This window comes from Pseudophryne corroboree, chromosome 2 (assembly GCF_028390025.1).
Source record: "Pseudophryne corroboree isolate aPseCor3 chromosome 2, aPseCor3.hap2, whole genome shotgun sequence".
NCBI classification, from domain to species: Eukaryota; Metazoa; Chordata; class Amphibia; order Anura; family Myobatrachidae; genus Pseudophryne; species Pseudophryne corroboree.
In genome coordinates this window covers 38697587-38950298 of record NC_086445.1, presented here as the reverse complement: position 1 = coordinate 38950298, position 252712 = coordinate 38697587, and the positions used below count along the sequence as shown (strand labels likewise).

Below are 252712 nucleotides of genomic sequence, written 5' to 3'. Positions count from 1 at the left end.
CCCCATACACAGAGAGAGAGACCCCCACAGCTATACACTGACTGAGAGAGACCCCCACAGCTATACACTGACTGAGAGAGACCCCCAGAGCCATACACTTACTGCGAGACACCATACACAGAGAGAGAGAGACCCCCACAGCCATATGCTGACTGAGAGAGATCCCATACACAGAGAGAGAGACCCCCACAGCTATACACTGACTGAGAGAGATCCCATACACAGAAAGAGACCGCCACAGCCATACACTGACAGATAGACACCATACACAGAGAGAGAGAGACCCCCACAGCCATATACTGACTGAGAGAGATCCCATACACAGAGAGAGAGACCCCCACAGCTATACACAGAGTGAGAGAGACCCCCACAGCCATACACTGACTGAGAGAGACCCCATACACAGAGAGACCCCCACAGCTATACACAGAGTGAGAGAGACCCCATACACAGAGTGAGAGAGACCCCACAGCTATACACTGACTGAGAGAGACCCCATACGCAGAGAGAGAGACCCCCACAGCCATACACTGACTGAGAGAGATCCCATACACAGAAAGAGACCGCCATAGCCATACACTGACAGATAGACACCATACACAGAGAGAGACCCCCACAGCCATACACTGACAGAGAGATCCCATACACAGAAAGAGACCGCCACAGCCATACACTGACAGATAGACACCATACACAGAGAGAGAGACCCCCACAGCCATACACTGACAGAGAGAGACCCCCAGAGCCATACACTGACTGAGAGAGACCCCCAGAGCCATACACTGACTGAGAGACACCATACACAGAGAGAGACCCCCACAGCCATACACTTACTGAGAGAGACCCCATACACATAAAGAGACCGCCACAGCCATACACTGACTGAGAGAGACCCCATACACATAAAGAGACCACCACAGCCGTATACTAAAGGGTATGGGACTCAGGGTCGACACCTATTGGTTGACAGTATAAATAGGTTGACACACAGCCATTAGGTCAACCTGAAAAAGGTCGACATGAGTTTTTCATGGTTTTTTGGTGTACTTTTCTTTGTAAAGTGACCAGGAACCCCAATTAGTGCACCGTGTCCCCTTCCATGGCGAGCAAAGGTGCCTCGCTCCTCTACCGCTGCACTCAGCACAGGTTACCGTTCCCAATCGTAGTCCACGTGGATCGTAAAGTATGAAAAAGTTTTAAAAAAAGTGAAAAAGTGGCGTCAACCTTTTGCATGTCGACCTTGTTCAGGTCGACCTATTTCTAGTGTTGACCTAGCCACTGTTGACCAATGGGTGTCGACCCAGAGTCTGGATACCACACTTACTGAGAGAGACCCCACATAGCAATACACTGACTGGGAGAGTCCCCACAGCCGTATACTGACTGAGAGAGACCCCATACACAGAAAGAGACCCCCACAACCATACACTGACTGAGAGAGACCCCCACAGCCAAATACTGACGGGTATGGGACTCAGGGTCGACACCTATTGGTTGACAGTGGCTAGGTCAACATGAGTTTTTTTGGTGTAGTTTTCTTTGTAAAGTGACCAGGAACCCCAATTAGTGCACTGTGTCCCATCGCATGGCGGGCTACGGACAAGGTGCCTCGCTCCTCTACCGCTGCGCTCTGCACAGGTTACCGTTGCCAGTCGTAGTCCATGTGGATCGTAAAGTACGCAAAAGTTCAAAAAAATACAAAATTTGAAAAACGTGACTTTTTTGCATGTCGACCTTGTTCAGGTCGACCTAATGGTCGTGTCGACCTATTTCTAGTGTCGACCAAGCCACTGTCAACCAATGGGTGTCGACCCAGAGTCCGGATACCACACTGACAGAGAGACCCCACAGCCATATACTGACAGAGAGAGAGAACTTCATAGCCATACATTGACTGAGAGAGACCCCACAGCCATATACTGAGAGAGATCCCCACAGCCATACACTGACAGAGAGAACCCCACAGCCATACACTGACTCAGAGAGACCCCACATAGCCATATACTGACTGAGAGAGACCCCCATAGCCATACACTGACTGAGAGAGACTCCATACACAGAGAGAGAGAACCCCACAGCCATAGACTGACTGAGAGAGACCCCCATAGCCATACACTGACTGAGAGAGACTCCATACACAGAGAGAAATAACCCCACAGCCATGCACTGACGGAGAGACCCCCGTAGCCATACACTGACTGAGACCCCCATACACAAAGAGGCCCCCACAGCCGTACACTGACAGAGAGAGCCCCCCCCAGCCATACACTGACGGAGAGAGAACCCCATAGCCATACACTGACTGAGAGAGACCTCATCCACTGAGAGACCCCTACAGCTGTACACTGGCTGAGAGAGACCACCATACAAAGATAGAGACCTCAACAGCCATACACTGACTGAGAGAGACCCCATACACAGACCACCCATAGCCATACACTGACTAAGAAAGACCCCATATACAGAGGGAGACCCCCTTGGCCATACACTGACTGAGGACAAAGATAGACCCCCACAGCCATACACTGACAGAGAGACCCCCACAACTGTACACAGTGAGAGACCTCAATAGCCGTACGCTGACTGAGAGACCCCCCCCATACACAGAGAAACCTCCCATAGCCATACACTGACTGAGAGACCCCCATATACAGAGAGACCCCCACATCCATACACACAGAGAGACCCCTTATACAGAGAGGGACCCCCACAACCTTACACTGATTGCGAGCCCCCATACACAGAGAAACTCCCAAATCCATACACACACAGAGAGAGACCCCATATCCAGAGAGAGGGACTCCCACAACCATACACAGAGAGAGGGACTCCCACAACCATACACAGAGAGAGACCCTCACAGCCATACACAGGGAGACCCCTATAGCCATACACGGAGAGAGACCCCCAAAGCCATACACTGACTGAGAGAGACTCCATACACAGAGAGAGAGAACCCCACAGCCGTACATTGACTGAGAGAGACCCCCATACACTGACTGAGAGAGACCCCGTACACAGAGAGGCCCCCCACAGCCATACACTGACTGAGAGATACCCCATACACTGACTGAGAGAGCCCCCACAGCCATACACTGACTGAGAGAGACCCCTATACACAGAGAGAGACCTCCACAGCCATACACTGTCTGAGAGAGACCCCCACAGCCATGCAATGACTGAGAGAGACCCCATAAACAGAGAGAGAGACCCCCAGAGCCATACACTGACTGAGAGAGACCCCATACACAGAGAGAGAGACCCCCACAGCTATAGACAGAGTGAGAGAGACCCCATACACAGAGTGAGAGAGACCCCGTACACAGAGTGAGAGAGACCCCACAGCTATACACTGACTGAGAGAGACCCCATACGCAGAGAGACCCCACAGCCATACACTGACTGAGAGAGATCCCATACACAGAAAGAGACCGCCATAGCCATACACTGACAGATAGACACCATACACAGAGAGAGACCCCCACAGCCATACACTGACTGAGAGAGATCCCATACACAGAAAGAGACCGCCACAGCCATACACTGACAGATAGACACCATACACAGAGAGAGAGACCCCCACAGCCATACACTGACAGAGAGAGACCCCCACAGCTATACACTGACTGAGAGAGACCCCCAGAGCCATACACTGACTGAGAGACACCATACACAGAGAGAGACCCCCACAGCCATACACTGACTGAGAGAGACCCCATACACATAAAGAGACCACCACAGCCATATACTAAAGGGTATGGGACTCAGGGTCGACACCTATTGGTTGACAGTATAAATAGGTTGACACACAGCCATTAGGTCAACCTGAAAAAGGTCGACATGAGTTTTTCATGGTTTTTTGGTGTACTTTTCTTTGTAAAGTGACCAGGAACCCCAATTAGTGCACCGTGTCCCCTTGCATGGCGAGCAAAGGTGCCTCGCTCCTCTACCGCTGCACTCAGTACAGGTTACCGTTCCCAATCGTAGTCCACGTGGATCGTAAAGTATGAAAAAGTAAAAAAAAAGTGGCGTCAACCTTTTTGCATGTCGACCTTGTTCAGGTCGACCTATTTCTAGTGTTGACCTAGCCACTGTTGACCAATGAGTGTCGACCCAGAGTCTGGATACCACACTTACTGAGAGAGACCCCACATAGCAATACACTGACTGAGAGAGACCCCACAGCCGTATACTGACTGAGAGAGACCCCATACACAGAAAGAGACCCCCACAACCATACACTGACTGAGAGAGACCCCCACAGCCAAATACTGACGGGTATGGGACTCAGGGTCGACACCTATTGGTTGACAGTGGCTAGGTCAACACGGCCATTAGGTCAACATGAGTTTTTTATGTTTTTTTGGTGTTGTTTTCTTCGTAAAGTGACCAGGAACCCCAATTAGTGCACTGTGTCCCATCGCATGGGGAGCTTCGGGCAAGGTGCCTCGCTCCTCTATCGCTGCGCTCTGCACAGGTTACCGTTGCCAGTCGTAGTCCATGTGGATCGTAAAGTACGCAAAAGTTCAAAAAAATAAAAAATGTGAAAAACTGGTGACTTTTTTGCATGTCGACCTTGTTCAGGTCGACCTAATGGTCGTGTCGACCTATTTCTAGTGTCGACCAAGCCACTGTCAACCAATGGGTGTCGACCCAGAGTCCGGATACCACACTGACAGAGAGACCCCACAGCCATATACTGAGAGAGATCCCCATAGCCATACATTGACTGAGAGAGACTCCATACACAGAGAGAGAGAACCCCACAGCCATATACTGACAGAGAGAGAGAACCCCATAGCCATACATTGACTGAGAGACCCCACAGCCATATACTGAGAGAGATCCCCATAGCCATACATTGACTGAGAGACCCCACAGCCATACACTGACTCAGAGAGACCCCACATAGCCATATACTGACTGAGAGAGACCCCCATAGCCATACACTGACTGAGAGAGACCCCATACACAGAGAGAGAGAACCCCACAGCCATAGACTGACTGAGAGAGAGAACCCCATAGCCATACACTGACTGAGAGAGACCCCACAGCCATATACTGAGAGAGATCCCCATAGCCATACATTGACTGAGAGAGACCCCCATAGCCATACACTGACTGAGAGAGACTCCATACACAGAGAGAGAGAACCCCACAGCCATATACTGACAGAGAGAGAGAACCCCATAGCCATACATTGACTGAGAGAGACCCCACAGCCATATACTGAGAGAGATCCCCATAGCCATACATTGACTGAGAGACCCCACAGCCATATACTGAGAGAGACCCCACAGTCATACACTGACAGAGAGAACCCCACAGCCATACACTGACTCAGAGAGATCCCACATAGCCATATACTGACTGAGAGAGACCCCCATAGCCATACACTGACTGAGAGAGACCCCACAGCCATATACTGAGAGAGATCCCCATAGCCATACATTGACTGAGAGAGACCCCCATAGCCATACACTGACTGAGAGAGACTCCATACACAGAGAGAGAGAACCCCACAGCCATATACTGACAGAGAGAGAGAACCCCATAGCCATACACTGACTGAGAGAGACCCCACAGCCATATACTGAGAGAGATCCCCATAGCCATACATTGACTGAGAGAGAACCCCATAGCCATACACTGACTGAGAGAGACTCCATACACAGAGAGAAATAACCCCACAGCCATGCACTGACGGAGAGACCCCCGTAGCCATACACTGACTGAGACCCCCATACACAAAGAGGCCCCCACAGCCGTACACTGACAGAGAGAGCCCCCCCAGCCATACACTGACGGAGAGAGAACCCCATAGCCATACACTGACTGAGAGAGACCTCATCCACTGACAGAGACCCCTACAGCTGTACACTGGCTGAGAGAGACCACCATACAAAGATAGAGACCTCAACAGCCATACACTGACTGAGAGAGACCCCATACACAGACCACCCATAGCCATACACTGACTAAGAAAGACCCCATACACAGAGGGAGACCCCCTTGGCCATACACTGACTGAGGACAAAGATAGACCCCCACAGCCATACACTGACGGAGAGTCCCCCCCCCACCGGTGTACACAGTGAGAGACCTCAATAGCCGTACGCTGACTGAGAGATCCCCCCCCCCATACACAGAGAAACCTCCCATAGCCATACACTGACTGAGAGACCCCCATACACAGAGAGACCCCCACATCCATACACACAGAGAGACTCCTTATACAGAGAGGGACCCCCACAACCTTACACTGACTGCGAGCCCCCCATACACAGAGAGACTCCCAAATCCATACACACACAGAGAGAGACCCCATATACAGAGAGGGACCCTATATCCAGAGAGAGGGACTCCCACAACCATACACAGACAGAGACCCTCACAGCCATACACAGAGAGGGGATGCGGTCAAGATGCCGCCGGACGGAATCCCGGCGGTCGAAATACCGACGCCGGAATCCCGGCGGTCGAAATACCGACGCCGGAATCCCGACCGCCACAATCCCGACATATTCTCCCTCTGTGGGTGTCCACGACACCCATAGAGGGAGAATATAATAGTGTGCCGAGCGTAGCGAGGCACCGTACCCGCAGCGTGGCGAGCGAAGCGAGCCCGCAAGGGGCTGCGTTCCGCTCACCACCCCTGTCGGGATTGTGTGGTCGGGATTCCGGCGTCGGTATTTCGACCGCCGGGATTCCGACCGGCGGCATTTAGTACTGATCCCACAGAGAGACCCCCATAGCCATACACTGACTGAGAGAGACTCCATACACAGAGAGAACCCCACAGCCGTACATTGACTGAGAGAGACCCCCATACACTGACTGAGAGAGACCCCGTACACAGAGAGGCCCCCCACAGCCATACACTGACTGAGAGATACCCCATACACTGACTGAGAGAGCCCCCACAGCCATACACTGACTGAGAGAGACCCCTATACACAGAGAGAGACCTCCACAGCCATACACTGTCTGAGAGAGACCCCCACAGCCATGCAATGACTGAGAGAGACCCCATAAACAGAGAGCTGACTGAGAGAGACCCCCATACACAGAGAGGCCCCCCACAGCCATACACTGACTGAGAGATACCCCATACACTGACTGAGAGAGCCCCCTATACACAGAGAGAGACCTCCACAGCCATACACTGTCTGAGAGAGACCCCCATAGCCGTACACTGACAGAGACCCCCACAGCCATGCAATGACTGAGAGAGACCCCATACACAGAGAGCTGACTGAGAGAGACCCCCATACACAGGGAGGCCGCCCACAGCCATAAACTGACTGAGAGAGACCCTCATAAAAAGAGAGACCACATAGCCATACACTGACTGAGACCCCATAGCCATACACTGACTGGGAGAGACCCCATACACAGAGAGTAACCCCCATAGCCATACACTGACTGGGAGAGACCCCATACACAGAGAGTAACCCCCATAGCCATACACTGACTGAGACCCTCATACATAGAGACCACCATAGCTATACACTGACTGAGAGAGACCCGATACACAGAGACCCCCATAGCCATACACTGACTGAGATAGTCCCCATACACAGATAGAGACCCCCACAGCCATACCCCATACACAGAAAGAGATCCCCACAGCCATACACTGACTGAGAGAGACCCCACATAGCAATATACTGACAGAGAGACCCCATACACAGAAAGAGACCCCCACAGCCATATACTGATGGTCGAGAGTGGCTAGGTTGACACTAGAAATAGTTAATTTTCTTCGTTAAGTGACCAGGAACGCCAATTAGTGCACCGTGTCCCCATGCTTCGGGCAAGGTGCCGCTGCGCTCAGCACAGATTACCGTTTCCACTCATAGTCCACGTGGATCGTATAGTATGAAAAAGTTTAAAAAAATAAAACATGAAAAACTCGTGTCGACCTATTTCCAGTGTCGACTTATCCACTGTCGACCCAGAGTCCGGATACCACACTGATTGAGAGAGACCCCACATAGCCATATACTGACTGAGAGAACCCCCATAGCCATACACTGACTGAGAGAGACCCCATAGCCATACACTGACAGAGAGACCTCCACAGCCGCACACTGACTGAGAGAGACCTCCACAGCCGCACACTGACTGAGAGAGACCCTATACACAGAGAGCTGACTGAGAGAGACCCCCATACACAGAGAGGCCCCCCCCCAGCCATAAACTGACTGAGAGAGACCCTCATACATAGAGACCCCCATAGCCATATACTGACAGAGAGACCCATACACAGAGAGAGACCCCCATAGCCATACACTGACTGAGAGAGACCCGACACACAGAGACCCCCATAGCCATACACCGACTGAGAGAGACCCCCATAGCGATGCACCGACTGAGAGAGACCCGATACACAGAGACCCCCATAGCCATATACTGACTGAGTCCCCATACACAGAGAGAGACTCCCACAGCTATACACTGACTAAGAGAGACCCCATACACAGAGGGGGACCCCCACAGCTGTACACTGACTGAGAGACCCCCCATAGCCATACACTGACTGAGAGAAACCTCCATACACAGAGAGGGACCCCCACAACCATATACACAGAGGGACTTCCACAACCATACAGAGAGGGACCCGCACAACCATACACAGAGAGAGACCCCCTAGCCATATGCTGAGAGAAATCCCCATATTAGCTGTACACAGAGAGAAACCTCCATACACAGAAAGGAATCCCCATAGCCGCACGCTGAGAGAGACCCCCATAGCCGCACACTGAGAGAGACCCCATAGCCGCACACTGAGAGAGACCCCCATAGCCTCACGCTGAGAGAGACCCCCATAGCCTCACGCTGAGAGAGAGCCCTATAGCCTCACGCTAAGAGAGACCCCCATAGCCACATACAGAGAGAGACTTCCCCCATAGCCATACAGAGAGAGACCCCCCTCCATAGCTGTACACAGAGAGAGACCCCCATAGCCACACACAGAGAGAGATCCCCATAGCCACACACAGAGATAGACCCCCATAGCCACACCCTGAAAGAGGGCCCCATAGCCAGACACAGAGAGACCCCCATAACCATAAGCTGAGAGAAACCCCATAGCTGCAGTACGCAGAGAGAGACCCCATAGCCATACACAGAGACCCCCGTATACACAGCAGTGGCAGATCGAAGCTGCATATTGGGGAAGCACAACCTCATCCAGGCCACTTGTACCGAGGCTGCACCCACCTCAGGGATAGGTACATGGTATATAAACATTTCTGCATCAGCGGTCATGGCACTGGAAACTGAGGAATAGGTGCCGTTGTAAGGAGTATGGAGTACATAAGTAAGAGAAGGAAAAGCACATGAGGGGAGAGGGGTGGGGATCCCGGCAGTCAGCATACCGACGCTGGGATCCCGGCCGGACGAGTGCAACGAAGATGAAGAAGTGGGTCTTGAGAGCCCATTTGAAGTTTTGTAGAAAGTGAAGAGTCTGATAGGGAGAGAAAGAATTCCAGAGGTAGGTGCAGAATCTTGAAAGTGGGAGAAAATAATCAGTAGGCAGGAGAGTCTGGCAGCGTTTGTTGAACGAAGAGGGTGGGCGGAAGTGTAAGGGAAGATAATACCAGATATGTAGATGGGAGAGGAGTGGGTGAGGGCTTTGTAAGTGAGTGTGAGAAGCTTGAATTGGATTCTGAAGGGGAAGGGAAGCCAGTGTAGGGCTTGTAAGAGAGGGGAGGTGGACGTAGTGCGTTTGGATAGGAAGATGTGCTGGGCGGCAGCATTGAGGATAGATTGGAGTGGAAAGAGGCAGTAGTAAGGAAGGCCAGATAGGAGATTACAGTAGCCCAATCTGGCGATAAGCAGTGAGTAAATGAGGGTCTTATTAGCATCCCCGGAGAGAAAGGGTCTGATCCTGAAAATATTTTCTCTAACGTCCTAAGTGGATGCTGGGGACTCCGTCAGGACCATGGGGTTTAGCGGCTCCGCAGGAGACAGGGCACAACAATAAAAGCTTTAGGATCAGGTGGTGTGCACTGGCTCCTCCCCCTATGACCCTCCTCCAAGCCTCAGTTAGATCTTTGTGCCCGGACGAGAAGGGTGCAATCTAGGTGGCTCTCCTGAGCTGCTTAGAATAAAAGTTTAAGTTAGGTTTTTTATTTTCAGTGAGTCCTGCTGGCAACAGGCTCACTGCTACGAGGGACTTAGGGGAGAGAAGTAAACTCACCTGCGTGCAGGATGGATTTGCTTCTTAGGCGGCTACTGGACACCATTAGCTCCAGAGGGAGTCGGAACACAGGTCTCACCCTGGGGTTCGTCCCGGAGCCGTGCCGCCGACCCCCCTTGCAGATGCCGAAGTTGAAGAGGTCCAGAGGTCCAGAAACAGGCGGCAGAAGACTTTCAGTCTTCATAAGGTAGCGCACAGCACTGCAGCTGTGCGCCATTGTTGTCAGCACACTTCATACCAGCGGTCACTGAGGGTGCAGGGCGCTGGGGGGGGCGCCCTGGGCAGCAATGTATTATACCTTTTTTATGGCTAAAATACATCACATATAGCCCTTGAGGCTATATGGATGTATTTAACCCCTGCCAGATCTCACAAACTCCGGGAGAAGAGCCCGCCGTTTTAGGGGGCGGGGCCTATTCTCCTCAGCACACGGCGCCATTTTCCTGCTCAGCTCTGCTGTGAGGAAGGCTCCCAGGCTCTCCCCTGCACTGCACTACAGAAACAGGGTTAAAACAGAGAGGGGGGGCACTTATTTGGCGATATGATTACATATATGAAAATGCTATAAGGGAAAACACTTGTATAAGGGGTTGTCCCTGTATAATTATAGCGTTTTTGGTGTGTGCTGGCAAACTCTCCCTCTGTCTCCCCAAAGGGCTGGTGGGGTCCTGTCCTCTATCAGAGCATTCCCTGTGTGTGTGCTGTGTGTCGGTACGTGTGTGTCGACATGTAGGAGGACGATGTTGGTGAGGAGGCGGAGCAAATTGCCTGTATTGGTGATGTCACTCTCTAGGGAGTCGACACCGGAATGGATGGCTTATTTAGGAATTACGTGATAATGTCAACACGATGCAAGGTCGGTTGACGACATGAGACGGCCGGCAAACAAATTAGTACCTGTCCAGGCGTCTCAGACACCGTCAGGGGCTTGTAAAAACGCCCATTTACCTCAGTTGGTCGACACAGACACGGACACTGACTTCAGTGTCGACGGTGAAGAAACAAACGTATTTTCCTTTAGGGCCACACGTTACATGTTAAGGGCAATGAAGGAGGTGTTACATATTTCTGATACTACAAGTACCACAAATAAGGGTATTATGTAGGGTGGGAATAATCTACTTGTAGTTTTTCCTGAATCAGATAAATTAAAGTGTGTGATGATACGTGGGTTTCCTCCGATAGAAAATTATTGGAGGTATACCTTTTCCCGCCAGAAGTGAGGGCGAGTTGGGAAACACACCTTAGGGTGGATAAGGCGCTCACACGCTTATAAAAACAAGTGGCGTACCGTCTCCAGATACGGCCGCCCTCAAAGAGCCAGCTGATAGGAAGCTGAAAAATATCCTAAAAAGTATATACACACATACTGGTGTTATACTACGACCAGCAATCGCCTCAGCCTGGATGTGCAGCGCTGGGGGGGCTTGGTCGGTTTTCCTGACTGAAAATATTGATACCCTTGACAGGAACAATATTTTATTGACTATAGAGCATTTTAAGGATGCATTTCTATATATGCGAGATGCGCAGAGGTATATTTGCATTCTGGCATCAAGAGTAGATGTGATGTCCATATCTGCCAGACGATGTTTATAGACACGACAGTGGTCAGGTGATGCAGATTCCAGACGGCACATGGAAGTATTGCCGTATAAAGGGGCGGTCCATCGGACCTGGTGGCCATGGCAACAGCTGGAAAATCCACTTTTGTTACCCCAAGTCACATCTCAGCAGAAAAGGACACAGTCTTTTCAGTCTCAGTCCTTTCATACCCATAAAGGCAGGCGGGCAAAAGGCCAGTCATATCTGCCCAGGGTTAGAGGAAAGGGAAGAAGACTGCAGCAGGCAGCCCATTCCCAGGAACAGAAGTCCTCCACAGCTTCTGCCAAGTCCGCAGCATGACGCTGGGGCCATATAAGCGGACTCAGGTGCGGTGGGGGGTCATCTCAAGAGTTTCAGCACGCAGTGGGCTCACTCGCAAGTGGACTCCTGGATCCTACACGTAGTATCCCAGGTGTACATTGGAAATTCGAGACGTCTTCCCCTCACAAGTTCCTGAAGTCTGCTTTACCAACGTCTCCCTCCGACAGGGAGGCAGTATTGGGAAAAAAAAAAAAAAAATCACAGGCTGTATTCCCAGCAGGGATAATCAAAGTACCCCTCCTACAACAAGGGAAGGGGTATTATTCCACACTATATTGTGGTACTGAAGCCAAACGGCTCGGTGAGATCTAAAAGATTTGAACAATTACATACAAGGGTTCAAATCAAGATGGAGTCACTCAGAGCAGTGATAGCGAACCAGGACGATATGGTGTCACTGGATATCAGGGACGCTTACCTACATGTCCAAATTTTGCCCTTCTCACCAAGGGTATCTCAGGTTCGTGGTACAGAACTGTCACTATCAGTTCAGACGCTGCCGTTTGGATTGTCCACGGCACCCCGGGTCTTTACCATGGTAATGGCCGAAATGATGATTCTTCCTAAAAGAAATATGGACGCTTTCCTAATAAGGGCAAGGTCCAGAGAACAGTTGGCGGTCGGAGTAGCACTATCTCAAGTAGTTCTACGACAGCACGAGTGGATTCTAAATATTCCAAAATCGCAGCTTTTTCCGACGACACGTCTAATGTTCCTAGGAATGATTCTGGACACAGTCCAGAAAAGGATGTTTTCTCCCGGAGAAGAAGACCAGGGAGTTATCCGAGCTAGTCAGGAACCTCCTAAAACCAGGAAAAGTATCAGTGCATCATTGCACAAGGGTCCTGTGAAAAATGGTGGTTTCTTACAAAGCGATCCCATTCGGTAGATTTCACGCAAGAACCTTTCAGTGGAATCTGCTGGGAAAATGGTCCGGATCGCATCTTCAGATGCATCAGCGGACAACCCTGTCTCCAAGGACAAGGGTGTTTTCTTCTGCGGTGGCTGCAGAGTGCTCATCTATGAAAGGGCCGCAGATTCGACATTCAGGACTGGGTCCTGGTGACCACGGATGCCAGCCTGAGTGGCTGGGGAGCAGTCACACAAGGAAAAAATTTCACGGGAGTGTGATCAAGTCTGGAGACTTCTCTCCACATAAATATACTGGAGCTAAGGGCAATTTACAAGGCTCTAAGCTTAGCAAGACCTCTGCTTCAAGGTCAGCCGGTATTGATCCAGTGGGACAACATCACGGCAGTCGCCCACGTAAACAGACAGGGCAGCACATGAAGCAGGAGGGAAATGGCAGAAACTGCAAGGATTCTTCGCTGGGCGAAAAATCATGTGATAATACTCTCAGCAGTGTTAATTCCGGGAGTGGAAAACTGGGAAGCAAACTTCCTCAGCAGGCATAACCTCCACCCGGGAGAGTGGGGACTTCAGCGGGAAGTCTTCCACATGATTGTAAACCGTTGGGAAAAACCAAAGGTGGACATGATGGCGTCCCGCCTGAACAAAAAACTAGACAAATATTGCGCTAGGTCAAGGGACCCTCAGGCAATAGCGGTGGACGCTCTGGTAACACTGTGGGTGTACCAGTCAGGGTATGTGTTCCCTCCTATGCATCTCATACCAAAAGTACTAAGAATCATAAGAAGATGAGTAAGAACGATACTCGGGGTTCCGGATGGGTCAAGAAGGACTTGGTACCCGGAACTTCAAGAGATGCTCACGGAAGAACCGTGGCCTCTACCTTTAAGAAAGGACCTGCTCCAGCAGGGGCCTTGTCTGTTCCAAGACTTACCGCGGCTGCGTTTGACGGCATGGCAGTTGAACGCCGGATCCTGAAAGGGCATTCCAGATGAAGTCATCCCTACCCTGGTCGAAGCCAGGAAGGATGTAACCGCAAAACATTTTCACCGCATTTGGCGAAAATATGTTGCGTGGTGTGAGGCCAAGAAGGTCCCTACAGAGGAATTCCAACTGGGTCGTTTCCTACATTTCCTGAAAACAGGACTGTCTATGGGCCTAAAATTAGGGTCCATTAAGGTTCAAATTTCGACCCTGTCAAATTTCTTCCAGAAAGAACTGGCTTCAGTGCCTGAAGTTCAGACGTTTGTAAAAGGGGTACTGCATATACAGCCTCCTTTTGTGCCCCCAGTGGCACCTTGGGATCTCAATGTTGTTTTGAGTTTCCTAAAGTCACATTGGTTTGATCCACTCACCACTGTGGAATTAAAATATTTCACATGGAAGGTGAAGATTCTATTAGCCCTGGCTTCAGCCAGGCGTGTGTCAGAATGGGCAGCTTTATCATATAAAAGCCCTTACTTAATTTTTCATTCTGACAGGGCAGAATTGAGGACTCGTCCTCAATTTCTCCTTAAGGTGTTTTCTGTTTTTCACATGAACCAACCTATTGTGGTGCCTGCGGCTGCTAGGGACTTGGAGGACTCCAAGTTGCTTGACGTTGTCAGGGCCCTGAAAATATATGTTTCCAGGACGACTGGAGTCAGAAAATCTGACTCGCTGTTTAGCCTGTATGCACCCAACAAGATGGGTGTTCCTGCTTCTAAGCAGACGATTGCTCGCTGGATTTGTAGTACAATTCAGTTGCACATTCTGTGGCAGGCTTGCCACAGCCAAAATCAGTAAAAGCCCATTCCACAAGGAAGTGGGCTCATCTTGGGCGGCTGCCCGAGGGGTCTCGGCTTTACAACTTTGCCGAGCTGCTACTTGGTCAGGGGCACACCCTGACTGAGGAGGACCTGGAGTTCTCTCATTCGGTGCTGCAGAGTCATCCGCACTCTCCCGCCCGTTTGGGAGCTTTGGTATAATCCCCATGGTCCTGACGGAGTCCCCAGCATCCACTTACGACGTTAGAGAAAATAAGAATTTACTTACCGATAATTCTATTTCTCGTAGTCCGTAGTGGATGCTGGGCGCCCATCCCAAGTGCGGATTGTCTGCAATACATGTACATAGTTATTGTTACAAAAATCGGGTTATTCTTGTTGTGAGCCATCTTTTCAGAGGCTCCTTCGTTGTTATCATACTGTTAACTGGGTTCAGATCACAGGTTGTACGGTGTGATTGGTGTGGCTGGTATGAGTCTTACCCGGGATTCAATATCCTTCCTTATTATGCACGCTCGTCCGGGCACAGTATCCTGACTGAGGCTTGGAGGGGGGTCATGGTGGGAGGAGCCAGTGCACACCACCTGATCCTAAAGCTTTTATTGTTGTGCCCTGTCTCCTGCGGAGCCGCTAAACCCCATGGTCCTGACGGAGTCCCCAGCATCCACTACGGACTACGAGAAATAGAATTATCGGTAAGTAAATTCTTATTTTTGAGATGGAAATTGCAGGACTGCGAAAGGTACTGAATGTTGAAGAAGAGAGAGGAGTTATGTATATCTCCAAGACAGCATACTTGTGTGCTAGAGGAGATAATTGTCCCATCAATAGATTGAGGATGGTGAGGTTATGCGGGAGGGAGGGAAGATGATAAGCTCAGTCTTAGACATGTTAAGTTTAAGAAAGCGCTGGGACATCCAGGAAGAGACAGTTGGAGATACAAGAAAGGGGAAGGTGAGAAAAGGTAGATATGAGTGTCATCAGCATAGAGATGATATTGGAGGTCATAAGAGCTAATGAGCTCACCTAAAGAGGACCTATAGAGGGAGAATACTAGAGGTCCAAGAACAGAACCTTGGCGGACACCTACTGTTAGTGGAAGTGGGTTCGAGAGAAGACAGAAGGAACGGTCAGGGAGGAAGGAGGACAACCAGGAGAGGGCAGTTTCACACTGTCATGATTGGGTTTGCCTGTGGAATTGGACTGGAGTACTCGGCTGGATTGGGATCTAGGGTGAGTGGCTGAAAGCTGGGAAATCTACCGTAATTCCTGCTCATGGGTATATAACAACAATAGATTGTGTTTGGGTTAAATTATGTGTCTTAGACTGGTGAGCAAGGTGTGGCTGCTGGTGACTGGAGGCACTGGTGGAACAGTCGTAGTCCTGATGGAACCAGTGAATAGATCTGATGCATACAGGTACAGGCAGATAGAATCTGAAAGCTGAAGCCACTGAGATGCAGCAGTTACCAGAATGCAACTGGAATACTGTAGTCTCGAGAATGGAGCCGTACTGCATGTTGAATAGATGAGGATGTTGGTTGGGACTTGACTGAGGCCCTATACAGAGGTGCGGAGTCTAACGTGCTGGTGGTATTCACCAGGGACCCCTACAAAAGAGTTGCAGCCCTCTGACCGGGTTTCCCAGTACTGGTGCCAGAATACCATGGGTGGAAAGAAATTACAGGAACCTAGATGGTACTGGATGCTGGCTCACCGGAATAACAGGAGATCGGACTGGGACCGATCGAAAGCCTGGAGTGCAGCAGGATGTTGATCTGCACTTGTAGTCACTAGGATAGACAAGACTCTGTAGGAGCTCCCTAAACTAGCTCACAGCTAGGCTGTGGACAACATAGTGGCACCTTCAGTCTCAAGGAAGTCCCTTTATACCCCTGGCTGATCAGGGATAGGCTGTGGCCATCATGTTACTGAAGACTGGTCTCCCATGGACCAACATGGTGGCAACCAGCAATTGGAGACGGAGGGAAACTCATGATGTACACATAGGGAAACAGCAGGCTCTAAGGGAAAGGATCCGGTGTGAAGATCAACACTGTGTAGGTCGACAATGTTTAGGTCGACAGTCACTAGGTCAACCGGGGTTCTAGGTCGACATGTGCTAGGTCGACAGGTCAAAAGGTCGACATGAGTTTTTTGTTTTTTAAAATCTTTTTTTTTTTTTTACTTTTTCATACTTAACGAACCACGTGGACTAGGATTGGAACGGTGATCTGTGCCATGCGAAGCGAGGCTCCTTGCCCGAAGCATAGCGAGCGAAGCGGTGCACTAATTCGGCTTCCCGGTCACTGTACGCAGTGATGGAGAAAAAAAAATCAAATATACATCTGTATTGCCTCCGAAATTGTGCTTTCAAACTTATAGTTAGACATCTGTAACTGACACACAAAAACAAAACTCATGTCGACCTTCTGACTTGTCGACCTAGAAACCCTGTCGATCTAATGATCCACGCAGGAGCGGATCTTGGTGCGGGCAAGCAGTGCCTTTGCCCGGGGCGTTGCGGCCTGGGGGCGCGGACGCAGTCACCCCGCAGGCACCGCTGCCTGCCCGCACCCCGCTCCACGGTTGCAGCAGACGCCGTGGGCTGTGTGGGCGTCCGCTGCAGCCGGCTCCAGGCACAGACAATAGAGGTAGTTATTGACCTCTAGTGTCTGTGCGGCGCTATGGGAGAGACGTCATGACGTCTCTCCCATAGAGAGGAGCTGCCGGCCAGACTGACGGAGCAGCAGCAGCAGAAGAAGCAGTCGGGAAGCAGGAGCGGGGCAGTGGTAAGTATTGTTTTTATTATTTTGTGTGTGTGTGTAAGCGGCGATAGGGGGCACAGCGACAGGGGGCAAATAAAGAGGGGGCACAACTACTGGGGGCAAATAAAGAGGAGGCACAAATACTGGGGGCAAATAAAGAGGGGGCACAACTACTGGGGGCAAATAAAGAGGAGGCACAAATACTGTGGGCAAATAAAGAAGGGGCACAACTACTGGGGGCAAATAAAGAGGAGGCACAAATACTGGGGGTAAATAAAGAGGGGGCACAACTACTGGGGGCAAATAAAGAGGAGGCACAAATACTGGGGGTAAATAAAGAGGGGGCACAACTACTGGGGGCAAATAAAGAGGAGGCATATCTACAGGGGCAAATCAACTGGGGGGCACAGCTACTGGGAGCATAACTGGCCACGCCCCTCCCCTATGAAGCCACGCCACGCCACGCCCCCCCCCCCCCCCCCCCCCGCACACTAACTGTTTTGCGACGGGGGGGCAGTGGAAACTCTCGCACTGGGCGCCACAAGGGGTAGAACCGGCCCTGGATCCACACCACTAAAAGACTGATAGCAGTGCTGCAATCAGGAGTCTACAAACACACACACATAGAACAACTCTCAGGTGCATAATCAGCCTAGAGGGAGATTTAGCAATTAGTGTCTCGGTCACATGCTCAAACGGAATGTGTTGCAGTTGTATGCTGAGCAGGCTTCTCAGTCAAGAAACTCAGCAAAGCAGGATATCCTGGCCTGCAGGCTGTTGACAGAAGTGACACGCTTGCTGAGGAGCCAGAATCAGGAATGGAGTGACAAGTGAGTAACCACCCAGCAGAAACTGGGACATTGTGTGACACACGCGCAGACCAATGGACTGAAGGGTTTTCAAGAGGGTGGTCGACAGTGGCAAAAGCAGCAGAAAGGTCATGGAGAATAAGCAGAAAGTAGTGGCCCTTGGATAAATGTAGGCTTTACCATACTATCGTCCGCTCATGGATTACACAGGTTCTGTGGCTTATTAAAACCAGGTGAAATGCAGGCTTGAAGTCAGCCAGCCACAGAACCTGTGTAATTCATTAGTGTCCTGGTTTAAAGGGATAGTATGGTAATCCTAGATATATTTATTAGCGTGTGTGTGAGACCAGCCACATGGTCGATATTCATAGGGGTCAGTCCTATTCCTTGCAATGGGTGTGAGGTGCCGTTGCCTCAGTGTGTAAACGCTGGCAACAGCACCCAAACTTGCAACTCATTTTAGTGCTCGACTCGCAGATTTTTACTCGCAGCTGGAGGTACCGTAAGTGCGGCATAGAACTGCACTTACTCGCACCTGCGAAAACATTGCAGCAAATATGATTGAATCCATACAGTTGACATTAGAATGTTGACATGGTTCAAACTTCCAACAGGCACTAAATCATCTGAAATGTCGACATCATTTAGGACAGGCAGAGAATCGGTAAGCGTTTGCATTTATATGGTAGTCATAGGATATTAGCAGATGCCGGCGTCTTGGAAGCAAGTAGATGCTTATTAGCTACAATACAATGCCCGAAAGGACAGTCGGTTCAGAATCATATTGCAACAGGGGGTAATCCAGCCTCGGGGCAGATGTATTAAGCATGGAGAAGGGATAAAGAAGTGATAACGCACCAGCCAACCAGCGCCTAACTGTCTTTTTTCAAATCTGTTATGATTGGCTGCTACGTTATCACCTTCCACTTATCACTTTAACCTCTCTCCAGGTTAATACATCTGCCCCCTGTCTCAACCAATCCAGGATGATGCATGCACTGCGCATGTACATCAGCCTGGAGGGGCTTCATCCCTAGATACATGGGGCATTCTGTATGTAATAGGATCCGAGTTTGCCAGAGGTGCAAAATCTTGCCTGATCTCGGACGTTTTTCTAAAGCGGCAGTACTTGCTGCGCCAGATGTGGCTATTTGGTGCGATTTCACCAAAGTTTATGAGGGCTCCTATCAGTGCCGCAACTAGGCATTTTAGCACTGTGTAAGAACTGGCATTGGCGCCCCTCCCCATTATGCAAAATAGGGGCAGTGCGCGCAGCAGGTGCGCGCAAAAAATATAGGGGCGTGGCTTCATGGGGAAGGGGTGTGGCCACAAAATAATACCAATTCATATTACGGTGCATAGTAGTCTCCATTATTCAAATTACGCCGCACAGTAGCGCCACTACACCTGGTAGAGCCCCTTTTACACATAACGGCGGACAGATTCCCCTTTTTACACATTACGGCAGACAGCGTCCCCTTTTTACACATTACGGCAGACAGCGTCCCCCTTTTTACACATTATGGCAGACAATCCCCCTTTTTACACATTACAGCAGACAGCGTCCCCTTTTTACACATTACGGCAGACAGCGTCCCCCTTTTTACACATTATGGCAGACAATCCCCCTTTTTACACATTACGGCAGACAGCGTCCCCCTTTTTACACATTACGGCAGACAGCGTCCCCTTTTTACACATTACAGCAGACAATCCCCCTTTTTACACATTACGGCAGACAGCGTCCCCAATTTTTACACATTATGGCAGACAGAATAGATAGATACTTACCATCTCTCCGCTGGCTCAGGCAGTCAGGCTCCTCAGTCATGGCAGCTCCAGAGGCAGGGGAGAAGGAGGAGGAGAGAGGACGCAGCAGCGCCCTGTAATTGGTGGTGGCGCCGCTGCAGCTTTCCCTCTTCTTCCGCATTGGCTGGCCGCTGCCGCTGTGAATGCTGGGATGAGGGAAGCGCATCCCAGCATTCACAGCAGCGCCGGCCAGCCAATGCGGAAGGAGAGGGACAGCTGCAGCGGCGCCGCCACCAATTACATAGTGCTACTGCGTCTCTGGACTCCTCCTCCCCTGCCCCTGGAGCTGCTCCTCTCCTCCTCCGGCGCACACAGCACTGGCGGCTTGTAATGAGTCAATTTGACTCATTCCAAGCTGCTGATTTGGAATGCTAGCAGTTGCGTCCTCAGGACGACTGCGCTGTGTGCCAGGCACACCTGGCACAGACGTAGTTATGGCTCTGGCTCCTATGTATGTTATCACAGTGTATTGGATTCACGCACCTTTGGCTTAATGTTGATTCATTGTTGAATTGTCTTTGTTTAGCTTTTTTTCCCACTTGGGTGACAAATCAGGAGCACTATTTACTAAGGTACGTCCAGATCCGCCCAACTCCTCCCTTCACCAAGTGCATATTTCTGCACCCACGTAGACCGTACGGATGGTGTAATGGTTAGTATGACTGCCTCACAGCACTGAGGTCATGGATTTGATTCCCACCCGTGCCCTAACTGTGTGGAGTTTGTATATTCTCCCCGTACCTGCGTGGGTTTCCTCTCGCACTCCAAAAACATACTGGCAGGTTAGTTGACTCCTGGTAAAATTAACCCTAGCATGAATGTGTGTGAGTGTACATGTGATAGGGAATATAGATTGTAAGCTCCACTGGGGCAGGGACTGATGTGAATTGTCAAATATTCTCTGCGCTGCAGAATATGTGTGCGCTATATAATAACTGGTAAGTGATAAAGACAGGTGCACAATAGAGCAATAGCGCTTTTGTTTGGGCATAAATTTACTTTGTTGGGTGCACAACTACAAGCTGAAGGAGTACAGCGGGGGGGGGGGTAATGGCCCCGGGCAGCACCAACTGCAAGGTGAAGCAGATTACATAGTCATCACCTTGTTTATACCCACACTGGCCAGAAGGTGGCAGCAAAGTGACCTGTTTACTTAACTATAACGTAATACTGCATCTATATCCTATATACTGTACATCCAATATATATATATATATATATATATATATATGCATCCAGCATGTTTCAAACAATAACCAGTCTTTGCAGTTCATATTACAGTTGCAGAATTGCCACATAACTTAACCAATCAAATGCAGACCTTAGCTTGCTGTTGCCACAGACAACATTCCAAACAACATGTCAACACACAAGAAAGACACTTCTCACCCCCCTGCTGACCAACGTCTCAGGGCGTCCAGGCTCATTTTTAAACTTTTTGTTTTTTTATTACAAACCTCATCTCGATATACGCACTGTCACCTGGGGGTATGGAGCATGTAAGGTCAGTCACCGATGCCTTAGTCCTTGGCTGACAATTGGTGATGTGAGGTTGAGGTGGGCATGGTACTCACCTCAAGATTTCTTTATGAGAAACAATCTGGAGGAACGAGACAAAGAAAGCCAATGGTAAAATGGAAAGTGGAATCTAAACAGAAAATATATTGTGATTGCAATAGTAATGTTTGCATTAAGGCTATATAATTATCAGGAGCAAACTTTGTTGAGGCTGCTTCCCGATAAGTGTGTGCATTTATTTTAGAGCACATTTTTTGAGTGCAGTTTAGATTTTAAGCATCATTTTGGCGTTACCACGAAGGAAAACAGAAGGATAACATTCCAGCAATCTCTACTACAGAAGGACGGCTTTGAAGCAACAAATGTTAGATACCGAACTCTCCAAAACAAACACCTGCTATCTGGATAACCTGGACCTGCTACCTGGATTACCTGAACACTGAACTCCCTGCTTGGACACCGGAACCTATCACTTTTCTTAATACTGTTTTGATTGGCTTTTTGATTTTCAAAAACATCTGACTGTATAACTACCTATGTCATTTTGCCTGTATACCCCTGAAAGTCCTTTCTGAATTACCTTTGTTCTTTTTTTGCCTAGCCTCACTTCTAGAATGGCCAAATTCATTATTTAATACCTGCACCCTGTGAATGCCAAATTGCTTTCTCACAAATATTTAAAATGCCCGCTCTAATATATATTGCAGACGCCAGGCGCATCTTATTACCATATATGAAAAAAGTGCGCTGTACATGGCAAAACACTGCATCCCATAAGAGAAAACAATACACCCACACATTATCTGAGTTCCAAAGCTCATTGATGTATATATTTGTTATTAAAAGGATATGGATTCAATATATTACAATGTACAGTATACCTATAGTTACAACTCCTACAGTAAGCAGTTAATACACACAGTTACATACAGTTACATACATTTACAGTCCAGCGATACAATTACCATATATTTCAATGCATCCTCCTCTTAATATCTCTCTCTCTCAGCAAATAAATACAGGAACTGATCTGGCAATAACTCCTTCATCGTCTCAGACCAAACAGCAACTGAGCTCCTGTGTGATCAGCAATGTGTTATCTAGTTTTTGGGGGAGGGAACTTACTCATTCATGATGAGTCACTAGTCTCTTTGTATATGCTAAACAGGTTCAGCCTTGGGGAAAGGGGCTGGCCTGAACTTCCTGTCCACTACCTGTTTGGAATATCTATTGTTCTAATAAAAGTGATTTTAGCTTACATACATTAAATCATAATTATTTGTTGCAATGTCCTACAACTTTATAACAAGTATCAAATTAATCTACACATTAATCTGGTTGCTTTAATAGTAAATATGACAGGTCTATCTTGCTTCATTCAAATAATACACATACATGACATTACTTCATTATATAATTTAAAATCATCATGATGTCTGGCGCTTGATATTATTATAGTTATGTACTGTATGAAATATGTGTCGAATCCATCTCTGTGGCATATCCGTGTAAATGCGTGTTACCATATATTGCTGTGCTCGCTGCACGTATTTGCAAGTATAGCGACTCATATGTGTGTAGTTTGTATGTTCTTTTTATGTAATATTTTTGACTTCGACAGTCCACCCTTTGGCAGCAAACAATAACTGCCATCAATTATTAACATAAGAAAAAAAATGTTTCATACAATAATCGGTGACCTAGACACAAGTATGTATGCATTTCGCAAATCAGACACTTGACTATATTTGGGGAAGACAGGGAGGAGGACGAGACATCCTCTATATGCACTCGGCGGTCACGGGACCACTGGTTGGGTGTGGGATAACATTCAACCTATAGAGTATGCTGGGACAGTGCTTTGGCCTACAATATCTGATTTGCGACGAACATTTCACACATACATGTACCTACGTCTTTGTACACTGATGTTTGGGTTCGATTGAGGTTCTGCTGGGTAGATGAAGAAGACACAAACAAATCGTGACAGTAACATATAACATTTTCATGATCTACATATTCCTATCATTTTCTGAACATTGTTTCCATTTATGAAACGTATGCTAGGTCTGTTTAATAATTGAACAAGGGTTATAAGTAATGTCCTTCCTAAATAACATAAACCTTCGGCGTTCAGGGAAAGCCACTCATAAACCTTTCTATATTAATGAACTCTTTATCTGCAATGTGTGAATAGCCATTGTCTGATTTTTCCTGATTACCTCTGAACTCCATAACTACCAGAACTTTGATTTTTCTCTGACTTTAACAAACTGATCGGCTAATCCTGGGATCTTATAAGGAAATCACTCCTTCCTCCAGAACCAGTTCCAGTCCCACACTCGACTCCTCATAAAAAAAAACTCGCAAAAATAGAATATCCTGGAAAAAAAATGTTTGTCAGCGGGAAAGATAGAAAAGAGAAATAGAACAAAACAACTCTTGTTCATAACACATCAATTACAATGACTGGTCTTTCTGCAATCCTTTAGTACGCTCAGGTAGTGTTCAACAGTGCCGCCTCTCAGTCTTCATGGAACAGAGTCTCTGGTGATACTTTTGCGATCTCACTCCATTTACGGACTATCGACTTTCCTGCAATGGGAATCGTGGACCCAAGTCTCTCTCTCGGCTACTTTCACTGGGATAGTGCTGTCAACAAAACTTGGTATGGTCCTTTCCACCTGTCTATTAGGCAACCTGAGCGTAAGAACAATCACACAGTCTCTTGGTTCACAATCAAGACAGTTAGTATTTGTCATACCAGCAATCAACAGTTTCAAGTTTTTTTGTCAAGTTCTCAAATGCTGGCTCATCTCAATAAGGTACTGTACTGTCACCTCATTGGTGTATTTCTGATCATTGTGCGGATCAATCATGACATGAGGTTGTCTTCCAAAAACAACCCAAAAAAAAACACAAATACCAAAACAAAAACAAAAACAAATTTCGAAGAGGGTGATTCGTTGAGTGAAGATCTGGGAGTGGTTCCGAAGCTACATAATACTAGTGGCAGATTCTATGATCACAATAGTACAATTTCAAGCTTTGCTCCTACTTCTATGGGTACCATTATCTACACACAAATTTCTGCGCATTTTTTCTTTGCGGTAAACACAGCAGCATCCGTGGCGGCAGGAAATGCCTCTACCCAGTTTGAGAAAACATCAGTGCACACCAATACATAACAATAATTCCTAAAGGGTGTTAACTGTACGAAGTCGATTTGTATTTCCTGAAAAGATCCGTCTGCAGGAGGGATATGGGATGGCTCTGTTGGTATTGCTTTACCAATATTCTTCCTCAAGCAAGCAAGACAGGTCATTGCTCTCTTACCTGCATGAGAATAGAATCCTGGCGCACACCAGTAGGCTCTCATCAGCCTGCACATACCCTCTTTGCCTAGATGAGTCAGACCATGTGCCACCTCAGCTAGACTTGGAAGGTATGCTCTGGTGGCTACTGGCTTACCGTGTCCACCTGTCCACAGTCCTGAGGACTCCTGGCCATACCCCTTTGTCCTCCAGACTGCCTTTTCCTGTAGGGAACACAAATTTTTCATTTTAATTTACTATCGTGTGTTTGCAATGTAGAGTACCATGAGCATAACTCAAAAAAAAAAAAGAAAAAGAAAAAAAGAAACATCTCTAGAGGAGAGGAAGAAGAAGAAAATGAAAAAGAAAATGTCAGGTTTGCCATTCACCAACAGGCATATCAGGGTCTATACAAAATTTCCCTTCACCAGTATTCCCATTCTCCACCCTTTGTACATGACAAGGCACACTGCAGTAATACTGGTGTCATCGTGCTGTTGAGATATACTGGGTTTGGGCAGAACTCTGAAGGACCTAGGCATGTTGAGTTTGAACTGTACTTGGGTCCATGTATTGTATCACCCTGTGTGAACGCAAAAGCTGAAGAGGAAACTGTAGAGAAACAGGATAGAGGTTGGTGACAGATGAGTTTGTAGAGGTGAAGAAGATTTTATAAAAATTTGACAACTGGATTGGGCACTACGGGGAAGTGATTCTCTACTTGATCTACTCCCCTTAAAAAAATGTCTGTGTTTGTTGTATCGCTATTGGGACTATCCCAGCCATCAATCCAGTGTCCTGTCCATCCTAAGTTCATAGGGAACCCGGTATCTGTGAGATAATTTCCTCTACCTGTGATGGACATGCATCTAGAACAGTAGAATGCGACATTAGTCTTCGTGGGTGTCTAACATACTTTGTACTTCCTTAGCGGGAGCATACTATATGTATATCATATCTAACAAAATTAAGTTAATCAGGGGCCATTTCTGCTAGGTAAAAGAAGCAAAAGTTTAGAGGCCCCATCTTAACCCCAGCAAGTTTTGTCAAAGGGTAATGTTGCATTTATTTTGTTCTTCCCATTAGCCGAATCTGTGTTTTCTATATGGCTTATGATTCCTTACTATATGTCCCTTGGTCACGTCTATGTGTTTAATAATGTGGCTTGTGTTTTCTGTCTAGGGGATCTATATTGACTATGTGTTCTACTACTCCTACAATCTCTGGCAAAATGCCCTTCCTTGCTACAAGTGTAACATATTATTGACCATTAGGGATCTGGGGTTTGGACTGATGGGTCTTTCCTGTATGTGCTAGCATACTTACCATCCTCAACCTCTCCACCTGTTGTTCTCTGCGCCTAGCACTATTCTTGTGATGTTCAATAGCACACTATCTAAGATTAGCTACTGTGACCCCTTTCCAATTTTGCAAAGAAGTCTGCACCCTGACACTCAATGCCTTATTGAGCCCGTCCATTTGCACAGAGACAGCCACCTCCCATTTGCCGAATTAGTGTTTACCAGTGGTCTTATCCAGATGGAGAGTTTTCTATTACTGCAAGAGACGAAAACAAAAAAAAGTTTAACAAGCTTCTAGGTCATGCGAAGTATTAATTCAATCCTTCTCATCCCGTATTAAGGGTCTGTACATGGTCCAACAAACATTTCCGAGCTCATCTTTACTAGGGGCATTACTTGGAATGAATACTTCTTATATGGTAACTGAAAGAAATACCCGGGTGTTACCTTGTCTCTGTCCGCTTTCCTACTGGCAAATACTAATGTGCGGACAGGTTTTTCTCCATTTCTGACGTTACTTTCTTGATTTTTTTGTTTTATTTTTGGGTTTTACTATATATGTACACGAATGATACCATACTTACCTGTTCCACTGGTCTCAGCCACTTCCCCCACAGGCTACTGCTCTTCTTTTACCGGTTGGATACTCCTCTGGGTGCATGAGAAATGGCTGAAAACAATCAGGTCACCTTCTCCTCCTAAATAAAACTTCAACATTCATTAGTACATATATAGGTTACAGTCATATTTTTCATATTTTTATTATTTTCTATAGTTTGTATGCTGGCCGTAACTGCTTCCACATCTACATATGGCGGTGTACTTGCATTCTCTTTTTTTCTTCCTACTTGTTTATTGTTGCTACAAGTTCAAACAGTTCTTATATTTCCATTCTTGTCTTATATGACTTTGGTTAGACATACCACCTGCAATACCTTAGGATCAAACTCACCAACCCCTCTTGCTGCCACAGGTTTAAACACTTTGTATGTCTGACCCTTTGTTTTCTGTATTCTATCAGACATATCCTTATCCTTAAGTTCTGCAATACCTTTGGTTCAAAGCTGCCCACCTTAGGGAATGGTACCCTATCTTTGTCAGTCATACGTACCCATTCAATTCAAAAAGGCTCCGTGTGTGAACCATACTTTTCACACATAATAGACCTTGCTGACCCTCTCTGTCGCAATTCTGACCTTCTCGGTCCCGAGTCTGACCTTCTCGATCCCAACTCTTCTTCAGCCTGAACCCTAGCTACCAAACGCCCACTGCTTGTGCAATTGGATCCCATCGCGGACTTTTTGCCAGTAAACGCAATCCCCAATGCACACCGCAGATAGACAGCGAAAGACACCTAGCGCTTTCACTCGCTCCTTCTCCGCTGAGTACCACGACTCCAATAGTGAACACCGCGTACCCAGTGAGACCCTATTGGTTTCTATTTACTGGAAGTGTTAGGAGTGACTTATCTTTTCCAGTAACTATCTGCCGCTGGAGATTTTCCTGAAAGAGACCAGCGAAAACTCCCTATACACTTTTTTTATACACAAATCACGCTTGCGTATGCTCTATACAGCGCTAATGATACCGCGATTTTACGCAAACGCTCGTAAAAGGGATATCAAGTTGCGCTATGTATTGCCCCCACAAACGCGTGGTCCAATCGCACAGCATATAAGTACTTGTTACCTATCTGCCGAACAACCACGGGTCAATGTACAAACTGCGACCTTCAGCTCGGAGCGTAACAAAAAACCTTTTTACTTCAATACTACACAATGCACAATTCCCTATTACGCTCCTCTGCAAATCTCCTCATGATTTGCGTATTCCAATCTATATTAACATGAGTCAGCAGCCTCACACCACCAAGCCTCCACTTACTTGATTTACCACACTACGGGATCCCAAATTCCCTGGGTTCAATATCCACTCACTCCTACGTTCACTCACTCAAATACACTTTGGTTTTTCTGTACAGAAAATTTCAATTCATTCAGATAGGCAGCTTTACCCCAGAGGCAATACAGTTTAAACAAAAGTTTTATACTAATCTGCTTTAGAAACCGGGTAGTTTTGTGCTATTGTATTAAATGTCTACTATCCCACCTTTGAACTAAATGACACTATTGTGTAATTTGTACTTAGCGCCTGCATTCTTACGCACTTTGTGTGTCTCTTACGCTGCATGCGCAGTCCTTTACTTTGTCCGAGACACGTGTACAAAACCCTGCGTCCGCAATAAAACAAATCACACAGCTCTATAAATGTGAACAATACTAATTACTATTGCCCACTAGACACAACTTGTTCTGTATAAACTTTTATGCAGACCTGCGTTTGTGTCTTTACACTTACTTCCTTAAAATACTGTTATTTCAAATTTACCTATATAGCAACAAATGTATCCTATTTCACACAGATCTATAATGACTCTAGCAATAATCAATAATTTAAATGATATGATTCAGATTGGATAGCTATCTTGCAGAACATACACTGATATAAATATACACATAATTATAATAATAAAAATATATATATGTACCATTCACTGGTCTCCTATGAGACACCTTACCTCTTATTTGCATATCAAAGCTATTTGCTTTTCCACTGCTAAGAAAAAAACAGTTACACAGGTTCATTTGGTTTTCAATGGCTATCCTATAGCAAGCAGATTCTACAAGTCTTGGAAGGAAAAAGAGAAGAAGAAAAAAACAAAACCTTTTCTTTCCTTTTTCTATCTGTGTGCAAAAAATTTTTTATTTTGCCAAGCATTTATCTTACCATTTACTCTCACTAGGCCCAATTGAAACTATTTGTAATTGACTATGGCATGGGTTAAATAAATGCATTGGTAACTCATAAATGGTGTTTGATGTGACCAAGGAAACTGATTATTCTGAGCAGACTGAAAATCAGCTATTTAGAAAATCACCTTCCTAAAATGGCCACTGCTCCTCCCCCTTCCACATCGATGAGGTTTACACAAAATGGTGGACAGGCCATGTGGTTAGTCCAAAATGGAGGACAGACCATACTGCTTCCTTTGTCACAAAGAAATCACACATTATACAAGCACCAGAAGTTATTTTAGGCCTGAGTTAAAAAAAACTATATCAAGGCTATGCAGCAACTTTTAAACGTACTTTTAAACCTACTTAACAGATAAACAATCCAATCTGAATTAAACACAATATGACTTATTTGAACTTTGTTTTGCAACAATAAAAATACATTTTAGCATCTTAAATATTATGAGAAACGCATTGTCCCTTGAAATTTCATATCATTGGCTTACTGATATCACAACAATACACGTGGATGTTATTTTCATCAGCGCCGTGATGCGTCCATCGGAGCCGGTCGTTTACAGCCGCGTTTGTAATGTACAGTGCATCATTAAGACCATGATATCCCGTAAGAGCCCTCATTTGTGAATGCCAAATTGCTTTCTCACAAATATTTAAAATGCCCGCTCTAATATATAATGCAGACGCCAGGCGCATCTTATTACCATATACGATAAAAGTGCGCTGTACATCGCAAAACACTGCATCCCATAAGAGAAAACAATACACCCACACATTATCTGAGTTCCAAAGCTCATTGATGTATATATTTGTTATTAAAAGGATATGGATTCAATATATTACAATGTACAGTATACCTATAGTTACAACTCCTACAGTAAGCGGTTAATACATACAGTTACATAGTTACAGTTACAGTCCAGCGATACAATTACCATATATTTCAATGCATCCTCCTCTTAATATCTCTCTCTCTCTCTCTCAGCAAATAAATACAGGAACTGATCTGGCAATAACTCTATCATCGTCTCAGATCAAACAGCAACTGAGCTCCTGTGTGATCAACAATGTGTTATCTAGTTTTTGGGGGAGGGAACTTACTCATTCATGATGAGTCACTAGTCTCTTTGTATATGCTAAACAGGTTCAACCTTGGGGACATCCAAAGGGGTTGGCCTGAGCTTCCTGTCCACTACCTGTTTGGAATATCTATTGTTCTAATAAAAGTGATTTTAGCTTACATACATTTAATCATAATTATTTGTTGCAATGTCCTACAACTTTATAACAAGTATCAAATGAATCTACACGTTAATCTGGTTGCTTTAATAGTAAATATGACAGGTCTATCTTGCTTCATTCAAATAATACACATACATGACATTACTTCATTATATAATTTAAAATCATCATGATGTCTGGCGCTTGATATTATTATAGTTATGTACTGTATGAAATAATTGTCGAATCCATCTCTGTGGCATGTCCGTGTAAATGCGTGTGTTATCATATATTGCTGTGCTCGCTGCGCGTATTTGCAAGTATAGCGGCTCATGTGTGTAGTTTGTATGTTCTTTTTATGTAATATTTTTGACTTTGACAACCCATAAAATCTCCACATTTATTCAGCTTAATAATAAAATATTGTCATTGTGCATACACATTTACCAACCTTGTACTTTGACCTGCATTTTTGCAAATTTCGCTCATATAGCCTCCATTCTAACTTCCTATTTTCCTCCCTATCTTTACCTTATCCACACTATAGCCATGTTTTTTTGTCAACTCCCCCATCACTCCGTGTCTACCTAATCCTTTCTTTCCCCTGTTCTCACCACTATTCACCTCTATAATCTCCTCCTCCTCTTCCCTCCTCTGCTTCCCTCTCCCATTCCTCCATTTTCGTTCACTTCTCCCCCATCTTGGTCCTTCTACTCAACCACTAAGACATGCTCCCTCCCTCTCCCTGTTACATCTCCTCCATCTGCATAGCACTAAACTTTCCTTGCCCACCTCCTGCATGTTCCCTTCCTAGCTCAGGAACCCACATCATCACTAAGCTCTCTTCATTTCTGCCCTCCAAATTAATCTCAATACTACAGCAGCCCTGATAGTCTCTCACGAACACCGGCCGATTCTCCAGATACAACAATCCGAGAATCGTCGTGCATGACCACTGGATTACTTTAAACCCGAAACTGCCACCAGCAAGAAGTTTTGGCGACTAAACGCAAGGCCGTCACAAAATGATAGCATGGACCATGAGGCCTTTGGGCATAAGAACACAGACCAGAACTAAAAATTAGATGTTTAATTTCAATAATATCTTCAGAGCTTCAGTTACAAAAAAAAAGAGTTACAAAGATTATGAGAAATATTTACACACCGATTAGGATACAATTTCAAATAAACAAAAGAGGATAATAATTTCAGAAAACCTAACTTACTCAACAGCAGGTAAGCATTCTGTGAGGAGGGATTTCACACTGTAAGATATATGGTGCACCCCCAGCTCTTGGCTGTTCCCTCAGAAATGAACCACACAGTGTGTGTGAGGGGGTCAGATAAAGCCCCCTCTCAGCTGCAGCCCCCACAGTTTCCTTAACTCTCTCAGGGGGACATTTACTAAGCAGTGATAAGAACGGAGAAGTGAGCCAGTGGAAACATTTCCCCATCAACCAATCAGCAGCTCTGTATCATTTTATAGTATGCAAATTATAGATGTTACTTCAGTGCTGATTTGTTACCATGGGTAATTTCTCCACTGGCTCACTTCTTTGCTCTTATCACTGCTTAGTAAATGTACCCCTCAATGCTGTGTACCTGGGCAGTGAGAAATCAGATTTACTTTGGTTTTCTTTCAGCAGCTGTCTTTCTTTTAAGTTTCAAGAGGTCAGACTTATTGACCTGGCCTGGCTTTCTGTAATGTTGCTCTTCAGTATAGTTTATAGTTTCTTAGATAATGGAAGGGCCATAAACTAACATCTGACTCCCCACTATACATCAGTGTCCTCTACTCCCATATCTATGTAGCTATGGGTTCACTTAGAGTACAGGCTGGCATCCATGTTGTGTCACAGACTCCATTACAATATACACGTAGAAATTACATACAAGTCTTATATAGCTGGATGCAAATGAATGTCCCATTTGCCACAGTCTCATTCATTTCTCTACCACTAACGTTATTCCTCTCTCCTGTGCCCTCTGGAATGCTAGATCTGTCTGCAACAAACCTTTTCCCCACCCATGACCCTTTCATCTCAAACTCCGTGGATCTCATAGTCACTACTGAACCATGGATTTCTCCCTCTGACACCACTTCTCATGCAGCACTCTCCTCTGGGGGCCTCCAAGTCTCTTACATCGATCGAGCCGGGGGTCACCATGATGGTGATGTTAGGGTACGTCTATCTTCTGGCTACTACTACCAACTCATACGAGCAACAGTGGAGGAAATCAGTCTCCAATGCAGACTTCCTCCATTTCAAATTTATGCTCTCATCCTACGGTGCTGCCTTTTCCCTTCCTACACCATCGTATTTCAAGGACCTCATCTCCTCCCAGTCGTCAAACCCCCATCCTTTCTTCGCCACTTTCAACTCCCTCCTCTGCCCACCCTCTTCTCACTCTCTGCCCTTGACTTTCCAACCTACTTCACATCTAAAATTGATCTTAGGACATTACATCCCACCAGACCCTCAGCACTCCCCACCCCCCTCCTTTCTCAGCCTACCCCCTCTCTAACCATCTGACCAACTCTGACTCCCCCCCCCCCCCCCCGTATTTGGACATGAAGTCATGGCCCTTATCTTTTCCTTTACCCCTTCCACCTTCCCATTTGATCCAAAACCTTCTCACCTTTTATGCTACATTTTTCCTTCTTCCTGTTCCCATCTTGCCCACCTCCTAAATATCTCCCTCTCATCAGGCATTGTTGCCTCTGCATTCAAGCATGCTCTGGTATCCACCATTCTTAAAAACCTACCCTTGATGTTAATGCTCTCTCAAACTATGACCCGTATCTCATCTCCCTTTTGCCTCCAGACTCCTTGAGCATCTACGACCTGTGGACCAAACTCTCCTCATGCATATCCTTCACTCCCTTGATCTATGTGATACTATCTTCTCCTAATTGTCCTCCTAACTCTCTGACCGTTCCTTCTCTGTCTTCTCTCATGACTCTTCTTCACTCCCCCTTCTACTTTCAGTAGGTGTCCCCCAAGGTTCTGTTCTAGGTCCTCTCCCCTTTTCTCCCTCTATATGACCTCCTTAGGTGAGCTCGTCAGCTCTTTTGACCTCCAATATCATCTCTATGCTGCTCAGATCTCCCCTCTCTCCTCACTCACATCTCCAACCCTCTCTGTGCTGTCTCTTCCTGGATGTTCCAGCGCTTTCTTAAACTTAACATGTCTAAGATTGATCTGATCACCTTCCCACCATCTTGTATAACCTCACCTCCCACAATTTCATTATCTATTGACCGCACTACCATCTCCTTTAGCCCCCAAATGCTCTGTCTTGGAGTTATCCTTGACTCCTCTCTCTACTTCAAACCACACATTTAGTGCCTTTCGCAGTCCTGCCATTTCCATCTCAAAAATATTTCTAAAATCAGACCCTTTCTCACCCAGGATGCTACTAAGACCCTCATCCATTCACTGGTTATCTCCATATTCACCCTCATCCATTCACTGGTTATCTCCATATCACCTCCTTTATAGCATCCCTGACTCCCACTTCTCTCCATTGTAATCTGACGTCCATGCTGCCACCTGGCTCATCTTCCTCTCCAAATGTGCATCATCTACCTCCTCTTTCCACCAAGCCCTTCAGAATCCAATTCAAGCTTCTCACACTCACTTACAAAGTCATCACCCAATCCTCTCCCACTTACATCTCTGACCTTATCTCTCTACACACTCCTTCCTGCCCTCTTCACTCCACAAATTAATGCCGCGTCTCCTGCTAGCTGTTTTCTTCCTCCCACTCGCTCCTCCAAGATTTTGCACATGCTGCTCCCTACCTCTGGAATTCTCTCCCTATCAGACTCTCCACCTCTATAAAATATTTGAAATGGGCTCATGCCTGTAAGACCCAACAATTTCTTAACTCTTGCGCTCTTCCTCGGTTGGATGACGCAGCTAACTCTGCTCTAAGGGGGTTATTCCGAGTTGATCGCTCGCTAGCTGTTTTTAGCAGCCGTGCAAACGCTAAGCCGCCGCCCACTGGGAGTGTATTTTAGCTTAGCAGAAGTGCGAACGAAAGTATCGCAGAGCGGCTACAAAAAAAAATTGTGCAGTTTTAGAGTAGCTCCAGACCTACTCAGCGCTTGAGATTACTTCAGACCATTCAGTTCCGGATTTGACGTCACAAACACGCCCTGCGTTCGGCCAGCCACGCCTGCATTTTTCCTGGCACACCTACGTTTTTTGGAACACTGCCTGAATACGGTCAGTCGACACCCAGAAAAGCCCCTTTCCTGTCAATCACTCTGCGGCTGCCATTGCGACTGAAAAGCGTCGCTCGACCTTGTGTACAAATACATTGCCCGTTGTGAAAGTACGTCGCGTGTGGGCACTGCGCCGCATGCGCTGAAGTGCCGTTTTTTTCACTTAATCGCTGCAAACATTTTTCACTAGCGATCAACTCGGAATGACCCCCAAAAATGCTGATATCTCTGCCGAGAAAATTGAAGCGGCATTAAAAACTCAAAAACCATCTAAGGCACCTGGCCCAGATGGATATCAGTTGGTGTATTATAATATGTATTATAAAACTTTTGCTACTCAATTTATCCCACATATGGTTTTCTGTTGAATAAAATAATGCAGGGCACCCCTTTTCACACTGATTCCACTACCTCCCGCATTATTGTTATCCTGAAACCCGGCAAAGACCCCTCATATTGCTCAAATTATAGACCTAGCATTAATAAATACTGATCTCAAGCTTTTTGCTAAGATCTTAGCGACTCGCCTGAACATTGGTGGTCATTCAGAGTTGTTCGCTCATTGTTTTTCTTTCGCAACGGAGTGATTAGTCGCTAATGCGCATGCGCAATGTCCGCAGTGCGACTGCGCCAAGTAAATTTGCTATGCAGTTAGGTATTTTACTCACGGCATTACGAGGTTTTTTCTTCGTTCTGGTGATCGTAATGTGATTGACAGGAAGTGGGCGTTTCTGGGCGGAAACTGGCCGTTTTATGGGTGTGTGCGAAAAAACGCTGCCGTTTCTGGGAAAAACGCGGGAGTGGCTGGAGAAACGGAGGAGTGTCTGGGTGAACGCTGGGTGTGTTTGTGACGTCAAACCAGGAACGACAAGCACTGAACTGATCGCAGATGCCGAGTAAGTGTGGAGCTACTCAGAAACTGCTAAGAACTGTCTATTTGCAATTTTGCTAATCTTTCGTTCGCAATTTTGATAAGCTAAGATTCACTCCCAGTAGGCGGCGGCTTAGCGTGTGCAAAGCTGCTAAAAGCAGCTAGCGAGCGAACAACTCGGAATGAGGGCCATTGTACTGACATCACTGATAGATCCTGATCAAGTAGGATTTATCCTGGGTCAACAGGCCTCAGACAACACCAGGCGTATCATCAACCTGATCCACCATACAAAACTCATCTAAAACACCCGCGATTGCTTTGGCGCTTGATGCCGAAAAGGCATTTGATCGCATCTCCTGGCCCTTTTTGTTTGCTACATTATCCTCATTTGGCCTTCATGGTCATTTTGTCACTGCTGTTACAGCCCTCTATTCTAACCCCTCATCTATGGTTATGACTAATGGATTAAGCTCGCCCCGGTTTCATTTGAGAAATGGCACTCGTCAAGGCTGCCCTCTCTCACCCCTACTTTTCGCCCTGTGTATTGAACCTCTCGCAGCCCGTATACGACTCAATGATGATATCGGGGGTGTTACCATGGGTCAAGATTCATATAAAATATCTTTGTTTGCAGACGATGTGCTCGTGACTCTCTCTAACCCCTTGATATCAGTCCCTAATTTACACAACAAACTACTTTTATATGGTTCCCTATCTGGTTATAAAGTAAATCATACCAAATCAGAGGCCCTCTCGTTTAATATTTCATCTCATACTAATTCGACACTAACCTCTACTTTCCCCTTTCTCTGGAGACCTTCGGCAATAAAATATCTTGGCATCAATATTACCAAATCCTATTCTAATCTCTATCAGGCTAATTATGGCCCTCATTCCGAGTTGTTCGCTCGGTATTTTTCATCGCATCGCAGTGAAAATCCGCTTAGTACGCATGCGCAATGTTCGCACTGCGACTGCGCCAAGTAACTTTACTATGAAGAAAGTAATTTTACTCACGGCTTTTTCATCGCTCCGGCGATCGTAATGTGATTGACAGGAAATGGGTGTTACTGGGCGGAAACACGGCGTTTCAGGGGCGTGTGGCTGAAAACGCTACCGTTTCCGGAAAAAACGCAGGAGTGGCCGGGGAAACGGTGGGAGTGCCTGGGCGAACGCTGGGTGTGTTTGTGACGTCAACCAGGAACGACAAGCACTGAAATGATCGCACAGGCAGAGTAAGTCTGAAGCTACTCTGAAACTGCTAAGTAGTTAGTAATCGCAATATTGCGAATACATCGGTCGCAATTTTAAGAAGCTAAGATTCACTCCCAGTAGGCGGCGGCTTAGCGTGTGTAACTCTGCTAAATTCGCCTTGCGACCGATCAACTCGGAATGAGGGCCCATGTTCCTATAATTAAAACACTCACGCAAGACTTAGACAAATGGGATCGGTTATATATATCATGGATAGGTCGAATTAATGCCCTCAAAATGAACTTCCTCCCTCGCATCCTATATCTGTTCCAAACGATCCCAATCCTCGTGTCCCGAGTGACATTGACCTCCCTGCAAAAACTTTGTCATAAATTTATTTGGGCTAACCGTAAACCTCGCCTAAGGTGCACCATATTGACTGAGAACGTGACCTCGGGCGGTCTGGGTTACCCTGATCTACAAGCATACTTTAACGCATGCCAACTTAACCACATGGGGTCCTGGCATTCTCCCGAGTGCTCTGGAAATGGGTTGATATTGAGAACTCTATGTTTCAGGGTGTTCCCCTGGACTCCCTTCTCAATGCTGCTGCCCGGCTCATCTTCCTCACCAAACGCACTACGTCTACCTCTCCTCTCCTACAGGCCCTCCACTGGCTTCCCTTCTCTTTCAGAATACAATTTAAACTTCTCACACTCACTTACAAAGCTCTCACCCACTCCTCTCCCATCTACATCTCTGACCTTATCTCCCTTTACTCTCCCACCCGTCCTCTTCGCTCTGCTAATGCACGCCGACTCTCCTATCTTCTGATTACTTCCTCCCACTCCTATCTCCAAGATTTTTCACGTGCTGCTCCCTTTCTCTGGAATTCTTTACCTCTCCCCCTCAGACTCTCCACCTCTCTACAAAACTTCAAACGGGCTCTTAAGACCCATTTCTTTACCAAACCTAGCCAAATCTCAACCTAACCCTCTGTTCCATGCTCTCTATGTACCCCATCTGTGTCACCCCTGTCTGTCTACCCCTCCCCTTAGAATGTAAGCTCTCACGAGTAGGGCCCTCTTCCGTCACGTGCTTATACTTTTCTTACTTTAATAATCCTCAACTTCCCAGATCCCGCAGTTTTTTGGCCACCTGGAACTTATCTCTATGTTTACTGGTGTAGTTATGCTTAGTTGCCCTGTACTTGTCCTATATTGTCTTCAACTGTAAGTCACTGTTTTCCTGTTTTGATTATGTGCATATGTACTCTGTAATTGGGCGCTGCGGAACCCTTGTGGCTCCATATAAATAAAGGATAATAATAATAATAATAATAAATAATATGGCTCCCCAGGTCGTGCAGCCCAGCCTCGGCTTATTCTATCCCCACAGTCAAATTCACCCTCGGATTGTGGGACAAACTCCGCACCACCCATAATCTCTCTTCATGCCCTTGACCTCTATCACCTATCTGGGGACATCCTGCCTTTCCCCCAGGCTGCGACCGCCGCATGGCAGATCCATGGCAATCTCGGGGTATTACAAGATTTATCCATGTTAAAGGCCATTCTGCACCGAACTCCTTTGGAGATCTTCAGAAACGCCTTGATGTTCCTTCCTCGTGTCATTACCATTATATCCAAATTCTTAGCTTCCTTAGCTCACAACTTAAAAATGCTCCTTTGAGACCGCCTACCTCCATTGAACATATGTGTCTATTTTCAATTGGCAGAAAGGGGAATATCTCAACAGTTTACAACTCTATTTTAGCTCCAGATCCTCCTTCTCGTGAACCCCATGAATTAGCCTGGGAATCAGACCTCTCTCATCCTTTAGATGACGATCAATGAGACGAAATTAGAATACGCACTGCTAAGGCTTCTCTTAGCGTGGCATTTAGGGAGACCTGTTATAAAGTCTATACCCGGTGGTGTTGAGTATCCTCCAGACTTCACTCTATCTTCTCCATGACCTTGAATCAATGCTGAAGACTTTGTGGAGAGGAGGGTACCTTTTTCCACATATGGTGGACTTGTCCCTCTATTCGTCCCTTCTGGAATACAGTTGGGGCATTAATCGCTCAATCTTGTGGGCATAGCATTGACCGCTCTCCTGCAACAGCTTTGCTTCATACCCTCATACTTGCACTACCCAAAACTCAAGATAAGCTTGTTATGCAAATCTGCATGGCGGCCAAATCCATGATTGCTAAACACTGGAAGGATCAAAAAGCTCCCTCCTTATTACTTGTGGCTAAGATTAACTTTATTGCTAGCATGGAATATATTACTAGTTTATGGAATAACACGGTGGCCCAGTTCCATAATATTTGGTCCCCATGGTACATTATGCACTCTTTATCCATACCCAGAATCAGGGCCGGTTCCGGGGCTTCTGGCGCCCCGGGCGGCATTAGGGGGCGTGGCTTCGTACAGGGGGCATGGTCATTTACGCCCCCTGTACAGACTGAAATGATGTGCGGTGCGCGATGACGTCATCGCGCACCGCACAGCAAAGGTCCTCTCCACGAAGGGAAACAAGTCTAGTTTCCCTTCCCAGCGGCAGCGGGGGGCAGCGGCCAGCGGCAGCAGGGGGGCAGCAAAGGGCACACAGCAGCAGCGGATCTTGCCCTGGTGCGGCGCCCTCCGTAAGGCGGCGCCCCGGGCAAAAGTCCTGCTTGCCCGTGGCAAGATCCGCTACTGCCCAGAATCTGCTGATATCCTCGTCCATGTTCATAACCAATCTCCTATTTGCTCATCTCTCAACTTCTTAGTTCCCCCTCCCCATCCTTAAGGGGGGTACTCACGGAGCGATCGCTGCTTAAAATCTAAGCAATCTGACTAGATTGCTTAGATTTTAAGCAGCGATCACTCCGTGTGTACACCTCACAGCGATAGCGATGCGCAGCCCCGCGCATCGCTATCGCTAGTGTTAGATTGGCCAATCTAGCAGGTCGCTCACTTCACCCGCTGAGTGAAATGAGCGGCCCCTGCACGCTCAGCACACATCTCTCTCCAAATCGGCCCGTGAATACGGCCCTTTACACTTTTTCTCTTTTCTTTCCTTTTAATTTTTATCTTCACTGGTTTCTGTTTTTTGTTTTTGTATAGATTATATAATAAAAATGAAAAAAAGAGAGATTGATCACCCACTAGATTATCTTGAGACAGGTTGTATGTTGCTGTCCTCAGATAACTCATACCCCTTTTCCACTAGCTTTTTAGAACACGGGTGAATGCGCAGGGGCGCGCATTTACCCGTGTTTTTTCCTAGTGGAAAAGGGTCCCCCGGCAAATTCCCAGATCAAGTGATCCGGGAATCCTACCCGAGTAGCTAGCCGGGTTTAACACGTGTTCAACCCGGCTAGCTGTCTAGTGTGAACGGGAGCCGTGTCGAGGCGACACGGCTCCCGTCCACAGTGTATGGGAGGGCGGCGTTGGGAGATCATGTGATCTCCCAGCGCCGCCCTGCCGCGTCACTAGCCGCATCACCAACCCGGCAATTGCCGGTTTGGTGAGCGCTGTCTTAAGGGGGCTGTAGCACGGGTCGCCGCCGTGTCAGGCGACACGGCTGCGACCCGTGCTACAGTGGTGGAAAAGGTGTATTACAGTAATACTGAACAATATATTTCCTTCTTCTAATACTTGAATGTTCCTCTTCACTGTACACCTCTAATACTGGCAAAACAAGTTCTTAACGATTGTCATGACCTGTACCTGATTGTGTGGATCTTATTACGATGACTGTTAATCAATTTCAATAAAAATTCAAACTTTACAAATATTTTAAATGGGCTCTCACGAAAACCATCTAAATATGTTTCCTTCTTCTAATACTTGAACTGTAATTGGGCGCTGTGGAACCCTTGTGGCGCCATATAAATAAAGGATAATAATAATAATAAAATGTTCCTCTTCACTGTACACCTCTAATACTGGCAAAACAAGTTCTTAACGAGTTAATTGTCATGACCTGCACCTGATTGTGTGGATCTTATACGATGGCTGTTGATCAATTTCAATAAAAATTCAAACTTTACAAATATTTTAAATGGGCTCTCACGAAAACCATCTAACGCATACTAACCCACTTACCCTTGCTCACTGTCTACCCCATCTGTGTCACCCTTGCCAGCCCCTCCCCTTTAGTATGTAAGCTCTCACAAGCAGGGCCCTCTTCCCTAATGTGATTTTCCTTCTCTTCCTCATACTATCATCTACGCCATACTCCCTACATGGCACCTAACCCTTGCTTTCTGCCATCCTACTGCTTATTTGATTGTCATGACCGCAATGTTTACATACCATGTACTTTTCCTGCATTGTCTTGTACTGTACGTTGCTGTTTTCTTATTTTGTTCATCTATGTACTTTGTTGGGCGCTGCAGAAACCTTGTGGTGCCAAATAAATAAGGGATAATGATAATAAATGGAAGGATATTTGGGGAGGGGGGGGGGGGGTCTATATATCTGCAGATCCACAATGCATTTTAAAGACTCGATTATTCATTCTCCACTGTCTTATCGATGGTCTGCTAGCATTTTTATTTCTTTATTTGCGGGTGATATAAGAACAGGGCAGACATAAGACTGTGGGGGTAATTCAGACCTGATCGTAGCAGCAAATTTGTTAGCATTTGGGCAAAACCATGTCACTGCAGGGGAGGGGGGAAGATATAACATTTGCAGACAGAGTTAGATTTGGGCGGGTTGTATTGTTTCTGTGCAGGGTAAATATTGGCTGCTTTGTTTTTACACTGCAGTTAAATCTACTCTCTCTGCACATGTTACATCTGCCCCTACCCCAGAGGTTCCCAAACTGTGTGCCGTGGCTCCCTGGGGTGCCTCGGGATTAGTGATGAGCGGATTCGGTTTTACTCGGTTCTCAAAACGGCATCTTATTGGCTATCCAAAGCCAATAAGATGCCGTTTTGAGAACCCAGTAAAACCGAATCCGCTCATCACTACTCGGGACACTTGCAGGGGTGCCCTGGGTTGGTGGTCCAGGAACAATTCAAATTATTCATGGTCAATATAATAGGCAAAACCAGTGCTGGTGGCTGCCAGTTATAAAATATGTGGCCAAACAGAAGCAAATCTTGTCCCTCACCACACAACTGACCCTAAGGATGACATATAAACGCGATCTACTCAATGTAATATTTCTTTCTAAATTTCTCAATAAGAAATTTTTGGCCTAGGGGTGCCGTGAAAAAAATTCTGATATTCTATCTAGGGCGCCGTGATTCAAAAAAGTTCGGAAACCACTGCCCTACCCCCTACAGTGCACATGGTTTTGCCCAACTGCTAACAAATTTGCTGCTACGATCAGGTCTGAATTACCCCCCCTGTGTTCTCTCTCCAGGTATTCTGGTGCCATTTATATTTAGCATCTGGGTTTTTTTTTTATGTCCTTAGCCGAGATAAGCATAGAGAACGTATGATTTGTGCTGTTGAGTGGATGTCATCGTTTCGGATGCTCAGTAATTCAAGCTCTGAGCACAGACATGAGAGTCAGATAAGAGATGAGCAGAAATTGCATTAAATGAGCCTTACAGGTGTAAGGACCGCTTCAGTTTTATCTTAATGCATTCAATTATCTTTCCCAATTTATCTTGCATACGGCTTTTCTGCTCTGTGTTGACAGATGTCAGGGTGGCTCAGCAAACCGTATACTGGCAGGTTAATTGGTCTGGTAATATTTCCCCTACTGTGTATCTTCTTTGCGGCACACGGGATAAGAAACAGATATTAGGTCTACAGAAATATACTGTATACTAGGTGATTCATCGCGCCCTACGGGCGCTCTTCACACCGTCGCAAGGGGCTACGCCCCTCTAACCCCTGCACGTCCTTTGGGCGGGCAATATTTGTATTATATGGAGTATTACCTTCAAGCATAATGTTAGCAGTTAAATATTTTACGACCAAAGGATGTGCGATGGTCAAGGGGGTGTAGGCCTTTGTGACAGCGTGAAGAGCGGACGCAGAGCATGATGAATGACTTATACCCCTTTCAGACATGCTCTAAATTCCCGGGATTTTGCACATGAACGCGCATCAACCCGGGAATTTGGTATGTCTGAAAGGCTCCGACCCGGGAATGTGATCGCCAACCCTGCAATTGACCTGGGATTTTACCGGGTCTTTCTTCCCGGGTTAAGTCTGAAAAGCACGACCCGGGAATTTGCTCTCTGGCTGCATGAAAAAGGTTTTCATTGGTCAGGAAGGACCATCTGATGCCTGCTGATGACCTCATCAGCGGCAGACGGAGGGGAACAGATACCACAGCAAACAAACTCTCCATGCTACACAAATGCTCATCAGCCATGAATCCAGCATTGCATTATGGGCACCACACCCAGTGCATTTATAGCCTACCCTCCCCTTTGCATGACCTCACTATTGTGTGCCTGCAAACCGTCCCCTTAAAATGATGACACAAAACTGGAAAATCCAGCTTATGCCTGAAAGGGGCCAACCTGGGAATTTTCCGGGTCTGTAGTGTAGTGTGAAAGGGGGTCTGAAGAAAAACCCGGGTTTTTGCTGGAGAGAAAATCCCGGAGCTTGAGCAGGGTAATTCCCGGGTCGTATGTCTGAAAGGGGTACTAGTGTGTTAATAATATGTTATGTGTACATAATTTAGGTATAAAGACAATGTCTGGTAAATGTATTTTTTACATATGCCCCACAGTGCCAGATACACATATGCCCCACCTACTCCACCCCACACTTCCCACCTCCCTCCTGCTGCTCACCCGCTGCTGCTGTGTCAGGGTCGGGGGAAGGAGAGGAGAACGCAGCGCGGTCCCATCCCTCAGTTCTGCTCAGTCAGACTCTGGTGGTCTCCGGCGGTGGCGTGTATCTTCTCAAATGAGGTACCGGTTCATTACCCAATCAGAGCTCACGGACTGGCAGCCAATCAGGAGCTGCAGCTGCCAGTCCATGAGCTCTGATTGGCTAACGAACCGGTGCTCAGTTCAGAAGATATACGCCACGGCCGGAGACCAAAGTCTGACTGAGCAGCACTGAGGGACGGGACTGCGCTACGCTCTCCTCTCCTTTCCTGACACAGCAGCGGGCTGGGAAGTGGAGGAAGAGCACATTGGCGGCTTTCACAGTAATAGCCGCTAACGGCGGCTATGGTGTGTGTGAATGGCGGCCCGCGGGTACGGCGTACCGGTGGCTAGATTCTTAACAGTACGCCGTACCGCCACACATGCAGGCCTGGTCTCTCCTATCCAGATCTGTGACTCTATGAGTCAGATCTCCTAGCCATACCCAGCGTTAGCAAATGAGTCATAGAGTCACAGATCTGGACAAATATATAGGAGATTCAAATAAAAGATGGACGCTCACTGCTCCAAAACTAATAAGCGGGGTCTGTGCTTGAGTCCACAACATGAAATACATCCCCGGTGACCAACACTCCGGGGCTGACGTAGAGAAAGAGAGTATCTTGTGTGTTAAATAGGGACAGTGTGCACCAAAAAAATGGGTGGGGGGTCTCAGGGAAGGGGCGTGGCCACACAATAGTATCCCCAGTTCAAATTACGCCACACAGTGGTGCAACCTTATTTCTATTATACCATACAATAGTGCCCCTTATTCACGTTACACCACACAGCAGTGCCCCTTATTCACATTACTCCACACTATAATGACCCTTATTCTTGTTACTTCACAGTAGTGCCCCCTTATACACATTACGCCACACAGTAGTACCCCTTATTCACATTATGCCACACTATAATGACCCTTATTCTTGTTACGTCACAGTAGTGCCCTCTTATACACATTATGCCACACAGTAGTACCCCTTATTCACATTACACCACACTATAATGACCCTTATTCTTGTTATGTCATAGTAGTGACCCCTTATACACATTATGCCACACAGTAGTACCCCTTATTCACATTACGCCACACTATAATAACCCTTATTCTTGTTACGTCACAGTAGTGCCCCCTTATACACATTATGCCACACAGTAGTACCCCTTATTCACATTATGCCACACAGAAGTACCGCTTATACACAGTATGCCCCATAGTAGTACACTGTACCCAGAATGTCCTCTCTGTAGGACTCCACAAAAAGTGGTCATGAAGAAAATAAATATCCTGGACTTTTTTAAAGTGAAGTAGCTGTTATAACTCAATATTTTTTGAAATAAAATTAGTCTAAAAGCAAAAATGACTTTTTTTTTACTGATATATCAAATAGTTTTTGTTACTTTTACACATGCGCTAGCCTCCCATGCTAGAAGTATGCCAGCACTAAGACTGTGCCCCGGAGCTCTGGAGTGCAGAAGGAGTAGGGCAATTAGAGATTGTGGCATCGGGCGGTTCCGCCCTCAAGGCACAAGCGGTGTGTGACGCACTGTCACCACTGCCCTTGTTACGGCCCTGACTTGACTCAGTTGATATATTGCGATGTGGAGACCAAAAAGTATGAGGGGGGGGGGGGGATACAATAGTGTCCACAGTATGAGGTGCAAATGATCTTTTTGATACTTGTGCCTGCAGTTGCATTCACCTTTCATGAATAATAAAGAGATCGCCTTGGACAGTACCGCCATTGTACGCCGGTGATTGTTAACGCTGCAAAGTCAGAGTTGAATCTGTCTTGTTATTTTCCATCTGATATGGATTATGGACAGGGGATAACCCAGAAGAGAACAAAGGGAATGATAGCGGACACTGGTTGATAGGAGCAAGATATTGGGGGTAATTCCAAGTTGATCGCAGCAGGAATGTTGTTAGCAGCTGGGTAAAACCATGGCGGTCATTCCGAGTTGATCGCTCGTTGCCGATTTTCGCAACGGAGCAATTAAGGCTAAAATGCGCATGGTACGCAGTGCGCATGCGCTAAGTATTTTAACACAAAACTTAGTAGATTTACTCATGTCCGAACGAAGAATTTTCATCGTTGTAGTGATCGACAGGAAGTGGGTGTTTCTGGGTGGAAACTAGCCGTTTTCTGGGAGTGTGCGGAAAAACGCAGGCGTGTCAGGGAAAAACGCGGGAGTATCTGGAGAAACGGGGGAGTGGCTGGCCGAACGCAGGGCGTGTTTGTGACGTCAAACGAGGAACGAAATGGCCTGAGCTAATCGCAATCTGTGAGTAGGTCTGGGGCTACTCAGAAACTGCTAAGAATTTTCTATTCGCAATTCTGCTAATCTTTCGTTCGCTATTCTGCTAAACTAAGATACACTCCCAGAGGGCGGCGGCCTAGCGTATGCAATGCTGCTAAAATCTGCTAGCGAGCGAACAACTCGGAATGACCCTCCATGTGCACTGCAGGAGAGGTAGATATAACATGTGCAGAGAGAGTTAGATTTGGGTGTGGTGTGTTCAATCTGCAATCTAATTTGCAGTGTAAAAATAAAGCAGCCAGTATTTACCCTGCACAGAAACAAAATAACCCACCCAAATCTAACTCTTTCTGCACATGTTATATCTGCCTCCCCTGCAGTGCACATGGTTTTGCCCAACTGCTAACAAAATTTCTGCTGCGATCAACTTGGAATTACCCCCCTTGCAGTGGCGTAGCTAGAAATTTTTCTCCCCCAAGCCAAAAAATTCTTCGGCGCAATGTCCGTGATACATTATGCCACACACTGCAATGCCCCTGATACATTATAGCACATACAATGTCTGTGACACATTATGACACACACCGCAATTACCCTGAGACATTATACCACATACCACAATGCCTGTGATATAGTATACAACACACCGTAATGCCTGACACATTATGCCACACACCGCAATGTCCGTGATACATTATGCCACACACTGCAATGACCCTGAGACATTATACCACATATCACAATGCCCGTGATATAGTATACCATACACCGTAATGCCTGTGACACATACCGCAATGCCCGTTATACCCTATGCCATGCACCGCAATGCCCGTTATACATTATGCCACACTGCAATGCCCCTGAGACATTATACCACATACCACAATGCCCATGATATAGTATGCCACACACCGTAATGCCTGTGACACATTATGACACACACCGCAATGTCCGTGATACATTATGCCACACACCGTTATGCCCATTACACATGAAGTCCTACAGTAAGGCTTCTAATTACTTTTAAATTACCTGCTCGTTGCCAAGGGTTTCACGCTCTTGGTTCCATGCACGGTGCCAGGGGTTTTCATGCTCAGGGCGTCATGCTCGTTGCCAGGGGTTTCATGCACTGGGTGTCATGCTCGTTGCCAGGGGTTTCATGCACTGGGTGTCATGCTCGTTGCTAGGGGGTAGTGCTTGTTGCTACGGCTGTGCTCCCAGTGCCACATATGCCCCCAGTGCCAGATATTCCCCCACAGTGCCAGGTACTCACATGCCCCCAGTGCCAAATATAGTCCCCCCCCCCCATGTTCCAGGTACACATATACCCCCCGCCCCCCAGTGCCACATATGACCCCAGTGCCAGATATTCTCCCACAGTGCCAGGTACTCAAATGCAGTGCAAAATATAGCCCCCCCCCATGTGCCAGGTACACATATACCCCCCAGTGCCACATATGCCCCCTCAGTGCCACATATGCTCCCCCTCCCCCGAATATGCTCCCCAAGTGGCAGTTAAATTCCCCCCCCCCCCCCCCCCGCGCGCGCTCCCCCGCTGTTTTGTGATGGAGGCACACAGGGCACAGCGCGCGCCTCTCCTGTGTCCCTCCTGGGTCTCCGGCGGGTCTGTTAAAGGAAGTGCCGGTTCGTGAGCCAATCAGAGCTCACGAACGGCACTTCATTTATTAGACCCGCCGGAGACCCAGGAGGGACATAGGAGAGGCGCGCACTGTGCCCTCCGTGTCCCTCCTTACAGCAGCGGAAGGCGAGGGCTGCGGGGGCAGTAGTTACGCCACTGCCCCATTGTCCATTCTTTGGACATTCATTTTGTTCTCCTGACATCTGTCTTTCAGGGAATCTCATGGTCATTATTCAGGTTGTAATGAACTAAGGGCCAAATTTAAGGTTGATTGCAAAACAAACTTTTCCTCTAATGGGCAAAACCATGTGCACTGCAGGTGGGGCAGATGTAACATGTGCAGAGAGAGAGAGATTTGGGTGGGGTATGTTCAAACTGAAATCTAAATTGCAGTGTAAAAATAAAGCAGCCAGTATTTACCCTGCACAGAAACAATATAACCCACCCAAATCTAACCGTCTCTGCACATGTTACATCTACCCCCTTCTCCCCCCTCCCCCCCCCCCCCCTTCCCCGTTGCAGGGCACATGGTTTTGCCCATTAGAGGAAAATGTTTCTGATAAGAATACAAGTGAGCAGAAAACTCTATTGTGAGAGTAAGGGGAGACAGGGCCGCTGGTGGGCAGACGAAGTATGAGGGGTCGTTTGTAGGTTTGGGCAACGCAACATCCATTTTGTGTGACACGGACGCGTTTTTGTTCGAGTGATTGTGCCTTTCATCTGTGCCCCTCTTTGCAGACTGTCCCAACACTGTCCTAGTGATGTGGCTGGGATTTCCATATTGCACATATGGGATGTAATATATTACTGACTCAGATGGCAGCCAGGCGACCTTCTGCAGCCAGAGGTAATCAGTGATGGCCTTTCTGGTTCAGCAGGGATGCCTTCCCGTCCGGCATACAGAGGTGATGTCCATTTGTGTTGAATCCCCACATTTTTTTAAAGCGCCAATAATTTACAAGGTAAAGCCATGTCTTGTAAAGGATTGTCGCTGTCAAAACGTCCGAGTTTGGCCGGCAATACATCCCGCCCACAGTGTTTACATGTCAGGAAAGCATATTATATTCACATTTATCCTTCTAATGGGTGTGGCATGTAAAGTCACATTCAGAATATCGACACCACAATGTTGACAGGTTCTGAACGTCAACAATCCAGACGAACGTTAGGTCAACAGGGAAAATGTTGATATATATATAAATATCAACATGTTAAAATATTAACATACAGTAAATTGCTTATTTTAGCCTAAACCTAATTAGTGATGAGCGGGTTCGGTTTCGCGGAAACCGAACCCCCCCGAACTGCACCTTGTTTACACGGGTCCGAGGCAGGTTCGAACCTTCCCGCCTTGCTTGGCTAACCCGAGCGAGCCCGAACGTCATCATCCCGCTGTCGGATTCTCGCGAGATTCGGATTCTATATAAGCAGCCGCGCGTCGCCGCAATTTTCACACGTGCATTGGAGATGATAGGGAGAGGACGTGGCTGGTGTCCTCTCCGTTTATTTATTGTAGAAGAGACAGTTGATTGCTTGTTTATTACTAATTTTGGGGAGCAGCTGTTAGGAGTACAGTGCAGAGTTTTGCTGATAAGTGACCACCAGTTTTTATCCGTTCTCTGCCTGAAAAAAACGCTCCATACCATATCTGTGCTCAGTCACAGTGTGCTGCATGATATATCTGTGCTGAGTGCTCACACTGCTTAATTGTGGGGACTGGGGAGCAGCTATAGCAGGAGTACAGTGCAGAGTTTTGCTGACAGTGACCACCAGTATACGTTTGTCTGCCTGAAAAACACTCCATATCTGTGCTCACAGTGTGCTGCTTTATTGTGGGGACTGGGGACCACCAGTATAATTAATATTATATAGGAGGAGTACAGTGCAGAGTGCACTGCTGTACCTACCTCTGTGTCGTCATCCATTAAGTATACTATCCATCTACATTCCTATACCTGTGGTGCATTTTAGTTTAGCAGTTTGCTGACAGTGTCCACCAGGTCCAGTATACTATATATAGCAGTACGGTTGGCCACTGCTGTACCTACCTCTGTGTCGTCACTCGTCATCCATTAAGTATACTATCCATCCATCTACATTGTATACCTGTGGTGCCTTTTTTTTAGACTAGTTTAGCAGTTTGCTGACAGTGTCCACCAGGTCCAGTATACTATATATAGCAGTACGGTAGGCCACTGCTGTACCTACCTCTGTGTCGTCACTCGTCATCCATTAAGTATACTATCCATCCATCTACATTGTATACCTGTGGTGCCTTTTTTTTAGACTAGTTTAGAAGTTTGCTGACAGTGTCCACCAGGTCCATTATACTGTATATAGCAGTACGGTAGGCCACTGCTGTACCTACCTCTGTGTCGTCACTCGTCATCCATTAAGTATACTATCCATCCATCTACATTGTATACCTGTGGTGCCTTTTTTTAGACTAGTTTAGCAGTTTGCTGACAGTGTCCACCAGGTCCAGTATACTATATATAGCAGACCGGTAGGCCACTGCTGTACCTACCTCTATGTCGTCACTCGTCATCCATTAAGTATACTATCCATCCATCTACATTGTATACCTGTGGTGCCTTTTTTTTAGACTAGTTTAGCAGTTTGCTGACAGTGTCCACCAGGTCCAGTCTACTGTATATAGCAGTACGGTAGGCCACTGCTGTACCTCCCTCTGTGTCGTCACTCGTCATCCATTAAGTATACTATCCATCCATCTACACTGTATACCTGTGGTGCCTTTTTTTTTTAGACTAGTTTAGCAGTTTGCTGACAGTGTCCACCAGGTCCAGTATACTATATAAAGCAGTACGGTAGGCCACTGCTGTACCTACCTCTGTGTCGTCACTCGTCATCCATTAAGTATACGATCCATCCATCTACATTGTATACCTGTGGTGCATTTTAGTTGTGCGCAGTATATATAGTAGTAGGCCATTGCTATTGATACTGGCATATAATTCCACACATTAAAATATGGAGAACAAAAATGTGGAGGTTAAAAAAATAGGGAAAGATCAAGATCCACTTCCACCTCGTGCTGAAGCTGCTGCCACTAGTCATGGCGAGACGATGAAATGCCATCAACGTCGTCTGCCAAGGCCGATGCCCAATGTCATAGTAGAGAGCATGTAAAATCCAAAACACAAAAGTTCAGTAAAATGACCCAAAAATCAAAATTAAAAGCGTCTGAGGAGAAGCGTAAACTTGCCAATATGCTATTTACGACACGGAGTGGCAAGGAACGGCTGAGGCCCTGGCCTATGTTCATGGCTCGTGGTTCAGCTTCAAATGAGGATGGAAGCACTCTTCCTCTCGCTAGAAAAAAGAAAAGACTTAAGCTGGCAAAAGCACAGCAAAGAACTGTGCGTTCTTCGAAATCACAAATCCCCAAGGAGAGTCCAATTGTGTCGGTTGCGATGCCTGACCTTCCCAACACTGGACGGGAAGAGCTTGCGCCTTCCACCATTTGCACGCCCCCTGCAAGTGCTGGAAGGAGCACCCGCAGTCCAGTTCCTGATAGTCAAATTGAAGATGTCAGTGTTGAAGTACACCAGGATGAGGATATGGGTGTTGCTGGCGCTGGGGAGGAAACTGACAAGGAGGATTCTGATGGTGAGGTGGTTTGTTTAAGTCAGGCACCCGGGGAGACACCTGTTGTCCGTGGGACGAATATGGCCATTGACATGCCTGGTCAAAATACAAAAAAAATCAGCTCTTCGGTGTGGAATTAATTCAACACAAATGCGGACAACAGGTGTCAAGCCGTGTGTTGCCTTTGTCAAGCTGTAATAAGTAGGGGTAAGGACGTTAACCACCTCGGAACATCCTCCCTTATACGTCACCTGCAGCGCATTCATCATAAGTCAGTGACAAGTTCAAAAACTTTGGGTGACAGCGGAAGCAGTCCACTGACCACTAAATCCCTTCCTCTTGTAACCAAGCTCCTGCAAACCACACCACCAACTCCCTCAGTGTCAATTTCCTCCTTACCCAGGAAAGCCAATAATCCTGCAGGCCATGTCACTGGCAAGTCTGACGAGTCCTCTCCTGCCTGGGATTCCTCCGATGCATCCTTGAGTGTAACGCCTACTGCTGCTGGCGCTGCTGTTGTTGCTGCTGGGAGTCGATCGGCATCCCAGAGGGGAAGTCGGAAGACCACTTGTACTACTTCCAGTAAGCAATTGACTGTACAACAGTCCTTTGCGAGGAAGATGAAATATCACAGCAGTCATCCTGCTGCAAAGCGGATAACTGAGGCCTTGGCAGCCTGGGCGGTGAGAAACGTGGTTCCGGTATCCATCGTTAATTCAGAGCCAACTATAGACTTGATTGAGGTACTGTGTCCCCGGTACCAAATACCATCTAGGTTCCATTTCTCTAGGCAGGCGATACCGAAAATGTACACAGATGTCAGAAAAAGAGTCACCAGTGTCCTAAAAAATGCAGTTGTACCCAATGTCCACTTAACCATGGACATGTGGACAAGTGGAGCAGGGCAGACTCAGGACTATATGACTGTGACAGCCCACTGGGTAGATGTATTGCCTCCCGCTGCAAGAACAGCAGCGGCGGCACCAGTAGCAGCATCTCACAAACGCCAACTCGTTCCTAGGCAGGCTACGCTTTGTATCACCGCTTTCCAGAATAGGCACACAGCTGAAAACCTCTTACGGCAACTGAGGAAGATCATCGCAGAATGGCTTACCCCAATTGGACTCTCCTGGGGATTTGTGACATCGGACAACGCCAGCAATATTGTGCGTGCATTACATCTGGGCAAATTCCAGCACGTCCCATGTTTTGCACATACCTTGAATTTGGTGGTGCAGAATTATTTAAAAAACGACAGGGGCGTGCAAGAGATGCTGTCGGTGGCCCGAATAATTGCGGCCCACTTTCGGCGTTCAGGCACCGAGTACAGAAGATTGGAGCACCACCAAACATACCGGAACCTGCCCTGCCATCATCTGAAGCAAGAGGTGGTAACGAGGTGGAATTCAACCCTCTATATGCTTCAGAGGATGGAGGAGCAGCAAAAGGCCATTCATGCCTATACATCTGGCCACGATATAGGCAAAGGAGGTGGAATGCACCTGACTCAAGCGCAGTGGAGAATGATTTCAACGTTGTGCAAGGTTCTGCAACCCTTTGAACTTGCCACACGTGAAGTCAGTTCAGACACTGCCAGCCTGAGTCAGGTCATTCCCCTCATCAGGCTTTTGCAGAAGAAGCTGGAGACATTGAAGGAGGAGCTAAAACAGAGCGATTCCGCTAGGCATGTGGGACTTGTGGATGGAGCCCTTAATTCGCTTAACCAGGATTCACGGGTGGTCAATCTGTTGAAATCAGAGCACTACATTTTGGCCACCGTGCTCGATCCTAGATTTAAAACCTATGTTGTATCTCTCTTTCCGGCAGACACAAGTCTGCAGGGGTTCAAAGACCTGCTGGTGAGAAAATTGTCAAGTCAATCGGAACGTGACCCGTCAACAGCTCCTCCTTCACATTCTCCCGCAACAAGAATTCCGAGCCCACCCGCTGGCGGTGATGCAGGGCAGTCTGGAGCGAGTGCTGACATCTGGTCTGGACTGAAGGACCTGCCAACGATTACTGACATGTCGTCTACTGTCACTGCATATGATTCTCTCACCATTGAAAGAATGGTGGAGGATTATATGAGTGACCGCATCCAAGTAGGCACGTCAGACAGTCCGTACGTATACTGGCAGGAAAAAGAGGCAATTTGGAGGCCCTTGCACAAACTGGCTTTATTCTACCTAAGTTGCCCTCCCTCCAGTGTGTACTCCGAAAGAGTGTTTAGTGCAGCCGCTAAACACTCCAGAAAATGTGGAGAAGATGATGTTCATTAAAATGAATTATAATCAATTCCTCCGTGGAGACATTCACCAGCAGCAATTGCCTCCAGAAAGTACACGGGGACCTGAGATGGTGGATTCCAGTGGGGACGAATTAAGAATCTGTGAGGAGGGGGATGTACACAGTGAAAGGGGTGATGAATCGGACGATGAGGAGGAGGTGGACATCTTGCCTCTGTAGAGCCAGTTTGTGCAAGGAGAGATTGATTGCTTCTTTTTTGGTGGGGGCCCAAACCAACCAGTCATTTCAGTCACAGTCGTGTGGCAGACCCTGTCACTGAAATGATGGGTTCGTTAAAGTGTGCATGTCCTGTTTATACAACATAAGGGTGGGTGGGAGGGCCCAAGGACAATTCCATCTTGCACCTCTTTTTTCTTTCATTTTTCTTTGCATCATGTGCTGTTTGGGGGCTATTTTTTTGAAGTGCCATCCTGTCTGACACTGCCTGCCACTCCTAGATGGGCCAGGTGTTTGTGTCGGCCACTTGGGTCGCTTAGCTTAGTCACACAGCTACCTCATTGCGCCTCTTTTTTTCTTTGCATCATGTGCTGTTTGGGGACTATTTTTTTGAAGTGCCATCCTGTCTGGCACTGCAGTGCCACTCCTAGATGGGCCAGGTGTTTGTGTCGGCCACTTGGGTCGCTTAGCTTAGTCACACAGCTACCTCATTGCGCCTCTTTTTTTCTTTGCATCATGTGCTGTTTGGGGACAATTTTTTTGAAGTGCCATCCTGTCTGACACTGCAGTGCCACTCCTAGATGGGCCAGGTGTTTGTGTCGGCCACTTGTGTCGCTTAGCTTAGCCATCCAGCGACCTCGGTGCAAATTTTAGGACTAAAAATAATTTTGTGAGGTGTTCAGAATAGACTGAAAATGAGTGGAAATTATGGTTATTGAGGTTAATAATACTTTGGGATCAAAATGACCCCCAAATTCTATTATTTAAGCTGTTTTTTAGGGTTTTTTGAAAAAAAAAACACCCGAATCCAAAACACACCCGAATCCGACAAAAAATTTTCGGTGAGGTTTTGCCAAAACGCGTCCGAATCCAAAACACGGCCGCGGAACCGAACCCAAAACCAAAACACAAAACCCGAAAAATTTCCGGTGCACATCACTAAACCTAATGCCCACTGGTGTTTCTGTAATGGGTACAAGGAATAGTTGCCTATCCTCCCTCATTCTGCAGGAGACTCCCTGAAATAGCAGCAATCTCCCTGACTCCCTGAATAGTCATGTAATCTCCCTGATTTCACCTTACATTATGCAGCTGTTTCATTCTTGGGGACAAATAAATAAATCAGAGATATATACATTCAAATGAGCTCATCAGTGCCATTTCCCTGCATTGGTTATAAGGCACAATGATCCCTATGGCTACATGCATCTTAAATAAGTTTTCTCGCATCCGCTTACAGTATATGTAATCTCTTGTAAAACACAATACACAAACAAATCCTGAAAAATATCAGTGTCCTTTCTTCAACAAGTAGATCTTACTAACGCCGGGGCTCATTTACATTTGGATGTAAGTCATTTTTATGACATGACTCTCAGATGTAGCCGTACACGCCCGCACTGATAAGTGTCACTTTCACAGTCTCCCTGAAATGCTTTTTTAGAAAGTAGGCAAGTATATTCTATGACCCCTGGGTCCAGGGGGGGGGGGGGACGACACAAATCCACACGCACTGCACCCATGCTCTATTACTTACCTTTCCGGACTCCCATGTCGGCGCTGAAGCCGCGGTAAAAATCACTGGCAAAATGGGTGCCACGCATGCGCAGTAGTGATTATTCTCTGGAACATGGTGCGCGCCATGTTTTCGGAGACCTGGCACAGAGTCTGTACATGAGCCCCCTCCTCTGTTAAAACGCCCCTGCTAACCCCGACACCTAAACCTAACCCCATAAACAGGAAATCTGTTACTTTACGGGTGATCCTAATTGGAAACCCTGTAAAAAAAACATTGGTGAAACATCGGAAAACTTGCGAAAAACTTCAGGGTTTTTTTCATGCAATCTTTTATCTCCTCTAACTGGATACCGTCCTGTGTGTTTATTGTATGTATCTGTCTATATAGTTCACTGAACACCCACATAATCCTGTATGTTGTTAATAATGATAATTGCTAAATTTGGCTGGGATAATAAACTGCTGCCGCTGCTGCCCCCTACTGGTCAGTGGTAGATTGCGCTAACTGCAAATAGCAATGCACATGTGATCTGTACCCACAATCAGAACCTGTCTTGCTGTAATCTCACCGACACCGAATATCAAACCCCGCATAATCTCTCCATCCCTCTGCAAACACATGCAAAAAATATCACTCTGACCTTTTTACCGCTGGCATACCGGCGGCGGCGGCATACGCCCGCACACGTGCACTCTGCCATCCAAGTGTTTTATGCATGGGTGCCAGACTAATTATGCCACTTACACAACAAAGCCGCTGTTGCAGGGGGAGAATGCTGCAGGAGCAATTACAGCAGGCCGTGGAGTACATGGACCTAGCGGGGTTGAAGCTAATTCCGACAGACAGCCCCGGGCACATCCAGGTTCCTGCCAAATGATTATCCCTCCTTGGGGAAGCGTTTTATTAAGTCGGTGCTGAGCGCGGCATCTGGCCCAGCTGTGACGGCGGAGGATCTTCTGCAGCCCTAAATGAACACAGAAGGAATATTCTGCATTTCTGCTTAGCAAGAGCTTTTCTGGCTGCAGGCTTTGGGATGTCAGAATCCTATTTTATGTGTCTATGGATAAGCCAAACAGGTGCCTACAAGGACATAAAGCAGACGGAACAGGTCAGACGCAGGTATCAGCACTTTCAGCTGTGTGCAACAACAAAGTACACACTTTTATATATGGATTGTCAGCTCTTGTGAGCAGGCTTTTATTCGTATAGTATCTCCCAGCTGTGTCCCTGTTATAACGCTTGTTGGTGTGCTGGCTTCTCTGTATCGTGCTGGTAATAAAGGTGGAATTATTATTGCAGTCTAACTGCCTTTATCACAGGCTGAAAGGCCGATTCAGGGCAATATTCAGGTGGCGTCGCGACCGCAATTTGCCCGCGTAGATGCCAAAGCGCACGCGCAGGTTCTGTCCTGTGCGCACATGCCCGGCCAATGTGATTGGATCGCATTGGCTGCAAACGCCTCTGCCTGATTGACAAGCAGAGGTGTCCGCAAGGTGGTGACGCAACGTTGTGGGTGTGGGTCGCTACGAAGGGGGGGGGGGGCTCCATTTTTGGGAGGTGGCTGTGTGATGTCACACGCAGCCGCTCCGTTGGAAAAAATTATGGCGGGCCGCCTGCCTGGTTGCGAAGGCCGGGTGTCAGCCACAGTTGCTGCAACTGCAATTAAATTGAGGTCGCAGCATGCGAAAGAAAGGATTGCAGATTGTGCTTTTTAGCAGAGTCTGCAATCCAACCTGAATAACCCCCTCAGTTTGCCCACAGGTCCGTGTGGCCAGAGGGCAGAAAGACTCCCAGGTCATAAACCCGGAAGTCCACGTATCGCAAGGGACAGCTCTACTTTTACTCACATACAAGGCCATTAACCAAACTGCACCAACATACATCTCTTCACTCATCTCAAAATATCTCCCTACCCGACCTCTCCGCTCTGCACAAGATCTACGTCTCTCATCCACACGCATTACTTGTTCACACTCAAAATTACAGGACTTTATCCGGGCTTCACCCACTCTGTGGAATGCCCTCCCACGCACAGTAAGACTCTCCTCTAGTCTCCAAACCTTTAAATGTTCCCTGAAAACTCACCTCTTCAGACAAGCCTATCAAATTCCAGACCCACCCACATAATCTTCAGTGCTTCCCTATCTAATTACATCCTCTGTAGAGTATTCATAACATCACTTATCTTGTATTTCTTTAGTCTCACACCCTCCTGACACTTGGATAACTTTGTGGGGTATCATCATACAACCCATTAAGAACCTAGCAATCTGGTGGACCATTATGCAATAGGTAGCATCTATCCTTGTGTATCTATGCCTATTTCCCTATAGATTGTAAGCTTGCGAGCAGGGCCTTCCTACCTCTATGTCTGTCTGTTTTTACCCAGTTTTGTTCTATTACTGTTGTTCTAATTGTAAAGCGCAACGGAATATGCTGCGCTATATAAGAAACTGTTAATAAATAAATAAATAAATAATCGGAAGAGTTGTCCTTTGCTATAGGAATTGCATGCCTGGGTACATACCAGCGTTGGACAATACGTTAAAAAAGAGAAAAAAGGGGTGCGCCATCAATAGCAGCTGGTTGGGGGTGGTAAGTTCCCCAAAAAGATACACAAAGAACAATACAAAAATACCAGCGCTAATTGCTCATGATAAATGCAATGAATTTAAAACCTCTGAAAGGCTTGTATAGAAAATGAATTAACACATTTATTATCAGCATATAAAATGAATCATAGAAATTACAATAAAAGGTATAGTACCACAATAAAGGCCTGTATATATAAATCATTTGAATACTTTGAAATTCCACACTGCTGGCTAGGAAACCACTCGAGATCAGGACTAAAGTCACTGGGTATGACCATCAATAATCGGTTAATAGCAGATGTCTGATAAATTAGCATTCATGAGGTTATTACCAGTGATGCAAATGCAGATTTTGTCCACCTCATAGGTACTGCAGAATCCTTTGGAATTGTCCTTAGAAATAGGATAACATCCAGGTGGGTGGATGCTGCAATAAGGAGTCCAAGCTTTAGCACAAGAGTGACCAATGAATACCAGCAGGGTGGTGGATAAGGAACAGGCAATAGGCTCAACGCGTTTCGCTGGTTCATGTAGTCCAGCTTCCTCAGGGGCAAGTGTCCTAGCCAGCAGTGTGGAATTTCAAATGATTTATATATGCAGGCCTTTATTATGGCACTATACATTTTATTGTAATTTCTATGATTAATTTTAGACGCTGATAATAAATATGTTAATTAATTTTATATACAAGCCTTTCAGAGTTTTTAAATTCATTGCATTTATCATGAGCAATTAGCGCTGGTATTTTTGTATTGTTCTTTACATACCAGCGTTACTAACATCGGTATGTACCCAATAAGTGGTGGGATGTATCGCACTCACACTGCGATGCATAGTACATCTCGCCGTTGGCATGAAACGAGTGTGTCTGGGTGGCAACTGTGCAGTCACCATGCGATCAGTGATCACAGGGATCAGATTGGGTTCCAATGTTTAGACAGACAATGTCTCGGTCAACGGTCATTAGGTCAACACTGACAAAAGGCTGACATGCATTAGATCGATAAGCTCAAATGGTCGATATGGTAACGGTTGACACACATATGGTCGACGCATCTTTTTAAGGGTTTTTTTTGCATTTTGTACATCTTTTTCATTCTTTACCATCCACGTGGTCTACGATTGGGAATAATAACCATGCCAGGGGGCGCGGTACACTTATTAGGGTTCCCTGTGCTCTGACGGTGAAAACGACCCCACCCCAAAAAAAAAATGTTGTGTTGACCTTTTTTTTGTGTCGATTATTTTCCAAGTCGACCTTTTTATGTGTCGACCCTTTGTCAGTGTCGACCTAGACATTGTAGAGCTCCTTTACCACGCCCGATCAGAACCATTTCCTGGCAGTGCCACATACATGCATGCAGACTGGCACCTGGACATTTACCGTGCGATCACATGGATCAGATCGTTCTCCATGGACATGCATGCCGACGTACGTGGTTTTCTGGAGCGTACAGACAGAGATGGGATGACTGGGTGTAAGTCCCGATACTAATTATGCTGGCTGCAGCTGCAGACGGACAATCAGTGGGCGGCCGGATCATCCGCATGCAGGCGCACAGGTAACTGGTGTAGATGGGCGGACACTCGCATTAGCCTATGGGATGGGAAAGCGTCCGGCTTAGGCCCAGAATGCTCACATGAACCTTCCTACAGACGACCTAATAGAGAAACATGGTGAAGGGAAGCGGGTTGGCGGAATCTCCTTGTGGAAAGTGGCCATGCCCATCATGGTGTGAACACAACACCAAACAGATAGGTGTGACACCCCTTTCCTCAGCTCAGGAGAGGGTACCGCGGTTGTGTACTCACTCCAGTGGCATATCTATAATGGGTGCAGTGTGTGCACCCATTTCTTCTATACTTACCTTTCCGGCATCCATCGGTGTCCGTGTGTGGACCCCCTTCTCTCCCGAGCCCTGTTGTCGGCGGCGCTTTTTGCGCTCTGAGAGAGCACTAGATACTCTGGCACAGTGCCAGAGTCTACAGCGCATGCGCATGTCTCCGAAAAAATGGCCGCCGCACCATTTTTCAGAGGCCTGCGCTTGCACTGTGCCAGAGTCTCTTGTGCTCACTCAGAGCGCAAACAGCGCCGCTGCTGCCGGCTATGGGACTGGGGAGGAGGGGGCCCACACACGGATACTGCACATGAGTCCCCTCCTCTCTAGATACGCCTGTGACTCCCTTCCTCTCAGTCTCACCCAAGTCTCCTGTCGTAAGTTGATGTGGATAAGGGAATCTTCCTTCAGATGCCGACATGAGTGACCCCTTGGACCCACACAGACCTACTCCAGGACAACACACACACACACACACACACACACACACACACACACACACACACACACACACGCACACACACACACACAACACTTTGGTAAAAGTCACCTGGGCACATTTATTGAGGGGCAGGTGAGGGGTAAGGGATCAAAAAGAATTGGTGACAGCCACATAATACACAAAATGGCCACAGAGCAAATACTGATATAAAGAACCATAACGAGGGCCAATAATTCCTCCAGGTACTAATGAGATTATGTGCGGGATGTGCTAACATCAAAAATGCGTCCAAACCTCCAAAAAATTTTGTTTTCTGAGTTTTGTCCGCATTCCAATATGCACCAAGCTCTGTAATGCGATACATTCCTGGAGCTTGGACTCGGTAGGAAACACCATCTGTAGATGACGTTTCCTAATAGAAGATGTGATAAAAGCACTGGTAACGTTGTATACGGGAGATATGTTTGTCCCGGGTGGTCTTCAGTATGCCGGCGGTCGGGCTCCCGGCGACCAGCATACCGCCGCCGGGAGCCCGACAGCCGGCATACCGACACTTATTCTCCCCCTTGGGGGCCACCGTGCCCGTAGCGTGGCGAGCGCAGCGAGCCCGTAAGGGGCTCATTTGCGCTCGCCACACTGTCGGTAAGCCGGCGGTCGGGCTCCCGGCGCCGGTATGCAGGTCGCCGGGAGCCCGACCGCCGGCATATCGTAGTGAACCCGTTTGTCCCAGGTTTCTGAGCTATATGTTTAAAAAAAAAACAGGAAAATGTCTGATTGCAAAACAGACTCGATCGATGTGTGGGCTTTAGTAAAAGTTGGTTAAAGGTCCTGAGGTTATGGATGGAAAGTGAGGGCAGGCTCCGTCCATTAGGCCAATTTCTGGTCTTCAGTCTGAGATCAAGCTAATTAGTACCTGCACCTGTAGGAGGCTGATATAAGGTGTGTCAGGGCTTTACTCAGTGTCTCACTATCTGGGGGAACAGAGACACTGTCATGCCTGAGGGTTGAGGCTGACCTGGAGAAGCCTCAGGCGTAGGGGCAGACGTGTATATAAACCTTGGAGGTAGTATGAGACTCCTGGACATGCAAGGTACTTCAGAACAAATGCCTGAAGGCGTGACCAGAATGACAGAGGAGTAAAAGTTTAAGCTCTTTTATTGTACACACAGTTCAGGTAATCACAACGGCAGATGATATATGTCACAGTTCTCATCAGGCAATAATCAGTGTACTCAATGCAGTATAGTTCCTCAGATATGGTGGTAATGAAGTATACTGTTAGGCATGGTATGGCATCAATATGGTACAGTCTTGGAAGACACAATGATGGTATAGTTCACAGATGCAAAACAGCTAAGCACTGTGCTGAAGAGATGAACCGATACTGACCAGGAGAAGAAACACTAGAAGTGGGAGTCGATGGCAGAGCACCAAGGTAGGCTGAGAGCTGGACGGACTGCTGAGAATGCTGAGAGGAACTGGCACAGATGATGGGAGCTTGATTGTAACACACCGATGGTACCAGAGGTTGATGTTAGGACACCGATGGTAGCAGAGGTCGATGTTGGGACACCAATGGTAGCAGAGGTCGATGTTGGGACACCGATGGTAGCAGAGGTCGATGTTGGGACACCGATGGTAGCAGAGGCCGGAGTTGGGACACCGATGGTAGCAGAGGCCGAGTTGGGACACCGATGGTAGCAGAGGCCGATGTTGGGACACCGCTAGTAACTGGAGTCAGGCGGCACTGCAGGATGGTGACTGGTGCAGGTCTCTTTAAGTGGAGCAAGATCACAGGAGCTGGTATACCTGGAGACAGCAAGCAGAAATAACCACAGAATGCAGAGACAACCATAGCACTGACGATTTCTGAGAGCCAGAGGCTGGAAGATAAACCCCTGGGTTAACTGGGATAGGCTGAATGGAATCAGGTGGTGCGGTGCAGGGAAGTTCAGACAGTCACATGATTGGCTGTGTTGCAGTCAGGTGATCTGGACTTGTCACAGTACGCCAGGCTTAGGCTCTGATGTGGAGTGAGGGTAGATGCTAGATTCAAGTGGCCTAAGGGACCTTTTACATCAGGGGGAGGAGCCATGACACAAGGGGGAGGAGCTAGGCCAGTAGGATAGGTCCTCTACTATCCACGCCACCAACTATTACCTTTAGTAATCAGGTGGCGAGCGAAGCGAGCCACCCAGCCCGAAGCGTGGCGAGCGTTATTTTCGGGTACCCTGTTCGGCTGTAGCTCCTCCCCCTGGTGACGTGTCTCCTCCCCTAGTGACGTCAGAAGGTCCCTTCTCCCACTCCGATTTAGAACCAACCGTGGAGTGAGGCCTAGTAGGCCCAAACACTAGGAAGCAGACAATACGAATAGATACACTTAGAATTTATCCACATTTTGCTGAGAGAGCTATGCAGGAACAGCATGTACAGACTTTGGCCCTCATTCCGAGTTGATCGGTCGCAAGGCGAATTTAGCAGAGTTACACACGCTAAGCCGCCGCCTACTGGGAGTGAATCTTAGCTTCTTAAAATTGCGACCGATGTATTCGCAATATTGCGATTACTAACTACTTAGCAGTTTCAGAGTAGCTCCAGACTTACTCTGCCTGTGCGATCAGTTCAGTGCTTGTCGTTCCTGGTTGACGTCACAAACACACCCAGCGTTCGCCCAGGCACTCCCACCGTTTCTCCGGCCACTCCTGCGTTTTTTCCGGAAACGGTAGCGTTTTCAGCCACACGCCCCTGAAACGCCGTGTTTCCGCCCAGTAACACCCATTTCCTGTCAATCACATTACGATCGCCGGAGCGAAGAAAAAGCCGTGAGTAAAAATACTTTCTTCATAGTAAAGTTACTTGGCGCAGTCGCAGTGCGAACTTTGCGCATGCGTACTAAGCGGATTTTCACTGCGATGCGATGAAAAAGAACGAGCGAACAACTCGGAATGAGGGCCTTTACTGCCAGCTGAGTGTGATGAACAGAGAGCTCAGTTGCTGAACACTGGATCTTGGCAATTACTCACACAGAGGTATTCCTACTCGGATGCTAATCAGTAAGTAATCAAGACTGCAGTTAGTATGTGAAGCAGATGCATGTTTGCAGAATATGCAGAGGTAAGTCACAGAACATAAGAAATACAGTCAGGATGGTGACACACTGTGATTTTCAGACTGTGAAATACTGCGTGTAATAGGCGCCTCCTGCTGCGTCACCATGCAGCGCTATCACTGCTGCTTCCAAGGAAGTGTCAGCAACTCCAACCACATCTGAATTAGGCCCATAGTGAAGCTGCGCCTCCAGTCATATTCCAGCCGCATCTCACCCGGGTACGTGAAGGGGAGGGAGCCGCAGCTGTTTTTCTACAAACAGCGACCTGGGAGAAATGCATGAAAAAGTGGGGATGTCATCCTGGAACCTAAAAAACTGGCAATGGAGATAGCAGGCCATATAGAAGGCTGTTAGTAGCCATAAGGAAAGTATTGGAAGTTCTTAAAAGGTGTCAAATGGGTGATTTTCATATTTTGTAAAATTCAATGGTAGCAAACGTTTTCCAGCAAATGAGAGTCTTTACAATTTTGTTGTGTGTGTGGTGCACATAAAATGTGTTTCATGATGTTTCAGTGTTTTTATCCAAGTTTGTAAAATGTTGGGGAAAAAACGCATAGCTTCCATCTGCAAGTTCATGGGTCCCTTTCCCATTAATGCAACATCTCCACATACCTGTCCCACATCATCTATACCTCCAACGTACCTGTCCCGCATCATCTATACCTCCAACGTACCTGTCCCGCATCATCTATACCTCCACTTACCTGTCCCGCATCATCTATACCTCCACGTACCTGTCCCATACCATCTATACCTCCACATACCTGTCCAACATCATCTATACCTCCACATACCTGTCCCACATCATCTATACCTCCAACGTACCTGTCCCGCATCATCTATACCTCCACTAACCTGTCCCGCATCATCTATACCTCCACGTACCTGTCCCATACCATCTATACCTCCACATACCTGTCCAACATCATCTATACCTCCACATACCTGTCCCACATCATCTATACCTCCACATACCTGTCCCACATCATCTATACCTCCACGTACCTGTCCCACATTATCTATACCTCCACGTACCTGTCCCACATCCTCTATACCTCCACGTACCTGTCCCACATCCTCTATACCTCCACGTACCTATCTATCTCCCACATCATCTATACCTACACGTACCTTTCCCACATCCTCTATACCTCCAACGTACCTGTCCCGCATCATCTATACCTCCATGTACCTGTCCCACATCATCTATACCTCCACGTACCTATCTCCCACATCATTATACCTCCATGTACCTGTCCCACATCATCTATACCTCCACGTACCTATCTCCCACATCATCTATACCTACACGTACCTGTCCCACATCGCTACATTCATTTTCTGCTTTTTATAGACAATCACCTGGAAACTGCCATGTGTTTTCATTGGGATCCGGTCTGAAGATCGACACTGTCTAGGTCGACAATGTTTAGGTCGACCACTATAGGTCGACAGTCACTAGGTCGACATGGATGGAAGGTCGACGGGGTTTCTAGGTCGACATGTGCTAGGTCGACAGGTCTAAAGGTCGACATGAGTTTTTCACATTTTTTTTCTTTTTTTGAATTTTTTCATACTTAACGATCCACGTGGACTACGATTGGAACGGTAATCTGTGCCGAGCGAAGCAGTAGCGGAGCGAAGGCACCATGCCCGAAGCATGCGAGGGGACGCGGTGCACTAATTTGGGATCCCGGTCACTCTACGAAGAAAACGACACCCAAAAAAATAAAAATCCTCATGTCGACCTTTAGACCTGTTGACCTAGCACATGTCGACCTAGAAACCCTGTCGACCTTCCATCCATGTCGACCTAGTGACTGTCGACCTATAGTGGTCGACCTAAACATTGTCGACCTAGATACTGTCGATTTGATGAACCACACCCGTTTTCATTGCCCAGATTATACTATTTAATTTTAAACCTATTGAAGTACATAAGAAGTCATTGGAAGGGGTGTACCAGAGATTCTGCACTGCATCTTTATAGTTTTACCTTAAAATAAATGTTTTCCCTACCCAATCACCTGTCCAGGGGGTGCGCACAAAACGAGCCCCGCAAATCTGGTGGGAAAACACGAGACAAAGCTGGAATTGAATTGCAAATGGAATTTGCCGGGATATGTCTCGCAGGACCCAACTCGCTCCTAACTGACTGGACCTCTAGGACATCATGTTTCCAATTCCCTGGGAAAAGTGTAGTTGATAGAAGGTTTTCCCTCGTGGGCCAACATTAGGGGGCCAGGAGACGATGCTGAAGTTAGCTTCTTATTCGGCCAGCTTCTTATTCACTTCTTATTCGAACTCCAGCTTCTTATTCAGATCATTCAGTTTTGCAAGGGTTAATGAGTCTTGGGTAACAAATTTGACACCGGAAATCAACAGAGTAGGTTCCCTTACATATGACCCACTTGTATTTTGCCTGGCCCAACGCTGTTTTAGGCATGAAATACACTGGCAAAGTGGGCACACACACCATATTTTACCATTTTGAATAAGTAGCTGTAGTTTTGCAAGGGTTAACTAGTCTTGGGCCACAAATTTTACCCCTGAAATCAGGAGCCTGCAATACAGGCTCTGCGCACAAAGCTTTTCTTAAATTCTGCAAAGTAGTGTCTGCGGGCCTAGGGGGTAATTCAGACTGCATCACTGCAGCGGTAACGATCACAGTCTGAATTACTTTGTGGAGTGCGCACTCCGGGAGCCCAGTGAGATTCTATCCGCATCTCAGGGCTTCGATCGAGGCGGTCACGTGGTGGGAAGGGGCATGCCACCGGCTTTAGAACCACGGTCCGGACAACGGAGGCCTGTCTGGACCGTGGGGGGGGCGGCCCGAGGCAGCTGAGTGGTGTTACACACAGCCTCTGCGACCCGGGATGTGGCGAGTAGCGGACTGCCAGCGTGCAGGAGCTTCGCTGGCAGGGAGCTACTAATCAGGTACAAAATCGACACCGTGCAATGGTTTTGTACCTGTGCGAGGGGGGGGGGCTAGGGCCAGTCATGCGGGGCGAACTAGCCCTGTGCTGGGCATCCACCCGCATGTCAGTACATGATTGTAGATGTGCTACATTTAGCACATCTGTGATTAGATCTTGTCTGAGGACTGTTTCCTCAGACATTCAGTGAATGATGCTGCCTTGTGGCAAATTCGCGCATGAACCTACGCAGTGGCGAAACAAGACCATGGTGGGCCCAGGTGCAACAAAATGCGTATCCCCAGCCCCCCCAAGATCCAAAACGTGTGTCAAAAAATAGGGCATGGTCTCATTGAAAAGGGGTGTGGGCACACAATAGTACCACCAATTCAAATGATGCCACACAGTATTGCAACCTTGTTACATTACACCGATTTACATTACATTACACTGAACAGTAGTACTCCTTATATACGTTACGCTACACAGTAGTGCTCCTGAAACACGTTATGCCACACAGTACTGCTTCTTATACGCATTATGCCACATAGTAGAGCTCCTTCTACACGTTACACCACACAGTAGTGCTCCTTATACACATTACAACACACAGTAGTGCCTCTTATACATGTTACGCCACACAGTAGTATTCTTAGTATACGTTATACCACACAGTAGTGCTCCTGATACACGTTACTCCACCCAGTACTGCTCCTTATACATGTTACGCAACACAGTAGAGCTCCTTATACACGTTACAACACACAGTAATGGTCCTTATACACTTTACGCCACACAATAGTGCTCCTTATACACGTTATGCCACACAGTGGTGCTTCTTATAGATGTTACACCACACAGTAATACCCCTTATACAGGTTACGCCACACAGTAGAGCTCCTTATACACATTACGCCACACAGTAGAGCTCCTTTTACACGTAACGCCAATATAGTAGGCACTACGGTAAAGTTTTAGGGTTAGGCTGCTGGGGGTGGGGTGAGGCACTGGGGTGGTGGCTAGGGTTAGGCTGTGGGGAGGGGAAAAGGTTAAGGTTAGCTACTAGGGGAAGGTTTAGGGATTAGGGATAATGGGGAAAATACTCACCAGAACACTGCTGAGACATCGCCAATGCAATGTGATCCAGAAAAAGGCACTGCTGTCACCGGTATAAAGTACGAAACTGCTAGATCACAAGGGACTGTTTGTTGACAGTTCTTCATGTCGACATAATGAATATCAATATGATAACTGTCGGCCAATTGTATCCAACTCCCACAAAAACTCGGGAGACTTCTCACTGTATAAAGATGGGACAATTCCTTTGTACAAGGATACACAAGGCCCATGGAGACAGATGTCCACACTATGCATCATGCAGCCAGCAGCAGCACATGCACCCTGGGTGACAACACATGACCCTGTGCCTGGCTGCCTTAGTGGGGTCACTCTATGCTGTGCTGTATGTTATATGTCACTGCACAGTCACCATTACTATTTGCAGAGAGACCAGCTTACTGTAACAACCCCGCCCACCACCTACCAATCTCCGCCCCCTCAATGTAGGCTCCGCCTCTTCGAGGTCCGCGATTCTGAGTTTGCAGGATGAAATGTACAATTAGAAAAATGTATAATAAAATAAAAATAAACACACAGCTACCTGACCGCCTTACAAGGAATGCTGCTGCACTACCTCAGATACTCTACAGTTTAGCCGCATGGTCACGTGATGCTCCGGCTCCGGTAGCAAAAAGAAACAGCTGGGCTGCCCGTGAATGAGAGGGGAAGATGGCCCCTTCTCCTTCTCCAGACTTCTCCACTGCATCCTCCTCCCCCTCTGGCCAGACTGCAGCTCTGCACACCAGCTCAGCCTCATTCTGTTTAGGGGAACCGGCGGCTTGCAGATGGCATGTAATGAGTCAGTCTGACTCATTGTAGTGCCTCCGGCTGTGGGCCCCTTCATCGTGGAGGGGCCCTGGTGCATTGCACCGGTTGCACCGCTGCAAGTTCCACCCCTGAACCTACGATAATAGCCCACCAGACCAAAGAATATCCTGAGTTGCGACATACATTTTAGCTTAGGCCATGTGAAGATTGCTTCCACCTTGCTGGGTTGAGGTTTAACTTACCCTTGGCATACAATATACCCCAGATACTTTGCCTCCACAGATATGATGGCACACTTCTCCAGGTTAGCTGTGAACCCTTGTGCCTGTAGAGACTGTAACACTGCATCCACCTTTGGAAGGTTCGACTGGAACTAACCCACTGTGGTAGAGAAGGCTGTTGTTGCTTTGGCGGCTTCCATCAGAGGAATTTGCCAGTACCCCTTCAGTAAATCTAGCATAGTTAGATACTGGCTTATTGCTAAGTTTCTACCAGTTCATCAACCCAGGGCATAGGATAGGAATCAAACCAAGGAACTTTATTTAACTTTCTGAAGTCATTACAGAATCTCAAAGCTCCAAAAGGCTTGGGTTTTAAAAAAAAATGGGATTATTCCATTCACTGTTTGACTACTCTATGACCCTCAAGCGCCGCATCACTTCCAGTTCCCGTTTTACTGCTGCCTGTTGGGCCTCAGATATACAATATGGCCTTTGCTTTATCACCCCCCCGGGTGGAGTAACATTGTCATGCTGTATGATTTGAGTTTTCCCCAGGAGGGCAGAGAACACAACCTGGTACTGTGCTACTAAGTTTACCACTTCTTGTTTCTGGCTAGGACTCAAAGTTACTTCAGTAGGCACCTGACATTCTGGGGTTTTCATGGCCACTAAAGAGGGATGACTGGCACTTTCCAAGGCTTCAACAAATTCACATGGTAGACTTTTTGAATTCAATAAGTTTTTATTGGTTTTTACAGTACTTTAGCATTCAGACATTGCCTAAAGCAAAACACAACAAGCATATATCTGATAAATAAAGCAATGAAACAAACAAAAAGATAATACATTCAACAACAAGCTTACGATGATACAGAAAGAGCAGAGTGTGACGTGGTGTTATATACCCATTCAAAGTTATATACAGCAAGAGCATTGATGACCCAGATTTACTATATATTGTACACACATCATAGTATACTTTATCCCGGCAGTATCATGCATTTGAACCCGGCTGACCATGGGCCAACCACCCCAGAGACCCCCCACATAAACCCCCCACATCAGTTAGTTAAATGGATCTAGGGCTCAGCGGTATTCATCCGTGAAGCAGAATAGCGAGAACTCAACCATTTTCCCCATATAGCAATAAACTTTTTCTCCGCATTCCTGGCCAGATATACAAATTTTTCATGTATGACAGAGGCATTGACCAGAGCAATCCAAGATTGTGGTGTTGGGGCTTCATTAGCCATCCACAATCTGGCTACGCATACCTTGGCCAAAGCACAGAGGTTGACAACATAGCGTCGACTGGGCGGATCTAGAACTTCCTCATCTATCGTTGCTAATATACAAGATATAGGTGTAAGTACGGTAGAGGGGATACCGGTATCAACTATAGCATGTATGACCTCTTCCCAAAAAATCGACACCAAGGGACAGAGCCATATCATATGCCAAAAGTCTGCTCCCAGACTGCCACATTTGGGACATTTTGAGCTGTGGGATCCCCCTATATGTGACAGTCTCAGAGGGGACATATATACCCTGTGTAACACGTACAACTGAATCTGTTGATATCGGACAGATGCTGTTGAAAGCCGGCACGATCCCATAGCACCCTCCCATATATCATCCGACACTGGACCTAGATCAGACTCCCACTTGGTCTTGAGGGAGCTAAGGGGGTCTATATGATGCATTTGAAGTAGACGGCCGTATATTTTGGAGACTAAATGACCGGATCCCAACGTCTGCAGCAGCAGTTTAACCGGGGAATCAGCAAGCGCCGGCGGGCCATCGGGGAATTGGGCGGACATAGCATGTCGCAATTGGAGGAAGCGAAAAAAATACGCAGAGGGGACGTTAAATTCCTGTTGAATCTGCTGGAAGGATCTAAAAAACCCATCAGTGTATAAGTGTCCCAGTGAAATTACTCCCCATGGTTCCCACACCTCCCTGACCTGAAGCTGACACAACTCCGGCAATCCATATTTATTGTCCAGTGGAGTGTCGGGATCAATGCCCTGTCCTTGCAATATCCGGTGCGCCAGCCTCCAAACTGTAATATATTTTTTTATGAGTGGTAGTGTCGACATTTTGACGCTTCCACAGAGAAGCAGTCTCAATGGGGAACCACCTGGGTACTCCTGCATTACCAACTGCGAGTGCAGACTTGAAATGTCGGACTCATTAACCCATTCCCATAGATGTGCTAATTGTGCTGCGAAGTAATAAAAACGAAAGTTGGGAAGAGCCAGCCCCCCTGTGGTTTTGGGCCTGGTCAGAGTATTAAGTGCCAACCGTGCCCGTTTACTAGCCCAGACCAAGGAGGACAGCAACCCATCTATCTGTTTGAAAGTTTTCTGGGGGATGTATACTGGGGATTGTTGTAGAATATACAGGAGTTTGGGTTGAAAAACCATTTTCACCATATTAACCCTCCCTGTAACTGTCAAAGGCAGTTTCCCCCAGACCTTCACTTTATTGCGAAGATAAGATATTTGTGGTGTAATATTAAGGGAAGTAAATTTATGAGGGTCGTTAGATACCCAAATGCCCAGATATTTAAAGGAATTCACCCATCTTAGTGGGAGATCAACCAATGGGGAGGCGGGGACCTCGCCCTGGAGTGGGATAATGTAGGATTTCTCCCAGTTGATCAGGAGCCCGGAGTAGCATCCGAATTGATTAATAATATCTAAAATCTTAGGCATAGACTCAGCATAGCGATCCACAAATAGCAGGATGTCATCGGCATATAGAGCTATTTTCTCCTCCCTGGTGCCCACAGTGTATCCAAAAATCTCAGGGTTCGCTCGCAGAAGACATGCAAGGGGTTCAATGGCCATAGCAAACAGGGTAGGGGACAATGGGCATCCCTGACGAGTACCTCTAGACAATGGAAAGGAGTGTGATACAAAACCGTTCACTGCCACCCTAGCCAGGGGAGAGGAGTACATCAATCTGACGAATTTGATGAAGCTAGGGCCTATACCAAACTTGTGCATGACCCTCCACAAATACTCCCATTCCACGGAGTCAAAGGCCTTAGCGGCGTCCAATGATACTACTATGGAGGAGGGAGCCTCACGGGAGACCTGGAGATGGGTAAATAATCGTCTAAGGTTAATGGAGGTTGATTTATTGGGCATAAACCCTGTCTGATCTGGGTGTATGAGCTGCGTAATGACCTGATTTAATCTACATGCCAGGACTTTGGCCAGTATTTTAATGTCGGTCGGCAGAAGGGAGATAGGTCTATAAGAATCAACCTTCCTATGGTCCTTATCGGGCTTCGGAAGGACAACAATCAACGCCTCTGCCATAGATAATGGGAGGGATTCCTGTGTGAATATCTGATTGTATAACTCAAGTAGTTGGGGGACAAAAAAATCCAAATGTCGTTTATATAGCTCAGACGGTATGCCATCTAGCCCCGAAGCCTTCCCATTGGGGGCAGCATTGATCGCAGCCACAATCTCCTCTGGCGAGATAGGTGCCTCGAGGAAGTCATGCGCCTCACAGGTCAGCAAGGGGAGCTGTATAGTCTGTAGATATTCGTCTAATTGCATCGGGGTACATTCTAGTTTAGAACTGTATAATCGCCTATAATACGACACGAATTCCGACGCAATCTGTGGGGTCTGCGATAGAGTGGTACCGTCTGAGGCCTCAATTTCAACCACAGTATTAGAGGAACTCTCACCCCGTGCCAGGGAGGCTAGATATGATCCCGGCCTATCCCCGGAGGCGTAAAAGGCGTGAGAGGAGAAGAGGAGTCTATGCTGAGTCTTTTCCATTAGATATTCCCTCCACTCCCCCTGAGCTGACAACCATGCAGATTTGGAACTATCTAAACAATCTTGCAAATATTGTGCTTCTGCAGCAACACTTAGGGTCTCCAGTTCGGACTCCCGGTGCCTGAAGAAGTTTTTTAAATTAGCTACTCGTTTAATTAGGGTTCCCCGCAAAAAGGCCTTAAACGTGTCCCATAAGTTAGAGATAGGCTGCCCAGCCTTATTTATCTCGAAAAATTCCCGCCACGCAGCCATCAAATCGGAGCCATCTCCCATATGTACTAGCCAAAACGGATTAAACTTCCACACTGCCTGGCCTCTAGAGTAATTAAAATCCAGGATCAGTGTTAAAGGGGAGTGATCTGATATACCCCTAGTCTCATATTTGCAATCCCGAACCCCAGGAGTCAGATCTCTCGAAAGAAGAGCCAGGTCGATCCTAGAGAACGAGGAGTGGGAATGTGAGAAACATGAATATTGTTTAACAGATGGATGTCTCATTCTCCAGGGATCAACCAGGCCCAGTCCCGACACAACATCAGCAAAATCATTTCTATTAGAATGTGGACCAGAGGGATTAGTAGAGAATCTATCCATCGCTTTATCTAATACGTTGTTGAAATCCCCCATACACACCGCAGGTATTCCCGGTGACAATGCCATAAACCCTGCAACTTTTTTCAAGACATCGGAGGAGTACGGGGGAGGCACATACACGGACAGTAAAAGCAAAGGGGTACAGTGGATCTTACACTTTAAAAACACATATCTCCCCCATGGGTCCGTTTGTACTGATTCCACCACAAAGGGAACAGACTTCTTTACAAGGATAGAGACTCCCCGAGATGCAGAGGTGTGTGTAGAATGGAATGCCCACCCCACCCAAGGCCTTTTAATGGCTAGGGTCTTGCTCCCCACCAGGTGGGTCTCCATAAGACATATCACATCAGCGGCATATTGCTTAATTTGTCTAAGCACCAGAGATCGTTTAATCTTGTCATTGAGTCCCCGCACATTCCATGACAACATCCTAATTCCAACCATGAGGGGTCGCTGCGGTAATCATAGGGGCCACAGCCCACAGCCAGCCAGATCCACTCCCACTGCATATAAGTACAAGGCACCACCGCTCAATGAATAGATTCGTAAGCCATACATACTCAAATTCCAAACATCCATATAAAAAGCAACCGTAACTTTTAACTTCCCCCCTCCCCCCACCCTGTACACTACTCCCAACCTGCAGCATACCTGGATCCCTTAACCTAACACCGGCTCGAGCCCAGAGCACACAGCTAGTTATACTCTGGGTGGAGCCAAGAGTATAATGGCCCTAAGAAAAAGAGAACAGAACACAAACAAAACAAAGCTTCCCCAGCCATTAATCTAAATCACCCTTATAAGGTAGAAAAAGGGGGCGAAACATACAAAGTCTCCCCCTGAGACTTAATAGCAAAATATAATCGGATATATTCGGACCACAAATATATCCCTCCTCTCCCCCAGCCCCCCCTCCCCCGCATCACAGCAACATACATATAATAATTGGTCAATATGAGGAGAGTACCAAAACAGAAAATCAGGTGGATAATTATCCCCCCCATCACCCTCACATCCTCAGGGAGCAGCATTTAGATACTTAAACATTTTCCACATCCCGCATCCCCCCAGTAGATATGCAGATAATCTTATCCTGTACAGAAAGTCTCTTGCAACTAGAGTCACAGGAATTAATCACGAATCAGCAAGAGCCCGTCTTGCCGGGAAGCGTCTATCCAGCCATACCATCGCCTCCCGAGGGGCCGCAAAAAATCTGGTTTCACCATCAGCTATCACTCGTAATCGTGAAGGAAAGAGCATGGCGTATGGCAGATCAAGTTCCCGGAGTCTCCTCTTAACAGGCAGAAATTGAGCTCTATCTTTCTGCACCTCCATCGCGAAGTCTGGGAAGACCGATATTGGCGACCCGTTCCATGTTAGGGGGCCTTTCGTGCGAGCAAGTTTCAGAACAGTGTCCCGGTCGCGGAAGTGGAGGAACTTGGCGATGAAGGTACGAGGCGGAGCCCCCGGAGGCAAAGGGCGCATCGGAACTCTATGAGCTCGTTCTATGGTGAAATGAGGTGAGAATGCATCGGATCCAAATGCCTTCCGAAGCCATGTTTCTAGAAATTCCTCCGGAGATGAGCCTTCCTCCTTCTCGGGCAAACCGATGAAACGGACATTATTGCGACGTAAGCGTCCCTCCATATCCGTTAGTTTTTTGCGCACATCAGTCATCTGAGACTCCAGAATATCAGTTCGCCGTCCCAGCGGGGTGACAGTGTCCTCGACATTGGATATACGGGTTTCGGCCTCACCCACCCTCTCTCTCACCCTTTGTAGGTCTTGATGGATAATGGAGAGGTCGGACTGCACCTGTCCAATTTTATCAGCCAGGCGGGCTTCACTAGCTGTCACGGCATCCAACACTCTTTGTAGCGCAGCATCGGGCGGTTCTGATGAGGTATAGCTGTGTGCAGGAGAGGGGGGCGAAGACTCAGCTTGTGTAGTTTCCCTTCTCTGTTGTTGGGGACCGGGATTGCGAACAAACTTCTCCATTGCGCCCGCCGCCGCGTTTTGTTGGCGGCCTTTCACCATTTTGGATAACACAATGCCGCCGTACCCGAACGGATATATATCAAAGCAATGCAGGCAGAACAGGTATTGGCACGCTGTGAGAGGGCCAAGAGGTGTGGGACAAATATATATATATAGAAAAATCAGTGGTCTTGGCAGTGTTGCTGGGCTCTCAGTATTAGCCTCCAGACTTCAGTCAGAATCAGCAGCTCAGACAGCATGTGAGAGACACTTCCAGCAGGAGAGGTGTGGTCAGGAGCAGAACCGAGCACCCTGCCAACCACAAGATGGCGCCCGGAAAATCCCTCATACAGTGCAGCCGGTGTTATAGCCCTCAGGGGGGCAGGGCTCGTCCACCATATAGCGGGGGTGCTCTCCGGCCGGTGCACAGGCCGTTCCTATCACAAACTTTAGCCAGGGACTATCAGGGGCGGGCGGCGGAGCTCCGTGCACACGGCCCGCCAACCGCAAGATGGCGCCCGGCGGCTCCCTGCAGTCAGCTCAGCCGCGGCAAGTGTCCTGGCCGTCCGGCGGGTAAGAGGAGCGGAGTGGCGAGGTGTTCGAGCGGCGGGGCCCCCGTGTTACACTCCCGCCAGCCTTAAGGTATGTTGGGTAAGCCGGGTAGGAGAGGAGTAGTACAGCACCCGGGCAGCGCTATCCAAGATGGCGCCGGTCTCATATGAGTCGGATCCAACACGCTCCTATAAACGGTCCCAGCAAGAATACAGGGCACAAAATCCCGGTGAAACGTAGCCCAGAGTGGACAGCAGGTATTTAGAAAACCGTCCAGGGCCACTCAGGTAATCACACAGGGGTAGCAGGATATGATCAGGATGTTGTTGGCTGGGGAGCTAGGAGAACACGTCCTACTCCATATCCAGTCAGGCCACCCACATGGTAGACTTTTACCTCTTTCCTTCTACCTTCCTGCCGTACCTAGACACAAGTATCAGTACCTTGTTGCCCCTATTGAGAGTCCGGTTGACAGCAGTAACGCCATGACTGCGTTTTTGATCCTGTTGAGCTCTTACCATATGCTTGGTCAGAAGTGGCGCAATTTGCCTTAGACAGCCATACAATTGGGACACAAACTGAACGATGTTAGGCTCTTGGGACGGGATCAGTACTAAATCCCACTGGACGGGAACCCGGCGGTCGAAATACCGACGCCGGAATTTCGACCACACAATCCCGACAGGGGTGGCGAGCAGAACGCAGCCCATTGCGGGCTCGCTTCGCTCGCCACGCTGCAGGCACGGTGCCTTGCTATGCTCGACACACTTTTATATTCTCCCTCTATGGGTGTCGTGGACACCCACGGAGGCAGAATATGTCGGGATTGTGCCGGTCGGGGTTCCGGCGTCGGTATTTCGACCACCGGGATTCTGTCCGGCGGGATCTTGACCGCATCCCCTTGGGACAATTGCTGCTCCCACCCATCTTTTAATAGATCTAGTATCCCTCTGCGTTGTCTACCATAGAGGAGTTTGAAGGGTATAAACCCCATACAGTCTCTATATAAAGTCTCTGTATAAATAAAGGATAATAATAATAATAATAATAAAAGAGATTTGGGGTACCTCTCAAACTGCCAACATTAGCTAAGGTAAGAGTAGGTCCTAATCTCGCTTCTCCTGTGACACTGCCCTTTTCATCATCTGCATAAGGGTTCTGTTAAAGCATTCAACCAAGCCGTCTGTCTGCGGGTGGTAAACCGAAATGGTAATTCTATCCACCTTTAACAGGCGACACAGGTATTTCATTAATTTAGACACAAAAGGGGTACCTTAGACGGTCAGGACCTCTATTGGTATTCCTAGATGGGTATACAGCATCAAGAACTCCCGGACAATAGTGCTAGATTTCATGTTACATAGTGGTATGGCCTCCGGGTACCCGGAGTAGTCCACCGTCACCAATATATACTGATGCCCATGATCCGATTTTTCTACTGGCCCTATCAGATCTATAAAAATTGGCTCAATAGGCATGGAAATTATAGTCCGGAAAACCAAGGTCGTCCTAAATTCTGTCTGGGGTGCATTCTTTTGGTACACCTGGCATCCCTGACAATATTTTTTTACTGCAGCATGAATGCCTGGCCAGGAGAACCATAGCTGGATACGCTGGAGAGTTTTCCTCTCCCCTAAATGGCCACCCCATAAATGCATGTGAGCCGCCCTCAATACCCGCTGCTCATGTTTTCGGGGAATCAGCAACTGGTCTACCCTTTTACCTTGCAAATAAGTTACAAGGTAAAACAATTTTTTTTTCACATAAAGTAAGGTACACCTTCAGGTGGTAAAGCAGAGTTTACCTTACCATTTACCACTACCACGTTTTAAAAAGTATTGGACAAGTTGCCATTGTTATGTTGATCTCGCCTAAAGTCCTGCAAAAACACTCTTTCGCAAATGGGGGACTAATGTGTCTCAATCTCACTGGCAAGAGAGGGCTTTACAGTCATACAACCTTGGCTTCCAGTAGATCTTGGCCCCTGCGACAGCTTAACCTTTGTCTGTCTTCCAATGTCATGCCAGGTAACAAACTCCTGCAACAGTGGGAAGTCCTGGCCCAGGATTAGTGGATAAGGAGGTTTGGAAGCTACTGTGACTACCATTTTTACTGGTCTTACTTTAATCACCACCGGCAGGTGCACTCATGGGCATTCTTCTATGTCACCAAGTATACATAGCATCTTTACCAGAAGCACAACCTGGCCAGAACCGGGAAGAACCAGGTTAGCAGAGATGATAGACAATTCATTGCCAGTATCAACCAAGGCCCAGATATCCCAGCCTTCAATCTGTACCATCAGATGAAACGGTAGTTTCAGCTGGAGAAATAATTCCATGCGCCATACTGAATACAGGTTGTGCTGTTTTCCCTGAGCTGCAATCCACTAGCTCACCCTGCTTTAGGAAGTACCGCTGTGCATGACTGGGCTCTCTGCACTCAAAACATATGAGTGGAGACGGGCTGTTTGGTTTAACAATGGCGATCTGGGTATTGGGCTTAGGTACTGGCTGTAACCCTTGCTTGGCTTTATTAAAATTTCCCAGGGTCAGGTACCTTTCAATCACCACTGCTAGCTCCTCAATTGTCTGGGGGTCAGCCTGCAAAGGCCCAGTGTTTTACACCACAGTCTAATACCCGTATAGCCTGGTCTAGAGGGTATCCGGACTCCAAGTCGACAACAAAAAGGTCGACACACCTTAGGTCGCCGCCAATTGGTCGACACACCTTAGGTCGACATGGAAAAAGGTTGACATGAGTTTTTCACAATTTTTTTCTTTTTTGGAACCTTTTCATCCACGTGGACTACGATTGGAATGGTAATCTGTGCCAAGCGGAGCGGAGTGAAGGCACCATGACCGAAGCATGGCGAGCGAAGCGAGCCATGTGAGGTAATGCGGTGCACTAATTGGGGTTCCTGGTCACTCTACGAAGAAAACGACACCAAAAAAACATAAAAAAACTCATGTCTACCCTTTTCCATGTCGACCTTGTTCTTGTCGACCTTTTGTCCATGTCGACCTAAGGTGTGTCGACCTTTTTCTGGTCGACCTAGAGTCCCAGACCTGTCTAGAGCCATCACTTCCACTACCCACTGAGAAGAGTTTTTATCTGTCTGTAACCAGGTTTTACTCAGTTTGGCCAATTATGCCAGTTTGACCACTGGAGGCTCAGATGGGTTCAGCTGCAACTCATAATATTCTTGGGCTTTGCTGGGACCCGTTACCCCAATCCTGCTGAGTATAGCTTCCTTCAAGCAAGGATAGGAGCTGACTTCAGACAACTTTAACTCAACATAGGCTCTCTATGACTCCCCTGTGCGATAAGGAGCTAATCTAACCCTTGATTTCTGGTATCAAATATGTCGCCCTAGACTAGTTAACCCTTGCAAAACTACAGCTACATTTTCAAAATGGTAAATTATAATATGGTGGTTGTGCCCACTTTCCCAGCGTATTTCATTCACAAATCAATGTTTGGCCAGGCAGAATACAAGTGGGTGATATGTAAGAGACCACATTCTGTTGATTGCAGGTCTCACAGTTGTGTCCGAAGACTAGTTAACTCTTGCAAAACTACAGCTACTTATTCAAAATGGTAAAATATGGTGTGTGTGCCCACTTTGCCAGTGTATGTCATGCCCAAAACAGCGTTGGGTCAAACAAAATACAAGTGGGTCATATGTAACTGACCCCGCTTTGTTGATTTCAGGTGTCAAATTTGTGGCCCAAGACTAGTTAACCCTTGGAAAACTACAGCTACTTATTCAAAATGGCAATTTATAAAATGGTGTTTGTGCCCACTTTGCCAGTGTATTTCATGCCCAAAACAGCGTTGGGCCAAACAAAATACAAGTGGGTGATATGCAAGTGACCACCCTCTGTTGATTTCAGGTGTCAGATTTGTGGCCCAAGACTGGTTAAATTAACCCTTTCAAAACTACAGCTACTTATTCAAAATGGTAAAATATGGTGTGTGTCCCCACTTTGCCAGTGTATTTCATGCCCAAAACAGCGTTGGGCCAGGCAAAATACAAGTGGGTCATATGCAAGGGACCCTACTCTGTTGATTTCCGGTGTCAAATTTGTTACCCAAGACTCATTAACCCTTGCAAAACTGAATAATCTGAATAAGAAGCGGGAGTTCGAATAAGAAGTGAATAAGAAGCTAGAGCTTGAATAAGAAGTGAATAAGAAGCTGGCCGAATAAGAAGCTAACTTCAGCATCGTGGCCAGGAGGGCAATTATCCCAGGGCATTGTACATTTTTATGTAATTGGGCCAGTACGGAGACCAGGGCAGTGCTTCCTATATAGCTGGCATTGGTGTATACACACCGACAGTCACAGAAGCAGCTACAACAGCGCTTATCCTCCTGTAGGCCGTGACTGACAATTTATCACGAGTCTCATCTTCAACAAAGGCCGAATGCAGCCAGCCCACGCCTGGCCTGAGCTGTAGGCAATGGATAAGTCCTTATCTTGGGGGCACTCTTTGAAATATAAATAGGGCCAGATATACCCTTAGGTATCATTAAAATATAACCTTTAATTGTATCTTTAAAATTAATAGGAATTTGAAAAGGAAAAATATATAAACACACACACAGGTTTATTCATATACACCTTGGGATCACTTGTCTATCACAAGGAGTTCAAAGAACACTGATTGCTCACTATGGAGCTTATTGGTTCAGAGAACACTGATTGCTCACCGAGGAGCTTGTTTTAATTATTTTTATTCAGATTTTTTTATAACCAATTATGATCTCTCACTGTTTAAACAACCATATCATGAATAGGTATTGATTTACCGAACGTCAGCTCCTATATTCTCAAACACATGTATAATTATAAAAATTCAAAATTTGCCCAAATGGTATATACACAGTGTTGAGAGATGCAGAATGCCCATCATATTTATATGGTATCTTATGCGCTCATTAGTAGCCCGACATAAATAGTTGGTATAGAGAGAAAAAAGGAAAGAGTAAAAAAGATGATCAGTATGCCATGGTACATTGCTTCTACTGTCTCACCGTCATGAGCTCAAGGTTTTTGTTAGCTCAGCGGCCGGTGGATGAGAGGGCAGCGACCTTGAAATTTCTGACCAGATTGAGGATAAGTGGCTGTACTGCTTTCCCTGTTAGAGCGGATGGAATGTCTCGATATCCTAGGACATTGCAGGACACTGCACCGCAATCCAGGGATGAGTGTTAACCGAAATTGAGTACAATTCCTGCCTGTTTAATTTTCAGGTAATTGCAGGGAGATGATAGGGAGTGGTTCAATGTTAAACCAGTGCCGTGCACATTCTCACATAGAAATGCATTTATCAAAAAAGCCGTTCTCCACACAGGCTATTAGCAAAGTACTTTCCCAAATTTATTTTCAGGTATACTTTATCGGTATACTAATATTGTTAGGCTCACTTAACATAATTCATTATTTTCTCTAACATTTGACCATAGGTCACTGAACAATATGTGTTGGGCTAAAAAGTAGCAGCAAACCCAGCTAGAATGAAAAGTTTTTATGACCGCAAACCCAGTCCAGCCGCTGAGATCTCTTTTCGTCATGTACTCTGGTCACTAGGACCGGTGCAGCGGACGGCAAATATGAAAACAGCAGCGCTTCGGGTATTACTGGCCGGAAAAAGAATAGTAGCTGTGCTGCTTTCCACGTTAGAGCGGTTGCAGCGCCTTGATATCATAGGACAGAGCAAGAACGCTGCACCACAATCCGTGGATGAGAGCTAGCTGAAAATAGGAAGATTACCGTTCTAAAGGCAGCAGGACTTCTGGACGGAGCAGCGTATGTTGGTTGTAGGACCAGTGATTCTAACTTTCACAAGGCGACATTGCCATGCTGATTCCAGCCGTGCCAAAACGCGTTTTCACCCATAGGCTTGCTCACTTCATTCCAAATTCCTATTAATTTTAAAGAAACAATTAAAGGTTATATTTTAATGATACCTAAGGGTATATCTGGCCCTATTTATATTTCAAAGAGTGCCCCCAAGATAGAGTCTTCTTTTCTCTTTCTAGAATATTTGGTTTTCTGACTCTGGGGAGCAACACCAACCCTGTATTATGGTGAATCTACCCGAGTAATCATAGGTATTTGGTTTTCTTTAAAGAATTAACCCCCCTCGTGTGTTCATTTTGTGTGTAACTGTGTCATCCAGGCACAAACAAGGGGGTATCTTGTTGCGGATCATCACAAATGTTTCTTCCTAATGGATAAGTCCTACCAGAAATATGATCTCAGCGTCGGTAGTGTATGGAAGGGTTAATCTGCCTGATGGTAATGCTTTCCTGCAGGCACAAGAACACATGACACCTCACGGCAGCCACTGAGGGATTATCCCTGAGTCTGTTGTCATATTAGCGGGGAACAGCTGGCCTCCGGTGGTCACGGCTTCATGTGCTGGCTGGTGGCACATCACCCGGGAACCACACGCAGGTGCGATTCTTCTCACTTTTACTGTCTGTTTCTGCCCCTCAGCTGAGCCAGCACCAAATCTCCACGTTCCCTGATGAATGAGCATCTTACGAAGCTCGTCTGCGGCTCATCCCCTCTACACCGAGACCTGCGTGCGTTCCGAGGCCTGAGGAAGATCTGATGATATAAGCCAGAGCGGGCACTGAGCAGGCTGGCAGGGCCTGGTACATTAATTGGATTACCGAGCATCTTATGAAGGACCTTTTATTAGTGAGATGTCAGGGTCTGCACAGAATCCAAAGGTTCCAGAGAATGTGCAAACTACAATTACCTCAGAATCAGATCTGTGTGTCGTCTGTAGTTCCTTCAAGTACAATAAGACTTTTGTTTAACCCTTCCTCCCCGTCTCGGATATGAAATGTAACTACAGTAGGGGCCTGATGCACAGGCGGCTGCGGATTTTGGCGTCGACAGTCTGTGACTTTATGCAAATGGCGTTACAAAGCCCTACCCTGGTGTATAGCCATGTGTGCGAATGTGCGAGGGCTGAGATGCTCCCTGCCAGCATCTATACACGCTGTAATACCGATCGGCGCATCCTTGGGGCCTGTTTCACAGATAGACGCAGTTCGTGCAGCAGCTGCAAGGTCACGAATTGCACAATGCAGTGGTTAGGAGTAGTGATGAGCGGGTTCGGTTTCTCGGAAACCGAACCCCCCCGAACTTCACCTTTTTTACACGGGTCCGAGGAAGGTTAGAACCTTCCCGCCTTGCTCGGCTAACCCGAGCGCGCCCGAACGTCATCATCCCGCTGTCGGATTCTTGCGAGATTCGGATTCTATATAAGCAGCCGTGCGTCGCCGCCATTTTCACTTGTGCATTGGAGATGATAGGGAGAGGACGTGGCAGGCGTCCTCTCCGTTTATTGTTGAAGTTGATTGGTTTATTTCTTATTTGTGGGGAGGACTGGGGAGCAGCTGTTAGGAGGAGTACAGTGCAGAGTTTTGCTGATAAGTGACCACCAGTTTTTATCCGTTCTCTGCCTGAAAAAAACGCTCCATACCATATCTGTGCTCAGTGTGCTGCATAATATATCTGTGCTGAGTGCTCACACTGCTTAATTGTGGGGACTGGGGAGCAGCTATAGCAGGAGTACAGTGCAGAGTTTTGCTGTCAGTGACCACCAGTATACGTTGTCTGCCTGAAAAACACTCCATATCTGTGCTCAGTGTGCTGCTTTATTGTGGGGACTGGGAGTGGGGACCACCAGTATAATTAATATTATATAGGAGGAGTACAGTGCAGAGTGCACTGCTGTACCTACCTCTGTGTCGTCATCCATTAAGTATACTATCCATCTACATTCTATACCTGTGGTGCATTTTAGTTTTGCAGTTTGCTGACACAGTGTCCACCAGTATACTATATATAGCAGTACGGTAGGCCACTGCTGTACCTACCTCTGTGTCGTCACTCATCATCCATTAAGTATACTATCCATCTACATTCTATACCTGTGGTGCATTTTAGTTTTGCAGTTTGCTGACAGTGTCCACCAGTATACTATATATAGCAGTACGGTAGGCCACTGCTGTACCTACCTCTGTGTCGTCACTCGTCATCCATTAAGTATACTATCCATCTACATTCTATACCTGTGGTGCATTTTAGTTTTGCAGTTTGCTGACAGTGTCCACCAGTATACTATATATAGCAGTACGGTAGGCCACTGCTGTACCTACCTTTTGTGTCGTCACTCGTCATCCAATAAGTATACTATCCATCTACATTCTATACCTGTGGTGCATTTTAGTTGTGCGCAGTAAATATAGTAGTAGGCCATTGCTATTGATACTGGCATATAATTCCACACATTAAAAAATGGAGAACAAAAATGTGGAGGTTAAAATAGGGAAAGATCAAGATCCACATCCACCTCGTGCTGAAGCTGCTGCCACTAGTCATGGCCGAGACGATGAAATGCCATCAACGTCGTCTGCCAAGGCCGATGCCCAATGTCATAGTAGAGAGCATGTAAAATCCAAAACACAAAAGTTCAGTAAAATGACCCAAAAATCAAAATTATAAGCGTCTGAGGAGAAGCGTAAACTTGCCAATATGCCATTTACGACACGGAGTGGCAAGGAACGGCTGAGGCCCTGGCCTATGTTCATGGCTAGTGGTTCAGCTTCACATGAGGATGGAAGCACTCATCCTCTCGCTAGAAAAAAGAAAATACTTAAGCTTGCAAAAGCACAGCAAAGAACTGTGCGTTCTTCTAAATCACAAATCCCCAAGGAGAGTCCAATTGTGTCGGTTGCGATGCCTGACCTTCCCAACACTGGACGGGAAGAGCTTGCGCCTTCCACCATTTGCACGCCCCCTGCAAGTGCTGGAAGGAGCACCCGCAGTCCAGTTCCTGATAGTCAAATTGAAGATGTCACTGTTGAAGTACACCAGGATGAGGATATGGGTGTTGCTGGCGCTGGGGAGGAAATTGACAAGGAGGATTCTGATGGTGAGGTGGTTTGTTTAAGTCAGGCACCCGGGGAGACACCTGTTGTCCGTGGGAGGAATATGGCCATTGACATGCTTGGTCAAAATACAAAAAAAATCAGCTCTTCGGTGTGGAATTATTTCAACACAAATGTGGACAACAGGTGTCAAGCCGTGTGTTGCCTTTGTCAAGCTGTAATAAGTAGGGGTAAGGACGTTAACCACCTCGGAACATCCTCCCTTATACGTCACCTGCAGCGCATTCATCATAAGTCAGTGACAAGTTCAAAAACTTTGGGTGACAGCGGAAGCAGTCCACTGACCACTAAATCCCTTCCTCTTGTAACCAAGCTCCTGCAAACCACACCACCAACTCCCTCAGTGTCAATTTCCTCCTTACCCAGGAAAGCCAGTAGTCCTGCAGGCCATGTCACTGTCAAGTCTGACGAGTCCTCTCCTGCCTGGGATTCCTCCGATGCATCCTTGAGTGTAACGCCTACTGCTGCTGGCGCTGCTGTTGTTGCTGCTGGGAGTCGATCGTCATCCAAGAGGGGAAGTCGGAAGACCACTTGTACTACTTCCAGTAAGCAATTGACTGTCCAACAGTCCTTTGCGAGGAAGATGAAATATCACAGCAGTCATCCTGCTGCAAAGCAGATAACTCAGGCCTTGGCAGCCTGGGCGGTGAGAAACGTGGTTCCGGTATCCATCGTTAATTCAGAGGCAACTATAGACTTGATTGAGGTACTGTGTCCCCGGTACCAAATACCATCTAGGTTCCATTTCTCTAGGCAGGCGATACCGAAAATGTACACAGACCTCAGAAAAAGACTCACCAGTGTCCTAAAAAATGCAGTTGTACCCAATGTCCACTTAACCACGGACATGTGGACAAGTGGAGCAGGGCAGACTCAGGACTATATGACTGTGACAGCCCACTGGGTAGATATATTGCCTCCCGCAGCAAGAACAGCAGCGGCGGCACCAGTAGCAGCATCTCGCAAACGCCAACTCGTTCCTAGGCAGGCTATGCTTTGTATCACCGCTTTCCAGAATAGGCACACAGCTGACAACCTCTTACGGCAACTGAGGAAGATCATCGCAGAATGGCTTACCCCAATTGGACTCTCCTGGGGATTTGTGACATCGGACAATGCCAGCAATATTGTGCGTGCATTACATCTGGGCAAATTCCAGCACGTCCCATGTTTTGCACATACATTGAATTTGGTGGTGCAGAATTATTTAAAAAACGACAGGGACGTGCAAGAGATGCTGTCGGTGGCCCGAAGAATTGCGGGCCACTTTCGGCATTCAGGCACCGCGTACAGAAGACTGGAGCACCACCAAACATTACTGAACCTGCCCTGCCATCATCTGAAGCAAGAGGTGGTAACGAGGTGGAATTCAACCCTCTATATGCTTCAGAGGATGGAGGAGCAGCAAAAGGCCATTCAAGCCTATACATCTGCCCACGATATAGGCAAAGGAGGGGGAATGCACCTGACTCAAGTGCAGTGGAGAATGATTTCAACGTTGTGCAAGGTTCTGCAACCCTTTGAACTTGCCACACGTGAAGTCAGTTCAGACACTGCCAGCCTGAGTCAGGTCATTCCCCTCATCAGGCTTCTGCAGAAGAAGCTGGAGACATTGAAGGAGGAGCTAAAACAGAGCGATTCCGCTAGGCATGTGGGACTTGTGGATGGAGCCCTTAATTCGCTTAACCAGGATTCACGGGTGGTCAATCTGTTGAAATCAGAGCACTACATTTTGGCCACCGTGCTCGATCCTAGATTTAAAACCTACGTTGTATCTCTCTTTCCGGCAGACACAAGTCTGCAGAGGTTCAAAGACCTGCTGGTGAGAAAATTGTCAAGTCAAGCGGAACGTGACCCGTCAACATCTCCTCCTTCACATTCTCCGGCAACTGGGGGTGCGAGGAAAAGGCTAAGAATTCCGAGCCCACCCGCTGGCGGTGATGCAGGGCAGTCTGGAGCGAGTGCTGACATCTGGTCCGGACTGAAGGACCTGCCAATGATTACTGACATGTCGTCTACTGTCACTGCATATGATTCTCTCACCATGGAAAGAATGGTGGAGGATTATATGAGTGACCGCATCCAAGTAGGCACGTCAGACAGTCCGTACGTATACTGGCAGGAAAAAGAGGCAATTTGGAGGCCCTTGCACAAACTGGCTTTATTCTACCTAAGTTGCCCTCCCTCCAGTGTGTACTCCGAAAGAGTGTTTAGTGCAGCCGCTCACCTTGTCAGCAATCGGCGTACGAGGTTACTTCCAGAAAATGTGGAGAAGATGATGTTCATCAAAATGAATTATAATCAATTCCTCCGTGGAGACATTCACCAGCAGCAATTGCCTCCAGACAGTACACGGGGACCTGAGATGGTGGATTCCAGTGGGGACGAATTAATAATCTGTGAGGAGGGGGATGTACACAGTGAAAGGGGTGAGGAATCGGAGGATGATGATGAGGTGGACATCTTGCCTCTGTAGAGCCAGTTTGTGCAAGGAGAGATTGATTGCTTCTTTTTTGGTGGGGGCACAAACCAACCAGTCATTTCAGTCACAGTCATGTGGCAGTCCCTGTCGCTGAAATGATGGGTTCGTTAAAGTGTGCATGTCCTGTTTATACAACATAAGGGTGGGTGGGAGGGCCCAAGGACAATTCCATCTTGCACCTCTTTTTTCTTTCATTTTTCTTTGCATCATGTGCTGTTTGGGGACAATTTTTTGGAAGTGCCATCCTGTCTTGATTGACACTGCAGTGCCACTCCTAGATGGGCCAGGTGTTTGTGTCAGCCACTTGTGTCGCTTAGCTTAGTCAAACAGCCACCTTGGTGCGCCTCTTTTTTTCTTTGCATCATGTGCTGTTTGGGGACAATTTTTTGGAAGTGCCATCCTGCCTGACACTGCAGTGCCACTCCTAGATGGGCCAGGTGTTTGTGTCGGCCACTTGTGTCGCTTAGCTTAGTCACACAGCCACCTTGGTGCGCCTCTTTTTTTCTTTGCATCATGTGCTGTTTGGGGACAATTTTTTGGAAGTGCCATCCTGTCTTGATTGACACTGCAGTGCCACTCCTAGATGGGCCAGGTGTTTGTGTCGGCCACTTGTGTCGCTTAGCTTAGTCACACAGCCACCTTGGTGCGCCTCTTTTTTTCTTTGCATCATGTGCTGTTTGGGGACAATTTTTTGGAAGTGCCATCCTGCCTGACACTGCAGTGCCACTCCTAGATGGGCCAGGTGTTTGTGATGGCCACTTGTGTCGCTTAGCTTAGTCACACAGCCACCTTGGTGCGCCTCTTTTTTTCTTTGCATCATGTGCTGTTTGGGGACAATTTTTTGGAAGTGCCATCCTGTCTTGATTGACACTGCAGTGCCGCTCCTAGATGGGCCAGGTGTTTGTGTCAGCCACTTGTGTTGCTTAGCTTAGTCAAACAGCCACCTTGGTGCGCCTCTTTTTTTCTTTGCATCATGTGCTGTTTGGGGACAATTTTTTGGAAGTGCCATCCTGTCTTGATTGACACTGCAGTGCCACTCCTAGATGGGCCAGGTGTTTGTGTCGGCCACTTGTGTCGCTTAGCTTAGTCACACAGCCACCTTGGTGCGCCTCTTTTTTTCTTTGCATCATGTGCTGTTTGGGGACAATTTTTTGGAAGTGCCATCCTGTCTTGATTGACACTGCAGTGCCACTCCTAGATGGGCCAGGTGTTTGTGTCGGCCACTTGTGTTGCTTAGCTTAGTCAAACAGCCACCTTGGTGCGCCTCTTTTTTTCTTTGCATCATGTGCTGTTTGGGGACAATTTTTTGGAAGTGCCATCCTGCCTGACACTGCAGTGCCACTCCTAGATGGGCCAGGTGTTTGTGTCGGCCACTTGTGTCGCTTAGCTTAGTCACACAGCCACCTTGGTGCGCCTATTTTTTTCTTTGCATCATGTGCTGTTTGGGGACAATTTTTGGGAAGTGCCATCCTGTCTTGATTGACACTGCAGTGCCACTCCTAGATGGGCCAGGTGTTTGTGTCGGCCACTTGTGCTGCTTAGCTTAGTCAAACAGCCACCTTGGTGCGCCTCTTTTTTTCTTTGCATCATGTGCTGTTTGGGGACAATTTTTTGGAAGTGCCATCCTGCCTGACACTGCAGTGCCACTCCTAGATGGGCCAGGTGTTTGTGTCGGCCACTTGTGTCGCTTAGCTTAGTCAAACAGCCACCTTGGTGCGCCTCTTTTTTTCTTTGCATCATGTGCTGTTTGGGGACAATTTTTTGGAAGTGCCATCCTGTCTTGATTGACACTGCAGTGCCACTCCTAGATGGGCCAGGTGTTTGTGTCGGCCACTTGTGCCGCTTAGCTTAGTCAAACAGCCACCTTGGTGCGCCTCTTTTTTTCTTTGCATCATGTGCTGTTTGGGGACAATTTTTTGGAAGTGCCATCCTGCCTGACACTGCAGTGCCACTCCTAGATGGGCCAGGTGTTTGTGTCGGCCGCTTGTGTCGCTTAGCTTAGTCAAACAGCCACCTTGGTGCGCCTCTTTTTTTCTTTGCATCATGTGCTGTTTGGGGACAATTTTTTGGAAGTGCCATCCTGTCTTGATTGACACTGCAGTGCCACTCCTAGATGGGCCAGGTGTTTGTGTCGGCCACTTGTGTCGCTTAGCTTAGTCAAACAGCCACCTTGGTGCGCCTCTTTTTTTCTTTGCATCATGTGCTGTTTGGGGACTATTTTTTAAATCGGCCATCCTGTCTGACACTGCAGTGCCACTCCTAGATGGGCCAGGTGTTTGTGTCGGCCACTTGGGTCGCTTAGCTTAGTCATCCAGCGACCTTGGTGCAAATTGTAGGACTAAAAATAATATTGTGAGGTGTGAGGTGTTCAGAATAGACTGGAAATGAGTGGAAATTATGGTGATTGAGGTTAATAATACTATGGGATCAAAATGACCCCCAAATTCTATGATTTAAGCTGTTTTTTTAGGGGTTTTTGAAAAAAACACCCGAATCCAAAACACACCCGAATCCGACAAAATTTTTTCGGTTTTGCCAAAACGCGTGCGAATCCAAAACACGGCCGCGGAACCGAATCCAAAACCAAAACACAAAACCCGAAAAATTTCCAGTGCACATCACTAGTTAGGAGGCATGCATCATTCATGGGATCATAAAATGTTGCATAGGGACAAGATGACTGGATTAGCAGTGTCACATGACATATTATATAATACCCCTGTGTGCACCAAGGTACAATATAATATGGGGTAATAATTGGACATCGTTGTGTTTGTTAGTTGCCGGCCCAGCAATCTCTGGCAGAGCCGACAGACGTCTGTAGTCCTGTGCACCAGAGGGAACAGTTGCAGTGTGGAAATCCAGACACTGAGATTCGGGAATACGTCTCCAACTACGTCAGGTGCTAGCAGAGCACGGAGCAGGTTCCCCATAACTAGTGTCGGACTGGGACATGAAGGGCCCACCGGGGGAATGCAGTTATAGGGGCCCATACTTAGGGGTGTGGCCAGACTACAAAGGGGGTGTGGCCAGCCTCCACAGAGGCTTGAAATACACAATAGTTTAGTGCAGTGAAATGCATCATATCTACCATGTATAATACAAGTGCACAGTCTGGAACCTGATCCCTAGAGGAAGGAGTGGGCCCTCAGGCAGTGGGGCCTACCGGTGGTTTCCCTGGTACCCCGGTGGGCCAGTCCGACCCTGCGCCATAACACCTTATTATATAAGACACTCGGCCTATTTCATGTACGCATCAGCCGACTGCACATGTGCTGCATTAAGCACTTATCTGGCTAATACTGTTTCCAAAAAACGTATATTTTAAGATTGAATTATGTTAACAACAACAATTTAAAACTTACTCAACACAATTTTATGTAAAAAAAAAAAAACTTTTTTTAAAAAACTTTTTTCATATATTGATTAAAAGAAACATCGATTACGGATAACGTAGAATTATTAATGATCAGAGCATCCGGCTTTACATTTCCCCGATGGCCGCTCCTCTCTTCAGCTGCCAGATGTACACTAGAAGGCTGATGGATGCTTCACTTATATTTCCCCAGCAACTGCTCCTCTCTGCAGATGCTCCATTTGGGGTGCCACCGGGCTACATGATCAGCAGTGATTGCCACCAGGGCAGGTGTGCAGTGGGGTGCCCGGAGGTCCCTCTGAGATTGACGGTTGCTGGAAGATTATCTGATGCGACCACACCAGGCAAATGGTTAAAAATGTAGGTTTCTTGCACACTAACCCTATTTATATTTGTATTTCAAGAGCTAATAAGGGTCAGATTTATTTATTTATGCTGTCTGCTGCCCAAAAATAAGGATTCATCTGAAAGTGCTCCCCCCGGTTGAACACAGAGAGCCAGGATTCCAAAAGAGATACAGAGCATTCAGTGTACAATGTGTCGTCAGGGGCAGGCAGCGGGCAGGACAAGGTCCCGTGGACAATCCTAGGTCAAGGAACCAGACGGGTAAGGTCTGAGGTCAGGGCATGCAGCATGCAAGAGTAAAGCACGGCAGAGGCGTTCACATTTCATGTGGGTCACCCGCATTACCAGCGGACGCATGCGTACACGGGTCCCATCGATGATTTTGCGGACGCATCGCGTTTGCGATGCGACCTGAATCAGCCCCTCTATTATCCAGTCACACAGCAATGTTAGCCTGGGGCCAGAGGAATGATTATGTGTAGAAAGAGAACACATGTAAGTTTTGTGTGAACTGTGTAGCGGGTAGCGCATTGGGTAGAATCGATTATAGAGGTTAAGTGGGTGGTTCTGAAATGTGATAAGCTCCCTGGAGAGGGGTGTTTAAGGGAACACTCAAAGGTTTGGAGGCGAGGTGGTAAATTTACTGAAACTTCTAAAAATGAAAAGAAGTGATGTTGCCGATAGCAGCTAATCAGATTCTGTCTATCATTTCTCAATTGCATCCTAGAAAATGATAGACAGAATCTGATTGGTTCCTATGGACAACATCACCTCTCTCCATTTTTAGAACCATTAGTACATTTACCCCTATAGGAGAGTCTTTTCATGCACGTGAGAGCATCCCACAGAGTGGGCGCAGCGGGAAAATAGCCCTGTAACTGTGGGTGGGAGCGGGTAATGAGGGTGGATGAGAGACGCAGAGTGGAGGGGTCGTGATGGGAGAAATTTTGACTGAAATAGTGTATATCTGTGTGTGCAAGTGACTGTGAATATAGATTGTAAGCTCCTGTAGGGCAGGTACTGACGTGACTGACTAATATATTCTCCGGAGAGCTCTGCATAACATAGGTGCACTATGGCCCTCATTCCGAGTTGTTCGCTCGGTATTTTTCATCGCATCGCAATGAAAATCCGCTTAGTACGCATGCGCAATGTTCGCACTGCGACTGCGCCAAGTAACTTTGCTATGTAGAAAGTAATTTTACTCACGGCTTTTTCATCGCTCCGGCGAACGTAATGTGATTGACAGGAAATGGGTGTTACTGGGCGGAAACACGGCGTTTCAGGGGCGTGTGGCTGAAAACGCTACCGTTTCCGGAAAAAACGCAGGAGTGGCCGGAGAAACGGTGGGAGTGCCTGGGCGAACGCTGGGTGTGTTTGTGACGTCAACCAGGAACGACAAGCACTGAACTGATCGCACAGGCAGAGTAAGTCTGAAGCTACTCTGAAACTGCTAAGTAGTTAGTAATCGCAATATTGCGAATACATCGGTCGCAATTTTAAGAAGCTAAGATTCACTCCCAGTAGGCGGCGGCTTAGCGTGTGTAACTCTGCTAAATTCGCCTTGCGACCGATCAACTCGGAATGAGGGCCTATATAAATAATGTATATAGGGCCTAAATCAGACCTGATCGCTCACTAGCGTTTTTTGCAGCGCTGCGCTCAGGACAGAACTGCGCATGCACCGTAATGCGCACGCATGGCGCACGGGTGCAAAGTGGATCGTTGCTGTGCAATGGGCTTTACAAAGAATTCATTCGCACAGCCGATCGCAGGGTGATTGACAGGAAGAAGGCGTTTGGGGGTGGCAACTGACCGTTTTCTGGGAGTGGTTGGAAAAACGCAGGCGTGTCCAAGCGTTTGCAGGGCGGGTTCCTGACATCAATTCCGGACACGAAAAGGCTGAAGTGATCGCAGCGGCTGAGTAAGTTCTGGGCAACTCAGAAACAGCACAAAGTTTTTTAGTACCGCTCGGCTGCACATGCGATCGCACACTTTCAAAGCGAAAATACACTCCCCTATGGTGGTCATTCCGAGTTGTTCGCTCGTTGCTGATTTTCGCCATGCTGCGATTTGTTGCAAAATGCGCATGCGCAAGGCAGCATAGCGCATGCGCTTAGTTGTTTAACTAAAAACTTATTAGATTTGCTGTGAATCCTGCGGCGCTTTTCAGTCGCTCTGCTGATCGTGAGTGATTGACAGGAAAGGGGTGTTTCTGGGTGGTAACTGAGCGTTTTCCGGGAGTGTGCTAAAAAACGCAGGCGTGTCAGGGAAAAACGCGGGAGTGGCTGGAGAAACGGGGGAGTGGCTGGCCGAACGCAGGGCGTGTTTGTGACGTCAAACCAGGAACTAAACGGACTGAGGTGATCGCAATCTAGGAGTAGGTCTGGAGCTACTCAGAAACTGCAAAGAATTATTTAGTAGCAATTCTGCTAATCTTTCGTTTGCTATTCTGCTAAGCTAAGATACACTCCCAGAGGGCGGCGGCCTAGCGTGTGCAATGCTGCTAAAAGCAGCTAGCGAGCGAACAACTCGGAATGAGGGCCTATAGGCGGTGACTATCTGATCGCTGGACTGCAAAAGACTGCTCACGTGCGATCAGATCTGAATTAGCCCCATAATATATATACAGTATATATATATATATATATATATATATATATAGCAAATGGATCGGCACTCGCCTGAATCCTATGGAAAAGTGCTCCGGTGCCTTCTGGAAATGAATACCCATATAACCACAGCTATCAATTAGCGGCACTTAGAGTCTGAACAAACTTCAAAGCTTTAAATCATCTTGGTGTTTAATGTATACAAAATTTGCATTCCATACCAACGTTTCGGGGCAACAACCGCCCCTTTGTCAAGGTGAGCAAACAGAAAGTTTGCTCACCTTGACAAAGGGGTGGTTGTTGCCCCGAAACTTTGGTATGGAATGCAAATTTTGGATACATTAAACACCAAGATGATTTAAAGCTTTGAAGTTTGTTCAGACTCTGAGTGCCGCTGATTGATAGCTGTGGTTTTATATATATATATATATATATATATATATATATATATATATATTAGTGATGAGCGGATTCGGTTTTACTCGGTTCTCAAAACCGAATCTTATATATACACACTGCTCAAAAACATAAAGGGAACACTAAAATAACACATCCTAGATCTGAATGAATGAAATATTCTTGTTAAATACTTTGTTCTTTACATAGTTGAATGTGCTGACAACAAAATCACACAAAAATTATCAATGGAAATCAAATTTATTAACCCATGGAGGTCTGCATTTTGAGTCACCCTCAAAATTAAAGTGGAAAAACACACTACAGGCTGATCCAACTTTGATGTAATGTCCTTAAAACAAGTCAAAATGAGGCTCAGCAGTGTCTGTGGCCTCCTCGTGCCTGTATGACCTCCCTACAACGCCTGGGCATGCTCCTGATGAGGTGGAGGATGGTCTCCTGAGGGATCTCCTCCCAGACCTGGACTAAAGCATCCGCCAACTCCTGGACAGTCTGTGGAGCAACGTGGCATTGGTGGATGGAGCGAGACATGATGTCCCAGATGTGCTCAATTGGATTCAGGTCTGGGGAACGGGCGGGCCAGTCCATAGCATCAATGCCTTCGTCTTGCAGGAACTGCTGACACACTCCAGCCACATGAGGTCTAGCATTGTCTTGCATTAGGAGGAACCCAGGGCCAACCGCACCAGCATATGGTCTCACAAGGAGTCTGAGGATCTCATCTCGGTACCTAAGGGCAGTCAGGCTACCTCTGGCGAGCCCATGGAGGGCTGTGCGGCCCCCCCAAAAAATGCCACCCCACACCATTACTGACCCACTGCCAAGCCGGTCATGCTGGAAGATGTTGCAGGCAGCAGAAAGTTCTCCTTGGCATCTCCAGACTATGTCACGTCTGTCACATGTGCTCAGTGAGAACCTGCTTTCATCTGTGAAGAGCACAGGGCGCCAGTGGCGAATTTGCCAATCTTGGTGTTCTCTAGCAAATGCCAAACGTCCTGCACGGTGTTGGGCTGTAAGCACAATCCCCACCTATGGGCGTCGGACCCTCATACCACCCTCATGGAGTCTGTTTCTGATCGTTTGAGTAGACACATGCACATTTGTGGCTTGCTGGAGGTAATTTTGCAGGGTTCTGGCAGTGCTCCTCCTGTTCCTCCTTGCACAAAGGCGGAGGTAGCGGTCCTGCTGCTGGGTTGTTGCCCTCCTACGGCCTCCTCCACGTCTCCTGATGTACTGGCATGTCTCCTGGTAGCGCCTCCATGCTCTGGACACTACGCTGACAGACACAGCAAACCTTGCCACAGCTCGCATTGATGTGCCATCCTGGATGAGCTGCACTACCTGAGCCCCTTGTGTGGGTTGTAGGGAGGTCATACAGGCATGTGGAGGCCACAGACACTACTGAGCCCCATTTGACTTGTTTTAAGGACATTACATCAAAGTTGGATCAGCCTGTAGTGTGTTTTTCCACTTTAATTTTGAGGGTGACTCCAAATCCAGACCTCCATGGATTAATAAATTTGATTTCCATTGATAATTTTTGTGTGATTTTGTTGTCAGCACATTCAACTATGTAGAGAATGATAAAGCTAAATATTTATCTTACTTAAAACCCTTTAAGAGGTCTAAGAACACTGTACGCTATTAACGTATGGAATACCGTAAGGGTACGCACGTTGCGTAACAATCGCTTAGCCGTAGTCGAGACGCTCAAGCGTCACGTTCGCTCACGGCCAAGAGATCACAGGCAGGCACGCTATTGGCTGCCGACTAACGTAATGATTCGCTATAGCGTAGCGGACGCTCGGGACCACGAGGAGATCACCAGCGGCGCAGACGCTCACAATGTTAAACCTTTATAACTATACCATAAAACAGTGTATTATGCAGTAAACCTTGGTGTAGTGATAAGATGAGAATGCAACACTGTGTAAGCGGGTTTACACTAAAGCTGTTTGAGCGATAGAGACGCTCCTATTACCCACTGCAATATAATGAACACACAATACCGGTCTAAGGGTCTAACGCCTTTTAAGGAAATGAATGAACGTTCAAAAAGAATAATACAATACAAGTCATACACTACCAATATAACATAGACTACCTAACCAGATAACTACACATGAAATACAATATCAGTACAATAACTATATAAGAGAAACGAGAGAGAAAGAAAAGAGAGAGAGAGAGAGATATGGCTCACAATAACAAGAAAGACAATATGATTGCGGAGAAAACTTACGCACAAAGGGGAACGATCGCATGCGCCTCTGGATATCCAGCTCCCGATTATCAGCAATGAGAACCGTTGAAGAGTGAGAGCTGGATATGATCGGCTTGTCTATTTATGCCCCACACACAATACAATTCAATGGTCCCTACAATCTCATTGTTCATTGGACACAGGAATTCGTCTTCGCATTATAACAAAAGGTCATAGGTTGATTCATACAGGTGGGCTGTGTCTACTTCCAACTGCTCAGGTGGGTGGGAAACTAGGTTTCCCGCCGCATGGATAAGTAAGTGCAAATAATAGTAAATGGACATAAACTTCTTATGTCCATAACTATTCGCACGAGCGATTAATCCGCTTCAAACCAACACCGGAATATTGCTAATTAAATACTCTTCCGATGGATACTAAACACCACTGTATAATCCTTGTCTGACCCTTCGTATCAAACAAAGAGGGATCTCTCTGTCCATGTACATGCTATATTAACTAAACTTTCAGAATCTATCAAAGGGACCATGATCTACTAAATACATTATATGGTTAAAATATGTAACGATTGAGTCGCACGCTACGCACACATAAACTCTACCGTAAATGCACATCCCGTGCGCCTGCGGGTGCACGTAACAGCGGGTATGCGCACGCACGGGAGAGCGTACGCATGCGCAGAGCGGACATGTATGAGGTGCAAATATGGTAGTGTGCATCGTGATATTTTTCTGACTTTGACAGTCCACCCTTTGGCAGTCAACAATAACTGCCACTTCCTAAAACATTTCAAAACGAGAAAAATATATGTCAAGTGTAAATACATTTCCATGATTGGGTAAGGGAGGAGAGGAGAAGGTAGGAAAAGGGTATGACCTAGTGAGATAGCAGAAGCATGTGTGTATGAATCCATGTTTGGGGGGGGTCATGTATCATCGTGCCGTACGTGTTTTAAATCAAGCTTCGAGGTATTGCGAAGTATACATTTGAATTCCTTCTTATCCCGTTTTAAGGGTCTGTGGATGGGCTGTCAAACTCTACCGAGCTCTTTTTGGCTGTGGTTGTAACAAAATGGGGATTACCTGAAGGTTGTAGAGATGAAGATAAGACACAATTATGGTAAATGCAGTGGTATTCTATGTCAGGTTAATGAACATTTGTCGGTTGAAGTCTTGTTCGGTGTCTGTTGAATGCAGTCTTCTTTGGGCTTTTGCCAATAGGTGTGAGCAAAAGCTTTGTCAATGTCCATAGACTTACAAAAAGTGTTGGGCTAGCGTAAATTTAAAATTTCTAGGGAAACTGGGGGTCTATGGCATAGTTCATCAAATATCTGTGTATAAGGTTGTCAAAACTTCTTCTTTAATCCATCAGTTGTCTGTATACAGGATCATCAAATTCCTTGTCCAAGTGGGTCTTTTTACCTTGGAGGAAACGGAAAAACAGGTGAAAGAAACGGACCGTATAATCGCATTTTTATCACATCATTGTTTCTACCGTTGGGTCATAAATCAAATCCATTGGAATTACAATTTCCTCACTCCTTAGACTCATTACCCTGGTACTACGTTTGCACTTCATTAAAGCCTGACCGCATCTAAATATCAAGCCAATCGATATGACAACACCTAAGATACATAGGAGAAACTTCCCAACATCCATTATGACTCCTTGAGCCCATTCTCCTAAACCAGAGAACCAGTTTCGCGGGTTCAACCATGACACCCAACCAGTCAGCTCATTACCCACAGCAGCAAGGGTGAGATTGTGTCTCCTGCGAAACTCCCACTTTAATTGGAGAATGTCGTCCATTTTTTGGTCTATGACCTCGACCGGATCCTCGGTACTATTCGTAATATATGTGCAGCATTTCACGCCGTACTGCGTTGCCAGTGTGACACAATATCCACCTGTTACTGCTGTGAGATAATTAAGAACCATTCTATGCTGAACCAGTTCTGTTTTATAAGCTTGAAGCTCTCTTCCAGTATACCTAAACGTGTCATCATACATTTCTGTGATATTGTCTAACAAATTTGCGAGCGCAGATATGTATTTATAATTCAACACTCCTCTGGCGGTGCGAGTGATGTCTAACGCGAGTAGAACCTGAATCCCGGTGGATTCATGGATCATGTCAGAGGCCGGATGCTCTGTTCTTTCTATCAGGTGCCGTTTAACTACGTGCTCGTAATGAGTGTGAGTATAAGGAGCTTGGGCAACACGGTGTATATCTTTCATTTTGGCATGTGATACAGTCATTACCTCAGGCAGTACTTTTCCAATATAACACAATCCTTCAGAGTTTGGGGCAAGCCACTTATACGCCTTCCTCCCGCATATGAAATATGCATCATCGGGGAGAACATATGGGACGGAATAGGACATAACCATATTACACATCTTCCATGTGAAATCTCCTAACCCTAATTCTCCGATCTGTCTAGTACACGTATCAGTTTGTACGATATGTGCACAGTATCCTGGTGATACCTCTCCAACTCTCGTAATCCTACTTCCTAGGGTATACCTATATCGGAAAGATTTTTCTCTACTGGCTATGTGGCGTATAAGCTCTGTATCTGTCGGCATTCTATCTGCTCTATATGAAAAGGTCATGGTTTGGTTACTCCATGACACTTCCCAATTTCCCGGCTTTCGGGGATTGGAAATGTTAAAACATATTAGGGATCTATCCACATGATATTGGTGGAGCTTCAAACTAGGAGGACTGGAGATATTAAACCTCCTGTCCACCGGTCTCCCACCCTTTAGCTCAAGTACCTCCCCTACCGTTAAAGGAAATGGTACTAGTCCTGATTTGCTATGACCTTGAGGTACTTGAGAGCATACCCAACAATCTGTTTGATTTAACACACTACCCACTAAGGAGTGATAGTCACTCAAGGGATGCCGGTCCATGTGGATATTAAAACTGGATTGGCATTTCTTGATACACCCATCCTCAACTACATTGTCACAGAGCCTACAGATACAGTTTTCTTCAGCTAACAATCCTTCACAATTCCTTCTATGGTCTATGTTATTGGATCGTTTTCTGATACTCGCCTTTGCTTGTTGATTATGTTGTTCTTGGAAAACTACGCCTCCATCTTTGTCATCAGAACCCATTCCAGAACCTCTCTCGACCTCCATGGTACTCTCGCCGGAACAGACTGCTCTGGTCAACATCATGGTCAACAGGAAAATCCGGATCACAGTCTCTTGGGGCAAGTCCATCTTAGAGGAGGAGATGGAGAAAAATGAGAAGGGGGAAAGAAATAATTGAGGGAGATGGGATGGGAAGTGGAGAAAAACAATAAAAGGGAACAGGGAATCGACAACTGCTTTCGATCTTGTGATTTTCAATGCTCGGGTGCCGCCTCAGTCCTCCTGGAACAGACACTCCAGTGATACAACTTCCTCTACCGTCTGTTCCTTATCACGGGACCTCTCTGGATCAGCAACCTTCTTACAATGGGACGAATGAACCCAAGTCTCTCTCTCGGCAACCTTCAATGCTGTAGTGCTAGTCAATAAGACTTGGTATGGTCCTTCCCATCTGTCAATAAGGCAACCTGAGCGTAGAAAATTCCGTATCATTACATAATCCCCAGGTTCAATGTCATGACAATTACTATCTGGTAAATCAGGAATCACCAACTTCAAATTATCATTTTGATTCCTTAGTTGTTTACTCATGTTAATCAAGTATTTTACAGTCACTTCATTGTTACACTTCAAATCATCCTGAGGGTTAATCATAACATGCGGTTGTCGACCAAACAAGATTTCAAAGGGAGACAGATTAAGAGGGGACCTGGGAGTGGTTCTGATGCTGTATAGTACAATGGGTAAAGCTTCTGGCCATGTCAATCCTGTTTCTGCCATAACTTTGCTCAGTTTATTTTTAATAGTGCTGTTCACTCTTTCCACCTTCGCACTCGCCTGTGGACGGTATGGAGTGTGCAGCTTGCTATCAATTCCCATCAACTTACACATTCCTTGAAAGACATCACCTGTAAAATGGGTACCCCTATCACTTTCGATTATTCTAGGGATACCATATCTACATACAAATTCCTGCACAATTTTCTTAGCAGTAAACATAGCGGTATTTGTGGCCGCAGGAAATGCTTCGACCCAATTTGAGAACACATCTATACAAACAAGTACATATTTCAAATTTCGACAAGGGGGTAATTGGATAAAGTCAATCTGTATTACCTGAAAAGGTCCGCCTGTAGGTGGGATATGAGATGGTTCTGTTGGTATTGCCTTTCCGATATTCTTTCTCAAACAGGTAAGGCATGACATTGCTCTCTTACCTGCATGGGATGAAAATCCTGGGGCGCACCAATATGCTCTTACCAACTTACACATTCCCTCCTTGCCCAGATGAGTCAGCCCGTGTGCTGCCTCAGCTAAACATGGAAGATATGCTCTGGGGGCCACTGGTTTACCTTGTCCATCCGTCCAGAGTCCTGAGGACTCCTGGCCATATCCCTTTGCCTTCCAGACTGCCTTTTCCTGTGTGGAACACAAATTTTGCATTTCACACAGCTTCTGTGTGTTGATGGTATTAAATACCATCAGTTGTGTGGTGTCTGTCTGTCTGGGGGTACCAGCTGCTAACTTAGCAGCTTCGTCTGCTCGGCTGTTACCAAGTGATACTGGGTCCTGGCTATATGTGTGTGCTTTACACTTGATAACAGCCACTCTGTCGGGTTCCTGTATCGCTGTTAGAAGCCTTTTGATGTGAGCTGCATGCGCTACCGGTGTACCAGCTGCCGTCATGAAATTTCTGAGGCGCCATAGGGCTCCGAAATCATGGACTACCCTGAATGCGTATCTAGAGTCGGTGTAGATATTGGCTGACTTGCCCTTAGCCAATTCACATGCTCTGGTTAGGGCGACCAGTTCAGCAACCTGGGCTGAGTGAGGTGGGCCTAGCGGTTCTGCTTCTATGGTGCCTTGGTCATCTACGACTGCGTATCCAGTACACAAGTCTCCCGAGTCTGACTGTCTGTGACAACTACCGTCAGTGTAGAAAGTAAAGTCTACATCTTCTAGTGGGTTGTCACAGATGTCAGGCCTTGCCGTGAAATTTTGGGTCAAATATTCCATACAATCATGTGTGTCATCCTTTGTATTAAATCCTCCTTCCCCACCACTCTCATCCTCCACCCTTTGTGCCTGTCCAGGCACACCTGGGAGATATGTTGCAGGATTTAATGCACTGCATCTCCTTATGGTGATGTTTACGGGGGCCATTAGTGCCAATTCCCATCTTGTAAACCGCGCTGATGAGACGTGTCTGGTTTGGGCAGAATTTAGCAAGGCTGACACTGCATGTGGTGTATGAATTGTGAGGTTGTGACCTAGCACTACATCTTCGCTTTTTGTTACTAGCAATGCTATCGCAGCAACGCTTCGCAAGCATGTGGGGAGGGATCGCGCTACCGTATCTAGCTGAGCGCTGTAGTATGCTACCGGCCTGCTGGCATCACCGTGCTTCTGGGTTAGGACGCCTGCCGCGCAACCAGCACTTTCTGTTCCGTACAGCTCAAAGGGTTTCCCATAGTCTGGCATACCTAATGCTGGCGCCTGCGTTAGGCACTGTTTAAGTCTCTCAAATGCCATCTCGGATTCGTCTGTATGCGAAATCCGATCAGGTTTGTTTGAGGAGACCATTTCCTGCAAAGGTAATGCTAGAATGGAAAACCCTGGGATCCAGTTACGGCAATACCCACACATTCCTAAAAACGTTCTGATCTGTTGCTGGGTTTGTGGCAGAGTCATGTCTCTAATTGCTTGAATTCTATCAGCGGTCAGGTGTCTCAGTCCTTGTGTTAGACAGTGTCCCAAATATTTTACTTTAGTTTGGCATAATTGTAACTTGTCTTTGGAAACCTTGTGTCCTGTGTCTGAAAGATGAAACAGGAGCTGTTTCGTATCCTTCAGGGATGCTTCCACTGAATCAGAACACAGTAGTAAATCATCCACGTACTGTATCAATACTGATCCACTCTCTGGTTGGAAAGACTGTAAACAATCATGCAAAGCCTGGGAAAATATACTTGGACTATCTATGAAACCTTGTGGTAATCGAGTCCATGTGTATTGGACTCCTCTGTATGTAAATGCAAACAAATATTGGCTGTCAGGATGCAGGGGTACCGAAAAGAAAGCGGAGCAGAGGTCAATAACAGTGAAAAATTTCGCAGTGGGAGGGATTTGCATAAGGATGACAGCTGGATTTGGCACTACGGGGAACTGACTCTCAACTATTTTGTTAATCCCCCTTAGATCCTGCACTAGCCGGTAACCCCTCCCCCCACTCTTTTTCACAGGGAAGATGGGACTATTGGCAGTGCTGGACGTTCTTACCAGAATGCCCTGTTGTAGCAAGCGCTCTATTACGGGATACACTCCTAACTCCACCTCTGGCTTCAGAGGGTACTGTGGGATTTTTGGAGCTATCCTACCATCTTTTACTTGTACAACTACCGGAGCTACGTTTGCCATTAATCCAGTGTCCTGTCCATCTTTAGTCCAAAGTGACTCTGGTATCTGGGATGTCATTTCTTCTACTTGGGATGGAGTCCTATTTGTCATAATGGTATGTGACAGTAATTTTGATGGGGAGTCTAACATGTCTCGCACTTCCTGAGCGTGATTCTCAGGTATGTCCAAGAATACACCTTCAGGAGTACAATAAATGACGCACCCCATTTTACACAATAAATCTCTTCCCAGGAGATTAGTCGGTGCCGATGCCGCCAGCAAAAAGGAATGCTTGGTGTGCAAAGGCCCTACTGTAACCTCGGCTGGTTTGCTGGACTACTCCCGTTACTCCCATGGCTGGAATTGTCTTACCAGTGGTTCTCATGCCCACTGTCGAATTTATCACTGATTTGGCCGCCCCCGTATCTACAAGAAAGTTTAATGATTTACCAGCTACATTTATTGCAATTTCGGGTTCACTTCCAAGACTTGCAATCAATTTTACTGGCTGCAGATTACAGGTATGGCCACACCCCTATTGGGTATGGTGACCTCCCTGAATCCCGCTGGCAGCAACTACTTGTGAAGGGGTTAAATGGGAACTGCCAGAAGTTTGCCAGTCTCCTTTTGGGGGATATCTTTTTGTTTCCCCTGTATGTGGCTCATAACTCCGTCTCTGTGGACCCTGATCCCAATTTCGTGTGTCATGTCGTTGTCTAGGGGGTTGGTATGATCTTTGTGAATTTTTCGCTCTACAGTCTCGTGCTATGTGTCCCTGTTTATGACAAAAATAACATGTTACCACATTTGACTTACCCACCGGGTTTGGTGATTTAAACAAAGGCTGCTTTGTGGTCAGGGCCTGTATACTTACGGCCATTAACTTATCACCTTGTGACTCCCTGTGTCTGGTGATATTCCGGTCGTGATCAATAGCAGCCTCTTTCAAAGTAGCCACCGACAGACCTCGCCAACATGGTTGCGTGGTCTGTACCCTTGTCTTTAATGCTTCTTTTAAACCATCCATTAGCACAGATACTGCTACTTCTTGATGATTTGCATTGGTCCTAATGTCCTCTATGCCAGTGTATTTTGCCATTTCTAATAGTGCCCGGTGAAAATACTCAGCAGCTGTTTCTGACTCTTTTTGTTTAATGGAAAAAATTCTATTCCATTTGGCTACAGCTGGGAAATACTCCTTTAACTGTAAATTTATTCTTTTTACATTGTCTTTGTTGTACACATCTGTAAGGGGTACATCCTGATCCAATCCACAGTCAGCTAAAAATTGAGCTGAGTCGACATTGGAGGGTAAACATGCCCTCAGCAATATCTGCCAGTCTTTGTTATTTGGCTCTACAGTATTTCCTAGGTCTCTGATGTATTTCTGGCTAGCAACTAGATCTTTCCTAGGATCAGGGAATTCAGACACTATGGTTCTTAATTCCATTCGGGAAAATGGGCTATACATGGCAATGTTCCTAATAGGAGTGACTCCTGTAGTGTCCGTTTTCCCATTTGGAACAGCTATTACCCTAACGGGAGCAAGTTTAATAACCTCATTCTGATTAGATTCTACAGCCTGTGGTGAAATGGTTTCAGCATAGTGTAAGGTGCCGTACTTACCCGTTGATACGACCTCACCTGTCCCTCCGCTAGGGGCCTTTGTTACTAATCTTAAGGGTTGGGCCGTGCCTACTGTTGTCTCTGATATGGTGGCTGCTAGAGAGAGCGCCGATATTGTTGATGCTTCATCTTCTTGATCACACTCCTGGGGAAAGTTCAAAACAGGGTACAACTTGCACGGGTTAATACTTGCATTAGTTAACTTATTAACATTATCCTTAACATTTATACAGTTGCTAAGTGCCTGTTTGTTACCCCCTGATGCGTCATTCTCCGCAACCAATTTCTCTCCTGATATGTATGGTGGCGGCGGGGCCGTGGCTATCAGTTTCCTGATAGGATTAGATCCCGCCGCCTGAGCCAATCCTCTCTGTATTTCACCCTCCTGTTGACATAGCTGCAAATAATCATAATGTTTGATTCGTCTCTTTGCTGATTTAATGAGACATATCCTTCTCCTTAGATTTTGTAACACTTCTGGGCTAAAGCTGCCTACTCTTGGGAACTTCTCCCCGTCATGTACAGTCATTCTCTCCCATTCATCACATAAAACTTCTGTGTGTGAACCATATTTTTCACACATTACGTACCTTGCCGACCTGATTGGTCGGTTCACTAAATCAACCCGAACCGAGGTTGATCGCCCCCTTCCTGAACAACTGGCCCCCATAATTTGCAGGTGTTGCTTGCTCTACCTCTGACCTTTATATCAGGGTCTTCAGCGAACCCTTACAAAAAACCAAAATATTCAAAGATAGGTTGACGGTGGTGGTTTACCGAGTACCCCACTTACTCGCCCACGCCGACCAATACGACCTCCACACTGATATAGTGCTGGCGTACTCGACCCAGGGCCCCTATGAACCTTTGTTTACTGGAACATGTGAGTGTGATCCGCAGAGCATTAACCCTTTCCAGTAACTGTGGGGTTGTTGGATAATTCCTGAGTGACCAGCGAACTTCCCTTTTAAAAATAAAAAATTACACAAATCACGTTAGAATGTACAAATAGCGTTTATGACCCTTTTCGTACACAAATGGTACTAGGTCAGATTACTAACTAATGCACACAATTACGTGCGGTACAATCGTTCAGTACATAAGCAACTAATCTTATGTACGAAGCGACCAGTGGAATCGACATTCAGCAGCTGCGAATTCCTTCAGCCTGAGCTTTATGGCCTATATGGGTTCCGCCCCAACCCTTCTTGGTGTTGGGCTACTTGACTCTATAGCGGACTTCCTTGTCTGCTGTACCTGGACCTCCTGGTCTGTTATGCGACCTCCTGGTCTGACCTCCTGGTCTGCTACAGTATGACCTCCTGGTCTGCTACACTCTAATGCTCTTTATATGTTTAACAAGGGATGCCTCCCTAGCCACCATGTATGTCACTTACACGTATGTACTTCACGAGAACTCGATGATTTCTGTGGTTCAATCCCCAAAATTGTAAAAACTTATATATGCAAACACTCACTCACCACATGTACACTTTTGTTTCTATTTCTATTTCTGCGCAGAAATTTCTTTCCTTTAGACCAGATGTGTTGTAAATTGGAGAAGGATCTATTAGCTTAAATTTCGGACACTGAAATAGACTTGCGCTATTTATCGCGTTGCCACCTCTTCGCCTGCTAAAATAACACTTATTGTGTGATTTGAGTTACGTGGGCGTACCCAGACACTCCGTTGCGTAATATACGCTGCGTGCGTCGGCCTTTGAGTTGCGTGCGCGAGTCTCAGCCTTTTGTTAGAGACACGTGTACGCAATGCAGATATCCACCGTAACACAACTAACACGTTTATCAATGTAGATGATCCTTGATCATCTACCGAGCACCACACCAATCTCTCCTTGTATCTTTAGGTAGAGCTGCGTGCGTGCTTTGTAATTTATCCCTTAATGTATTACTTTTACACTTTAACTATGAAATAGCGACAAATCTCTCTTAGCACGTTTATCAATTATAAAATGGCAAACAGGAGAGTGATATATGAAAATACACGAATAAAAAGAAATGCAGAAATGCGTGTGTGCGTACGCAAGATAGAAATAAACAGTTTTAAAAGACACTAGCGTGTTGTTCTTACCTCCGGTTCCGGATTCCCTCAGCACCCTTTACTAAGCGAAGCAGACGCTTATCCAGACAGCACTGCGAGGAATATGATCTCCCGCCCTTTGCTGATGGATAATGTCTGCTGAAATTACCTAGCAGAGATATGTGAAGGACGGACGAGCCGCCAATTGATAAAGCTAAATATTTATCTTACTTAAAACCCTTTAAGAGGTCTAAGAACACTGTACGCTATTAACGTATGGAATACCGTAAGGGTACGCACGTTGCGTAACAATCGCTTAGCCGTAGTCGAGACGCTCAAGCGTCACGTTCGCTCACGGCCAAGAGATCACAGGCAGGCACGCTATTGGCTGCCGACTAACGTAATGATTCGCTATAGCGTAGCGGACGCTCGGGACCACGAGGAGATCACCAGCGGCGCAGACGCTCACAATGTTAAACCTTTATAACTATACCATAAAACAGTGTATTATGCAGTAAACCTTGGTGTAGTGATAAGATGAGAATGCAACACTGTGTAAGCGGGTTTACACTAAAGCTGTTTGAGCGATAGAGACGCTCCTATTACCCACTGCAATATAATGAACACACAATACCGGTCTAAGGGTCTAACGCCTTTTAAGGAAATGAATGAACGTTCAAAAAGAATAATACAATACAAGTCATACACTACCAATATAACATAGACTACCTAACCAGATAACTACACATGAAATACAATATCAGTACAATAACTATATAAGAGAAACGAGAGAGAAAGAGAAGAGAGAGAGAGAGAGATATGGCTCACAATAACAAGAAAGACAATATGATTGTGGAGAAAACTTACGCACAAAGGGGAACGATCGCATGCGCCTCTGGATATCCAGCTCCCGATTATCAGCAATGAGAACCGTTGAAGAGTGAGAGCTGGATATGATCGGCTTGTCTATTTATGCCCCACACACAATACAATTCAATGGTCCCTACAATCTCATTGTTCATTGGACACAGGAATTCGTCTTCGCATTATAACAAAAGGTCATAGGTTGATTCATACAGGTGGGCTGTGTCTACTTCCAACTGCTCAGGTGGGTGGGAAACTAGGTTTCCCGCCGCATGGATAAGTAAGTGCAAATAATAGTAAATGGACATAAACTTCTTATGTCCATAACTATTCGCACGAGCGATTAATCCGCTTCAAACCAACACCGGAATATTGCTAATTAAATACTCTTCCGATGGATACTAAACACCACTGTATAATCCTTGTCTGACCCTTCGTATCAAACAAAGAGGGATCTCTCTGTCCATGTACATGCTATATTAACTAAACTTTCAGAATCTATCAAAGGGACCATGATCTACTAAATACATTATATGGTTAAAATATGTAACGATTGAGTCGCACGCTACGCACACAAACTCTACCGTAAATGCACATCCCGTGCGCCTGCGGGTGCACGTAACAGCGGGTATGCGCACGCACGGGAGAGCGTACGCATGCGCAGAGCGGACATGTATGAGGTGCAAATATGGTAGTGTGCATCGTGATATTTTTCTGACTTTGACAAGAACAAAGTATTTAATAAGAATATTTAATTCATTCAGATCTAGGATGTGTTATTTTAGTGTTCCCTTTATTTTGTTGAGCAGTGTATATATATATTTATATATATTTCTCTAACGTCCTAGTAGATGCTGGGAACTCCGAAAGGACCATGGGGAATAGCGGCTCCGCAGGAGACTGGGCACAACTAAAAGAAAGCTTTTAGACTACCTGGTGTGCACTGGCTCCTCCCACTATGACCCTCCTCCAAGCCTCAGTTAGATTTCTGTGCCCGGCCGAGCTGGATGCACACTAGGGGCTCTCCTGAGCTCCTAGAAAGAAAGTTTATTTTAGTTTTTTTATTTTACAGTGAGACCTGCTGGCAACAGGCTCACTGCATCGAGGGACTAAGGGGAGAAGAAGCGAGCCTACCTGCTTGCAGCTAGCTTGGGCTTCTTAGGCTACTGGACACCATTAGCTCCAGAGGGATCGACCGCATGGAACTGGCCTTGGTGTTCGTTCCCGGAGCCGCGCCGCCGTCCCCCTTACAGAGCCAGAAGCAAGAAGAGGTCCGGAAAATCGGCGGCAGAAGACATCAGTCTTCACAAAGGTAGCGCACAGCACTGCAGCTGTGCGCCATTGCTCCTCATGCATACTTCACACTCCGGTCACTGAGGGTGCAGGGCGCTGGGGGGGGGGCGCCCTGAGCAGCAATAAAAACACCTTGGCTGGCAAATATATCACAATATATAGCCCCAGAGGCTATATATGTGATAATTACCCCTGCCAGAATCCATAAAAAAGCGGGAGAAAAGTCCGCGGAAAAGGGGCGGAGCTATCTCCCTCAGCACACTGGCGCCATTTTCTCTTCACAGTGCAGCTGGAAGACAGCTCCCCAGGCTCTCCCCTGTAGTTTGCAGGCTCAAAGGGTTAAAAAGAGAGGGGGGGCACTAAATTTAGGCGCAATATTGTATATACAAGCAGCTATTGGGAAAAATTCACTCAATATAGTGTTAATCCCTAAATTATATAGCGCTCTGGTGTGTGCTGGCATACTCTCTCTCTGTCTCCCCAAAGGGCTGTGTGGGGTCCTGTCCTCAGTCAGAGCATTCCCTGTGTGTGTGCGGTGTGTCGGTACGGCTGTGTCGACACGTTTGATGAGGAGGCTTATGTGATGGCAGAGCAGATGCCGATAAATGTGATGTCGCCCCCTGTGGGGCCGACACCAGAGTGGATGGATAGGTGGAAGGTATAAACCGACAGTGTCAACTCCTTACATAAAAGGCTGGATGACGTAACAGCTATGGGACAGCTGGCTTCTCAGCCCGCGCCTGCCCAGGCGTCTCAAAGGCCATCAGGGGCTCAAAAACGCCCGCTCCCTCAGATGGCAGACACAGATGTCGACACGGAGTCTGACTCCAGTGTCGACGAGGTTGAGACATATACACAATCCACTAGGAACATCCGTTACATGATCCCGGCAATAAAAAATGTGTTACACATTTCTGACATTAACCCAAGTACCACTAAAAAAGGGTTTTATGTTGGGGAGAAAAAGCAGGCAGTGTTTTGTTCCCCCATCAAATGAGTGAATGAAGTGTGAAAAAGCGTGGGTTCCCCCGATAAGAAACTGGTAATTTCTAAAAAGTTACTGATGGCGTACCCTTTCCCGCCAGAGGATAAGTTACGCTGGGAGATATCCCCTAGGGTGGATAAGGCGCTCACACGTTTTTCAAAAAAGGTGGCACTGCCGTCTTAGGATACGGCCACTTTGAAGGTACCTGCTGATAAAAAGCAGGAGGCTATCCTGAAGTCTGTATTTACACACTCAGGTACTAGACTGAGACCTGCAGATAGTGCTGCTGCAGCGTGGTCTGTAACCCTGTCAAACAGGGATACTATTTTGCGAACATAAGACGTCGTCTTATATATGAGGGATGCACAGAGGGATATTTTGCCGGCTGGCATCCAGAATTAATGCAATGTCCATTCTGTCAGGAGGGTATTAGAGACCCGACACTGGACAGGTGATGCTGACTTTAAAAGGCACATAGAGCCTTATAAGGGTGAGGAATTGTTTGGGGATGGTCTCTGGGACCTCGTATCCACAGCAACAGCTGGGAGAAAAAAATTTTTTACCTCAGGTTTCCTCACAGCCTAAGAAAGCACTGTATTATCAGGTACAGTCCTTTCGGCTTCAGAAAAGCAAGCGGGTTAAAGGCGCTTCCTTTCTGCACAGAGACAAGGGAAGAGGGAAAAAGCTGCACCAGTCAGCCAGTTCCCAGAATCAAAATTCTTCCCCCGCTTCCTCTGAGTCCACCGCATGACGTGGGGGCTCCACAGGCGTAGCCAGGTACGGTGGGGGGCCGCCTCAAAAATTTCAGCGATCAGTGGGCTCGCTCACAAGTGGATCCCTGGATCCTTCAAGTAGTATCTCAGGGGTACAAGCTGGAATTTGAGGCGTCTCCCCCCCGCCGTTTCCTCAAATCTGCCTTGCCGACAACTCCCTCAGGCAGGGAGGCTGTGCTAGAGGCAATTCACAAGCTGTATTCCCAGCAGGTGATAGTCAAGGTGCCCCTACTTCAACAAGGACAGGGTTACTATTCCACACTGTTTGTGGTACCGAAACCGGACGGTTCGGTGAGACCCATTTTAAATTTGAAATCCTTGAACACATACATAAAAAAATTCAAGTTCAAGATGGAATCGCTCAGGGCGGTTATTGCAAGCCTGGAGGAGGGGGATTACATGGTATCCCTGGACATCAAGGATGCTTACCTACATGTCCCCATTTACCATTCTCACCAGGAGTACCTCAGATTTGTGGTACAGGATTGCCATTACCAATTACAAACACTGCCGTTTGGACTGTCCACGGCACCGAGGGTCTTTACCAAGGTAATGGCAGAAATGATGATACTCCTTCGAAAAAAGGGAGTTTTAATTATTCCGTACTTGGACGATCTCCTTATAAAGGCGAGGTCCAAGGAGCAGTTGTTGGTCGGAGTAGCACTATCTCGGGAAGTGCTACAACAGCACGGATGGATTCTATACATTCCAAAGTCACAGCTGGTTCCTACCATACGCCTACTGTTCCTGGGGATGGTTCTGGACCCAGAACAGAAAAAAGTTTTCTCCCGCAGGAGAAAGCCAAGGAGCTGTCATCTCTAGTCAGAGACCTCCTGAAACCAAAACAGGTATCAGTGCATCACTGCACACGAGTCCTGGGAAAAATGGTAGCTTCTTACGAAGCAAAATTCCATTCGGCAGGTTCCATGCAAGAACCTTTCAGTGGGACCTCTTGGACAAGTGGTCGGGATCGCATCTTCAGATGCATCGGCTGATAACCCTGTCTCCAAGGACCAGGGTATCTCTACTGTGGTGGCTGCAGAGTGCTCATCTTCAAGAGGGCCGCAGATTCGGCATACAGGACTGGGTCCTGGTAACCACGGATGCCAGCCTTCGAGGCTGGGGGGCAGTCACACAGGGAAGAAATTTCCAAGGACTTTGGTCAAGTCAGGAGTCGTCCCTACACATAAATATTCTGGAACTGAGGGCCATTTACAATGCCCTAAGTTTGGCAAGGCCTCTGCTTCAACACCAGCCGGTACTGATCCAATCAGACAACATCACGGCAGTCGCCCATGTAAACCGACAGGGCGGCACAAGAAGCAGGATGGCGATGGCAGAAGCCACAAGGATTCTCTGATGGGCGGAAAATCACGTCTTAGCACTGTCAGCAGTGTTCATTCCGGGAGTGGACAACTGGGAAGCAGACTTCCTCAGCGGACACGACCTACACCCGGGAGAGTGGGGACTTCATCCAGAAGTCTGCCAACTGTTGGTAAACCGTTGGGAAAGGCCACAGGTGGACATGATGGCGTCCCGCCTAAACAAAAAACTAGATATTGCGCCAGGTCAAGGGACCCTCAGGCAATAGCTGTGGACGCTCTAGTGACACCGTGGGTGTACCAGTCGGTTTATGTATTCCCTCCTCTGCCTCTCATACCAAAGGTACTGAGAATAATAAGAAAACGAGGAGTAAGAACGATACTCGTGGTTCCGGATGGACCAAGAAGAGCTTGGTACCCTGAACTTCAAGAAATTATATCAGAGGACCCATGACCTCTACCGCTCAGACAGGATCTGCTACAGCAGGGGCCCTGTCTGTTCCAAGACTTACTGCGGCTGCGTTTGACGGCATGGCGGTTGAATTCCGGATCCTAAAGGAAAAGGGCATTCCGGAGGAAGTCATTCCTACGCTGATAAAAGCCAGGAAAGAAGTAACCGCAAACCATTATCACCGTATTTGGCGAAAATATGTTGCGTGGTGTGAGGCCAGGAAGGCCCCAACAGAGGAATTTCAGCTGGGTCGTTTTCTGCACTTCCTACAGTCAGGAGTGACTATGGGCCTAAACTTGGGTTCCATTAAGGTCCAGATTTCGGCTCTGTCGATTTTCTTCCAGAAAGAACTGGCTTCACTGCCTGGAGTTCAGACATTTGTAAAGGGAGTGCTACATATTCAGCCCCTTTTGTGCCTCCTGTGGCACCTTGGGATCTCAACGTGGTGTTGAGTTTCCTAAAATCACATTGGTTTGAGCCACTTAAAACTGTGGATTTGAAATATTTCACGTGGAAAGTGGTCATGTTATTGGCCTTGGCTTCGGCCAGGCGTGTGTCAGAATGGGCGGCCTTGTCAGGTAAAAGCCCTTATCTGATTTTCCATATGGATAGGGCAGAATTGAGGACTCGTCCCCAGTTTCTCCCTAAGGTGGTATCAGCTTTTCACTTGAACCAACCTATTGTAGTGCCTGCGGCTACTAGGGACTTGGAAGATTCCAAGTTACTGGACGTAGTCAGGGCCTTAAAAAATTATATTTCCAGGACGGCTGGAGTCAGGAAAACTGACTCGCTTTTTATTAGAGATGAGCGCCGGAAATTTTTCGGGTTTTGTGTTTTGGTTTTGGGTTCGGTTCCGCGGCCGTGTTTTGGGTTCGACCGCGTTTTGGCAAAACCTCACCGAATTTTTTTGTCGGATTCGGGTGTGTTTTGGATTCGGGTGTTTTTTTCAAAAAACCCTAAAAAACAGCTTAAATCATAGAATTTGGGGGTCATTTTGATCCCAAAGTATTATTAACCTCAAAAACCATAATTTCCACTCATTTTCAGTCTATTCTGAATACCTCACACCTCACAATATTATTTTTAGTCCTAAAATTTGCACCGAGGTCGCTGTGTGAGTAAGATAAGCGACCCTAGTGGCCGACATAAACACCGGGCCCATCTAGGAGTGGCACTGCAGTGTCACGCAGGATGTCCCTTCCAAAAAACCCTCCCCAAACAGCACATGACGCAAAGAAAAAAAGAGGCGCAATGAGGTAGCTGTGTGAGTAAGATAAGCGACCCTAGTGGCCGACACAAACACCGGGCCCATCTAGGAGTGGCACTGCAGTGTCACGCAGGATGTCCCTTCCAAAAAACCCTCCCCAAACAGCACATGACGCAAAGAAAAAAAGAGGCGCAATGAGGTAGCTGACTGTGTGAGTAAGATAAGCGACCCTAGTGGCCGACACAAACACCGGGCCCATCTAGGAGTGGCACTGCAGTGTCACGCAGGATGGCCCTTCCAAAAAACCCTCCCCAAACAGCACATGACGCAAAGAAAAAAAGAGGCGCAATGAGGTAGCTGACTGTGTGAGTAAGATAAGCGACCCTAGTGGCCGACACAAACACCGGGCCCATCTAGGAGTGGCACTGCAGTGTCACGCAGGATGGCCCTTCCAAAAAACCCTCCCCAAACAGCACATGACGCAAAGAAAAAAAGAGGCGCAATGAGGTAGCTGACTGTGTGAGTAAGATAAGCGACCCTAGTGGCCGACACAAATACCGGGCCCATCTAGGAGTGGCACTGCAGTGTCACGCAGGATGGCCCTTCCAAAAAACCCTCCCCAAACAGCACATGACGCAAAGAAAAAAAGAGGCGCAATGAGGTAGCTGACTGTGTGAGTAAGATAAGCGACCCTAGTGGCCGACACAAACACCGGGCCCATCTAGGAGTGGCACTGCAGTGTCACGCAGGATGGCCCTTCCAAAAAACCCTCCACAAACAGCACATGACGCAAAGAAAAAAAGAGGCGCAATGAGGTAGCTGACTGTGTGAGTAAGATAAGCGACCCTAGTGGCCGACACAAACACCGGGCCCATCTAGGAGTGGCACTGCAGTGTCACGCAGGATGGCCCTTCCAAAAAACCCTCCCCAAGCAGCACATGACGCAAAGAAAAATAAAAGAAAAAAGAGGTGCAAGATGGAATTGTCCTTGGGCCCTCCCACCCACCCTTATGTTGTATAAACAGGACATGCACACTTTAACCAACCCATCATTTCAGTGACAGGGTCTGCCACACGACTGTGACTGATATGACGGGTTGGTTTGGACCCCCCCCAAAAAAGAAGCAATTAATCTCTCCTTGCACAAACTGGCTCTACAGAGGCAAGATGTCCACCTCATCATCATCCTCCGATATATCACAGTGTACATCCCCCTCCTCACAGATTATCAATTCGTCCCCACTGGAATCCACCATCTCAGCTCCCTGTGCACTTTGTGGAGGCAATTGCTGCTGGTCAATGTCTCCGCGGAGGAATTGATTATAATTCATTTTAATGAACATCATCTTCTCCACATTTTCTGGATGTAACCTCGTACGCCGATTGCTGACAAGGTGAGCGGCGGCACTAAACACTCTTTCGGAGTACACACTTGTGGGAGGGCAACTTAGGTAGAATAAAGCCAGTTTGTGCAAGGGCCTCCAAATTGCCTCTTTTTCCTGCCAGTATAAGTACGGACTGTGTGACGTGCCTACTTGGATGCGGTCACTCATATAATCCTCCACCATTCTTTCAATGTTCAGAGAATCATATGCAGTGACAGTAGACGACATGTCCGTAATCGTTGTCAGGTCCTTCAGTCCGGACCAGATGTCAGCATCAGCAGTCGCTCCAGACTGCCCTGCATCACCGCCAGCGGGTGGGCTCGGAATTCTGAGCCTTTTCCTCGCACCCCCAGTTGCGGGAGAATGTGAAGGAGGAGATGTTGACAGGTCGCGTTCCGCTTGACTTGACAATTTTGTCACCAGCAGGTCTTTGCACCCCAGCAGACTTGTGTCTGCCGGAAAGAGAGATCCAAGGTAGGTTTTAAATCTAGGATCGAGCACGGTGGCCAAAATGTAGTGCTCTGATTTCAACAGATTGACCACCCGTGAATCCTTGTTAAGCGAATTAAGGGCTGCATCCACAAGTCCCACATGCCTAGCGGAATCGCTCCCTTTTAGCTCCTTCTTCAATGCCTCCAGCTTCTTCTGCAAAAGCCTGATGAGGGGAATGACCTGACTCAGGCTGGCAGTGTCTGAACTGACTTCACGTGTGGCAAGTTCAAAGGGCATCAGAACCTTGCACAACGTTGAAATCATTCTCCACTGCACTTGAGACAGGTGCATTCCACCTCCTATATCGTGCTCAATTGTATAGGCTTGAATGGCCTTTTGCTGCTCCTCCAACCTCTGAAGCATATAGAGGGTTGAATTCCACCTCGTTACCACTTCTTGCTTCAGATGATGGCAGGGCAGGTTCAGTAGTTTTTGGTGGTGCTCCAGTCTTCTGTACGTGGTGCCTGTACGCCGAAAGTGTCCCGCAACTCTTCTGGCCACCGACAGCATCTCTTGCACGCCCCTGTCGTTTTTTAAAAAATTCTGCACCACCAAATTCAAGGTATGTGCAAAACATGGGACGTGCTGGAATTTGCCCATATTTAATGCACACACAATATTGCTGGCGTTGTCCGATGCCACAAATCCACAGGAGAGTCCAATTGGGGTAAGCCATTCTGCGATGATCTTCCTCAGTTGCCGTAAGAGGTTTTTAGCTGTGTGCGTATTCTGGAAAGCGGTGATACAAAGCGTAGCCTGCCTAGGAAAGAGTTGGCATTTGCGAGATGCTGCTACTGGTGCCGCCGCTGCTGTTCTTGCGGCGGGAGTCCATACATCTACCCAGTGGGCTGTCACAGTCATATAGTCCTGACCCTGCCCTGCTCCACTTGTCCACATGTCCGTGGTTAAGTGGACATTGGGTACAACTGCATTTTTTAGGACACTGGTGAGTCTTTTTCTGACGTCCGTGTACATTCTCGGTATCGCCTGCCTACAGAAGTGGAACCTAGATGGTATTTGGTAACGGGGGCACACTGCCTCAATAAATTGTCTAGTTCCCTGTGAACTAACGGCGGATACCGGACGCACGTCTAACACCAACATAGTTGTCAAGGCCTCAGTTATCCGCTTTGCAGCAGGATGACTGCTGTGATATTTCATCTTCCTCGCAAAGGACTGTTGGACAGTCAATTGCTTACTGGAAGTAGTACAAGTGGGCTTACGACTTCCCCTCTGGGATGACCATCGACTCCCAGCAGCAACAACAGCAGCGCCAGCAGCAGTAGGCGTTACACGCAAGGATGCATCGGAGGAATCCCAGGCAGGAGAGGACTCGTCAGAATTGCCAGTGACATGGCCTGCAGGACTATTGGCATTCCTGGGGAAGGAGGAAATTGACACTGAGGGAGTTGGTGGGGTGGTTTGCGTGAGCTTGGTTACAAGAGGAAGGGATTTACTGGTCAGTGGACTGCTTCCGCTGTCGCCCAAAGTTTTTGAACTTGTCACTGACTTATTATGAATGCGCTGCAGGTGACGTTTAAGGGAGGATGTTCCGAGGTGGTTAACGTCCTTACCCCTACTTATTACAGCTTGACAAAGGCAACACACGGCTTGACAAATGTTGTCCGCATTTCTGGTGAAATACTTCCACACCGAAGAGCTGATTTTTTTGGTATTTTCACCAGGCATGTCAACGGCCATATTCCTCCCACGGACAACAGGTGTCTCCCCGGGTGCCTGACTTAAACAAACCACCTCACCATCAGAATCCTCCTGGTCAATTTCCTCCCCAGCGCCAGCAACACCCATATCCTCCTCATCTGGTGTACTTCAACACTGACATCTTCAATCTGACTATCAGGAACTGGACTGCGGGTGCTCCTTCCAGCACTTGCAGGGGGCGTGCAAATGGTGGAAGGCGCATGCTCTTCACGTCCAGTGTTGGGAAGGTCAGGCATCGCAACCGACACAATTGGACTCTCCTTGTGGATTTGGGATTTCGAAGAACGCACAGTTCTTTGCGGTGCTTTTGCCAGCTTGAGTCTTTTCAGTTTTCTAGCGAGAGGCTGAGTGCTTCCATCCTCATGTGAAGCTGAACCACTAGCCATGAACATAGGCCAGGGCCTCAGCTGTTCCTTGCCACTCCGTGTGGTAAATGGCATATTGGCAAGTTTACGCTTCTCCTCCGACAATTTTATTTTAGGTTTTGGAGTCCTTTTTTTACTGATATTTGGTGTTTTGGATTTGACATGCTCTGTACTATGACATTGGGCATCGGCCTTGGCAGACGACGTTGCTGGCATTTCATCGTCTCGGCCATGACTAGTGGCAGCAGCTTCAGCACGAGGTGGAAGTGGATCTTGATCTTTCCCTAATTTTGGAACCTCAACATTTTTGTTCTCCATATTTTAATAGGCACAACTAAAAGGCACCTCAGGTAAACAATGGAGATGGATGGATACTAGTATACAATTATGGATGGACTGCTGAGTGCCGACACAGAGGTAGCTACAGCCGTGGACTATTGTACTGTACTGTGTCTGCTGCTAATATAGACTGGATGATAATGAGATGTAGTATGTATAAAGAAGAAAGAAAAAAAAACCACGGGTAGGTGGTATACAATTATGGATGGACTGCCGAGTGCCGACACAGAGGTAGCTACAGCCGTGGACTACCGTACTGTACTGTGTCTGCTGCTAATATAGACTGGATGATAATGAGATGTAGTATGTATAAAGAAGAAAGAAAAAAAAACCACGGGTAGGTGGTATACAATTATGGATGGACTGCCGAGTGCCGACACAGAGGTAGCTACAGCCGTGGACTACCGTACTGTACTGTGTCTGCTGCTAATATAGACTGGATGATAATGAGATGTAGTATGTATAAAGAAGAAAGAAAAAAAAACCACGGGTAGGTGGTATACAATTATGGATGGACTGCCGAGTGCCGACACAGAGGTAGCTACAGCCGTGGACTACCGTACTGTGTCTGCTGCTAATATAGACTGGATGATAATGAGATGTAGTATGTATAAAGAAGAAAGAAAAAAAAACCACGGGTAGGTGGTATACAATTATGGACGGACTGCCGAGTGCCGACACAGAGGTAGCTACAGCCGTGGACTACCGTACTGTACTGTGTCTGCTGCTAATATAGACTGGATGATAATGAGATGTAGTATGTATAAAGAAGAAAGAAAAAAAAACCACGGGTAGGTGGTATACAATTATGGATGGACTGCCGAGTGCCGACACAGAGGTAGCTACAGCCGTGGACTACCGTACTGTACTGTGTCTGCTGCTAATATAGACTGGATGATAATGAGATGTAGTATGTATAAAGAAGAAAGAAAAAAAAACCACGGGTAGGTGGTATACAATTATGGATGGACTGCCGAGTGCCGACACAGAGGTAGCTACAGCCGTGGACTACCGTACTGTGTCTGCTGCTAATATAGACTGGATGATAATGAGATGTAGTATGTATAAAGAAGAAAGAAAAAAAAAACACGGGTAGGTGGTATACAATTATGGACGGACTGCCGAGTGCCGACACAGAGGTAGCTACAGCCGTGGACTACCGTACTGTACTGTGTCTGCTGCTAATATAGACTGGATGATAATGAGATGTAGTATGTATAAAGAAGAAAGAAAAAAAAACCACGGGTAGGTGGTATACAATTATGGATGGACTGCCGAGTGCCGACACAGAGGTAGCTACAGCCGTGGACTACCGTACTGTACTGTGTCTGCTGCTAATATAGACTGGATGATAATGAGATGTAGTATGTATAAAGAAGAAAGAAAAAAAAACCACGGGTAGGTGGTATACAATTATGGATGGACTGCCGAGTGCCGACACAGAGGTAGCTACAGCCGTGGACTACCGTACTGTGTCTGCTGCTAATATAGACTGGTTGATAATGAGATGTAGTATGTATAAAGAAGAAGAAAAAAACACGGGTAGGTGGTATACAATTATGGACGGACTGCCGAGTGCCGACACAGAGGTAGCTACAGCCGTGGACTACCGTACTGTACTGTGTCTGCTGCTAATATAGACTGGATGATAATGAGATGTAGTATGTATAAAGAAGAAAGAAAAAAAAAACCACGGGTAGGTGGTATACAATTATGGATGGACTGCCGAGTGCCGACACAGAGGTAGCTACAGCCGTGAACTACCGTACTGTGTCTGCTGCGACTGGATGATAAATAATGATATAAAAAATATATATATATCACTACTGCAGCCGGACAGGTATATATTATATAATGACGGACCTGCTGGACACTGTCTGTCAGCAGAATGAGTTTTTTATTTTATAGAATAAAAAAACACCACACAAGTCACACGACGTGTGTTTAACTTTTACAGGCAGACATTCACAATACAATATAGTATACTATATACTGGTGGTCAGGTCACTGGTCAGTCACACTGGCAGTGGCACTCCTGCAGAAAAAAAGTGTGCACTGTTTAATTTTAATATGTACTCCTGGCTCCTGCTATAACCTAACTGCTCCCCAGTCTCCCCCACAATTAAGCTGTGTGAGCACAGTCAGATATTATACATAGATGATGCAGCAGCACACTGGGCTGAGCACAGATATGGTATGTGACTGAGTCACTGTGTATCGTTTTTTCAGGCAGAGAACGGATTATATTAAATAATATAAAACTGCACTGGTGGTCACTGGTCAGTCACTAGTATAACTAACTAATACTATCAGCAAAATTCTGCACTCTCTGTCTGAGTACTCCTCCTAAGCTCCAGTAAATGAAGTGTCACTGTCTCACTCTGTCACTAGTATAACTAACTAATACTATCAGCAAAATTCTGCACTCTCTGTCTGAGTACTCCTCCTAAGCTCCAGTAAATGAAGTGTCACTGTCTCACTCTCACTCTCCTATCTATTTCTTCTCTAAACGGAGAGGACGCCAGCCACGTCCTCTCCCTATGAATCTCAATGCACGTGTAAAATGGCGGCGACGCGCGGCTCCTTATATAGAATCCGAGTCTCGCGATAGAATCCGAGCCTCGCGAGAATCCGACAGCGTCATGATGACGTTCGGGCGCGCTCGGGTTAACCGAGCAAGGCGGGAAGATCCGAGTCGCTCGGATCCGTGTAAAAAAAGCTGAAGTTCGGGCGGGTTCGGATTCCGAGGAACCGAACCCGCTCATCTCTACTTTTTATCCTGTAGGCACCCAACAAAATAGGTGCTCCTGCTTCTAAGCAGACTATTGCTCGCTGAATTTGTAGCACAATTCAGCTGGAGCATTCTGCGGCTGGATTTGCCGCATCCTAAATCAGTAAAAGCCCATTCCACGAGGAAAGTGGGCTCACCTTGGGCGGCTGCCCGAGGGGTCTCGGCTTTACAACTTTGCCGAGCTGCAACTTGGTCAGGGGCAAACACGTTTGCTAAATTCTACAAATTTGATACCCTGGCTGAGGAGGACCTTGAGTTCTCTCATTCGTTGCTGCAGAGTCATCCGCACTCTCCCGCCCGTTTGGGAGCTTTGGTATAATCCCCATGGTCCTTTCGGAGTTCCCAGCATCCACTAGGACGTTAGAGAAAATAAGATTTTACTCACCGGTAAATCTATTTCTCGTAGTCCGTAGTGGATGCTGGGCGCCCATCCCAAGTGCGGATTGTCTGCAATACTCGTATATAGTTATTGTTAACTAAAGGGTTATTGTTATGAGCCATCTGTTGAGAGGCTCAGTTATGTTTCATACTGTTAACTGGATATGGTATCACGAGTTATACGGTGTGATTGGTGTGGCTGGTATGAGTCTTACCCGGGATTCAAAATCCTTCCTTATTGTGTCAGCTCTTCCGGGCACAGTATCCTAACTGAGGCTTGGAGGAGGGTCATAGTGGGAGGAGCCAGTGCACACCAGGTAGTCTAAAAGCTTTCTTTTAGTTGTGCCCAGTCTCCTGCGGAGCCGCTATTCCCCATGGTCCTTTCGGAGTTCCCAGCATCCACTACGGACTACGAGAAATAGATTTACTGGTGAGTAAAATCTTAGCATATATATATATATATATATATATACACTGCTCAAAAAAATAAAGGGAACACTAAAATAACACATCCTAGATATGAATGGATTAAACATTCTTATTAAATACTTTGTTCTTTACATAGTTGAATGTGCTGACAACAAAATCACACAAAAATTATCAATGGAAATCAAATTTATTAACCCATGGAGGTCTAGATTTGGAGTCACCCTCAATATTAAAGTGGAAAAACACACTACAGGCTGATCCAACTTTGATGTAATGTCCTTAAAACAAGTCAAAATGAGGCTCAGTAGTGTGTGTGGCCTCCACGTGCCTGTATGACCTCCCTACAATGCCTGGGCATGCTCCTGATGAGGTGGCAGATGGTCTCCTGAGGGATCTCCTCCCAGACCTGGACTAAAGCATCCACCAACTCCTGGACAGTCTGTGGTGCAACGTGGCTTTGGTGGATGAAGCGAGACATGATGTCCCAGATGTGCTCAATTTGATTCAGGTCTAGGGAATGGGCGGGCCAGTCCATAGCATCAATGCCTTCGTCTTGCAGGAACTGCTGACACACTCCAGCCACATGAGGTCTAGCATTGTCTTGCATTAGGAGGAACCCAGGGCCAACCGCACCAGCATATGGTCTCACAAGGGGTCTGAGGATCTCATCTCGGTAACTAATGGCAGTCAGGCTACCTCTGGCGAGCACATGGAGGGCTGTGCGGCCCCCCAAAGAAATGCCACCCCACACCATTACTGACCCACTGCCAAACCGGTCATGCTGGAGGATGTTGCAGGCAGCAGAATGTTCTCCTTGGCGTCTCCAGACTCTGTCACGTCTGTCACATGTGCTCAGTGAGAACCTGCTTTCATCTGTGAAGAGCACAGGGCGCCAGTGGCGAATTTGCCAATCTTGGTGTTCTCTGGCAAATGCCAAACGTCCTGCACGGTGTTGGGCTGTAAGCACAACCCCCACCTGTGGACGTCGGGCCCTCATTCCACCCTCATGGAGTCTGTTTCTGATCGTTTGAGTAGACACATGCACATTTGTGGCTTGCTGGAGGTCATTTTGCAGGAATCTGGCAGTGCTCCTCCTGTTCCTCCTTGCACAAAGGCGGAGGTAGCGGTCCTGCTGCTGGGTTGTTGCCCTCCTACGGCCTCCTCCACGTCTCCTGATGTACTGGCCTGTCTCCTGGTAGCGCCTCCATGCTCTGAACACTACGCTGACAGATACAGCAAACCTTCTTGCCACAGCTCGCATTGATGTGCCATCCTGGATGAGCTGCACTACCTGAGCCACTTGTGTTGGGTTGTAGGGAGGTCATACAGGCATGTGGAGGCCACAGACACTACTGATCCTCATTTTGACTTGTTTTAAGGACATTACATCAAAGTTGGATCAGCCTGTAGTGTGTTTTTCCACTTTAATTTTGAGGGTGACTCCAAATCCAGACCTCCATGGATTAATAAATTTGATTTCCATTGATAATTTTTGTGTGATTTTGTTGTCAGCACATTCAACTATGTAAAGAACAAAGTATTTAATAAGAATATTTAATTCATTCAGATCTAGGATGTGTTATTTTAGTGTTCCCTTTATTTTTTTGAGCAGTGTATATATATATATATATATATATATATATATATATATATATATACACTTACTTACATTTTCAGAGGAGGATTATATTCTATTTCAGGTCTAGTGACTCTTATGGAGGTAGGACACGATGTACGAGTGGAGATTACTGAGGAATGACTGTATAACGTGTCTGCGAGACATGAAACAGCAGAGATACTATACGCAGTAATCCCCACATCCTGAATGCTCTGGTAATGCACGGGCATCACTATTACTAAGGATCAAGAAAGTAAAATATGATTAAGATCTAAAGAGCCAAAAACAGAGCTCAGATAATCCCGGTCCGAGGCCCTAAATTCCCAAATACTGTGCGGCTCCCATTATAGGAGGCCGCAGAGTTCCTCCACACCGTACGTTAGTTGTGCGGTACATCCTGCTGTAGCTGTGTGTGTGGTGCTTTGTTTATTGCTGTATTAATTTTTTGTACTTAACTTTTATTTTTTCGACTTGTTCCGAGTCACTGACGTTACTGTGTGCGAAAAGATTCATAGCGCAAGAGCAATAATGGGAATGAGATGTCATCTCTCTCTTATAGGATTTATTTGGTGAAACTTGTGACATTTAATGAAATCAGTTTTCATGACGTGTATAGTTTTATTCAACTGGACTGAAGCACTTAGGGGGCGTCGTGAAAAACATTGGGCCCTGGTACTGTAGGAGGCGTGGCAAAGTGTGTAGGGGGAGTGGCCAAGTGCGTGGCCACTTTCCATTGTGAATACACAGGTATGTGGTGGCATGGCTAAGCATCCTTGGCAATCATAGGCCAGCCCAGGAGCATGAGACTGACCACTTTGATCGATCGTACCCCCCCCCCCCCTATTCTCTGAGCGGATGGTGGTCGTTAGATCGACAAGCATTAGGTCGACATGGCCAGTAGGACGATGTGTACTAGGTCGACATGCATAAAGGTCGACATGCGTTTCTCACAATTTTTTCAATGTTTTGTCCTTTTTCATTCTTAACGATCTACGTGGACTACAATTGGGAACGGTAACCTGTGCCGAGCGCAGTGGTAACTGAGCGAGGCACCTCGCTCGCCATGCGAGGGGACGCCGTGCACTAATTGGGGTTCCCCGTCACTTTTCGAAGAAAACGACATAAAAAACTGATGTCGACCTTTTTCCATGTCAACCTTCAGTGGTCGATCCAATGTATGTTGACCTAATGAACCACACCCCTCTGAGCCCCCTGGAGGGTCAGATGTGTGATAGCACAATAAGCGTCATCATATACACAGGTCCTGCCCCTTAGCGAACCAACAGCGTCATCAAATCACGCCCGTCTTTTTTCATACCTGCCAGAGAACCGTGGCCAGGCCCAAGTTAGTGGACAGATAAGATAGGCCCGTTCCTAAGGAGGTTGCCTACTTGCCCATAGCAACAAGTCAGCTTTGATATGGCATTTGTCAATAACATTTTATAAAATAATAGGTGGTAGCTGGTTGGTTAGTTGGTTGGTTGGTTGGTTGGTTGGTTGGTTGGTTGGTTGCTTTGGGCAACTTCTTCACTGGTCCACTTCTCCATGCTTTTCACTGCTTGACACATCTCCCCCCAAACCTTTGATCCCCTCATTACCTCCTAAATTGCCATTAATATACAGTAAAATAAGAATTTACTTACCGATAATTCTATTTCTCGTAGTCCGTAGTGGATGCTGGGGACTCCGTAAGGACCATGGGGAATAGCGGCTCCGCAGGAGACTGGGCACAAAAGTAAAAGCTTTAGGACTACCTGGTGTGCACTGGCTCCTCCCCCATGACCCTCCTCCAAGCCTCAGTTAGGATACTGTGCCCGGACGAGCGTACACAATAAGGAAGGATTTTGAATCCCGGGTAAGACTCATACCAGCCACACCAATCATACCGTACAACCTGTGATCTGAACCCAGTTAACAGCATGATAACAGAGGAGCCTCTGAAAAGATGGCTCACAACAATAATAACCCGATTTTTTTGGTAACAATAACTATGTACCAGTATTGCAGACAATCCGCACTTGGGATGGGCGCCCAGCATCCACTACGGACTACGAGAAATAGAATTATCGGTAAGTAAATTCTTATTTTCTCTAACGTCCTAAGTGGATGCTGGGGACTCCGTAAGGACCATGGGGATTATACCAAAGCTCCCAAACTGGCGGGAGAGTGCGGATGACTCTGCAGCACCAAATGAGAGAACTCCAGGTCCTCCTCAGCCAGGGTATCAAATTTGTAGAATTTTACAAACGTATTTGCTCCTGACCAAGTAGCTGCTCGCCAAAGTTGTAAAGCCGAGACCCCTCGGGCAGCCGCCCAAGATGAGCCCACCTTCCTTGTGGAATGGGCTTTTACAGATTTTGGCTGTGGCAGGCCTGCCACAGAATGTGCAAGCTGAATTGTACTACAAATCCAACGAGCAATAGTCTGCTTAGAAGCAGGAGCACCCAGCTTGTTGGGTGCATACAGAATAAACAACGAGTCAGATTTTCTGACTCCAGCCGTCCTGGAAACCTATATTTCCAGGGCTCTGACAACGTCCAGCAACTTGGAGTCCTCCAAGTCCCTAGTAGCCGCAGGCACCACAATAGGTTGATTCAGGTGAAACGCTGAAAACCACCTTAGGGAGAAACTGAGGACAAGTCCTCAATTCCGCCCTGTCCGAATGGAAAATCAGATGAGGGCTTTTACAGGATAAAGCCGCCAATTCTGACACGCACCTGGCCCAGGCCAGGGCCAACAGCATGACCACTTTCCCTGTGAGATATTTTAACTCCACATATTTAAGTGGTTCAAACCAATGTGACTTTTGGAACCCAAAAACTACATTTAGATCCCAAGGTGCCACTGGAGGCACAAAAGGAGGCTGTATATACAGTACCCCTTTCACAAACGTCTGAACTTCAGGGACTGAAGCTAGTTCTTTTTGGAAGAAAATTGACAGGGCCGAAATTTGAACCTTAATGGACCCCCATTTCAGGCCCATAGACACTCCTGTTTGCAGGAAATGTAGGAATCGACCTAGTTGAAAATTCCTCCGTCGGGGCCTTACTGGCCTCGCACCACGCAACATATTTTCGCCAAATGCGGTGATTATGTTTTGCGGTTATATCTTTCCTGGCTTTGATCAGGATAGGGATGACTTCATCCGGAATGCCTTTTACCTTCAGGATCCGGCGTTCAACCGCCCTGCCGTTAAACGCAGCCGCGGTAAGTCTTGGAACAGACAGGGTCCTTGCTGGAGCAGGTCCCTTCTTAGAGGTAGAGGCCACGGATCCTCCGTGAGCATCTCTTGAAGTTCCGGTTACCAAGTCCTTCTTGGCCAATCCGGAGCCACGAATATAGTGCTTACTCCTCTCCATCTTATAATTCTCAGTACCTTGGTTATGAGAGGCAGAGGAGGGAACACATACACTGACTGGTACACCCACTGTGTTACCAGAGCGTCTACAGCTATTGCCTGAGGGTCCCTTGACTTGTCGAGTTTTATAAACATGTGGAAGACTTCTGAGTGAAGTCCCCACTCTCCCGGGTGGAGGTCGTCCACTCCCGGAATGAATACTGCTGACAGTGCTATCACATGATTTTCCGCCCAGCGAAGAATCCTTGCAGCTTCTGCCATTGCCCTTCTGCTTCTTGTGTCACCCTGTCTGTTTACGTGGGTGACTGCCGTGATGTTGTCCGAATGGATCAACTCCGGGTGACCTTGAAGCAGAGGTCTTGCTGAGCTTAGAGCATTGTAAATGGCCCTTAGCTTCAGGATATTTATGTGAAGTGATGTCTCCAGGCTTGACCATAAGCTCTGGAAATTCCTTCCCTGTGTGACTGCTCCCCAGCCTCGCAGGCTGGCATCCGTGGTCACCAGGAACCAGTCCTGAATGTGCGGCCCTCTAGAAGATGAGCACTCTGCAACCACCACAGGAGAGACACCCTTGTGCTTGGTGACAGGGTTATCCGCTGATGCATCTGAAGATGCGACCCGGACCATTTGTCCAGCAGGTCCCACTGGAAAGTTCTTGCGTGGAATCTGCCGCATGGGATTGCTTCATAGGAAGCCACCATTTTTCCCAGAACCATCTCATTGATGTACCGAGACTTGGCTCGGTTATAGGAGGTTCCCGACTAGCTCGGATAACTCCCTGACTTTCTCCTCCGGGATAAATTTTCTGAACTGTGTCCAGGATCATCCCTAAGAACAGAAGACGAGTCGTCGGAATCAGCTGCGATTTTGGAATATTGAGAATTCAATCGTGCTGCCGCAACACTACCTGAGATAGTGCTACACCGACCTCCAACTGTTCCCTGGATCTTACCCTTATCAGGGAATCGTCCAAGTAAGGGATAACTAAAATTCCCTTCCTTCGAAGGAGTATCATCATTTCGGCCATTACCTTGGTAAAGACCCGGGGTGCCGTGGACCATCCATACGGCAGCGTCTGAAACTGATAGTGACAGTTCTGTACCATAAACCTGAGGTACCCTTGGTGAGAAGGGTAAATTTGGACATGAAGGTAAGCATCCTTGATGTCCCGAGACATCATGTAGTCCTCTTCTTCCAGGTTCGCAATCACTGCTCTGAGTGACTCAATCTTGAATTTGAACCTCTGTATGTAAGTGTTCAAAGATTTTAGATTTAGAATCGGTCTCACCGAGCCGTCCGGCTTCGGTACCACAACAGTGTGGAATAATACCCCGTTCCCTGTTGCAGGAGGGGTACCTTGATTATCACCTGCTGGGAATACAGCTTGTGAATGGCTTCCAAAACTGTCTCCCTGTCAGAAGGAGACATCGGTAAAGCAGACTTTAGGAAACGGCAAGGGGGAGACGTCTCGAATTCCAATTTGTACCCCTGAGATATCACCTGAAGGATCCAGGGGTCTACTTGCGAGTGAGCCCACTGCGCGCTGAAATTCATTGAGACGGGCCCCCACCGTGCCTGATTCTGCTTGTAAAGCCCCAGCGTCATACTGAGGGCTTGGCAGAGGCTGTTCCTGGGAACTGGCTGATTTCTGCAGCCTTTTTCCTCTCCCTCTGTCACGGGGCAGAAATGAGGAACCTTTTGCCCGCTTGCCCACGAAAAGACTGCGCCTGATAATACGGCGTCTTCTCATGTTGAGAGGCGACCTGGGGTACAAACGTGGATTTCCCAGCTGTTGCCGTGGCCACCAGGTCTGAAAGACCGACCCCAAATAACTCCTCCCCTTAATAAGGCAATACTTCCAAATGCCGTTTGGAATCCGCATCACCTGACCACTGTCGTGTCCATAACCCTCTACTGGTAGAAATGGACAACGCACTTAGACTTGATGCCAGTCGGCAAATATTCCGCTGTGCATCACGCATATATAGAAATGCATCTTTTAAATGCTCTATAGGCAATAATATACTGTCCCTATCTAGGGTATCAATATTTTCAGTCAGGGAATCCGACCACGCCAACCCAGCACTGCACATCCAGGCTGAGGCGATTGCTGGTCGCAGTATAACACCAGTATATGCCCTCCTGCTTTCTATCAGCAGGATCCTTAAGGGCGGCCATCTCAGGAGAGGGTAGAGCCCTTGTTCTTACAAGCATGTGAGCGCTTTATCCACCCTAGGGGGTGTTTCCCAACGCACCCTAACCTCTGGCGGGAAAGGATATAATGCCAATAACATTTTAGAATTTATCAGTTGTTATCGGGGGAAAACCACGCATCATCACACACCTCTTTTAATTTCTCAGATTCAGGAAAACTACAGGTAGTTTTTCCTCACCGAACATAATACCCCTTTTTGGTGATACTCGTATTATCAGAAATGTGTAAAACATTTTTCATTGCCTCAATCATGTAACGTGTGGCCCTACTGGAAGTCACATTTGTCTCTTCACCGTCGACACTGGAGTCAGTATCTTTAGAGCCCCTGACGGCCTATGAGACGTCTGGACAGGCACAAGCTGAGGAGCCGGCTGTCTCATGTCAACCACTGTCTTTTATACAGAGCTGACACTGTTACGTAATTCCTTCCAACAGTTCATCCACTCAGGTGTCGACCCCCTAGGGGGTGACATCACTATTACAGGCAATCTGCTCCGTCTCCACATCATTTTTCTCCTCATACATGTCGACACAAACGTACCGACATACAGCACACACACAGGGAATGCTCTGATAGAGGACAGGACCCCACAAGCCCTTTGGGGAGACAGAGGGAGAGTTTGCCAGCACACACCAGAGCGCTATATATATACAGGGATAACCTTATATAAGTGTTTTTCCCCTTATAGCTGCTGTATCTTTAATACTGCGCGTAATTAGTGCCCCCCCTCTCTTTTTTAACCCTTTCTGTAGTGTAGTGACTGCAGGGGAGAGCCAGGGAGCTTCCCTCCAACGGAGCTGTGAGGGAAAATGGCGCCAGTGTGCTGAGGAGATAGGCTCCGCCCCCTTATCGGCGGCCTTATCTCCCGTTTTTCTATGTATTCTGGCAGGGGTTAAATTCATCCATATAGCCCAGGAGCTATATGTGATGCATTTTTTTTGCCATCCAAGGTGTTTTATTGCGTCTCAGGGCGCCCCCCCCCCCAGCGCCCTGCACCCTCAGTGACCGGAGTGTGAAGTGAGCTGAGAGCAATGGCGCACAGCTGCAGTGCTGTGCGCTACCTTGTTGAAGACAGGACGTCTTCTGCCGCCGATTTTCCGGACCTCTTCTGTCTTCTGGCTCTGTAAGGGGGCCGGCGGCGCGGCTCTGGGACCCATCCATGGCTGGGCCTGTGATCGTCCCTCTGGAGCTAATGTCCAGTAGCCTAAGAAGCCCAATCCACTCTGCACGCAGGTGAGTTCGCTTCTTCTCCCCTTAGTCCCTCGATGCAGTGAGCCTGTTGCCAGCAGGTCTCACTGAAAATAAAAAACCTAAAACTAAACTTTTCACTAAGCAGCTCAGGAGAGCCACCTAGTGTGCACCCTTCTCGTTCGGGCACAAAAATCTAACTGAGGCTTGGAGGAGGGTCATAGGGGGAGGAGCCAGTGCACACCAGGTAGTCCTAAAGCTTTTACTTTTGTGCCCAGTCTCCTGCGGAGCCGCTATTCCCCATGGTCCTTACGGAGTCCCCAGCATCCACTTAGGACGTTAGAGAAATAATAAATACCCCTTCTGTCTATGTAACAGTTCAACTTTGTGGAGGCAACGGAGATCACTGACCAGCTTCTGCCTCACAGTCACAAGGCCCCAACACCAGGGATCTCCTAACAGTTGTGTAGGCCCTGGGCAAAGGAATGCCCTACCCAGTGGCATAATCAGAGTCGGTGACCCCCAAAACGGCCAATGTAAATCCCTGGAGGGTGACATCTGGGTGTGGCCTGTCGCCTGCTTGTGATGCCTGTGACCCTACCCATTTTTCCATATGCTTCCGTACGGTGAATGGCTTTAATCTTCAGTCATCCACCAATCAGAATGCTGACAGCCATTCGCTGTCTGGCTGCAGTCTGGGATGCAGATACAGCATGCTGCCTCAGTTGTGTGACCTCCACCTGCTCCTGCTCGGAGGCCCCTAGAATTGTGGGGCCCTGGGCAGCTGCCCAGTGTGCCTATACGTTAAGATGGCCCTACCCAACACACCAACCACATTCCGAGTCCTGCTTTCCCCTGCATGGGAGTCATTGTCCAATTACACAGGACCCCTTAATTAGGAATGGATAAGCAATATTAACCAAAGGTCTCCCTTACTGAATGTAATGTTACTAAAACTGTCCTCGAGGGCGGATTTGGAGGTCAGGCCGGCCATAGACACATCAATAATGGCTGCTCTGCCCACTCCAGTCCTATCATTCTCATTATTAGGTAATGAGCCCTAAATGAGCGATTGCTATTATAAACAGGATTTTGATACCTACCGGTAAATCCTTTTCTCCTAGTCCGTAGAGGATGTTGGGGACCACATCAAGACCATGAGGGTATAGGCGGTTTCGCAGGAGCCATTGGCACCCTCAAGACTTTTCAATGGGTGTGAACTGGCTCCTCCCCCTATGCCCCTCCTCCAGACCTCAGTTATAGGAACCGTGCCCAGGGAGACGGACATTTCGAGGGAGGGACTTACTTTAATACTAGTGGTGAGATACATACCAACTCACACCCTCAACCATGCCCCACACATTGCATTCAACATAACACACGCCAACAGGCATGAATTAATTGCAGCAACATGCTGAACTAAGATAACACAACTTGTGTAACTCTAATAACTAAAACTGCAGGTAAAGTACTGGGACGGGCGCCCAGCATCCTCTACGGACTAGGAGAAAAGGATTTACCAGTAGGTATCAAAATCCTGTCTTCTCATACGTCCTAGAGGATGCTGGGGACCACATCAAGACCATGGGGTTTATACCAAAGCTCCAGTACGGGCGGCAGAGTGCGGATGACCCTGCAGCACCGGTTGACCAAACTTTAGGTCCTCATCGGCCAAGGTGTCAAACTTGTAGAACTTAGCAAATGTGTTTGACCCTGACCAAGTAGCTGCTCGGCAAAGTTGTAATGCCGAGACCCCCCGGGCAGCCGCCCAGGATGAGCCCACCTTCCTAGTGGAGTGGGCCTTTACCGATGTCGGTAACGGCAATCCAGCCGTAGTATGAGCTTGCTGAATCGTATTTCTGATCCAATGTGCAATAGTCTGCTTGGAAGCAGGATACCCAATTTTGTTATGAGCATACAGGACAAACAGGGCCTCTGTTTTCCGTATACGAGCCGTTCTAGCCACATAGATTTTCAAAGCTCTAACCATATCTAGAGACTTTGATTCAGTGAATGTGTCCATGGCCATCCAGGCCATCGCCAAATAAGGCCTCACCTTTATATGGGAGAGCCTCCATGTTTCGTTTGGAATCTGCATCCACTGGCGAATCCACAACGCCCGCCTAGCCGATACTGCCATGGTAGCGGCTTGTGAACTCAAGAGTCCAATATCCTTCATTGCTTCTAGCATGTATGCGGCAGCGTCTTTGATATTCCCTAACTTAAGGAGTATCTCATCTTTATCAATTGTGTCAATTTCTGATGACACGCTTTCTGACCATTTTTCAATAGCGCGACTCACCCATGCGCAGGCAATAGTGGACCTGAGCAGTGTACCATTGGCTACATAAATGGATTTCAATGTCGTTTCCATTTTACGGTCTGCCGGCTCCTTAAGAGAAGCCGTGCCAGGAGCAGGGAGAATTACCTTCTCGGTCAACCTGGAAAGTGCACTATCTAACACAAGGGGTGATTCCCATTTTTTTTCCTGTCCTCAGCCGGGAAAGGGTAAGCTATGTGAATCCTTTTGGGAATACGAAATTTTTTATCAGGATTCACCCACATCCCTTCAAACAGAGCATTTAGTTCGTGTGAAGGAGGGAACGTGACTTTGGATTTCTTTTCCTTATAAAAATAAGCTTTCTCCCGAGGTACAGGAGTGGTTTCTGTAACCTCCAACACGTCCTTTATAGCCACAATCATATATTGTATACTTTTCGCCAATTTATGATCTCTCTCTCTGGAGTCATTATCGTCGACACAAGAATCCGTATCGGTATCAGTGTTTACAACATTCGCAAATGGTCTCTTATGTGACCCAGAGGGGCCGCCCGCATAAGGAATAACAGCATCCTGAAAAATCACATCTTCCACAGATTTTCTCCAGCATGCAGCCTTAAGGCCCGTATACACTGGTCGATATATCGGCTGTTCTCTTGAACGGCCGATATATTGCGGGACCGTTGGCCAGTGTGTACGGCCGATACGTCTGTGAACTCCGTCGTTCACAGACATATCGCGTCGGCGCGCAGCACAGCCGACGGCCAATATATCTACCGATATATTGGCGCGTCGCTGTGTGTGTACGGGGCGGTCGGCTGACCGCCCGTACACATGCTGCGGCGGCCGATGGTGATTGACAGCTGAACTGGGCGGGCGTGTGTACACGCCCGCCCAGTTCGTGACGTCAGTCCCCGACGGATCGGGCAGTGTGTATGCTGAACACACTGCCCGATCCGTCCATAGATATATCTGCAGATCAATTGATCTGCAGATATATCTACTAGTGTGTACCCATCTTTAGACTCAGACTTATCTAATGTTTGGTTAATCAGATGCATACTGTCACGTATCTCTTTCACCCATGCAGGCTCTTGGTGTGCCGGCAGCGCCACCACATTACAAGTCTGTGTCCCTAAAATGGCTTCCTCCGGGGAGGTACTCCCTGCCTCAGACATGCCTCACACGTGTACAGCACACTCACAGACACACTGGGATTTATTTGGGGACAGACCCACAGTAAAATCTGTCAGAGGAACACAGTATAGGAGCAGCCAGTTCACAATCCCAGCGCCAGTAATGAGTGTGAACACAGAATGCCCACAGCCAAATAGCGCTTTTATACAGTTAATCACACTATAAAATTGCACCACAACGCCCTGTGCCCCCCCCAAATATCACCAAGTACTTGTCAGAAGTGGAGGAGAGGACCAGCGTGTTCTCTGCAGCCTGAGGAGAGAGAGAAAGTGGCGCTGAGCAGTGTGCTGGCTGCCTGAGGAAGAAGCTCCGCCCCCGCAATGGTGCGTCCTTACACTCAGTAATCACAGTAATATTTATACTGGCGGGGGTAGGGCTGTGCCAGCGGCACCTTATGCCCCATTTTAGCCAGTTTTGAGGTGTATTTTTGCTGCCCAGGGCGCCCCCCACCCGCGCCCTGCACCCTGCAGTGCCTGTGTGTGTGGCAATGGCGCGCTGCGCTCCCACCAGCCACGCTGTACCTCAGCCGTCACTTTTCTTGATAGAAGAGCTGTCTTCTCATACTCACCTGTCTTCTGACTTCTGGCTCTGTGAGGGGGGTGACGGCGTGCTGTGGGAGTGTGCATCTAGACACGGCTAGCGTTCAGTACCCTTCAGGAACTAATGGTGTCCTGTCAGCTAGAAGCAGAGCCATGAAACTCTTCAGGAAGTTGGTTCCTACTTCTGCCCCCTCAGTCCCACGAAGCAGGAAGTGTGTTGCCAGCAGTTCTCCCTGAAAATAAAAAACCTAACAAGTCTTTTCAGAGAAGCTCAGTAGAGCTCCCCTAGAGTGCATCCAGTCTGCCTGGGCACATTTATAAAACTGAGGTCTGGAGGAGGGGCATAGGGGGAGGAGCCAGTTCACACCCATTGAAAAGTCTTGAGGGTGCGGAACCGCCTATACCCCCATGGTCTTGACGTGGTCCCCAGCATCCTCTAGGACGTATGAGAAATATAAATTATTGTAGGTGGGGCGGCACGCGGATTAAGTCTGTGCGACAGCTTCCAATAACGACAAAAAAATGTCCACTATACTGTACCGTGCGCCATCCTGAGAGGACTGTGGACGGGTCACATATCCCGTTGCACCTGCAGCCCGGTCAGAGAGTTGCGGCTGATAACAGGGCAGCCACCGGGCAGGCCCAACTGCTGATTGGACAGTTCCTTGGCTCAGGCGCATACTGACTCACTGGTGTATTTATAATAATGGGTGCAGTGTGTGCAGTGCGCATGGGCCCCCGGGGTCCAGGGCATACTTACCTACTTTGCTGCCCCCTCCACCGGGAGGAGGCAGCGTTGTAGGTGTATGGGGGCATGGCCGGCAGCAGGATTGGGGTTCCGGGGGCGTGGCCAACAGGGTTATGGACAGTCCGGGGCGTGGCATCAGGATAACGTCATCGTGGCTCCACCCCCGCTATGCAGTGCCGAGAAAAGAGGCGCTGTATAGCGGGGGGCGGGGCTACGATGACACGATTCAGTGCGAATCGCGTCATCGGATCCCCTCGGACCGCCCACTTGTTCTCTGCTGCGGGCGGCTGAGGAGGGTCAGCACGGAAAGCGGGAGGCTTGCCCACCTTTCCGGCCACCCGATTTTCGGGAGCCTCCCTGCCATTCCGGGAGGGTAGGCAAGTATGGTCCAGGGGGGCCCACACCGCACCCATTTTTTTCAATACTTATCCTCCAGAGTCCTGCGTCTGCAACAGCAGCACTGCAGAAATCACCATGAAAATGACGCGGCGGCTGTTTTCCCAACGTTTTGCGCATTTGGTTCGAAAATCACTGGGAAAATGGCTGCCCGCCATTCTCCCAGAGACCTGTGCATGTGCAGTAGACTCTAGGACAGCGCTAGGGTCCCTTAGTGACCCTAGTGCCCAGAGTATACATCGCTGATGGTTAAAGAGGAGGAGGCCCAGACGAAGTCTGCACCACCGCCATTTTGTACTTCTCATGTAAGTATGTACCCAGGCGGAAGCCGCTAAGTGTTACACGCCAGTTATCAGTCCATCTTCCCAGGAACAGGATACCACATGTCAGAACTGTCAAAAATAAAACTCAATTTGGAAACAAATCTTCAATTCACTAATAAAATAAGATTTTAAACCTACCGGTAAATCTTTTTCTCCTAGTCCGTAGAGGATGCTGGGGACTCTGTAAGGACCATGGGGTATAGACAGGCTCCGCAGGAGACATGGGCACTATAAAGAACTTTAGAATGGGTGTGCACTGGCTCCTCCCTCTATGCCCCTCCTCCAGACCTCAGTTAGAGAAACTGTGCCCAGAGGAGATGGACAATATGAGGAAAGGATTTTGTTAATCTAAGGGCAAGATTCATACCAGCCCACACCATCCACACCGTATAACCTGGAATATACGCAACCAGTTAACAGTATGAACAAAAAACAGTATCAGCTAAAGACTGATCTCAACTGTAACCTAACCCTTATGAAAACAACAACTATATACAAGTCTTGCAGATTTTGTCCGCACTGGGACGGGCGCCCAGCATCCTCTACGGACTATGAGAAAAAGATTTACCGGTAGGTTTAAAATCTTATTTTCTCTTACGTCCTAGAGGATGCTGGGGACTCCGTAAGGACCATGGGGTTTATACCAAAGCTCCAGACCGGGCGGGAGAGTGCGGATGACTCTGCAGCACCGACTGAGCAAACTCAAGGTCCTCATCAGCCAGGGTATCAAACTTATAGAACTTTGCAAAAGTGTTTGATCCTGACCAGGTAGCCGCTCGGCAAAGCTGTAAAGCCGAGACGCCTCGAGCACCCGCCCAAGAAGAGGTCACCTTCCTAGTGGAATGGGCCTTTACCGAATTTGCTAACGGCAATCCTGCCGTAGAATGAGCCTGCTGAATCATGTTACAGATCCAGCGAGCAATAGTCTGCTTCGAAGCAGGAGCGCCAACTTTGTTGGCTGCATACAGGACAAACAGTGCTTCTGTTTTCCTAACCCGAGCCGTCCTGGCTACATAGATTTTTAAGGCCCTGACTACATCCAGGGACTTGGAGTCCTCCAAGTCACCCGTAGCCACAGGCACCACAATAGGTTGGTTCATATGAAATGATGAAACCACCTTGGGAAAAAATTGAGGACGAGTCCTCAACTCTGCTCTATCCACATGGAAAGTCAAATAGGGGCTCTTGTGAGATAAGGCCGCCAATTCGGACACCCGCCTTGCAGATGCCAAGGCCAACAACATGACCACTTTCCAAGTGAGAAATTTCAATTCAACTGTTTGAAGAGGTTCGAACCAGTGAGACTTCAGGAACCGTAACACCACGTTAAGGTCCCAAGGTGCCACTGGAGGCACAAAAGGAGGCTGGATGTGCAGTACCCCCTATACAAAAGTATGGACTTCTGGGAGAGAAGCCAAGTCTTTCTGAAAAAAAATAGACAGGGCCGAAATCTGTACCTTAATGGAGCCTAATTTTAGGCCCATATCCACTCCTGTCTGTAGGAAGTGGAGAAAACGGCCCAGATGGAAATCTTCCTTAGGAGCATTCTTGGCTTGACACCAAGAAACATACTTCCTCCAGATACGGTGATAATGTTTTGCCGTCACCTCCTTCCTAGCCTTTATCAGAGTAGGGATAACTTCCTCTGGAATACCTTTCTCAGCTAGGATTCGGTGTTCAACCGCCATGCCGTCAAACGTAACCGCGGTAAGTCTTGGAACACGCAAAGCCCCTGTTGTAACAGGTACTCCCTGAGAGGAAGAGGCCACGGATCTTCTGTGAGCATCTCCTGAAGATCTGAATACCAGGCCCTTCGAGGCCAATCTGGAACAATAAGTATTGTTTTCACTCTTTTTCGTCTTATGATTCTCAATATTTTTGAGATGAGAGGAAGAGGGGGAAACACATAGACTGACTGAAACACCCAAGGTGTCACCAGGGCGTCCACCGCTACTGCCTGACGGTCTCTTGACCTGGCACAATACCTCCGAAGCTTCTTGTTGAGGCGTGACGCCATCATGTCTATGTGAGGAATTCCCCAAAGACTTGTTATTTCTGTAAAAACTTCTTGATGAAGTCCCCACTCTCCTGGATGGAGATCGTGTCTGCTGAGGAAGTCTGCTTCCCAGTTGTCCACTCCCGGAATGAAGACCGCTGACAGAGCGCTTACGTGATTTTCTGCCCAGCGAAGAATCCTAGTGGCTTCTGCCATTTCCACCCTGCTCCTCGTTCCGCCTTGGCGGTTTACATAAGCCACGGCTGTGACGTTGTCCGATTGAATCAGAACCGGTAGGTCGCGAAGAAGATTCTCCGCTTGTCGAAGGCCGTTGTATATGGCCCTCAATTCCAGTACGTTGATGTGTAGACAAGCCTCCTGGCTTGACCATAGCCCCTGAAAATGTCTTTCTTGTGTGACTGCTCCCCATCCTTGGAGGCTCGCGTCCGTGGTCACCAGAACCCAGTCTTGAATGCCGAACCTGCGACCCTCTAGCAGGTGAGCACTTTGCAGCCACCACAGGGGACAGGCTTATCTTCTGATGTATTAATAAATGGGACCCGGACCACTTGTCCAGGAGGTCCCGCTGAAAAATCCTTGCATGAAACCTGCCGAAGTGGATGGCCTCGTAGGCTGCCACCATTTTCCCCAGAACTCGAGTGCATTGATGAATAGACACTCTTTTTGGTTTTAGCAAGTCTCTGACCATGGGCTTTTTCCATCGGGAGAAAAACCCTCTTCTGTTCCGTGTCCAGAATCATGCCTAGGAATGATAATCGAGTCGTTGGAATCAATTGTGACTTTGGCAGATTGAGAATCCAACCGTGTTGTTGTAGCACTCTCATGGAGAGCAACACGTTCTTCTGCAATTGATCTTTCGATCTTGCTTTTATCAGGAGATCGTCCAAGTATGGGATAATTGTGACTCCCTGCCTGCGCAGGAGGACCATCATCTCCGCCATCACCTTGGTGAAAATCCTCAGGGCCGTTGAAAGCCCAAACGCCAACTTCTGGAACTGGTAATGACAGTCCTGTACAGCGAATCTCAGGTATGCCTGATGAGGAGGATATATGGGGACATGAAGGTATGCATCCTTTATGTCGAGTGACACCATAAAATCCCCCCTCTTCCAGACTGGAGATCACAGCCCGGAGCGATTCCATCTTGAATCTGAACTTTTTCAAGTACAGGTTTAGGGATTTTAGATTTAAAATGGGTCTGACCGAGCCATCCGGCTTTGGGACCATAAACAGGGTCGAATAGTACTTTTTTCCCTGTCGGACCAGCGGAACCTTGACAATCACTTGCTGTCGACACAGCTTTTGAATTGCAGCTAACACTACTTCCCTCTCTGGGGAAGAAGCTGGCAAGGCCGACTTGAAAAATCGGCGAGGGGGCACCTCTTCGAATTCCAGTTTGTAGCCTTGGGATACAATATCCTTTGCCCAAGGATCCACTTCTGACAGAACCCAGACCTGGCTGAAGAGTCGAAGACGTGCCCCCACCGGTACGGACTCTCTCAGTGCAGTCCCAGCGTCATGCGGTGGATTTAGTCGAAGCCGGGGAGGACTTCTGCTCCTGGGAACTAGCCGAAGCAGGCGCTCTCTTCCCTCTACCCTTACCTCTGGCGAGGAAGGATGAGCCCCGACCTCTTCTGGACTTATGCGATCGAAAGGACTGCATCTGATATTGTGGAGTTTTCTTTTTCTGTGGGGGAACAAACGGCAAAAAAGTAGATTTACCCGCGGTAGCTGTGGCAACCAGGTCCGCGAGACCTTCCCCAAATAAAACTTCACCTTTGTATGGCAAAACCTCCATATGCTTCTTGGAGTCGGCATCCCCCGACCATTGGCGGGTCCACAGGGCTCGCCTAGCAGAAATCGCCATGGCGTTGGCTCTCGAACCCAGCAGTCCAACGTCCCTTTGAGCGTCCCTCATATATAAGACTGCGTCTTTAATGTGGCCTAAGGTCAATAAAATGGTATCCCTATCTAGGGTATCAAGTTCAGCTGACAAGGTATCTGTCCAAGCTGCAACCGCACTACACACCCATGCCGATGCTATTGCCGGTCTCAGTAAAGCACCCGTATACGCATAAATAGATTTTAAAGTAGTCTCCTGCCTGCGATCAGCAGGATCCTTGAGGTCTGCCGTGTCCGGAGAGGGTAGTGCCACCTTCTTGGACAGGCGCGTTAAAGCCTTGTCCACCCTGGGCGAGGATTCCCACCGTAACCTGTTCTGTGCAGGGAAAGGATACGCCATAAGAATCCTTTTGGGAATCTGCAGCTTTTTATCTGGAGTTTCCCAAGCTTTTTCAAATAACTCGTTCAGCTCATGAGATTGGGGAAAGGTTACCTCAGGTTTCTTTTCTTTATACATGCGCACCCTCGTGTCAGGGACAGAGGGGTCATCTGTGATATGCAAAACCTATTTTATTGCCATAATCATATAATGAATACTTTTGGCCACCCTTGGGTGTAACCTCTCATCATCGTAGTCGACACTGGAGTCAGAATCCGTGTCGGTATCAGTGTCTGCAATCTGTGATAGGGGACGTTTTTGAGACCCAGAAGGGCCCTGTGATTGACTCTCAGCTTTTTCCCTGGACTTTGCTTTGTCCAGCCTCTTATGAAATAAGGTCACATTTGCATTTAAAACATTCCACATGTCCATCCAATCATGAGTCGGCATTGCCGACGGCGACACCACAATAATCTGCTCCACCTCCTCCTTAGTTGAGCCCTCTGCATCAGACATGCCGACACACTCGTACCGACACCCCCTCCCCCCTCCCCCCCACTCACACACACACACAGAGATATAGATATAAGGAGACAGTTCCCCAATAAGGCCCTTTGGAGAGACAGAGAGAGAGTAGGCCAGCACACACCCAGCGCCAACTGACACTGGAAACAAACAATGTCCCAGATAATAGCGCTTTTATATTAAATTGCTGTGTAGTACACTCACTGCGCCTTACAAGTGCCCCCCCCCCCCCTCTCTTTTCAGCCCTGTGTCACCGTGTTCAGCAGGGGAGAGACCGGGGAGCCAGCTTCTCAGCAGATCTCTGTGGAGAAAATGGCACTGGTTAGTGCTGAGAGACCAAGCCCCGCCCCCTCCAGCGGCGGGCTTCGGTCCCGCTCAAAATAACTCAAACTGGCTGGGGATTGAAAGAAAAACTGCCTCTGCAGTATCTATGCCAGATATAGAGGCTTTGGCAGGGGGGGCGCCCTGGGCAGCAATAGAGCCGGCCCTAACCAATATGATGCCCTAGGCAAGATTTTGGCTGGTGCCCCCTAGCACCACCGCTGGTTCCGCCTCTGACCTTGCACCTCTTTCCCAGCACCATCACCCCTCACCCATAACAGTCCTTATTTTGGTGTTTGTACCCCCTATATTTTAAATAGGAACAGTTCGCACATTTGGCGCACAGCCCAAAAAGGGGTGTGTTTTGCTAGCAAGGGGCATGGTCACACAATAGTAACCCCAATTCCAATTACGCCACACAGTACTGCAACTTTATTCACATTTGATCATGTGATAGTGTCCATAATTCATATTACATCCCACAGTAGTGTCACTTTACCTTATAAACGTTACTCCTCACAGTAGAGCCCCTTATTCACATTATATCACACTGAATTGCTCCTTATTCACATTACACAACACCCTATTGCTCTTTATTCATATTAGATGACACAGTAGTGCCCTTTCTATACGCAACGCCACATAGTAGAGCACCTTATACACATAATGCCACACATTAGTAATGCATTTATACACATAATTCCACACAGTAATGCCCCTTACACATTAGTAATGTCCTTATAAACATAATGTGCTTTACACATTATGACAACCTTTATTAATGTGCTTTTACACATAATGGGGGTCATTCCGAGTTGTTCGCTCGCAAGCTGCTTTTAGCAGCTTTGCACACGCTAAGCCGCCGCCTACTGGGAGTGAATCTTAGCATATTAAAATTGCGAACGAAAGATTAGCAAAATTGCGAATAGACACTACTTAGCAGTTTCTGAGTAGCTCCAGACTTACTCGGCATCTGCGATTAGTTCAGTGCTTGTCGTTCCTGGTTTGACGTCACAAACACACCCAGCGTTCGCCCAGACACTCCTCCGTTTCTCCAGCCACTCCCGCGTTTTTCCCAGAAACGGCAGCGTTTTTTCACACACTCCCATAAAACGGCCTGTTTCCGCCCAGAAACACCCACTTCCTGTCAATCACATTACGATCACCAGAACGAAGAAAAAACCTTGTAATGCCGTGAGTAAAATTCCTAACTGCATAGCAAATTTACTTGGCGCAGTCGCACTGCGGACATTGCGCATGCGCATTAGCGACTAATCGCTCCGTTGCGACAAAAAAATAACGAGCGAACAACTCGGAATGACCCCCAATGTCCCTTACATATATGCCGCACATTATTAATGCCCTTATACACATAATGACACACATAGTGCCCCCTACACATTTGATGAACATTATTAGTGCCCCTATACACATAATGACACACATACAGTAGTACCCTGTTACACATATGCCACACATTATTAATGCCATTATACACATGACACACAATTGTGCCCCTTACAAATATGTTGCACATTATTAATGCATTTTTACATGACACACATAATGTTCCTTACACATATTCTGAACACTACTGCACAACCAACCCACTCACATGCACACAGCACTCACACTGCCACTAACACTGTGACCTCTGCCTCGGATACAGATGTGTCCTCAGAAATCTTGCCTCAATGCTAACGCCTGAAACCTTTTTTTATGAAAATGCATCTTATTTGCATTGCTATGTGGCTAGGATGCACAAACAGCTTCTGCTGATTAAAATGATATGCAGCATGCCAATATACTGTGTGAGACTGTGGCTGCATCTGCATATGAAATGCTACACACACAATATAGGCATGCCGCATATCATTTTAATCAGCAAAAGCTGCTGATGCCCCTAGGCATATCAAATGCCCTAGGCAATTGCCTAGTTTGCCTATGCCTATGGCCGGCTCTGCCCCCTGCGCCCTGCACCCATCTGTGCCCACTAGTGTGTGTGTGTGTGTGTGTGGGAGCAATGGCGCACAGCGTTACCGCTGCGCGTTACCTCAGTGAAGATCTGAAGTCTTCTGCCGCCTTGAAGTCTTCTTTTCTTCTTATACTCACCCGGCTTCTATCTTCCGGCTCTGCGAGGAGGACGGCGGCGCGGCTCCGGGACGAACAGCAAGGGGAGACCTGCGTTCCGACTCCCTCTGGAGCTAATGGTGTCCAGTAGCCTAAGAAGCAGAGCCTATCACTTAAGTAGGTCTACTTCTCTCCCCTCAGTCCCACGATGCAGGGAGCCTGTTGCCAGCAGTGCTCCCTGAAAATAAAAAACCTAACAAAATTCTTTATCAGAGAAACTCAGGAGAGCTCCCCTGTAATGCACCCAATCTCCTCTGGGCACAGGATCTAATTGAGGTCTGGAGGAGGGGCATAGAGGGAGGAGCCAGTGCACACCCATCTAAAGTCTTTAGAGTGCCCATGTCTCCTGTGGAGGCCGTCTATACCCCATGGTCCTTACGGAGTCCCCAGCATCCTCTAGGACATTGGAAAAGATGACAACCAGACACTGGGCCTAATTCAGACCTGATTGCTCGCTAGCTATTTTTTGCAGCGCTGCAAGCAAATAGTTGCCGCCTATAGGGGAGTGTATTTTAGCTTTGCAAGGGTGCGATCGCATGTGCAGCCGAGCGGTACAAAAAAGTTTTGTGCAGTTTCTGAGGGATGCGGTCAAGATACCGCCGGCCGGAATCCCGGCGGTCGAAATACCGACGCCGGAATCCCAACCGCCACAATCCTGACATATTCTCCCTCCGTGGGTGTCCACGACACCCATAGAGGGAGAATATAATAGTGTGCCAAGCGTAGCGAGGCACCGTGCCCGCAGCATGGCGAGCGAAGCGAGCCCGCAAGGGGCTGCGTTCCGCTTGCCACCCCTGTCGGGATTGTGTGGTCGGGATTCCGGCGTCGGTATTTCGACCGCCGGGATTCCGGCCGGCGGCATTTAGTACTGATCCCGTTTCTGAGTAGTTCAGAACTTACTCAGCCGCTGCGATCATAGGCGTGCGCAGCACATTTTATTAGGGGGTGCACTGTTGGAGGGGTGTGTCTAGCACCGCCTTTTGGGCGTGTCTAGCACCATCTATTGACGGTCAACGTAATATAAAATATCCACCCTTGTACCAATCCTAATAAAGCAGATACATTGTCAGATGTTGTGGTGTGCTCCAAACAAACACCCCTGATGGCACTCACTGCAATTACACTGCTCCTCCTCGGCCTAGTCTGGCTCCCCCCTGCAAGCTGCAGTCACTCACTGACACTGACAGTCGCAGACTAGTACTGCTGCTGCCGGAAAAACGAGTGACGTGTCAATGCTGCTGCCGACCGCCTGCCAGTATTTAATTTGTCTTCCTAAGAGGAACGCTGGCTGCATGCTGCTCATCATCGGTGGCTGGAGTTGGCATAGCATAAAAGGAGCAAGGTGGGCGTGTGAGCAGCATGATGTCATCACATCACATCACGCTGTTTTTGTACATGGAGGTGGAGCCGGGAGTTTGAAAGCCGGTGGCAGTGGCACCATTGATTAACCCAGGCGGCCAATCAGTAATGGAGTCCTGACAGGTTGCAGCGCAGAGGGGACAGTAATCAGCCTGCTCGGCGATCGCTGCATCAGGCATGTGAGATCGGATTGTCAGACTTTAGGGGGTGCCTGTGCGCACCAGGCACCCCCCCTGCGCACACCTATGGCTGCGATCACTTCAGCCTGTCCGGGCCCGGAATTGACGTCAGACACCCGCCCTGCAAACGCTTGGACACGCCCAGGGGCGGATACAGAACAAAATGACAGGGGGGGCACATCGATAGGGAAAGGCGGGCGCGGGGGGGGGGGGGGGGGGGTTGGTCTTTGTGCGAATTTCTGGGATGGTGGGTGTGGCCTCACAGGGAATTCCGTACTCTCAAGCCACAACCTTGTTTCATCACGCTGGGGGCATGGAGTACAGGTCTGGTGGGTGACAGGGTGAGTGTGCAATGACAGGTGTGGTGGGGAACAGGGACAGGTGTGGTGGGGGACGGGGTGAGTGTGCGGGGACTGGTCTGGTGGGGGACGGGGTGAGTGTCTGTGGGGCAGATGTTGTGGGTGACAGGGTGAGAGAGTCTGTAACCAGGACTGGGTAGAGCACCCCTACCTGCCCTTCAATGCCTACCTCACAGCACTCCCCCACTTCAATGCACTTCATCACATCACAGCTTCTCCAACACCATTATTTTTAAATTACCTGCTTGTTGCCAGGGGTCTCATGCTCATTGCCAACGGTTTCATGCTCGTTGCCAGGGGTCTCATGTTCATTGCCAGGGGTTTCATGCCCTTGGTTCCATGCTCATTGCCAGTGGTTTCATGCTCGTTGCCAGGGGTCTCATGTTCGTTGCCAGGGGTTTCATGCCCTTGGTTCCATGCTCAGTGCCAGTGGTTTCATGCTCGTTGCCATCGGTTTCATGCTCATTGTCAGGGGTTAGTGACACGTGGCAATGGGGCACTTTTATATCAGCTATATATCGGCACTTTATACCTAGTTGAAAGTGTCAGCAGAGGCCGGAGCAGGGGAGGGGGCCTTCACTAGTTGTGGAGAGAGTGCTGTGGGGCTCTGGCTGCCATGCGTCAGGAGGACGGGGATCGAGTGGGAAGCTCTGGCAGCGGGGCAGAGAGGAGGAAGCAGTAGGAGCTGCACGCTGGGATCTGCTGCAGCTGGGAGTCCGGGCTCACGGCTTCTGGTGCTGCGGGGTAGTATTTAAAAAGGGAAATGAATTGGGGATGGCGGTGATTACAAAGAAATAGATGGGGTGGGTGGCTCAAAGGCACATAGGGTGGTCAGAAGCACACAGGGTTAGGTGACACAGAAGAACACATGGGATGAGGTGTCTGCGAACACAAGGGGAGGTGGGTTCAGATAAGCACATAGGGGAGACAGTTAGTGGCACACATGGAGCGGTGGGCGCCGAGGCACATATGGGGAGCAGTTCAGTGGCACACATAAGTAGGTAGGTCAGCGGCACAGGGGGGTTAGAGGACAACTATGGGAGAGGGTAAGAGGCACACTAGTGAAGGTTCTGTGTACCTCTAATACTGTACAAGCATGGGAGGAGGAAAATAATGGAGGAGAGTTAGGTGGGGACACATGTAAGTAGAAGGAGTGCACCAGCAGAGGTAGTCTCTAAAGTAAAGGGTCCTGTGAGAGGGGAGCCAGGGGGGGAAATAACTTCCATGCCCCCATATTATACTGGTAATGTAGCCTCTACTGAACACTGTCTGTGACAGTATGTCAGTGTGTCAGGCAGGGGAGCCGCAGCACTGATGGCCCGAAAGCAATCTACATCTTAGTCACAGAGGCCGTAGCAGGGGAGGGGGTCTTCACTAGTTGTTCTGCCGAGATGAGGAGACGAGGTGCGGCTGCTGGAGGGAGTGCCGCGGGGCTCTGGCTGCCATGTGTGAGGAGGATGGGAGGCGCTGGCAGCAGGGCAGAGAGGAGGAAGCGGAGGGAGCTGCACGCTGGGAGTCCTGGTGTGATGACGACTTCCAGTGCGGCGGCAGTGGGGGGGGGGGGGGCTACGGACCCACTGCACTCCCTGAGCGGTAGTGGGGACGGGAGCCGGGGAGCGCAGCACCGAAGATCGGATCGGAAGAGAGATCCGATCTGTGGTGTGGCAGGGGGGCCCGGGGTACGTACATGCAACCTGCGGCCCCACAGCCCTTGCAGCTATAGTGATAAATCACAGGGGGGGCACGTGCCTGGGTGCCCCCCCCTGGATCCGCCACTGAACACGCCTGCGTTTTTCCAGACACTCCCAGAAAACGGTCAGTTGCCACCCACAAACGCCTTCTTCCTGTCAATCTCCTTGCGATCGCCTGTGCGAAAGGATTCTTAGTTAAATCCATCGCTCAGCAACGATCCGCTCTGTACCCATGTCACGCGTCTTTGCATTGCGGTCCATACGCATGCGCAGTTCTGACCTGATCGCAGCGCAGCGAAAAAACCTAGCGTGCGATCAGGTCGGAATGACCCCCAGAGTCAACAATGAAACAGTGACACATTATTTTATTTTTAATTCATGTAATTTACATTAACGATGATAAAACAATAATCCTTTGTAACTAACAAGCAGAACAGTGCCGCGACGTCCCGCAGAGCCTGATGTTGCATTTAGACATCCCATATTTATTACATGGTGTTTGCAATGTTTGGGATGGTGGCTCATGTGATAACGCGGTGAGGTTTGCTCATAGACTCCTGGTAATATGCTACCTGACCCTTGTAACAGCTATTGCGCCATACTGCCGAGATAAGTGTATATTATACTACACGGCGTAATGTCAGAATCAGGTGTAAGCCGGGCAGTGACCATGTAAACACAGATAAGTCGCAGATGATAATGCAGGTAAATCTCCCCTGATCTCAGCCTGTCTATAAATAGTCACCTATTACTGCTCATATTACGGGGCTGGGAGCTCCACGATAGGGCTGTAATCTCAGCTGCACCCGCATCGCCGACTGAGGTAAAATTGAGTTTTGCTTGGAAATTTTGCACATTCCAATTTTTTAAAAATTAAGGACACAGAGGAAGCATGTTATATATGTGTAGGAACTAGAAGTGCGCCTAGGTTAAGGCAGAGTTGGCAAATATCTAGAGAGGTTGAATCCTAATGAAATGACAATCTCTATTCTAATGACTATTGGGCCGTCACATAAAATGGCTGCCACCACTGTCTACATATCCATCCTCCTTCTACTCTGCATATATACATCATGGATCCCGTCTGGAAAGCGTTATATTTGGGTTTGACAAGGGTCCTGTCTGGGATTAGAATTTTCATCAATATACCCTCATTTTGTTATCCTTTTTTTTAATCTGAAGCCGTATGAAGGGTGACAGCCATTATTCCAAATGCTTCTTCCTGCTGTTATCGTGCCCCATACACCGCCATGCGTCCTGCTCTGCATGGCTCATCTGATAAACCGTAATAATTCCCGACCCTATCTGTAACCACATGCTGACAGAATATTATGAGTGTGGATCATAGGGACGACAGTCATTAGTACGACCGCTATTGGTCGACAGTGACTATGTCGACACCTGAAATAGGTGCGACACGGTCATTAGGTCGACATGGAAAAAGGTTGACACAAGTTTTTTGGGGGGGTTTGTGTCGTTTTCTTCGTAAAGTGACCGGGAACCCCAGTTAGTGCACCGTTTCTCCTCGCATGGCGAGCACGCTTCGGAAAATGAGTGTTGACCGAGGTGCTGTCTAAAGACCGGATACCGAATATTATACTATGGTCCCTACGGTATCCGTTCAGATGGTCGACCATGTTATGGTCGACAGTCATTAGGTCGACCACTATTGGTCGACATTGACATGGTCGACATGGACGACACATGAAAATGGTCGACACATGAAAAGGTCGACATGGGTTTTTTAACTTTTTTTCCTTTTGGGGAACTTTTCCATACTTTACGATCCACGTGGACTACGATTGGAACGGTAATCTGTGCCGAGCGAAGCGAAGGCACCATGCCCGAAGCATGGTGAGCGAACGCGGTGCACTAATTGGGGTTCCCAGTCACTGTACGCAAAAAACAACACCAAAAAAAAGTTAAAAAACTCATGTCGACCTTTTCATGTGTCGACCATGTGTCCATGTCGACCATGGCAATGTCGACCAATAGTGGTCGACCTAATGACTGTCGACCATAACATGGTCGACCATTCATACCGGAACCGGTCCCTACGATGAAAGTGCCATATTACATCTTCACATAGCTGACTATTGTTATTATGTTACCCCTGTACCTATCAGGGCACTTTGAGGGTCTTCTGTCTAGCAGGGAAGGGGCAGGAATCAGCCCAGGAAGGAAAAAATAATAAGTAAATACTCATTCCCATTGTATGATGCAGCACAGCAAAATATAATAATAGTAGTAGTTATAATATTAATGTCAACAGTAAAAATAAGGCTAATGTTAATAATTATAAATAATAAGAATAAAATGAGTAATGTTCATATTTACAAATAATGAAAATGTTAATAATTAAAAATAAGGATGCTGATGATAATAATAATACTAATAACAATAATAATAATAATAATAATAATAATAATTAATATCATGCATAAAACACAAAATGCACAATATAATTGTCTCTCAAAAACCAAAGATAAGCAACACCAGCCTCTTTTGGAGAACTACAAGTCCCAACAGGGCCCCTCACATGCAGACAGTTGAGTGCATTGTCTAGGGCTAGGCCATGCAGGTACTTGTAGTCCCACAGCAGCTGGACATTCCACACAGTGAGGAGAGATAACTAGTTTACACAACAAGTGTCACTGATGCTGCTGCTGCTGCTTTTCTGGAACGGACCAGAGCTGCGCGCTGCATGCCGGGAAGTGTAGTGTGTCAGCGGCCTCGCTCTGGCTCCTCCCAGAAGCCGGGACCGTCCTCGAGACTACAACTCCCACAATGCATTGCTTAATCCTACTGGAGCCTCCTGTGCTTAAATGTCCTGAGCCCATCACTGGGAGTGCAGTTATCCGGGGCACAGGTGTCTGCAGACAGAGCTCAGGTAGGGACTGTGCCAAGGGCTCAGCACAGAGCCTTCTGTTGTGTTTATTGTGTGTATTGTCTGCATTATAGTATAGCAGCTGTAGGCAAGTTGTGCTTCTCCAAGTGCTGTGGAACTACAAGTCCCATGCAAAGTATGCTGGGACTTGTGGTTACTCAGAGCCGCTGGTTGCATAGCTGTAGGTGTTATTGTGTAAGATACACTTACAGTGGTCACTTTGCAGCCTGTAACAAGTGTGTTGGAAACTCCATGTATGTGGATAATGGGAATAATACGTCTCACTGCAATCAGGGATGTAACACGGGGCGTGCCACCCAGGGACCAAGTCACAGGGACACCAGTTTGCAGGTTACCTTGGAAGTCGCCCCCTATGAAACTGAGGACACATTCTTAGGGTGCGCCTGGTGCCCATCTTCCTGTTCCCCTGGCACTTGTGTGACATCATGATGTCACTTGCGCAGGAGGCGGGGTTGTGTATGCTGATACAGGGCGCCTCTGAGCCCTGCTATACCTCTGATTGCAATCATTGCAATTCTCTGCCCATTTACTAAGAACACCGGGCCTAATTCAGAGGGTATGGGTCGTTGGGTCTACCCATCTTAGGTCGACAGTCATTAGGTCGACCACTGAAGGTCGACATTGCTGTTAGGTTGACAGGCAATAGGTCGACATGTACTAGGTCGACAGATAAAAAGGTCGACAGGAGTTTGTTTTTTTTACTGTTTTTGGTGTCGTTTTCTCCGTAAAGTGACGGGGAACCCCAATTAGTGCACCGCGTCCCCTCGCATGGCGAGCGAGCTTCGGGCAAGGTGCCTCGCTCCGTTACCGTTCCAATCGTAGTCCACGTGGATCGTTAAGTATGAAAAAATCCCAAAATTTAATAAAAAAATGTGAAAAACTCATGTTGACCTTTTTACCTGTTGACCTAGTACATGTCGACCTTCATTGGTCGACTTAATGACTGTCGACCTAATGACCGTATCCCAATTCAGACCTGATCGCTCGCTTGAGTTTTTTGCTCTGCTGCGATCAGATAGTCGCCGCCTATGGGGGAGTGTATTTTCGTCTTGCAAGCGTGCGATCGCATGTGCAGCCGAGCGGTACAAAAAAGTTTTGTGCAGTTTCTGAGTAGCACAGAACTTACTCAGCCACTGCGATCACTTCAGCCTGTCCGGGCCCGGAATTGACGTCAGACCCCAGCCCTGCAAACGCTTGGACACGCCTGTGTTTTCCCAAACACTCCCAGAAAATGGTCAGATGCCACCCACAAACACCCTCTTCCTGTCAATCTCCTTGCGATCGGCTGTGCGAATGGATTCTTCGTTAAACCCATCGCACAGCAACGATCCGCATTGTACCCATACAACGCGCCTGCGTATTGCGGTGCATACGCATGCGCAGTTCTGACCTGATCGCAGCGCAGTGAAAAAAACTAGTTCTGAATTAGCCCCAATTTTCTGCAGCCATTTGAGTTATCAAGTCATGTAACTATTCCCCATGAAACTGTTGTTGTTGTTGTTGTTGTTGTTAGTAACATGGGTTTCTGCTGAGAAATATACAATTTCTCTAACGTCCTAAGTGGATGCTGGGAACTCCGTAAGGACCATGGGGAATAGCGGCTCCGCAGGAGACTGGGCACAAATAAAGAAAGCTTTAGGACTACCTGGTGTGCACTGGCTCCTCCCTCTATGACCCTCCTCCAGACCTCAGTTAGAATTTTGTGCCCGGCCGAGCTGGATGCACACTAGGGGCTCTCCTGAGCTCTTAGAAAGAAAGTAATATTTAGGTTTTCTCTAACGTCCTAGTGGATGCTGGGAACTCCGTAAGGACCATGGGGAATAGCGGGCTCCGAAGGAGGCTGGGCACTCTAGAAAGATCTTAGACTACCTGGTGTGCACTGGCTCCTCCCACTATGACCCTCCTCCAAGCCTCAGTTAGATTTCGTGCCCGGCCGAGGTTGGATGCACACTAGGGGCTCTCCTGAGCTCTTAGAAAGTTATAGTCTTAGAATTTGTTATTTTCAGTGAGACCTGCTGGCAACAGGCTCACTGCAGCGAGGGACTAAGGGGAGAAGAAGCGAACTCGCCTGCTTGCAGCCGGATTGGGCTTCTTAGGCTACTGGACACCATTAGCTCCAGAGGGATCGACCGCAGGCCCAGCCTTGATGTTCGGTCCCGGAGCCGCGCCGCCGTCCCCCTTACAGAGCCAGAAGCAAGAAGATGGTCCGGAAAATCGGCGGCATGAAGACTCTGTCTTCACCAAGGTAGCGCACAGCACTGCAGCTGTGCGCCATTGCTCCTCTCACACACTTCACACTCCGGTCACTGAGGGTGCAGGGCGCTGGGGGGGGCGCCCTGAGGCAGCAATAAAAACACCTTGGCTGGCTAAAATACCTCAATATATGGCCCCAGGGGCTATATATGAGGTAAATACCCCTGCCAGAATTCCATAAAAAACGGGAGAATAGGCCGCGAAAAAGGGGCGGAGCCTATCTCCTCAGCACACTGGCGCCATTTTTCCCTCACAGCTCGGCTGGAGGGAAGCTCCCTGGCTCTTCCCTGCAATTCTACAGTACAGTAAGAGGGAAAAGAGAGGGGGGGCATTAAAATTGGCACTGTATACAGTATATTATATAAAAGCTATTAGGGACATAACTCAGTTAGTCCCTGTATATATATAGCGCTCTGGTGTGTGCTGGCATACTCTTACTCTGTCCCCCCAAAGGGCTTTTGTGGGTCCTGTCCTCGTTTAGAGCATTCCCTGTGTGTCTGCGGTGTGTCGGTACGGCTGTGTCGACATGTTGAATGAGGAGGCTTATATGGTGACAGAACAGAGGCCGATATATGTGATGTCGCCCCCTGTGGGGCCGACACCAGAGTGGATGGATAGGTGAAAGGTATTAACCGACAGTGTCAACTCCTTACATAAAAGGGTGGATGACGTAACAGCTGTGGGACAGCCGGCTTCGCAGCCCGCGCCTGCCCAGGCGTCTCAAAGGCCATCAGGGGCTCAAAAACGCCCGCTCTCTCAGATGGCAGACACAGATGTCGACACGGAGTCTGACTCCAGTGTCGACAAGGTGGAGACATATACACAATCCACTAGGAACATCCGTGACGTGATCCCGGCAATAAAAAATGTGTTATACATTTCTGACTTTAACCCAAGCACCTCTAAAAATGGGTTTTAGGTTTGGGGAGAAAAAACAGGCAGTGTTTTGTTCCCCCATCAGATGAATAAATGAAGTGTGTGAAAGCGTGGGTTCCCCCGTTAAGAAACTGGTAATTTATAAAAAGTTACTGATGGCGTACCCTTTCCCGCCAGGTGGATAAGTTACGCTGGGAGATATCCCCTAGGGTGGATAAGGCGCTCACACGTTTGTCAAAAAAGGTGGCACTGCCGTCTTAGGATACGGCCACTTTAATAGGTACCTGTTGATAAAAAACAGGAGGCTATCCTGAAGTCTGTATTTACACACTCAGGTACTAGACTGAGACCTACAGATAGTGCTGCTGCAGCGTGGTCGGTGACCCTGTCAAACAGGGATACTAGTTGGCAAACATAAAAACATATTAAAGACGTCGTCTTATATATGGGGGATGCACAGAGGATATTTTGCCGGCTGGCATCCAAAATAAATGTAATGTCCATTCTGTCAGGAGGGTATTAGAGACCTGTCACTGGACAGGTGATGCTGACTTAAAAAGCGCATAGAGAGCCTTATAAGGGTGAGGAATTATTTGGGGATGGTCTCTGGGACCTCGTATCCACAGCAACTGCTGGGAAGAAATAATTTTACCTCAGGTTTCCTCACAGACAAAGGTACAGTCCTTTCGGCTTCAGAAAAGCAAGCGGGTCAAATGGCGCTTCCTTTCTGTACAGAGACAAGGGTAGAGGGAAAAAAGCTGCACCAGTCAGCCTGTTCCCAGAATCAAGATTCTTCCCCCGCCTCCTGTGAGGCCACACCATGACGCGGGTGCTCCACAGGTGTAGTCAGGTACGGTGGGGGGCCGTCTAAAAAAAATTCAGCAATTAGTGGGCTCGCTCACAGGTGGATCCCTGTTTCTTTCAAGTAGTATTTCAGGGGTACAAGCTGGAATTCGAGATGTCTCCCCCCAGCCGTTTCCTAAAATATGCCTTGCTGACAACTCCCTCAGGCAGGGAGGCTGTGCTAGAGGCAATTAATAAGCGGTATTCCCAGCAGGTAATACTCAAGGTGCCCCTACTTCAACAAGGACGGGGTTACTATTCCACACGGGTTGGGGTACCGAAACCGCATGGTTCGGTGTGACCCATTTTATATTTAAAATCCTTGAACACAAAAATTCAAGTTCAAGATGGAATCGCTCAGGGCGGTTATTCCAAGCCTGGACGAGGGGGATTACATGGTATCCTGGGACATCAAGGATGCTTACCTGCATGTCCCCATTTACCATCCTCGCCAGGAGTACCTCAGATTTGTGGTACATGATTACCATTACCAAGTCCAGACACTGCCGTTTGGACTGGACATGGCACCGAGGGTGTTTTATCAAGGTAATGGCCGAAATGTTGATACTCCTTCAAAAAAAGGGAGTTGTAATTATCCCGTACTTGGACAATCTCGTTATAAGGGCGAGGTCCAAGGAGCAGTTGGTAGTCGGGGTAGCACTATTTTGGAAAGTGCTACAACAGCATGGTTGGATTCTAAACAGTCCAAAGTCACAGCTGGTTCCTATGACACGTCTACTGTTCCTGGGGATGGTTCTGGACATAAACCAGAAATAGTGTTTCTCCCGGAGGAGAAAGCCAAGGAGTTGTCATCTCTAGTCAGAGACCTCCTGAAGCCAAAATAGGTAGCGGTGCATCATTGCACGCGAGTCCTGGGAAAAATGGTAGCTTCCTACGAAGCAATCCCATTAGGCAGGTTCCATACAAGAACTTTTCAGAGGGACCTGTTGGACAAGTGGTCCGGATCGCATCTTTCGATGCATAGGCTGATAACCCTGTCTCCAAGGACCAGGGTATCTCTACTGTGGTGGCTGCAGAGTGCCCATCTTCAAGAGGGCCGCAGGTTCGGCATACAGGACTAGGTCCTAGTGACCATGGATTCCAGCCTTTGAGGCTGGGAGGCAGTCACACAGGGAAGAAATTTCCAGGGACTTTGGTCAAGTCAGGTTATTTCCCTACACATAAATATTCTGGAACTGAGGGCCATTTACAATGCCCTGAGGCCGGCAAGGCCTCTGCTTCAAAACCAGCCGGTACTGATCCAATCAGACAACATCACGGCAGTCGCCCATGTAAACCAACAGGGCGGCACAAGAAGCAGGATGGCGATGGCAGAAGCCACAAGGATTCTCCGATAGGCGGAAAATCATGTGTTAGCACTGTCAGCAGTGTTCATTCCCGGAGTGGACAACTGGGAAGCAGATCTTCTCAACAGACACGACCTCCACCCGGGAGAATGGGGACTTCCTCCAGAAGTCTTCCAATAGGATTGTACACCATTGGGAAAGGCCACAGGTGGACATGATGGCGTCCCGCCTCAACAAAAAGCTATAAAAGATATTGCACCGGATCAAGGGACCCTCAGGCGATAGCTATGGACGCTCTGGTAACACCGTGGGTGTACCAGTCGGTTTATGTGTTCTCCCCTCTGCCTCTCATACCAAAGGTACTGAGAATAATAAGAAGGCGAGGAGTAAGAACGATACTCGTGGATGGCCAAGAAGAGCTTGGTACCCAGAACTTCAAGAATTTATATCAGAGGACCCATGGCCTCTGCCACTCAGACAGGACCTGCGGCAGCAGGGGCCCTGTCTGTTCCAAGACTTACCGCGGCTGCGTTTGTCGGCATGGCGGTTGAACGCCGGATCCTGAAGGAAAAGGGCATTCCGGAGGAAGTCATTCCTACGCTTACTAAAGCCAGGAAAGAGGTTACAGCAACTCATTATCACCGCATATGGCGAAAATATGTTGCATGGTGTGAGGCCGAAAGGGCCCCAACAGAGGAATTTCAACTAGGTCGATTTCTGCATTTCCTGCAAGCAGGAGTGACTATGGGCCTTAAATTGGGTTCCATTAAGGTACAGATCTCGGCTCTGTCGATTTTCTTTCAAAAAGAACTAGCTTCAGTACCTGAAGTTCAGACATTTATAAAAGGAGTGCTGCAGAGTCAGCCCCCGTTTGTGCCTCCTGTGGCACCTTGGGATCTCAACGTGGTGTTGAGTTTCTTAAAATCACATTGGTTTGAACCACTAAAAACCGTGGATCTGAAATATCTCACGTGCAAGGTGGTTATGTTATTGGCCTTGGCTTCTGCCAGGCGAGTATCAAAGTTGGCGGCTTTGTCTTGTAAAAGCCCTTATTTGATTTTCCATATGGATAGGGCAGAATTGAGGACTCGTCCCCAGTTCTCCCAAAGGTGGTGTCAGCGTTTCACCTGAACCATCCTATTGTGGTGCCTAGGCTACTAGGGACTTGGAGGACTCCAAGTTGCTAGACGTTGTCAGGGCACTGAAAATATATGTTTCCAGAACGGCTAGAGTCAGAAAATCTGACTCGCTGTTTATCCTATATGCACCTAACAAGCTGGGTGCTCCTGCTTCTAAGCAGACTATTGCTCGTTGGATTTGTAGTACAATTCAGCTTGCACATACTGTGGCAGTCCTGCCACAGCCAAAATCTGTCAATGCCCATTCCACAAGGAAGGTGGGCTCATCTTGGGCGGCTGCCCGAGAGGTCTCGGCTTTACAACTTTGCCGAGCAGCTACTTGGTCAGGGGCAAACACGTTTGCAAAATTCTACAAATTTGATACCCTGGCTGAGGAGGACCTGGAGTTCTCTCATTCAGTGCTGCAGAGTCATCCGCACTCTCCCGCCCGTTTGGGAGCTTTGGTATAATCCCCATGGTCCTTACGGAGTTCCCAGCATCCACTAGGACGTTAGAGAAAATAAGAATTTACTCACCGGTAATTCTGTTTCTCGTAGTCCGTAGTGGATGCTGGGCGCCCATCCCAAGTGCGGTTTATCTGCAATACTTGTACATAGTAATTGTTAACTAAATCGGGTTATTGTTGAGCCATCTGTTGAGAGGCTCTATTGTTTCATACTGTTAACTGTGTTTCATATCACGAGTTGTACGGTGTGATTGGTGTGGCTGGTATGAGTCTTACCCGGGATTCAAAATCCTTCCTTATTGTGTACGCTCGTCCGGGCACAGTATCCTAACTGAGGCTTGGAGGAGGGTCATAGTGGGAGGAGCCAGTGCACACCAGGTAGTCTAAGATCTTTCTAGAGTGCCCAGCCTCCTTCGGAGCCCGCTATTCCCCATGGTCCTTACGGAGTTCCCAGCATCCACTACGGACTACGAGAAACAGAATTACCGGTGAGTAAATTCTTATTTTTTATTTTCAGTGAGATCTGCTGGCAACAGACTCACTGCTACGAGGGACCTAGGGGAGAGAAGCGAACCTACCTGCTTGCAGCTAGCTTGGGCTTGTAGGCTACTGGACACCATTAGCTCCAGAGGGATCGAACACAGGCCCAGCCTCGGTCGTCCGGTCCCGGAGCCGCGCCGCCGTCCCCCTAGCAAAGCCAGAAGCAAGAAGACGTTCCTGGAAATCGGCGGCAGAAGACTTTGGTCTTCATTAAGGTAGCGCACAGCACTGCAGCTGTGCGCCATTGCTCCCCAGGCACACCACATACTCCGGTCACTGATGGGTGCAGGGAGCTGGGGGGGGGGGGCGCCCTGGGCTGCAATATAAGTACCTTATTTGGCAAATTAACACATAATATAGCCTTTAAGGCTATATATGTGTAAAATCCCCTGCCATAACTGTATAAAAAAAGCGGGAAAAGCCCGCCGGAAAACTACATAGGGTAAAAAATAGAGGGGGGGCACTAAATTTAGGCGCAATCTGTGATATATAAGCAGCTATAAGGGGTAAAATCACTGTGTAGTGTGTATCCCTGTTTTATATAGCGCTCTGGTGTGTGCTGGCATACTCTCTCTCTGTCTCCCCAAAGGGCTTTGTGGGGTCCTGTCCTCAGTCAGAGCATTCCCTGTGTGTGTGCGGTGTGTCGGTACGGCTGTGTCGACATGTTTGATGAGGAGGCTTATGTGGAGGCGGAGCAGGTGCCGATAAATGTGATGTCACCCCCTGCGGGGTCGACACCTGAGTGGATGGATATGTGGAAGGAATTACGCGACAGTGTCAACTCCTTACATAAAAGGTTTGACAACATATCAGATGTGGGACAGCCGGCTTCTCAGCCCGTGCCTGCCTAGGCGTCTCAAAAGCCATCAGGGGCTCTAAAACGCCCGCTACCTCAGATGGCAGACACAGATGTCGACACAGATACTGACTCCAGTGTCGACGATGATGAGACTAGTGTACATTCCAATAGAGCCACACGTTACATGATTACGGCAATGAAAAATGTGTTGCACATTTCTGATATTACCCCAGGTACCACAAAAAAGGGTATTATGTTTGGGGAGAAAAAACTACCAGTGGTTTTTCCCCCTTCTGATGAATTAAATGAAGTGTGTGAAGAAGCGTGGGCTTCCCCCGATAAGAAACTAGTAATTTCTAAAAAGTAACTAATGGCGTACCCTTTCCCGCCAGAGGATAGGTCACGTTGGGAGACATCCCCTAGGGTAGATAAAGCGCTCACACGCCTGTCAAAGAAGGTGGCACTACCGTCTCCGGACACGGCCGCCCTAAAGGAGCCTGCTGATAGGAAGCAGGAGGCTATCCTGAAGTCTGTTTATACACACTCAGGTATTATACTGAGACCAGCTATTGCTTCAGCATGGATGTGCAGTGCTGCAGCTGCGTGGTCAGATTCCCTGTCAGAAAATATTGATACCTTAGACAGGGACACTATATTGCTAACCATAGAGCATATTAAAGACGCAGTCTTATACATGAGAGATGCACAGAGGGATATTTGCCGGCTGGCATCTAAAATAAGTGCAATGTCCATTTCTGCCAGGAGGGGTTTATGGACTCGGCAGTGGACAGGGGATGCAGATTCTAAAAGGCACATGGAAGTTTTGCCTTACAAGGGTGAAGAGTTGTTTGGGGATGGTCTCTCGGACCTCGTTTCCACAGCGACAGCTGGGAAGTCAGCATTTTTACCCCATGTTCCCTCACAGCAAAAGAAAGCACCGTATTATCAGGTACAGTCCTTTCGGCCCCAGAAAGGCAAGCGGGTTAAAGGCGCGTCCTTTCTGCCCAGAGGCAGAGGTAGAGGGAAAAAGCTGCAGCATACAGCCAGTTCCCAGGAACAAAAGCCCTCCCCCGCTTCCTCTAAGTCCACCGCATGACGCTGGGGCTCCACAGGCGGAGCCAGGTACGGTGGGGGCCCGTCTCAAGAACTTCAGCGACCAGTGGGCTCGCTCACGGGTGGATCCCTGGATTCTACAAGTAGTATCTCAGGGGTACAAGCTGGAATTCGAGACGTCTCCCCCTCGCCGTTTCCTCAAATCTGCCTTGCCAACAGCTCCCCCGGACAGGGAGGCAGTGCTGGAGGCAATTCACAAGCAGTATTCGCTGATAGTCAAGGTACCCCTCCTTCAACAAGGAAGGGGTTACTATTCCACAATGTTTGTGGTACCGAAACCGGACGGTTCGGTGAGACCCATTTTAAATTTGAAACCCTTGAACACCTATATAAAAAGGTTCAAGTTCAAGATGGAATCGCTCAGGGCGGTTATTTCAAGCCTGGAGGAAGGGGATTACATGGTATCACTGGACATCAAGGATGCTTACCTACATGTCCCCATTTACCTTCCTCACCAGGAGTACCTCAGATTTGTGGTACAGGACTGTCATTACCAATTCCAGACGTTGCCGTTTGGTCTGTCCACGGCAACGAGGGTATTTACCAAGGTAATGGCCGAAATGATGATACTCCTTCGAAAAAAGGGAGTTTTAATTATCCCATACTTGGACGATCTCCTTATAAAGGCGAGGTCCAGGGAGCAGTTGTTGGTCGGGGTAGCACTATCTCGGGAGGTGCTACAACAGCACGTTTGGACTCTGAATATTCCAAAGTCACAGCTGGTTCCTACGACACGTCTACTGTTTCTGGGGATGGTTCTGGACACAGACCAGAAAAGGGTGTTTCTCCCGGAGGAGAAAGCCAAGGAGTTGTCGTCTCTAGTCAGAGATCTCCTGAAACCAAAACAGGTCTCGGTGCATCACTGCACGAGAGTCCTGGGAAAAATGGTAGCTTCCTACGAAGCAATTCCATTCGGCAGGTTCCATGCAAGAATCTTTGAGTGGGATCTGTTGGACAAGTGGTCCGGATCGCATCTTCAGATGCATCGGCTGATAACCCTGTCTCCAAGGACCAGGGTGTCTCTGCTGTGGTGGCTGCAGAGTGCTCATCTTCTAGAGGGCCGCAGATTCTGCATACAGGACTGGGTCCTGGTGACCACGGATGCCAGCCTTCGAGGCTGGGGGGCAGTCACATAGGGAAGAAACTTCCAAGGGCTATGGTCAAGCCAGGAGATTTCCCTACACATAAATATTCTGGAACTAAGGGCCATCTACAATGCCCTAAGTCAGGCAAGACCCCTGCTTCAAAACCAGCCGGTACTGATCCAGTCAGACAACATCACGGCGGTCGCCCATGTAAACCGACAGGGCGGCACGAGAAGCAGGACGGCGATGGCAGAAGCCACAAGGATTCACCGATGGGCGGAAAATCACGTGTTAGCACTGTCAGCAGTGTTCATTCCGGGAGTGGACAACTGGGAAGCAGACTTCCTCAGCAGGCACGACCTCCACCCGGGAGAGTGGGGACTTCATCCAGAAGTCTTTCAGCTGATTGTAAATCGTTGGGAACGGCCACAGGTGGACATGATGGCGTCCCGCCTCAACAAAAAGCTAGAAAGATATTGCGCCAGGTCGAGAGACCCTCAGGCAATAGCTGTGGACGCTCTAGTGACACCGTGGGTGTACCAGTCGGTTTATGTGTTCCCTCCTCTTCCTCTCATACCCAAGTGACAATGCTAAATTCCTTTGTCGTATAAACAACCCTTTATGAAGTCTAAGAACACTGTACGCTGTTTGCTTAAGAAGTACCGTAATGGTACGCTAGTTGCGTAACGACCGCTCAGCCGTAGGCGAGACGCTCAAGCGTCACGTTCGCTCACGGCCCAGTGATCACAGGACACGTTATTGGCTATGACTAGAGTAATGATTCGCTATGGCGTAGCTTACGCTCGAGACCACGAGGAGGTCACCAGCGGCGCAGACGCTCACAATGCTATACCTTTATGTCTAAACCTTATACCAATGAAATACACAGAATACCTTAATGTGAATACAGGGTGTACGTGCAACCTTGTGTAACCTGACTAACTACAAAGCTGCTTGAGCGTCACCGACGCTCAAGTGAACACTTAACACTATAGAAAATACACAGATACTGGTTTAGGGTCCGAAGCCTATTAACTGTATTATATCTAATATACTTGTAAAAAGGGGATAACAGTACAAATGATACACTCCAATATAACAAAGACTTCCTAACCACAGAACTAAACAATAAATACAAAAAGACAATACTACACTGACCTAAATGCAATACAATACAATACTATAATACTATGAGAGATATAAGAGAAAAGAGGAGAGAGAGAGAGAGACGGGGAGAGATGAGAGAAATTGGCTCACAGTAAGACAATGATTACGGAGAGAAAACTTACGCACAAAGGGTATGATCGCATGCGCCTCGATATCCAGCTCCCGGCTATCAGCAGATAACCGTTGATGAGAGAGAGCTGGATGTGGTCGGCCTGCCTATTTATGCCCCACACACAATGCAATCTCCTGGTCCTACAATCCCATTGTCCATTGGCCGAAGGAATTCGGCCCTGCATCATAACAAAAGGTCATAGGGTGATTCATACAGGTGGGCTGTGACGATTTCCAACAGCTCAGGTGGGTGGGAAACTGGGTTTCCCGCCGCATACCTGAGTATGTGTAAATAATAGAAATGGACATAAACTTCTTATGTCCATAACTATTCGCACGAGCGATTAATACGCTCCAAACCAACACCGGAATATTGCTAATTAAATACTCTTCCGATGGGTACCAAACACTGCTGTATGATTCCTGTTAGACCCTTCGTACGATGCAAAGAGGGATTCCTCAGCTCAGGGACATTCTATATTAACCAAACTTTCAGAATCTATCAAGGTGACCATGATCTACAAACTACATTAATTGTGAACATTTGTAACGAATGAGTCGCACGCTACGACTACATAAACTCTACCGTAAATACGCATACCGCGCCTGCGAGTGCACGCTATCGCGGGTATGCGCCTTCACGGGAGAGCGTACGCATGCGCAGCGCGGACCAGTGTGCGGTGCAAATATGGCAACGTGCATAGAGACATTTTTCTGACTTTGACAGTCCACCCTTTGGCAGTCAATAATAACTGCCACCTTCTAAAATATTTAAGGAGAAAAATGTAAGTCAGGGGTTAATTGATTTCCATGGTTGGCTAGGGGAGAAGAGTGGAGTAGGTGTGAAGAGGGTATGACCTAGTGAGAAAGCAGAAGCATGTGTGTATGAGTCCATGTTTGGAGGGTCATGTATCATCGTGCCGTACGTGTGGTAAATCAAGCTTCGAGGTATTGCGAAGTATACATTTGAATTCCTTCTTATCCTGTGGTACAGGTCTGTGGATGGGCTGTCAAACTCTACCGAGCTCATTTCGGCTATGGTTGTAACAAAATGGGGATGCACATTTTAGTTGATGATACATGAATGGGGGAGGTATGTGGTTGCTGATATCTGTGCCTGCATTCCCTATCGACTATGTGTGTCGTTACCTGAGGGTTGTAGAGATGAAGATAAAGAACACTTACGAAAAATGCAATGATATTCTATGTCAGGGAAATGTACATCTGTTGTTGAAGTTGTGTTCGGTATCTGTTGAGAGTCGTCTTCTTTGCGCTGTATTGCTCCTTGGGCATGAGCAAATAGCTTTGTCTGAGCCATCAGATTTACAAAAAAATGTTGGGCTAGCGTGAGTTTAAAAGTACTAGGGAAACTGGGGATCCATGGCAAAGTTCATCAAGTGTCCATATTTAAAGTTGTCAAATCTTCTTCTTTGGTCAATCCGTTGTCTGTATACATCTCGTCTCGTCAGCTTCCTCGTCCAAGGGGGTCTTTGTATCTGGGAGAAAAGCAGAAAAACAAGTGAAAGAAACGGACCGTATAATCGCATTTTCATCACATTCTGGTTTCTATCATTGGGTCATAAATCAAATCCAGGTTAATTACAGTTTCCTCGCTCCTCAAGCTCATCACTTTTGTACTTTGTTTGCACCTCATTAAAGCCTGCCCGCATCTAAATATCAATCCAATCGATATAATGACACCCAAGATACATAGTAGAAACTTTCCAACATCCATTATGACTCCTTGAGCCCAGTCTCCCAAACCGGAGAACCAATTTCGCGGGTTCAACCATGACACCCAACCAGTCAGCTCATTACCTACAGCAGCAAGGGTGAGATTGTGTTTTTGACGAAATTCCCACTTCAATTGGAGAATATCGTCCATCTTTTGGTCTATGACCTCTACCGGATCCTCGGTGCTATTTGTGATATACGTGCAACACTTTATGCCGTACTGTGTTGCCAATGTAACACAATATCCGCCTGTTACTGCTGTAAGATAATTAAGAACCATCCTATGCTGAACTAGTTCTGTTTTGTAAGCTTGAAGTTCTCTTCCAGTGTATCTAAACGTGTCATCATACATTTCAGTGATATTATCTAACAAATTGGCGAGTGCGGAAATGTATCTATAATTCATCCCTCCTCGAGCGGTACGAGTGAAATCTAACGCTACCAGAACCTGAATCCCGGTGGATTCATGGATAAGATCAGAGGCCGGATGCTCTAACCTTTCTGACAGCTGTCTTTTAACTCGGTGCTCGTAATGAGTGTGAGTATAAGGAGCTTGGGCACCACGGTGTATGTCCTTCATTTTGTCATGTGTAACAGTCATCACTTCAGGCAATACTTTTCCAATATAACACAATCCTTCAGAGTTTGGGGCAAGCCACTTGTACGCCTTTCTCCCGCATATGAAATATGCATCATCGGGGAGAACATAAGGGACGGAGAAGGACATGACCATATTACAAACCTTCCAGGTGAAATCTCCTGACCCTAATTCTTCCATCTGCTTAATGCACGTATCAGTTTGTACGATATGTGCACAGTATCCTGGTGATACCTCTCCAACTCTAGTAATCCTATTTCCTAAGGTATATCGATACCGGAAAGATTTTCCTCTACTGGCTATGTGGCGTACGAGCTCTGTATCTGTAGGCATTCTATCTGCTCTGTGTGAAAAGGTCATGGTAAGGTTGCTCCATGACACTTCCCAATTTCCCGGTTTTCTGGGATTGGAGATGTTAAAACATATGAGGGACCTATCCACATGGTATTGGTGGAGCTTCAAACTAGGAGGGCTGGAGATGTTAAACCTCCGGTCCACCGGTCTCCCACCACTTAGCTCAAGTACCTCCCCTAACGTTAAAGGAAATGGTACTAGCCCTGATTTGCTGTGACCCTGAGGTACTTGAGAGCATACCCAACAATCTGTTTGGTTTAACACGTTACCCACTAAGGAGTGATAGTCACTCAATGGATGCCGGTCCATATGGATATTAAAACTGGATTGGCATTTCTTTATGCACCCATCTTCAACCAGGTTATCACAGAGCCTACAGATACAATTTTCTTCAGCTAACAATCCATCACAATTTCTTCTATCGGATCGTTTTCTGATACTCGCCTTTGCTTGTTGGTTTGGTTGATCTTGGAAAACTACGCCTCCATCATCATAATCGGAACCCATTCCAGAACCTCTTTCGACCTCTATGGTACTCTCGCCGGAACAGACTGCTCTGGTCAACATCATGGTTAACATCAAAATCCGGATCACAGTCTCTTGGGGCAAGTCCATCTTTGAGGAGGAAATAGAGAAGAATGAGAAGGGGGAAAAAGAAATTTTAAGGGAGAGGGGCTGGGAAGTGGAGAAAAACAATAAAAGGGAGAAGGGAGTCGACAACTGCTTTCGGTCTTCAAGGCTCAGGTGCCGCCTCAGTCCTCCTGGAACAGACACTCCAGTGATACAACCTCTACCGTCTGTTCCTTATCACGGGACTTCTCTGGATCAGCAACCTTTTTGCAGTGGGATGAATGGACCCAAGTCTCTCTCTCAGCAACCTTCAATGCTGTGGTGCTAGTCAATAAGACCTGGTATGGTCCTTCCCATCTATCAATAAGACAACCTGAGCGTAGAAAATTTCGTATCATTACATAATCCCCAGGTTCAATGTCATGACAATTACTATCTGGTAAATCAGGAATCACCAACTTCAGATCATCATTTTGACTCCTCAACTGCTTACTCATGTTAATCAAGTACTTTACAGTTACTTCATTGTTACATTTCAAATCATCCTGAGGGTTAATCATGACATGCGGTTGTCGACCAAACAAGATTTCAAAAGGAGACAGATTAAGAGGGGACCTGGGAGTGGTTCTGATGCTATACAAAACAATGGGTAAAGCTTCTGGCCACGTCAATCCTGTCTCTGTCATTACTTTACTCAATTTATTTTTAATAGTGCTGTTCACTCTTTCGACCTTCGCACTCGCCTGTGGACGGTACGGAGTGTGCAGCTTACTATCAATTCCCATCAACTTACACATTCCTTGAAAGACATCACCTGTAAAATGGGTACCCCTATCACTTTCAATGATTCTAGGGATACCATATCTACATACAAATTCCTGCACAATTTTCTTAGCTGTAAACATAGCGGTATTTGTAGCTGCTGGAAAAGCTTCGACCCAATTCGAGAAAACATCTATACAAACAAGTACATATTTCAAATTTCGACATGGGGGTAATTGAATGAAGTCAATTTGTATTACCTGGAAAGGGCCGCCGGCAGGTGGGATATGGGATGGTTCTGTAGGTATTGCTTTTCCAATATTCTTTCTCAGACAGGTAAGGCATGACATTGCTCTTTTACTCGCATGAGAGGAGAATCCTGGGGCGCACCAGTATGCTCTTACCAATTTGCACATCCCCTCCTTGCCTAGATGAGTCAGCCCGTGAGCTGCTTCAGCCAGACATGGAAGGTATGCCCTGGGGGCCACTGGTTTACCATGTCCATCCGTCCAGAGCCCTGAGGACTCCTGGCCATATCCCTTTGCCCTCCAGACTGCTCTTTCCTGTGTGGAACACAAATTCTGCATCTCACACAACTTCTGTGTGTTGATGGTATTAAATACCATCAGTTGTGTGGTGTCTGTCCGTATGGGGGTAGCAGCTGCAAGCTTTGCGGCCTCGTCTGCTCGGCTGTTACCAAGGGATACTGGGTCTTGGCTATATGTATGTGCTTTACATTTGATAACAGCCACTCTGTCGGGTTCCTGTATCGCTGTTAGAAGCCTTTTTATATAAGCTGCATGCGCTATCGGTGTACCAGCCGCCGTCATGAAATTTCTGAGCCGCCATAGCGCTCCGAAATCATGTACTACCCCGAAGGCGTATCTAGAATCGGTGTAGATATTGGCTGACTTACCCTTAGCCAATTCACATGCTCTGGTTAGGGCGACCAGTTCAGCAACCTGGGCTGAGTGAGGTGGGCCTAGCGGTTCCGCTTCTATGGTGCCTTGGTCATCTACGACTGCGTATCCAGTACACAAGTCTCCCGAGTCTGACTGTCTATGACAACTACCGTCCGTGTAGAACGTGAGTTCTGCATCTTCCAGTGGGTTGTCACTGATGTCAGGCCTTGCGGTAAAATTTTGGGTCAAATATTCCATACAATCATGTGTATCTTCCTTTGCATTAAATCCTCCTTCCCCATCACTCTCACCTTCCACCCTTTGTGTCTGACCAGGCACACCTGGGAGAAATGTTGCAGGGTTTAATGCACTGCATCTCCTTATGGTGATGTTTACTGGGGCCATTAATGCCAATTCCCATCTTGTAAACCTTGCAGATGAGACGTGTCTGGTTTGGGCAGAATTCAATAAGGCAGATACCGCATGCGGTGTATGGATTGTGAGGTTGTGGCCTAGCACGACATCTTCGCTTTTCGTCACTAGCAATGCTATCGCCGCAACGCTACGCAAGCATGTGGGGAGGGATCGCGCTACCGTGTCTAGCTGAGCGCTGTAGTATGCAATTGGCCTGCTGGCGTCACCGTGTTTTTGTGTTAGTACACCTGCTGCGCACCCAGCACTTTCTGTTCCGTATAGTTCAAAGGGTTTCCCATAGTCTGGCATACCTAGTGCTGGTGCCTGCGTTAGGCATTGCTTAAGTCTCTCAAATGCTGTTTCGGATTCGTCTGTATGCGAAATCCGATCAGGTTTGTTTGAAGAGACCATTTCCTGCAAAGGTAGCGCCAATATGGAAAACCCTGGGATCCAATTACGGCAATACCCACACATTCCTAGAAACGTCCTGATCTGTTGCTGGGTTTGTGGCAGTGTCATGTCTCTAATGGCTTGGATTCTATCAGCGGTCAAGTGTCTCAGTCCTTGTGTTAGACAGTGTCCCAAATATTTTACCTTAGTTTGGCATAATTGTAACTTGTCTTTGGAAACCTTGTGACCTGTGTCTGAAAGATGAAACAGGAGCTGTTTCGTATCCTTCAGGGATGCCTCCAATGAATCAGAACACAGTAGTAGATCATCCACGTACTGTATCAACACTGATCCACTCTCCGGTTGGAAAGACTGTAAACAATCATGCAAAGCCTGAGAAAATATACTTGGACTATCTATGAAACCTTGGGGTAACCGAGTCCACGTGTATTGGACTCCTCTGTATGTGAATGCAAACAAATATTGGCTGTCAGGGTGCAGAGGTACCGAAAAGAATGCGGAGCAGAGGTCAATAACAGTGAAAAATTTGGCAGTGGGAGGAATTTGCATTAGGATGACAGCTGGATTAGGCACTACGGGGAACTGACTCTCAACTATTTTGTTAATCCCCCTTAGATCCTGCACTAGCCTGTAACCCCTCCCCCCACTCTTTTTAACAGGGAAGATGGGACTATTTGCTGTGCTGGACGTTCTTACTAGAATGCCCTGTTGTAGCAAGCGCTCTATTACTGGGAAAACTCCTAACTCCACCTCTGGCTTCAGAGGATACTGTGGGATTTTTGGAGCTATCCTACCATCTTTTACTTGTACAACTACTGGAGCTACGTTTGCCATTAATCCAGTGTCCTGTCCATCTTTTGTCCAAAGTGACTCTGGTATCTGAGATGTCATCTCTTCTACTTGGGATGGGTTCCTATTTGTCATAATGGAATGTGACATTAATTTTGATGGGGAGTCTAACATGTCTCGTACTTCCTGAGCGTGATTCTCAGGGATGTCCAAGAATACACCTTCAGGAGTACAATAAATGACGCAACCCATTTTACATAGTAAGTCTCTTCCCAGGAGATTAGTTGGTGCCGATGCAGCCAGCAAAAAGGAATGCTTGGTATGCAAAGGCCCTATTGTAATCTCGGCTGGTTTGCTAACAGGGTAGTGCTGGACTACTCCTGTTACTCCCATGGCCGGAATTGTCCTACCAGTGGTTCTCATGCCCACTGTCGAATTTATCACTGACTTGGCCGCCCCTGTGTCTACAAGAAAGTTTAAAGTTTTACCAGCTACATTGATTGCAATTTCTGGTTCGCTTCCAAGACTAGCAATCAACTTAACTGGGTGCAGATTACAGGTATGGCCACACCCCTATTGGGTATGCTGACCTCCCTGAATCCTGCTGGCAGCGACTACTTGTGCGGGGGTTAGCTGGGAACTACCAGAGGCATGCCAATCTCTGTTCGGGGGATATCTTTTTGTTTCCCCTGTATGTGGCTCAAAACTCCGCCTCTGTGGACCCTGCTCCCAATGTCGTGTGTCGTGTCGTTGTCTAGGGGGTTGAAAAGATCTTTGTACACTCTTTGTTCTACATTCTCGTGCATAGTGTCCCGGTCTGTTACAAGAAAAACATGTTATTACACTTGCCTTACCCACAGGATTCGGTGGTACATACGCAGGCTGCCTTGTGGTCAGCGCCTGTATACTTACGGACATCAACTTATCACTTTGCGATTCCCTGTGCCTAGTGATGTTTCTGTCGTGATCAATAGCAGCCTCTCTCAATGTGGACACTGACAGACCTCGCCAACATGGCTGCGTGGTCTGTACCCTAGCTTTTAATGTTTCTTTCAAACCATCCATCAGTACAGATACTGCTACTTCTCGATGGTTTGGGTTGGTCTTAATGTCTTCTATACCAGTGTACTTTGCCATTTCTAATAGTGCCCGGTGAAAATATTCTGTTGCCGTTTCGGACTCCTTTTGCTTAATGGAAAATATCTTGTTCCATTTAACAACGGCTGGGAAATACTCCTTTAGCTGTAAATTTATCCTTTTTACATTATCCTTGTTGTACACGTCTGTAAGCGGTACATCTTTATCCAATGCACAGTCAGCTAAAAATTGAGTTGCGTCAACATTGGAAGGTAAACAAGCTCTTAGCAGTATCTGCCAATCCTTGTTGTTGGGTTCTACAGTGTTACCTAGATCCCTGATGTATTTTTGGCTAGCAACTAAGTCCTTTCTGGGGTCAGGAAATTCGGACACTATTGTTCTTAATTCCATTCTGGAAAATGGAGTGTACATGGCAATGTTCCTTATGGGAGTGGCTCCAGACACATCTGTTTTTCCATTGGGAACTGCTATTACCCTTACAGGAGCAATTCTAACAGCCTCTTCCTGTGTAGATTCTACTGCTTGTTGTGGTACAATTGTTTCAGTGTAGTGCATGGTGCCGTACTTACCCGTTGACACGACCTCACCTATCCCTCCGCTAGGGGCTTTCACTAATCTCGTGGGTGTCGCTGTGCCTACTGTGGTCTCTGCTATGGTGGCTGTGAGAGAGAGAGCTGAAATTGTTGCTGAATCGTCTTCTTGATCACACTCCTGAGGAAGGTTCAAAACAGGGTACATCTTGCACGGGTTAATACTTGCATGAGTTATTTGGTTAACATCATTAACATTTACAGGGTTACTAAGAGTTTGTGTTTTACAACCCAGTGCGTTTCTCTCCGCAATCAACTTCTCTCCTGCAATGTATGGTGGAGGAGGAGCTGTGGCTATCAGCTTCCTGACTGCCCCAGATCCTGCCGCCAGAGCCAAACCTCTCTGTATCTCACCTTCCTGGTGCCATAACTGTAAATAATCATGATGCTGAATTCGTCTCTTTGCTGATTTCACGAGACATATCCTCCTCCTTAAATTTTGTAACACTTCTGGACTAAAGCTACCTATTCTTGGGAATTTGTCCCTGTCTTGTACAGTCATTCTCTCCCATTCATCACATAAAGATTCGGTGTGAATTCCATATTTTTCACACATTACATATCGTGCCGACCCAACTGGTCGGTTCACAGAATCAACCTGAACCAGGGTTGATCGCCCCCTACCTGAGCAACTGGCCCCCATAGTCTGCAGGTGTTGCTTAGTCCTCCTTGGATTTCTGTATCAAGGTTTTCAGCAAGCCTTTACAGACAACCAAATTACTCCACAGTAGGCCGGCGGTGGCGGTTTACCGAGTACCCCACTCACTCGCCCACCTCGACCAATACGACCTGATCACACCGACGTGGTGCTGGCGTACTCGATACAGGGCCCCTATGGAACCTTCAGTTTACTGGAACATATGAGGGTTACCCGCAGGACACTTACTCTTTCCAGTAAAGGTGGGGTTGTTAGATAGTTCCTGAGTGACCAGCGAACTTCCCTTTAAAAATAAAAAATTACACAAATCACGTCAGAATGTACAAATAGCGTTTGTGACCACTTTACTCTAATGGTATTAGGTCAGATTACTAACTACTGCACACAATTACGTGCGGTCCAATCGTTCAGTACATAAGCACTACCTGTTATGTACTGAGAGATTTAATGGAATCGATGTTTCCGGCCGCGATTCCTTCAGCATGAGCTTGTATGGCCTATATGGGTTCTGCACCAACACCCCAGGCGTTGTGCCACTGGACTTTTATAGCGGACCTTTTACCTTACGACCTCCTGGTCTTGTTACCTCATGACCTCCTGGTCTTGTTACCTTATGGTCCGCTATACTCTAATGCTCAAATATTATTTAACCAGGGATGCCTCCCTAGCCACCGTATATGTCACTTACACGTATGTCCCTTGACGAGTACCCGACTTTCCTTTTGGTTCCACCTTAAAGTTGTATAAACTTATGTATAAAAAAAAAAACACACTCACTCAACACATGTACACTTTTGTTTCTATATCTATTTCTGCGCAGAAATTGTCTTCAGTCCAACAGTGTTACCAATTAGGAGCAGGATCTGTTAAACTAAATTTCAGATTTTTTTTTTTCCAAAAATAGATTTGCGTTATTTACCGCTTCGCGTTATCTACCGCTGTGCGTTACTTATCGCTTTGCGCTAATTATCGCTTTGCGCTAATTCAACTTTTCGTGACTTGAGCTACGTGGGCGTAACCGGACGCTACGTTGCGTAGTGAACGCTGCGTGCGTCTGCCTTTTGGATTGCGTACGCTAGTCTTTGTTAGCGACACGTGTACGCAATGCAAAGATCCACCGTAACACAATATATACTTTTATCAATGTAAATGATCCCTGATCATCTACCGCAATCCACACTGACTGCCTTGTCTCCTAGACAAATCGTGTGTTGTTCTATACTTTAACTATTACCTTTACTATGAAATAACAGCAAATCTCTTTTTAGCACTTTCTATCAACTATAAAAATTGGCAAACAGGAATAGTGATATACGAAATTGAAAAAGAAATGCAGATAAATGTATGCGTGCGTGTATACGCAAGACAGAAGAGAAATAAAACAGTTTTAAAAGACACAAGCGTTTTGTTCTTACTTCCGGTTCCCGGATTCCTTCAGCACTCTTTATCTAAGCGAAGCAGACGCTTATCCCGTCAGCACTGCGAGACAACCTCCCACCCTTTGCTGGGGGGATAATGTCTGCTGATCTACCTAGTGCAGATATGAGAAGGATAGGACGAGTCCCCAATTGACAATGCTAAATTCCTTTGTCGTATAAACAACCCTTTATGAAGTCTAAGAACACTGTACGCTGTTTGCTTAAGAAGTACCGTAATGGTACGCTAGTTGCGTAACGATCGCTCAGCCGTAGGCGAGACGCTCAAGCGTCACGTTCGCTCACGGCCCAGTGATCACAGGACACGTTATTGGCTATGACTAGAGTAATGATTCGCTATGGCGTAGCTTACGCTCGAGACCACGAGGAGGTCACCAGCGGCGCAGACGCTCACAATGCTATACCTTTATGTCTAAACCTTATACCAATGAAATACACAGAATACCTTAATGTGAATACAGGGTGTACGTGCAACCTTGTGTAACCTGACTAACTACAAAGCTGCTTGAGCGTCACCGACGCTCAAGTGAACACTTAACACTATAGAAAATACACAGATACTGGTTTAGGGTCCGAAGCCTATTAACTGTATTATATCTAATATACTTGTAAAAAGGGGATAACAGTACAAATGATACACTCCAATATAACAAAGACTTCCTAACCACAGAACTAAACAATAAATACAAAAAGACAATACTACACTGACCTAAATGCAATACAATACAATACTATAATACTATGAGAGATATAAGAGAAAAGAGGAGAGAGAGAGAGAGACGGGGAGAGATGAGAGAAATTGGCTCACAGTAAGACAATGATTACGGAGAGAAAACTTACGCACAAAGGGTATGATCGCATGCGCCTCGATATCCAGCTCCCGGCTATCAGCAGATAACCGTTGATGAGAGAGAGCTGGATGTGGTCGGCCTGCCTATTTATGCCCCACACACAATGCAATCTCCTGGTCCTACAATCCCATTGTCCATTGGCCGAAGGAATTCGGCCCTGCATCATAACAAAAGGTCATAGGGTGATTCATACAGGTGGGCTGTGACGATTTCCAACAGCTCAGGTGGGTGGGAAACTGGGTTTCCCGCCGCATACCTGAGTATGTGTAAATAATAGAAATGGACATAAACTTCTTATGTCCATAACTATTCGCACGAGCGATTAATACGCTCCAAACCAACACCGGAATATTGCTAATTAAATACTCTTCCGATGGGTACCAAACACTGCTGTATGATTCCTGTTAGACCCTTCGTACGATGCAAAGAGGGATTCCTCAGCTCAGGGACATTCTATATTAACCAAACTTTCAGAATCTATCAAGGTGACCATGATCTACAAACTACATTAATTGTGAACATTTGTAACGAATGAGTCGCACGCTACGACTACATAAACTCTACCGTAAATACGCATACCGCGCCTGCGAGTGCACGCTATCGCGGGTATGCGCCTTCACGGGAGAGCGTACGCATGCGCAGCGCGGACCAGTGTGCGGTGCAAATATGGCAACGTGCATAGAGACATTTTTCTGACTTTGACACAAGGTACTGAGGATAATAAGACGAAGAGGAGTAAGAACTATACTCATTGTTCCGGATTGGCCAAGAAGAGCTTGGTACCCAGAACTTCAAGAAATTATCTCAGAGGACCCATGGCCTCTGCCGCTCAGACGGGACCTGCTGCAGCAGGGGCCCTGTCTGTTCCAAGACTTACCGCGGCTGCGTTTGACGGCATGGCGGTTGAACGCCGGATCCTGAAGGAAAAGGGCATTCCGGAGGAAGTCATCCCTATGCTGATTAAAGCTAGGAAAGAAGTGACCGCAAACCATTATCACCGCATATGGCGAAAATATGGTGCGTGGTGTGAGGCCAGGAAGGCCCCAAAGGAGGAATTTCAGCTGGGCCGTGTTCTGCACTTCCTACAGTCAGGGGTGACTATGGGCCTAAAATTGGGTTCCATTAAGGTCCAGATTTCGGCTCTATCGATTTTCTTCCAGAAAGAACTGGCTTCACTACCTGAAGTTCAGACATTTGTTAAGGGAGTGCTGCATATTCAGCCCCCTTTTGTGCCCCCAGTGGCACCTTGGGATCTCAACGTGGTGTTGAATTTCCTAAAGTCACATTGGTTTGAACCACTTAAAACCGTGGATTTAAAATATCTCACGTGGAAAGTGGTCATGCTGTTGGCCTTGGCTTCGGCCAGGCGTGTGTCAGAATTGGCGGCTTTATCATGTAAAAGCCCTTATCTGATTTTCCATATGGATAGGGCGGAATTGAGGACTCGTCCCCAATTTCTCCCAAAGGTGGTTTCATTTTTCATTTGAACCAGCCTATTGTGGTGCCTGCGGCTACTCGTGACTTGGAGGATTCCAAGTTGCTGGACGTAGTCCGGGCCCTAAAAATCTATGTTTCCAGGACAGCTGGAGTCAGAAAGACTGACTCGCTATTTATCCTGCATGCACCCAACAAGTTGGGTGCGCCTGCTTCAAAGCAGACTATTGCTCGCTGGATCTGTAGCACGATTCAACTTGCACATTCTGCGGCTGGACTGCCGCATCCTAAATCTGTAAAAGCCCACTCCACAAGGAAGGTGGGCTCTTCTTGGGTGGCTGCCCGAGGGGTCTCGGCTTTACAACTTTGCCGAGCAGCTACTTGGTCGGGGTCAAACACATTTGTTAAATTCTACAAGTTTGATACCCTGGCTGAGGAGGACCTAGAGTTCGCTCATTCGGTGCTGCAGAGTCATCCGCACTCTCCCGCCCGTTTGGGAGCTTTGGTATAATCCCCATGGTCCTTACGGAGTTCCCAGCATCCATTTAGGACGTTAGAGAAAATAAGATTTTACTCACCGGTAAATCTATTTCTCGTAGTCCGTAGTGGATGCTGGGCGCCCGTCCCAAGTGCGGATTGTCTGCAATACTTGTATATAGTTATTGGTTAACTAAAGGGTTATTGTTGAGCCATCTGTTGAGAGGCTCAGTTATATTTCATACTGTTAACTGGGTATAGTATCACGAGTTATACGGTGTGATTGGTGTGGCTGGTATGAGTCTTACCCGGGATTCAAAATCCTTCCTTATTGTGTCAGCTCTTCCGGGCACAGTATCCTAACTGAGGTCTGGAGGAGGGTCATAGGGGGAGGAGCCAGTGCACACCAGGTAGTCCTAAAGCTTTCTTTAGTTGTGCCCAGTTTCCTGCGGAGCCGCTATTCCCCATGGTCCTTACGGAGTTCCCAGCATCCACTACGGACTACGAGAAATAGATTTACCGGTGAGTAAAATCTTATTATACTCATTATCGATTATTAGAGTTGTGCCTAAATAGATTTACCTCCTTGTATTTATTGTTATGTGTAGTTTAATAATCACCGCTGTCACTGTGGTGTGCGCTATTAGGACCTGATTCCAACCCGGACAAAATGGCCCAAATGTATTCAGCCTTAAAAAGTTACAAAGTGGAGACAGATAAAGAGAGATAAAGTGGACAGAGATAAAGTACCAGCCAATCAGCTCCTAGCTGCCATGGCACAGGCTGTTTGAAAAATGACAGTTAGGAGCTGATTGACCGGTACTTTATCTCTCTTACGTCCTAGAGGATGCTGGGGACTCCAAAAGGACCATGGGGTATAGACGGGATCAGCAGGAGCTTGGGCACACTATAAAGACTTAAACTGGGTGTGAACTGGCTCCTCCCTCTATGCCCCTCTTCCATACCTCAGTTAGACTCTGTGCCCAGGAGTGACTGGATGCACACTAGGGGAGCTCTCCTGAGTTTCTCTAGAAAAGACTTTTGTTGGGTTTTTTATTTTCAGGGAGACCTGCTGGCTACAGGCTCCCTGCATCGTGGGACTGAGGGGAGAGAAGTCAGACCTACTTCTTAGTTTAAGGGCTCTGCTTCTTAGGCTACTGGACACCATTAGCTCCAGAGGGTTCGATCACTTGGTTCGCCTAGCTGCATGTTCCCGGAGCCGCACCATCACCCCCCTCACAGAAGACAGAAGCCGGGTGAGTATTAGAAGAACCGAAGACTTCAGACGACACAAGACTTCAGTAACGGAGGTACAGCGCAGCGGTAGCGCAGCGCTCCATGCTCCCACACACTTCACCAACGGCACTCACAGGGGGGGCGCCCTGGGCAGCAGTTACTGAGGTTTTGGCTGGCTAAAAAGAGGCTATACGGTGTTTGATCACTGTATAGAGTACCCCCGCCAGTTTACAGATTCAAATTTTAGCGGGCTACAGCGCGCCGGGAAGGGGGCAGGGCTTAGCCGCACATTGCTCACCAGCACCATTTTCTCCTATCTCTACAGCGCTGCAGAGACGCTGCCCGGACCTCTAAGCTCCCGCAAGTACATGGGGAGGAAAAACGGGGGTAAAGGGGGGGGGGCACATAAAATTGGTGTTTTACAATTTATATTGCCGGCGCTGAGCATATTACTAGCTTAGGTTAGTGTATGGGCGCTGAGGGTGTGAGCTGGCATACTCTCTCTGTGTTCTCCCTAAGGGCTTCTCTGTTGGTCTGTCCCCGGGTTTGTGGACTGTGTGAGTGTGTCTGAGCCTGTGTGTTCTTCCCTGGAGGAAGTTATGGGGGCTGCAGAAAAAGATTTAAATATGTGTCTGTCGGCACAGCCGACGGCTGATTGGATGACTATGCTGAGTACACTGAATACAAATGTGGCTTTATTGTCAAAGAGACTGGATAAATCTGATTCTCAGACACAAACATGGAGACAGTCGGTGGAGGACGCATTGTCTCAGGTACAAACAGTCTCAGGGTCACAGAAGCGTGCTTTTAACCAGATGGCAGATACAGGTACCGACACGGACTCTGACTCCGATGTCGATTTAAATGAGGCTTCTTTGCATCCACGGGTTGTCAAGAGTATTCAGTACATGTTTTCTCTGACGTCCTAGTGGATGCTGGGACTCCGTAAGGACCATGGGGATATAGCGGCTCCGCAGGAGACAGGGCACAAAATAAAAGCTTAAGGATCAGGTGGTGTGCACTGGCTCCTCCCCCTATGACCCTCCTCCAAGCCTCAGTTAGATTTTTGTGCCCGGCCGAGAAGGGTGCAATCTAGGTGGCTCTCCTAAAGAGCTGCTTAGAATAAAAGTTTAGTTAGGTTTTTTTATTTTCAGTGAGTCCTGCTGGCAACAGGCTCACTGCATCGTGGGACTAAGGGGAGAAGAAACGGACTCACCTGAGTGCAGAGTGGATCGGGTTTCTTAGGCTACTGGACACTAGCTCCAGAGGGACGATCACAGGTTCAGCCTGGATGGGTCACCGGAGCCGCGCCGCCGTCCCCCTTACAGAGCCAGAAGAGACGAAGAGGTCCGGTGAAATCGGCGGCAGAAGACATCCTGTCTTCAGACTAAGGTAGCGCACAGCACCGCAGCTGTGCGCCATTGCTCTCAGCACACTTCACACTCCGGTCACTGAGGGTGCAGGGCGCTGGGGGGGGAGCGCCCTGAGACGCAATATAACAGAATACCTTAGGTGGCAAAACAGAATACATCACATATAGCTCCTGGGCTATATGGATGTATTTTAATCCCCTGCCATTTTACACAAAAAAGCGGGAGATAAGGACGTCGTGAAGGGGCGGAGCCTATCTCCTCAGCACACAAGCGCCATTTTCCCTCACAGCTCCGCTGGAAGGACGGCTCCCTGACTCTCCCCTGCAGTCCTGCTTCAGAATCAGGGTAAAAAAGAGAAGGGGGGGCATTGTTGGCAGCAAATAACAATAATTAACAGCAGCTATAAGGGAATAACACTTATATAAGGTTATCCCTGTATATATATATAGCGCTGGGTGTGTGCTGGCAGACTCTCCCTCTGTCTCTCCAAAGGGCTAAGTGGGGTCCTGTCCTCTATCAGAGCATTCCCGGTGTGTGTGTGCTGTGTGTCGGTACGCGTGTGTCGACATGTATGAGGAGGAAAATTATGTGGAGGCGGAGCAGTTGCCTGCGTTGGTGATGTCACCCCCTAGGGAGTCGACACCTGACTGGATGATTGTATTTAAACAATTAAGTGATAATGTCAGCAATTTGCAAAAAACTGTTGACGACATGAGACAGCCGGCAAATCAGTTAGTGCCTGTCCAGGCGTCTCAGACACCGTCAGGGGCGCTAAAACGCCCGTTACCTCAGAGGGGCGACACAGACCCTGACACAGATACTGAGTCTAGTGTCGACGGTGACGAGACAAACGTAATGTCCAGTAGGGCCACACGTTACATGATCACGGCAATGAAAGAGGCATTGAACCTTTCTGACACTACAAGTACCACAAAGAAGGGTATTATGTGGGGTGAGAAAAAACTACCAATATTTTTTCCTGAGTCAGAGGAAATAAATGAGGTGTGTGAAAAAGCGTGGGTTTCTCCCGATAAAAAACAGCTAATTTCTAAAAAATTATTAGCATTATATCCTTTCCCGCCAGAGGTTAGGGCGCGTTGGGAAACACCCCCTAGGGTAGATAAGGCGCTCACACGTTTATCTAAACAAGTAGCGTTACCGTCTCCTGATACGGCTACCCTCAAAGAACCAGCTGATAGAAGGCTGGAAAATATCCTAAAAAGTATATACACACATACTGGTGTTATACTGCGACCAGCAATCGCCTCAGCCTGGATGTGCAGTGCTGGAGTCGCATGGTCGGATTCCCTGACTGAGAATATTGATACCCTGGATAGGGACAATATTTTGTTAACTATAGAACATTTAAAGGATGCATTATTATATATGCGTGATGCACAGAGGGATATTTGCACCCTGGCATCAAGAGTAAGTGCTATGTCCATCTCTGCCAGAAGAGCGTTGTGGACGCGACAGTGGTCAGGGGATGCGGATTCCAAACGGCACATGGAAGTATTGCCGTATAAAGGGGAGGAGTTATTTGGGGCTGGTCTATCGGACCTGGTGGCCACGGCAACGGCTGGAAAATCCACCTTTTTACCCCAGGTCACTCCACATCAGCAGAAAAAGACACCGTCTTTTCAATCTCAGTCCTTTCGTTCCCATAAGTACAAGCGAGCAAAAGGCCACTCCTTTCTGCCCCGGGGCAGAGGAAGAGGAAAAAGACTGCACCATGCAGCCGCTTCCCAAGAGCAGAAGCCCTCCCCTGCTTCTGCCAAGTCTTCAGCATGACGCTGGGGCTTTACAAGCAGACTCAGATATGGTGGGGGCCCGTCTCAAAAATTTCAACGCGCAGTGTGCTCACTCGCAAGTGGATCCCTGGATTCTACAGGTAGTATCGCAGGGGTACAAACTGGAATTCGAGGCGTTTCCCCCTCATCGTTTCCTGAAGTCTGCTTTACCAAAGTCTCCCTCCGACAGGGAGGCAGTTCTAGAAGCCATTCACAAGCTGTATTCCCAGCAGGTGATAATCAAGGTACCCCTCCTGCAACAAGGAAAGGGGTATTATTCCACGCTGTTTGTGGTACCGAAGCCGGACGGCTCGGTGAGACCAATTTTAAATCTGAAATCCTTGAACACTTACATAAAAAGGTTCAAATTCAAGATGGAGTCACTCAGAGCAGTGATAGCGAACCTGGAAGAAGGGGACTATATGGTGTCTCTGGACATCAAAGATGCTTATCTCCACGTCCCGATATACCCTTCTCACCAAGGGTACCTCAGGTTTGTAGTACAAAACTGTCATTATCAGTTTCAGACGCTGCCGTTTGGATTGTCCACGGCACCTCGGGTCTTTACCAAGGTAATGGCCGAAATGATGATTCTTCTACGAAGAAAAGGCATTTCAATTATCCCTTACTTGGACGATCTCCTGATAAGGGCAAGATCCAGGGAACAGTTAGAAGTCGGAGTAGCACTATCTCAGGTAGTGTTACGTCAGCACGGGTGGATTCTAAATATTCCAAAATCGCAGCTGATTCCAACGACACGTCTACTGTTCCTAGGAATGATTCTGGACACAGTCCAGAAGAAGGTGTTTCTCCCGGAGGAGAAGGCCAGGGAGTTATCCGAGCTAGTCAGGAACCTCCTAAAACCAGGACAGGTCTCAGTGCATCAGTGCACGAGGGTCCTGGGGAAAATGGTGGCTTCTTACGAAGCGATTCCATTCGGAAGATTCCATGCAAGAACATTTCAGTGGGATCTACTGGACAAATGGTCCGGATCGCATCTGCAGATGCATCAGCGGATAACCCTGTCGCCAAGGACAAGGGTGTCTCTCCTGTGGTGGCTGCAGAGTGCTCATCTACTAGAGGGCCGCAGATTTGGCATCCAGGATTGGATCCTGGTAACCACGGATGCCAGCCTGAGAGGCTGGGGAGCAGTCACACAGGGAAGGAATTTCCAGGGCCTGTGGTCAAGCTTGGAAACGTCTCTTCATATAAACATTCTGGAACTAAGGGCCATTTACAATGCCCTAAGTCAAGCAAAACCTCTGCTTCAGGGTCAGGCGGTGTTGATCCAATCGGACAACATCACGTCAGTCGCCCACGTAAACAGACAGGGCGGCACGAGAAGCAGGAGGGCAATGGCAGAAGCTGCAAGGATTCTTCGCTGGGCGGAAAATCATGTGATAGCACTGTCAGCAGTATTCATTCCGGGAGTGGACAACTGGGAAGCAGACTTCCTCAGCAGACACGACCTTCACCCGGGAGAGTGGGGACTTCACCCAGAAGTCTTCCACCTGATTGTAAACCGTTGGGAAAAACCAAAGGTGGACATGATGGCGTCACGTCTAAACAAAAAACTGGACAGATATTGCGCCAGGTCAAGGGACCCTCAGGCAATAGCAGTGGACGCTCTGGTAACGCCGTGGGTGTACCAGTCAGTGTATGTGTTCCCTCCTCTGCCTCTCATACCAAAAGTACTGAGAATCATAAGAAGGAGAGGAGTAAGAACTATACTCGTGGTTCCGGATTGCTCACGGACGAACCGTGGCCTCTACCTCTAAGAAAGGACCTGCTACTGCAGGGGCCTTGTCTGTTCCAAGACTTACCGCGGCTGCGTTTGACGGCATGGCGGTTGAACGCCGGATCCTGAGGGAAAAAGGCATTCCAGAAGAAGTCATCCCTACTCTGGTCAAAGCCAGGAAGGACGTAACCGCAAAACATTATCACCGCATTTGGCGTAAATATGTTGCGTGGTGTGAGGCCAAGAAGGCCCCTACAGAGGAATTTCAACTGGGTCGTTTCCTTCATTTCCTGCAAACAGGACTGTCTATGGGCCTAAAATTAGGGTCCATTAAGGTTCAAATTTCGGCCCTGTCGATTTTCTTCCAGAAAGAACTGGCTTCAGTACCTGAAGTTCAGACATTTGTAAAAGGGGTGCTGCACATACAGCCTCCTTTTGTGCCTCCAGTGGCACCTTGGGATCTCAATGTGGTGTTGAGTTTTCTAAAGTCACATTGGTTTGAACCACTTTCCACTGTGGACTTAAAATATCTCACATGGAAGGTGTCGATGCTGTTAGCCTTGGCTTCAGCCAGGCGTGTGTCAGAATTGGCGGCTTTATCATATAAAAGCCCTTACTTGATTTTTCATTCTGACAGGGCGGAATTGAGGACTCGTCCTCAATTTCTACCTAAGGTGGTTTCTGCATTTCACATGAACCAACCTATTGTGGTACCTGCGGCTACCAGGGACTTAGAGGACTCTAAGTTGCTTGACGTTGTCAGGGCCTTGAAAATATATGTTTCCAGGACGGCTGGAGTCAGAAAATCTGACTCGCTGTTTATCCTGTATGCACCCAACAAGCTGGGTGCTCCTGCTTCTAAGCAGACGATTGCTCGTTGGATTTGTAGTACAATTCAGCTTGCACATTCTGTGGCAGGATTGCCACAGCCAAAATCAGTAAAAGCCCATTCCACAAGGAAGGTGGGCTCATCTTGGGCGGCTGCCCGAGGGGTCTCGGCTTTACAACTTTGCCGAGCAGCTACTTGGTCAGGGGCAAACACGTTTGCTAAATTCTACAAATTTGATACCCTGGCTGAGGAGGACCTGGAGTTCTCTCATTCGGTGCTGCAGAGTCATCCGCACTCTCCCGCCCGTTTGGGAGCTTTGGTATAATCCCCATGGTCCTTACGGAGTCCCAGCATCCACTAGGACGTCAGAGAAAATAAGATTTTACTTACCGATAAATCTATTTCTCGTAGTCCGTAGTGGATGCTGGGCGCCCATCCCTAGTGCGGATTGTCTGCAATACTTGTATATAGTTATTGTTACAAAAATTCGGGTTATTATTGTTGTGAGCCATCTTTTCAGAGGCTCCTTTGCGTTTATCATACTGTTAACTGGGTTCAGATCACAAGTTGTACGGTGTGATTGGTGTGGCTGGTATGAGTCTTACCCGGGATTCAATATCCTTCCTTATTATGTACGCTCGTCCGGGCACAGTATCCTAACTGAGGCTTGGAGGAGGGTCATAGGGGGAGGAGCCAGTGCACACCACCTGATCCTTAAGCTTTTATTTTGTGCCCTGTCTCCTGCGGAGCCGCTATATCCCCATGGTCCTTACGGAGTCCCAGCATCCACTACGGACTACGAGAAATAGATTTATCGGTAAGTAAAATCTTATTTATAGCTATTAAAGATGTTTTACGTATATCTGAGGAACCTGCCGTTCCTGACACAAGAGTTTGTTTATTTAAGGGGAAAAGACCTGAGGTAAAATTTCCCCCCTCTCATGAAATGAATGCTCTTTGTGAAAAGGCTTGGGAGTCGCATGAAAAAAGGTGGCAGTTTCCCAAGCGAATTTTGATGGCGTATCCTTTTCCCTCTGAGGGAAAAATGGGAGTCGTCTCCAAATGTGGACAAGGCTCTATCCCGATTGTCCAAGAAGGTGCGGCTGCCCTCAAGGATCCGGCGGATCGTAAGCTGGAAACGACTTTGAAGTCCATTTTCGTCAATACTTGTGCATTGCTCAGACCTGCTGTGGCGTTGGTATGGGTGAGTAGTGCTATTGCAAAGTGGGCTGAAAATTTGGCTTCTGATATGGATGCTCTTGATAAAGATAATATTCTTCTGACTCTTGGTTATATTAAGGACTCTGCAGATTACCTAAAGGATGCGGCGAGGGATGTTGGTCTCTTGGGATCAAGAGCCAATGCCATGGCGATTTCGGCCAGGAGAGCGCTGTGGATTCACCAATGGAATGCTGATGCCGACTCCAAGAAGAATATGGAAGCTCTTCCTTTTAAAGGTAGTGTCTTGTTCGGTGAAGGCCTGGCTGACCTGGTGTCGACCGATATGGCGGGTAAGTCATCTTTTCTTCCTTATGTTCCCACACGACAGAAGATGGCACCCCATCAGCAGATGCAGTCCTTTCGGCCTAATAAATACAAAAGAGGTAAGGGCTCGTCCTTCCTTGCTTCAAAGGGTAGAGGTAGGGGAAGGAAGTTGCCTGCAGTATCAGGCACCCAGGACAAAAGTCCTCCCCTGCCTCTACCAAGTCCACCGCATGATGCTGGGGCTCCTCTGGGGGAGTCCCTACCGGTGGGGGGCCGTCTCCGATTCTTCAGTCAGGTCTGGGTTCGTTCGGATCTGGATCCTTGGGTCTTAGACATAGTGTCCCAAGGGTACAGACTGGAGTTTCAGGAGATGCCCCCCAATCGGTTTTTCGTGTCGGCCTTGCCAACTTCTCTTCCCGAAAGAGAGGTGGTAAGAGATGCGATACAAAAGTTGTGTCAACAGAGGGTCATGGTGCCGGTTCCCCCGTCAGATCGGGGGAAAGGGTTCTATTCGAGCCTCTTTGTGGTGCCGAAGCCGGACGGTTCGGTCAGACCAATTCTGAACCTAAAATCTCTTAATCCATACTTGAAAACTTTCAAGTTCAAGATGGAGTCTCTTCGAGTGATCTCCAGCCTCGAAGGGGGAGATTTTATGGCGTCAGTCGACATAAAGGATGCTTACTTACACATCCCGATATTCCCTCCTCATCAAGCCTTCCTGAGGTTCGCGGTACAGGATTGTCATTACCAATTTCAGGCGTTGCCGTTTGGGCTTTCCACGGGCCGAGGGTTTTCACCAAGGTAGTGGCAGAGATGATGGTCCTCCTGCGCAAGCAAGGGGGTCACAATTACCCCGTACTTGGACGATCTCCTGATAAAGGCAAGGTCCAAGGAGCAGTTGTTGAGAAATGTGGATCTCTCCCTGTCGGTTCTGCGACATCACGGTTGGATACTAAATTTGACAAAGTCTCAGTTGATCCCGGCCACTCGGCTGCCCTTCCTGGGCATGGTCCTGGACACGGAGATACAGAGAGTGTTTCTTCCGGAGGTCAATGCTTTGGAACTCCAGACCATGGTCAGGGAGCTCCTGAGGCCGAAAAGTGTGTTGATTCATCAATGCACTCGGGTACTAGGGAAGATGGTTGCTGCTTACGAAGCCATTCCATTTGGCAGGTTTCATGCCCGGGTGTTTCAGTGTGATCTGCTGAAAAAGTGGTCCGGGTCTCACCTGCACATGCACCGGAAAATAACTCTATCTACCAGAGCCAGGATTTCTCTCCTGTGGTGGCTGCAAGGCTCTCACCTTCTAGAGGGACGCCGATTCGGAATCCAGGACTGGGTCCTCCTTACAACAGATGCAAGTCTTCGAGGCTGGGGCGCAGTCACGCAAGGAAGAAATTTCCAGGGAAAATGGTCAAGCCAGGAATCTTGTCTCCACATAAATGTTCTCGAGTTGAGAGCCATTTACAACGGCCTGCTGCAAGCAAAGAACCTTATTCAGGGTCTCCCTGTCCTAATCCAGTCGGACAACATAACAGCAGTGGCGTACGTAAACCGCCAAGGCAGAACAAGGAGCAGGGTGGCTATGGAGGAGGCCACAAGAATCCTACCCTGGGCGGAACAGCACGTGAGCGCTCTGTCAGTAGTCTTCCTCCCGGGAGTAGACAACTGGGAAGCAGACTTCCTCAGCAGACACGATCTCCATCCGGGAGAGTGGGCTCTTCATCAAGAGGTGTTTGCAGAAGTGACAAAGCGTTGGGGACTTCCTCTGATAGACATGATGGCGTCTCGCCTCAACAAGAAGCTTCCGAGGTATTGTTCCAGGTCAAGGGACCCCCAGACCAGCGCAGTGGACGCCCTGGTGTCTCCATGGGTGTTTCAGTCGGTGTATGTGTTCCCTCCACTCCCTCTCATTCCGAAGGTGCTGAGGATCGTTCGACGAACAGGGGTTCAGGCGATACTCGTCGTTCCAGATTGGCCACGGAGGGCCTGGTATCCGGATCTTCAAGAATCACTAGTGGAAGGTCCCTGGCCGCTTCCTCTACGAGAGGACCTGTTGTTGCAGGGGCCCTGTGTGTTTCCGGACTTACCGCGGCTGCGTTTGACGGCATGGAAGTTGAGCGCCAAATCTTAGCTCGGAAGGGTATTCCAGGGGAGGTCATCCCCACTCTCCTTAAAGCTAGGAAGGAAGTTACGGCAAAACATTATCACCGTATTTGGAGGAAATATGTTTCATGGTGTGAGACCAAGGCAGCTCCGGCGGAGGAGTTTCACTTGGGTCGGTTTCTCCATTTTTTGCAGGCTGGTGTAGATGCAGGTCTGAAATTGGGTTCCATAAAAGTGCAGATTTCGGCTTTATCTATTTTCTTTCAGAAAGAATTGTCCGTCCTTCCCGAGGTTCAGACTTTTGTGAAGGGAGTGCTGCATATCCATCCTCCATTTGTGCCACCCGTGGCGCCGTGGGATCTTGAAGTGGTCTTGCAGTTCCTTATGTCTCACTGGTTTGAACCTTTGCGTAAGGTTGAGTTAAAGTTTCTCACTTGGAAAGTGGTCATGCTTTTGGCTCTAGATTCGGCCGGGCGAGTGTCAGAGTTGGCGGCCTTGTCTCACAAGAGCCCGTATTTGATTTTCCATTCGGATAGAGCGGAATTGAGGACTCGTCAACAATTTCTGCCGAAGGTGGTTTCTTCGTTCCCCATTAACCAACCTATTGTGGTGCCTGTGGCTACGGAGGCTGCGGCGGTTCCAAAGTCTCTTGATGCTGTAAGAGCTTTGAAAATTTATGTCGCCAGAACGGCTTGTACCAGGAAAACAGAAGCTTTGTTTGTCCTGTATGCTTCCAACAAGATTGGAAATCCTGCTTCTAAACAAACTATTGCTCGCTGGATTTGTAATACGATTCAGCAGGCTCATTCTTCGGCTGGGCTACCGTTGCCGAAGTCGGTAAAGGCCCATTCTACCAGGGAGGTGGGCTCATCTTGGGCGGCTGCCCGAGGGGTCTCGGCACTTCAGCTTTGCCGAGCAGCTACGTGGTCGGGTTCAAACACATTTGCTAAGTTTTACAAGTTTGATACCCTAGCTGAGGAGGACCTCATGTTTGCTCAATCGGTGCTGCAGAGTCATCCGCACTCTCCCGCCCGGTCTGGAGCTTTGGTATAGACCCCATGGTCCTTTTGGAGTCCCCAACATCCTCTAGGATGTAAGAGAAAATAGGATTTTAATACCTACCGGTAAATCCTTTTCTCCTAGTCCGTAGAGGATGCTGAGCGCCCATCCCAGTGCGGACTGTTACTTGCAGTTGTAGTATTACTGGTTGTATTTGTTTACACATGGGATTGTGTATTAGTTTATTCAGCTTGTTGCTGTTGTTCATTCATACGGTTATCTGGTTTTATACTACTCCAGTTGTACGGTATGTTGTGGTGTGGGCTGGTGTGTTTCTCGCCCTTTGTTTAAACATAAATCCTTTCCTCGAAATGTCCGTCTCTCCTGGGCACAGTACCTATAACTGAGGTCTGGGGGAGGGGCATAGAGGGAGGAGCCAGTTCACACCCAGTTTAAGTCTTTATAGTGTGCCCAAGCTCCTGCGGATCCCGTCTATACCCCATGGTCCTTTTGGAGTCCCCAGCATCCTCTACGGACCAGGAGAAAAGGATTTACCGGTAGGTATTAAAATCCTATTTTGTCTCCACTTGTTAAGGTTTAATACATTTGGGCCTGGGTTTCAAGTTAGTGATGGTCTTTGATTTGTGCGTGCGCAGGAGCCGGACTGCGCATTTACTGATCTGGTCCTGCGTCAGTCGCAGTGCGGGTGATGGGCAGTCTGCAGCTGTTTGGTGGCGGGGTGGAGGCCCTTACGCCGCTACCTGTCATTTATGGACACCTGTATAATTCCGCACACATTCCTGTAAGGCTCTGGCTGTGTCACATGACACAGAATCTTATTTAGATTATATAGGCTACAGATCGTGACTGTAATGTAGGATCTGCTCGTTTGATCATTTGGGTTGAGCTGATGCTGGCTACGCCCTATACAATCAGCTGCCCGGTCACATAATTGCACCCAGGGCCAGCAGTTGTTCCAAAATCCGACCTACTCCCGATGTCATGAGAGCCGTCACAACATTCATTGGTCCTGATGAGCCGATATCATGCCGCAACTGTAGCGTCTCGCGATGGGGCCGATATAGTGCATGTAAAATCTGCACCACAACAGTCTTTAGGGACTTATATCGTTCCCACCGGAACAATAATTGAGCAGTGTGTACGCTGGAATCGGATGATCATGGGATCGTTCCGCTCTCAGAAACACAACAGAAGAAGAATTTTTTTGTTCCCTAATATACCAAGTGTGTACCCAGCTTTATATTCAATGTGATGCTAAAAGACTGTAGTCCGATTTATGAGACTCAACAGGACTAAAGGGGTCTATTTACTAAGCCTTGGAGAGAGAGAACGCGGATGGAGAGGGGGAGATGTACGAAGCAGTGAAAAGAGTGGAGAAGTTGCCCATGGCAACCAATCAGCTGCTCTGTTTAATTTTGTAGAATGCAAATGATAAATGTTACTTCAATGCTGATTGGTTGCCATGGGCAACTTCTCCACTGGCTCACTCCTCCGCTCTTATCACTGCTTAGTACATCTATCTGAAAGTACCAGCCAATCAGCTCCGGCTAGCCCCCCCCCACAAGAACCTTGAAAAGTGATTAATGTAGAGAGAGAAACTACCAACCAATCAGCTCATAGCTGTCATTTTTCAAACACAGCCTGTAACATGGCAGCTAGGAGCTGGGGGGTTGGTACTTTATCTCTCTTAAAGACTTAGTAAATAGACCCCTAATCCCTTCAGGGCTCTCGTAGTGGGATAACCCCCTCTCTCCTCTAGTATCAGATCTATCTATACATAGGGTTAGGGTTCGGCTGCTGGGAGGGGGGGGGGGTAGACTTAGCCTGGGAGGGTTAGGGTTTGACTGCAGGGGTAAGACGGTTAGAGTTAGGCTGCGGGGAGGGGGGTTAGGTTTAGGCACCACTGGTGAAGGTTAGGGTTAGGCTATGGGGAAGGGAGGGTCAGGTTTAGGCTGCGGGTAGGGTTAGGACTCGGCACCCCCTGTTAGGGTTAGGCTGCAGGGGTGGGAGTGTTAGTGTTAGGATGTGGGGAAGGGGGGGGGGGGGGGGGTTAGGATCAGGCACCTCCTGGGAGGGTTAGGCTGTGGGGAAAGAGGGGTAAAGGTTAGGCTGCAGGTAGGTTTAGGCACCGCCGGGGAGGATTAGGGTTAGGCTGTGGGAGGGGAGGGTTAGGGTTAGGCTGCGGGGGAAGGAGGGTTAGATTTAGGTGCGGGTTGGGGGGTGGTTAGGGTTAGGCACCTCTGGGAAGGGGGAGGGGGGTTAGGTTTAGGCACCCCTGGGGAGGGTTAGGGCTAGGCTGCCGGGAGGGGGGGTTAGGCTTAGGCTGCAGGGGTGGGAGGGTTAGGGTTAAGCTGCGGGGAGGGGGGATTAGATTTAGGCAACCCCTGGGAGGATTAGGGTTAGGTTGCAGGGAAGGGGGGTTAGGGTTAGGCTGTGGGGAGGGGGGATTAAGTTTAGGCTTCAGGGGGAAAGAATGTTAGGGATAAGGCGGCGGGGAGGGAGGGTTAGGGATAAGGCGGCGGGGAGGAAGGGTTAGGGATTGGCTGCGGGGAGGGAGGGTTAGGGATAGGCTGCAGGGAGGGAGGGTTAGGGATAGGCTGCGGGGAGGGAGGGTTAGGGATTGGCTGCGGAGAGAGAGGGTTAGGGATAGGTTGCGGGGAAGGGTTAGGGATAGGCTACAGAGAGGGAGGGTTAGGGATAGGCTGCAGGGAGGGAGGATTAGGGGGGTTGGTGGGGAAGGTAGTACACTTACCTCACCCCTGTCGGGATCTCCTCTATTGGGATGCCGCTGTCAGTCATATGACCACAGGCATCCCAACCAGGCTTACGGTCATTAGGTTGACATGAGTTTTAAAAAAAAAAAAATTCAATTTTTTTTCTAACGTTTTTCATACTTTACGATCCACGTGGACTACAATTGGGAACGGTAATCTGTGCCGAACGCAGCGGTAGCGGAGCGAGGCACCTTGCCCGAACCGAGGGGACACGGTGCACTAATTTGGGTTCCAAGTCACTTTACGAAGAAAACGACACAAAAAAAAAAGGTAAAAAAACTCATGTCGCCCTTTCTCCACGTCAACCTAATGACTGTCGACCTAAGTCTTGTCGACCAAATGACCCACACCCTTCCAGCCGCCGGTAAATGGTATCACACCCATTATGTTTGCATGCAGGGTAAATACTGGCTGTTTTTTCATGTAGCCCACGCATGATGGACACCTTCATTCCTGTGCTGCATATGAGATCTGAGCTAGGACACGCCCCTCCCACATCTAATTCCCCCTGCACAGCTTATATCCAGAATTACACCCAGCGTACAGAACAAGGAAGGTGGTACTGTGCTGTACCCCATACATACAGGATAGGGACATATACTGAGAATTACACCCAGCATACAGAACAAGGGAGGTGGTACTGTGCTGTTCTCCTTACATACAGGATAGGGACAAATACTGAGAGTTACACCCAGCGTACTGAACAGGAGAGGTGGTACTGTGCAGTACCCCATACATACAGGATAGGGACATATACTGAGAATTACACCCAGCGTACAGAACAAGAGAGATGGCACTGTGCTGTTCTCCATACATACAGGATAGGGACAAATACTGAGAGTTACACCCAGCGTACTGAACAGGAGAGGTGGTACTGTGCAGTACCCCATACATACAGGATAGGGACATATACTGAGAATTACACCCAGCGTACAGAACAAGAGAGGTGGCACTGTGCTGTTCTCCATACATACAGGATAGGGACAAATACTGAGAATTACACCCAGCATACAGAACAAGAGAGGCGGCACTGTGCTGTTCTCCATACATAGGGGATAGGGACATATACTGAGAATTACACCCAGCGTACAGAACAAGAGAGGTGGTACTGTGCTGTACCCCATACATACAGGATAGGGACATATACTGAGAATTACACCCAGCATATTGAACAAGAGAGGCGGCACTGTGCTGTTCTCCATACATACAGGATAGGGACATATACTGAGAATTACACCCAGCATACAGAACAAGAGAGGTGGCACTGTGCTGTTCTCCATACATACAGGTTACGGACAAATACTGAGAATTACACCCAGCATACAGAACATGAGAAGCGGCACTGTGCTGTTCTCCATACATACAGGATAGGGACATATACTGAGAATTACACCCAGCATACAGAACAGAGAGGTGGCACTGTGCTGTTCTCCATACATATAGGATAGGGACATATACTGAGAATTACACCCAGCGTACAGAACAAGATAGGTGGTACTGTGCTGTACCCCATACATACAGAATAGGAACATATACTGAGAATTACACCCAGCCTACAGAACAAGAGAGGCGGCACTGTGCTGTACCACATACATACAGAATAGGAACATATACTGAGAATTACACCAAGCATACAGAACAAGAGAAGCGGCACTGTGCTGTTCTCCATACATACAGGATAGGGACATATACTGAGAATTACACCCAGCATACAGAACAAGAGAGGTGGCACTGTGCTGTTCTCCATACATACAGGATAGGGACATATACTGAGAATTACACCCAGCATACAGAACAGAGAGGTGGCACTGTGCTGTTCTCCATACATATAGGATAGGGACATATACTGAGAATTACACCCAGCGTACAGAACAAGAGAGGTGGTACTGTGCTGTACCCCATACATACAGAATAGGAACATATACTGAGAATTACACCCAGCGTACAGAACAAGAGAGGCGGCACTGTGCTGTACCACATACATACAGAATAGGAACATATACTGAGAATTACACCCAGCGTACAGAACAAGAGAGGCGGCACTGTGCTGTACCACATACATACAGAATAGGAACATATACTGAGAATTACACCAAGCATACAGAACAAGAGAAGCGGCACTGTGCTGTTCTCCAAACATAGAGGATAGGGACATATACTGAGAATTACATCCAGCATACAGAACAAGAGAGGTGGTACTGTGCTGTACCCCATACATACAGGATAGGGACATATGCTGAGAATTACACCCAGCATACAGAACAAGAGAGGTGGCACTGTGCTATTCTCCATACCTACAGGATACGGACAAATACTGAGAATTACACCCAGCATACAGAACAAGAGAGGCTGCACTGTGCTGTTCTCCATACATAGGGGATAGGGACATATACTGAGAATTACACCCAGCGTACAGAACAAGAGAGGTGGTACTGTGCTGTACCCCATACATACAGGATAGGGACATATACTGAGAATTACACCCAGCATATTGAACAAGAGAGGCGGCACTGTGCTGTTCTCCATACATACAGGATAGGGACATATACTGAGAATTACACCCAGCATACAGAACAAGAGAGGTGGCACTGTGCTGTTCTCCATACATACAGGTTACGGACAAATACTGAGAATTACACCCAGCATACAGAACAAGAGAAGCGGCACTGTGCTGTTCTCCATACATACAGGATAGGGACATATACTGAGAATTACACCCAACATACAGAACAGAGAGGTGGCACTGTGCTGTTCTCCATACATATAGGATAGGGACATATACTGAGAATTACACCCAGCATACAGAACAAGAGAGGTGGCACTGTGCTGTTCTCCATACATACAGGTTACGGACAAATACTGAGAATTACACCCAGCATACAGAACAAGAGAAGCGGCACTGTGCTGTTCTCCATACATACAGGATAGGGACATATACTGAGAATTACACCCAGCATACAGAACAGAGAGGTGGCACTGTGCTGTTCTCCATACATATAGGATAGGGACATATACTGAGAATTACACCCAGCCTACAGAACAAGAGAGGCGGCACTGTGCTGTACCACATACATACAGAATAGGAACATATACTGAGAATTACACCAAGCATACAGAACAAGAGAAGCGGCACTGTGCTGTTCTCCATACATACAGGATAGGGACATATACTGAGAATTACACCCAGCATACAGAACAAGAGAGGTGGCACTGTGCTGTTCTCCATACATACAGGATAGGGACATATACTGAGAATTACACCCAGCATACAGAACAGAGAGGTGGCACTGTGCTGTTCTCCATACATATAGGATAGGGACATATACTGAGAATTACACCCAGCGTACAGAACAAGAGAGGTGGTACTGTGCTGTACCCCATACATACAGAATAGGAACATATACTGAGAATTACACCCAGCGTACAGAACAAGAGAGGCGGCACTGTGCTGTACCACATACATACAGAATAGGAACATATACTGAGAATTACACCCAGCGTACAGAACAAGAGAGGCGGCACTGTGCTGTACCACATACATACAGAATAGGAACATATACTGAGAATTACACCAAGCATACAGAACAAGAGAAGCGGCACTGTGCTGTTCTCCAAACATAGAGGATAGGGACATATACTGAGAATTACATCCAGCATACAGAACAAGAGAGGTGGCACTGTGCTGTTCTCCATACATACAGGATAGGGACATATACTGAGAATTACACCCAGCATACAGAACAGAGAGGTGGCACTGTGCTGTTCTCCATACATACAGGATAGGGACATATACTGAGAATTACACCCAGCATACAGAACAGAGAGGTGGCACTGTGCTGTTCTCCATACATATAGGATAGGGACATATACTGAGAATTACACCCAGCGTACAGAACAAGAGAGGTGGTACTGTGCTGTACCCCATACATACAGAATAGGAACATATACTGAGAATTACACCCAGCCTACAGAACAAGAGAGGCGGCACTGTGCTGTACCACATACATACAGAATAGGAACATATACTGAGAATTACACCAAGCATACAGAACAAGAGAAGCGGCACTGTGCTGTTCTCCATACATACAGGATAGGGACATATACTGAGAATTACACCCAGCATACAGAACAAGAGAGGTGGCACTGTGCTGTTCTCCATACATACAGGATAGGGACATATACTGAGAATTACACCCAGCATACAGAACAGAGAGGTGGCACTGTGCTGTTCTCCATACATATAGGATAGGGACATATACTGAGAATTACACCCAGCGTACAGAACAAGAGAGGTGGTACTGTGCTGTACCCCATACATACAGAATAGGAACATATACTGAGAATTACACCCAGCGTACAGAACAAGAGAGGCGGCACTGTGCTGTACCACATACATACAGAATAGGAACATATACTGAGAATTACACCCAGCGTACAGAACAAGAGAGGCGGCACTGTGCTGTACCACATACATACAGAATAGGAACATATACTGAGAATTACACCAAGCATACAGAACAAGAGAAGCGGCACTGTGCTGTTCTCCAAACATAGAGGATAGGGACATATACTGAGAATTACATCCAGCATACAGAACAAGAGAGGTGGTACTGTGCCTTTGTGTGGGGTATGGGTCGTTGGGTCTACACAACTTAGGTCGACAGGGTCATTAGGTCGGCATGAGTTTTTTTTACTTTTTCAGTGTCGTTTACAGTACATTTTACAGTGTTGTTTTCTTCGTAAAGTGACGGGGAACCCTAATTATTGCACAGTGTCCCCTCGCATGGCTCGCGCTTCGTTACTATTCCCAATCGTAGTCCACATGGATCGTAAAGTATGAAAAAGTAAAAAAAAAATGTGAAAAACTCATGTCAACCTTTTGACTTGTCGACCTATAGTGATCGACCTAATGACCGTATCCCCTTTGTATGTATGACATACACCTTAGTATATGCTGACCTTCCATGTAATTGATGCTGACGTCCTTGTGCAGCTGCTAATCTCCGCCTCTGTGTTTCCTGTAGGGTAATCCTCAGGAGATGGCCGTGGTGAAGAGCGGGTGGCTGTGGCGGCAGAGTAAGTTGCTTTATCCTATTTCTCTGGCGACTCTCATACATATATATGTGGGAGGGGTGTACATTAGCGCTACAGCAGATGTGGTGACTGGGCGCAGGTCAGGGGGAGGGGTGTACATTAGCGTTACAGCAGATGTGGTGACGGGGGCGCAGGTCAGGGAGAGGGATGTACATTAGCGCTACAGCGGATGTGGTGACGGGGGCGCAGGTCAGGGGGAGGGGTGTACATTAGCGCTACAGCAGATGTGGTGATGGGGGCGCAGGTCAGGGGGAGGGAAGTACATTAGCGCTACAGCAGATGTGACGGGGGCGCAGGTCAGGGAGAGGGATGTACATTAGCGCTACAGCGGATGTGGTGACGGGGGCGCAGGTCAGGGGGAGGGGTGTACATTAGCGCTACAGCAGATGTGGTGATGGGGGCGCAGGTCAGGGGGAGGGATGTACATTAGCGCTACAGCAGATGAGACGGGGGCGCAGGTCAGGGGGAGGGATGTACATTAGCGCTACAGCAGATGTGGTGACGGGGGCGCAGGTCAGGGGGAGGGATGTACATTAGCGCTACAGCAGATGTGGTGACGGGGGGCAGGTCAGGGGGAGGGATGTACATTAGCGCTACAGCAGATGTGGTGACGGGGGGGCAGGTCAGGGGGAGGGATGTACATTAGCGCTACAGCAGATGTGGTGACGGGGCGCAGGTCAGGGGGAGGGATGTACATTAGCGCTACAGCAGATGTGGTGACGGGGGCGCAGGTCAGGGGGAGGGATGTACAATAGCATTACAGCAGATGTGGTGATGTGGGCGCAGGTCAGGGGGAGGGATGTACATTAGCGCTACAGCAGATGTGGTGACGGGGCGCAGGTCAGGGGGAGGGATGTACATTAGCGCTACAGCAGATGTGGTGACGGGGGCGCAGGTCAGGGGGAGGGATGTACATTAGCGCTACAGCAGATGTGGTGACGGGGGCGCAGGTCAGGGGGAGGGATGTACATTAGCGCTACAGCAGATGTGGTGACGGGGGGCAGGTCAGGGGGAGGGATGTACATTAGCGCTACAGCAGATGTGGTGACGGGGGGGCAGGTCAGGGGGAGGGATGTACATTAGCGCTACAGCAGATGTGGTGACGGGGCGCAGGTCAGGGGGAGGGATGTACATTAGCGCTACAGCAGATGTGGTGACGGGGGCGCAGGTCAGGGGAAGGGGTGTACATTAGCGCTACAGCAGATGTGGTGACGGGGGTGCAGGTCAGGGGGAGGGATGTACATTAGCGCTACAGCAGATGTGGTGACGGGGGGGCAGGTCAGGGGGAGGGATGTACATTAGCGTTACAGCAGATGTGGTGACAGGGGCGCAGGTCAGGGGGAGGGGTGTACATTAGCGCTACAGCAGATGTGGTGACGGGGGTGCAGGTCAGGGGGAGGGATGTACATTAGCGCTACAGCAGATGTGGTGACGGGGGTGCAGGTCAGGGGGAGGGATGTACATTAGCGCTACAGCAGATGTGGTGACGGGGGCAGGTCAGGGGGAGGGATGTACATTAGCGCTACAGCAGATGTGGGGACGGGGGCGCAGGTCAGGGGGAGGGGTGTACATTAGCGCTGTAGCAGATGTGGTGACGGGGGCGCAGGTCAGGGGGAGGGAAGTACATTAGCGCTACAGCAGATGTGGTGACGGGGGCGCAGGTCAGGGGGAGGGATGTACATTAGCGCTACAGCAGATGTGGTGACGGGGGCGCAGGTCAGGGGGAGGGATGTACATTAGCGTTACAGCAGATGTGGTGACGGGGGCGCAGGTCAGGGGGAGGGGTGTACATTAGCGTTACAGCAGATGTGGTGACGGGGGCGCAGGTCAGGGGGAGGGATGTACATTAGCGCTACAGCAGATGTGGTGACGGGGGCGCAGGTCAGGGGGAGGGATGTACATTAGCGTTACAGCAGATGTGGTGACGGGGGCGCAGGTCAGGGGGAGGGAAGTACATTAGCGCTACAGCAGATGTGGTGACGGGGGCGCAGGTCAGGGGGAGGGATGTACATTAGCGCTACAGCAGATGTGGTGACGGGGGCGCAGGTCAGGGGGAGGGGTGTACATTAGCGCTACAGCAGATGTGGTGACGGGGGCGCAGGTCAGGGGGAGGGGTGTACATTAGCGCTACAGCAGATGTGGTGACGGGGGTGCAGGTCAGGGGGAGGGATGTACATTAGCGCTACAGCAGATGTGGTGACGGGGGTGCAGGTCAGGGGGAGGGATGTACATTAGCGCTACAGCAGATGTGGTGACGGGGGCAGGTCAGGGGGAGGGATGTACATTAGCGCTACAGCAGATGTGGGGACGGGGGCGCAGGTCAGGGGGAGGGGTGTACATTAGCGCTGTAGCAGATGTGGTGACGGGGGCGCAGGTCAGGGGGAGGGAAGTACATTAGCGCTACAGCAGATGTGGTGACGGGGGCGCAGGTCAGGGGGAGGGATGTACATTAGCGCTACAGCAGATGTGGTGACGGGGGCGCAGGTCAGGGGGAGGGATGTACATTAGCGTTACAGCAGATGTGGTGACGGGGGCGCAGGTCAGGGGGAGGGGTGTACATTAGCGTTACAGCAGATGTGGTGACGGGGGCGCAGGTCAGGGGGAGGGATGTACATTAGTGCTACAGCAGATGTGGTGACGGGGGCGCAGGTCAGGGGGAGGGATGTACATTAGCGTTACAGCAGATGTGGTGACGGGGGCGCAGGTCAGGGGGAGGGGTGTACATTAGCGTTACAGCAGATGTGACGGGGGCGCAGGTCAGGGGGAGGGGTGTAGATTAGCGCTACAGCAGATGTGGTGACGGGGGCGCAGGTCAGGGGGAGGGGTGTACATTAGCGTTACAGCAGATGCGGTGACTGGGCGCAGGTCAGGGGGAGGGGTGTACATTAGCGCTACAGCAGATGTGGTGACGGGGGCGCAGGTCAGGGGGAGGGGTGTACATTAGCGTTACAGCAGATGTGGTGACGGGGGCGCAGGTCAGGGGGAGGGGTGTACATTAGCGCTACAGCAGATGTGGTGACGGGGGCGCAGGTCAGGGGGAGGGGTGTACATTAGCGTTACAGCAGATGTGGTGACGGGGGCGCAGGTCAGGGGGAGGGGTGTACATTAGCGCTACAGCAGATGTGGTGACGGGGTGCAGGTCAGGGGGAGGGATGTACATTAGCGTTACAGCAGATGTGGTGACGGGGGCGCAGGTCAGGGGGAGGGGTGTAGATTAGCGCTACAGCAGATGTGGTGACGGGGGCGCAGGTCAGGGGGAGGGATGTACATTAGCGTTACAGCAGATGTGGTGACGGGGGCGCAGGTCAGGGGGAGGGGTGTACATTAGCGTTACAGCAGATGTGGTGACGGGGGCGCAGGTCAGGGGGAGGGGTGTAGATTAGCGCTACAGCAGATGTGGTGACTGGGCGCAGGTCAGGGGGAGGGGTGTACATTAGCGCTACAGCAGATGTGGTGACGGGGGCGCAGGTCAGGGGGAGGGGTGTACATTAGCGTTACAGCAGATGTGGTGACGGGGGCGCAGGTCAGGGGGAGGGAAGTACATTAGCGCTACAGCAGATGTGGTGACGGGGGCGCAGGTCAGGGGGAGGGATGTACATTAGCGCTACAGCAGATGTGGTGACGGGGGCGCAGGTCAGGGGGAGGGATGTACATTAGCGTTACAGCAGATGTGGTGACGGGGGCGCAGGTCAGGGGGAGGGGTGTACATTAGCGTTACAGCAGATGTGGTGACGGGGGCGCAGGTCAGGGGGAGGGATGTACATTAGTGCTACAGCAGATGTGGTGACGGGGGCGCAGGTCAGGGGGAGGGATGTACATTAGCGTTACAGCAGATGTGGTGACGGGGGCGCAGGTCAGGGGGAGGGGTGTACATTAGCGTTACAGCAGATGTGACGGGGGCGCAGGTCAGGGGGAGGGGTGTAGATTAGCGCTACAGCAGATGTGGTGACGGGGGCGCAGGTCAGGGGGAGGGGTGTACATTAGCGTTACAGCAGATGCGGTGACTGGGCGCAGGTCAGGGGGAGGGGTGTACATTAGCGCTACAGCAGATGTGGTGACGGGGGCGCAGGTCAGGGGGAGGGGTGTACATTAGCGTTACAGCAGATGTGGTGACGGGGGCGCAGGTCAGGGGGAGGGGTGTACATTAGCGCTACAGCAGATGTGGTGACGGGGGCGCAGGTCAGGGGGAGGGGTGTACATTAGCGTTACAGCAGATGTGGTGACGGGGGCGCAGGTCAGGGGGAGGGGTGTACATTAGCGCTACAGCAGATGTGGTGACGGGGTGCAGGTCAGGGGGAGGGATGTACATTAGCGTTACAGCAGATGTGGTGACGGGGGCGCAGGTCAGGGGGAGGGGTGTAGATTAGCGCTACAGCAGATGTGGTGACGGGGGCGCAGGTCAGGGGGAGGGATGTACATTAGCGTTACAGCAGATGTGGTGACGGGGGCGCAGGTCAGGGGGAGGGGTGTACATTAGCGTTACAGCAGATGTGGTGACGGGGGCGCAGGTCAGGGGGAGGGGTGTAGATTAGCGCTACAGCAGATGTGGTGACTGGGCGCAGGTCAGGGGGAGGGGTGTACATTAGCGCTACAGCAGATGTGGTGACGGGGGCGCAGGTCAGGGGGAGGGGTGTACATTAGCGTTACAGCAGATGTGGTGACGGAGGCGCAGGTCAGGGGGAGGGGTGTACATTAGCGCTACAGCAGATGTGGTGACGGGGGCGCAGGTCAGGGGGAGGGGTGTACATTAGCGTTACAGCAGATGTGGTGACGGGGGCGCAGGTCAGGGGGAGGGATGTACTTTAGCGTTACAGCAGATGTGGTGACGGGGGCGCAGGTCAGGGGGAGGGGTGTACATTAGCGCTACAGCAGATGTGGTGACGGGGGCGCAGGTCAGGGGGAGGGGTGTGCATTAGCGTTACAGCAGATGTGGTGACGGGGGCGCAGGTCAGGGGGAGGGATGTACATTAGCGTTACAGCAGATGTGGTGACGGGGGCGCAGGTCAGGGGGAGGGATGTACATTAGCGCTACAGCAGATGTGGTGACGGGGGCGCAGGTCAGGGGGAGGGATGTACATTAGCGGTACAGCAGATGTAGTGACGGGGCGCAGGTCAGGGGGAGGGATGTACATTAGCGTTACAGCAGATGTGGTGACGGGGGCGCAGGTCAGGGGGAGGGATGTACATTAGCGCTACAGCAGATGTGGTGACGGGGGCGCAGGTCAGGGGGAGGGATGTACATTAGCGCTACAGCGGATGTGGTGACGGGGGTGCAGGTCAGGGGGAGGGATGTACATTAGCGCTCCAGCAGATGTGGTGACGGGGGCGCAGGTCAGGGGGAGGGGTGTACATTAGCGTTACAGCAGATGTGGTGACGGGGGCGCAGGTCAGGGGGAGGGGTGTAGATTAGCGCTACAGCAGATGTGGTGACTGGGCGCAGGTCAGGGGGAGGGGTGTACATTAGCGCTACAGCAGATGTGGTGACGGGGGCGCAGGTCAGGGGGAGGGGTGTACATTAGCGTTACAGCAGATGTGGTGACGGGGCGCAGGTCAGGGGGAGGGGTGTACATTAGCGCTACAGCAGATGTGGTGACGGGGGGGCAGGTCAGGGGGAGGGATGTACATTAGCGTTACAGCAGATGTGGTGACGGGGGCGCAGGTCAGGGGGAGGGGTGTACATTAGCGTTACAGCAGATGTGGTGACGGGGGCGCAGGTCAGGGGGAGGGATGTACTTTAGCGTTACAGCAGATGTGGTGACGGGGGCGCAGGTCAGGGGGAGGGGTGTACATTAGCGCTACAGCAGATGTGGTGACGGGGGCGCAGGTCAGGGGGAGGGGTGTACATTAGCGTTACAGCAGATGTGGTGACGGGGGCGCAGGTCAGGGGGAGGGATGTACATTAGCGTTACAGCAGATGTGGTGACGGGGGCGCATGTCAGGGGGAGGGGTGTACATTAGCGCTACAGCAGATGTGGTGACGGGGGCGCAGGTCAGGGGGAGGGATGTACATTAGCGGTACAGCAGATGTAGTGACGGGGCGCAGGTCAGGGGGAGGGATGTACATTAGCGTTACAGCAGATGTGGTGACGGGGGCGCAGGTCAGGGGGAGGGATGTACATTAGCGCTACAGCAGATGTGGTGACGGGGGCGCAGGTCAGGGGGAGGGATGTACATTAGCGCTACAGCAGATGTGGTGACGGGGGCGCAGGTCAGGGGGAGGGATGTACATTAGCGGTACAGCAGATGTAGTGACGGGGCGCAGGTCAGGGGGAGGGATGTACATTAGCGTTACAGCAGATGTGGTGACGGGGGCGCAGGTCAGGGGGAGGGATGTACATTAGCGCTACAGCAGATGTGGTGACGGGGGCGCAGGTCAGGGAGAGGGATGTACATTAGCGCTACAGCAGATGTGGTGACGGGGGTGCAGGTCAGGGGGAGGGATGTACATTAGCGCTACAGCGGATGTGGTGACGGGGGCGCAGGTCAGGGGGAGGGATGTACATTAGCGCTCCAGCAGATGTGGTGACGGGGGCGCAGGTCAGGGGGAGGGGTGTACATTAGCGCTACAGCAGATGTGGTGACGGGGGCGCAGGTCAGGGGGAGGGATGTACATTAGCGCTACAGCAGATGTGGTGACGGGGGCGCAGGTCAGGGAGAGGGATGTACATTAGCGCTACAGCAGATGTGGTGACGGGGGTGCAGGTCAGGGGGAGGGATGTACATTAGCGCTACAGCGGATGTGGTGACGGGGGCGCAGGTCAGGGGGAGGGATGTACATTAGCGCTCCAGCAGATGTGGTGACGGGGGTGCAGGTCAGGGGGAGGGGTGTACATTAGCGCTACAGCAGATGTGGTGACGGGGGCGCAGGTCAGGGGGAGGGATGTACATTAGCGCTCCAGCAGATGTGGTGACGGGGGCGCAGGTCAGGGGGAGGGATGTACATTAGCGCTACAGCAGATGTGGTGACGGGGGCGCAGATCAGGGGGAGGGATGTACATTAGGGATACAGCAGATGTGGTGACGGGGGCGCAGGTCAGGGGGAAGGATGTACATTAGCGCTACAGCAGATGTGGTGACGGGGCGCAGGTCAGGGGGAGGGATGTACAGTAACGCTACAGCAGATGTGGTGACGGGGGCGCAGGTCAGGGGGAGGGGTGTACATTAGCGCTACAGCAGATGTGGTGACGGGGGCGCAGGTCAGGGGGAGGGGTGTACATTAGCGCTACAGCAGATGTCGTGACGGGGGCGCAGGTCAGGGGGAGGGGTGTACATTAGCGCTACAGCAGATGTGGTGACGGGGGCGCAGGTCAGGGGGAGGGGTGTACATTAGCGCTACAGCAGATGTGGTGACGGGGGCGCAGGTCAGGGGGAGGGGTGTACATTAGCGCTACAGCAGATGTCGTGACGGGGGCGCAGGTCAGGGGGAGGGGTGTACATTAGCGTTACAGCAGATGTGGTGACGGGGGCGCAGGTCAGGGGGAGGGATGTAAATTAGCGTTACAGCAGATGTGGTGACGGGGGCGCATGTCAGGGGGAGGGGTGTACATTAGCGCTACAGCAGATGTGGTGATGGGGGCGCAGGTCAGGGGGAGGGATGTACATTAGCGGTACAGCAGATGTAGTGACGGGGCGCAGGTCAGGGGGAGGGATGTACATTAGCGTTACAGCAGATGTGGTGACGGGGGCGCAGGTCAGGGGGAGGGATGTACATTAGCGCTACAGCAGATGTGGTGACGGGGGCGCAGGTCAGGGGGAGGGATGTACATTAGCGCTACAGCAGATGTGGTGACGGGGGGCAGGTCAGGGGGAGGGATGTACATTAGCGCTACAGCAGATGTGGTGACGGGGCGCAGGTCAGGGGGAGGGATGTACATTAGCGCTACAGCAGATGTGGTGACGGGGGCGCAGGTCAGGGGGAGGGATGTACATTAGCGCTACAGCGGATGTGGTGACGGGGCACAGGTCAGGGGGAGGGATGTACATTAGCGCTACAGCAGATGTGGTGACGGGGGCGCAGGTCGGGGGAGAGGTGTACAGTAACGCTACAGCAGATGTGGTGACTGGGCGCAGGTCAGGGGGAGGGGTGTAAAGTAACGCTACAGCAGATGTGGTGACGGGGGCGCAGGTCAGGGGGAGGGGTGTACATTAGCGCTACAGCAGATGTGGTGACGGGGGCGCAGGTCAGGGGGAGGGAAGTACATTAGCGCTACAGCAGATGTGGTGACGGGGGGCAGGTCAGGGGGATGGATGTACATTAGCGCTACAGCAGATGTGGTGACGGGGGCGCAGGTCAGGGAGAGGGATGTACATTAGCGCTACAGCAGATGTGGTGACGGGGGCGCAGGTCAGGGGGAGGGATGTACATTAGCGCTACAGCGGATGTGGTGATGGGGGCGCAGGTCAGGGGGATGGATGTACATTAGCGCTACAGCAGATGTGGTGACGGGGGCGCAGGTCAGGGAGAGGGATGTACATTAGCGCTACAGCGGATGTGGTGATGGGGGCGCAGGTCAGGGGGAGGGTTGTACATTAGCGCTACAGCAGATGTGGTGACGGGGGCGCAGGTCAGGGGGAGGGATGTACATTAGCGCTACAGCAGATGTGGTGACGGGGGCGCGGGTCAGGGGGAGGGGTGTACATTAGCGCTACAGCAGATGTGGTGACGGGGGCGCAGGTCAGGGGGAGGGGTGTACATTAGCGCTACAGCAGATGTCGTGACGGGGGCGCAGGTCAGGGGGAGGGGTGTACATTAGCGCTACAGCAGATGTGGTGACGGGGGCGCAGGTCAGGGGGAGGGGTGTACATTAGCGCTACAGCAGATGTGGTGACGGGGGGGCAGGTCAGGGGGAGGGATGTACATTAGGGATACAGCGGATGTGGTGACGGGGGCGCAGGTCAGGAGGAGGGATGTACATTAGCGTTACAGCAGATGTGGTGACGGGGGCGCAGGTCAGGGGGAGGGATGTACATTAGGGATACAGCAGATGTGGTGACGGGGGGCAGGTCAGGGGGAGGGATGTACATTAGGGATACAGCGGATGTGGTGACGGGGGCGCAGGTCAGGGGGAGGGAAGTACATTAGCGCTACAGCAGATGTGGTGACGGGGGCGCAGGTCAGGGGGAGGGATGTACATTAGCGCTACAGCAGATGTGGTGACGGGGGCGCAGGTCAGGGGGAGGGGTGTATATTAGCGCTACAGCAGATGTGGTGACGGGGTCGCAGGTCAGGGGGAGGGATGTACATTAGCGCTACAGCGGATGTGGTGACGGGGGCGCAGGTCAGGGGGAGGGATGTACATTAGCGGTACAGCGGATGTGGTGACGGGGGCGCAGGTCAGGGGGAGGGATGTACATTAGCGGTACAGCAGATGTGGTGACGGGGGGGCAGGTCAGGGGGAGGGATGTACATTAGCGTTACAGCAGATGCGGTGACGGGGCGCAGGTCAGGGGGAGGGATGTACATTAGCGCTACAGCAGATGTGGTGACGGGGGCGCAGGTCAGGGGGAGGGATGTACATTAGCGCTACAGCAGATGTGGTGACGGGGGCGCAGGTCAGGGGGAGGGATGTACATTAGCGCTACAGCAGATGTGGTGACGGGGGCGCAGGTCAGGGGGAGGGATGTACATTAGCGCTACAGCAGATGTGGTGACTGGGCGCAAGTCAGGGGGAGGGATGTACAATAGCGCTACAGCAGATGTGGTGACGGGGGCGCAGGTCAGGGGGAGGGATGTACATTAGCGCTACAGCAGATGTGGTGACGGGGGCGCAGGTCAGGTTGAGGGTTGTAAATTAGTGCTACAGCAGATGTGGTGACGGGGGCGCAGGTCAGGGGGAGGGATGTACATTAGCGCTACAGCAGATGTGGTGACTGGGCGCAAGTCAGGGGGAGGGATTTACATTAGCGCTACAACAGATGTGGTGACGGGGGCGCAGGTCAGGGGGAGGGTTGTAAATTAGTGCTACAGCAGATGTGGTGACGGGGGCGCAGGTCAGGGGGAGGGGTGTACATTAGCGCTACAGTAGATGTGGTGACGGGGGCGCAGGTCAGGTGGAGGGATGTACATTAGCGCTACAGTAGATGTGGTGACGGGGGCGCAGGTCAGGGGGAGGGATGTACATTAGCGCTACAGTAGATGTGGTGACGGGGGCGCAGGTCAGGGGGAGGGATGTACATTAGCGCTACAGCAGATGTGGTGACGGGGGGCGCAGGTCAAGGGGAGGGATGTACATTAGCGCTACAGTAGATGTGGTGACGGGGGCGCAGGTCAGGGGGAGGGATGTACATTAGCGCTACAGCAGATGTGGTGACGGGGGCGCAGGTCAGGGGGAGGGATGTACATTAGCGCTACAGTAGATGTGGTGACGGGGGCGCAGGTCAGGGGGAGGGATGTACATTAGCGCTACAGCAGATGTGGTGACGGGGGGCGCAGGTCAGGGGGAGGGATGTACATTAGCATTACCGCAGATGTGGTGACGGGGGGCAGGTCAGGGGGAGGGATGTACATTAGCGCTACAGCAGATGTGGTGACGGGGCGCAGGTCAGGGGGTGGGATGTACATTAGCGTTACAGCAGATGTGGTGACGGGGGGGCAGGTCAGGGGGAGGGATGTACATTAGCGCTACAGCAGATGTGGTGACGGGGGGCAGGTCAGGGGGAGGGATGTACATTAGTGCTACAGCGGATCTGGTGACGGGGGCGCAGGTCAGGGGGAGGGATGTACATTAGCGCTACAGCAGATGTGGTGACGGGGGCGCAGGTCAGGGGGAGGGATGTACATTAGCGCTACAGCAGATGTGGTGACGGGGGCGCAGGTCAGGGGGAGGGAAGTACATTAGTGCTACAGCAGATGTGGTGACGGGGGCGCAGGTCAGGGGGAGGGGTGTACATTAGCATTACAGCAGATGTGGTGACGGGGCGCAGGTCAGGGGGAGGGATGTACATTAGCGTTACAGCAGATGTGGTGACAGGGGGCGCAGGTCAGGGGGAGGGGTGTACATTAGCGGTACAGCAGATGTGGTGACGGGGGGCAGTTCAGGGGGAGGGAAGTACATTAGCGCTACAGCAGATGTGGTGACGGGGGCGCAGGTCAGGGGGAGGGATGTACATTAGCGCTACAGCAGATGTGGTGACGGGGGCGCAGGTCAGGGGGAGGGATGTAAATTAGCGCTACAGCAGATGTGGTGACGGGGGGGCAGGTCAGGGGGAGGGATGTACATTAGGGATACAGCGGATGTGGTGACGGGGGCGCAGGTCAGGAGGAGGGATGTACATTAGCGTTACAGCAGATGTGGTGACGGGGGCGCAGGTCAGGGGGAGGGATGTACATTAGGGATACAGCAGATGTGGTGACGGGGGGCAGGTCAGGGGGAGGGATGTACATTAGGGATACAGCGGATGTGGTGACGGGGGCGCAGGTCAGGGGGAGGGAAGTACATTAGCGCTACAGCAGATGTGGTGACGGGGGCGCAGGTCAGGGGGAGGGATGTACATTAGCGCTACAGCAGATGTGGTGACGGGGGGGCAGGTCAGGGGGAGGGATGTACATTAGCGCTACAGCAGATGTAGTGACGGGGGGGCAGGTCAGGGGGAGGGTTGTACATTAGCGTTACAGCAGATGTAGTGACGGGGGGGCAGGTCAGGGGGAGGGATGTACATTAGCGCTACAGCAGATGTGGTGATGGGGCGCAGGTCAGGAGGAGGGATGTACATTAGCACTACAGCAGATGTGGTGACGGGGGCGCAGGTCAGGAGGAGGGATGTACATTAGCACTACAGCAGATGTGGTGACGGGGGCGCAGGTCAGGGGGAGGGATGTACATTAGCACTACAGCAGATGTGGTGACGGGGGCGCAGGTCAGGGGGAGGGGTGTACATTAGCGCTACAGCGGATGTGGTGACGGGGGCGCAGGTCAGGGGGAGGGATGTACATTAGCACTACAGCAGATGTGGTGACGGGGGCGCAGGTCAGGGGGAGGGGTGTACATTAGCGCTACAGCGGATGTGGTGACGGGGGTGCAGGTCAGGGGGAGGGATGTACATTAGCACTACAGCAGATGTGGTGACGGGGGCGCAGGTCAGGGGGAGGGGTGTACATTAGCGCTACAGCGGATGTGGTGACGGGGGCGCAGGTCAGGGGGAGGGATGTACATTAGCGCTACAGCAGATGTGGTGACGGGGGCGCAGGTCAGGGAGAGGGATGTACATTAGTGCTACAGCAGATGTGGTGACTGGGCGCAGGTCAGGGGGAGGGATGTACATTAGCGTTACAGCAGATGTGGTGACGGGGGTGCAGGTCAGGGGGAGGGATGTACATTAGCGTTACAGCAGATGTGGTGACGGGGGCGCAGGTCAGGGGGAGGGATGTACATTAGTGCTACAGCAGATGTGGTGACGGGGGCGCAGGTCAGGGGGAGGGATGTACATTAGCGCTACAGCAGATGTGGTGACGGGGGCGCAGGTCAGGGGGAGGGATGTACATTAGCGCTACAGCAGATGTGGTGACGGGGGCGCAGGTCAGGGGGAGGGATGTACATTAGCGCTACAGCAGATGTGGTGACGGGGCGCAGGTCAGGGGGAGGGATGTACATTAGTGCTACAGCAGATGTGGTGACGGGGGCGCAGGTCAGGGGGAGGGATGTACATTAGTGCTACAGCAGATGTGGTGACGGGGGCGCAGGTCAGGGGGAGGGATGTACATTAGCGCGACAGCAGATGTGGTGACTGGGCGCAGGTCAGGGGGAGGGATGTACATTAGCACTACGGCAGATGTGGTGACGGGGGCGCAGGTCAGGGGGAGGGATGTACATTAGCGCTACAGCAGATGTGGTGACGGGGGCGCAGGTCAGGGGGAGGGATGTACATTAGCACTACGGCAGATGTGGTGACGGGGCGCAGGTCAGGGGGAGGGATGTACATTAGCGCTACAGCAGATGTGGTGACTGGGCGCAGGTCAGGGGGAGGGATGTACATTAGCACTACGGCAGATGTGGTGACGGGGCGCAGGTCAGGGGGAGGGATGTACATTAGCGCTACAGCAGATGTGGTGACGGGGGGCAGGTCAGGGGGAGGGAAGTACATTAGCGCTACAGCAGATGTGGTGACGGGGGCGCAGGTCAGGGGGAGGGATGTACAGTAACGCTACAGCAGATGTGGTGACGGGGGCGCAGGTCAGGGGGAGGGATGTACAATAGCGCTACAGCAGATGTGGTGACGGGGGCGCAGGTCAGGGAGAGGGATGTACATTAGCGCTACAGCAGATGTGGTGACGGGGGCGCAGGTCAGGGGGAGGGATGTACATTAGCGCTACAGCAGATGTGGTGACGGGGGGCAGGTCAGGGGGAGGGATGTACATTAGCGCTACAGCAGATGTGGTGACGGGGGCGCAGGTCAGGGGGAGGGATGTACATTAGCGCTACAGCAGATGTGGTGACTGGGCGCAGGTCAGGGGGAGGGATGTACATTAGCGCTACAGCAGATGTGGTGACGGGGGCGCAGGTCAGGGGGAGGGAAGTACATTAGCGCTACAGCAGATGTGGTGACGGGGCGCAGGTCATCAGCAGAAGTGGACGGCTAGGGGTGTGTCATTGGATTGTATTTATCTCATCACCATACATTACTGGTGACTGGCCTCTCTGCATCTATTCCTGGTGTTGGGTGTTATCTGCAACTGCGATGCATGAATAACTGTCTGTATTGCTGGCGCCCCCCGCAGGCTCTCTCTTGCGCCGTTGGAAGAGGCACTGGTTTGATCTGTGGATGGACGGTGGTCTAGTCTACTACACCGATGAGAGTCGGCAGAACATGGAGGAGCAGATCCTCCTGAAATCTAACTGTGTGAATGTCAAGTCTGGGCAGGAGTGCGGAGGTGAGTGTCATGTGACCTCGGGTACTCCCACCGCTGAGTGCACCCGTCCTTTCTACTGGAGGTTGGCCCTCAGTGAGTTGGTTCCTTTATCCAATCACTCAACACTGAGGGATGAGTCCGCGGGTGGCCAGGAGTAGAATAAAGTCTATGTCACTTGAAGTCTCTGCCGCCCCTGAGGTCCCAGCTGTCGCCTCTCATTCGTCGTCTTCTAATCGGGCGCACTATGCACCTTCCAGCTGATTCTTATCATGTGCAGGACAGGCGGCCATCTTGTGTATGATATAAGACGCCATTTACACCTTTCTGTTCTGCAGACATGCTGCCGCCGGAGGGGAGCTGCCAGGACTTCTTACTGACTGTAGAGATGAGAGACCGCTCCAAACTGTACCTGTGCGCGGAGAGCGAGGATGACGCCGTGTGAGTATCAGGGGCCCCAGGGGCCGGTTAGAGGGCTGAATTACTGTAAGGCCCTGAGCGTCGGGGTATAAGGCGGGAACAGTTCTATGGTGCTTTGCAGTCAGGGCATGTTTTGGAAGGCATCATCAATCTGATGCAGAACCCACAATGGCTCCTATTGGTGTGCCTGGCCCACGTGCTTACCCGCCAGAAATCCAGCGCTAGCCAGGTTGTGTAGAGACTGCACAGAGCTAGAGTTTATAATAGGGACACCTAGCGCTACAGTATAATGCACTGTCAGTTCTAGCACAGCGTAGTAGACTGTTACAGATACACATCTGTGGGTCTTATCTCTTATTGCTCCAGGTGGGAGTAGTGTGATTACCGAGTGCCCAAGAAAATAATTTATCAAATATCCAGGGCTTACTTAGTGCTGCCCCCTAGAGTTCTGGATGACCCGAGACGTGTGGGAAACATTCAAACGGCTGTTGACAGGAGGTGTGTGGTGAAGGTAGATCCTGATTGGCTGGTTTCATCTGCTGCCCAATCAGGATACACATTCACTGCTCACGCCTCCAGCTGTGTGATTGTTATCTGACTGCCCTGTGTCTCCTCCAGAGAAAGGGTTACTGCGGCCAAAGCTAAAAGACAATGCTAGTGTGTACCTTTGGGTCTTCCGGTATTCTGTATGTCCATCCGATGTAACGTTATGACAATAGTGGGGGGAAAGAAATACCTTAATATCTGCCTTAGTAACGCCTGCGGGTTGTGACCTGTTGCTAGCTGTCCGTGTGTCACTCAGTACAGTGTAGCTTGGACCTATCCCTTTACCAGATAAAGGGGGTAATTCTGAGTTGATCGCAGCAGGAACTTTGGCCCTCATTCCGAGTTGATCGGTCGCAAGGCGAATTTAGCAGAGTTACACACGCTAAGCCTACGCCTACTGGGAGTGAATCTTAGCTTCTTAAAATTGCGACCGATGTATTCGCAATATTGCGATTACTAACTACTTAGCAGTTTCAGAGTAGCTCCAGACTTACTCTGCCTGTGCGATCAGTTCAGTGCTTGTCGTTCCTGGTTGACGTCACAAACACACCCAGCGTTCGCCCAGGCACTCCCACCGTTTCTCCGGCCACTCCTGCGTTTTTTCCGGAAATGGTAGCGTTTTCAGCCACACGCCCCTGAAACGCCGTGTTTCCGCCCAGTAACACCCATTTCCTGTCAATCACATTACGATCGCCGGAGCGAAGAAAAAGCCGTGAGTAAAAATACTTTCTTCATAGTAAAGTTACTTGGCGCAGTCGCAGTGCGAACATTGCGCATGCGTACTAGGCGGATTTTCACTGCGATGCGATGAAAAATACCGAGCGAACAACTCGGAATGAGGGCCTTTGTTAGCAGTTGGGCAAAACCATGTGCACAGCAGGGGGGCAGATGTAACATGTGCAGAGAGAGTTAGATTTGGGTGTGGTGTGTTCAATCTGCAATCTAAATTGCAGTGTAAAAATAAAGCAGCCAGTATTTACCCTGCACAGAAACAGATTAACCCACCCAAATCTAACTCTCTCTGCACATGTTATCTCTGCCCCCCCTGCAGTGCACATGGTTTTGCCCAACTGCTAACAAAGGGGGCCATTCCGAGTTGTTCGCTCGTTATTTTTTTTCGCAACGGAGCGATTAGTCGCTAATGCGCAATGTCCGCAGTGCGACTGCGCCAAGTAAATTTGCTATGCAGTTAGGTTTTTTACTCACGGCATTACGAGGTTTTTTCTTCGTTCTGGTGATCGTAATGTTATTGACAGGAAGTGGGTGTTTCTGGGCGGAAACTGGCCGTTTTATGGGAGTGTGTGAAAAAACGCTGCCGTTTCTGGGAAAAACGCGGGAGTGTCTGAAGAAACGGGGGAGTGTCTGGGCGAACGCTGGGTGTGTTTGTGACATCAAACCAGGAACGAAACTGACTGAACTGATCGCAGTTGCCGAGTAAGTGTGGAGCTACTCAGAAACTGCTAAGAAGTGTCTATTCGCAATTCTGCCAATCTTTCGTTCGCAATTTTGATAAGCTAAGATTCACTCCTCTAGGCGGCGGCTTAGCGTGTGCAATGCTGCTAAAAGCAGCTTGCGAGCGAACAACTCGGAATGAGGGCCAAAGTTCCTGCTGCGATCAACTCAGAATTACCCCCAAAGTTCTTCCTGGGTGGATCTCACTTTCTACAGTTTCATAGCTGTATGTAATTGTGGTAATTACTGTGATTGCAGTTCCCAGTAGTCAGCGTTGCAGGACATCAGGGCAGCGGGATTACCGGCAGATCCTGCCAGTTGGCCGGTCTGCAGATTAGAGACAATCTACGTTCTTGGCACAAACTTCATGATATCAGCTATCCCGAGCTGACCTCCATCACCCGAGTGACCTCACGCCACAGAGACCTTGTATAACCAGGCTTATATATTTATATATGGGATATACTTTCCCGACGCAGGGAATTATAAGGGTATTATAAGTCCACTTGCAGTTCCACAGCTAAGCAATGGCACAAGATAGCAGGCTGATTGCTTTTATACAGGTAATGTGTCTGTCAGTCACGTCTGATGTATGTAATGATTTACAGTAGGGTGTGTGTTACTCGTTAGAATAGACAGGGTTTCCTTGTGCGCTGAAGTGACACCAGAAGTAATCGATTTTTATTTGATTTGATTTTTTTTCATTAGCGATGTCATATGTAAACTCATCCATTATACACATATTATTTCCAGGAGTTTATTCCTATATAATATCATCCCCTGTGTGTTCTATACAAAAATAACATTATATACAAAATATGATGATACAATATACCCAACAGTACTACAAGTTCTGCGGATATTTTGGACCTTACCAGATATCGATCCTCCAACCAAGCCTGGGCTTCATGTACTGTATGTATGTGTGTAAAGGTGAAACTAATATATTATATAGACTCATTACATGCAAAGTGAGAGATTTCAAGCCTTTATTTGTTATCATTTTGATGATTGCGGCTTACAGTTTAAGAAAACCCCAAATCCATACTCTCAGAAAATTAGAATATTACATAAACTCAATAAAAAATGGATTTTAAATACAGAAATGTCATCCCTCTGAAAAGTATAATCATGCCTATGTACTCAGTACTTGGTTTGGGCCTCTTTTTCATGAATTACTGCCTCAATGCGGCGTGCAGTGGTGCCGAGAGAGGGGGGAGAGGGTACAAATTACCTGGGCCCAGGTGTGATGGAGGGGCCCAGTGAGTGTCCAGTAGGGGCCCAGCCCCCCTCCCCCTTACCTGGCAGCAGTAGCTGCAGCTCTCCTCCTCAGCCCAGCACACGCCGCTGTGTGCTGAGCTGCAGTGTGGCCATGGAGGTGCTAAAATACTTTTTTTTTTCAGTATTTTGTTCTAAGGGTACATGACCACACCTCCTGTGATTAGGCCACGCCCCTTTAAAAGTACCTGGGCCCAGCTCTCGACTGCCCTGGCGGTGTGGCATGGATTCTATCAGTCTGTGGCACTGCTGAGGTGTCATGGAAGACCAGGATGCTTCAATAGCGGCCTTCAGCTCTTCTGCATTGTTCGGTCTCATGTCTCTCATCTTTCTCTTGGCAATGCCCCATAGATTCTCTATGGGGTCCAAGTCAGGCGAGTTTGCTGGGCAATCCAGCACCGTAATCCCATGGTCATTGAACCAGGTTTTGGTACTTTTGACAGTGTGGGCAGGTGCCAAGTCCTGCTGGAAAATGAAGTCAGCATCTCCATATGTCTGCTGAAGGAAGCATGAAGTGCTCTAAAATGTCCTGGCAGATGGCTATGTTGACTCTGGACGTAATAAAGCACAGTGGACAAACACCAGCAGATGACATGGCTTCCCAAATCAACACAGACTGTGGAAACTTCACACTGGACTTCAAGCATCTTGGATTATGCGCCTCTCCATTCTTCCTCCATACTCTGGACCTTGGTTTCCAAATGAGATGCAAAATTTGCTCTCATCAGAAAAGAGGACTTTGGACCACTGAGCAGCAGACCAGTTCTTTTTTTCTTAAGCCCATGTAAGGCACTTCTGTCGTTGTTTGTTGTTCAGGAGCGGCTTGACAAGAGGAATCCGACATTTGAAGCCCAGGTCCAGGATCCGTCTGTGTGTGGTGGCACTTGATGCACTAACTCCAGCCTCAGTCCACTCCTTGTGAAGCTTCCCCACACTTTTGAATGGCCTTTTCCTGACAATCCTCTCCAGGCTGCGGTCATCCCTGCTGCTTGTGCACCTTTTTCTTCCACACGTTTCCCTTCCACTTATCTTTCTATTAATGTGCTTTGATACAGCACTTTGAGAACATCCAACTTCTTTTGCAATTTCCTTGTGAGGCTTTCCCTCCTTGTGGAGGGTGTCAATGATGGGTTTCTGCACAACTGTCAGGTCAGCAGTCTTCCCCATGATTGTGATTTGTACTGAACCAGACTGAGAGACCATTTAAAGGCTCAGGTGGTTTGGATTAATTAGCTGATTAGAGTGTGACACTTTGAGCCTACAATATTGAATCTTTTCACAATATTCTAATTTTCTGAGATTTGGGGTTTTCTTAAACTGTAAGCCACAATCATCAAAATGATAACAAAAAAAGACTTGAAATATCTCACTTTGCGTGTAAGGAGTCTATATAATATATTACTTTCACCTTTAAAAACATGGCACCTCACAAAATGGCTGCCTCCCCTGTGTATACTTAAACCACAAGCCTTATTTGATGAGTGGGTTTATTTAGCATTTAGAGGATCAGTTGGAGCCCTTGAGTGATGCTGTACTCTGTGTTTCGCTATAGCGTCCATATCCTTGCATCTGTCTCGTCCACTAACGTAGAACTGTCGCAATGACTTACCCTCCAACATTTTATACATAAAAATCGGTACAAATTAGGAAAGGGGCGTGGCCACATGCAAAGGGGTCGTGGCCATGACCCCTTTCCTATACTTTCCATGGAAGTTTGGAGAGTCAAAAATCGGTACAAACCATACAAAATAGGTTCTGTACCTGCCAACAAGGTCCAGCTGGAGGGTATGCAATGATCGTGGGGGATGCGGTCAAGATCCCTCCAGACGGAATCCCGGCGGTCGAAATACCGACACTAGGATCCCGACCGGCACAATCTCGACATATTCTCCCTCTGTGGGTGTCCACGACACCCATAGAGTGAGAATAAATAATTGTGCCGAGCGTAGCGAGGCACCGTGCCCGCAGCGTGGCGAGCGCAGCGAGCCCGCAAGGGGCCTCGTTGCGCTCGCCACACTGTCGGAATTGTGCTCGTCGAGATCCCGGTGTCTGTATTTCGACCACCGGGATCCCGTCCGGCGGGATTACGTACTGATTCCGATCGCGGATGTCCAGGTTTCAGATTGCGTTAAAACTCTAGATAACAAATTTGCCAGGTCCAGTGTAATTATTTGGAGGTTCCCAGTTGTCTGCTTTGTACTAGTCCTCAAAATATTTTTAGATCTAGGGGGAGACGCACTAAAGCCTTGGATAATAATAAAGTGGAAAGAGATAAAGTACCAGCCAATCAGCTCCTAACTGCCATGTCACCGTCAGTGTTTGAAAGATGACAGTTATGAGCTGATTGGCTGGTACTTTAGCTCTCTCCTCTTTATCACTCCTCAAGGCTTAGTACATCTGCCCCCTATAGTGTTGGAGGAAGTAATTGACCCTTGTACACCTGTCGTCCTCTTCTTACAAGGGTAATGGTACAAGGACAGTTGCTATCAGATCCTGATCTAGCATAGGCACTGCTATAGTTATTTCGCCTGCGTTCAGAGTCCGTATAACAATGTGACCGCGTAACGTCTCTCTCTGATTGTCCTGTCTTTGTCTTCAGAGCTTGGAAGATGGCTCTAGAGGATGCAAGATTCCATCCGGTAAGTGTGGCGTTTACATGGCAGCTCTGTGTACCAAAGCTTTACCCACTGGCTAACGTGAAGTGCTCATCAGTGTAGGGTCCGGGTTTTCTGTGGGCAGTATGTAAAGTGCTGAAGAGATGGACTGCCAAAAGGTGAAAGGTAATAGGGAACGTTTTAAGCAATACCATAGAGATGATAACCAAAAATAATTACTCAGAAGTGGCCTCTAATTAATAAGAGATGTTTCTACAGCGGGGTACACTGATATTCCACAGGGAATAACATCGGGGTGTAGAGTTGGATCTTGATCCGAGGTACCAACAGGCTAAAAACTTTGACTGTTCCCAGGATGCACCGCCTCCTCTATATAACCCATTTTCCCATTGGTATATAACCAAAATTCTGTTTTACTTTCTGGGCTGTTGGGTGTGTAAGGTTAATGTTTTGGCTTACTGATGCTCCCTCTAGTGATCAGGCTGTGGCTGTTGTCATAGTAACTAAAAGGAAACCTGCCATTGGTTAATAGCGTATACTGCTGCTTCCAATAGGTTACTATAACTGAAGCCACGTACTAATCGGATGAGGGCGCATCAGTAAGGAGTAGGGAAACTGCTTCATGTACACAGGGGGCCCTTAGAAATGTTTCTGTGGTTCCCACAGTTGTCTAGTTATGCCCCTAGCTATACATATAATTGATTGTAATATTACAAATGTTGTACCACAAGAGCTAAAACTAACTTTTATTTTCCTCTCTGGGGTACCAGTTAGACATCAGGTAACATATATATTATACTCAGCCATATTGGGTGATATATATATTATACTCAGCCATATTGGGTGATATATATATTATACTCAGCCATATTGGGTGACATATATATTATACTCAGCCATATTGGGTGACATATATATTATACTCAGCCATATTGGGTGACATATATTATACTGAGCCATATTGGGTGATATATATATATTATACTCAGCCATATTGGGGGACATATATATTATTTTATTATTTTGAGCCATATTGGGTGACATATATTATACTGAGCCATATTGGGTGATATATATATTATACTCAGCCATATTGGGGGACATATATATTATTTTGAGCCATATTGGGTGATATATATTATACTCAGCCATATTGGGTGATATATATATTATACTCAGCCATATTGGGTGACATATATATTATGCTGAGCCATATTGGGTGATATATATATTATACTCAGCCATATTGGGTGATATATATATTATACTCAGCCATATTGGGTGACATATATATTATACTCAGCCATATTGGGTGACATATATATTATACTCAGCCATATTGGGTGACATATATATTATACTCAGCCATATTGGGTGACATATATATTATACTCAGCCATATTGGGTGACATATATTATACTCAGCCATATTGGGTGATATATATATTATACTCAGCCATATTGGGGGACATATATATTATTTTATTATTTTGAGCCATATTGGGTGATATATATTATACTCGGCCATATTGAGTTTTATATTATTATACTCGCCCATATTGGGTTTTATATATATCTATATATATATATATATATATATATATATATATATATATATATATACCAAACGTAATGTCCGCACTCCATACAGCTTAGAACAACAGCGGGGTGCTCCAATAGAGATCAAAAGATCCTTCCATATACAATTTGTTTGAATTGCGCACTCACCATTTGAAGAAAAAAAGTTCTATATTTAATAGGCAATATACTCACAAAAAACATAGCAAAAAGTGCATATGTGCAAATGTCGACGTTTCGGTTCACTAGGGACCTTCCTCAGGACAAACAACTGTGCATCCATGAAACAGCTCAGCCAAAAGCAGAATGAGCTGTTAATCCAAACCATATGGGTATTTAAACCATGGATCTTTACCCACAACCACCCTGTATAACACCAATGCAACATGGGATATCAAAAACATATATGACTCAATAGTGTTTGTTAACAATAATGTACAACAAAGATAAAGGTGAGCAATGGGCATTGATATATAATAGAGCGCTGTGAGGGATATCAGGGGAATATTACATGTAGAAAAGACTAAATATCTCATAATCACGCCAAACAGGAAGTGTCATGCGTTCCACTAAGCTTGGAACGCATGATCAAACACTCTCTCAGCGCTGAAAAAGGCGGAAAACAACTTACGCCGGAAATACCATGCGTTCCACTGCAGTGGAACGCAAATACTGGAAGCGCTACCCGGAGCGCAAGAATAAACACAATGTCTGATCACTTAGTTAATCATGAGTCATGACAGTAACAGAACATACAAAAGACCATAGAACAAACTAAATACATGACTAATCATAATATTTGAATAACCTCAATCGATGTAATATACCATGTTGAATAGGTATGAGAGTGGGTGTGGCCATGATCCAAAGTGCACAAAAGACTGTCATCATGAAATAATGCCAATACACATACAAACATATAACAGACAAAACACTACAATAAAGGTCACCTCTGTCTAAAAAAAGGGGAAACTGAAAAAAAAAATATATATGTGATTCTTAAAGAATCACATATTCAATATCATACATATTTAAAGCAAAGTATTGTATGAATTGTGTTCATTGAGTCCTTGTGGATGAACAGTGTCCAATGTATAAATCCAACGGACTTCACACTTTTTAAGTTTGCTTAACCGGTCACCACCCCTGATATCGATTGGAATGTGATCAATTAACATACATTTAATGCTGGCCATTGAGTGGCCAGCTTCTCACTTGGTCTATCATTCGTTCCCACATGTGCACACAATAATTTTCAGTGGTCCGTTGATAATTTTAAGCTAGGACGGAAGCTACGTTTGCGTGAGTTTTTTGGTAACACCGAACCTGCTCCTCCCAGTTCTCATATTCTTAAGGCTCCTAGTCAGTTCGATCCACATAGTTCTAATGCCAGCCTTAAAATGTTCTTACGGGTTGTTGAAAATGATATGGTCTTGAATACCCACAAACCTAGATATAACAACCTTACACCCTCCCAAAGATCTGCTCTTAAGGGTCTGATCAGTAATGATCAGGTGGTGATCCGTCAGGCAGATAAGGGGGGTGCGGTTGTTTTACAAGATTGGTCTAAATACAACAGTGAGATCCTTAAACAATTGAGCGATAGCAATACATATCGGAGAGTTTATGACAATCCTATGCCACGTCTAAAACGTATCATTGACAGGACATTGGATTCAGCTCTCACACATGGCTGGATCGAGGCTGATATGATGGGTTTCCTTAAAGTTGAACATCCGGTTTGTCCTATTTTGTATACGTTACCTAAGATACACAAGTCTTTAGTGGATCAGCCTGGACGACCCATCATATCAGCCCGAGGGTCCTTGCTACAACCGTTAGCTCAGTTTGTGGATGCTTTTCTGCAGCCCATTGTGACTTCTTTACCGAGCTACCTTAGGGACACTAGTCATTTCCTTGACGGAATTAGGGATTTAGGACATTTACCTAATAATACACTGCTGGCCGCACTTGATGTCAATTCCCTCTATACTGTTATCCCACACGAGGAGGGGTTGGCATTAAGTAGCAATGGCATTAAGTTTACATCCCCCTCAAGGACCACCTTCTGAATTTTTGTTGAAGCTTACACGTTTGGTTTTGTCTAACAATCATTTCCTTTATAGCGGTGCCAATTATATGCAAATTAAGGGCACCGTTATGGGGTCGAATTTGGCGCCTGCATACGCCAACTTGTACATGGCATGTTATGAACAGAAATATATTTTGCCTTTGTTGGTTCATCAATACTCTATTATAAGAGATTTATTGACGTCTTTTTTTTGTACTTTGGATTGGCACCAGCGAACAGTTTACCGCAATGGTTAATCACCTTAATACCCTTGATACCCCAATTAGATTTACGAGTAAAGTTGATCCGATTAGTATAAATTTTTTGGATGTTAAGGTGCATACACACAGAGCGATATAACTGAGCAATTTTGACTATATAGTCAAAATCGCTCAGAAAGTTAGTGCCAGGTCGCTATCGCTGCTAAAAATAGACTGTGCAGGCAAGTCAATTTTGGCTATGTCGCTGGGAAAGAAAAAGCATCCCCTTGCTTGAATGAGTTAGCCAAATTCGCCCATAGCCAAAATCGCTGGTAAAGTTAGTCAAAATCGCTGGAAAAGTTAGTCAAAATCTCCCACTGCCAGTTCAAGGGAAATCGCTCGGTCAAAATCTCTCATAGTCAAAATCTCTCCGTGTGTATGCACCTTTACTCTTTTCCGGCACGAAGATACCTTGGTCACTACCTTATACAGGAAGGACACTGACCGCAATACGTTACTGTATTCCACGAGTCACCATCCAAGCCCCCTCAAGGAGGGATTACCGATCTCTCAGTTTTTAAGAATTTTGAGAATTAACACTGATTCGCACCGTGCAGAAGAACAGATAAATGAAATGACACAACGCTTTCTCTCACGAGGTTATTCTCAAAAAACCATCAGCAGATGCCTTCATAAAGCACGTAATAAATTTTCTGGCAATACTCACATTAAACATTTTGACAACAGTCGTATTATCTTCACAAGCACCTATGACTGCATGGCCCAACAAGCTATGTACCTATCGAAGAGGTCCGAATTTGAGAAATATACTTATGCGTCCCCTACTACAGCCACGGAAGAACCAGGGTACTTGGTTACCAGGTAGGAGGACGGGATGTTTCAGATGTGCAGATTGCACAACCTGTCGCTTGATGCTTACGGGGTCCTCTTTCTCACATCCACACAGCGGCAAAAAAATACGTATTCGACACCATCTACATTGCCAGATGAGTTTCGTCATCTACTTCTTACTCTATCCCTGTGGACTTATGTATGCTGGCATGACCAAGAGGAACTTTAGGGACCGCATGGCCAATCACAGGTCCTCAATAAGGGCGGCATTTGAAACTGGTATGTCAAATAAACCAGTGGCAAGGTATTTTTTGGAAGCTGGTCACTCAATGGCCAGCATTAAATGTATGTTAATTGATCACATTCCAATCGATATCAGGGGTGGTGACCGGTTAAGCAAACTTAAAAAGTGTGAAGTCCGTTGGATTTATACATTGGACACTGTTCATCCACGAGGACTCTGAACACAATTCATACAATACTTTGCTTTAAATATTTATGATATTGAATATGTGATTCTTTAAGAATCACATATATATATTTTTCTCTAACGTCCTAGTGGATGCTGGGGACTCCGTAAGGACCATGGGGATAGACAGGCTCCGCAGGAGACATGGGCACTTTAAGAAATAATTTAGGTTCTGGTGTGCACTGGCTCCTCCCTCTATGCCCCTCCTCCAGACCTCAGTTTGATACTGTACCCCGACGAGCTGGGTGCTTTTCAGTGAGCTCTCCTGAGTTCGCTGAGAGAAAGTATTTTGTTAGGTTTTTTATTTTCAGGGAGCTCTGCTGGCAACAGACTCCCTGCATCGTGGGACAGAGGGGAGAGAAGCAGCCCTACTCTCTGAAGATAGGTCCTGCTTCTTAGGCTACTGGACACCATTAGCTCCAGAGGGATCGTACGCAGGATCTCACCCTCGCCGTCCGATCCCAGAGCCGCGCCGTTGTCCCCCTCGCAGAGCCGGAAGACAGAAGCCGGGTGAGTATGAGAAGCAAGAAGACTTCAAATCGGCGGCAGAAGACTCCGTTCTTCACTGAGGTAACGCAGAGCACTGCAGCTGTGCGCCATTGCTCCCACACTACACCCACATACTCCGGTCACTGTAAGGGTGCAGGGGAGGGCGCCCTGGGCAGCATTTGGATCCTCTGTTTGCAAAAGTAAACATATATACAGTTGGGCACTGTATATATGTATGAGCCCCCGCCAAGAAAATGCATATTTAAGCGGGACAGAAGCCCGCCGTCGGGTGGGGGGGGGGGGGGGCTTTTTCCTCAGCACTCACTTTTTTCTCCACAGCTCCGCTGAGAGGAAGCTCCCCAGGCTCTCCCCTGCAGATTCACGGTAGAAGAGGGTAAAAAGAGAGGGGGGGGGGGGCACATATATTAGGCGCAAAAAACACAATATAAACAGCAGCTACTGGGTTGACATTAAGTTACTGTGTTATTCCTGGGTTATAGCGCTGGGGTGTGTGCTGGCATACTCTCTCTCTGTCTCTCCAAAGGGCCTTGTGGGGGAGCTGTCTTCAAAAAGGGCATTCCCTGTGTGTATGGTGTGTCGGTACGCTTGTGTCGACATGTCTGATGAGGAGGGCTATGTGGAAGCAGAGCGGGAGCAAGTGAATGTGGTGTCTCCGCCGACGGCGCCGACACCTGATTGGATGGATATGTGGAAGGTTTTAAATGATAATGTTAATTCCTTGCATAAGAGGTTAGATAAAGCTGAAGCCTCAGGACAGTCAGGGTCCCAACCCATGCCTGATCCTATGTCGCAGAGGCCGTCAGGGTCTCAGAAGCGCCCACTATCCCAGATTGTTGACACAGATACCGACATGGATTCTGACTCTAGTGTCGATTTCGATGATGCAAAGTTACAGCCAAAGTTGGCTAAATCACTCCGATATATGATTATAGCAATTAAGGATGTTTTGCACATCACAGAGGAAACCCCTGTCCCTGACACAAGGGTTTATATGTATAAGGGAAAGAAACCTGAGGTAACTTTTCCCCCCTCACACGAACTGAATGAGTTATGTGAAAAAGCTTGGGAATCTCCAGATAAAAAAAATGCAGATTTCCAAACGGATTCTTATGGCGTATCCTTTCCCGCCAACGGACAGGTTACGATGGGAATCCTCCCCTAGGGTGGACAAAGCTTTAACACGCTTATCCAAAAAGGTAGCCCTGCCGTCTCAGGATACGGCTACCCTCAAGGATGCCGCTGATCGCAAACAGGAGGGTACCCTGAAGTCCATTTATACACATTCAGGTACCTTGCTCAGACCGGCAATCGCGTCGGCCTGTGTCTGTAGTGCAGTAGCGGCATGGACTGATACCTTATCAGAGGAGTTGGATACCCTAGATAGGGATACTGTTTTATTGACCCTGGGGCATATTAAAGACGCTGTCCTTTATATGAGAGATGCTCAAAGAGACATTAGTCTACTGGGTTCTAGAATAAATGCTATGTCAATTTCTGCCAGAAGGGTCCTGTGGACTTGGCAATGGACAGGTGATGCTGACTCAAATAGGCATATGGAGGTTTTACCTTACAAGGGTGAGGAATTGTTTGGGGAGGGTCTCTTGGACCTGGTCTCCACAGCTACTGCTGGAAAGTAAATTTTTTTGCCATATGTTTCCTCACAGCCTAAGAGAGCACCGTATTATCAAATGCAGTCCTTTCGATCACAGAAAAACAAGAAAGTCCGAGGTGCGTCCTTTCCGAGGCAGGGGCAGAGGAAAGAAGCTGCACAACACAGCTAGTTCCCAGGAACAGAAGTCCTCTCCGGCCTCTACAAAATCCACCGCATGACGCTGGGGCTCCACAGGCGGAGCTGGGCCCGGTGGGGGCACGTCTTCGAAATTTCAGCCACAACTGGGTTCACTCCCAGTTGGATCCCTGGGCAATAGATATTGTGTCTCAGGGATACAAGCTGGAATTCGAGGAGATGCCCCCTCACCGATACCTCAAATCGGCCCTGCCAGCTTCCCCCCACGAGAGGGAAATAGTGTTAACTGCAATTCACAAATTGTATCTTCAACAGGTGGTGGTCAAGGTTCCCCTCCTTCAACAGGGAAGGGGTTATTATTCGACCATGTTTGTAGTCCCGAAACCGGATGGTTCGGTCAGACCCATATTGAATTTAAAATCCCTGAACATATACCTGAAAAGGTTCAAGTTCAAGATGGAATCGCTGAGAGCGGTCATCGCAAGCCTGGAAGGGGGGGATTTTATGGTGTCTTTGGACATAAAGGATGCATACCTTCATGTCCCCATTTAGCCACCTCATCAGGCGTACCTCAGATTTGTGGTACAGGATTGTCATTACCAATTTCAGACGTTGCCGTTTGGTCTCTCCACGGCACCGAGAATATTTACCAAGGTAATGGCGGAAATGATGGTACTCCTGCGGAAGCAAGGAGTCAGAATTATCCCATACTTGGACGATCTCCTCATAAAAGCGAGATCAAGAGAGCAGTTGCTGATCAGCGTAGCACTTTCTCTGGAAGTGTTACGGCAACACGGCTGGATTCTAAATATTCCAAAGTCGCAGTTGGTTCCTACGACTCGTCTGCCTTTCCTGGGCATGATTCTAGACACAGACCAGAAAAGGGTTTATCTCCCGATGGAGAAAGCTCAGGAACTCATGACACTGGTCAGGAACCTATTAAAACCAAAACAGGTGTCAGTGCATCACTGCACTCGTGTCCAGGGAAAGATGGTGGCATCATACGAGGCCATTCCCTTCGGCAGGTTCCATGCGAGGACTTTTCAATGGGACTTACTGGACAAGTGGTCCGGATCACATCTTCAGATGCATCGGTTAATCACCCTATCCTCCAGGGCCAGGGTGTCACTCCTGTGGTGGCTACAGAGCGCTCGCCTTCTCGAGGGCCGCAGATTCGGCATTCAGGACCTGGGTCCTGGTGACCACGGACGCAAGCCTCCGAGGTTGGGGGGCAGTCACACAGGGAAGAAATTTCCAAGGTCGGTGGTCAAGTCAAGAGACTTCCCTTCACATCAACATCCTGGAACTAAGGGCCATATACAACGCCCTACGTCAAGCGGAGACCCTGCTTCGCGACCAACCGGTTCTGATTCAGTCAGACAACATCACCGCAATGGCTCATGTAAACCGCCAAGGCGGCACAAGGAGCAGAGTGGCGATGGCTGAAGCCACCAGAATTCTTCGCTGGGCGGAGAATCACGTAAGCGCACTGTCAGCAGTGTTCATCCCGGGAGTGGACAACTGGGAACCAGACTTCCTCAGCAGACACGACCTCCACCCGGGAGAGTGGGGACTTCATCAGGAAGTATTCGCACAGATTACAAGTCGGTGGGAACTGCCACAGGTGGACATGATGGCATCCCGCCTCAACAAAAAGCTACAGAGGTATTGCGCCAGGTCAAGAGACCCTCAGGCGATAGCTGTAGACGCCCTGGTGACACAGTGGGTGTTCCAGTCGGTCTATGTATTTCCTCCTCTTCCTCTCATACCCAAGGTGCTGAGGATAATAAGAAAAAGAGGAGTGAGAACAATACTCATTGTTCCAGATTGGCCACGAAGGACTTGGTATCCAGATCTGCAAGAAATGCTCACAGAGGACCCGTGGCCTCTTCCTCTAAGACAGGACTTGTTGCAACAGGGGCCCTGTCTGTTCCAAGACTTACCGCGGCTGCGTTTGACGGCATGGCGGTTGAACGCCAGATCCTAGCAGAGAAAGGCATTCCGGATGAGGTCATTCCTACGCTGATAAAGGCTAGGTAGGACGTGACAGCTCAACATTATCACCGTATATGGCGAAAATATGTTGCTTGGTGTGAGGCCAGGAATGCTCCAACGGAGGAATTCCAGCTGGGCCTTTTCCTTCACTTCCTACAGTCCGGAGTGAATTTGGGCCTAAAATTGGGTTCCATTAAGGTCCAGATTTCGGCCCTATCCATTTTCTTTCAAAAGGAGTTGGCTTCTCTACCTGAAGTTCAGACGTTTGTAATGGGAGTGCTGCATATTCAGCCCCCTTTTGTGCCTCCAGTGGCACCTTGGGATCTTAACGTGGTGTTGAGTTTCCTGAAATCCCACTGGTTTGAACCACTCAAAACGGTGGAGTTGAAATATCTCACGTGGAAAGTGGTCATGCTATTAGCCTTGGCTTCGGCTAGGCGTGTGTCTGAGTTGGTGGCTTTGTCTCATAAAAGCCCCTATCTGGTTTTCCATGCGGATAGAGCAGAATTGCGGACCCGTCCACAATTTCTGCCGAAAGTGGTTTCATCCTTTCATATAAACCAACCTATTGTGGTGCCTGTGGCTACTACTGACTTGGAGGATTCCGAGTTACTTGATGTGGTCAGGGCTTTGAAGGTTTATGTAGCCAGAACGGCTAGGGTCAGGAAAACAGAGTCGTTGTTTATCCTGTATGCTTCCAACAAGCTTGGTGCTCCTGCTTCAAAGCAAACTATTGCTCGCTGGATCTGTAACACGATTCAGCAGGCTCATGCTGCGGCTGGATTGCCGCTGCCAAAATCAGTTAAGGCCCATTCCACTAGGAAGGTGGGCTCTTCTTGGGCGGCTGCCCGAGGGGTCTCGGCATTACAGCTTTGCCGAGCGGCTACCTGGTCAGGTTCAAACAGTTTTGCAAAGTTCTACAAGTTTGATACCCTGGCTGAGGAGGACCTTGTGTTTGCTCAATCGGTGCTGCAGAGTCATCCGCACTCTCCCGCCCGTTTGGGAGCTTTGGTATAATCCCCATGGTCCTTACGGAGTCCCCAGCATCCACTAGGACGTTAGAGAAAATAAGATTTTACTTACCGGTAAATCTATTTCTCGTAGTCCGTAGTGGGTGCTGGGCGCCCGTCCCAAGTGCGGACTTCTTCTGCAATACTTGTATATAGTTATTGCTTCAATAAGGGTTAAGTTATGGTTGCATCAGGGTTTGACCGGATGCTCTGTTATTTGAAATACTGTTAACTGGTCGTTATCACTTGTTATACGGTGTGATTGGTGTGGCTGGTATGAATCTTGCCCTGGATTACCAAAATCCTTTCCTTGTACTGTCAGCTCTTCTGGGCACAGTTTCTCTAACTGAGGTCTGGAGGAGGGACATAGAGGGAGGAGCCAGTGCACACCAGAACCTAAATTCTTTCTGAAAGTGCCCATGTCTCCTGCGGAGCCCGTCTATCCCCATGGTCCTTACGGAGTCCCCAGCATCCACTACGGACTACGAGAAATAGATTTACCGGTAAGTAAAATCTTATTTTTTCAGTTTCCCCTTTATTGTAGTGTTTTGTCTGTTATATGTTTGTATGTGTATTGGCATTATTTCATGATGATAGTCTTTTGTGCACTTTGGATCATGGCCACACCCACTCTCATACCTATTCAACATGGTATATTACATCGATTGAGGTTATTCAAATATTATGATTAGTCATGTATTTAGTTTGTTCTATGGTCTTTTGTATGTTCTGTTACTGTCATGACTCATGATTAACTAAGTGATCAGACATTGTGCTTATTCTTGCGCTCCGGGTAGCGCGAGTAGCACGTCCGGTATTTGCGTTCCACTGCGGTGGAACGCATGGTATTTCCGGCGGAAGTTGTTCTCCGCCTTTTCCAGCGCTGAGAGAGTGTTTGGTCATGCGTTCCAAGATTAGTGGAACGCATGACACTTCCTGTTTGGCGTGATTATGAGATATTTAGTCTTTTCTACATGTAATATTCCCCTGAGATCCCTCACAGCGCTCTATTATATATCAGTGCCCATTGCTCACCTTTATCTTTGTTGTGCATTATTGTTAACAAGCACTATTGAGTCTTATATGTTTTTGATATCCCATGTTGCCTTGGTGTTATACAGGGTGGTTGTGGGTAAAGATCCATGGTTTAAATACCCATATGGTTTGGATTAACAGCTCATTCTGCTTTTGGCTGAGCTGTTTCAAGGATGCACAGTTGTTTGTCCTGAGGAAGGTCCCTAGTGGACCGAAACGTCGACATTTGCACATATGCACTTTTTGCTATGTTTTTTGTGAGTATATTGCCTATTAGATAAAGAACTTCTATTCTTCAAATGGTGAGTGCGCAATTCAAACAAATTGTATATATACATATATATATATATATATATATATTATACTCAGCCATATTGGGTGACATATACATTATACTCAGCCATATTGGGTGACATATATATATTATACTCAGCCATATTGGGTGACATATATATTATATTGTGCTGTATATGATGATAAACAAGGGAAGCCGAGGCTGTAATAACGATTTCAGTTGCGTCTCCTCTTCTAGGTGCATGTGTACAACCCGTACGATGATAATTACCAGACGGTTCCAGTAAACGCGCACCAGGCCGTCTACATCGACCATGGCTACTGCGGGCGCGGCTATGGTATGTGCCATCGTTGTGAAAGGATTGTAGTTTGTAGAGAGATTCCCTGCACCATTCCTGTGGGGTCTCAGATGTGTTTATAAAATGTATTGGGCACTCCTTGGCGGTGACCGACTTTGGGGGAGATTTATCAAATTTTGGAGAGGGATAAGGTACCAGCCAATCAGATCCTTACTGTGCTACAGGTTGTGCTAGAAAAATGACAGCTAGAAGCTGATTGGTGGTTGGTACTTTATCTCTTCAAGATTTGATAAATCTCCCTATTATGCGCTGATTATCTGTGCCGATTGCCGATCTGCGCCCGTCATAGAATTCCTATGCGGGGATGGTAAAGCTGTGGCTTATCCCGTCGTCTCAGTAACACCTTACATGTCCGCAGTCGGGTAACCCAAATCCTACTGGTGAGAGATCCCTGACACAAGAAAGGGTCATCTCTGGAGGCAGAAGTACCAGCTTTCTCTATTACACAATGGTATTTGCATCATCTGCGTCTGCTGCAGAACGCGTCAGAGAGGAATGCGCCACAGCAGGGTGTAAAAGCACCAATGGGACTGACCCTAAGTGGCGCACAGGTTTGTTTGCAGCTAGCGAATGTTAGCAATCTGCGTCACAGCGACCATGCACAGCTCTGCATATCTCCATGGTGCGTCAGATGGGTCGGTTTTAGTGATGGCGGCTGTGCTAGCGCACGGAGAGTCAGGCTGTGTGATGTGTAAGCATGCAGACGTGCGGATATGCGCATCAACCTTCCGTTACCGTTCTGCATGTGACTGATAATCAGGTCCATTAAACACTAGAAGACGAGCAGGGCCCTCTGCCTCTGCGGTCTGTGGACTGTAATATTCTGCGACTGGGTTTTTACCGCATATTCCCTTTAGTACATCACGCCCACTATGCGTTGTATTCTTATTACATTCTTGTGTCATTTTTTTTTTTTTTTTTTTCAGACCTTGTTTTTATTGCATGTATTGCGTATTTATAGAGCGGTGCCTACACATCTTATCTAACAGTAATTATACTCAGTGCTGATGTATTGCATTGCCAGTGATGGGGGGCACAGAGAACGCAGGTGGGCTGCCAGAGGGCACCTAGGTGGGACATGACTGAGAACCGCTGTGTCACGGGAGTGTGTCCTAATGATGTAACATTTGTGGTAGTGTTGTGCTGCCCTCTACTGGTCACACTGCATAACAAGGCACTATGGGGGTCATTCAGATCTGATCGCTGGGTTGCGTTTTTAGCTGTCCTGCATTCAGATAGTCTCCGCCTACAGGGGGAGTGTATTTTCACCGTACAAGTGTGCGTTCCTATGTGTACGCTGAGCTGCTAAAGTCCACTGTGTGCAGCCCAGGACTTACTCCTACAATGCGATACACACAGGCTGATCGGGGCCAGAGCTGATGTCACACACCCTCCCTGAAAACGCTTGGGAACGCCTGCTTTTCTCCAGACACTCCCAGTAAACGGTCAGTTACCGCCCACAAACGGCCTCTTCCTGTCACTCACCTTGCGGACACCCCCGTGCAAACTGATTTTTTGCACCATCCCGTCGCTGACCAGCAATGCCCTTTGTTGTTGATTGACGCACGTGTGCATTGCGGTGCATGCGCAGTTAGTTCCACTGTATTTCAGTCACCGTAGGTTTGATGTGGCTTGTCCCTTACACATAGTGGAAGCTGAAATCTCTGTGTAGACCAGAGGTGCACTAGACATGGGCGTATGTACCTCAGGTCTGATTCAGATGCGGGCGCAATTGGCGATATTAATGTGGAGCGATTGTTATCCATTACGCATGCACCGTAGCCAAGCGTTTGATCTGCGATGCTGCTCGCACTGAGGAAACGCTGGCAGAATGAGTGACAGGGAGCCACCGTTTGGGCGAGGTAACGGGTCAGGTGGACAGATGAACACGGACATGTCGGAACCGGCGAGACCCCGTCTCCCTGGCAGCATGAGAGCTCTCCGTGTGTCAGAGTGTGAGACAGGTCAGACTTTCTCAGAGGGTGAGCGGCTGCCTGATCTGCGCCAATGTTTGCGCTCTTGTACCTCATCAGGCGGCTATGAGCGGGCAGTAGTAGGCGGCCCTATGCCCGGGGAAGCTTCGTAGACATTAGCATATTTTAGCAGTTGCGATACGTGAGATGGCAGTTGCTTGCGTATCTGAATCAGGCACATTGGCCCCTGGGTTGAGGGGGGCCCACACTGAAAACCTGGCACCCATAATTTATACTGACCTCTCCGCCAATGCTGCTGTAATCATCAATATAATCCCTGGGAATATGGCCTGGGCTCCATTTTCCTGAATACCTGTGCAAGTGCAGTAGAGAAATCACTGGAAAAATAATGCAGGCGCCATTTTTCCTGGGCCTACCCAGCACTGCACGGGAGGGGCAAATCTACCTCTATGTCGGACATGACGTACCAAATCTCTGCGCCCCGGGACTGGTGGCGCTGATCCCTGCACAATATGGATGTCTAATACAAATTTTATCAAAGAACGGTCTTGGGGGGGTTATTCAGACCCGATCGCTCCTCTTTGAATTTGCAGTGGTCTGCAATCAGATAGCTGCCGCCCAGACAGAGCGAATAACTGCCTCGTGGAAGTCTGCGTACGGCTTGCAAAAATCTTGGCAATCGCCGGTCAGCTGCAAATCCATTCGCAACTCGCTCACCATCGAATGATTTTTTTCCCAGTGTGTGCAGTCTGTGCGCAGCCCAGGACCTACTCCTACAGCGCGAAATAAACGCGGTGATCAGGCCGGCGCTGACGTCACACACCCGCCCTGAAAACACCACTTACCACCCCAAACGTCTGCTTCCTGTCAATCAATTTGCGTACGCCTATCGATCAAAAAAGACACTGGATTTTTCGCAGTTTGGCCTCGTGCATGTGTACTACGATTGCAGCCACAAAATGTCTGACTGTTCTATTAGAGGGATGGAGGAAGCAGGGAGGCGCTGCATGGTAGTAACTCAGCAATAGTCAGCATGACGGGAGACGGATCAGACCCGTGTGGCTGAGATACCATATATGTATTATGCTGCGCATTACTATGCCGATCCCCCACCACACAGAGGGCAGGATGTACTAAAGGGAAAATGCGGTAACCCCCCCCCCCCCCCCCCCCCTCACACACACACACATTTTAAGGGTTTTTACTGCATTATCATATGTACTAACCCCCGGCCGCCGCATGGTGATACCGTATAGAAGCCTATGGGTTTCTTAATGCCGGCAGCCGCAACCCTCCACCGCCCCGCGACACTGACATTGACCCCCCTTCCCCCGGCATACCTCCGTTAAGGCAGCCCTGGTCCCGGAAGCTAAACTCCTCCTCCCGCTAGCAACACTGCCGAAGGTCAGGGAGGAGGAGGAGGCGCCCGGGACAGCCTGCTGCCTGCATTCCGTGCAGGGAGGAGATGGCGACCCCAGGGAGGTGACGGAGCCCCCCCCCCCCCCCCCCCCACACACACACACCACCTCACAGAGGCCTCCGTCACCGCATTGCAATGTTAATCGCATATGTCAGTACATATACAATTTGCATCACTGCAATGGCGGCGAGGGGTGGCGATGTATGTTAATACATCCCGCCAAGAAAATGAACTGAGGGGCATCAATCACCCTGGACTCCTGCATCTCCTGGCGGATGTGACGGCCGGCTGCACCCTGGACATTGCAGCTTTTTATTTCAATACTCCTGATCATGTTCAGTGAATGCCAATATAAAGCCATGTGCCTATATTACTGTAATGCCAGTCATTAGCCCCTCCCAGTCATTAACTCCACCCACTGCGATCTGTCACATCCACCACAGCGGCTATAGCATCTCTCTTCCAGGGCTACCTGATAACGCACTCAGGGTGGGGTTCATGGTAACAGGCACCGACATCTACATCCCCCCTCGTCCTATTCAACATTATATACTGTATATTATACAATTGTTCGGACAGAGGCGACCACTTACCTGCCCCGGGGATCAGCCTCTATATTCTGTGCGTTTATGCTATGGCCACCCTCCATGTACTGCGCCGTGTAATATGTCTGCGCTCTATACATAAACCATGATAACCACAATATATAGTCATTGTTGCTGTCTGATCCTCTTCATCATTCCCTCCAGCTCCCGGCCTGACGCACGTCATCGTGAGAGACGACCGCGACGCCTATGGAGAACAAATGGCGCTGGGCCTGCTGGCCGGGGCCCTCACCACCTCCGCCCTCAGCTCCCTCATCTGGCTGCCTTGCTGGTTTTAGGGGTCTCGCCTGGAAGAGGAGGAGAGAGCAGGAAAGCCGGAGCCATGTGTTGCGGGACGTACCCACCTGGCAGCCGCGGTTACTTACCTTGCAGTATCTCCATAGGTTCTGCATGTGTCCTACATGTAGCGTATACATTGCATGATGCTGTTCCTCCTTTTAGGATAGCGGACGGTTGTGTCTCTATAGATATCGTCACCTTTCACTTTTTATAAGGAAATAATCATTAACTTCCCGCAAATGATGCCGTGATGCTTTATTATAAACCCCTATATATAGCCTGTTTCCCCTATTATATCAACAGGACACCTATTGGAGTAGACTGTGGGAGGTCTCACGCGTCACTTTCAGAGTCGAGGCTCAGATTTATCAAGCCTTGGAGAGTGATAAATTGCACAGTGATAAAGTGCCAACCAATCACCTCCTAACTGTCATTTTCAAACACACCCTGTAACATGACAACTAGGAGCTGATTGGCTGGCACTTCATCACCGTGCAGTTTATCTCTCTCCAAGGCTTGATAAATCTGGTCCTGAGTTGCAGTCATTGATTGTCCTGTGGCTTACTGTGTATTATTTTACTGGATAATGCTGACATTTGTTTTAAAAAGCAAGATTTGTAGATCTTTCATTGCTGAATAAATCAAGATTACCCCCATTCCTAAGAGGCGCTGTCTTTAGAAGTTATAACCTAGTAACGTCATGCACAATCAGACTGTATGTACTAAATATTTAGCCACCAGGGGGCAGCATTGGAGCCTAGTGCTGATGTCTCCTTTAGGAAACACTGGCAGCTCCCACTACAATTATCTGTTTAACATTTATTTCACTGAACACAGACAAAAGTAATTATGACCCCAAAATAGAGGCTATTGGGGGTCATTCCGACCCGTTCGCACGCAGCGATTCTTCGCTGCAGTGCTAACGGGTCGGAAATGCGCATGCACGGCGGTCACATTGCGCACATGCGCCGTTGCCTGGCGATGATCGCCAGCGACAAATGTGATCGCAGCGGCGACCGCAAGAAGATGGACAGGCGGGAGGCATTCTGGGGCGGATACTCACCGTTTTCCAGGCGTGGTGAGTCCTACGCAGACCTGTCGAGGCGTTTGGAGGGCGGATGTCTGACGTCAGGACCGGGACCTTCATCGATGGAGCCGTCGCACAGGGTTAGTAACTCTTACCCTAGTCTTGTCTTGCAGGAAACTTTTTTAGCTTAGCAGGGCTGCACAAGCGACCGTAGCCCTGCTATGCTAAAATACACTCCCCCATAGGCGGAGATTAGTTGATCGCACCAGCAGCAAAAAGTTGCTTGGTGCGATCAACTCGGAATGAGGGCCATTATACTACTGGCCGTGCGGAGGCCGGTCCTGCTGAGTGACAGCGTTACTATATCCCATCATTGCTCCACAGCTTTAGACAGTCGAAACTGCTGGGAGCGGTAAAGCACGGTGGGAGGTACCGCTTCAGAAATGCAGCTGTACCCAACAGTGATGGAAAAGGTATCGGCCTATGCTGGCCAGAGCTTTGTCTCCCTCCTGTGGTGGTAGAGAGGTATTGCATGGACCACGTTTGCTATTGAGGGAGAAGTGTTGGAATAAACTATTCCAATCTGTTGGAATGACCTAATAAGCGCCTGTCAGCTGGTGACAGGTCCTCGGAGGCCTGGGTTCCTGGTGAGCTCTAGTGACGTCAGTATGAGAACATGCTAACCATATGTAGGTGACAATGAGGGATCTCCTATGGCTGCACTTCCAGTTCTTCCCCTCCTGTCCCCTCCACACTATGGGGCTAAAATAAGAATTTACTTACCGATAATTCTATTTCTCGGAGTCCGTAGTGGATGCTGGGGTTCCTGAAAGGACCATGGGGAATAGCGGCTCCGCAGGAGACAGGGCACAAAAGTAAAGCTTTTACAGGTCAGGTGGTGTGTACTGGCTCCTCCCCCCATGACCCTCCTCCAGACTCCAGTTAGGTACTGTGCCCGGACGAGCGTACACAATAAGGGAGGATTTTGAATCCCGGGTAAGACTCATACCAGCCACACCAATCACACCGTACAACTTGTGATCTAAACCCAGTTAACAGTATGATAACAGAGGAGCCTCTGAAAGATGGCTTCCTAAACAATAACCCGAATTAGTTAACAATAACTATGCACAAGTATTGCAGATAATCCGCACTTGGGATGGGCGCCCAGCATCCACTACGGACTCCGAGAAATAGAATTATCGGTAGGTAAATTCTTATTTTCTCTATCGTCCTAAGTGGATGCTGGGGTTCCTGAAAGGACCATGGGGATTATACCAAAGCTCCCAAACGGGCGGGAGAGTGCGGATGACTCTGCAGCACCGAATGAGAGAACTCCAGGTCCTCCTTTGCCAGGGTATCAAATTTGTAAAAATTTACAAACGTGTTCTCCCCTGACCACGTAGCTGCTCGGCAGAGTTGTAATGCCGAGACCCCTCGGGCAGCCGCCCAAGATGAGCCCACCTTCCTTGCGGAATGGGCCTTAACAGATTTAGGCTGTGGCAGGCCTGCCACAGAATGTACAAGTTGAATTTTGTTACAAATCCAACGAGCAATCGACTGCTTAGAAGCAGGTGCACCCAACTTGTTGGGTGCATACAGTATAAACAGCGAGTCAGATTTTCTGACTCCAGCCGTCCTTTAAATGTATATTTTTAAGGCTCTGACAACGTCCAACAACTTGGAGTCCTTCAAGTCGTCTGTAGCCGCAGGCACTACAATAGGCTGGTTCAGGTGAAACGCTGATACCACCTTAGGGAGAAAATGCGGACGCGTCCGCAGCTCTGCCCTATGTCGAATGGAAAATTAAATAAGGGCTTTTATAAGACAAAGCCGCCAGTTCAGATACTCTCCCGGCCGAAGCCAGGGCCAGTAACATAGTCACTTTCCATGTGAGATATTTCAAATCCACATTCTTTAGTGGTTCAAACCAATTGGATCTGAGGAAATCTAAAACTACATTTAGATCCTACGGTGCCACCTTAGGCACCACAGGAGGCTGTATATGCAGTACTCCTTTGATAAAAATCTGGACCTCAGGGACTGAGGCCAATTCTTTTTGGAAGAATATTGATAGGGCCGAAATTTGAACCTTAATAGATCCCAATTTGAGACCCATAGACAATCCTGATTGCAGGAAATGTAGGAAAACGACCCAGTTGAAATTCCTCCATCGGAGCACTCCGCTGCTCGCACCACGCAACATATTTTCGCCAAATACGGCGATAATGCTTCGCGGTGACTTCCTTCCTTGCCTTTATCAAGGTAGGAATGACTTCTTCTGGAACGCCTTTTCCTTTTAGGATCTGGCAGTCAAACGCCATGCCGTCAAACGCAGCCGCGGTAAGACTTGAAAAAGACAAGGACCCTGCTGAAGCAGGTCCCTTCTCAGAAGTAGAGGCCACGGATCGTCCGTGACCATCTCTTGAAGTTCCGGGTACCAAGTCCTTCTTGGCCAATCCGGAGCCACTAGTCTTACTCCTCTTTGCCGTATAATCCTCAAAACCTTTGGTATGAGAGGCAGAGGAGGAAACACCTATACCGACTGGTACACCCAATGTGTTACCAGCGCGTCCACAGCTATTGCCTGCGGATCTCTTGACCTGGCGCAATACCTGTCCAGTGTCTTGTTGAGGCGAGACGCCATCATGTCCACCATTGGTTTTACCCAACGGTTTAATAGCATGTGGAAAACTTCTGGATGAAGTCCCCACTCTCCCGGGTGAAGGTCGTGTCTGCTGAGGAAGTCTGCTTCCCAGTTGTCCACGCCCGGGATGAATACTGCTGACAGTGCTATCACGTGATTCTCCGCCCAGCGAAGGATCCTGGCAGCTTCTGCCATTGCCCTCCTGCTTCTTGTGCCGCCCTGTCTGTTTACATGGGCGACTGCCGTGATGTTGTCCGACTGGATCAACACCGGTCTTCCTTGAAGCAGAGGTTTCGCCTGGCTTAGAGCATTGTAGATTGCTCTTAGTTCCAGAATGCTTATGTGAAGAGACTTTTTCAGGCTCGACCACACTCCCTGGAAATTTCTTCCCTGTGTGACTGCTCCCCAGCCTCTCAGGCTGGCCCGAATCTGCGGCCCTCCAATAGATGAGCCTCCTGCAACCACCACAGAAGGGATACCCTTGTCCTCGGCGACAGGGTTATCCGCAGGTGCATCTGAAGATGCGACCCTGACCATTTGTCCAACAGATCCCTTTGCATGGAATCTGCCGAAAGGGATTGCTTCGTAAGAAGCTACCATTTTTTCCCAGGACTCTTGTGCATTGATGTACAGACACCTTTCCTGGTTTTAGGAGGTTCCTGACCAGGTCAGATAACTCCTTGGCTTTTTCTTCGGGAAGAAAAACCTTTTTCTGAACTGTGTCCAGAATCATCCCCAGGAACAGCAGACGAGTTGTCGGCATTAATTGGGATTTTGGAATATTCAGAATCCATCCGTGCTGCTTTAGCACCTCTTGAGATAGTGCTAAACCCATCTCTAGCTGTTCTCTGGACCTTGCCCTTAATAGGAGATCGTCCAAGTATGGGATAATTAATACGCCTTTTCTTCGAAGAAGAAATATTATCTCGGCCATTACCTTTGTAAAGACCCGAGATGCCGTGGACAAACCAAACGGCAGCGTCTGAAACTGATAGTGACAGTTTTGTACAACGAACCTGAGGTACCCCTGGTGTGAGGGGTAATTGGAACGTGGAGATACGCATCCTTGATGTCCAAGGATACCATAAAGTCCCCTTCTTCCAGGTTCGCTATCACTGCTCTGAGTGACTCCATCTTGAACTTGAACTTCTTTATGTACAGGTTCAAGGACTTCAGATTTAGAATAGGCCTTACCGAGCCATCCGGCTTCGGTACCACAAAAAGAGTGGAATAATACCCCTTCCCTTGTTGTAGAAGAGGTACCTTGACTATCACCTGCTGAGAATACAGCTTGTGAATGGCTTCCAAAACCGTCTCCCTTTCTGAGGGGGACGTTGGTAAAGCAGACTTCAGGAAACGGCGAGGTGGCTCTGTCTCTAATTTCAACCTGTACCCCTGAGATATTATCTGCAGGATCCAGGGATTTACCTGCGAGTGAGCCCACTGCGCGCTGTAATTCTTGAGACGACCGCCTACCGCCCCCGAGTCCGCTTGCGAAGCCCCAGCGTCATGCTGAGGCTTTTGTAGAAGCCGGGGAGGGCTTCTGTTCCTGGGAAGGAGCTGCCTGTTGCTGTCTCTTCCCTCGTCCTCTGCCTCGTGGCAGATATGAATAGCCCTTTGCTCTCTTATTTTTAAAGGAACGAAAGGGCTGCGGTTGAAAGGTCGGTGCCTTTTTCTGTTGGGGAGTGACTTGAGGTAGAAAGGTGGATTTCCCGGCCGTAGCCGTGGCCACCAAATCCGATAGACCGACCCCAAATAACTCCTCTACGCATCGCCTGTCCACTGTCGTGTCCATAAAGCTCTTCTGGCCGAAATGGACATAGCACTTACCCGTGATGCCAGTGTGCAGATATCTCTCTGTGCATCACGCATATAAAAAAATGCATCCTTTATTTGTTCTAACGACAGTAAAATATTGTCCCTGTCCAGGGTATCAATATTTTCGATCAGGGACTCTGACCAAACTACCCCAGCACTGCACATCCAGGCAGTCGCAATATCTGGTCGTAGTATAACACCTGCATGTGTGTATATACCTTTTTGGATATTTTCCATCCTCCTATCTGATGGATCTTTAAGTGCGGCCGTCTCAGGAGAGGGTAACGCCACTTGTTTTTATAAGCGTGTTAGCGCTTTGTCCACCCTAGGAGGTGTTTCCCAGCGCTCCCTAACCTCTGGCGGGAAAGGGTATAAAGCCAATAACTTCTTTGAAATTAGCAGTTTTTTTATCGGGGCACCCCACGCTTCATCACACACGTCATTTAATTCTTCTGATTCGGTAAAAACTACTGGTAGTTTTTTCACACCCCACATAATACCCTGTTTAGTGGTACCTGTAGTATCAGCTAAATGTAACATCTCCTTTATTGCCAAAATCATATAACGTGTGGCCCTACTGGAAAATACGGTTAATTCGTCACCTTCACCACCGGAATCAGTGCCTGTGTCTGGGTCTGTGTCGACCGACTGAGGCAAGGGGCGTTTTACAGCCCCTGACGGTATTTGAGGCGCCTGGACAGGCACTAATTGAGTGTCCGGCCGCCTCATGTCGGCAAACGACTGCTTAAGCGAGTTGACGCTATCCCGTAATTCCACAAATAAAGGCATCCATTCTGGTGTCGACCCCCTAGGAGGTGACATCCTCATATTTGGCAATTGCTCCGCCTCCACACCAATAACGTCCTCATACATGTCGACACACACGTACCGACACACAGCAGACACACAGGGAATGCTCTATACGAAGACAGGACCCACTAGCCCTTTGGGGAGACAGAGGGAGAGTCTGCCAGCACACACCAAAAAGCGCTATATATGACAGGGATAGCCTTATGATTAAGTGCTCCCTTATAGCTGCTTTTATATTAATATATTGCCATTTATTTTGCCCCCCCTCTCTGTTATACCCTGTTTCTGTAGTGCAGTGCAGGGGAGAGACCTGGGAGCCTTCCTGACCAGCGGAGCTGTGACAGAAAATGGCGCCGTGTGCTGAGGAGATAGGCCCCGCCCCTTTTTCGGCGGGCTCGTCTCCCGCTATTTAGTACATTTAGGCAGGGGTAAATATCTCCATATAGCCTCTGGGGCTATATGTGAGGTATTTTTAGCCTTTTTAAAGGTTTTCATTTGCCTCCCAGGGCGCCCCCCCCCAGCGCCCTGCACCCTCAGTGACTGCCGTGTGAAGTGTGCTGAGAGGAAAATGGCGCACAGCTGCAGTGCTGTGCGCTACCTTAAGAAGACTGCAGGAGTCTTCAGCCGCCGATTCTGGACCTCTTCTTGCTTCAGCATCTGTGAGGGGGCCGGCGGCGTGGCTCCGGTGACCATCCAGGCTGTACCTGTGATCGTCCCTCTGGAGCTTCATGTCCAGTAGCCAAGAAGCCAATCCATCCTGCACGCAGGTGAGTTCACTTCTTCTCCCCTCTGTCCCTCGTTGCAGTGATCCTGTTGCCAGCAGGAATCACTGTAAAATAAAAAACCTAAGCTAAACTCTCTAAGCAGCTCTTTATGAGAGCCACCTAGAATTGCACCCTTCTCGGCCGGGCACAAAAATCTAACTGGAGTCTGGAGGAGGGTCATGGGGGGAGGAGCCAGTACACACCACCTGACCTGTAAAAGCTTTACTTTTGTGCCCTGTCTCCTGCGGAGCCGCTATTCCCCATGGTCCTTTCAGGAACCCCAGCATCCACTTAGGACGATAGAGAAAAATAAATGCATCAGGATACTGTTAGTACACACGTCTCCCCAATCTGTGGTGTCGCATTTTCATCTGCAAGTCCCAAGAGTGCAAGTAGCGGAATTGATTTAGAGCGCTGGGACCCCAGGGCCTCCTATCCCAGTGTACAGACAGATTGTGATAGATTGCAGTGTAAATGCCCCGGACTGAATGTGCAGGGAGCTCACACAGCACAGCTAGATTACCTCCACAGAGGATAGGAGTCTCCTAATAAGAAGGATCCGTCTCTTTATCAATAGGAACAGCGTGTCACGTAGCGTTCCTCTCTGTAGCCGGAACACACGTCTGTCACCCTCACCCATTAGAAGGATCAGCCCTCATTGACACGACACAGAGGGGCTTATTCACTCATTTTCGGGGTTTTGACATGATCAATATCATTTCTTATCACCACTATTCGCAGCAAGTAGAAATTAAGGGGCTGTTTATCGCACACAACGAGTTATAAAAGTCGTTGTGTATGATAAATGTGTTCCAGCCAATCAGCTTCCAACTGTGTTTGTAAAATAACAGGAGCTGATTGGCTGGAGCACCGTTTATACACGAGTTTTAAAACTCGCTGTGGATAAAACTCATTGATAAATCAGCCCCAGAGTACCGCGGTATGTACTATTGATCAGGGACAGGGACTCCAATAGGAGCCGTCCCTGCGATGTGTAAATGTAAAGGGATCGCATTAACCAACATTTTACGTCCACGTTCTCCCCCTGAGCTCACCTTAGGACACCTGTGTTACAGTTTCACAGGTGTAGCGCCCCAGGTGTGCAGCCATAGGGCAGAAGTTCAATGGTGCGAGCGTTGGGGCATCCTTGTACACAAGTGGCGGATTAGAACTGGTGGGTGTCTCTGGGCAACTTACAGCAGCTGTGGAATTAGCATATATTCGCAGTAACGCTGCGTACAAAGACACGGTGCTGAATGAAAAAACCTCCACCCTTAAATCAGTTCCCTAATCTTTACATACCCTGCCCAAGGCTTCATTCAGGCTCTCTGGGGGAAACTGGCTCCAGAAGGAGAGTGGCGCGGTCCCGGGACATCAGCCGCAGCTCTCTGACCCCCCTTCTTGGCCGGCTAGGACTCATACCTGCCTCGCACCTTCATTTGACCTCGGGAGGCTCCATTGCAAGACCTGCTCAGTGGAATGGAACCAGAGCAACCAGTAGCACCTGGGGGCTGCAGATACCCTTCACCAGGAAATAAGGTACATTTACATTTTATTTAGCGCAGCGCTGGGACTTGACCCTTTAGGCAATACTTCTACCACAATGACACATGTAAACACATTTAATGTACACAGGGCGAATAGTGACGATATTTCCACATAATGGAGCATGGAAAGTTTAAACCCTCTCCGTGTCACTATGGCTATCTTGGCCGCTTTGCAGCTTCTCTTAGTCACCCCGTGTGTGAGGCTACACTTCACTGGATTATGGTAGAAAAGTTAAGTATTACACTATTGAAAAGGGCTGGTAGTGAAAGGGGTAAGAGAGAAAGGGGTGGTAGTGAAAAGGGGGTAAGAGAGAAAGGGGGTGGTAGTGAAAAGGGGTAAGAGAGAAAGGGGTGGTAGTGAAAGAGTAAGAGAGAAAGGGGTGGTAGTGAAAGAGTAAGAGAGAAAGGGGTGGTAGTGAAAGAGTAAGAGAGAAAGGGGTGGTAGTGAAAGGGGTAAGAGAGAAAGGGGTGGTAGTGAAAGAGTAAGAGAGAAAGGGGTGGTAGTGAAAGAGTAAGAGAGAAAGGGGTGGTAGTGAAAGAGTAAGAGAGAAAGGGGTGGTAGTGAAAGAGTAAGAGAGAAAGGGGGTGGTAGTGAAAGGGGTAAGAGAGAAAGGGGTGGTAGTGAAAGGGGTAAGAGAGAAAGGGGTGGTAGTGAAAGAGTAAGAGAGAAAGGGGTGGTAGTGAAGGGGCAAGAGAGAAAGGGGTGGTAGTGAAAGGGGTAAGAGAGAAAGGGGTGGTAGTGAAAGGGGTAAGAGAGAAAGGGGTGGCAGTGAAAGGGGTAAGAGAGAGGGTCTGGTAGTGAAAGGGGTGGTAGTGAAGGGGTAAGAGAGAAAGGGTCTGGTAGTGAAAGGGGGTGGTAGTGAAGGCGTAAGAGAGAAAGGGTCCTGGTAGTGAAGGGGTAAGAGAGAAAGGGTCTGGTAGTGAAGGGGTAAGAGAGAAAGGGGTAAGAGAGAAAGGGGAAAGAGAGAAAGGGGTGGTAGTGAAGGGGTAAGAGAGAAAGGGGGTGGTAGTGAGAAGGGGTAAGAGAGAAAGGGGTGGTAGTGAAGGGTAAGAGAGAAAGGGGTGGTAGTGAAAGGGTGGTAGTGAAAGGGTAAGAGAGAAAGGGGTGGTAGTGAAAAGGGTGGTAGTGAAAGGGGTAAGAGAGAAAAGGGGTGGTAGTGAAAGGGGTAAGAGAGAAAGGTGGTAGTGAAAGGGGTAAGAGAGAAAGGTGGTAGTGAAAGGGGTAAGAGAGAAAAAAGGGGTAAGAGAGAAAGGGTCTGGTAGTGAAAGGGGTAAGAGAGAAGGGTGGTAGTGAAAGGGGTAAGAGAGAAAGGGGTGGTAGTGAAAGGGGTGGTAGTGAAAGGGGAAAGAGAAAGGGGTAAGAGAGAAAGGGGTGGTGATATCGCTAATGCTGTCTAGGTAGCATGTTGTCCAGTTTCCTTCAAGTATCATGTCACTTCTGGATATCAGGTCATAATGTATTGCTGAGAGAACCCAAAAAGACACACAGCCGTATGTCTCATAGGTAATCTATTTACTGTAGTTTCTTCAGAGCATATATAAGGCACATTGTACATATTAGTCATGGTGGTCAGCTCACATTACTGTCCCCGAAGGTGGGGGCACACTCAGTATAACATATGTTCTTTCCATCTTTGGTAATCAGCAAATGTGCAGTGTACAGTTCATTTTACAACAAATTACATCACACACTTTCTATAGATGTTTCTCCCCACCAACAGAGTATATTCTTAACTCTGTACTTATACTGCTGTCTTCAGCTGTCCCTTACTTCATATAGATAAATATAGTACAGAGAAGTTTGCTGACCATCTCTAAGCTCAATACAGTTCATTAAATCTGTTTCATATAGTGAGGCTTATAACATATTCAGCCCTTACTTGGAACTCACTTCTTCATTTAACATAAAAACATCTCCTATATGTGTATTTATCCATTTGATTATTATAACACAATATAGTAATAAAACATTAAGCTAACATTTTCCCTCCTTTTTATAATAAATCAAAGATTACAGGTTTATCTAGCACATTCCTAACAAGTCTATGCAATAACAGTCTACTCTAATGATACTGATGGCTACCTATCTCCCTACAGGTAGGAAGCTACACCCTATTTGTCACAAAATTGGTGTCTTTGTCTTGGCTTTGGTTGGTAGACCTTTGATTCATATCCATTAGGGCAGACTGTTGTTGGACCTGCTTCGCTAGATGCTTCTGTATTGATCTATATTTGGAGGTGTCCAAAGCATCTTTTACTCGTTTCTGGCAAACTGAAAAACAACAAAGCAGCATCTTAAAACACAAATATAATATAATTGCAATTCCAACTGCTTTTAACAAAAACATTAGGATTCCTACAATCCATCCTTTAATTCCACTGAACCATGAAACTGGATTCAGCCATGACAGCCAACCCCATTCACCCTCTAGTGTATCAGGGATATTATGTTTGTTGGCATAAGTCAGTTTTGCATCTTCTATCTCTTGTATATGTTTTTCAACCATTTCTTGAGCATTATCTGTTTCATTGGTAATAAATGTACAACACAACTTTCCTGTCTGTGTGTACAATGTCATGCAATAACCTCCTGTCTGAGCTGTTAAGTAATCCAACAAAAGCCTGTGTTGTAACTGTTCTTTTTTTATCTCTTGAATTTCTTTACCTACATATCTGAAGGTACTATCATACATTTCAGTAATGTCATCTAAGAGTCCTGCAAGAGATTCAACTCTGTAATATGCATTTGATCCAAAGAGGTCCAGAAATCCCATTCTCTCATGCCAGGGTGCATAGATTAGTTTCTTTGCATTTCTCCCTGCTTGCTTTACCTCTCTCCTACCTCTGTGCATAGGACTATACTTGTTCACATGACCTTTTTCTAAACTTTAATACAAAGAATGTACATTTTTTTTTGTTTCTTATCCAAACTTAACTTTCAAAAGTTTGCAGTGTGATGCATGTACCCAAGCCGCTCTGTCCTTCAATTTCACAGATGTTGGTGTAGTTATTAACACCTGGAATGGACCATCATATCTGGGCTCTAGAGATTTCCTTACGTGTCTCTTCAGGTACACCCAATCTCCTGGCTGGAGATGATGTGGATTCTGATCTGCTGTAGAATCTGGAAGGGAATTATGTGCTACAACATGAAGATGGGTTAGTCTCTCAGTTAGACTTTTCACATAAGCAGTTAAATCACCATGTTTATGCTGCAATTCCTGTGGATAATAACATCCTATCTTAGGTATACTACCAAACAAGATTTCATATGGTGAATAACCTGACTTTTTGTTAGGTGCAGTTCTAAGACTAAATAGTGCTAAAGGCAAACAGTCAACCCATCCCTTCCCTGTGTCTTGCATAGCCTTCATGAGCTTTGCCTTGATGCTATAGTTCGTATTCTTTTCTGGTCCACTTGCCTGTGGACGGTAGGCCGTGTGGAAGGCCTGTTGTATGCCCATGTCCTCCATGATATGAGTCATGACTGCTCCTGTGAAGTGACTTCCTCCATCTGATTCAATCACTTCTGGTACTCCATACCTGCATACTATTTCAGTCAATATTTTCTTTGCTGTATTCTTTGCTGTGGCTTTGGCTACTGGGAAGGCCTCTACCCATTTGGAGAAGGTATCGACACAAACCAGTACAAACTGGAACGGGCCTTGAGTTGGCATCTGAATATAGTCTATCTGTAGTCTCTGAAATGGCATATTGGCTTTTGGAATGGCTCCTGCTGGAGTCTTGGTTCTACTTCCTGGATTTGAAATTCCACATATCCAACATGCTTGTGTGTGCTTCTCTGCTGCCCCTTGGAATCCTGGGGCTATCCATTTTTGGTTGACTTGTCTTGTCATTTGATCTTTTCCTGCATGAGTAATTCCATGGCTTACTTGGCACATAGCTGAATATAGCACTCTTGGCAAACATGTCTTATCTTCTGTTTTCCAGAGTCCTGTATCTTGGTCTTGTATGGCTCCCTTCTTTAGCCATGTGGCTTTTTCTAAGGGACCTGCTTGATTCTGGAAAATGATGAGTTGCTGTAGATCAGCCATGTGTGCTGGGTTCTGAGTTTCATCTTCAGCTAGCATTATTTGTACTTCTGATTTGTCAGAGCTTTTGGCTGCTCTCTTTGCTTCGGCATCCGCCAAGTTATTTCCTCTTGTTTCTTTAGTTTGGTTCTTGGTGTGTGCTTGGATTTTTATGATGGCTACTTTGATTGGCTTGTCCAGAGCTTCAAATAGTTTCTTTATCAGATCTGCATGCTGTATCTGTTTTCCTGTAACTGTCTTGAAGTCTCTGCTTTTCCAAATCTGGCCATAATCTTGCGTAATTCCCCAAGCATATCTGGAGTCTGTGTATATATTAGCTGTTGTGTTTTCTGCATACTCCAGAGCTTTAGTGAGAGCTATTAGCTCTGCAGCTTGTGCTGATAGCTGTGCTGGTAAGCTTCCTGAGTCAATGATATCAGTCTCTGTTGTAACAGCATACCCTGTATATGGAGTTCCATTATCATAGTATCTTGATCCATCCACATAGAGGTTGTGCTGGGCATCAGGAAGGGCTGTGTCTGTGACATGAGGTAACAGTTGAGTCTCTTGTTCCATTAGAGCCATGCAGTCATGAGAAAAATTTGTATTGTGAATATCTTCATCACTTTCTGCATTCCCATAGTTCATGTGGTCCTCATCATCCTGGTTATTCTGGGTACCATTGCTAGAGATATTATATGTCTCTCTTCTCCCTCCTTTTGAATCTAGAGATTCATACTCTGCTCCTTCTTCCTGCAATAGGGCTGGTAGTAGAGTTGCTGGGTTGATGGTGGTACATCTCTTGATGGTGACATTTGTGGCACTTAGTAGAGCTACTTCATACTTGGTGAGTCTTGCGGCTGATAAGTGCTTGGTTCTGGCTTGCTGTAGTATTTCAGTCACCGCATGTGGTACCTGAATGATCAGTTCATGATTAAGCACAATGTCTATGCATTTCTGTTTGAGAACTGCTGTTGCTGCAACTGCTCTGATGCAGGTGGGTGCTCCTTGGATAATGTTGTCCAGTTTGCTTGAAAGATAAGCCACTGGTCGTTGCTTGCTTCCATGCGTCTGTGTAATGACTCCAAGTGGATGACCTCTTTCCTCATGGCAATAAAGAGTAAATGGCTTGGTGTAGTCTGGCAGACCCAATGCCGGTGGAGATGCTATGGCAGCCTTAAGGTTCTGAACTGCTTCTTCAACTTGTTCTGTGGTGTAGATTGGAGCATCTTTCTTTGTACTGTCATACAAAACTTGCATGTAGATAGAAGCATGTGGTATCCATTCTCTGCAGTACCCAACAAGACCTAGGAATGATCTGGTCTGTTTAATAGTCTTTGGTACTTTGGTTTGTAGAATAAGCCGTTTCCTTTCTTCAGTAAGGTGTCTGGCTCCTTGTGAGATACAGTGACCAAGGAAGATGACCTTCTTCTGGCATAGTTGAAGCTTTGCTTTGGAAGCTCTGCAGTTTTGTTCTTCCAAAAATTTCAACAGTGATACAGTCTCTTGTTTACATTGGTCTTCTGTGCTTGTGGATAGCAGTAGATCATCTACATACTGTATGAGCTGGGTGTTTTCTGGAAACACTGGTCTCCAAGCTTGTAAGATGAGTGACATTGCTTCGGTGTAATCTGATGGACTGGTTGCTCCTCCTTGTGGAAGTCTGGTCCAACAGTACTGTCTTCCATCATGGGTGAAGGCTAGCATTGCCTGTGATTCTTCAGTGATCGGTACGGAAAAATATGCGTTGGTCAAATCAATTACCGTAAACCAGGCCCCTGAAGGTGGGATCTGGTTCAGCAAGGTATGAGGATTTGGCACAATAGGAGAATTGATCACCAGTCTCTTGTTGACTTCTCTTAGATAATACAAAAAAACTATAACCAGGCGCTAATGTATCATTACCATATTTAGATGATAGTATTACTGGTAAAAAATCTTTGCTTTAAAAACGATGTTTCATTCTGCGTACAAACCAGCTGCAGGAGAAAGCTTGACTTGGGGTAAGTCAAGTCAAAAAGAACCGGCACTACACCGGTAACACTAGAACAACAAACGAATCCCCTCCTGCGCTATAAATGTTATGATATGGCTCAGAGTTCAATGAAAAACAAATATATAACTTATTATATTATATATATTTTTATTTTATTTGATAGTATTTCATATAAATATATGAATAAAATACACTTCAGACCGGTCAAATATGAAAAAACTTTAATAAATCTCTTGCCTAACTATAGGAGGTGGATCTTAGATAAACTTCTGTGCACAGAAAAAATGTGTAAAAATATGTAAAATTAATAAAAAATCAGTCCATATGAAAAAGGTTACCAGCTGGATTCACACCCATGAAATAGGTAGCATAATTCATGTGTTGTATTGTAATGGATATCCTCAATACGTTACCACTTTGCAAAGAAGACAATGTTGTGCAATAGAACTGCTCCCCGCAGGAGCCTTATATGCAGCTTGCACCAGTGGTTGTCACACGGGAAAGTTCAAATGACATGTGAGACGGACTCGGGCTGCGGGAACGGCGCTTCACTAGCGCCTGCTGTGCTGATATTCCACCCGACTTCCAGGCTCTATGAGTCCACGTCTCCGAGTGCCGTATGCAGACACCTCAGTCACGGTTGTGATGTCCCGTTCTCCGTTGCTTCCACAGAAAATGCTGCTGAATGAAGATCTATTATAAGGGTGTAATATAGCTGGTATATGGGTCCAAAAAGATCTGCTTCTGACGCGTTTCGCTCCTCTTATGGGGGCTTCCTCATAGAATAAAAATTTCAACAGTGATACAGTCTCTTGTTTACATTGGTCTTCTGTGCTTGTGGATAGCAGTAGATCATCTACATACTGTATGAGCTGGGTGTTTTCTGGAAACACTGGTCTCCAAGCTTGTAAGATGAGTGACATTGCTTCGGTGTAATCTGATGGACTGGTTGCTCCTCCTTGTGGAAGTCTGGTCCAACAGTACTGTCTTCCATCATGGGTGAAGGCTAGCATTGCCTGTGATTCTTCAGTGATCGGTACGGAAAAATATGCGTTGGTCAAATCAATTACCGTAAACCAGGCCCCTGAAGGTGGGATCTGGTTCAGCAAGGTATGAGGATTTGGCACAATAGGAGAATTGATCACCAGTCTCTTGTTGACTTCTCTTAGATCATGAACAAGTCTATATTGTACTTCTTGTGCTTCATCTTGACTTTGACTTTGACCTTGACTTTGACCTTGACCACCTTTCTTTTTCACAGGAAACAATGGAGTATTCCATGGGGATCTACACTGGACAATGATCCCATTTTCTTGAAAGGCTTGGATTTGCTTTGTAATAGCTTCAGTTTGTGCTGGGGTGAGAGGATACTGCCTGATTGAGACAGGTATGGTTCCAGGCTTGAGCTGTAGGTGGACAGGTTGAACTCGTAGTAGTCCAGTATCCATCTTTCCTTTTGACCATAGTCTGTCTGGAACTTGAGAAGTAACCCATTCTGGGAGGGTTAGTTCTGAGCTGGACTTGGCAGTTTCTTGCAGTAGGTAAACTTCAATTGCTGCTTCAATGTTAGGCTTCATGATAGCTGGAATATTGCTGGTGTACTTGATTCCTTGTGGAGTATACTGAATAGTAGCTTGCATGATGCTAAGGATATCAGCTCCCAACAAATTCACTGGGCATGTAGGTGAAGTCAGAAATTCAATGGGTACAGGTGTAAGTTCATCATTTATAAGGAGAGAAGTTGGCTTACTTCTTTGAAGAGGGAGGGGCCGTCCTCCCAGTCCTGTCCCATTAACATAGTGATTGGTTAAAAGTTCTTTTGGGACATCAGTTTTCTTAAGTACAGTGACTGCTGCTCCAGTGTCCAAAAGGCATTCCAGGGTGTTTCCTGTAGGTAGAGTAAGCATAACAGTACCTTTAATGGGGTCAGTGTAGGTGTTGCTTGAGCAGGTGGACCCCGGAGCAGGAATCTGTCATTCCCGTTCTACCGTGAAAGCTGGAACACCATCCTTAGACTTCAGCCACGCCAGGTATTTTCTGCAATCTTTCTTCTGATGACCTGTAACCTTGCACCAAAAACATTTACCAGTCATGTCTTCACCTTGTACATCCCTTGTAGTGTAGGGTCTGGAGTTATTAACACCTCTACCTTGGTTTTGGACCTTATGTGTCTTGGTGTTAGACTGGGCAGCCTGTACCACATGTATAGTAACAGCTGGTGTTTTGGATGTTTTTTTATCCTGTTTTCCTCTCTCATTGTCCTGAATTCCTTCTAGGACTTCTACTAATGAGGTAATGTTCATCAAATTTGCTTCTGGTCTGACAGCATACAACTGCTGCCTGTATTCAGGTCTAAGTCCATTAAGGAATCTAGTCTTGAACAGTCTGGCATTATTAGGCTCTGCAATGGGAAAACCTTCATTTTCTTGCTTGACAGACAGTCTGTCATAATACTCCCTTATGCTGAGGTTTTTCTGTATCAGATCAGGCTCAGCTGGTGCAGTGTCTCTGATTTGCTGACATCTGACTTGTACTCTATACAACAGTTGTGAGCCTGAAGCCATAGTATAGCGGTTGGCTTCAAGGGGAGCATTCTCAATTTTCCCTCTATCACCATCTGCCTCCTGAGCAGCTATGGCAAGAAGCATATTATATTCACCTATTCCTATAGAAGCTCAAAGAATCTGTTCTAAATCAACCCAACATGGTCTATACACAAGATACACTTGTTTAATCTTTTTTTCAAACTCTGCTGGGCTTTTTCTGATATTTGGTAACTCATTTACAATTCGCATAATGTCTGAGGGGAACCATGGTATGTACTGTTCCTGTTCCACATATTCTGCAATGTATCCGTCATCATTAGGCAACAAATTAGTTGTATGTCTGGGATTAGCATGACTACTAACTCTAACAGGCATTACATTATAATTTTTACAAGATATTCCTCTTGGATCTCTGTTAGGACTACTAGCAAAGTTCCACAACCTCCTAAATATCCCTGGAGTTTTTGGTTTAACATTTACTCCATCATTAACATTTTGTGATTCACATGGTCCTGAATTTGGCTCTACCCAGTTACCACAAAAGAAACATTTTTCACTTCCCTCCGGAACACATCTCCCACAATAAATACACTTTCTTTCAGGGTAGTGGATAACATCCCTAAGAACCAGTGTACCTTCTGGATTTTTTTCATAACTTAAAGTATTTACATAACGTTTTTTAGGTGTCATTTGTTCTGCATATATTGCTGAAGGAGTTAAAACTCCTGCTTTATCATGTGTCTTTGATTCTGCATGCATTGATATCAGTGAGGGATATAAGCTCCCTGTAACAGCTGGTGACTTTAGCTCTGTGTGCATTGATACTGCTGAGGGGGCTGACCCCCCTTCCACATTCCCATCATTATAAATAGCATTACATGTTATTGGAACATAGGGTGGTGGTATTACATTAGACATACAATCATCCTGTTTAAATCTTCTCTCATCTTCCAGTTCTTGTGAAACAATAAGCCATATATTTACAGTGTCCAAATAACCTTTCTTTTGTAACCAGTGACCATCTGTGGCCTGGAACCTTTTCCAAGCCTGAGTATCTAATATTCCTTCTTTTGAAAAATTAGCTCTTTTCAGGATAGCGTTTATTCGCTTTATTCCTCTCCTTCCTTCCCGTTCCACTACAATGCCTATAGGTGTTTTTATAGGTGAGCGCTTCATTCTACTCCCTTTCCCTCCCATTGGGGTAATTAAGCCCTCTGGGTGTGGCCGAATCCACCTGCGGTGAAGAGGGATATGTCCTTGAACGAGAAGTATCTGTGTATTACTGGTTATAAGTTTAGTTTGGACACAAACCTTTAGCCTATTTTTGTTTCTACTGTAAATTAACTTAATTTGTCTGGCTTCAACCTACCACATCTACAATGCATGTAATTTAAAACACCATATTCACTATTTACTAATGTCTGAGAACTTGCTGTGCACACTGCTAGTCTGCTATAATGATCACTAAGTCAATTATTCATTTCTCTGCACTGACAACAATTGAGCATTCAAATGATATCCCACTATACTAGCAAATTCTGTTAAAACGCCTTTCCTATTCTGATTTGCTATCTATGTTGCAAAAAACACTGGGTAAATACTGCAAAATAATTAACCTTGGTACACCTTTGTACCGCATACAATTGCAAACTTGGTACGCCTTTGTACACAATTTCAATTGTTCTGTGGGCGCATGCGCTTAATAAGACATAGACAAAGATTCAGTCATTTAGCCACTTTAGACTTTGTACAACATGAAACAATGTTTGTATCAATGGTGCAGGCGAGGTACGTTGTCTCATATGACCACCCAGGTGCTTCCATTGACAGGTGACAGGACAAGCCTACGGTTGCGCGTGCCAAGGGCCGTCTTTGATGACCTTATGGACCAACCTCCTTTATACACTTTACACCGTTTCTTGTTATCTTAAAACAGACAGTTTACATGACACAGACAGGACAGTAAGCTGTTCATTTATGGCGTCAACTGTTGGTCAGCATACCACAAATTCTAGCTATCATTCAGGTCCCGTAAATGGCTGACCCAACTTCCATACAAACATATGACATACAAACATATGACAACAACTGCAATATGCCTTACGCCTTATCTTTATACTGTAGCTGCAACAAGCAATGCACTTTAACTTAAGCAATAAACTTTAGCTGCGCAAGCAATACACCTGTATCTGCCTTAGATTACAACAAGCAATACTTTTTTAGCTGCGCAAAACAACATAATTTAAGTAATCTAGGCTGTGACAAGATACTTGGGTTTCTTTCTAATGACAGTTCAAGGAAAAACATAAATGCACATTGTTTTCTATAATGTACTAAAAATCACACTCATGGAATCTGATTTTGAGTAAAAATATGACTGTTTTTACAATCGTTTTACTCACCCAATGTGAAATCAGAGTCCGTGAGAACAATTTTACTTCCACCACAGAAACTTCTCATTAGATGCCTTTCCTTGTGTTAGTCATCCCGGACGAGCCCCCATTTAATGATATCGCTAATGCTGTCTAGGTAGCATGTTGTCCAGTTTCCTTCAAGTATCATGTCACTTCTGGATATCAGGTCATAATGTATTGCTGAGAGAACCCAAAAAGACACACAGCCGTATGTCTCATAGGTAATCTATTTACTGTAGTTTCTTCAGAGCATATATAAGGCACATTGTACATATTAGTCATGGTGGTCAGCTCACATTACTGTCCCCGAAGGTGGGGGCACACTCAGTATAACATATGTTCTTTCCATCTTTGGTAATCAGCAAATGTGCAGTGTACAGTTCATTTTACAACAAATTACATCACACACTTTCTATAGATGTTTCTCCCCACCAACAGAGTATATTCTTAACTCTGTACTTATACTGCTGTCTTCAGCTGTCCCTTACTTCATATAGATAAATATAGTACAGAGAAGTTTGCTGACCATCTCTAAGCTCAATACAGTTCATTAAATCTGTTTCATATAGTGAGGCTTATAACATATTCAGCCCTTACTTGGAACTCACTTCTTCATTTAACATAAAAACATCTCCTATATGTGTATTTATCCATTTGATTATTATAACACAATATAGTAATAAAACATTAAGCTAACAGTGGTAGTGAAAGGGGTAAGAGAGAAAGGTGGTAGTGAAAGGGGTAAGAGAGAAAGGGGTAAGAGAAAGGGGTGGTAGTGAAAGGGGTAAGAGAGAAAGGGTCTGGTAGTGAAAGGGGTAAGAGAGAAGGGTGGTAGTGAAAGGGGTAAGAGAGAAAGGGGTGGTAGTGAAAGGGGAAAGAGAAAGGGGTGGTAGTGAAAGGGGAAAGAGAAAGGGGTAAGAGCGAAAGGGGTGGTAGTGAAAGGGGTAAGAGAGAAAGGGGTAAGAGAGAGGGGTGGTAGTGAAAGAGGTAAGAGAGAAAGGGGTGGTAGTGAAATGGGTAAGAGAGAGAGGGGTGGTAGTGAAAGGGGTAAGAGATAAAGGGGTAAGAGAGAAAGGGGTGGTAGTGAAAGGGGTAAGAGAGAAAGGGGTGGTAGTGAAAGGGGTGGTAGTGAAAGGGGTAAGAGAGAAAGGGGTGGTAGTGAAAGGGGTAAGAGAGAAAGGGTCTGGTAGTGAAAGGGGTAAGAGAGAAAGGGGTGGTAGTGAAGGGGTAAGAGAAAGGGGTGGTAGTGAAGGGGTAAGAGAGAAAGGGTCTGGTAGTGAAAGGGGTAAGAGAGAAAGGGGTGGTAGTGAAAGGGGTAAGAGAGAAAGGGGTGGTAGTGAAAGGGGTAAGAGAGAAAGGGGTGGTAGTGAAAGGGGAAAGAGAAAGGGGTAAGAGAGAAAGGTGGTAGTGAAAGGGGTAAGAGAGAAAGGGGTAAGAGAAAGGGGTGGTAGTGAAAGGGGTAAGAGAGAAAGGGTCTGGTAGTGAAAGGGGTAAGAGAGAAAGGGGTGGTAGTGAAGGGGTAAGAGAGAAAGGGGTGGTAGTGAAGGGGTAAGAGTGAAAGGGGTGGTAGTGAAAGGGGTAAGAGAGAAAGGGGTGGTAGTGAAAGGGGTAAGAGAAAGGTGAAAGAGAAAGGGGTGGTAGTGAAAGGGGAAAGAGAAAGGGGTAAGAGAGAAGGGTAAGATAGAAAGGGGTAAGAGAGAAAGGGGTAAGAGAAATGGGTGGTAGTGAAAGGGGTAAGAGAGAAAGGGGTGGAAGTGAAAGGGGTGGTAGTGAAAGGGGTAAGAGAGAGGGGTGGTAGTGAAAGGGGTAAGAGAGAGAGGGGTGGTAGTGAAAGGGTAAGAGAGAAAGGGGTGGTAGTGAAAGGGGTAAGAGAGAAAGGGGTGGTAGTGAAAGGGGTAAGAGAGAAAGGGGTAAGAGAGAAAGGGGTGGTAGTGAAAGGGGTAAGAGAGAAAGGGGTAAGAGAGAAAGGGGTGGTAGTGAAAGGGGTAAGAGAGAAAGGGGTGGTAGTGAAAGGGGTAAGAGAGAAAGGGGTGGTAGTGAAAGGGGTAAGAGAGAAAGGGGTAAGAGAGAAAGGGGTGGTAGTGAAAGGGGTAAGAGAGAAAGGGGTGGTAGTGAAAGGGGTAAGAGAGAAAGGGGTGGTAGTGAAAGGGGTAAGAGAGAAAGGGGTGGTAGTGAAAGGGGTAAGAGAGAAAGGGGTGGTAGTGAAAGGGGTAAGAGAGAAAGGGGTGGTAGTGAAAGGGGTAAGAGAGAAAGGGGTAAGAGAGAAAGGGGTGGTAGTGAAAGGGGTAAGAGAGAAAGGGGTAAGAGAGAAAGGGGTAAGAGAGAAATGGGTGGTAGTGAAAGGGGTAAGAGAAAGAGATGGTAGTGAAAGGGGTAAGAGAGAAAGGGGTGGCAGTGAAAGGGGTAAAAGAGAAATGGGTGGCAGTGAAAGGGGTAAGAGAGAAAGGGGTGGCAGTGAAAGCGGTAAGAGAGAAAGGGGTGGTAGTGAAAGGGGTAAGAGAGAAAGGGGTGGTAGTGAAAGGGGTGGTAGTGAAAGAGGTAAGAGAGAGGTGTGGTAGTTAAAGGGGTAAGAGAGAAAGGGGTAAGAGAGAAAGGGGTGGTAGTGAAAGGGGTAAGAGAGAAAGGGGTGGTAGTGAAAGGGGTGGTAGTGAAAGAGATAATAGAGAGGGGTGGTAGTGAAAGGGGTAAGAGAGAGGGGTGGTAGTGAAAGGGGTAAGAGAGAAAGGGGCAAGAGAGAAAGGGGTGGTAGTGAAGGGGTAAGAGAGAAAGGGGTGGTAGTGAAAGGGGTAAGAGAGAAAGGAGTGGTAGTGAAAGGGGTAAGAGAGAAAGGGGTGGTAGTGAAAGGGGTAAGAGAGAAAGGAGTGGTAGTGAAAGGGGTAAGAGAGAAAGGGGTGGTAGTGAAGGGGTAAGAGAGAAAGGGGTGGTAGTGAAAGGGGTAAGAGAGAAAGGGGTGGTAGTGAAAGGGGTGGTAGTGAAAGGGGTAAGAGAGAAAGGGGTGGTAGTGAAGGGGTAAGAGAGAAAAGGGTGGTAGTGAAAGGGGTAAGAGAGAAAGGGGTGGTAGTGAAAGGGGTAAGAGAGAAAGGGGTGGTAGTGAAAGGGGTGGTAGTGAAAGGGGTAAGAGAAAGGGGTGGTAGTGAAAGGGGTAAGAGAGAAAGGGGTGGTAGTGAAAGGGGTAAGAGAGAAAGGGGTTATAGTGAAAGGGGTAAGAGAGTGATAATGTCGATATTATCTTAAACCATAAAGCTATACCTCTAGATACACTTTTTCCTGAATACACGCGCTACGCACTTTGTACGCTATTTGCGTACAGAGTCCCGTATGTGGTACGTACTTGGCGTACACACGCCGCGCTGAGTGTGCAGAGTACGCACAGCGCGCACACACACAACTGATAACCTTTAATCCTTATTAGTAATACAATGTAATAATATGGTTACACTTTTCTCTGACGTCCTAGTGGATGCTGGGAACTCCGTAAGGACCATGGGGAATAGCGGCTCCGCAGGAGACTGGGCACAAAAGTAAAAGCTTTATGACTAGCTGGTGTGCACTGGCTCCTCCCCCTATGACCCTCCTCCAAGCCTCAGTTAGATTTTTGTGCCCGGCCGAGAAGGGTGCATGCTAGGTAGCTCTCCTGAGCTGCTTAGAGTAAAAGTTTAAATAGGTTTTTTATTTTCAGTGCGACCTGCTGGCAACAGGCTCACTGCATCGTGGGACTAAGGGGAGAAGAAGCGAACTCACCTGCATGCAGAGTGGATTGGGCTTCTTGGCTACTGGACATTAGCTCCAGAGGGACGATCACAGGCTCAGCTTGGATGGGTCCCGGAGCCGCGCCGCCGGCCCCCTTACAGAGCCAGAAGAGCGAAGAGGTCCGGAAAAATCGGCGGCAGAAGACGTTCCTGTCTTCAATAAGGTGGCGCACAGCACTGCAGCTGTGCGCCATTGCTCTCAGCACACTTCACACTCCGGTCACTGAGGGTGCAGGGCGCTGGGGGGGAGCGCCCTGAGACGCAATAAAACACGTTTTAAACCTTATATGGCTAAAGAAATGCATCACATATAGCTCCTGGGCTATATGGATGCATTTAACCCCTGCCAGTTTTCCTAAAAAAAGCGGGAGAAAAGGCCGCCGAAAAGGGGGCGGAGCCTATCTCCTCAGCACACAAGCGCCATTTTCCCTCACAGCTCCGCTGGAAGGACGGCTCCCTGACTCTCCCCTGCAGTCCTGCTACAGAATCAGGGTTAAACAAGAGAGGGGGGGCACTAATTGGCAGATAATACAAATACAGCAGCTATAGAAGGGAGAAACACTTATATAAGGTTATCCCTGTATATATATATATAGCGCTCTGGTGTGTGCTGGCAAACTCTCCCTCTGTCTCCCCAAAGGGCTCGTGGGGTCCTGTCCTCTATCAGAGCATTCCCTGTGTGTGTGCTGTGTGTCGGTACGATTGTGTCGACATGTATGAGGAGGAAAATGATGTGGAGGCGGAGCAATTGCCTGTAATAGTGATGTCACCCCCTAGGGAGTCG

The 252712-nt window shown here is 47.9% G+C and overlaps 1 protein-coding gene across 6 annotated transcripts; it reads left to right on the top strand.

Annotated features, from left to right (window-relative positions):
• The first annotated feature begins 18260 nt into the window (after positions 1-18260).
• PLEKHB1 (pleckstrin homology domain containing B1) lies at positions 18261-228969 on the top strand. Of its 6 annotated transcripts, none has more exons than XM_063951184.1 (7): positions 18261-18367; positions 191998-192049; positions 205782-205934; positions 206249-206351; positions 212206-212245; positions 224221-224320; positions 228445-228969. In XM_063951184.1, exons 2-7 carry the CDS (start codon positions 192013-192015, stop codon positions 228576-228578), a joined length of 567 nt encoding a protein of 188 aa, XP_063807254.1. In that variant the 5' UTR covers positions 18261-18367; positions 191998-192012; the 3' UTR covers positions 228579-228969. The 6 variants fall into 6 exon arrangements, with proteins under 6 accessions (XP_063807254.1, XP_063807256.1, XP_063807257.1 ...); XM_063951186.1 differs by lacking the exon at positions 18261-18367 and adding an exon at positions 59089-59113; XM_063951187.1 differs by lacking the exon at positions 18261-18367 and adding an exon at positions 81290-81357.
• Positions 228970-252712: the final 23743 nt, after the last annotated feature.

Coding starts and splice junctions, on each gene's coding strand:
- PLEKHB1 (XM_063951182.1), top strand. CDS start 150,013: ATGTTCGGTCCCGGAGCCGCGCCGCCGTCCCCCTTACAGAGCCAGAAG. Junction 206,352..212,205: donor GAGAGCGAGGATGACGCCGT/GTGAGTATCAGG, acceptor CTTTGTCTTCAG/AGCTTGGAAGATGGCTCTAG. Junction 224,321..228,444: donor CTACTGCGGGCGCGGCTATG/GTATGTGCCATC, acceptor CATTCCCTCCAG/CTCCCGGCCTGACGCACGTC.